This window comes from Macrobrachium rosenbergii, chromosome 16 (assembly GCF_040412425.1).
Source record: "Macrobrachium rosenbergii isolate ZJJX-2024 chromosome 16, ASM4041242v1, whole genome shotgun sequence".
In the NCBI taxonomy this organism is placed as follows: domain Eukaryota; kingdom Metazoa; phylum Arthropoda; class Malacostraca; order Decapoda; family Palaemonidae; genus Macrobrachium; species Macrobrachium rosenbergii.
This window is the reverse complement of record NC_089756.1, coordinates 2,727,998-2,985,497: the sequence shown is the minus strand read 5'-3', so window position 1 is coordinate 2,985,497 and position 257,500 is coordinate 2,727,998. Positions and strand designations below refer to the sequence as shown.

Genomic DNA, 257,500 nt, shown 5'->3' with positions numbered 1-257,500 from the left:
GCACGCTTGCCAGAGTGCTCATTAGCTACTTCCTCTAGAGTTTGGAAAATGGCTGGTAGTTTCAGCAGCATTACTTTGCAGGCTGAATACTGACATGCCCATCTTTTGTCACTCAATTTTTTAAGCTTTTGGGGTTGTTTGTCCGGAAATAGCTTGTTTTGTTTTTGCAGGAACAACTCGTGCAGCACAGCTGATGACATGAACACATATATGGATTCCAACAATCCAAAGAACTAGTCTGCAATCTTGACAGACTTAACAACATCCACAATCACCAAGTTTAGGCAGCGATCATAACAATGAATATAAGGTGCTTCTGGTGCAGCCTCTTCTCGGAAAAGTCTTTGTGCGCCAGCATTTGTCCCATTCATTACTGAGGCCCCATCATATGTTTGACCAATGCAATTCTTTGCATCAATATTGCATGTCAGTAACATTTCACATATGCTGTTTTTAGGATACTCTGCATTTAGTTCATGCAGTCTTATGAACCCCAAAAACTCCTCATGTAGGGTATGATCAAACAAATACCTAACAACAACAAATAGCTGTTCTCTTCCACTAATGTCCTTTGACTCATCAACCATTATAGAAAACCAAGTAGATTGATAGAGCTTATCTGTTATCTCATCAAGGAAGGTTTCGGCCATGATTCCAATAATTTCATTCTGAATGGTAGGACTGGTGCATTTGGCATTCTTGGAAGACAGACGGGCTTTGATAATGGGATCTTTTTCACTGATGAGTTCCATTATTTCAAGAAAATTGCCGTTATTCATATTGTCAGGACCATGATGACCCCTATGTGCAATTTTTTGACAAGTTGTTAGGCATAAAACTTTGGCCACCTCCTTAATATAATGCCTATTTTCTGCTACAGTTTTATCATGGGCAGATGCTAAGGACTTAGTATAGTGTTTCCCCTAGCTATGTGTTCTTCAAAATCTTTCCAAGTACACATGGAGTACCTATGAAAATCACTTTTCTCATGTTGTGAGAAGCCAGCATCTTTTTCTGTTGCTTTCTTCCACTGTCTGTACCCAGTAGAAACAAAGGCTGTTTCTGAGGCTTTATTTGGCTGTGGAAAGTTCCTACAGCAAAAACAATATGCAGCATCTGTCATTACAGAGTATTCCAACCAGGAATGACTTGTATACCAAGATGCCTTCAATGATCTTAGTCCGTTGCCAATTTGATGAGTTGGAAAACATGCCAGAGCTGGTTGCACAGGTTTTTCTGTTTTACCTTGAATGATATCTGTTGGTCCTGGTGGTTTGGTGTAAGTACTCACACGCTCTGTTAGATCTTCATCTTCACTATCGGAAGTAGGCAGCATGTCATCCTCCCAAAACATATTTTCATTTTCAATCTCCCACCCTTATTCAAGTCATGACGCTTAGAAGGACTATCACATAAATTGGATTCTGCTGGTGCCCGTTTAGAGAAGAAAGTTTTATGCTACTCTGTCTCTGCATATTGATTTTCTAGGCTGTGTTCTTATATTCTAACATATATTTTATCATACTAATAAAGTAGAAGCTGGAAAACCACCACCATTACCACCCAAACATCAGTAGCCTGCAAGCAGAGACGGTTACTAAACAAAACAGAAAATTTATACAGGAAACTTCACTAAACAACTATTAAATTGGCTCTGTAATTATGTGAAACATTAAGGACATTGCATTATATATATGTATATATTGTATATATATATGCATTATATATATATATATATATATATATATATATATATATATATATATATATATATATATATATATATATATATATATATATATATATACAGTGGACCCCCCGTATTCGCGTTCTCAAGGTTCACGGACTCACCCACTCGCGGGTTTTTCTCTGGAACCTATCTAAAAAATTTTTCGCAGCAAACTCACGCATTCGCGGGTTTTTCCATGGAACATATCTATAAAAATATTCGCGGGAAACTCCATATTCGCGGATGCAGATTTTTTTTGTCTTTTTCATATAGCAATAGTATTCTGTATTTTTGTATTTATTGTATAATAACATTAAATAATCATGTAAATCAATAATAATACTGTACTAGAGTACTGTACATATAATAGTAATAGAAATTAAATAATATTATGTAATACTACACTGGGTACCTTAATAATAATAAATAATACAGTACTGTAATGTAAAGTTAAATCATACGGGTAGTAACTGGTGATGATGTTGATTTCAGTATGCTGTAGATGATGATGATGATGAATTAGTTGTGCAGTACGATGAATGACGGGAGACGCTGTCATGTTGAGGTATTTGAACATGGCAACGAATGTGGTACAGTAGGACTGCATGAGTATTTTATCTTGTTCATGCTCAATGCGGGCGACCGCAATTAATGTCATGCTGTAATGGGCTGCTACTTCTCCGTGACTTTTGCCCTCTCTTAACAAAACAATCATGTCTACAGTACTTTCTTCTCATCAGTCATTACAGTAATTGTAGGCTATTGGCCAGAGGCCTTAGAAGAAGCAGAGCATTCAGAGGACATCTTAATGCACGATTTCAAAAAATATTTTTAGGCCATAGTACTGTACATGCAAAACACACAAACGTGAGATACAGTAGCAGTAAAATGGGTTATACTGTACAGTATTGGGTCATTTGCCGATAATTTGCCGCTATGGTACATGCATGGTACTACTGGTTGTGCGTACATATACAGTACCAACACGGATCTTCTGCGATACAGTACAATGCGTACATTTTATAAAATGTTTTGTTGTAAGATAGCAATAAAATGGGTTATATTGGGTCATTTGCCGAAATTTCAAACAAACGTGAGATACAGTAGCAGTAAAATGGGTTATACTGTACAGTATTGGGTCATTTGCCGATAATTTGCCGCTATGGTACATGCATGGTACTACTGGTTGTGCGTACATATACAGTACCAACACGGATCTTCTGCGCATACAGTACGTACATTTTATAAAATGTTTTGTTGTAAGATAGCAATAAAATGGGTTATATTGGGTCATTTGCCGAAATTTCCCGCTACGGTATACTCATGGTACTATTGGTTGCAGGTACATATACTAACACGGATCTTCTGCGCATACAGTACGTACATTTTCTAAAATGTTTTGTTGTAAGATAGCAATAAAACGGGTTATATTGGGTCATTTGCCGAAATTTCCCGCTACGGTATACGCATGGTACTATTGGTTGCGCATACATATACTAACACGGATCTTCTGCGCATACAGTACGTACATTTTATAAAATGTTTTGTTGTAAGATGATTTTTAAATATTACATACAAAAAGTGTTTTAGGATGATACAGTGTATAGTACAGTACTACGTAAGACAACAGGAATACTGCAGGGTACGTATGTTTACATCTGCAGTACGTAGCATTTTCATGTATATAAAGTATATATTACTGTAATGACTGCTGTAAGTACATTTTGTAAGTTAAAAATGATTTACTAATTTTCAAATATTACAGTACTGTAATATATTAACGTAAACACAGCAAAATTTCAATAATATATATTTGTTTTTCTTAAAAGTGCTTCACCCAAGCCACCTCTCTGCAAATACAAAGAAATCGTGATGCTGGACGCTGTGTACCAGGATCAGTGATACTCGACATACTATTGACTGTCATCTGCAAAGCAGCCAATCCAGAAGCACCATTCATTTTCCTTGGCGCTAATTGGCTGAACATTCACAACCAACTCACGAACACGGAATTCTGGGAAGACGCTCCACGGCATCATCTTCAGATTGTGTGTATAGTTCGCAGCATGTTACGGTGTGAAACCGTGCGTCTGTCCGTTTCGATTTTTTATCTTTGTGCATCAGCGGTATTCAGCCCTAAAATGCCTCCTAAAAAACGCCATGCTTCTTCAAAGCCTTTTGGCAAAGAGTCTAAAAGAAAGAAGTCTGTTATGAAACTCGAGGAGAAGGTGAAACTTCTTGACATGTTAAAGGAGGGCAAAAGTTTTGCTGCGGTTGGTCGCCATTTCAGTGTTAATGAGAGCATGGTGAGATATATCAAGAAGAAAGAGGCGGAGATACGCAAGTGTGAGTATGAGCTACTTCGGTAGTGCAAAGACAGTTGCAACAGTGCGGGATAAAACAATCGTGAAAATGGAATCTGCTCTGGCAATCTGGATAAAGGACTGCCGGAAGAAAAACGTGCCCCTGGACTCCAACATCATTCGCGAGAAAGCACGACAACTCCACCAGCAGTTATCAACTGCTAAGGAAGGCGACGACGTAGTACAGGCAGAGGAAGGCGTTGAGGAAGGCGAATTGGAATTTCTAGGCTTTGATGAACCAGCAGAAGAAGAAGAGGGGGAAGAACCCCAAGCAGGACCATCATCAGCGCCTCAAGGTTTCCAGGCCAGCAAGGAGTGGTTCCACCGATTTCAAAAGCGGTTCAGCCTAAAGTCTGTTACTCTGCATGGGGAAGCTGCATCTGCAGACACAAGCAGCCGCGAAATATCCGGAGGCCTTCAAGAGGATCATCGAGGAGAAGGGCTACCATCCAGAACAGGTGTTCAATATGGATGAGACTGGCCTGTTCTGGAAGAAGATGCCTTCCCGGACATACCTTATGAAGGACGAAGCTAAAGCCTCCGGATTCAAGGCCCAGAAGGATAGGGTTACCCTCATCATGTGTGGGAATGCAGCTGGTTTCATGCTTAAACCAGGCCTCATTTACAAGGCTGCAAACCCCACGGCCCTCAAGAATAAGAACAAGGCATTGCTTCCTGTGTTCTGGATGCATAACCCTAAGGCCTGGATCACCAAAGTCCTCACAGAGTACTGGTTCCATCAGAGCTTCGTCCCTCAAGTTAGGCAATACCTGAACGACTTGGCCATGGAGTTCAAGGTGTTGCTGATTATGGATAATGCTGGTGGCCACCCTCTTGATCTTTCTTACAAGGGAGTCCAGTTTGAGTTCCTCCCTCCCAACACCACCTCTCTCCTCCAGCCTATGGACCAGGGCATGATCCGTGCCTTCAAGGCACTCTATACCAGGAACTCCCTCCAGCACCTTGTAACTGCAATGGACAGTGACAGTGAATTTACACTAAAAGAATATTGACGTAAATTCACGATTGCCACATGTCTGAGCATCATCAGCCGATCACTGAATGACATGAAGAAGGAGACCCTGAATGCATGCTGGAACAAGTTGTGGCCGGAGTGTGTTCATGATTACAGGGGCTTCTCTCCCCAAGAAATTCAACATTCGGCCATTAATAAGGCTGTCCAGTTGGCGAGGATTCTAGGTGGGGAGGGCTTCGAGGACATCACCGAGGATGAAATTGGCACCCTTATTGATGCTCACTCTGACCCCCTGACGGACCAGGATTTGGAAGAGCTGACGAAGTCTGCCAGTGAGGAAGAAGATACGCCAGGTTCAGGGGAGGAGCAGGAAGAAGAGGAGAGCGGCCTGACTTTGGAACGTCTGTCCCACATTAAGAGAATGATTCAGGATATGCAGGAGTATGTTTCAACATGGGATCCTTTTATGGAACGCTCCTTAAAGTTTTCAAACATGCTTGATTCAGCATGGGAGCCCTATAATCAAACCCTCACCACCATGAAAAAGCAGCGACAGCAGCTGCCTATCACCATGTTCATCAAACGGACGAAGAAGGCCCCTCCAAAGCCTCCCAAATCACCCGAAGAAGTGCCTCCCCAGTCGCCTGAAGTAGTGCTTCTCGAATCGCCTGAAGAAATGCCTCCTGAAGGTGAAGAGGCACCCTCAGATGAGTTGTAACAACTCTGCTTTGCTATGCAGTCATATCTTCATCATTATTCATCGCTGGTGAGTACCCGTGTGATTTACATATGTAGTAATCTTAATATATAAGTACAGCAGTATGAAATTTTTTAAAATGTGCATGAATTTTTAAAGAAGTTTTTGTCTCTCTTTTTGTGAATTACATATACGTAAATACCAATGTTCCCCCCAAAAAGAAAACGGGACGGCTTATAACTGTATGAAAGAAAATGTGTGGCTGAATACGTAGGGGGGACTGGATTATTTTCACCTACAGCTGTAAGCCATACAGTATGTACGTATAAATGTAACGATGAAATGTTTAAGATGACTTGGAAATTATATTTATTAGTATCATTTCAAAGATTAATACAGTAATAAGGTAGTTTAGTGTATATTTGATGTAGGCCGGTATTTTTAGGCATACAGTACTTTGGTGTTGACCTTTCATGGTAGACAGGTACAAATATACGTAGTAATAAATTTTTTAAAATGTGCATACGTTTTTTAAATTTTTGTGTCTCTCTTTTTGTGAATTTCATACCGTATACATAAATACCAATGGTTCCCCCTGAAAAGAAAACGGAACGGCTTATAACTGTATGAAAGAAAATGTGTGGCTGAATACGTAGGGGGACTGGATTATTTTCACCTACAGCTGTAAGCCATACAGCACGACGTATAAATGTAATGATAAAATGTTTAAGATGGCTTTGAAATTATATTAATAGTATCATTTCAAATATTAATACAGTAATAAGGTAATAGTTTAATGTACATTTGATGTAGGCTGGTATTTTTAGGCATACTTTGGTGTTTGACCCTTCATGGTAGACAGGTATAAGCGTTTTTAGGGGCGTTGTAAGCATTCATGATTTGACCTATTCGCGGGGGTGTGGGGACGCATCCCCGTGAATACAGGGGTCCACTGTATATATATATATATATATATATATATATATATATATATATATATATATATATATATATATATATATATATATATATATATATATATATATATATATATATATATATATATATATATATATATATATATATATATATATATATATATATATATATATATATATATATATATATATATATATATATATATATATATATATACAGGAAAGTGCGGCATAAGTGTACCCTTTTTAATTTTATATCTTATAATATATATTTTCTTTATTATTTTCTTTAATTAATTTGCTAAATCTTAATTTTTTCAGATATTTTATACAACCATGAGATATATATACAGTATGTGTGTATATATGTATGTATGTATGTATGTATGTATGTATATATATATATATATATATATATATATATATATATATATATATATATATATATATATATATATATATATATATATATATATATATATATATATATATATATATATATATATATATATATATATATATATATATATATATATATATATATATATATATATATATATATATATATATATATATATATATATACAGTAGAACCTCAGACCTCGACGCTAATTCGTTCCAGAAGAAGCGTCAAGACTCGATTTAGTCAAATTCTGAGTTTATTTCTCCCATAAGTAATAACTGAAAATGGATCAATCAATTCCTGACCACAAATCATTACCCCAACCATACCTTTTTATACAAAACATTACACAAATTACAATTAAATAAGTTCAGAGTTGAATAACTTACTGTATCGATTCCGTCCTAAATGGGACAGAAATTCTGTAAGAATAGGCTTAACCTGTGCAAATCTTAGCAAACCAAAGTGGCGTTTTGGCTGCCTGGCCAGTGCAGAATACTCTCTCTCAATTACATAAAACAACAATACTTAATGCTAAGGATAATATGCCTGCATTCATTTAACCCTCTAACGCCGAGCCTCTATTTACAAAAGTGTCTGTCGTATGCCAGCGGCGTTCGGGAGTTAGCGCTGAAGCAGAAAAAAAGTTTTTTTCAAAAAATCACTGCACGCTTAGTTTTTAAGATTAAGAGTTAATTTTTGGCTCCTTTTTTTGTCACTGCCTGAAGTTTAGTATGCAACCATCAGAAATGAAAAAAATATCATTATCATATATAAATATTGAAATATATGACAGTGCAAAAAAAAATTTCATATATAATTGTATACAAATTGCGCTGTGAGCAAAACAGTTAAAGCTAACAAGTTATTTTTTTTTCTTTGTATTGTACACTAAACTGCAATGATTTTGGTATACAACAAATCAACACAGAGAAAATATTATCACAAAATGATGCATGAATTCGTAACGCGGACATACAAAAAGTTTTTTAAAAAATTCACCATAAATCGAAATATTGTGCTAGAGACTTCCCGTTTGTTGCAAAATGAAGGTAATTGATTGAACATTACTAGACTGTAAGTGTTTTAGCTTACAATTGCAGTTTTCGACCATTTTGGTCGAGTCAAAGTTGACCGAAGGTTGAAATTTTGGCACTTATCGTGATTTATATGGAAATATTTCAAAACTGATAGAAGCTACAACCATGAGTTATTTTCTGTTGTATTCTACATGAAATTGCGCACATTTCCATATATAAAACTTTATGTAACGACTAATATAAACCGGTGCAAACATTACGACAAAATGGTGAAAGAATTTCCGAAATTTTCGGCCGAGTTACAGCGGGGACGTAAAGAAAAAGTTTTTTAAAAAATTCACCATAAATCAAAATATTGTGCTAGAGACTTCCAATTTGTTGCAAAATGAAGGTAAATGGTTGAATATTACTAGAATGTAAGAGTTTTAGCTTACAATTGTGTTTTTCAACCATTTCGGTCGAGTCAAAGTTGACCGAAGGTTGAAATTTTTTGTAGTTGACGTACGGTACATCCACTCGGCACCCAACAGACAATTTTAGTCGACATACGATACGTCCAGTTGGCGTTTAAGGGTTAAGGAATGTACTGTACTGTCTGTGCAGTTGACTAAATCTAGTAAATCAATTAATTAACTAACAGAATGCCACACACAACCTAGCAAAGGAAGCAAAATGAATTTTAAAAGAGCACCAAGTCTATAAAATATGGCAAGCTAAAATACAAAGGAAGCTAGGACTGGTCCTTCGTGTGAGAGCTAGGGAACAGTCACAGTGTATTAAAATTTCTACACAAATAAATGGCAGCTTCGAATACTTTACGTTAGTTATAAGCAGTGGTAAGGGGAATGCATCAAATAAGCTAATTATGTGGGTGAAGCAAATAACTAAAATGCTTTATGAACATTCAAAATGAGATGCAATTAACTTTAATGCAGCATAAACACACAAAGATCCTGCTTTGCAATAACACACAGGTTAAAAAATTTAAATTTAAAATATACATTAGCATGCAGGGTAAATAAAATGGAGCTACAACATGTCCTCAGCTGTGTACTAGAGAACAGACTCAGCTAATTAGTAAATAAAATGGAGCTACACCATGTCGTCAGCTGTGTGCTAGAGAACAGATTCGGCTAATTATAAGTTGAAATCACATATTTCATAAGATACAAGTCCTGGTTAGGCTATAGGTTAGGAGACAATCTAGGCATCCTTCTCTGGGCAAGGTGCCAGAATTTCTCTATTAAGATAAGGCACTGTTATGTAGGTGTAGGACACGAATGCCATGAGAATGCAGTGGCTCTGTTAACTACCTGGACCTTCTACACCCCTTACTCCTCTTTCTTCTTGATTTCTTTCACCCTTTAGGCTGAGATCTCCTAACTGGGGCCTTGGCATGTGGCTCCAGAGGAGGCTGAGAAGACCCTTGGGCCAGGTTTGGGCCCGTGATACAACTACCCCTGGGACCTAGACCTGGACTGACTATGGGTATTATGTCAACTGGCGAAACAGGCACTGAGTTGGCTACTGCCTCGGCTGCTGTGTCAACCTGGACAGCGGTGGTGCCAACTAGTTCTGCTAGCTTTTGTGGCATGGCCTCCACATCGGTGACCAGCTTAAATACGACTTCTCAGAGATGGTCGTCCACCAGAGTCTCGTCTTCTGGGGAGGGTGGTGAAGATGAAGAGGTGGCTGTAGGTGCACGAGGCTCACAGGTTACAAGGATCAACTCTGGCACAGGTTGCGAGGCTGCACTGGGGGACAAGCTTCCCCTGTGTTTAGGGGAATCCGGAAAAGACCCTACTGAGCTTTGGGCTGGCTCTTGGTCAGACACTGGTAGCAGGGCCAGGCCAGTAGACGAGAGGGGGGCTGGAGTGGGATCTCCTGAAGGGAGATCAACAGCACGCTCTGGCACCGACACTAAGGCAGGTTCAGGCACAGGATTGGAGAGGAGACCTAAGCGGCATAGGGGCCAAGAGTGCCGGGCTTCTTGAGCAAGGAACCAGAATCTGACTGTGGTATGGGCTTAATGACTGGACTGGGCAGAGCGCTACACTGGCCAGGCATAGGCACTGGCTGTGGCTCAATGGCAGGGCTGGAATGACCATCAGCACCTGACTGAGACTCGAAGGGTAGGACCCCTGGCTGGCCCAGAGAAGGGACTGGGAGGGGGGGGGGTCCTGTCCTAAGAGGATGTCATAGCCTCCAAGTATGTGATCAGCTACTCCACTTGTACAAATCCTACTTTTGTGAGGCCTGGTGACCCTCAATTGGACAGGCAGGAGTTTCAGCCTATTGATGCCTTCAATAGTTATGGGTTTGTTGTCTTCACTGATGGCACCATTGGTACCTTGTCTCACCATATAAGGGAGGTTCTAAAGAGGATGGATGAGTAGCTGCTAGAGTAACAATGGCGGTATATTTCTTTCCAGGGCAATCCCTGAAATTCACGGAATGCTTGTATTTCTTACAAGTATGGCAGTAAACCTGGCTATAATCTCTAAGAGGAGCAGTTGCAGTATGGGCAGGCTGGGATTTCTAGTTACAGGGGGGGCTTCGACATGGCTTCCCCTTTCGCTTTGCACTGGGCTTCCAAATGCCCTACCTTCTCACAATAAGTACATACAGGTGGATTTGAAGGTCTGTTTCTTGGTTGGACTGATGAGGCAGGGGGGTCAGGAGGGACTGTGCACTTACTGGAGGTGCTGGGGGATTGGTAGTGCATCTTGAACACATCGGGCAGGCGGCAGCAGTCCATGAATAGTCTTGGCTGTTTCTCATTAATGTGAAGAGCCAAGGGGCTGGGAGCATAATGGAAGAAGTCCTCAAGTTGGAGTTGATTTAGTAAGTCCTCGAACTCCTTGCACTCCAAGGTGTTGATCCACCGTTGCAAGACACAAGACTTTTTGTAGCACCAGTTGGACCAGGTTTGGCTGACCTCCTAGGAAAGACCTCGCCACCTTTGTCTCCAACTCTCAGGCATAATCTCATATGCTGTTGTTATGGCCTTCCTGACTGCCCCAAGGTTTTGCTTGTCACCATTTTCTAAGGAATTTAGGGCATCCTGACCCTTTCTAGCCATGTGTTTTGCTAGGATCATGGCCTTCTTGGTGTCAGTCGGATTGTGCTCAAAGAGGATTTCCACCTATTCCAGCAAAGCCTCTGGCTCTGCTTCATTCCAGTAAGGCATGAGGTGGCTGATATTTGAGATAATGGAAGGAGCAGAGACCGAGGGTGGATGATCGGCTCGGTGTTGGGCCAGTGCCATGGCACTGGCTGGCTTGGCTTGTTCAATTTCAACTTCCTTCTTTAAGGCTATCTCTTTCTCCCTTAGGGCTAGCTCCTACAACCTTTGTGTTTCTTCTTGTTCCTTTCTCTCTTGCTCCTAGGCTAGCTCATGCTGTCCCTGTTTCTCTTTCTCTTGACACTCCCTTTCTTTCTCTTGCTGCTCCTTTTCTTTTTCTTGACACTCCTTTTCTTTCTCCTGTGCCAAGGCAGTTCATGCTGTTGCTGCTTCTCTTTCTCTTGACAATCCCTTTCTTTCTCTTGCTGCTCCTTTTCATTATCTTGACGCTCCTTTTCTTTCTCCTGTGCCAAGGCAGTTCATGCTGTTGCTGCTTCTCTTTCTCTTGTCGCTCCTTTTCCTCCCTTTCTTCTCTCTCCTTCCTAGCGGTAGCAACCTGGTCTTGGACCCACTGAGACAGCTGTTCTCCTTTTAACCCCATACTTTTCCCTACCTCCATGATGGTTTTGTACTCCTTGGCAGACATGTTGCTGATGCTTAAAGTGGGATCTGATCTCCCTTAGAAGTGTTTAAAATCTTAGGATGGCCACACAAGCAATTGTGTGGAAAGGTGAAATGGCACTCTGCACTGGTCAGAGCATATGCAAAATAAGGAAGTGGGCTGTGTATGGAAACACAGTAGGTTGAGGCACAAAATGTGTGGCTTGTTCATGAAGAACGGGTAGACGTTACAAAGAACAGTAAGGCTTAACTTGCCCACTGACACAGCGGTAACACATTTTATTATTTTATTCTGTTCAATAATAACATAATAAAATAATAAAATGAATCATTCAGTGCAACAATAGGAACAAGGGTGTGCTGTGTTAGTAACACAAATTGAAAATAAGTACAAACAGTACGGCACGCTACGGATTTGTCACGTAGGTGCAGGCAGTGTGTAGGGACACGATAATTAAGTAGCACGTAAGTGCAATTTGTGTAAGCAGTACAAGGCAGTTAATGGTTTTGCAGATTGCAAGATTGTAATGTATATATAGGATGTAGAAGCCCCGAAAAATGGATCTGTTAGCAACAGAGGGGTAGGCCAAGAAATTAGTCTGAGAATATGAAATTCTATATAGGACTGCTTATTGTGATATGAAATCAATATAATGCCTATTTCCCTCTGATCGTCTAAATACTCTAGCGGGGTTGAAAGCAATAGCTAACACCCTAGGTAAAACTTAGGAAAAAAACCTATTCTCTCTCTCTCGTAGCCTAACAATTCTAGTATAATGTGACAAACGTTCCCTAGTCATCAACTGAATATGCCTATCCCACTATAACTGAAAGCAAAATATAAATAGCATGCATAAATTTATGTTAGCTACCTCCGATAAAATTTGCCTTCTTAGGCTGAAACTCCACAAAACTGTCATGGTTAAACACTCATCTGAACACTACTCCCTAACAAATAAACGCTAACTTTGCAAGCATGTGCCCTATGTAAAATTGCAGCATGCATGAACAGCCTAACAATGTAACTTCACGCAAAAGGTGGCTCAGCAAAATTCTGAAATTTCCCTCGCTGAAACTGTGTAGGGTTCGGGCTCAAAAATCTAGCTCTGGATTTGGCTTTAACAACCAAATGCGGTAATCTAGGCTGGGGTAAATCAGGCTTTCCTTTGTTTACATGAACACATGCTTGGCTAAATGGACTAATTTTCCTAAATCTCACAGTGAAAAGGGTTTTACTTTACAAATCAAAATAGAGCATGCATTATTTCCAAAAAGAACCCCTTAAACACTGTAAATAAGTGTGAGATCTTTAAAAATCCTATAGCTATGACATGCTAATGTTTGCTAACTTGCCTGAGAAAAAATTAACACTTGCTTGTTTTGTCTGCTAGCTAAAACGGTGCGAATTTCATGAGTGCTTATCACTTGACATGGATCCCAGCTTGCTTTTTATGCTTTTAATTTATGTATACGTCTTTTACTTGGGGAATTTCTATGTTAATTTAATTACTTGATCTTTAGCCAGGTCGCCAGTGTTACTGGGCCATCCATGGCTACACAACGGAATATTATAAAAATGGCAGTCAATAATACAAAACGTAAGAGGAATGGAAACATGAATTACCACTTTACATCAGTCTACTGCAAGGGATAATTATACTCAGCAATTAACAACGTTTACTTAACAAATAATAATATTAGCTCACAAATTAATTATAACCATGGGTACACGCGGGTAAACAATAAAGAAGAATGTATAATTGTTTGATGGTACTGTAAAAGGTGAAATTCCTTTGTCCCGTCGCACGTGGAGGGTCCAGGCAATGAACGAAAGTGCAAGCTGAGGTTTGTCCTAAGTCACACATGTTAAAGGCATTCCTCTGAAAGAGAGAGGTGCCGAATTAACTATAGGACTAGCATGAATTAAGGCCGTAACTCTGTACCACTGAGCTATCCTAACTAACTGCAATATCATGCCTGAATGCTTAAAGATTGCTCTAACCACTCGGGTGGGCACAGGACTGCACAGCCAGTCAAAAGACGCTTTACTATCACTTTCCCTAATCTGGAAATTAACTAAGCATGCAAATGGTGGGTGCAAATGGCGTAGACGAGTTGTATGGGGACCAAGGTGAGACATATAGTGACAAAGAGGGAGCAAGATACATGTGGGAGACCACGGGTGAATTTGGGAAGGTTTCTTGATAAAAGTAAAAAACAGAATATAGTCGAAGAAAAAATGGGCTGTCAAATTCCCATGTATGATATAGACTTACCTTGGGTATCTGAAATTATCACTCCTTTATGAGTTGGAGTCCCAGAATTGGTGTCCACGTGGCACGAGGCAAATGGCGGCCTATGTGAAACAGAGCAGGAATTTATGTCCACTTGAGATGGCTTCTAACAGCAGAATAGCATATCTCCTGGCCCATGCATGTCTGACCTGGCCTAGGGTTGGCCCAGGGTTGCCCCAGGGCAACTTTCACAAGATGGCAACAGTTGCGCACATCGCTCCCAAAAGCCTAAAAAGCACAAAATCTCAGTAGCACAGAAAATGGATGAAAGGAGGGGTTACTGAGAGACAGATGTGCTGGGTTGGATGCCACCGCACTAGTTGGCCATCTTATGTGGATTTGATTACCCTAAGATTAGTAAATAATTTTTTTATTATAAAAAATGTATTTAGTCACGAAAATAAAATGAAAATACAGTGAAACCTCGCTTTAACGGACTAGTGGGGGGGGGGCGGTCGTCCGTTAAAAGCCAATTGTCCATTGAAGTGAAGCATTGTTTTTTCATGTCCTACTATGGGATTCAGAGCCGATGAAACATGGTTTTTTGGCATTAACTTTTTATCAAAGCATCGGATAAAGGTGAAAGTTGGCAAGTGTATATTTTATAACCCTATCTAATTTTTGCAAGTACTATTTAGTTCCTAAGTTCAATAATTTTAATATTTATAGAGTAAAATGAAATCGCCAATGCCGGAACCAAGAAAATCACAGACAAGGATCCTAAAACAATTCGTGACATAAACATATGACGTCATGAGGCTCCGCCTATCCACCTGGTAAGCAGTGAAAGGATATACTTACACAGTCTAGGCTTCGACATATTTGATAATGGCCAGCAGGATATGGAATTGTGCCCCGTGGTTGCAAGACCGCATTTGTGCTATGGCTTGCCACTTTGTATACAAGCGAGAAGACCCATGGCAAGATTTAATGTAGAGTGAATAGGCAGTTATTTCTATAGAGGGTAATAGTTACTTGGCCACCCCAGAAGTGTGGGCAGGAGCTGTTAGACAGTCATTTTGAGGAGGAGTACTGGAAGTCAGACAATATCCATGAGAGCATGGAACCAGTCATCATTGACATCACTAGCGACAATGAGGACAGGGATTATGATCTCTTCCTCGAGAGTGACGATGAAGACATTTTGTAAATAAATTATGTATAGTGTTAGATGTTTCATTTGTAGTGTTAGATGTTTCATTTGTATATCTGAAACATACAAATGAAACATCTAAACACAATGATTATAACAATATATTCCCCATTCAAATTGATTTCAATATATTTTCCTTTCCATGCGCATCAATATAAATCATGTTACACTTGACTGATATTAAGTAGGTAAATAATAGCTTGCACACAAAATCTTGACTCCTACCAATACCTTTTATATGCAGCAAGTATACGAGTGCTGTTTAGGGTGCTGTACGATATAAAAAACAAAGAAAAATAGCAATGGATTACATTAACTGAAATAAAACAACAGTGTTGACCTTTACACCTCTAACAATTGAGGGAAGTAAGGTAACATTGCTTTTCAGTCGAATTCTACTTCTAGTGACTGCTCCTGACTTACTGCCAATAGAAGGCTACATTTTCGAAACCTGAGGTACAACAAAACGGATTCTTTTTGTGTTCCTGCCTTGAATAGATGTAGATCTAACTAATGAGCTATAGACTGGTTCATTATGTGGCTGAATTACATACATGGAATTATCCGTAAAGTAGAAACACTACGAATACAAGCAGTCTCCAGTTTATGATGAGGGTTCTGTTCTGACGCCGCATCACAAGCTGAAAATCGTCGTAAACCGAAATAATCGTCAAAAATCATAAGAAAACCTTCCTTATCCTCTTTAATCCTGAAAATTGAGTATCCTGCTGGGTTATCCTAAAAATCCCAAATTTTACCTGCATTTTTAGAGAGAGAGTTTTCCATAAAAACCCTCCCAAAGAGAGAGAGAGAGAGAGAGAGAGAGAGAGAGAGAGAGAGAGAGAGAGAGAGAGAGAGAGAGAGAGAGAGAGAGAGAGAGAGAGAGAGAGAGACTCTGTTTGCCTCACTGCTTATTTACCAGAAAAAGACTTGGAATTTCACAGAACTACAGTGCTCCCCCATTTTTACATGGGAATAGGTTCCAGAACCTACTACAGAAATGCAAAATCCTCGGAAAAGCAAAAATCCCCTCAAAAAATGCTTATGACAGCCTATCTTGAAAGTTCAAATACCAAATGTATACTTAGAGTATCATCCTACATCAAATATAGCTTAAATGATTATCCTATTACTATTGTATTAATCTTTGAAATTATATTATTAAAATATCATTTCAAAGTCATCTTAAACATTAGTACCCTTTCCAGCCAGAGAGAGAGAGAGAGAGAGAGAGAGAGAGAGAGAGAGAGAGAGAGAGAGAGAGAGAGAGAGAGAGAGAGAGAGAGAGAGAGAGAGAATTACCACTATGATTTACATTTAGCCATTCTTGTATTAGCACAGGCAAGGCAAGAGAGAGAGAGAGAGAGAGAGAGAGAGAGAGAGAGAGAGAGAGAGAGAGAGAGAGAGAGAGAGTGGTTTATCTCTTTAATCTGTCAAGGAATGTAAATCCATTTCTCTTTACTGCGGCTGACAACAACAAAAATTTTTTTTGTCTTCCAAAGATGTACTACATTTACTAAACATTTTTAAACTGCTATGAACACATACACACACACACACACACACAAACAGTGTGCATATGTAAAGAGACTCAAATTAGCGGTATCTTTTCCTGAGAGAGAGAGAGAGGGAGAGACTAAACTAAGCATCTATTTATATCCATCCATTTCTCATTCCACCCTTTGGAGAGAGAGAGAGAGAGAGAGAGAGAGAGAGAGAGAGAGAGAGAGAGAGAGAGAGAGAGAGAGAGAGAGAGAGAGACTGATCTTCTACCCTTGGTCAGAAATGTCAAGTAATTTGACATATTAGACAGTTCCACCCTCCCCCACAGCTTAAAAGCTTTGGGCAAAAGACAGGGTGTAATATTTCTTTGTTTAAAAATTGAAATAATTTACTTTAAAAATGCATAAATGTTGTCATTACAGTATATTATTGTTATTTAATCTTTTTAATATTTGAAAATTCGTATTTATTATTAACCCTTTAATGCCAACTGGACGTATTTTACGTCGACAAAAGTTGTCTGTCGGGTGCCGAGTGGACGTAAAATATGTCGACTACAAAAAGTTTTTTAAATATTCGTGGAAAAATACTTATAGGCCTCATTTGCTGGAAAAAAATTTTAAATCACGCGCAAAACTTTGAGGGATGCTGAATAGTTCATGGATCACGCTGTTGTTTTGTTTACATCCTAGTCGTGACTAGGCCCAGCTGAATAGTGAATAGCCATTACTGTTCCAATTTCTTTTTCTTCACCCAAAGAAAGCATCAGCTCTGCTGAAAATCTCAGAAATTCTTTAGTCACTTTGTTGTTTATTTTTGCACTGTTTTCTATTAGCCGTTACATAAAGTTTTATATATGAAAATGTGTGCAATTTCATGTAAAATACAATAAAAAATAACACATGGTTGTAGCTTTTATCAATTTTGACAAATTTTCATATAAATCACAATGTGTCAAAATTTCAACCGGTGGTCAACTTTAACTCGATCGAAATAGTCGAAAAATGCCATTGTAAGCTAAAACTCTTACATTCTAGTAATATTCAATCATTTACCTTCATTTTGCAACAAACGAGAAGTCTCTAGCACAATATTTCAATTTATGGTGAATTTTTGAAAAAAACTTTTTCCTTCCGTCCGCACTAACTCCGCTGAAAATCTCTGAAATTCTTTAGTCACTTTGTCGTAATTTTTGCACCATTTTCTATTATCCGTTACATAAAGTTTTATATATGAAAATGTGTGCAATTTCATGCACAATACAACAAAAAATAACTCATGGTTTCAGCTTTCATCAATTTGGACATATTTTCATATAAATCACGGTAAGTGCCAAAATTTCAACCTTCGGTCAAATTTGACTCGACCGAAATGGTAGAAAAATGCCATTGTAAGCTAAAACTCTTACATTCTAGTAATATTCAATCATTTACCTTCATTTTGCAACAAATTGCAAGTCTCTAGCACAATATTTTGATTTATGGTGAATTTTTGAAAAAAACCTTTTCCTTATGTCTGCTCTAACTCTGCTGAAAATCTCAGAAATTCTTTAGTCACTTTGCCGTAATTTTTGCACCATTTTCTATTAGCCATTACATAAAGTTTAATATATGAAAATGTGTGCAATTACATGTAGAATACAACAAAAAATAATTCATGATTGTAGCTTTTATCAATTTGGACATATTGTCATATAAATCACGATAAGTGCCAAATTTCAACCTTCAGTCAACTTTGACTCGCCGACATGGTCGAAAAATGCCATTGTAAGCTAAAACTCTTACATTCTAGTAATATTCAATCATTTACCTTCATTTTGCAACAAATTGGAAGTCTCTAGCACAATATTTCGATTTAAGGTGAATTTTTGAAAAAACTTTTTCCTTGCATCCGTGCACGCTAACTCTGCTAAGTTCACGGATCACAAAGTTGTTCTGTTTACAAGCGTGACCCAGCTCCGCATGTGCGAATTTATTTCTTCTCCAAAAAGAAAGCATCAGCTAACTCTGCTGAAATCTCAGAAATTCTTTAGCCACTTTGTTGTAATTTTTGCACCATTTTCTATTAGCCGTTACATAAATTTTTATATATGAAAATGTGCACAATTTCATGTAGAATACAACAAAAAATAACTCATGGTTGTAGCTTTTATCAGTTTTGAAATGTTTGCATATAAATCACGATAAGTGCCAAAATTTCAACCTTCGGTCAACTTTGACTCGACCGAAATGGTCGAAAAATGCAATTTTAAGCTAAAACTCTTACATTCTAGTAATATTCAATCATTTACCTTCATTTTGCAACAAACGATAAGTCTCTAGCACAATATTTCAATTTATGGTGAATTTTTGAAAAAACTTTTTCCTTACATTCATGCTAACTCTGCTGAAAATCTCAGAAATTCTTTAGTCATCTTGTCGTAATTTTTCAACATTTTCTAATAGCAGTTACATAAATTTTTATATATGAAAATGTGCACAATTTCATGTAGAATACAACAAAAAATAAGTCATGGTTGTAGCTTTTATCAATTTTGACATATTTTCATATAAATCACAATAACTGCCAAAATTTCAACCTTCGGTCAAATTTGACTTGACCGAAATGGTCGAAAAATGCAATTGTAAGCTAAAACTCTTACATTCTAGTAACATTCAATCATTAACCTTCATTTTACAACAAACGAGAAGTCTCTAGCACAATATTTCGATTTATGGTAAATTTTTAAAAAAAACTTTTTCCTTACGTCCACATGCGCTAACTCTGCTGAAAATCTCAGAAATTCTTTAGCCACTTCGTCGTAATTTTTGCACCGTTTTCTATTAGCCGTTACATAAAGTTTTATATATGAAAATGTGCGCAATTTCATGTAGAATACAGCGAAAAATAACTCATGGTTGTAGCTTTTATCAGTTTTGAAATATTTTCATATAAATCACGATAAGTGCCAAAATTTCAACCTTCAGTCAACTTTGACTCGACTGAAATGGTAAAAAAATGCAATTGTAAGCTAAAACTCTTACATTCTAGTAATATTCAACCATTTACCTTCATTTTGCAACAAACAAGAAGTCTCTAGCACAATATTTCGATTTATACCTTCATTTTGCAACAAACAAAATGTCTCTAGCACAATATTTCGATTTATGGTGAATTTTTGAAAAAAAATTTTTCATTTTACAAATTGGAAGTCTCAGCACAATATTTCGATTTAAGGTGAGCTAACTCTGCTGAGTTCACGGATCATGCTGTTGTTTTGTTTACAAGCATGACCCAGCTCCGCATGCGTGAATTTATTTCGCCTCCCAAAAGAATGCATCAGCTAACTCTGCTGAAAATCTCAGAAATTCTTTAGTCACTTGTCGTAAATTTTGCACCGTTTTGTATTAGCCTTTACATAAAGTTTTATATATGAAAATGTGTGCAATTTCATGTAAGAATACAACAAAAAATAACTCATGGTTGTACCTTTAATCAATTTTGACATATTTTCATATAAATCATGATAAGTGCTAAAATTTCAACCTTGGTCAACTTTGACTTGACCGAAATGGTCGAAAAAATGCAATTGTAAGCTAAAACACTTACATTCTAGTAATATTCAATCATTTACCTTCATTTTGCAACAAATTTGAAGTCTCTAGCACAATATTTCGATTTATGGTGAATTTTGAAAAACTTTTTCCTTACATCCGTGCTAACTCTGCTGAGAATCTCAGAAATTCTTTTAGTCACTTTTTCGTAATTTTTGCCGTTTTCTATTAGCCTTTACATAAAGTTTTATATATGAAAATGTGCACAATATCATGAAAGAATGCAACAAGCAATTTCATCTAGAATACAACAAAAAATAACTCATGGTTGTAGCTTTTATAAATTTTGACATATTTTCATATAAATCATGATGTCCAAATTTTAGCCACTTCGTCGTAATTTCGACCACCGCTTTTCAGCCGTTACATAAAGTTTTATATATGAAAAACCAATTTTTCAACATGGTTTGACTTGATATAAATGGTCGAAAATGCAATTGTAAGCTAAAACTCTTACATTCTAGTAATATTCAATCATTGACCTTCAGTTTGCAACAAAAAATAGAAGTCTCTAGCACAATATTTCAATTTATGGTGAATTTTTGACAAACTTTTTCCTTGTATTTCGATTTAACTCTGCTGAAAAAGTCTCAGAAATTCTTTACATCACTTTGTCAGTAATTTTCAACATTTTGAAAATTAGCCGTTACATAAAGTTTTATATATGAAAATGTGTGCAATTTTAAGAATACAACAAAAAATAACTCATGGTTGTAGCTTTTATCAGTTTTGAAATATTTTCATATAAATCACGATAAGTGCCAAAATTTCAACCTTTGGTCAACTTTGACTCGACTGAAATGGTAAAAATGCAATTGAAAGCTAAAACTCTTACATTCTAGTAATATTCAATCATTTACCTTCATTTTGCAAGAAACAAGAAGTCTCTGGCACAGTATTTCAATTTATGGTGAATTTTTGAAAAAAACTTTTTCCTTATGTCCGTGTGCGCTAACTCTGCTGAGTTCACGGATCATGCTGTTGTTCTGTTTACAAGCATGACCCAGCTCCGCATGTGCGAATTTATTTCTTGTCCGAAAAGAAAGCATCAGCTAACTCTGCTGAAAATCTCAGAAATTCTTTAGTCACTTTGTCGTAATTTTTGGACTGTTTTCTATTAGCCTTTACATATAATGTTTTATATATGAAAATGTGCGCAATTTCATGTGGAATACAACAAAAAATAACTCATGGTTGTACCTTTAATCAATTTTGACATATTTTCATATAAATCACGATAAGTGCCAAAATTTCAACCTTCGGTCAACTTTGACTCGACCGAAATGGTCGAAAAATGCAATTGTAAGCTAAAACTTACATTCTAGTAACATTCAATCATTTACTTTCATTTTACAACAAACGAGAAGTCTCTAGCAAAATACTTCGATTTATGGTGAATTTTTGAAAAAAAACTTTTTCCTTACGTCAGACCGCGCTAACTCTGCTGATAATCTCATAAATTCTTCAGTCACTTTGTCGTAATTTTTGCACCATTTTCTATTAGCCGTTACATAAACTTTTATACATGAAAATGTGCGCAATGTCATGTAGAATACAACAAAAAATAACTCATGATTGTAGCTTTTATCAGTTTTGAAAAATTTTCATATAAATCACGATAAGTGCCAAAATTTCAACCTTCGGTCACCTTTGACTCTACCGAAATGGTCGAAAAATGCAATTGTAAGCTAAAACTCTTATATTCTAGTAATATTCAATCATTTACCTTCATTTTACAACAAATGAGAAGCCTCTAGCACGATATTTCGATTTATGGTGAATTTTTGAAAAAAAAACTTTTTCCTTACGTCCGCATGCGCTAACTCTGCTGAATATCTCAGAATTTCTTTAGTCACTTTGTCATAATTTTTGCACATTTTCTATTAGCCGTTACATAAAGTGTTATATATGAAAATGTGCACAATTTCATGTAGAATACAACAAAAAATAACTCATGGTTGTCACTTTTATCAGTTTTGAAATATCTTCATATAAATCACGATAAATAGAAAAAATTCAACCTTCTGTCAACTTTGACTTGACCGAAATGGTCGAAAACTGCAATTGTAAGCTAAAACTCTTACATTCTAGTAATATTCAATCATTTACCTTCATTTTGCAATAAACGTGAAGTCTCTAGCACAATATTTCGATTTATGGTGAATTTTTGACAAAACTTTTTTTTACGTCCACGCGTTACGAATTCACGCATCATTTTGTGATAATATTTTCTCTGTGTTGCTTTGATCGTTTTACAATTTGTTATATACCAAAATCATCTCAATTTAGTGTACAATACAACGAAAGAAAAATAACTCATTAGCTTTAACCGTTTTGCTCACAGCGTGATTTGTATACAATTATATACAAAATTTTTTTTTGCAGCCATATATTCCAATATTTATATATGATAATGATATTTTTTTCATTTCTGATGGTTGCATACTAAACTTCAGGGAATGACAAAAAAAGGAGCCAAAAATGAACTCTTAATCTTAAAAACTAAGCGTGCTGTGATTTTTTGAAAAAAAAAACTTTCTTTCCGCTTCGGCATTAACTCTCAAACCCCGCCGGCATACGGCAGACACTTTTGTAAATAGAGGCTCGGCGTTTAAGGGTTAAGTAAGTCATTTATTCATCTTACAAGCGTGGTTAGTCCTCACCATCTCCCACAAATTTGTTGAAAAATTCTTTTGCCATCATTCTCTCTCTCTTATCTCAGAGAGACATAGAGAGAGAATACTACTCACCCTCCTTTTAGTGTATGCAAAGCCCTTGAGGTACAAGCTTTGTGGTTGGTTAAAATCCCACCACCCTTCCTGCCAATAGCATGTCATCAAGGAGGGGGAGGAGGGGGTTGTTACAAGTTGTTATTGGCTACTGTCAGTCCTTCCGGCCAATAGCGTATCATCACGGAGAGAGGAGGTTGCTATATGCTCTTACTGGTTACTTCTAATCCCTTGAGCCGATATCGTGTCGTCATGAAGCCTACATCAAAGCAATATAAAAATTGTAACACAACTGATGATGGAATTTTAGCATATTTTTATGTTTATATACAGTAATCCATATTTCTTTGAAGGATATATGCAGTACAGAGAGAGAGAGAGAGAGAGAGAGAGAGGGAGAGAGAGAGCCTTACTTAAATCTCAACAGTGGCATTATTCAGGAGAGAGAGAGAGATATGGGCAGTTGGCCTTACTTAAATCTCAAAAGAGTGAAATAGAGGGAGAGAGAGAGAGAGAGAGAGAGAGAGAGAGAGAGAGAGAGAGAGAGAGAGAGAGAGAGAGAGAGAGAGAGAGAGAGAGAGAGAGAGAGAGAGAGGGTTGACTGATGTGATTACATCGGTAAGCAGTTTTGTGATTTCACAGGATTTTAATTTAAAATTTTATTGATACTTTGCTGTGGTCACCTTAATAATAATAATTGAAAATTCATAAATCATTTTTTTATCATAAAAAAATGTATTTAGTCATGAAAATAAAATAAAAATCAGTAATTAGTGAATTTTGCTCTATGAAAAAATCCGCAAATGTGAATTTGCTTTTGTCGTATACGTTGGGCCGAGCCATCCAAAATGTTACCGTCAAGAATCTTAAGAAAAACTTACTTTTAATCCTTCTGGTGTCTTGAAAACAACGAATCCTGCATTTTTATTATTGATTTTTTCATATAAAAAACCCTCCAAATATTGACCATTCTACCGGTTTGGAAGCATATTTCTTCCGATCGGTGTCAGACTGGCATCGTCTGAAATACCATTGAAAATCGTAAGAAAACCTTAGTTTTAATCCTTTGGGTGTCTTGAAAACAACGAACCCTGCATTTTTATTGTTTTTTCATTAACAAAAACCCTCCAAATATTGATCATTCTGCTGGTTTGGCTGCATATTTCTTCCGATCGGCGTTGGACTGGCGTTGTCTGAAACACCGTTGAAAATCATAGGAAAAACCTGACTTTAATACTTTGGGTGTCTTGAAAACAATGCATCGTGCATTTTTACTGAGTTTTTCAATTTTTCAACAAAAAACCAAAATTTGACCATTTTGCCATTTTGGAGCCATATTTCTTCCATCGGATCGCCATTGCCGGTGTCGTAAACCTGGAACATGCATTGTAACCCAGGAAATAATTTTTTGATGAATATATTTGAAGAGCGTCGTAAACTCGGAACGTAAGCCAAGCCCTTCGTGACCCGGAGACTGTCTGTATCAAGAAAATGAAGAATTCCAAGCTAACTACTTAGTCCCAATAACTGCTGTGGAAGATGCAATGAAACCTCCACAAAATAATAATAATAATAATAATAATAATAATAATAATAATAATAATAATAATAAAATGATTGAGAATGGTAATGCAATCAAGGGGACGATAACAAATCCTACTCGCCATCTTTGATATCGCTGAAGTCTACGATGGGTACTAACAAGGCCAAGGGAGACAGGTTTAACCAAACTGGGTGGAGTCGCCTCCCACCTGGTGTAACTACGTAAGCGATGGCGTATCTTAGCTAAGATCGACCCTTCTGACCTGGAGGTTAGGTCCCCTGCCCAACAGACCGATGGTGACTACTCACATACCACAAGGATTAATACCACTGACCATCAGATCAGGATATCAAACTGACAGGAGGAGATTAACAACTCTCAAGAGAATGGAAACCAGGACAGCCATCATAGAAATGACAGCACAGGGAGAAGTAGTTCCAGAAGATTGCTGGGCCTTGAACCAGCCTGACTACCTCATCTCTTGAAAAAGGGTCACAGTTAGGACCTGAAAGTGCTCGAGATCAAAGTAATATGTAAATATTTACCAGTAAACAAGTTATACACAAGAATCTTGTGGGTTTCTCTTTCCATCTTCAGAAGAAAACTGAAAGAAGTTTTTCTTTGGTTCAATAATAATAATAATAATAATAATAATAATAATAATAATAATAATAATAATAATAATAATAATAATAAAGGGATTTTGACAAAGGAAAATCTATTTCTGGAGAGGGGACCGTGTCACCGGTGAAAAAAGTCCATTCAGCACTTATTTCTAGGTAATTCCGTTGCTAGATACCAGAGAAAGCTAAATGAAATGCTGGAGTTACTACCCCCAGAGCGAGCTCCATTAGATGGAGTCATGTATGGAAAAGGGTGAACTATATAAACACGGAACCTTATCTTAATGGAGGTGGCCACAGCTCTAATATCATGAACTCTTGGGACAGAGTCAGGATTAGCCTGTTTGATGAAGTAAAGGATTTGTTGTCTAATAGCAGACATTGAGATATTAACCCCCCCTTCTCTGATAAAGAGAGGCCCAGATGAGATGTCAGAGGACCTGTCTAAATAAGCCCTCAATATATGAACTGGACATAGGGACAGGTCTTGAGGAAGGGGAGAATTTTCCAAGGCGACCACCTGTTCTATGGATCTTCATTTTTGGCTAGGAATTTAGGGTGAGGAATCAGCAAAACCTCCCTGATGGAAGGAAGTCAACATGGTTGGATTCCCTAGAGAGTGCAGACAGCTCTGAAATTCTAGCACCCAAGCTAGGCTAACTAAGAACAACGTTTTTCTCAATAAGGAAAGGTAGGGACAAGACTGATTGTCGATATCTGAAGCTAACTTCAACACGTCATTCAAAAACCAGGAAACCGTATGTGGACGGATTACTGGTCTCAGCCATGCACAGGCCTTAGGGATGGAAGAAAAGTAAGGATCTGTGAGGTCAATTTTGAAACCGTACAAAAATACTTTCCGTAAGGCCGACTTGACTGTAGTAACAGTACTGGAGGCTAAACCCTTCTCAAACAGTGACCTAAAAAAGGAGATTGCCAAATTTATGGTCATTACTGTAGCATCAGATTCTTTCAAAAAGAGTGCTAGCTTCTTAACTGCTGAGTCGTACTGCCGAAGAGTAGAGACCCGCTTATCTGATTCCAAGAACATGGTATTAATAGGATCAACATTAGCATCCCTCTGAGCCGCAAATTTCATAAAGTCCACAAAGCCAGGGCATTTTGAATTCTTGAGGAAGCTGACACAGTCTGAGTTTGTACTACCTGTGTTAGTTTTGGACTGGGGATTTGGATGTGGCGAAGTTTCAGTTCCAGCAGAAGTGGAAACCAGTTGCTCTTTGGCCAGTAGGGAGCCACTAGAGCTACTTGACCCTTGAATGTCCCGAGTTTGTGAAGGACCTTAACAACAAGTTTACTGGAGGGAACAGATAAATCTTCTTCCACCTGTTCCAATCCAATGACATTGCGTCCGTGGAAAGAGCTTGAGGGTCCAGGTTGGGAGCCACATAATGAGGGAGCTTGTTGTTGAGCTTGGTTGCGAACAAATCTACCTCCAGGCCCGGAACTTGGTTGCAGATCCAACTGAACGAGTTCCTGTCTAGGGACCACTCCGACTCGAGGGGAGTTGTCCTCGATAGAGAATCCACCATGACATTCCGGACCCCTGCAAGATGAGTGGCAGACAGATGCCACTTGTTCTTGCACGCCAAGGAGAAAAGTGCAATCATTACCTGGTTGATCCGGCTGGATTTTGAACCTCCCCTGTTTATGCAGTGGACTATCGTGGCGCTGTCCAGAACCAGCCTTATATGAATCTTCTTGGGAGGAAGAAGCTTCTTTAAGGTAAGGAAGACCGCCATGGCCTCCAGAACGTTTATATGGAACTGGCGGAACATGGGAGACCAAGTCCCCTGCACTTCTTGGTGTTGAGAATATCCACCCCACCCGCTTAGGGAGGCGTCTGTGTGGATAACCAATGCTGGAGGAGGAAATTGAAGGGGAACTGACTTGGACAGGCTCTTGACAGTTGACCAAGGCCGGAGTCTCTTCTTCAAGATGGGAGGAATCAGGACACCTTGTCTCTGAGCCTGATATTTGCTCGACTCCGCCACACTCTGTTTATATCTTTCAGTTTTGTCTTCAGCAACAGATCTGTCACTGAAGCGAACTGAAGGGAGCCCAAGACTCTTTCTTGGGCCCGTCGAGAGGCTCGTTTGGACTTGAGAAACTGCCTGGTTGCTCTGGCTATCTCTTTCCTCTTGGGAGGTGGAAGAGAGAGCCTGTGAGAATTCAGATCCCACTGGATTCCTAGCCATTGAAAACAACTGCTCGGAACCAAGCGGGACTTCTCCCTGTTTACATGGAAGCCCAGAGATTCCAGAAAACTGACCACCACGGTTGTAACCCTCCGGCATTCCTCGACGCTGGATGCCCAGATGATCCAGTCGTCTAGATACGCGGCCAGCGATATCCCTTGAGACCGGAGTTGTTGCACGACCGTGTCTGTCAACTTGGTGAAAATCCTTGGGGCTACGTTGAGGCCGAAAGGCATCACCTTGAAAGAATAGGCCTGCCTTCTGAGCCTGAACCCCAGAAAGGGGGAGAACCTTCTCGCAACCGGGACATGATAATAGGCGCCGGAAAGATCTAAAGAGGTGGTTACGGCTCCCCACGGGCAGTAGGGTTCGAACTTGGGAGACTGTAAGCATCCGAAACTTGTCGCAACGAATGTAGGAATTCAGACGGGACAAGTCCAGAATTACTCTCCGCTTGTCGGAACCCTTCTTGGGAACACTGAAGAGCCTGCCTTGGAAATTCAGTGTCCTCACTTTCCTTATGGCCTGTTTCTGTAAAAGATCTTCCACAAAGTCCTCGAGATCCTTGGTCGGTGTCTGATAAAACCTGACTGGTGGAGGGGGACCGTTGATCCAACTCCAACCTAGGCCCTTGGAAACTATACTCTGAGCCCAGGGACAGAAGGTCCACCGGGCCCGAAAATGGTACAGCCTCCCGCCCACTGGATGTATGTCATCGGTCCTGTGTTTGCTTCCTTCCTCTGGAGCCTCGACTTCCTCTGTTCCTGGGAGAGGAGCGGGGGGCTCCTCTTCCCCTAACATAGCCTCGGGGCCTGTTGCCTCTGGTTGGCTGCCCAGAGCGAAATTTCCCCTGGCTTTCATATGAAGCATTGAAAGCCGGGGAGGAGACATAGGAGGGGGCAGCAAGAGACTGATGTGTCGGGTGCACCAGGACACACTGAAGCGGAGGTTGGGAGGAAGAGGTTGATGGCTGATCGTGTAAGGGATGGACAAAGGACTGAGCTGGGAGGTGCTTGAATTGCTTAAATTTCTTGCTGGACTTTGGGGAAGGCCCGGCAAGATCTGACTGTTTCCGTTTATAGGGCAGACCCCAACGAGAACGGAGACTCTGATTGACCCTAGCCGCCTCAGATAAGACTGCGTCAACTTCTTCTTGGGGGAAAAGATTAGCTCCCCAGATAGAACTCTTCAGAAGCTTATTTGGTTCATGCCGAACTGTGGCTGCCGAAAAGATATGCTTCCGGCAGGCCAGTCGGGCAGTCATAAAGTCAAACAGGTCTTGTTGAAAACTCGCCAAGAGAGATTTCGTCAAGACCTGGAACAAAGAATCTTCCTATAAACCAAAGAAGTTGCTTCTGCCAAAGTCAGGAGTTCAAAGACCTGGCGAGCCTATCCTTACTTTCAGCTTCTGCTTTCAGGAGCGACTCCGGGATCTTAGGGAGCTGCTCACTGAACAGGTCAGAAGCGCAGTCTGGGTCAAGACGAGACACCAGAACGTATTAGGGGCCCCTTCCAGAACTCGGTGCCTCCGGGAAAGATGAGAGATGTTGGGTCCGTCTCCCGGAAATGAGGAAGGGGTTTACCTTCTAAGCAAGCCTGACTAGTCAGAGAGGCCACTTTCGAAGTACAAGGAGGAAGGAGTATATCACCTAAAGTGAACATAGTGAACACTCCCTTGGCTGGTGTGAGCCTAGTGTTCTCCACTTGCCACTCCGTAAGTGTCCTCATCAAAGACGACTGGGCTTGGTCCCTAGGATAGATAACGGTCTCCTTAGGGACTTTATCAGACCTGTTCCAAACCTCCTCCCTCAGCCTGGCAAAACCTGTGAAGGGAGATGTCAGGTCCGGAAGATAGAATTCTAGTTCCTCCAGTCTCCTTGTGCCCAAACCCTCTATGGTAAGAGTACCTTCGTGCTCAGGAGCATAAAGGGCCAGACGCCAAGGATTCCCCAGATCGAAGGGAGGGAGAGTGGAGGGGTCAGGAACAGAATGGGACTTAGAACGAGGTCCGCTATCGGCAAGTCCTTGGATCAATTCCTGCTGTGACTCTACCTTTTCCGAAAGGGATTGAAACGAATTGGAAAGACCAGAAAGCTTGCTGTCAACTCTCGCGTCAATTCTCTCAAGGAGAAGTTAGACGAAAGAGTCCGCATCGAAGGCAGGAGGAGGGGGAACCACTTGCCGCGACTGAGACTCTGCTTGTATCCCGGAGGGGGAGGCTTTACTCGTTGACGGAACGGGGCTTGCCGCCCGTGCCACCGCTGAAGGAACCTCAGATCAACCTGCTAGAGTTGGTAAGGTCTTCTTCCTCACAGACTTTACCTTAGGGACAATAGATCCAGAACCGTCCGTAAGGTATGAGGATTTAGTGAAACCTTTAAAGGAGGAAACGGTGGAAGAAGGAGAGCTAAACAGGGAAGAACCTGCCTCACTCACCCCCTTACCTGCTTGATGCTCCGGGACAATGTTCGGAGATTCAAGGCCGAGGTCGAGATCCGCCGTGTCTTCAGAAAAACCTCCGCTCAAGGCCGAATCGTCTGGAGAGGGCTGGGTCAACTCCCGAATCCCAGCAATCAACGGAGCAGCAACATCGTCGGTGACCGATGCTGTGATCCAGGCGCAGGGAAAAAGAACATTGCAAATGTTCTTCGAGAGTATGTACGGATTGCCAGCTCCTACGTTGCGTCCGAAGCCGCTGACCCAGACTTTAAGGGCCTGGAGCGAAGCATCGCGAGACTTGCGGTCAGCCTGCCGGGAGAATAACATTATTGCGGTTTACCGAAAGGGGGGAAAATCGGTAATTCATATAAAATACAGTTTGGCTAAAAAGGAAAGATGCATGACAACCTACCGAATCATCGATAGCTTGCTCGTAAGGAGCGTAGCAAACATCACATCCGTCAGGGTGCCAAACTATGAGATCCCCTACGTGGACCGCACACACGGAGTGGGATCGACAAACTTCGTGGCCGCTGGCCTGATGCAGGGCTGCGGAGCACCCCTGTTCTTGGCAGCGCACCACCTGTAAAAGTATGAGATTATGAGTACACCGTGTAAGGTGCCGGAGTAGTGTGCCGGAGCAACACGTTAGTATAGTAAAACCGTGAAACCTGCCGGAATGATCCGGAAGGCAACCGGACTAAAATAAAATCTCATACATAAATTACAAAAGAAAACATAATAAACACACCGGAACTAGCCGGAGTAACATGCCTTAAAAGAATGTGACGGATACAAAACATAATGGGAAGGTTAAAACTGTCCGGAGTAGGCGCATTCCCGGCAACCGAGAATGAAATTCTGAGACTAGCGATAACGGTAGACCGGTAAACACTAGAACCGCCAGAGCGGGAAGCAAGGAATGCGCCTCGAATAACAGTATAGCGGACAGTAGTTAGCTAAAAGAAGGAAACGTCAAAGGCCCGGACACGAAGACAGTCAGGTGGAAAACACTAACTGGCCACGAGAGTATATCTAAACTGGAGTGCCGCCTAATAAGAAGACACGCCGGAGAAAAAGAGGCCTGACGTAAGGAAGGGAGGGATGAACAGACCAGGAGGAAGAACCGTAAAGAGCAACCAGAGAGTGGGAACGCAAAATCCGGGCGCTCCGGGCCCTCACGCCCACTCGCTGACTGAGATAGCCACCCAGCAAGCGCGAGAGAAGCAGGAGAGGGGAGGAACAACCTCCATGGTCAGAAGGGGGGGGCAAAGAAGGCCAAAGATGGTGGACAGGAGAGGGGGAAGCACCCCCGGCCACCAGCAGCCCCTGGAGGGGTATAGCCTGGTAAAGTCAGAGACCGTACCATGGGCAGGCCAAACAATGCAGAGGAAGGGGACATAGGCTATAGGCTATAAGGATAGAAATGCTCCCAAGCCTTGATAAGTTAACAAAATTGAAAACGAATCAAGGGGAGAGGGAGCACTCGGGAGGGGGGAGGGGTAAGGGTGTGTCGACATAACCAGGAGATGGAAACTAACCTTAAGAAATGACAAAACTAGGGTAGGCTACGTGACATCCCTCGCTATCCCAGCTTAACCAAGAGGCTTATTAGCCTAAGCGAAAAGCCGAAACAGGGAGAGGGAAGCTACGCGACATCCCTCGCTATTCCAGCTTAAACAAGAGGCTTATTAGCCTACGCGAAAAGCCGAAACAGGGGGAGGGAAAACGTAAGATGAAAAGACCCCAGCCAAAACTTAAGGATAGCGCCATACTGGAAAGAACGCACACAAAACACAATGATGGTCATGCGAACGAATATGAATGATCGACCCCCCCTTTTTTCATAGATAAAAGGGGGAACAATAGCCTAACGCCCCTGAAAAGGTAGGATGGGAAAACTAAAGCTAACAACCAACCCATGATAAATGGATAAATAACTAATAAAAAATGTATATAAGAGGAGGACCAGACCCAACCCGATGTGGACGTGAAGGGAAATGGCTGCCCTCTGACAAAAGAAATATCCATAATAATCAACATATATCAAATGCATCCGAACACAAGGGCAAAAATTAAACAAATAATCTTAACAGTACCAACGAAAATAAAATTCCCAGAAGCTAAGAGAAATGAAGGGCAAAAATAAGGCATCTTATGGAATTGATAAGAGGCGAATAGGCCCGAGGGGGTAGCTCGAAGCCTAAACGACAGCCCTCACTCCCGAAGCAAAGGGACACAGAAAAATTTAATCAATCAAAATCACTAATCAGGCGTCACCAATAGGAAATACATCCTAAACATGAAGAGGAACAGTGAAAAAGATCGAAAAACAAGGCGACCCAAGACCGCGAACCTCGCATGGAGGTCACGTGAGGCCGCGAGAGGTGATCGAGACGGGCGTTATAAATCCCCTTAATTACTAGACTTAAGGGAAATACGGAGCCTCAATCGCCTCAAATAAAACTTAACACTGGTACTCAACTTTGATGAAGAAAGACCTTGCGAGGATGCCATAATGATGAAAATAAGCACAAAATAAAGAGCACAACGAAAACACGTGTGACCACAGGTGCTTGCTGAAATGGAAATGCGGCTAGCGGTGACTTGTGTACTGTCCACGAGTGGTGCATGGGTTTGTAACGGCACCTCTCAGTGGGACTTTTGACTTTGGGATCTCTATAGGATAAGGTTCCGTGTTTATATAGTTCACCCTTTTCCAATACACGACTCCATCTAATGGAGCTCGCTCTGGGGTAGTAACTCCAGCATTTCATTTAGCTTTCTCTAGTATCTAGCAACGAAATTACCTAGAAATAACTGCTGAATGGACTTTTTCACCGGCTGACACGGGACCCGATCCAGAAATAATAATAATAATAATAATAATTTCAAATTTTATACATTTCTATAGTAAATTATGTGGTCTTTTAAACAAATATAATTTCCCAATCTTTTGTAAAACCTTTGAAGAGAGGGGCGAGGGCAAAGCTGTCAAGTATGTCAATCGTTGCCCACAGCATGTCAAAGGATTTCTATGTACTATCTCTCTCTCTCTCTCTCTTTTTCCTTCATAAATCATGAATTTCCATCTTTTGATATCTAATGTAAGAATAACTTTTCTCTCTCTCTCTCATGTTATTCTCTCTGTCTCAATAACAATTCATAAATAATTTAATTTGATATTTAAGTAAGGACTCTCTCTCTCTCTCTCTCTCTCTCTCTCTCTCTCTCTCTCTCTCTCTCTCTCCAGCAGATAGTTTAAATTGATCTAACTTTCCCTGTATCGTCTATGAACTGTAAATGCACTAGTGTGGCAAATACATTATAAAACAGACATAATAACTAAGGTTGTATTAGTCCAAATAAAAAATACTTTGTTCATGAAAATGCATTTCAGAACAAAGAAAAATGAAGTAGAATAAAGAAGTTCTTAAAAAGGAAGTTGAGAAGGCTTCTAAAAATAGATCGATCGGAGGGGGGGGAGAGAGAAATTCTCTTCCAACTCTCTATTTTTATGTTAACTATTTATTTGTTTTTTTAAGGGTAATGTATTAGCTAACTTTTAAACGAAATTACTGTAACTTTAATTTCATTTAAAAGTCAGTTTAATACTTTGGGCGCATGATTTTGGTCATATTTAGTGTTTAACCCTTAAGGGACGGGCTAATTATATATCATGCAACCCCCAATTCCAGACAAACTTTAACGTTGGCCAATTTAAGAAAAAACACATCAATGGAAAGAGGAAAATATGCAAATGCACATAGCGTAAGCAAAAATTTCAAAAAAATTTTCCCTACCTTCCAAGGGAAGCTGAAAGTGACTACAACCCTATGTGGGGACTCTTTCACAAAACACTCATAAATTTTACCAAGTTATACATGTTTTCTCTAATAATTTAATTTATTTTTTTTTCAAATTATAATTACAGCTCACACAATATCATAAAAGATAAGAAATAAAATCAATAACAAATTCTGAGCATATTTGTTGTAAAATATTTATGTAAATTTACTGAGACTGGGAAATGCAGTAACTTTTTTGGGGATTTATACATGTTTTTTTCTAATATTTCTTTGCAAAATTACAATTATAACTGACATCATATTGCAAAAGATGAGAACTAAAACCAACAGCAATCCCTGGGTATATTTATGAGCAAATAAATAAAAAGACATCATGGGAGAGAAAGGAGCAAGACATTCCCCCTTCAAGGCAAGAACAATACTAAATTTCATGAGAAGCCCATGACTGAGCTGAGCTGAATTCTTGAGTTGCCACAATTCATTTACGGCTCAACACAGCCAAATTGTATGGTGCGTAATATTAATACTCCTCAGAGGGGATCCATCCACCACCTAAAACCTGTTTTAGATCTTCTATTAAGGGGATCTGTCCATTAAGGGTTAAACTCTAGAAATAAGCATTCATTAGCATTTTCAGAGACCATGCCAAACTTAGGCGAAAATTCTCCTTGTGCGAGGGGTTCTGGAACCAAACCTCGCATAAGTTCAGGGTATGACTATACATATAAAAAAAGCATTTGTCTTGACATCTGTAATTGTTTTTACTGTAGGTATGTGTTGCCATATTTTTTTCTTTCTCTGATTTACTGAACTGTGCCTCATTAAAAGTTTAGTAGTTGACTCTTTGATTATCACACACATTACAACCATTAAAAGTTTAGTAGTTGGCTCTGTGATTATCACACATATTATAACAGTACAGAAGAGAATATTTTATCACTGTTGATGTTTCATCTCTAATCACCATAAAAGTATTTAACATCCGAATTTCATGTGTAAACAACACAAGGTTACTGCTCTCTCTCTCTCTCTCTCTCTCTCTCTCTCTCTCTCTCTCTCTCTCTCTCTCTCTCTCTCTCTCTCTCTCTCTCATATGGATTACTGGATCATAAACTTTTATATACAAAATTAAAAATATTCCTTTATTAAATTCATTTCCTTTAGCAAAAAAAAAAAATTATTTTCCTAATTCTTTCTGTAACAGTGAGCGTCAATCAGCTGATTCTCAGAACGTAAACATTACAAATGTGGGAAGATTGTTTTTTTTATACATATTATGATGATAACAGATCAAAATAAAAATACAGTACAGTATAAATGGATTCTGTAAGTGAAATAACATATTAATGTGTTTACATTAATATTAATATTTGAAAATTAGTAAATCATTGTAACATGTACATACACAAGATCACATATGTATTCATTCATGAAAATACTAACATAAAAATACGTTATGCTATCGCCACGATGTACGCAAGCCCACCGTTTCGTTCATACGTACATATTGTACAATATGTACTACAGTAGTTACATCATTCTGCAAACTACCCATGTATTTTAGATATGCTCTAAACACATCCTAAAACACTTTACTGTATTGTAATATCATTTCAAAATCGTCTTACAAAACACAAAAAATCAATAAAATGCAAAGTTGTGCAGTACATGATGTGTAACTGGCCATACCCACACACAGTCCTCTGCTAAGACTTAAAGTGACAGTATGTAGCTGTAAGACATAGTATGCATCTACATATTTTTAAGGCTAAAGTAGTAAGATGACTCTGAAATATTAAATTTATTTTATGATGATAATTTAAGGTATATTTGGTGTTTCAACCCTTAAAATAGGCAGATATAAGCATTTTTAGAGGTGGGTCTTTAGTGGATTTTTGCTTAATGCGGGTCGTTGTGGTCCCTATCCCCTGCGATTACTGGGGACCCACTGTATTAAGATTACATAAATCATACGGGTACTCACTAGTAATGAATACTGATTAAAGATGATGATGATGAATTAGCTGTGCAGTCCAATGAACGACGATAAAGACATGACTGCACAGCAAAGCAGAGGAGTTACATCTCCTCTGGGGGGCGCCTCTTCCCCTTCTTCAGGGGGTTCAGGAGGCAGCATCATGTAGACGTACTTCCCCATGCTGACTAAGAGGTTATTACAGGGCTCTATGGCAGCATCAATGGCATCTGAAACATTTATGGAGCATTGCATATTAGGATCCCACTCCTCTAAAATCTGCTGCAGTTGCCTGCCTTTCTTTATAATTTGGGACACACTCCATATCTTCCAGATCCTGATCCATCAGGGGGTCAGAGAGTAAATGAATGATGAATGAGAGTGGCGAATTCTTCTCCACCAAGGGCCCTCACAAGGATTCTCCCCTCTTCATATTCCTTCTTGATGAAGTAGACTGTACTCTCTCCTTCAGGCTATAATGGGCAGCTACTTCGGTGTGATTTTTCCCTTCACTCAACATTATGATAACTTCTACCTTCTCCTGGTGCATCACGACCTTCCTCTGGCACTTAGGCTCTTGTCCAGATGCCATAAAAGAAGCAGGGTGTTTAGGAGCCAATTTAGGGCATGATTCAAAAAGATACGTGAAGTCTGCACCGATACGTACACGTGAACACTAGAGGCATATGTAGTGAACTGGGAAGCTGGGCAGAGATGCTGGGTCATTTGTGCATCGTATACAGTACATACTTACGTACAGGGTAGTGTGCATACCAACACTGACATTCTGCACATATTGTACATTTTATTGATATTTTGCTGTGCTGTATGTATGAATGATGATTTTGAAATGATATTTGCGTTTTAGGATGACAGCAGAGCATATCTAAAATACGTGGGTTGTTTGTAGAACGACAGGACTATGTTTATGTCTGTGGAACCTGTCATTCATTCTATTTTCATGTTATATTTTCATGACTAAATGCATTTTTTATAATATAAAAAGATTTACTAATTTTCAAATATTACAGTGCTGTAATATTTTAATGCAAACTGCACAATATCAATAAAATGTATTTTTTTCTTAAAAAATGTTTGGCCCAACCCAGCGAAAGGAAAATGCATTTTGGGATGCTGATATACCTAGACGCAATGCTACTTGACATGCTACTGGATGACGTTTGCAAGGTAGCCAATCCAGGAGCTCCATTCATTTTCCTTGGCACTTACTGGCTGTACCCTTGGCACTGATTAGCTGTCTATCCCCAAGACTTTCTCTGGAGATGTATGAACAAAGTGCACATCTCTGTCAGTTCACTACGTGTGCCTCTACATAACTGTACTGTGCTAGGCTTTCGCTGTGTATACCTGTGTACTTTGTGTGTCTTTCTTAGCAGTTTTAATCTGTGTAATCGTGCCCTAAGATGCCTCCTAAGCCTAAGTGCCAGGTCATGATGTTCCAGAAGGTACGACTTCTGGATATGTTGAAAGAAGGCAAGAGTTACGCAGCTGTAGCCCACCATTTTGGCATGAATGAGAGTACCGTGTGCTACGTCAAGAAGAAAGAGGCTGAGATAAGAAAGGCCGTGAGTGTTAGCTTCTTCAGTAGTGCAAAAACAGCTTCTACAGTAAGTGATAAGACCATTGCAAAGTTGGAGTTGGCATTGGCATGTTGGATAATGGACTGCCGTAAGAAAACCATCCCCCTCGACACCAACATCATTTGTGAGAAAGCACAACTCCTCTACCAGCAGTTTTCAACTGTTATGGTGGGTAGTGATGTACAGGAAGCATACTTCTTAGGCTTCAATAAACACACTGAAGAGGAAGAGCCACAAGCAGGACCATCATCAGCCTCCTGAAGGCTTTCAGGCCAGCAAGGGGTGGTTCCACCATATTCAGAGGCGATTCCAACTCAAGAGTGTTTCTCTGCATGGGGAAGCGGCAGCGAAATATCCCGAGACCTTCAAGGAAATCATCAGGGACAACGGCAACCATCCACAACAAGTGTTCAATACTGTATGGACGAGAATGGTTTGTTCTGGAAGATGCTGGCTTCCCGGACATACCTCATGAAGGACAAAGCCAGTCTCCGGGTTCAAGGCCCAGAAGGATAGGGTTAGCCTCGTCATGTGGGAATGCAGCTGGCTCCATGCTGAAACCAGGCCTCATTTACAAGGCTGCAAACCCCTTGGCCCTCAAGAATAAGAACAAGGTCTTACTGCCTATGTTTAGGATGCACAACCCCAAGGCCTGGATCACCAAAGTTCTTATGGATCACTGGTTCATTCAGTTTCATCCTGTAGTGTAGCTAGGAGAAATTAGAGAGAGAGAGAGAGAGAGAGAGAGAGAGAGAGAGAGAGAGAGAGAGAGAGAGAGAGAGAGAGAGAGAGAGAGAACATTAATAACGCCTAAAAACTGTTGGTTATTACCGTAGACTTAAAATACGCTGACCGGATTGCACAAACTCAAAACAGTGAGCGAATATATCGCGCCTAAAGCCATAAAACCGATCGTAAAAGTTGGAAGCAGTGGCCTAGCGATTAGCGTAACCAAGTCATGAGTCAGCACAGCCAAAAAGCTAACATCAGCCAGCTCTATAACCCTGCCTTCAATAGGAGGCGTTTTCATGGAAATTCCAGGAAATTGGGGGCTGGACAAAGTGATGTACTTCAACACCCTCCAATCAAACATGCTAGGGAGGGGTCTTTCACACACCCTCCTAAGATCATCTCCAATCAAGTCCTCTAAGGAGAGATTTGAATCACACCCACTACAGTCCTTCCCAATTAACTATTTGAAGGGGAGGCCTTGCAGATAAATCCTTCCAGCAGGACTAGAAGGAGGTGGAGATTGCAGATAACAAGAAATCCAGGGGTTCAACAGACTGGAGAGCATCAGAAGAGAAGGAGATTCAAGCAGTGTCCACCAGGGAGTGTACGTCTCCCCTCGCTTTCGTGTTCCCCTATAGACTGAGTCAAATTAAATACTCAAGAGTGATTTTGTTTATACCACTGTAACATGTTAATTTTGTACTGATCTTGTTAATCTTTTATTCTGATCTTGTTTATCTTTTATAAGTTAAATTCCATTATTAAAGTGAAAAAATTAAAGAACTCGTCTCTATACGTCTTCCTGAGAGATATTTTTAGGATAATTTATCTTCAAATAACAAATTAAAGAAGAAAGAGAGGCGCTGTCGACACACATAGAAGAATAAAAAGGTAAGAAAGTGGAAGACTAAATAACATGTAAAAGAAAAGCATAACAAATTATGGTGGCAGCTTCAAAGGATCCAGAAGGCGAGATGAAACAAACGAACATTAACGAAATTATCAGTGCAATTATTTAAGTTACAGTGAAACGAAATTCTACAAAACGAACTTAGATTTTTATGACAGCGAGCAAATATTATATGAAGAAATAAAATCCTACAAGAGAGCGTCGAGATCACAAGTGAATAAAAACAGTATTGGTGCGTTCCGAAGAAACAAAAACATTTAGAACTGTTAGCGTCAACAAATTGAGCCAGACCCCGACAACCATAACAAGCAGAGTGGTTGTGAAATATCATCAAGGTGATTGAAAAAACGCGAGAATTTTCAACAAGGCTACGACGGCAAAAAACCACAGCGAAAATACAGCAACTTAGAGGTTTCGCAATAGCAACAGCCATAAGTTATCGAGAAATGAAATTAATGTTCTCTCTTTTTAAATGTGTGAATAAGTGAAGATTTTTTTTTTACATCTTTTTATAAGATTAGAAAATTAAGAAAACTCTCTCTAGTGAATAAGATTTTTTTGCATAAATACCAGTATTACTCTCTCTATGATAATTAATTATTTAGTAATTAATTTAGATAGGGAATTGGATATTTTTTCTTTCACTCGGCTGGTGATGAATATTTGAGAAGTTATATATAAATTTGTGTACTCATTGTGATGAATTTTTGATGATTTCACGATTGCCACGTCTGACCATCATTCGACCAATCGTTGAAGGATATAGAGACCCTGAACATGTGCTGCTAGAAGTTGTGGCCAGAGTCTGTGCATGATTATAAGGACTTCTCTCCTGAAGATATTCGACTTCTCTCCTGAAGACACTCAACATTTGGCCATTGATTAGGCAGTTAAATTGGCGAGGATGCTTGGTGGAGATGGCTTCGATGACATCACTGGGGATGAAGTCGGCACCCTCAATGATGCCCACACTGACCCTCTGACGGACCAGGATTTGGAAGAGCTGACAAAGTCCGCCAACGAGGAGGAAGACACGCCAGGTTCAAGGGACAGGGACGAGGAGGAAGATGAGCGCCTGTCTTTGCAATGTCTATCCTGACTTAAGACGATAATCAAGGAGGCGTAAGAGTCGGCTTCAGCATGGGATCCTTTCATTAAGCGCTCCCTAAAGTTCACAAATGCCCTTGATGTGGCAATGGTGCCCTATAACACCCTCGTCAGCATGAAGAAGCAGCGACAGCAGCTGCCTACCACCATGTTTATCAAACAGATGAAGAAGGATTCTCAAAAGCCTCCCAAAACCCCTGAAGAAGTGCCTAAAGAAGCTCCTGAAGAAGGGGAAGAGGTGCCCCCAGAGGAGATGTAACTCCTCTGCTTTGCTGTGCAGTCATACCTTCATCGTCATGCATCAGACTGCACAGCTAATTCGCCATCATCATCATCTTTAATCAACATTCATCACTGGTGAGTACCCATATGATTTAATCTTGTTATTACTATTACAGGTAAAGCATTATTATTATTATTATTATTATTATTATTATTATTATTATTATTATATTATTATTATTATTTAATAATCCTATTATTAACATTTGAAAATTAGTGCTTATTATTATCTGTATTATTACAGGTACAGTATTATTATTATTATTATTATTATTTAATCTTATTAATCTTAAAATTAATATTTGAAAATCAGTACTGTAAATCATTATCATAAAACTGTAAATTTAACCATGAAAATAATATGAAAATACAGTAATTAGTGAATACTGCTCTACGAAAAACCTGCAAATAGGCGAATTTTCCGCAAATAATTTGGAGATATGTTCCACAGAAAAATCCATGAATAGGTGAAGCTGCAACTAGGAGGGGTCGACTGTATCCTTGATCAACTAGGAGGGGTTGACTGTATCCTTGATCTCTGCGACAGAAAACAGCTCAGTGTTCCTGAGATACTGGGAGAACTTCAAACAGGATCTCTAGTGGAACATGTGCTGGATATCACTCTGGACAAGCACCAAGATAAAAAAAAAAAAAAAACTAACCACTGTTATTGATACACAAGTCTAACAGTGGAGGGCCTTATAGATTTGAGGATTGCTTCCTTGGCCATTCTAGAAATGCCCTTAGCTCATAAGAGACAATTGACAATCTCCACGCAGGTAGATGAAGCATGTGGAGATTTGATGGAAACTTCTCGAATCAGACTCCAAAAAGATTTTTCTGAACATAAGAAGATGAGGAACATCTACTGTCAGGAAAGAAAGTTAGGGGCAACCCTTTGGGGCCATGAATGAGCTATGAATATCATCATTGTGATCTGCAAAGCTCACAACTTGCTCAAACTGCAAACAGAGGAAAAGCATAAGCACCTAGAATTGACCAATCTTGAAGGAAGGCATCAACTGCCTATGCCTGAGGATCCTGGCATGGAGGGCAGTACACTGGAAAGTAGTGTATTGTTTCCCCAAAGGTTCCACAACTTCTGCAAATCTGAGGAAGAGGAGACTATCTGACTGGAGATCTTGCCTTTTTCTGCTGAGTTGGTCTCCAATAACAAAGGTTTTTCCTAGGACAAAATGAGGTAATGAAATAATGTTGCTGGACTGCCCAAAGGATAAGGAAGTTTCTTTGCTAGCCTGAACAACTCTCTTGAACTATGTCTCCTTGTCGTCTTATGTAAGAATCAAGACTTGCAAAAGACCATTCTAAGCTGCCAAGAGCTGTACTATAGGGAATTTACCTTCCAAATCCCCGACATCAAATGTTTCTCAGAATGGCTCCCTTGGTCTGCCTCCGTGACATCTGAGGACAGAGTAAGAGTTCTTGAGGACTACAGTATAGGCCAACCCGTTACAGACCTCAAAAGTGGTAGAAAATTGGCTATGCATCTTTCTGTTGGAAAACTCCAACAAGAGAGAGCTGATTCATCTCCAGATAAGTATCTGACTGGGTCAGAAAAGCATTGTTTAATCAACATAAAACAAAAAACCCTTCCTGAGGTTAGACATAAAACATTTCTTCACCTTCCAGGTCATCATAAAAAACCCTTTGGTGAGAACGAACCAGTTGTCCAAACAAGAGAGAACTACTCTGATATCCTGCAGATGACTACAAACTGCTAGAACTTAGACTCACAAAAGAATACTTTACTTCCACCGAAGGTGTACCGGGAAGTGGAAGTACGTGTCTTAACGTGTCAACACAAATTATCCTTTGTCCTTCCGAAAGACCGCCAAGAGCAAACTGTCCACTCTATCTTTCCAAACTCTGAACTTGTGTGTGTGGAGAGTGTGGAGAGAAGGATATCAGGATGGTAGGGGTACTGGAGATCTTGCCTTACAACGTATCCTTCCCTGAGAATCATCACTATGATATGTTCTACTACTGTAGATGCTTAGTCAGGCACTTCTGAGGATCCACACAACCTAGTTTTTCCACTTACAATGTGAGCCAGAACAACACTACTGAAGCACAGCTTGAGAGTATTGTAGTTTGGGAAATTCTACAACAAACTGACATGCAAAAAAAAAAAAAAGGTTGTAGGGTCAAGACCCTACAGGGAAGACTTCTAAGAATCTAATATCCTGATTCGAGGCATTTTAGGTGATAGCCTTAAACATTTAGGGGTTAAGGAGACAATGATAAGCCACTGTCAAAAAACAGCAACTAATGGTTGAGAAAGGCTACTTAAAATTATTTATACACAACTGTTTCTGTTACTTTATAATTATTTACACAAAACTGTTTCTGTTACTTTAAAACTGAGTTGAAAAAAGGAAAAAGACATTCTTCCCATTACCCTCGGAAGTAGGTCTCTCAAGGAGAGGTTATAAGTCTGATGCATCATCAAGAAACTCTGCCTCTACAGAACTAATATTTGACTGTTATCATTATCATTAAATATACTATATGGAGGCAGCAGCATAAGATGTAATATCTGTTAAAGATTGATATATCCACCCCTACATCATAAAGGTTGGCCACAAAACCATTAGGCCAGTATTTATTTTTAGGTATGATAGCCTAACCTATAGTATTTAGGCCTGTGGTACACTAGCCTAAGGTACTGTACGCATGGAACAGCTTAGCCTGTTGTATTGTAGCCTATGTTGATTTTTGACCTGTGTGCCTTATAAAAACATAGCCTAAAAAATGGGGAGAGGGTGTAGATAGAGCAGACAAAACAGTGACACCACACAATAACATCTATCTACATATGTATAGTATATACATACATAAATTATATATGCCTATCTACATATGCATGCAAAAACATTACACATATATAGGCATACGTATATGTATATAAATATATTGCTCTCGAGTAATCGAGCTGTAGCACTAAGAATGAAATACTGCAATCAAAGATACATAAGCTTCACATTAGGCCTAAGTACCTGACCTATTACGAGGCGACTTAGGCCATATCGTATACAAGTCCTAACCTAGCTCTAAGCCGCTTCAAAACTGACACAAAATTCCATCATCTCATCAGATCACTCGTTACCTTGACATCAAGAAAACCACACTTGTGCCTCAACTAGGCTAACATCAGCTATGTGGTCATTCAGTAAACTGAAACATTAAGTTTCCACAAACTCTTCCTATACAGCCTAATGCTTTCATCTTTGCTTGTTGTGACTGACATAAAGCAAAATACAGAAAACAAGCATAATACCATACAATAAAAATTTACCCGAAATCATCAAAACATAACAACGCCAATTCACACGTTTGTAGAAGCAGACGGCATGAAGAATTCTGGTTTGTACCTAAATATTCTGATACCACCTGGTGGGGAAAACAGATGAATACCGAGACAGTCCTAGCGGGTAGCCAAGCGTATTTTGTTTTTTTAAATGCCAATCACACCTGACAGCGCAAAGATGTAAGGTAACTCGAACAGTAGATAAGATTCATTCCAAATAAATAAAAATACTGAAACAACTGCTGAATGGATGTCATATTCAAAGAAACCAATACCAACCTCTAAAGCTTCTGTCAAAAATTACTAATAAAAGAGTACAGTAATATAAAGACAAAACCATATCTAGTAAACATATTTAAAACAATTAGCACAATAAACCTTGAACACAGGGCAAAACATAGTTAGTTACCTAATACCATCTCAATGAAGTAAAATGCAATCCTAATCATGAAGTAAGTAAATGGGCTAAATTTTAAGAGTGCAGCAACTTGCAAATAATAAAATCAACAGCCATACCGTTTGAAGAGACTCAATGTTCAGTATTCCAATATAAATGATTATAAGCCAGCAATTATCCTCAAACAAACCTTTATGCATTGTACCACAATGTCAATTCATAAGGTTACCACAGCACATTCACACTATCATACTTTGTCTTAAAAATTTAATTTCCATCAAATTAAAATGCTAATTATTTTCATGCTGCTAAATTTAACAAAGTTCTTATAAAGGAAATACACTATAGTGCTGAATAAAAAAATAAATTTTAATTAAATACCACTGGAACCTTACCAAATATAAATATTTGCATGTTTCTGAAAGGAAAAAAGACTCCATTCTATCCTCTAGTGTCATGTCTAAAACGGAATGGACGGTTGCATAGCCGCATTCTGCTCGGGTCAGATTGTTGAGGGATGTTAAGATGTCTCGTCCAACATGAAGGTAAAATGGATTTCTCGTTGCCTAAAAGGGGTGAAACATGACCAAGTAATAAATAAACAACTTATTATTTGTTGGATGAACTGAAAATGCTGAGCATTCTGAAACTTTGCTTTATGGATTTGTTTCTGATACCATATATGTTGTTGGCTGGTTACTGTCTCCTAGTTAGTCTTCAGTAAAACTTCTACAGTACTTTGGGAAATAATCTACTATATATACATATCAAACAAATATTTTTTTAAAATAATCTTTATGATACAAATCACTGTCAAACACACAGTATTGCTAAACTCCAAACAAGGAAAGACTCAATTTCTTAAATTCTTCTCATCCATGCAACAACTGAAAGCTAGATTGCAGCAAGTACATAGTTTTGTTCTAGTACCCAAATTTTGGTGTCAACTTTACCGCTATGTTTAAGAAAGCATAACAACAAAAATATAAGGTAAAAAATGTGACTTGAAGGTAACCTCAAACGACTTAAAACAAATGCTACATATTGCTGTAAATATTCACCAAAATTAATGACATATTTATTTTTTACACCATGAGGTACTCCAATAAATTTCAATTCCACTAATACAGTATATACTCGTATCTCATTAGAGTAAAGTAAACTATCACTAATTTTTATGGCATAGAATCATTAATAAAGATGTGCACCAGCCAACATTTTAATCACTTGGTATTACCAATCCAAGAAGATGACATGGTCTATTTCTATACAGAGCAACTGAAATTATAAATTGAAGTTCTAGCATTAAGGAATGTTATGCCTTGTATCTTTATTGGCCCAATTAAGATAATGAGAGAATTTTTAATGATTATTTCATACAATTGGTCACCATGAATCTGATCAGTAACACTTTCATAACTAGGGTAGATAAACCATTAGAACTCAATAAAAAATCATTTTGGACTCTTCTCAATGAAAAATCCTCCAAAAACAGAAGATTCACAAAAGACTTACCATAACAAACCTCTATTTACCAAACCTGTCTTGAGTGTTGCATCCCTACAAGCTGGGTAACATGACATTTGTACGCAGCATAAACTGTTCAGAGCCCAGGTGGCATACCATTTAGTTGAAATAACTCTAAAACCCTGAAAACTTACAGCCATATTCTGGGGACAAATAATAGTCAAAACCATGAAATAATGCAGCATCTACAAGAATGTTGCTCTAATTGCATGGGTGATACCAACACTTGCTAGGTTCTCAGAGGACATTTATGGACACTACATATGAAAGTGTGAAAAAGATTATGTCAATGACAAAATTAAAAGATTCACAAGACTTAATAGTTTAAAACTCACTGACATACAGTAGTACCTACAAAAATGACCAGTATGAAAGGCTAGACTGCAGAATTGAATAAACACTACTTCCTGATGGGTAAACATAACTAACATAGCCAATGACCTATCTCTACACCCAAGGTGCTTAATTACAGTATATCAATTACATACTCTTAACAATGAGCTAAAACAACTATGACCAGTTCAAAAATTTGTAAATATCAAAAATAGCTGGCCGAGCTTAAGGGGCGGGCCTGACCGCCAAATTCTGAGGAGTTATTGAATTTTAGTTAATAACAGTTTTCAAATGTTTTATATCTAAATAAACATATCCTGAACAATGATGCCAAAAAAATTTTTAGTTTGCTTTATGGGCAATTTATGGCACTGTGAACGACAAATTGTAAAAAAAAAATTGTAAAAATGTCTGTGTGACTCTAAGTCTGGTTAGGTGGAAAGAGTTGTATACTGCTTTGGATTGTTTTATGTGTAAATAAACATATCTTGAAGATATATTGCTAGAAGAAATGTTTAGATTGGTTCATGGATAATTTGTTCATTGCTTGTATAGCACTGTGAATGACAAATTGTAAAAACTTGTAAAAATGTCTGTATGACTCTAAGTCTGGTTAGGTGGAAGGAGTTAAACACTGCTTTAGGCTGTTTTCATGTGTAAATAAACATATCTTGAAGATATATTGCTCAAAAAAAATTTTTTTTATTGGTTCATGGACAGGTTTTGTGCAATGCTTGTATAGCACTGTAAATGACAAATTGTAAAAACTTATAAAAATGTCTCTAGAACTCTAAGTTTGGTTAGGTGGAAGAAGTTATACACTGTTTTGGTAAATAAACATATCTTAAAGATATACTGCTAAAAAAAAATGTTTAGATTGGTTCATGGCGCTTGTACAGTGCTGTCAATGACAAATTGTAAAAAAAAAGCATGTAAAAGTGTTAATAATATTTATTCAAAAATAATTGTCACCCACTAATATACTGTATCCCATTCTCTCCAGTGGTAGCATCACAGAGAAAATGAGGTTATAATGATATAGGGATGACTTCACTCAAGATGTCCTGATAGTCTCAGGATTCTGTTAAGTCTAAAATTTTTTTGTTTTGCTGTTTTCTCAAAACTTACTTTTTTCAAAAATAAAATCTTGTTTCTCCAAGAAGACTGAACTGATTTCAATGAAACTTTTACAGTGTAGTATAACTACATATCTTGATTTTGTTGTTGGCAAATTCATTTTTGAGTGATACTATTTATTCTGCATAGTGTTTTTGATAAGTGACATCATGATTTCTTTCAACTGCAAAAAATATGAACATAGAGGTCGAATTTTTAAATTTCCCTACAAGAGAATTTTCATTATTAGTTGTAGAATAAGTGATAAAGATTTGAAGCAAATCCCTTAAATCATAAGGTAGAAATAGTCATTTACTTTATAATGGGGCCTTATGGTGTCAGCGTTCCCCTTAATGGACAACTATCTGCAATTTATTAAAGCATCAAGATTTTACTACTTGGCAAAGAAATACAATATTATTGAAGTACACTGACAAACCTGATAAAGGAGGTATGTGGACTCAACAAATTCAGGCCGCAAAGGATAAAACATGACATCTGGGGAACGTCGTTGCCAGTTCCACCTTTCTGGTATAACACCATACTTTTTCCAAATTGTATAATACAGTGCATGGGTACATATGGCCTCCTCCATGTCACCAGCAAGTACCTGGAATACATCATCAAAATACATTTCAACAAAAGACAATACTGTAGTTTTATAATTAGATAACTCGGGTATTGTAAACCTGGGATAAACTCAAATATTGTGAACCTGGAATATGCTTCATGGAAAACCTTGGTAAAGCCAGCTACCAAACTTAAATGCTGTTGAGATTTTGGCCAAATTACATCAAACACTGACACAGGGTTCCCGAGTATATAACTTTCTTCAATTTGGAAGACTAAATTTCTTCAGCCCTAGAATGAAGTACTTCTGTGATTATGTAATCAATAATCCTTTCTATCTGCATTGTCTACTGCATAAAGTTAACATGTACTTTAAACTTGATAAAACTACCCAAAGTCTGAATGTAATCTAAAAAAAAATTTCTGGAAAGTCACACTTCTTCAATATCAGCATCAGTGTTGCACATGAATAAAAAATACTTTAACATTCACAGTGCTGAACTTTTGCTATACAAAGAAATGGAAAATGTCATCCTTTACCTGTATCCCAGCAAAAGCTGCCTGGAGGGAATCGATCCAAGTCGAGTGTGTAAGACCTGTTTTCATGTCCACATTAACATATAAGGGATGCTCTCCAAAGCCAGAATTACAATTTGCTCGACTGAAAACAAGAAACCGTTTTACAATGGCATTGCCATGAGTATACTGTACTCTGAACATATTCTTGAATGACTATGCAGTATGCAGCACAACATTAAAGAGAACTCTAAGACTGTGAGAATTTATTTAAAATTAAATTATACAATACAGTCATACCCCAAACTTACGTGAGGTTAGGTTCCAGAACCCCTCGCGCAAAGGAAATTTTCGTTTAAGTTTGGCACGGTCTCTAAAAACAGGTTTTGACGTAGGAAAAACCTATTTTTGGTAGTCGCTGTTAAGTCCCCAAGGAGTTACCTTCCATGGTCTACCAGAGCTCCATGGTGACCAAACTAATATCAAAGAATTCTCTTCTAGTTGGTCTTTTGGCCAGGTATTGTGTCGTAATGATTAACATTATAACACATAATGGAGTATATAATGGACTCAAAGATAAGAGGGCACTTTTCCTTATCTTCAGCGAAGCTGAACCCAGTTTTTCTAATGTCAAAAGAACCTGCAAGAAAGAGAAGTAACTATTGCGCGTGTGGCATCCATCCTAGTTTACAACTGGGCCGTTAAAACACCAAGGAGCCATTACTCTCTGTTGGTCAATGCAGGTTGATCCCTTTGCCCAAATCCCATGCCTTTTCGTCAGGGAAGTGGGAGGGTTTTGAGGACTCAACAGCGACCACCAAGAATAGGTTTTTCCTACATCAAAACCTGTTTTTTGATAGCTTAGTCGCTGTTTCGTCCTCAAGGAGCTTTACAAAAGAAACTGACAGGTGATGAAAAAGGCTTAAGCTCTCGCTTTTTAATCCCAACACCTCAAAGGAAATATTTCCAGTCCAAGGTCAAGCCACAGATTTCAAGTCCAATTCTTTATTCCAAATGCTTTTCAGGTTTTGATACCAAGGAACAAGAAACTAAACACGAACTTACGTTTCAGGATGTAGTTCTACAGTGGCTTACCTAAGCATGCTGGGTTTTGTTGTTGTACTGTCACCCATCTCCCAGCGATAGTTAGCATACTCACTGTCAACATGACCCCTGGTTTTCTGCCGCAGCACCTAGGGGTTAACACTAACTATGCCACCTACTGATACACAGTATAGTTGAATTTGTTCAAACATGTGGTAATGATTTAACTGATGACCACCCTCTACATTTGGAGACTTCTTTGAAAGAGACATTTCTGAGGAAGGCCAAAGACATACTTAACTTTCCTAACATCATTGACCTATGGAAAGTGTGTGGATTTCCCTTTTTAATGAGAAAACACTACAATCATTCTCAGTCTTTGTAGGGAAAGTGGTCAGTTTGTGCTAGGGTGTAGAAAAATAGGACCTTCTGGGGTGTTTGCCGTGACTTCTAGGTAAACCTTCAGTGCTTGAACTGGGCCTAATGTCTTGTTTGCTAAATTGAATTTTCTTATAAGAATGGATTTCCTTTTTAAAGGATCCATATTCTTGGCCAGGAATGATGGGCCAGGGGACAATAATAACTGATGGTCAGCTATTTGCGTGATGCATTGTCCCCATCTACGAGAGCCCAGTTCACTAATACTGTACGAGCTCCTGATGCTAATGCAATCAAGATCACCTTTTGTAGCCTGTGCATTATGGTTGTATTGGGTCCACTGAATTGAGGGGGTTGATAGAAGTCTAAGAACCTTGTTCAGGCACCAAGCATTTGGAAGCCTTTCGGGAGTGGGCCTCTGTAGAGCAAAAGACTGCAGAAGGGAAGTGACAACTTCTATACTGGAGTCAATCCCGAATCCATAAAGCTAGGGTTCTGTTAATGCAGCCTTGTATGCCATGACTGTTGTAACCACAAGGCATTTGTCTTCAAAAGGGTATATAAGAAAAATAAAGTTTCTATAGAAATCTCAACCGGGCTCTCAGTATGGATATAATCTAACCATATCTTCCATACGGACTGGTAATGCTGGATAGAAGTCCGTAATTTTTGCACTAGGTACCTAGCAATGTTGAATGAGTAATTATCATGATAGATATTTTTAAAAAATCTACACGTGAAGGTCTCGGCTTAGAAAGGAGAGACTTTCCCTCCTACTGTCTGGGATAGAACAGTGGACAACAGTGGAATTGATCTTTTTGTCTGTTGTTGAGGTAACAGGAACCAATGCCTGTTTGGCCAATTTGGGGCTATTAAGTACACTATTCCTATGAAGGTTAGAAGTTTGCTCAAAACCTTTGAAATCTGGGACAATGGAGGAAAAATTATCGTCCTCCCCTTGTTCCAGTCTTAAGGAAGGTATCTCTTGCTGTTGCTTGACTGTCCAGGTTTGGAGACACATACATTAGGAGTTTGTGATTCTAGTATGTGGCGAACAGGTCCACTTCCAGTTGTGGAAGCATGTTGGCTATTATTTGAAAAAAGTGGTTGTCCAACATCCACTATGTTGAGGCTGTCGTTTTCGTTGATAGAGAGTCTGCTATTACAATGAGACCCCCTGTGAGGTGAACTGCAGACATGTGCCACTTCCTTGCTTGCGCCATCCGAAGGATGGCTAATATTACCATATTGAGAGGACGTGAATGTGATCCAGACCTCTTGATGTAGGATATTGTGGTTATGTTCTCTCTCTTCTGGAGGTTTGAGTTTCTTGAGAGACAAAAAGACAGCCATCAGTTCCAGGAACTTGATATAACAATTCCTGAGTAGCTGATCACCTCCCTGCCACCTGACAATCCTCCCAAAGTCCTCCCAACCTGCCAACGAGGCATCTGTGAGTTTGTCACTCATACAGATAGAGGAGTCAGGGTGACCTGTTTCACCAAAGATTCCTTCCAAATCTAAGGCCGAAGTATCTACCCAACTCTTTTAATCCTTTGATGAGGTCTGTCTCGCATCTTTTTTTCTTTCATGCGATAGCCAGAATTTGTTCACATTTTTAGTTGCAATCTATGTATTGGCTCTATTACTGACGAGAACTGCAGCAGGCCCATCATACGTTCTGACTGCCATCTGGAAACTCTGGGCTATGCAAGGAACCTTTTGAGGACTTGCCTTATTCTGTTTTGAGTATGATGGGGAGAGACAACAGGCTGTGAAGAGTATCCCAACACAGTCCCAGCCACTGAGAGTGTCTCCTGGGTGTGAGGCAGGATGAGTGTCTGCTGGGCGTGAGGCAGATGTTTTCACATTTGTAATAAAACCTTTTGACTGTACTGTAGTTTGTTGACCATTGCTATTAGGTTTTTCAAGCACTCTTTTCTTGTGGGCCCCCAGATCTTTTTGTTTGAGTTCTCAAACAAATACCGTTGCTAGGTTTGAAAAATATTCTTTAGGCAATGTTTAGCCCAAAGGACATGACTTTGAATCTGTATGTATCTTTCCCTATTCGGAACCTTAGGAAGGGGCGGAAGGGAACGGCTATAGGGATGTGCCAGTGTGCATCTTTCAGATCTACAGAAACTGTCCAAGCCCCTTTTTGAAATGATTCAATGTACTTAGGTAACGGTAATCATCCAAAACTTTCGGCCAACAATGTGCTTGTTCAATGTTGAATGGTTGAGGATCACTCTTCTTTTGGATGAGTCCCTTTTGAGGACACTGAAGAAAACTTCCATTGTCTGTGGTGTCATCGAAGCTGACCCCAACCAATATAATTCTTCTTGGTAACTGCCTCCTCCTCTGCCTTCACCTTTGATAGACATTCCATGTGTTGTTTTTCCTTTTTCCCCCTATGAGATGGTTTTTGGACCTTGTGAAAAAGGATGGCCTTGAAGTTATTGTTGTCCCTTTGCAAGGAATTGTCCCTTCTGACCACATAACTGTTTTTTGAGGAAAAATTTTTGGGGGTGACTGAAGGCTTATATGATTTTTGATCAAAGTGAGCCTTTTTTGGGGTTGGGTAAAGGGAAATTTTGGGTTCTTTGTTTCCTGAATTCCTCTTTTCCCAGAAGAGCGTACACTGTACAATTCTGTTAGTGGGCATGCTCGTTGAGTTGAGCCACAACAGACTCCTCTAACAGGTCCTTACAGAAGGGGTTAGAATGTAACAATGCAGTGACATTGGAGAGTGATTTTATGGAGCTCTCCAATGCTCCCATTCGCAATTTTATGCGTCATTCTAGGAAGTCAAAGAGTGCTTTCCATCGGGTTCTCATAAGAATTTTGGCCTCAACAGCAAAAATTATCCTGGGATGTTCTGGAAGCCTTAAGATGGCAACTTCCAGCAAGGTGTCGGAGCCTAGCATAAAATTCTTATGAGGCTACTTGGTGAGCAACTTGGGTCTAATTCAAAAAGGAAGTAGAGATCCATTTCTCACTGACCTGGTAAAAGGTGATTTCTTTAGTTTTTAATGCTATAGGCAAAGGTAAGGAAACCATTTCCGTTAGTGGTTTCTCCAAGTCTGGTGAGGATAGTACCAGGTGCCATTCTGTATTAAGGAATGCTCCTGTTTGTAAATTCTATGTTTACAACTTCGATCATAGTTTTTCTCTCATTAATTACCTACTTGCCACTGGAAGAGAAAGTGCACACTGAGGTGTCTCACCAAGGATTATCAGTATCATCAAGGGTGAGTATTGGAACCCCTGTTATGTTTTGATCTGAAGTTCTGTATTCCAAACTGAACCATTGTTGTTTCTAATCGGAATTCTAAAATCAGACCTTGTTTGGGCAGCATTTGTATCTACACTCACTTTTCGGTTACAGGATGTAGTACTTTTACACTTTGGTGCGTACATGACTGACTGACTTTGTTTTTCAGAATCATGCTTCATGTCTCTTATATACTGCCGTTCTGTGGCAAGGGCATCTTTGAGGGTACTCAATTTCCTTATGGAATTGACCAAATGGGGCAAACTGTGTATCCCTTTTGGGGGAGCTTGCCACAAACTGTGTATCCCTTTAGGGGTATAGGTCAATAAAAACTCAATTTCCTTACAGAACTGATCAAATGTCACAAACTGTGTATCCCTTTTGGGGGAGCTTGCTGGAAACTGTGTATCCCTTTTGGGGGTACAGGTCAATAAAAACTGAATTTTCTCACAGAACTGATCAAATGCTGCAAACTGTGTATCCCTTTTTTGGGGGAGCTTGCTGCAAAATGTCTATCCCTTTTGAGGGAGCTTGCCATAAACTGTGTATCCCTTTTGGGGAGCTTGCCATAAACTGTGTATCCCTTTTGGGGGAGCTTGTGCAATCTAACTTAGCTTCAGCAACTAAACTGTAACTGCCTGTTAACCCTTAAACGCCGAGCCTCTATTTACAAAAGTGTCGGTTGTATGCTGGCGGTGTTTGGGAGTTAGCGCCGAAGCGGAAACAAAATTTTTTTAAAATCACAGCACGCTTAGTTTTTAAGATTAAGAGTTCATTTTTGGCTCCTTTTTTTGTCATTGCCTGAAGTTTAGTATGCAACCATCAGAAATGAAAAAAATATCATTATCATATATAAATATTGAAATATATGACAGCGCAAAAAAAAAATTTCATATATAATTGTATACAAATCGCGCTGTGAGCAAAACAGTTAAAGCTAACGAGTTTTTTTTTTTGTATTGTACACTAAATTGCGATGATTTTGGTATATAACAAATTGTAAAACGATCAAAGCAACACAGAAAATATTACCAACAAAATGATGCATGAATTCGTAACGAGCGGACATACAAAAAAGTTTTTTTTCAAAAATTCACCATAAATCGAAATATTGTGCTAGAGACTTCCTGTTTGTTGCAAAATGAAGGTAATTATTAATTGAATATTACTTGACTGTAAGTGTTTTAGCTTACAATTGCAGTTTTCGACCATTTCGGTCGAGTTAAAGTTGACCGAAGGTAGAATTTTTTCTATTTATCGTGATTTATATGAAAATATTTCAAAACTGATAAAAGCTACAACAATGAGTTATTTATTGTTGTATTTTACATGAAATTGCACACATTTTCATATATAAAACTTTATGTAACGACTAATATAAAACGGTGCAAAAATTACGACAAAGTGACGAAAGAATTTCTGAGATGTTCGGCCGAGTTACCGCGCACGGACGTAAGGAAAAAGTTTTTTCAAAAATTCATCATAAATCGAAATATTGTGCTAGAGACTTGCAATTTGTTGCAAAATGAAGGTAAATGATTGAATATTACTAGAATGCAAGAGTTTTAGCTTACAATTGCGTTTTTCAACCATTTCGGTCGAGTCAAAGTTGACAGAAGGTTGAAATTTTGGCACTTATCGTGATTTATATGATAATATTTCCAAACTGATAAAAGCTACAACCATGGGTTGTTTTTGATGTATTTTACATGAAATTGCACACATTTTCATATATAAAACTTTATGTAACGGCTAATATAAAACGGTGCAAAAATTACGACAAAATGACGAAAGAATTTCTGAAATTTTCGGCCGAGTTACTGCGCGGACGTAAGGAAATTTTTTTTTTTTCAAAAATTCACCATAAATCGAAATATTGTGCTAGAGACTTCCAATTTGTTGCAAAATGAAGGTAAATGATTGAATATTACTAGAATGTAAGAGTTTTAGCTTACAATTGCGTTTTTCGACCATTTCGGTCGAGTCAAATTTGACTGAAGGTTGAAATTTTTTGTAGTCAACGTACGGTACGTCCACTCGTCACCCGACAGACAATTTTAGTTGACTTACGATATGTCCAGTCGGCATTTAATTATTAAGAGAGTGAAATTATTTATCAATTATTACAGACTGAGAGAGAGAGAGAGAGAGAGAGAGAGAGAGAGAGAGAGAGAGAGAGAGAGAGAGAGAGAGAGAGAGAGAGAGAGAGAGAGAGAGAGAGATTTTCCTTACTTGAAATATCATTATTAAATTATCTAGAGAATTGTTAAGGAGACAGAGAGAATAACATAGAGAGAGAGAGAGAGAGAGAGAGAGAGAGAGAGAGAGAGAGAGAGAGAGAGAGAGAGAAACTTATTCTTACATTAGATATTAAAAGATGGAAATTCACTATGAACCTAATTTTTTAATGAAATTAAAGTTACTGTAATTTCATTTAAAAGTTAGCTTAATACAGTACCCTTAAAAAAAGAAATAAATGGTTAACATAAGAATATAGGAGTGTGTGAAAATTAGTATACTATTTCTCTCTTCCCCATTCCACGGATCTATTTTTAGAAGTCTTCTCAACCCCGTCTTTAAAAACTTCTTCATTCTATCTCTTTCCCTTTGTTCTGAAATGCTCCATGTCTCTGTGTTTTAGAACAGCACATTTACACTTGGTAGACAGTACAGGTAAAATCAGATCAATTTAAAATCATCTACTGTACATGTACAGACATACAGAGAGACAGTAATACATAGGCTGCACTAACTACGAGAGAGAGAGAGAGAGAGAGAGAGAGAGAGAGAGAGAGAGAGAGAGAGAGAGAGAGAGAGAGAGAGAGAGAGTTACCAAAAAAACTTTGACTCACTAATCAGCAACACTCCTCTTCTTGTCATGTTCAAGTGATATGTCTGACAGCTTTGCGTTCGAGCTTCATCTCAAAAGATGAGGAAAAGAATTTGTTTAAAATATGTATCACATACTAATTTTGTAATTACAGTTATATTATTATTATTATTATTATTATTATTTGAAAATTTGTACTTATTATTAAGTAAAAAATTTATTTATCATACAAAACAAATAAACATATACAGGCAGTCCCCGGTTTACGACGGGTCCGGCTTACGACGTTCCGAGGTTACGACGCTTTTCAAATATATTCATCAGAAATTATTTCCCGGTTTACGATGCATGTTCCAGGGTTACGACGCGTCGTACGCCGATCCGACAGAAGAAATATGGCTCCAAAATGGCAGAATAATCAAAATTTGGAGGCTTTTTGATGAAAAACTCAATAAAAATGCAGTTTACATCATTTTCAATACACCCAAAGCATTAAAAGTAAGGTTTTCTTAGGATTTTTGACGATTTTCGACAATTTTTCGGTTTATGACGCGGCTGCAGCTTAAAAACGGAACCCCCGTCGTAAACCGGGGACTGCCTGTACATGTATCATAAAAATTCTCTCATCTCTGTAAAGAGAGAGAGAGAGAGAGAGAGAGAGAGAGAGAGAGAGAGAGAGAGAGAGAGAGAGAGAGAGAGAGAGAGATTATTACTTTCATTAATTAATGTTATTCGATTTACACAATAAAGCTTGAAAACTTATAAATTACATGAAAAATTAAACAAATGCTTTTGCAGGGTTTCTCAGTACTGTATTTGCAAATGTTTGCGTGTCTGTGAAAAACTCATGTGACAATTAGTTAGGTTCCAATGAAAAGTTTGTCTGTCTGTGAATTAGCGCAACTCGAATCTGGCAAGTTTGGGGTATTACTGTACACATTTAAGGGAAAATAAAAATAAGGCAAAATAAAAATACAGTTATGGGAAAATAAAAATACCACAGAAAAACTAAAACTTCAAAGACCACTCTGCTTCTACAAAAAAAAAAAACCTGGGAGATGTAGATCTATCCAAAGCAATCACTGATTCTTGTCAGCTCTCAATTAAGTTCATCTTATTTTAAGTTAATTATTGTTATCAAAAGTAGTACACAAGATTGAAGCATGTGAACCACTGGCTTTGAAAGCCTTTGAAAACTGAATAAGGATACCAGGTGTGTTCACTGTCTTGTTAACAAAAATAAGGATAATATCAAGTCAGGCTGAAATGACATTTTTATAATAAAATAAAGTTTTATATATACTTACCAAATAATTACAAAGCTATAGTTTCTACTTTACGCGGCAGTTCAAAATTCGAAATTAGCTGGAGCGCTCTTTTGTTTTGAGTGTAGGTATGTTGCCCTGCCCACTTTCGGGGAAGAATAGGTACAACTTAGCTAAGAAGGTCAATTCGTTTATGCTCCATGTCCATGAGAGGGGAGGAGGGCGGGCTCTGATCATGTAATTATTTGGTAAGTATATATAAAACTATTTTATTATAAAAATGTCATTTTTATATAAGTAACTTACCAAATAATTACATAGCTGAATCCCACATTGAGTGGAGGTGGGATGAATGGACATATACTACCCAAAAAACTACTTGATATGGGGGGTAATCTGGGATAGCAAATTAGCTAGCATCTTGGAATGCTTGTTGAAACCTTACCTGGTGAGGGAGCAACAGCAGACAGGTACTGCCTCTGGTCGTGGCTCCTCTCGACCTGTAGCGGTGTGGTGGTAGAGCCAAGAGTCACCTCTACTGAGTGGGTGCTTTGCAACGTAGGAGGTCAATCGCAGGTTGCCAAAGCTAATAAATCCAAATGGGTCACATAATGATATGTGGATTGCCCTTGCCCTGGGCGCAGTACAATAGAATAACAAAGACCAGATAAAATTAACCTACACTGTATGACATTTTAGCCAAAACCATAAAACCAATTGATGACACTTAAGATCAGTGTACACCAAACTTCCCAAGAAGTACAACTGCCCTTATTCAAGGAGAGTGGATAGAGGAAAAAGGAAGGCATTCCTCCTATCCTTCATCCCCCAATACCATGCCAGCTGAGAAGAACGGACCTAAGTACTGCATTTTTCATACACTGTCTCAACGTTCCGTAAATAAAACATGGCAAACACTGACTTGCACCTCCAAAAGGTTGTTTGTAAAATCGAAGAGAGAGACAGGTTACGTTTAAAAGCCAAAGACGTTGCCACAGCTCTTATTTCATGAGCCTTTACTTTGCACAAGGTAGTAAATCGTCTTGAACTCCCGAATGTGCTTCCGAAATTACAGATCTTAAAAAGAATGATAGGGCATTCTTGGACAAAGGACGGCTGGGATTTTTAACAGAACACCAAAGATTAGGGGCCGAACCTCTAAGGTTCTTGGTTCTCTCGAGGTATACTCTTAGAGCTCTTACTGGGCAGAGGACATTCTCTTGATCGTCTGGGCCTCATACTTCTGAGAGGCTCTTGATAGAAAAGGAGCGAGGCCAAGGGTTAGCTGGATCCTCATTTTTGGCCAAAAATTCTAAAATTAACGAGTATACTGCATTGCCTTGTGAGAAGCCTATCTTTTGGTAAATGGCATGAAGTTCGCTGGCTCTTTTGGCTGAGGCAAGTGCCACCAAGAAAAATGTCTTCTTCGTAAGATTGCGAAGAGACGACGACTCTATCGGTTCAAAGAGTGGACCTGAAAGACAGTTGAAGAACACGTCCAAGTTCCAAGCGACTCCTGAGGGTTTAGCTTGCTTACTGGTGTTGAAGTGTTTAATTAAATCACTTATGTCTTGGTTGGAAGACAGGTCTAATCCTCTATGTTTAAATACTGAACTCAACATTGCTCTATAACCCTTGATGGTCGATGTTGAGAATCCTTTCGCGACTAGTGTCATTGACACGTTGGCGTGAGAACTGAACTTCCTCAGCACTTCCCTCACCATGCTGAAGGGAGGGAAGGCGTAAAGGTTGAGATTCGACCAGTCCTGCAACATGGCATCTGTTGCCCATGCTTGTGGGTCAGGGGCTGGGGAGCAATACAACGGAAGACGATTGTTTCTCGACGTCGTGAACACGTCTATCAACGGCTTTCCCCACAGTTTCCACAGGTCGGTGCATACCTGTGGATTGAGTGACCATTCCATCGGTAGGACCTGTTTTCCTCAACTCAATTCATCCGCCAGGATGTTCAATTTGCCGTGAATGAATCGAGTCACTAAGTGAGTTTCGTTGTTCCTTGCCCAAAGAAGAATTTCCTTTGTCGCTTCGTTGAGTGTAAAAGAATGGGTCCCTCCTTGGTTCTTGGTATATGCTAGGGCGGTCATGCTGTCCGAATGCACCGCTACTGTTTTGTGGTAGGTTATCGTTGCAAAATGTAGAAGTGCAAGATGAACTGCTTTTAGTTCCTTCACGTTGATGTGGAGATTTCTCTCGGAAGGAGACCAAGTTCCTGATACTTCCATGTTGTTGAGGAGGGCTCCCCAACCCAGATCCGAAGCGTTGGAGAATAACGTTAGGTCGGGGTTCGTTGGAGCTAGAGACCTTCCTGCCGAAAATCTGTCTTTTGCCAACCACCATCTGAGGTCCTCTTTTATCTGGGGAGTGATGTTGAACGAGTCCGGGAATGACTTCCTGTTCCAATTGGCTTTGAGGTAGAATTGAAGTGCTCTTGAATGCAGCCTGCCCAATGGAACGAACTTCTCGATGGGTGAGAGAGTTCCGAGAAGACTCATCCATTCGTTGGCTGAGTCAGGAGCTGCGAGTCACAAAGTCCTGGACTTTCCTTCGACAAGAAAGTATTCTTTGTTGGGATGGAAAAGCCAGAAAACTCCGAGATTCTATCACTATCCCCAAATACAGAATAGACTGAGTGGGAACTAATTGGGACTTCTTGAAATTTATCAAAAGTCCTAATTCTTGGGCGAGACGAAGCGTTTTCCGTAAGTCCTCCGTGCATTGATAATTCGAGGGGGAGCGTAGGAGCCAGTCGTCCAGGTACAGAGAAATGTTCATCCCTAGAAGATGAAGCCACTTCGTAAGGGGCGCGAGTACCTGGGTGAAAACTTGAGGGGCCGTGGATAGTCCGAAACAGAGTGCCCGAAACTGGAAGACTCTGTCCTGGAACATGAATCTTAGATACTTCCTGGAGTCCAGATGAATTGGAATATGGAAGTAAGCATCTTGCATGTCCATCGTGACCATCCAGTCTCCCAGATGGATGGCCGACAAAACTGACTGATTCGTCTCCATTCTGAATTTCATTGTTTGAACGAAGCGGTTCAGGGCACTGACGTCCAGGACAAGTCTCCATCCTCCCGATAATTTGGGAACCACGAAGAGACGGTTGTAAAATCCCCTGAGTTTACATTCCCTACTATTTCCACTGCTCTCTTTTCCAGAAGGGCTGAAACTTCCCAGGATAAGGCTGAAAACTTCTCTGAGTCTACTGAGTAGGCTGCTAAGTTGATTGGAGAGGTTACTAATGGAGGTTTTTCCTCGAAGGGGATTGTATAACCTTCTCTTAAAACTTTCAGCACCCACGGTTCCACATTTCTCTTCTCCCATGCTGGCCAGAAATGTGACAGTCTTGCTCCCACTGGGACACGGAGGATAGAAGTCTCATTTTCTAATGTTGGACTTGATGAATGGTTTTCTAGATGGTTTGGAGGTTCGAAGGTTGGTTCTTGGACGGGGCTGTAGACAGCCTCTACCTCCTCGAAAGGGATGTTGTTGCAGGGATGACGACGTCCTAGTAGTTGCAGTAGACGTTGTTCTTGCAGAAAATTCGATCTCTTGGTCGATTGGGTGATGAGGTCTTGGGTTTACTTCTTCTGAAGATCGACGGAAATCCAATCTACGATGTCTTGCGGAAATAGGATATCTTTGACTAAAGGAGCAAATAGAAGCGAGGAACGTTCTGATGGAGTGACACCTTTAGCTGCAAACGAGCACCACAAATCTTGCTTCTTGAGTACTCCCGTTGTACAGATGGTAGCTAGCTCTACTGCTCCATCTCTAACAGTTCTATCTGCGCACCCCAAAACACCCAGCCAGTCCGATGCGAAGTTTTCTTGCAGTGACGCACAGTCTTCTATTTTCTTAATCAAGGCTCCTATAGTCCAGTCTAAGAAACTAAAAATCTCAAATACTTTAAAAATATCTTTGAGAAGGTGGTCCAATTCTGAGGATGAAAAAAGAATTCTGGCTGAAGCGAAGGCCGAACCACAAGAAGCATCAATTATACTGGAGAAGTCTCCTTGAGAGGGGGCAGCACCTCCCAAGGACGGAGCTTCTCCTGTTGCATAAGACAGATACTTCTGTCTTACTAAGCACGAAGGAGGTGAACAGAAAACCACCTTCCTGACTTTCCTCTTCTCTGCAAGCCAGGCATCCATACAGCCGAAAGCTTTCTTCGAAGGTGAAGACAACACCAGACGCGGAAGTCTGGTGGTACCTGGAGGTTGACGCATGCAGAGGTAGGCTGAACCCGGCGATAAAGGAACGACTGGGGAGAAGCACGACGGGTAGCAGACCAGGAAAAACCTGAGTAAAGCCGAGTAATGAGAGGTGGGCTGTTCCTCTTCTACAGGTTCTTCGGCGGACAAAACGGGAGGTCCTGGAGATTCTACGGAGTCCTGTACCGCTGGAGTTGGTTTCTCAAGAAGGCTCAACACTTTGTCAAGCCGGAGTTGAAGCGGCGCCAAAGAAGGGTCTATAGAGACTGAAGGAAATTCTTGATGAGAGGTCAAGACTGCATTAGAAGAGGGGTTGATTGAAGATGCGCCACCGCGACTGGGCGCATGGATGATATGCACCCACCCGCTGTAGAAGCAGACAGAGACTCCTTTGAAGCAAATGCCCTGTCCGTGGACGCTTGGTTCGGCAATAATGGGCACTCTGAAGACTGCTGTTCCCGCTCCGAGTGGTCCAACACGGGCTCTTCCGTCTTGGAAGTTGGGTGTTCCCGAACAGGTAAGGCTGGAGCAGTGTGCCCAGGTGATGGGCGCTCAGACGAAGGTGTGCGCTCATATGATGATAGGCGCTCGGATCTTGGGCGCTCGAACTTTGGGCGCTCTGAAGGTGAAAGGTCGGATCCTGAGCCATCTGTGAACTGGTGTTTACGAACATTGCCTGGGCATTTTCTTGCGCGAGAAAGAGAGCGAGAATCTCTTGTCGGTGACACCCAGAAACTACAAGACGGGAGAGAGCTATGATCTCTCTCAACTGCTCGCTTACAAGGCGGGGGAGAATCGGAGTCCATAGAAGGGCCTAACCTTTTCAGTGGTCTAGATAGAAGCGAGAAACGGTCACTACGTCTCTTAGATTTGGGCGAGTCTGATCCACTTGAAGAAAGAGTGTGAGTATTTAATCTAATACCTTTCCAACGGTATTCGTCCGCGGCCTGGGATCGGTGGACAACGGGTTCGGATGAGGCGACGACTGCTCATGGGCAAACCCCGCCGACCTCCCTTGGACTGTCAGTTTGCTTCCTCCCATGTTTGCAAGGGGAATTAGCAGGGACCTTGGTCTAGGAGCAACACTATTAAATTTGTCCATTAGGACCTTCACAGAATTCCCAATTTGGGACACCGTATTTACACGTAAATTAAATTTCTGGTCTACCCGTGCTTCTAAGCTGGCAATGGCATTGGGTTCAGCAGAATAAGAATTATGTACAGGAGTGACGGGAAAAGCTGGAGGGCTGGAAATGGGAGAAAAGGCTGTCACAGGCATCGAAGGGATAGGTAAATCATCAATATCTTCCCTTGAAGAATGGCTTACTAGCAGAAGCCTTTGCTTCAGCCCTAGCTGTGGCTTTCCTAATTCTGTCTCTTTTCAATTTGTCTAAATGAGACTGTAAAGTTTTCCATTTACCCTGATCCCAGTCTTTCCATTCGTCACAAGTCAATTCAGGAGAACAAATTTGTTCCCTCAAGTACAACAAACTGCATGTTGGTTGTATTTAACCATGAGTCTAGTTTTGCAGCCTTTGCTGCAGTCTAAAGCTGGATAAACTAGAGTCAGACATAAATTTCAAGAATTCCAAATGAATAAGTACCAATCAAATTATCCAAAAAACTAGCTAAGCTAATAGCTGCGCTACCAACAAAAGAGTACTTCACCAAAGACATTCTCCGACATTCGGTGAAAACGAAAACGAGAGCTGCTAATAACTGGTGTTCAGTCATTAACCGGCAGAAACGAATTGAGCTCCTTAGCTAAGTTGTACCTATTCTTCCCCCAAAGTGGGCGGGGCAACATACCTACACTCAAAACAAAAGAGCGCTACCGCGAATTTCGAATTTTGAGCTGCCGCGTAAAGTAGAAACTATAGCTATGTAATTATTTGGTAAGTTACTTATATAAAATCTTCATTTCAGGGGCTGGTTTTCCGAGGCACTTACGTTCCCGGTGGTTGTTATCTATCCTTGCACAATTACTCCCAAATTTCAGGAGACCATTCCTGTCTTTCTCATCCTCAATAAAATTGAAAAGTTAGTCTGGACTTACCTGTATTCTATTTTACAAGTCACAACTCTGAAAATATTGAATAATGGCAATGACATTACCTTGAAAAGTGGCCCTATGCTTTCTAAACTCAAGAATTAACTTTCAATCCTTTCACCTATAACTTCACTTTCTTTAGTGATTAGTCTTATAACTTGAAAAAACAAGAGGCAATAATTATTGACATAAAGAGAGAACTTTGTTAACATTTTCTTTTTATTTCCTATTCTATTGTCTTCTGTTTTCATTTTCACACATTATGCTGAAATTGGGTTGCTTTGCAAGTTGATAATCTTTTTAAAGCTTGTGTTACGTATATTTTAAATATTACTGTAATGAAATTCATAAGTTTCCCATAATGAACACTGACCTGTGTCCAAGATTCTTACAAAATTTGCATTTCCCTCCAAGGATGTTAAGAAAATTCTGGATAATCTTGATAGCCGGGGTGGGGAAGATCCTGATGGTTCCTTCCCTTTGTTTTTTAAAAAAGTTTCTAGTGTGTTGTCTCCCAATATTACTAGATTCTACAGATTTTTATGTCAACATAGTATCTTTGTGGATGAGCACAATCTTACTAATACAGTGCCTGTTCCAAAGAGTGGCATATCTGCAGACTGCAGTAACTACAGGCCAGTCTCTATTCTCCCTGTGCTCTCCAAAGTTGCTATATAAGAATGTGGAATCTAAAGGATTGTTAGCTGATAGTCAGTGTGCATATAGGAAGCAGTTAGGTACTTGCGATGCTCTTTTAGATCTGTCATGCTATTTGCAAGGGAAACTTGATTAGGGTTTTGAGTGCAGAGTAATTCAAATATATTTTAATACTGGTTTCGATTTAGTAACTCACAAGGCACTTGCTTATAAACTTTAGAATCTAGGTGGATATGTTTTAGGATTACTTCAATATATCCTTACAGGTAGGCAGCAGCGACTTGCTGTTTACAGGATCTTTAGTGAACCATGACCTACTGTGTCTGGAGTTCCATAGGGCAGTGTTCTTGGTCCACTGTTATTTTTAGTGCATACAAGTGATATGCTTGTTGGCCTGGAAAACAAGATTATTAAGTATGCTGATGAAACAACACTTGTGGGTTTCAGAGTCTCCACTTATGAGAAATGGACCAAAATCTGGGAATAGTAGTCTCTGGGGTATGAGGCTGAACTCCAGTAAAATGAAAACACTATTGATTAGCAGATCTCGAACAGATTTCCCACCCCATCCTCCCCTTCATGTGGATGGAGCTTTGCTGAATGAGTCTGAATCTTCAACTATTCCAGATGTAACTTCTGACTCACATCTAACTTTTGAGAAACATCTAATGAAAGTTTCAGCAAATACCACACGAAAGTTAGGTATTGTTCGTAAGGCCTCATATATTTATAGCAGTGATAAAATCAATGCAACCTGTTTTAGGTCATTTGTACTTCTTTACTGGAATACTGTTCTCTGGTGTGGATGTCTGCTTCTGCCAGAGATTTATCGCTTTTAGATAGAATGGTTTGTGGTGGTAGGTTTCTGTTTCCTAATAGTTTTATTATGACTTGGACCATTGACGGATGGTCTCTTGTTTGTCACTTTTTCATGTGTTGTAGTTCAACAGAGATCTTTCAATTTCACAATTGATCCCTGATCCCCTTTATCTGCTGAGAGCAACCAGATTCGCTGAACAGCAGCACCAATATGTAGTAAATGTGGCTCGCTGTCGAACTTCTCAGTTCCCGAGGTCCTTTAGTCCTCACACCATTGGACTGTGGAACAGCCTCCACAGGATGTCGTGCAATTAGAACTTCGAAAATTCAAGCAAAAATGCAATGCATTACTACCCTAATACTATTCTTCTTGCATTTTAATACATTTTTATCTATTTATTTATTTTTTTTAATAAGTGGTATCTCTTCTTTAAGTATTTCCCTTTACTTCCTCTTATTTCTTCCTATTGAACACCATCTTCTTTGGAAGCTTGAATTTCAAGTCAATGGCCCCTGTGGGCTTGTTCCAAATGAATAGGTTTCATCTACTGAATAATAATAATAAGTAGGGTAAATTACTTATAAACTTACCCTCTCCTCATGTACTGCTTAGCAAGTGTGTAAGTTTTGTTAAACATGACATAATCTTCAGGATCTCCAAACAATATGTAACTTTTGAGCAAATATTCAAAGTAACTGTCGAGGCCAGCTCCAACTCCGCTCAGTTCCCCCATCCACTTGCCAGTGTTAACATCAACCACATTGCCTATGGGAAGTGATAAGAAATCAGCATACATCCACTTCCTCCTTACAAGTCTAGACCATTTATTGATAGATTTTTTTCATTAAAATTGTACAAAATCTAAAACTAAACCTCCATGAGGTTGGTTCCCAAAGACGCTCTAGAAAAAAATCCTTATATAGTGACTGACTCTTTAAGCACAGTTTGAGAATATGAAAGTAAATAATAAATACAGAAAAATAGCTGAAAAATAAATTGCTAATTAGTAAAAAAGAAAAGATCATAAATACTTATAATGCAAAGTTTTTACAGCTGATTATGCAGTGCAGTACAAACAGTTAACCCTTAAACGCCGAGCCTCTATTTACAAAAGTGTCTGCTATATGCCGGCAGCGTTCGGGAGTTAGCGCCGAAGCGGAAAAAAAAAGTTTTTTTCAAAAAATCACAGCACGCTTAGTTTTCAAGATTAAGAGTTCATTTTTGGCTCCCTTTTTTGTCATTGCCTGAAGGTTAGTATGCAACCATCAGAAATAAACAAAATATCATTATCATATATAAATATTGAAATATATGACAGCGCGAAAAGAAAATTTCATATATAATTGTATACAAATCGCGCTGTGAGCAAAACGGTTAAAGCTAATGAGTTATTTTTTTTCTTTGTATTATACACTAAATTGAAATGATTTTGGTATATAACAAATTGTAAAACGATCAAAGCAACACAGAGAAAATATTATCACAAAATGATGCATGAATTTGTAACATGCGGACGTAAAAGAAGTTTTTTCAAAAAATTCACCATAAATCTAAATATTGTGCTAGAGACTTCCTGTTTGTTACAAAATGAAGGTAATTGATTGAATATTACTAGACTGTAAGTGTTTTAGCTTACAATTACAGTTTTCGACCATTTCAGTCTAGTTAAAGTTGACCGAAGGTAGAATTTTTTCTATTTATCATGATTTATATGAAAATATTTCAAGACTGATAAAAGCTACAACCATGAGTTATTTTTTGTTGTATTCTACATGAAATTGTGCACATTTTCATATATAAAACTTTATGTAACAGCTATTAGAAAAACGGTGCAAACATTACGACAAAGTGACGAAAGAATTTCTGAGATGTTCGGCCGAGTTACCGTGCGGACGTAAGGAAAAAGTTTTTTTCAAAGATTCACCATAAATCGAAATATTGTGCTAGAGACTTCCAATTTGTTGCAAAATGAAGGTAAATGATTGAATATTACTAGAATGTAAGAGTTTTAGCTTACAATTGCGTTTTTCGACCATTTCGGTCGAGTCAAAGTTGACCGAAGGTTGAAATTTTTCTATTTATCGTGATTTATATGAAAATTTTTTCAAAACTGATAAAAGCTACAACCATGGGTTGTTTTTTGTTGTATTTTACATGAAATTGCGCACATTTTCATATATAAAACTTTATGTAACAACTAACATAAAACGGTGCAAAAATTACAACAAAATGACGAAAGAATTTCTGAAATTTTCGGCCGAGTTACCACGCGGGCGTAAGGAAAAAAGTGTTTCAAAACTTCACCATAAATCAAAATATTGTGCTAGAGACTTCCAATTTGTTGCAAAATGAAGGTAAATGATTGAATATTACTAGGATGTAGGAGTTTTAGCTTACAATTGCATTTTTCGACCATTTCCGTGAAGTCAAAGTTGACCGAAGGTTGAAATTTTTTGTAGTCGACGTACGGTACGTCCACTCGGCACCTGACAGACAATTTTAGTCGACGTACGATATGTCCAGTCGGCGTTTAAGGGTTAATGATCTTTTCTAACTTCTTTGTTGTCAGACTTCACAACATATAAACATTTTTTGAATTTCATATATTTACCTATCATCAACAGATTCTCCCAGGCCCAAAAATGGATGTTGGCTTACCTAAATCATTTTATTTCCAGTCTCCAATATGATTACAGTAGTGTAATGCCTACATAGCTGAAGGTGCTATATTTACGATATAAAACTATTTATTTTAAGTTGGATAACTATGTGGGGGGAGAGAGAAGGGAAAATATGAAAATAAATAGCTGCAAGCAACAAAACTCAGGTCTGAAGTGGCTCCATCAAGAACCTCCATTACTGTCTATCCAACTTCTTTGATATCGTCATTTCATTTTTAATTTTTCAACTCAAATAAAAGCAATCTCTGTGCCAATCCTAAATGAATAAAGAAATAGGACTTAAAGGTCTGGTTAATAATTTTTTATAAATAACCTTTCACAGTCTTCTTTTCTTCATACAATACTTTGAAAAAGTTTATTTTCTATTTCAGTGAATCACATATAAAACAACTAATGCATAGCCAAACATTATTATTAAATAGAAGAGCAAAAGCTTTGCATGAATTTTCAGCTTTTAACAACAGTGTTACATTACTTGTGAACATACCTAATAAGCCAGTTTGTGCATTTCTCAACTTCCACAGCACCTTATTTGCTCTCCTGGCAGACATCTCATAGACTGGATCACCAATGAGACGGCTTAGTATTCCAAATTCGACCAACAAGGATCCTGCACCGGCTGTGCAAGTGTCTGTCCGGCTGCCTTTAGGTACACCTTCCCGTAAATTCACCTATGCATAATTTGAATATGCCCTTGTAGTCTTCGCTTTCAGTAAGAGAAAATGTACATTAAATATACACAAAACAACTAGATAAACCTATTGGTTCATCAAAATTACTCCATACTGCCTCATGAAGAAAAATATCAAAATTACCTATCAATTAAAAGCTGCCTCCTATGATTATTCACCACACATAGCAGCAAGCGAAAGGAGTTGACTTTTGCTCACATCCACCTCTTACAAAAAGATACAAAACAAAAAATCATTTGAAACTTACAAATGCTCTTAACATGTGTTCCAGAAATTAACAGACAAGTTCATTTTACTGCACTAAATAATTTGTCACACAGTCAGTTATTTTAACACACAAATGTTTTAAGTTGAAAAAAGCAAAAGGATTACAGTATTGACTAAAACCTAAATCCTCTGGATTTTGTATTACTGTAACTGTATCAAAGACATTAATTATCAGTTAAAATATTGCATGTTCTTGTATGCCTAAAAGCCATCAACCACATAATTTCCCTGTCATTTAAATTTTTTCTTGATACAAGGACATAAAAAATAATCAATGAAATGTTTCCTAGCATATAAGGCTGTCTGAAAAAAATTTCATTTCTTTACTGCCATCTTTGGCAAGAAAAACATTCAAGCAGAAGCACAGCTCAATTAACTAGCGGAAATATTCATTCTTTCTTGGAAATGAAATTATGGAGTAGACATACACTTCATTAGCTATGTTCATTCTGTCAACTTCCTTAGTGCACTGTCAGTCACAAGCATTTTAAAATCTTAAACAAATTCAAGAGCAAAAATCCTTTCCTGCAAGAGCAATCTTGGTGGACTTCTTTGCCACAAGCATGAACATTCTCCCAGAGGAAGAAACGCTAAACAGTATAACATAATCAGTTAACAATAAGCTGGAATTGACACCTAAATATAGATTTGCCAGTTCAAAACATGGCTTTCTGTTACTTAACAGCATTAATGTCAATCAGCTCTAAACATAAACATGAAATAAATGGTGGACGACTCCAACCATCATGAGGAAGAAAGCTGTAGCAAGAATTCTACACTGGAAAATCTGGATATCCAGACAAGAAAACATAACTTCTTGTGCCAAGTAACATGAAAAGCCTCATTTCTGTAGCTTTAATAAATGAGAAGAAACAAACAAGAAAACATACCCACTGGAAATCAGTTCTATAAAAATAAGCCTTACCCTTGGGTGTGGAAGACCTGTTTTTGAGTTATCAAAGGCAGGTAAGAACCTGGAAGCCAGATCTGATGCCATTTCCAATAGCTCCCCATCATACCAGTCTGGCTCTAGATTTCCAAAAGGCTGACTCTCATCCAAAATAAGGAGATGAGCAGATAATAAGGCCCCTAGAAGCCTGGGATAAAGAGAAATTAAAACATATACATTATGTAACACTAAAATATGTAATGTACTATACTAACTTGGCTGGTGCACAGCAAGACAACTTGAGCAAAATAAGGACTAAGTACAAATGCTGCATGTTTTCAGAAATATAAAGAGACTGACTAACAAGAGTTTATGTAAAAACAACCTTTCACCAACAGTTGCAGAAGTTGCTGCATAGAACAAGAGTTACACTCTCAGAGTACAAGGTACATACTTCTAATATTAAGTTCACTAAAAAATAAGGCATACAAATATATTTCATGACATAAAACAGGAGGAAAATCGTGTTTTGCAGAAAATTATTAATTTTTATATATCTAAAAAATTTTCCTCACAGTAATAAAACTAGAACAGAAAAACTGCTCTTTCTCTCTCTCTCCTTCAATGAAAATAAAATTTGTGAAAATCTGTAGAAAAGCTGCCATGACTAAGTAACCCTGATACTTGTCCTTCTGACCACAGCCTCATTTTATGAAGTTATTAGGTAACATTTATAATTTTCTGAACACCTGGCTGAGCACCTGTTTATCTGAACCTATTGCTTTACCTTGACAGTGCCCTTTTCTACATCAATTAACCGCTGATTACTTTACTCACATTACTTCTACTACCTAGTACTGAAGTTTGAAAAATGGAAAAACAGGAAATATTTATGCTTCCAACATAATCTCTTTAAGAGATTAAGGTCTGAGATGTCATTTGCTGTTGCTTTTAAATTATAAGAGTAATGCATAACATTAAGTTTCCATATTTATCAAATACAGTAACGCCTCATCTTACTCAATGTCACCTTATCATAATTCTGTACATATCAGCTAAATTATTATGATGGTTTTTGCTACACTTGTCAAATGTGGTACACTTTCAGGTAAATCTTTTAAATGAATTCTAAGTGTAAACTACAGTTTGGATTAAGCTAGAAACTATGTGTAATTACTGTTAGCAGAGAGATACTTGACAATGTTCAAGTGCATGTCATAATTTGAGTCTTTGTCACCTAACAGATTTTGCTGCTTATCAGAAAGCCAGGCCGAAAAGTGTAACAAGTTTACTGTATATGCTACTTTCCATGGGTCAAGCAAATACAGTACTGTACTGTATGACCAATTAACAACCAAACTGCTTTGAAAAAATAAAGGATGCCATGACCCTTCAGCAGCTTTCTTCTTTCATGTGTTGGCACTAATTCATTACAGCACTATTGTACTGTATCATTTCTGTAAATATGTGCACCCAGAAATAAACCCTTAAACGCCGAGCCTCTATTTACAAAAGTGTCTGCCGTATGCCGGCGGAGTCTGAGAGTTAGCCCCGAAGAGGAAAGAAAGTTTTTTTTTTAAAAACCACAGCACACTTAGTTTTTAAGATTAAGAGTTCATTCTTGGCTCCTTTTTCTCTCAATGCCTGAAATTTAGTATGCAGCCATCAGAAATGAAAAAAAATATCATTATCATATATAAATATTGGAATATAAGACAGTGCAAAAAAAATTTTCATATATAATTGTATACAAATCACGCTGCGAGCACAACGGTTAAAGCTAAGGAGTTATTTTCATTGTATTGTTCATTAAATTGCAATGATTTTGGTATATAACAAATTGTAAAACGATCAAAGCAACACAGAGAAAATATTATCACAAAATGATGCATGAATTCGTAACGAGCGGACGTAAAAAAAAGTTTTTTTCAAAAATTCACCATAAATCGAAATATTGTGCTAGAGACTTCCCGTCTGCTGCAAAATGAAAGTAAATGATTGAATATTACTTGAATATAATAGTTTTAGCTTACAATTGTATTTTTCGACCATTTCGGTCAAGTCAAAGTTGACCGAAGGTTGAAATCTTGGCACTTATCGTGATTTATATGAAAATATTTCAAAACTGATAAAAGCTACAACCATGAGTTATTTTTTGTTGTATTCTACATGAAATTGCACACATTTTTTATATATATAAAACTTTATGTAACGGCTAATATAAAACGGTGCAAAAATGACGACAAAGTGACTAAAGAAATTCTGAGATTTTCAGCAGAGTTAGCTTTGAGGTAAGGAAAAAGTTTTTCGAAAATTCACCATAAATCGAAATATTGTGCTAGAGACTTTTGTTTGTTGCAAAATAAAGGTAAATGATTGAATATTACTAGAATGTAAGAGTTTTAGCTCACAATTACATTTTTTCAACCATTTTGGTCGAGTCAAAGTTGACTGAAGATTGAAATTTTGGCATTTATGATTTATATGAAAATATGTCAAAATTGATAAAAGCTACAACCATGAGTTATTTTTTGTTGTATTCTACATGAAACTGCACACATTTTCATATATAAAACTTTATGTAACGCCTAATAGAAAACTGTGCAAAAATTACGACAAAGTGACTAAGAATTTCTGAGATTGCAAGAGCCTGACGCCGTCTCTTCTAAACACGTGTGTGTTCGTGTGTTCGTCGTCCATCGGAGTGGCGAGACGTTTGGCGTCTTCACAAACAGAAACATACACACTGTTTGATACAGAAGATTCGTTGGAACATTATGAGTACATGATTAGAATGCTTGCATGGCAATACAAGTAGTGGTGATTGTACATACATCAAGACAACAATGGTTAGGGAGAAACAGACGGAAATATTGTATGGTTGAAATCGCGTTCCTTTAGAGAAAGAAAACAAGATGCTCTTGTTGTCTTGTCCACTCCGATGGACGACGAACACACGAACACACACGTGTTTGGAAGAGACGACGTCAGGCTCTTACAAGATTTTCAGCAGAGTTAGAGCAGACGTAAGGAAAAAGTTTTTTTCAAAAATTCACCATAAATGGAAATATTGTGCTAAAGACTTCTCGTTTGTTGCAAAATGAAGGTAAATGATTGAATATTACTACAATGTAAGAGTTTTAGCTTACAATTGCATTTTTCGACCATTTCCGTGATTTATATGAAAATATGTCAAAATTGATAAAAGTTACAAACATTAGTTATTTGTTGTTGTATTCTAAATGAAATTGTGCACATTTTCATATATAAAACTTTATGTAATGGCTAATACAAAACAGTGCAAAAATTACGACAAAGTGACTAAAGAATTTCTGAGATTTTCAGCAGAGTTAGAGCAGATGTAAGGAAAAAGTTTTTTTCAAAAATTCACCATAAATCGAATTATTGTGCTAGAGACTTCTTGTTTGTTGCAAAATGAAGGTAAATGATTGAATATTACTCGTATGTAAGAGTTTTAGCTTACAATTGCATTATTCGACCATTTTTGTCAAGTCAAAGTTGACCGAAGGTTGAAATTTTGGCACTTATCGTGATTTATATGAAAATATGTCAAAATTTATAAAAGCTACAACCATGAGTTATTTTTTGTTGTATTCTACATGAAATTGCACACATTTTCATATATAAAACTTTATTTAAAGGCTAATAGAAAATGGTGCAAAAATTACAACAAAGTGACTAAAGAATTTTTGAGATTTTCAGCAGAGTTAGCTGATGCTTTCTAGTGGGAGAAGAAAGAAATTCGCGCATGCGCAGCTGGGTCACGCTTGTAAACAAAACAACAGCGTGATACGTGAACTCCCAGCATCCCTCAAGGCATGTGATTTAAAATTTTTCGCAAACGAGGCCTATAAGTATTTTTCCGCGAATATTTAAAAAACTTTTTGTAGTCAATATATTTTACATCCACTCGGCACCTGACAGACAACTTTTGTCGACATAAAATATGTCCAGTCGGCGTTAAAGGGTTAACTGGCCACAATATACATTCAAATGGATATTAGAACCCTGTAGTTACTGCAGTGCAGTATCAAACATGTTTATAATACTGTACTTCAAATTTGCTTACCTGATATTGGCTTCAAAAACTTGCACAGTAGTGTTCTTGTCAAAAGTAACATTTTCAATAACTAACTGGACAGCCTTACGAAATCCACTAGTATCACCCAGAATTGCAAGTGTGTCGAGCGCATCTATTAACGTTAGTGAATAGTCACCTAAAATGTCATTGATGTTGATATTGGACCTGAAAGTAAAATGTACATCTAATTTATAATAAACAATGCAAAAGGAAATGGAAAAAAAAGTAGAAACATGCTTTGCAGCCATAAAATGTAATTTTTATATATCTTAAGCTTAAAAAATCATGAAGTAAAATGATAAAAGTAAAAGAAGACTGGGCATTAAGGTAATTTCACACAAGGAAACTAAAAAGTTAAGAATGGACATCCATAGTATATTACAGTATATAAAGCATATCAGAACATTTCAGAAAACGGTTATACTGTACGGTCATACCACAGTGTCACAGAGCTAGATGTGAAATTGAAGGCACTAACACTCAAACAAACTGCCTAATGTTCAATTCTATCAGGAGGAAAACATGAGCAATAATTCAAATGTAACAATAATAATCCAAATTGGGGGTTAACACAGCTCATGACAAATTAATTCCTCAACAAACACATGATGCATAAATTTTTCTCTGTCTACTTTATGCTTTAAGCATTTTTTACCATTACTATTGTTTTCCTTACAACTAACCATTTTAAGGGATCACAATGGGATACCAGGAATTTTTTGATAACGTAGTCTTGTTTTTTCCTCAAGGAGTTACCTTCCATGGGTCTGTTAGAGCTCCATGGTGACTAAACTAATATCAAAGAATTCTCTTTTAGCCATTCTCTTGGCCAGGGATTGTGTCATAATGATAAACACTATAACCTGTGGTGGAGTATGTAATGGACTCCACGATAAGAGGACTCTTTCCCTTATCTTACAGTGAAGCTGTACCCAGGTTATTTCCTTCGTTAAACCTGCTAGAAGAAGAAGAAGAAGAAGTGATTACTGCGCATGCACAGTCTGCCACACTGTCAACAAACAGACTGGCAAGAGACCAAGGAAGCCATTACCTTTCTTTGGTTGACTGACAATGGATTCGATTCTTGTCAGTGCTCCAGAATTCAATAATTATAGAAAAACCAAAAGAAGCAAGTTAAGGGCTTAGTTTCAAGTCCCAGTTAAAGTTTTAGTTTTAAACTTTTGTAATTGGTAGATAATTTGTGTGAAAGCTGAAAACCGGCTTCTCTTGTTAACACATAGCCAGCACTAAGCCATTTTATTATTAATATAGAAAATCTTTTCAGATTATACGATGTCTACAATAATCTAGGAAGTAGCCTAGATCAGAGTAAGAGAAAATAACAGACTATAGCCTTAAGTGTGAACTAAATAACCAGTTAGTAGCCTAAATTAAGTAAGAACCTTTTAAAGACGAGAAAAATGGTGGCCTAGCTATAGGGCTATATATTAGAGAGTTTTTCTGTTTTATATAGTTTATAGTTTTATATGATCTAAGTAACTGGGATGAGGCAGTACCCTATACTGGTTAAGTAATGACCTTCTATGAAACATCCCATTACTGGACTACACATTAGCTTAAAACAGGTAGCCTAGGTCCAGATGAAACAGTAATTTGGGCTAGATAAAATGGCAGCCTAGATTTAAGGCTACATGTTGAGTTAATTTTGTCTAATGTAACCTGTACCCTTATTAATCAAATAACCTTGATTAGGTAGTAACCTAGATTACAGTAAGGAAGAAACCTTTAAAGTAATAACTTAAGACCAGGTAGCCTCAGGTTAGATATAAACAATAATCTGAGATACACAAAATGGTAGCCTAGGTATACGGTTACATATTAGTGATTTTCTCTTTTACATAGCCTATATATTAAGAGTGATCTAAATAATCTGAATTAGGCAATACCCTATCCTAGGTTAAGTGAGAACATTTTAAGAAATTTCCTATTATTGGCCTAAGTGGTATCTTACACCAAGTAGCTTGGGATTAGATAAAAACAATAATCTGGGCTAGACAAAACGGTAGGCTAGCTATTAGGTTACATATTAGTGAGTTTCTGTTTTAAATAGCCTTTACATTTTAAGTGTGATCTAAACAATCCGAATTAGGCAATACCCTATCCTAGGTTAAGTGAGAATGTTTTAAGAAATATCCTATTATATTGGCCTAAGCGGTAGTTAAGACCAAATAGCCTAAGATTAGATATAAACAGTAACCTAGGCTAGACAAAACGGTAACCTAGTTTTACGCCTTGGTAGCCTATTTATAAGGCTACATATTAGTGGGGTGCTTATGTAGCCTGTATCCTTAAAGGTGATATAGACCTAGATCAGGCAGTAGCCTAACTAGATTAAGTAAGATTCCCTTTACAGAATATCCTATTATTAGCCTAAAACAGTAGTTCAGATTAAATAAAGCAGTGGCTGAATATCAGATAAAAGAGTAGCTGAACATCCGATAAAAGAGTAGTCTCGGACAGATAAAACAGTAAACTAGATTATAAGAGGTTCTTTCCTGCATAGCTTATATCCTTAAGTGTGATTTAAATAAGCCTAGACTAGACAGTTGGCTAGAATAGGTTAAGCAAGAAGCTTTTAAGATCTCCTCCAATCTTAGCTGCAAGGCAGATTGAGCTAAAAGAATTAACCTAAGCCAAATAAAACAGTTGCCTGGATTGAATATACAAATTAGTTTTATAGCAGTTAGCCTGAATGGCATGACATTCAAAAATTAAATTTCAAATATAGTAATACAGCTATATGCTGGTGTCAAAAATTAATCTAAATAGTAATGTTTAAGCTAACATCACAATTTTTAAAAGAAAATTGCATTTTTCCTAACTATACAAACCCAAGGTCCTTTACATTAGGAATTACTTTCAGCATAGGCTGGAAAAGGCTGTTGAACTTTCGAACAAGGCGGTTAGACAGTTAACTACAATCCGGGAGGCGGAGTACCGCCTGCCCAGATGTAAATATTCCAATCTGCCTTTCGTCCCTGGTATCAGATTGAGGGTGGCATGAGGTGGGCATGAAATGTAAAGGACCTTGGGTTTGTATAGTTAGGAAAATACAATTTACTTTAAAAACTGATTTGTTCTGACACGATATATATACCCTCGGTCCTTTACATTAGGAAGACTCACTGGTTGGAGGAAGGAATCTGAGTGAGTCTCCTGAACTGACTGGAGTTCACCACACCTTGTCTTCCCTTCCTGGTCGACAGAGCAAGGAAGAGAAAACTGCCTCTGACAAAATGATCGGGTTGTAAGAAACGTGGGATCAATTATCAGACTTCTGGGTCCCTTTGCATGAAAGAGGAATCATCAGTTCATGCAAAGTAGCCTAGGAATAACTTGGAGTTGGATGACATTAAGGCAATCAATAACAAGCATTGGGTTTGTCTTATAGTTATGGTCTCCTTCCCCACCCCCCTTGCAAGGGGAAGGAGTGGGGTTGCTTCTATCATCCTGAACGGAAAATAGAACGGGAGCTCCCGTTGGGTGCTTACCTGTATCGACCGCCAGATCCAGCATGTAATGGCGCATCCGCTCCCTCCTACAGAACTGACATGTTCTTCTAGAATGTGAGGGACGGACCGATGCTGCGGACTTCGTGAGCTCTCAGCTGAAGCGTACCGGTGTTGTCTTTTCCTGCAGCAGAATACGCTCTCCTTATCGTCTCATGAAGCCAGAGAGAGATGGTGTTCTTGGACACTTCCTTCTTGGTTGAGCCAGTACTAACAAAGAGTCGTCGACACTCAGGCCGGAGACATCAAGTCCTCTTCAGATAGCGCCACAGCACTCTAACAGGACACAGTAGCATCTTGTCTGGTTCATTACTTACAAAGTCCTCTAGGGAGGGATCGTGAAGGATTCTGAGTCTTCACTACGAAATCCAGGACGAAATCGGGAGCGTAACTGATCCCCATCCCCTCGAGTGTTTAACATCGAAGCAAAGTCCGTGTAGTTTGCCAACTCTCTTCGCCAATGCCAGGGCCAGCAGGAAGATGGTCTTGAGGGTCAGATCCCTGTCTGATGACTCTCATAAAGGCTCGTACTGTGCACAAGTCAGGCTCCTTAGAATGAGAGTCACATCCCATGCAGGGGCCTGAGATCCCTAGTTGGGCAAGACCTTTCAAAGCTTCTCAACAGTAGGGAAATCTCGAAGGAGGAAGAGATGTCTACTCCTTTCAGCCGCAAGACTAGGCCGAGTGCGGCACGGTAGCCTTTCACAGCTGAAACGGAGAGAAGCTTCCCTCCACGAAAGAAGATGAGGAAGTCCGCAACCTACTGAATAGTAGCTCCCGACTGGAGAGATACCCGTCAACGACACCAACCACAGAAGACGGACCACTTTCACTTGTATACTGCTGCGGAGGATTGTCTGAGGTACTGGGCCATCTCCATTGCTGCGCAATGCGAAAAGCCCCTCGCTTGCAGGAGATGGTGGATAACCTCCAGCCGTGAAGATACAGGGACTGCACTGCCTGGTGGTACTGCTCTACGTGGGGTTGGCACAGCAGGTCGGGCCAGGGGGAGATCTCTCTCGGCGCCTCGAAGAGGAGAGCTAGCAGGTCGGGATACCAAACGGCCTGCAGCCATTTGGGTGCCACCAAAATCATTCTGAGATTCGGAGTGATCATCACTTGGTTGATAACTCAGCGAATCAGACAGAACGGAGGAAAGGCGTAAACGTCGAGGTTGTCCCACAGGTGCTGGAAAGTGTCCTCCGCAGCGGCCCATGGGTCCGGCACAACTGAGCAGAAGACCTGGAGTTTTCTGTTGTGCTGGGTGGCAAACAGGTCGATGACTAGATGCCCCCACAGGTTGAATAGCCTTTCCGTCACTTTTGAGTGAAGGGACCATTCGGTTCCTATCACCTGATTCTGGCGGCTGAGCCTGTCTGCCACAACATTCCTCTTGCCTGGAATGTACTTGGCTGACAGCTCTACCGAGTGAGCCACGGCCCACTCGTGCACCGGCATTGTCAACTGGTGGAGCGGGAGGGACACTAGGCCCCCCTGCTCATTGACGTATGCCACTACTGTGGTATTGTCGCTCATCAGTACCACGGAGTGTCCCATCACTCGATCCCGGAACTTTTGGAGAGCCAGGAAGGCTGCCTGGAGTTCCAGGATGTTGATGTGAAGGCACTTGTTGTCCCGATGCCACACTCCCGAAGTCAGCAACTCCTCCAGGTGTGTGCCCCATCCCTTGGTCGATGCATCTGAGAACAGCAGCATGTCGGAGGGGGAGTATGCAGGGATACTCCTATCAAGAGGTTCCCACCAGCGAAGGTCTCTCTCACCTCCTCGGAGAGAGGGATGTGGAAGGACTGGGGTCTCGGGACTGGGACCAATACTTCTTTAGCCTCCATTGTAGAGACTGCAGGTGAAGATGCCCATGAGGTACCAGCTTCTCCAGCGACAACAGGTGACCGATGACGACTTGCCATTGTTGGGCTGGCTTCTCCTGTCATGACAGGGACAGCTGTGCTGCCTGCCTGAACCTGCTGATACGAGAGTCCGATGGAAAGACTTTCGCTGCCACTGAGTCTATCAGCATGCCCAGGTACTTTATCCTCTGCTTGGGGGTGAGATCTGACTTCTCGAGGTTCACCAAGATCCCAAGATCGCGGCAAAACTCGAGGAGTTGATCCCTGTCCTGTAGCAACTGTGAGCGGGAGCTCGCCAGTCGTCAAGATACCTCAACAGACGTATCCCATGCGAGTAAGCCCAAGCTGACACGAGAGAAGATTCTTGTGAATACCTGGGGAGTGGTCGAGAGCCCGGAGCAGAGTGTCCTGAATTGGAAGACTGTCTCCCCAAGGATAAAGCAGGGGTACTTGCGAGAAGACGGATGAATGGATATTTGAAAATACGCATCCTTCAAGTCCACCGTAAGCATGAAGTCGTTCTCCTGATAGAAGCAAGCATGGATTGCGCTGTTTCCATCGTGAACCGAGTCTGGCGAACGAATCGGTTTAGGAGAGAAGTCTGTGACTGGTCTCCATCCCCCTGTGGCTTTCTCTACGAGAAAGACACGGCTGTAAAAGCCTGGAGACTGGTCCAACACGGCTTCCACAGCATCCTTGCTCAGCATGGTTTGCACTTCTTGCTGTAGTGCGGTGACCTTCGGAGTTCCTTGGACGTATGTGCAGAGATGGACCGGAGAGAAGATGAGGGGAGGCCGAGACTCTAAGGGTAGTGGATATCCCTCCCGAAGAACATCCAATATCCAGGTCTTGGCTCTGTGTCACTGCCATGTTGCCCAATGGCTCGACAGGCACCTCCCCCACCTTCGGCAGCATTTGGGGGAACGCCACCCCTAGCGTTTTCCTTCTTCTTCCTCCCTTGCCCCCTTTTTCCGGATTGGAAGCGGGCTGAAAGGGGGGGAAGACCAGCTCTTTCTAAAGGAAGACTGGGACTTCTTGGGGCCTGGCCGCAGTGGAACTTGAAGATCCGGAGGTCTTGGCCACTGCCTGGTGGACAAGCCGGTCGCTGTCATCGGCTCGGTGTTTATCCACCGCAGTGTCCACCAACTCCCTAGGAAAGAGATAGGAGGAGCCCAGCAACAGTCCATTCCGCAGGGTCATTGCCGACTCGGGCCCCACAGACCTGGAGAAGCAAGAGAGAAACGGCGTCCCTTCGCTTCAGGGCCAGGTTAGCCCACAGGTTTGCTGTCTGGTGGGCGAGGTAGGAGATGGCCCTGCCTCCAGACTGGCATAGTCTTCCGAAGGCGGAGTCCTCCCCGGGTACGATAGTGCCCAAGGAAGCAGCCACCTTGGATACTGTGAAGGATCACAGATTGAACCAGGAGACTGCCTGGAAGGCTGCCATGGCGGTGGCTTCCAGGGTTGCGGCTTCTTGCTGAGAGAGGGAGATGCTCTCTGCAGTAAGTTGCTGCAACGTAAGACCCAGATCCAGATGAACCAGGTCTGGGTCAACCTGTTTAGGCGGCAATGCCCTCTCCCATGGTGCGTAGAAGCGCTTCTGGCGAGGCAGAGGAGGGGGAAGAAGCTTGTCCGAGCAGTTCGATCTGAGCGAACTGTCTTGCTGAGACACAAGACCATTCACTTGATCGAGGACCCCCTCGGCAAGCATGGACCACAGCAGCCCCACCGAAGCCTTGGGTTCCTTTTTGGGTCCCCAGTAGGATTCGAGGCGCAACAGACGATCCACAGACGAGGCCATGGTCCCTTCCCCAAGGTTGTTTTGCTGTGAATCAGCGCAATAACCTCAGCAAACGTGCTCTGTATCTTGGGGTGTCCGCATCCTGGGGAGAGGACCTGGAGTCTTTCCAGGGTTCGGTCCTCCTGATCTACTCTCCCTGCAGGAGGGAGAACCTCGGCAGACCCCGTGATCCTTCCTGCACCACGCGGGCATAAAACCTGGTCGAGCCGAGGACTGAGCCAGGCACGTACGCCCCGAGGTAAAACTCTGGGAGACAACTCGCCAGAGTTCTTCATGTCTGACTTGCCCCTGGAAGGAGCCCAGGAGGTAGAGGGGACAGGCGAGGAGGATCGGGTGCTCCACTGGCCCTGCTGGCAGAACCAACAGGGGCAGCGGCGGGAGCGATCACCAACCCGTGTAGTGGTGACGGCAGCCTGGGTTGAGGAGAGAGCTTACGCCTGGGCAAAGCAGTCTCCCGAGGAGAGCGGAGCGGCTCGCCTGAGTCAAGCCGCGCACTCGTCTCCCCTGAGCCAGGCTGGCTGCGCAAACGTGGCCGGGGACTGGGAGGAACAAGCGCACGGCTGGCTGGCGCGAACTTGCGCTGTCCTCTGGATGCCGCCCCAGTCTTCTTCGAGCCCGTAACCTCTTAGGAAGACTGAGCAGGGGACCTCTTCTCTGCTTCTCCAGGTGTCTGGACTCGAGGGACTGGTGCATCTTCAGGGGAACCTGGCTTGGCACTCACAGAAGTACCAGTAGGAAGAGTCGGGGCACCTGCATGCCCGGACTCTTTCTCTCGCCCCACGCCCAAGTCTGTATGGAGAGAGGTTTCTCCCATACCAGACTGGGGTACCCGGGTCTCCTTGGAAACCTAGGTACTCGGAGCGACTCGCGAGCGAGTGTCTGACGTGGACCCGCTGGCCTTAGAAGCAGGTTTCTTCGGCTCAGCAGGGGGAGTGCGTACCATGGTCTGCACGCCCTTGGCTCCCGATGCGACTGACCCGGGGGACAGAGCAGTGGTTCCCTGATCCGTGGATCGGGAAGAGCCAGCGAGAGATCCCACTGCATTCCCTGTGGAAGGAGGCAGCCCCTTGGAGGTCTCGGTGTGAGACCTCTTTGGGGGGAGGCAGGCTTCTTCTTTTTGGCTGGGTAGCCTCAGAAGGAGAAGAGGAAGAAGAGGCTGCAGATGAAGACCGAAGACAAAGACGAAGATGAAGACAATGACGACGACACCTTCCGCGATCTCTTCTTTGACTTCTTCGGCATCTTCCTCAGAATCAAGGTCAGGTCCCCAAACCATGCAGAAGCAGCCAAGACTCAGGAGCAACCAACCAGGGCCACAGCAGCAGGCGCAACCCAGGCAGCGTGAGCGGTGCTCGGGCCAGCAGTTGCGGAGCAGAAACATCGGCGTGGCAGCCAGAAATGTCCAGTGGAGGAGCCAGGGATGAAGGCCGGGTGGCGTGCGAGCAGCCAGGCCAGGCTGAGCCAGGGTCGAAGGCACGGGTGGCGCGTGAGCAGCCAGGCCAGGCTGAGCCAGGGTCGAAGGCACAGGAGGCGTGTCAGCAGCCAGGCTGGGCCAAGAGACAGGGAAGCGAGGAGCCGGAACCATTGTCATGAATGAGCCAGGGTCAGCAACAGGGGCAGGAAATGTCACGTACGGCACCGACGACGTCACCATATACGAAGGCCCAGGTCGAGATAGTGGGGCCAGGAACCCAGGGGGCAGCGGCACAGGATGGTGAGAGGCAGGAGCAGCCAAAACCTGGGTGTCTAGGTGCGAAGCCACTGTCACAGGCAGCTTCCCGAACGCAAACATGGTGACAGTCGTGGTGGTGGTAGCGGTAGCCGAGTGGGTTGTCACTGGAGTGCCAGACAGGTGGGACACCAGGCCCTCCAGTGACAGAACACCAGGTAGACCCAGGTGTATCCAGGCAGAAGACAAGTCCAATACCTGGTCCGTAGGAACTTCCACCTCCAAACCTGAGGAAACAGACGGGTCAAAATGGGAAGCCTCTAATTGCTCTGGGGGAAAATTCCCCCCCAAGAGCAAGGGAGGCCCCTGAGAGATGATGTCCTGATCAACTGCCCTTCCACACCTGATGAAACAAATGAGGAAGGGGAGGGGGAGTCCTCACCCAAGGGAGAGGGAGCAAGCAAGGGAAGTTCGCAGGGAGGGAGAAATAATCCCGACACATTAGCCACCAGTAGAGTTGTTGGGGGCGTTAGCCTCGGACGATTCCTTGGCGGGCTTCCGGACAGTAGTGTCTCCTCCTTCGAACCTCTTCCACTGCTCGGGAGACCAGGTACAACACTCGCTACAAGGAGCGTTGTGCGAACATACACATCCCCTGTAAGTTAGGCAAAGGGCATGTGGGTCCATGTCGACGCTAGAACGAGAGATATTACATCTTTTGCCTCCTACCTCAGGACACACACTGGGGATAGGAAGGTTTAGAAGGCTTATCAACATTCATCATTCACAAAAATAGGGAAAAATCCCACCGATAAAGCTGAAGGGCAGTCAGACAGAGAGCGAAGAACAACATCTGCATTCTACAACGGCCGGAAGCAAATTGGAATGTTTACATCTGGGCAAGCGGTACTCCCGCCTCCCGGACAGTAGTTAACTGCCTAATCACCTTGTTTGAAAGTTTAATGGCCGTTTCCATCCTACGCTGAAAGTAATTCCTAATGTAAAGGACGGAGGGTTTGTATACCATGTCGGAACAAATAGATATTCAACACAACAATTTGGTAAATAAAATATATTACAGCTACACACTTACAATTAAGTTAGTCTGTAATATTGAATATACTATCTATATAAGGATTACAGACAATTAGTACTAAGCAGTTTCTAATAAAAATTGCATTTTTAAAAAAGTAAAATGCATTTTTCTTAACATACAAACCCAAGGTCCTTTACTTATACTATGGGGGTTAGGTGAAAGCTGAACTGACCTCTAAACACTTAACAAGGCAGTGTGGTAGTATAACTACCGGCAGGGTAGTTGGGTGGTAGCAGTGGGGACCCACTACCCTCCGCCCGGCATCACGCATCCACTTTGCTTTCTGGCCTAGGGAAGATTGTGGAGAGGCTGAGGTGGGTAACCTGAGTAAAGGACCTCGGGTTGTATGTTAGGAAAAATGCATTTTACTTTTTTAAAAATGTGATTTGTTACTACACAAATACAAACCCTTGGTCCTTTATTTATATGGGGACTCATGATTCGGTGGGAGGAATCTGAGTGGAGGTCTCTGAACGACTGGAAGTTCAACCACACCTAGGGTAAGAGCCAGGAGGACATAGCCACGGACCATGACCACTGTTATGTGAACTGAAGTGTCACGAGCCAGTCTACTAGACCGCCCCTGCTGTGGTCGAAAGTTACAGTGTGTTGAGCGAACATACAGCAAGGTGAAAGAGAGAGAACCTACCCCAGCCACAGGAGAGGTGATCTGAGGACGTCAGGGACTAAGGACCAAAATGAAGAAGGGTTGCAAATATGGTCTGTTGAGAACCCCTTCCCCCTTGTAAGGGAAGGAGGGGACATTACATCTAATGTGTACCTGAAAGGCAACAAAGATTAGGATACTCAAGTCATGAAACCCACCTGCGTCTGAACGTCTGGTTCAGCTTATACGGCCCAAACTCTCTGCCCGAAGGAAGAAGCCAGATGAAGGGGAGGAAGGGAGAGCCAGTCACTCACCCTTCACGCCCAGTCATGCAACATACAACAGACGAGACACAGCACTGTCCTGTACAGGAGCTGGGTAAGTTACACAACTTGTTGAGCAGCCACCACTGGTCCCAAGGAGAAGGTATCCAAGGACCTATGGGTAACGTCCCGTAGGTAAAAAGAGGTGAATGTGGTTTGGCGTGACCACACCCCAGCCCTTAGTACCTGCTGAACCGACAGGTCTTCTTGAATGCTAAAGTAGGTGCAATCCCTCTGATTTCATGGCGCGTGGGCGAGAGGCGCTGGCGTCATCCTCTCCAGCTGCTACATACGCTTTCTTGATAACCTTTAAAACCAGGAGATCGTGTTCTTGGGCACCTCCTTCTTAGGGAAAAGCGGTGCTAACGAAGAGTCGTCGACACTCAGGCCTGAGATGTCGAGTACTCCTCAGATAGCGCCGTATATGACAGAGCAGCATCTCGTCAGGGTCATCATTAACAAAGTCACCCAGGGACGGGACCGTGAAAGACTCAAATTGAGCATCAGGGACCGCTGGATTATGTGTCTTCGCTACGAACTCCGGGACGAACTCGAGCATCACCAATGCCCATCCCCTTGAGTGTTTAACTGCAAAAGAAAGTCGCTGTAGTTCACTAATCTTCTTCGCCCGATGACAGGGCAAGCAAGAAGACGGTCTTAAGAGTAAGTTCCCTGTCTGTGGCTTCTCATAGTGGTTTATGGAGCACGGTCAGGCTCCACAAAACGAGAGAGACATCCCACTAAGGGGGCCTGAGTTCCCTGGGAGGGCAAAGTTGAAGCTCCTCATCAACAACAATATCTCCAAGGAGGAGGAGACATCGATGCCTTTCAACTTCAGGACCACTGCTAAAGCAGCTCTTTACCGCTGAAACTGATAGGAGCTTCTCGACGACACAAAGACAGACGAGAAAGTCCGCTACCTGCTGAAGAGAGGCTCCGACTGGAGAATAACCCCGTCGACACTAACCATAAGAAGGCGGCCCACTTTCCCCTGGTAACCCGCTGCAGAGGACTTCCTGAGGTATCCTGCCATCTCTGTCGCTGCTCAGCGAGAAAAGCCTCTCACTGCAAGAGATGGTGGATAACCTCCTCTATAGACAGAAGTGACAGGGAGGCCACGGCCTGGTGGTACCATTCTGCATGTGGTTGACGTAGAAGGTTGTGCCAGAGGGAAGATCTCTCGGAGTCTCGGAAAGCAGAGCCAGTAGGTCCGGATGAAAGCGGCTTCAGGTCGCAGGAGTGTTTTCAGGATCATTTGTAGATTGTCGACACCAGGACTCGACTGAGAGCTGGACGAATCAGACAGAACGGAGGGGAAGGCATACACCTCAAGGTTGTCCCACGAGTGTTGGAAGGCGTCTTCTGCAGCTGCCCATGGGTCTGGTACGACGGAGAAAAAGGTTGGAAGCTTCCTGTTGCACCGGGTGGCAAACAGATCCACTGCTTGACGCCCCCACAGGACGAAGAGCCTGTCTGCCACGCTCTGGTGAAGGGACCACTCAGATCCCACCACCTGATCCCGACCGCTGAGCGTGTCCACCAGAACGTTCCTCTTGCCTAGGATGTATCTGGCTGACAGCTCCACAGAGTGTGCTACTGCCCACTCATGCACCTGCACCATCAACGTGTGAATAGCTCAGGAGACTGATCCCAGAAGTACCTCAGTCTCCACTGGAGAGACTGAAGGTGAAGCCGACCGTGCTCCACAACCTTCTCCAATGACAACAGGTGACCGATCACAACTTGCCACTGTTGAGCTGGCTGTTCCTGCCTCGACAGGAACTGCCTTGTCACCTTCCTGAATGTGCTGATGTGAGCCTTTGAGGAAAGACTCTGCCTGCTGCTGTATCGATCAGCATGCCCAGATACTGAGTCCTCTGTGTGGGAATGAGATCCGACTTCCACTCTGAAGTTGATACCCAGCTCGACGACATAACTTGAGGAGGCGAACTCTGTCCTGTAGCAACTGGCGTGAGCTTGCCAGGACTTTCAATCGTCGAGATACCTCAGAAGGCGTATCCCGTGTGAATGGGCCCAAACTGACACCAGGGTGAACACTCGCGTGAACACCTGTGGAGCAGTCGACAGCCGAAACATAGTACAGTGAACCCCACGTATTGAGAACGCTCTCAAGGTTCGCGGACTCACCCACTGCGGGTTTTTCTATGAAACCTATCTAAAAAATTTTTGCAGGAAACTCCATATTCAGCGGATGCAGATTTTTGTCTTTTTCATATAGCAATAGTATTCTGTATTTTCATATTTATTGTATAATAACATTAAATAATCATGTAAATCAATAATAATACTGTACTACAGTACTGTACATATAATAGTAATAGAAATTAAATAATAATATTATCTGTAAGTTAAATCATACGGGTAGTAACTGGTGATGAATGTTGATTTCAGTATGCTGTAAATGATGATGATGATGAATTAGTTGTGCAATGCGATGAATGACAGGAGGCGCTGTCATGTTAACCCTTAAACGCCTATTGGGCGTATCATACGTCGACTAAAATTGTCTGTTGGGTGCAGTTTTACCCGTACATCGACTACAAAAATTTCAACCTTCGGTCAACTTTGACTCGACTGAAATGGTCGAAAAATGCAATTGTAAGCTAAAACTCTTACATTCAGGTAATATTCAATCATTTTTCTGAGTTCAGTCCCATGTCAGCCGGTGAAATTCCATTACAGCACGAATTTCTAGGTATAATAATGCTAGATATACCAGAGAAAAAGAGCTTTCAGGAAAGCTGGGGTTACTACCCCAGTCGAGCGTCTTCTAGGAAGACGTCGGTATAAGGAAGGGTGAGTGAAATACCACTACCACGGAAACATACTCGAAAGATCTCTCCATATCAAAACCCCGGAACAGAGCGGTGAGCCGTTACAGCCCCTACACTCAACACCCGCCAGGACGGCGACACCAGCGCCACCTACCTCATTCCATTTTCTAGCACGTGATTCATCCTTTTTCTTTTGTGTGCTCGTCTTCCTTTTTTTGATTTTTTTCATCAACGCCATGTCATCGAGCAGCTTTACCATCTCAAGTTAAGTACCATCTTCTTGTGGGGTTTTGTTCTATTTTTTGGCTGTTATGGTCTCGTATTTTCATAAATATTGAGATCTTTTTATGACGCCACGGCGTCCCCCGCCAGCCATGTCGGCGCAGGCGACTCCTTCTGTTCTTTTCTGTTGGAGTTGTCTCCCTGTCGTTATAGATAGATTTTTGCCCCTTGGTTCCCTTCCTGGTGGTTCCTTGCGGTGGCTCCCCCTTTTTGTTTCATGAAATTACGTTTCATTGGCCTATCGGCCTTTGTTAGAGTGATGCCCGTCCAGGTTCCCCCCCAGGTTGGGTTCCTATTATTTTTGGTCTTATTAGGCTAATTATTTTATTCTTGAAGATGGTGCTCTCTTTTAGTTTTATTTATTTTATTTTATTTATTTTTTTGTTGTTTACCGGGTGGTGGCGGCAGCCTCAGATCTAACCGCTTCCCGAGGTAGGCTACGCACCTATTGAGCACATTTTTGTTTTTTTATGTGTGATGGTTATTTTGTGGAGTAGGCTTGTTTGCTTCCATCCCCTTGCCCTGGGTGTGGAGATCATCAGGTTGAGGAGTTTTGGTTGCTGTTTCCTCCCGGGGGTCGTTTTTTGGTGGGCAGAGTGAGCCCCTTAGTTCTCTTCCTCCATTTGGGGAATAGAGTTCTTTGGATGTGTTTCCTCTAGGCTAGTCGCCTCCTTGCCCCCCCTTCTCGATCCCGGTTGGTTCTCGGCACAAAATTTCTCTCCCTGTTGCTTCCTCCTCCCCCTCCTGCACTCCTCCCTTTTTCCTAGCCTATACTAGGTTAGGTCCCTATTAGGCTTCGCCTAGGAAGGAGTCGGGCATCGGGGTTGGTAGCTTCCAGTAGTAGGCTACCCTCCCAAGTTTCATTATTCTTGGAGGTATGGGTGCAGTTGAGCGGGTGATATGTTTTTCTCCCTGTCTCCTGTTCCTTTCTGGTAGCCTACCTCTCTCCCCCCTCCCCCCCCCCCCCCCAGCCTTCCAGCCTTGCTCTACTCGCGGGTGACGCTAGATGGCGTTTTCTCCGAGTTCAGGGACTCCTCCATTTGGTAGAGGGATTCGCTCCCTCCCATACAGTCCCTAGCATCGCTGTGTTGGGGTTGGTGGTTTGTTTGCTCGAACGTGTTCGAGTCACTATCCCACACCTCTCGTCTCCCGTCGGGTTACGTTGATAGGGTAAAATATAATTGCTCCAGCCTTATGTTATGAACATACGAGCATTTTGCCCGTCTTGTTTCTCTCGGCGGGAAGTAAGTGAGGAAGGTTTTTCATTATATAAGGAGCGGATCCTCCGGTCTCTTGAGTTTTACCATCACTTGTTTATTGTTATTATTTTTGTTGATTTTTAGATAAGTCTGTTTATCTACAGGAGTACTCTCCTCCTTTATATTATATTATATACGTGAGTCCGGTCCTATACCAGGGGCTCCGCCGTTATTTTTACTGGCAGCCCTTATGGTTAGTTCCTGGGTCTCATTCCTTCATTCCCGAGTACTCCGGGTCTGAAAACCGATTTTACCTTCCACTCTGTGTACGTGAGTCGGTTCTACACCCGGGGCTCCCGCCCGTTATTTTTTAGAGCTTGTGTGAGTTTAGTTTTATTCTTTGGCCCAGTTTATGATAAGGGAGTTCTTCTCCGCCGGAGTATTCGGTTGTAGTTGAGTTTCCCGGCCTTGCCAGCTTTAGATTGCTTAGGGTGGGAGGTTCATGTACTTTTCTACTTACAGACTGTTCGCTGTGAGGAGCCGGGTGTACCGCCTCCCTCCAACAACCCTACGGTCACGTAGTGTGCGGACCCACGCTGGTTGTGCGGTCCGACTGGACGACCTGGTTGTTTGGCACCCTGATGGTTGTGAGGTTTGCTTCGCTCTCTGCACAACCGTCCAGGATGAGTCGGTAAGTGACAGTCTTCTTCCGTTTTATGCTCCTCATATTGTATATTGTTTATGAGGTTCCCGGACTGTTTTTTCGTTCTTAGCTAATTGTTGGTTTTCTTACAGGCGGACGAAGTCTTCCAAGAAGTCTGCCTTGAATCCCCCTCCGGGCCTGGGTGGCTGGGTTTGGCAGGAATGTTCCGTCGGGAAGCCCTACGTCCTCGACGCCAGGTTGAGGGACTTGCTCTCCCCGCGCGCACGGGTGGCGGCCGCAGTGCCTGAAGATCTTGCCACCCCTATCATCCAGCAAATCCGGGATGAGACCCAGCCACCCCAAGTGGATATCCTCTACGCTGAGGTCTCGGAGGATGTAGCCGCCTTGGATCTTAACCTGGAACCGATGAACACAGAGCAGGACCAGGTGGTAAGTGGTGAGGTAGGTGAGGTTGTTGGGGCGGGCCCCCTCTTTTGACTCCCCTGCTTCATCTGTTTCTTCCTTTGCAGGTTTTGTGAAGTCTTCCTCCTTGGGTGATAGAGCTCCGTCTGCTATCCCCAAGTTGAAGTTGAAGACTTCATGGAAGGCGAAGGGCTACAAGTCCTCGTCTTCCAAGAAGGCATCGCCCTTCCCCCCGTCGAAGGCTAAGGTCTCAGGACCTGTAGCCTCCGGGAGCAAGTCTGGTTCCTCCAGCAAAGGCGCGAGTAAGAGGGCTGCAAAACCAAGCCCTCCTCGCCAACCTGCTTTTGACGCAGAGGCCTTTGCAAATCAACTTTTACAAGGAAGTTTACGGAGGATTTAGATTCGAGATTTAGTAAAATCTCTGAGAAGTTGGCCAGTCATGATAACATACTGGCGGGAATGGCTCACCCACCCCAGCCGAACCACAGTATGTTATCCCGACACAGCGGACCTCCCCGCGTTCGATGTCGGTAACCCTTGGCGTTTCGCACTCCGGGCCATCCAACATGATGGCAAACTGACAGTTGAAGGTCTTGGCACGAGACGGTTGGAGGAATTGGAGTTCTTCCCCCGATCTCTTGCCCCCTTACCCAGGCTTCGTGAGGCTTACGGAGGAAGCTTGGATTCGGTCAGACAAGGTTCCTAGGAGACTGTCATCGTCCCTAGGGACCAAGCTCAGTCGGCTCTCCTGCGCACTCTGACGGAGTGGCAGGCAGAAAAACACTGAAGTTGACTCCTTTCAAGGGCAACTTCACAATGTTCGCCCTGGGAGACAACCTTCCCACCCCTTGCTTGGACAAAGTCGCTCTGGCTACGGCCCGAGCGTGCTTTGATGGTAATCCGTTACCACAGCTGAGGGAAACAGACCCCACTTCCTGGTATTCCCAGGAAGTAATGAGTTCTGGGTGGACGCCCGTCCACTTTCACTGTCGGGAAGCTGGACCCCTTCTGTGCTTCCTCGCAATTCAGTGAGCAGCTCCCCAAGCTGCCGGAATCTTTGTTGAAGGCGGAGTTTGATGCCCGGACTAAGTTAGCCCGGTCCTTGAACTCCGTCTGCCTTACGGAAGCTACTGCCGTCTCCTGCGCTCGGACGAGCCATTCTTTCAGGTTTTGGCTAAGTCCCTGCTGGCTGGCTTTCAGTCTGACCTGTTTGAGTTCATCATGGCCAGACTGGAATGCAGGAAGTTCATCTTTGCCGATGCCACTATCCGCCACGAGCCTAACAAGCTCGTTAAAAGCTCGATCTGGGGACCTAACCTCTTCCCTGAAGAGGAGGTCACAAATGTTATGGCCGAGGCTACACGGGCCAACCAGAGTCTGCGTTCTCGCTGGGGCATTTCTGCCTATAAGCGCAAGACCCCAGAATCGGCCGGCCCCCAGATCGAGAGGAGGCAAACGTTTCAGGAGGCATAAGAGGCCCCACCATCAGGCGGTAGTTCAAGCCGTCCCGGTCTCGGCAGTAGCACAGCCTTCCACCTCCAAGGCTCACCCCCAACAGTATGTGCTGGTCCAACCAGCTGCACCCTCTATGTGGCTTCACCAGCGTACAACCCCACATATGAGGGCCGTGGTTACTTTCACGGCCTTAATAGGGTTGCAAGGGAGGAAGAGGCAAAGCCCCTCATAGAGGAAAGCTCAACACCACCCCAAGGGGAAGACCTGGACGTGGTAGGGGAATAAACCCGCTCCCTCCCACTGAGAGAACACAGGTAGGTGGTCGCCTGTATTGGTTCAGGGACCAATGGACCTTCAGCCCTTGGGCACACAGCATTGTGTCCAAAGGACTAGGATGGAGCTGGATCAAGAACCCTCCTCCTCTAACCAGGTTTTACCAGCCACCCACATCAATCCTACAGGATTACGTGACAGAATTGCTCAACAAACGAGCAATAAAGAAAGTAAGGCACCTAAAGTTTCAAGGCAGGTTATTCACTGTTCCCAAAAAGACTCCGATCAGCAAAGAGTGATCCTGGATCTGTCGCGTCTAAATCTCTACATAAAATGCGACAAATTTCGCATGCTTACGGTAGCTCAGGTACGGACTCTACTTCGCGTGGAGCCGTCACCACCTCTATCGATCTTTCAGACGCTTATTATCACGTCCCGATTGCGCGGAACTTCTCTCAGTTCCTCGGTTTCAGACTCGGGAATCAAGCCTACTCCTTCAGGGTCATGCCCTTCGGTCTAAACATTGCGCCCAGGGTATTCACCAAGCTGGCGGACACGGTAGTACAACAACTCCGGTCTCGAGGGATATCCCTAGCAGCATATTTGGACGATTGGATAATTTGGGCACCAACAGTTCGGAGTGTCAGAAGGCTACGTCCATAGTCATCAATTTCCTGGAGTCGCTAGGTTTTCAACTGAACAGAGAGAAGTCCCGCCTGACTCCGGAGTCCCGGTTTCAGTGGCTGGGTCTCCAGTGGGATCTGTCCTCTCACACGTTATCTCTCCCGCCTCCCAAGAGGAAAGAGATAGCATCTCTCACCAGGAAATTTCTCAAAAATCCATCAGCATCCCGCCGATCCCAAGAAAGGGTCCTTGGGTCTCTTCAATTTGCCTCAGTGACAGACCTGCTCTTAAAAGCGAAATTAAAAGACATAAACAGAGTGTGGCGGAGTCGAGCCAATGTCAAGCTCAGAGACAAGGTCTCCTCTATTCCTCAAATCTTAAAGACAAGACTGCGGCCTTGGACCACAGTCAGAGGCCTGTCCAAAACAGTTCGCTTCAATTTCCCCCTCCGGCACTAGTTGTTCACACAGACGCTTCCCCTAAGCGGCTGGGGATATTCACCAAAACAGAAAGTACAAGGAACGTGGTCCACAATGTTTCAGCAGTTCCATATAAATACCCTGGAAGCTATGGCGGTCTTTCTAACTCTGAAGAAAATCCGCCCCCAACCGGATTCATATCAGGTTGGTATTGGACAGCGCAGTGGTAGTTCATTGCATCAACAGGGCGGCTCCAAATCAGGTCGAGTAAACCAAGTAATGGTTGCTATCTTCTCCCTGGCGAACAAGCACGGCTGGCACCTGTCAGCCACCCACCTAGCGGGGTGCGAACGTGGTGGCGGATTCCCTGTCCAGGACTACTCCGTTGGAGACGGAGTGGTCCCTGGACGTGGAATCTTTCAAATGGATTTTGCCGGGTTCCGGGCCTCCAAGTGGATCTGTTCGCAACGGAGAGCAACTTCAAGCTCCCCTGTTACGTGGCCCCAACCTGGACCCTCAGGCGTACGCCACAGACGCAATGACAGTAGATTGGAACAATTGGGAGAAGATTTATCTGTTCCCTCCAATAAATTTACTGCTGAAAGTTTTACACAAACTCAGGACATTCAAAGGTCAACCAGCCCTAGTAGCCCCTATTGGCCGAAGAGCAATTGGTTCCCTCTTCTTCAGGAACTGGGATTATGGAGTCTTGGATTCCCAAGCCCATTCTGACCCAGACAGTACAAACCAAGACTGTGTCAGCTTCCTCAAGAATTCAGAATGCCCTAGTTTTATGGACTTTATAAAATTCGCAGCCCAAAAAGGAGCGAACATTGACCCTGTCAACACTCTGTTTTTAGAATCAGATAAAAGAGATTCTACTATTAGACAGTATGACTCAGCAGTCAAAAAATTAGCCTCCTTCCTAAAAGCATCTGAAGCCAAAATCATGACAGACTAATTTAGGAGTTTCTTTCTTTAGATCACTGTTTGAAAAAGGCCTTGCTCCGGCCACTATTACCACAGTCAGTCAGCCATTGAAGAAAGTATTTCTTTTACGGCTTTAAAATCGACCTTACAGATTCCTATTTTTCATCTATCCCCAGAGCATGCGCTCGTCTGAGACCAGTATCACGCCCACATTCTGTTACGTGGTTTCTCAATGACGTCCTTAAGTTAGCATCAGAGATGGATAACTTTCATTGCTCTTATCAGGATCTGTTAAGGAAGACTTTATTTCTGATTAGCTTGGCTTCAGGTGCTAGAATCTCAGAGCTGTCGGCTCTCACTAGAGGTGATAATTTTGTGAACTTCCTCCCGTCTGGAGAGGTCCTCCTTTCCCCTGACCCTAGATTTTTAGCTAAGAACGAAGACCCACAAGACAGGTGGTCTCCTTGGAAGGTGGTGCCCCTTCCTCAAGACCAGTCTTTATGTCCAGTTTATACACTTAAATCTTACCTTTTAAGAACTCCACAGAGTAAGTCGGGTCCTCTTTTTATCAGGGAGAAAGGTGGTACTCTTTCACTGAATGCTATAAGACAACAAATTCTGTATTTTATTAAACAGGCCAACCCAGATTCAGTTCCTAAGGTTCATGATATTCGAGCAGTTGCTACTTCCATTAATTACTTTCATAATATGGACTTCTCAGAGTTATCTAAATTTACGGGTTGGAAATCACCTCTAGTGTTTAAACGCCACTATTTAAAATCGCTCGAAGCCCTGAAATTTTCTACCATAGCTGTGGGAAGTGTCATCTCCCCACCTTAACTAATCATATCCTTATCCTATCCTTCCCCCCCGCCCGCCTGCCTCATTTACTTCTCTGCTTATTCTCCTGGTTGATTATGCCTCACTGCCTGGCTCCTCATATTGATGTATCTTGTCTCTGTTGATGGAAAATGTAATCTGACATGTTATGATTGTTTTTTTCTTGTGGGGTACTGGGCAGTTTTTATTTTGCTCCATGTACCCCAGATATATGTATATGTTCTGTATATGTTATTTTTCATTGATCTTGTCTCTTACGTGTTTAGCCTAAGTTTACGTGTGTAGTTTTAAGGTTGTATTTGCATTTATCTTATGCACATTTCATGTTTCAATTTGCTTTTAGTAATTTTAAGATTTTTGGGGCCTCTTCCCGTCGTGCCGGGGACTTCCTTGTTTCATTTCATAAGTTTTTAAGTTTTTGATTTGCCTTAGATTTAGTATTCTTGCTACATGTAAGAGATTCACTGATTAAAATTATTTTCGTAAATTTTTGCCTTTTTTCTTCAGATTACCTCTTTTTTCCTCGTAGTTGCAGCCTTGGCATGATTCTCTATCACTATTTCACCGGCTGACACGGGACTGAACTCAGAAAAGGGATTTTGACAAAGGAAAAATCTATTTCTGAGAAGGTCCCGTGTCACCCGTGACCCTCCCCTGACTCACCTAGTACTCTCCCCTTCTTGCACATGCCAAGTCTGGGGTTAGTGCTAGCATGGAATGAGGTAGGTGGCGCTGGTGTCGCCGTCCTGGCGGGTGTTGAGTGTAGGGGCTGTAACGGCTCACCGCTCTGTTCCGGGGGTTTTGATAAGGAGAGATCTTTCGAGTATGTTTCCGTGGTAGTGGTATTTCACTCACCCTTCCTTATACCGACGTCTTCCTAGAAGGCGCTCGACTGGGGGTAGTAACCCCAGCTTTCCTGAAAGCTCTTTTTCTCTGGTATATCTAGCATTTTTATACCTAGAAATTCGTGCTGTAATGGAATTTCACGGGTGACACGGGACCTTCCTCAGAAATAGATTTTTCCTTTGTCAAAATCCTTTTAAGCTAAAACTCTTACGATCTAGTAATATTCAATCATTTACCTTCATTTTGCAACCAATTGGAAGTCTCTAGCACAATATTTCGATTTATGGTTAATTTTTTGAAAAACTTTTTCCTTACGTCCGCACCCAGAAATTCTTTAAATCACGTTGTCGTAATGTTTGCACTGTTTTATATTAGTCGTTACATAAAGTTTTATATATGGAAATGTTCGCAATTTCATGTAAAATACAACAGAAAATAACTCATGGTTGTAGCTTTTATCAGTTTTGAAATATTTTCATATAAACCACGATAACTGCCAAAATTTCAAGCTTAGGTCAACTTTAACTTTCGACCAAAATGGTAAAAACATGATTATAAGCTAAAACTCTTACATTCTAGTAATATTCAATCATGTACCTTCATTTTGCAACAAACTGGAAGTCTCTAGCACAATATTTCGATTTACGGTAAATTTATGAAAAAAAAAAAAAAATTTTTTCCTTACGCTCTGCGCGCGCAGTAGTATTTTTTCGGCCGAACATCTCAGAAATTCTTTCATCACGTTGTCGTAATGTTTGCATCGTTTTACATTAGTCGTTACATAAACTTTTATATATGAAAATGTGTGCAATTTCATGTAGAATACAACAGAAAATAGCTCATGGTTGTAGCTTTTATCAGTTTTGAAATATTTTCACATAAATCACGATAACTGCCAAAATTTCAACCTTCGGTCAACTTTAACTCTACGAAATGGTCAAAAAAATGCAATTGTAATCTAAAACTCTTACATTCTAGTAATATTCAATCGTTTATCTTCATTTTGCAATAAACTGGAAGTCTCTAGCACAATATTTCGATTTATGGTGAATTTTAAAAAAAACATTTTCCTTACGTCTCTTGCTGGTAACTTTCGGCCGAACATCTCAGAAATTCTTTCGTCTCGTTGTCGTAATATTTGCACCACTTTATATTAGTCGTTACATAAAGTTTTATATATGAAAATGTGCGCAATTTCATGTAGAATACAACAAAAAATAACTCATGGTTGTAGCTTTTATCAGTTTTGAAATATTTCCATATAAATCACAATAAATAGAAAAATTCGACTTTTCGGTCAACTTTAAGTCGACAAATGGTCGAAAAACTGCAATTGTAAGCTAAAACACTTACAGTCTAGTAATATTCAATCAATTAGCTTCATTTTTCAACAAACGGGAAGTCTCTAGCACAATATTTCGATTTATGGTGAATTTTTGAAAAAAACATTTTTTACGTCCATGCGCGTTAATTCATGCATCATTTTGTGATAATATTTTCTCTGTGTTGCTTTGATCGTTTTAAAATTTGTTATATACCAAATTCATCGCAATTTAGTGTACAATACAACTAAAAAAATTAACTCATTGGCTTTAACTGTTTTGCTTACAGCGCGATTTGTATACAATTATATACGAGTTTTTTTTTTTGCTGTCATATATTCCAATATTTATACATGATAATGATATTTTTTTCATGTCTGATGGTTGCATACTAAACTTCAGGCAATGACAAAAAAAATGAGCCAAAAATGAACTCTTAATCTTAAAAACTAAGAGTGCTGTGATTTTTTAAAAACTTTTTAATTCCAGCTAACTCACCGAACATGCCCGCATACGGGAGACGTTTTTGTAAATAGGGCTTCGGCGTTAAAGGGTTAAGGTATTTGAACAAGGCAAAGAAGGTGGTACAGTAGGGCTGCATGAGTATTTTACCTTGTTCATGCTCAATGCAGGCGACCGCAATTAATGTCATGCTGTAATGGGCTGCTACTTCTCCGTGACTTTGCCTCTCTTAACAAAACAATCATGTCTAGAGTACTTTCTTCTCATCAGTCATTACAGTAATTGTAGGCTATTGGCCAGAGGCCTTAGAAGAAGCAGAGCATTCAGAGGACATCTTAATGCACGATTTCAAAAAATATTTTTAGGCCATAGTACTGTACATGCAAAACACACAAACGTGAGATAGCAATAAAACGGGTTATACTGTATTGGGTCATTTGCCGATAATTTGCCACTACGGTATATGCATGGTACTACTGATTGCGGGTACATATACTAACACGGATCTTCTGTGCATACAGTACGTACATTTTATAAAATGTTTTGTTGTAAGATAGCAATAAACGGGTTATATTGGGTCATTTGCCAATAATTTTCCTTTGGTATATGCATGGTACTACTGGGTGCGCATACATATACTAACACTGATCTTCTGCGATACAGTACGTACATTTTATAAAATGTTTTGTTGTAAGATGATTTTTAAATATTACATACAAAAAGTGTTTTAGGATGATACATAGTATAGTACAGTACTATGGTAGTACGTAGAGCATATCTAAAATACGTAAGACAAAAGGAATACTGCAGGGTACGTATGTTTACATCTGCGGTACGTAGCACTTTCATGTATGTAAAGTATATATTACTGTAATGACTACAGTAAATACATTTTGTAAGTTAAAAATGATTTACTAATTTTCAAATATTACAGTACTGTAATATATTAACGTAAACACAGCAAAATTTCAATAATATATATTTGTTTTCTTAAAAGTGCTTCACCCAAGCCACCTCTCTGCAAATACAAAGAAATCGTGATGCTGGACGCTGTGTACCCAGGATCAGTGATACTCGACACACTATTGGCTATCATCTGCAAAGCAGCCAATCCAGAAGCACCATTCATTTTCCTTGGCGCTCATTGGGTGTTCACTTGGCGCTGATTGGCTGAATATTCACAACCAACTTGCAAACAAGGAATTCTGGGAGGACGCTCCACGCCACCTCAATCGTCTTCAGATTGTGCGTATAGTTTGCAGCATCTTACTGTGTGAAACCGTGCGTCTGTCCGTTTCGATTTTTTATCTTTGTGCATCAGCGGTATTCGGCCCTAAAATGCCTCCTAAAAAATGCCCTACTCCTTCAAAGCCTTCTGGCAGAGAGTCTAAAAGAAAGAAGACTGTTGTGAAACTCGAGGAGAAGGTGAAACTTCTTGACATGTTAAAGGAGGGCAAAAGTTTTGCCGTGGTTGGCCACCATTTCAGTGTTAATGAGAGCACAGTGAGATATATCAAGAAGAAAGAGGCGGAGGATATGCAAGTCTGTGAGTATGAGCTACTTCAGTAGTGCAAAGACAGTTGCAACAGTGAGGGATAAAACAATAGTGAAAATGGAATCTGCTCTGGCAATCTGGATAAAGGACTGCGGAAGAAAAACGTGCCCCTGACTCCAACATCATTCGCAGGCACGCGACAACACCAGCAGTTATCAACTGCTAATGAAGGCGACGGACGTGAGTACAGGCAGAGGAAGGCGTTGAGGAAGGCGGGTGGAATTTCTAGGCTTTGATGAACCAGCAGAAGAAGAAGAGGGGGAAGAACCCCAAGCAGGACCATCATCAGCACCTCAAGGTTTCCAGGCCAGCAAGGGGTGGTTCCACCGATTTCAAAAGTAGTTCAACCTAAAGTCTGTTACTCTGCATGGGGAATCTGCATCTGCAGACACTGAAGCAGCTGCGAAATATCCGGAGGCCTTCAAGAAGATCATCGAGAGGGCTACCATCCAGAACAGGTGTTCAATATGGATGAGACTGGCCTGTTCTGGAAGAAGATGCCTTCCCGGACATACCTTATGAAGGAGGTTTGAAGCTAAAGCCTCCGGATTCAAGGCCCAGAAGGATAGGGTTACCCTCATCATGTGTGGGAATGCAGCTGGTTTCATGCTTAAACCAGGCCTCATTTACAAGGCTGCAAACCCCACGGCCCTCAAGAATAAGAACAAGGCATTGCTTCCTGTGTTCTGGATGCATAACCCTAAGGCCTGGATCACCAAAGTCTTCACAGAGTACTGGTTCCATCAGAGCTTCATCCCTCAAGTTAGGCAATACCTGAACGACTTGGCCATGGAGTTCAAGGTGTTGCTGATTATGGATAATGCTAGTGGCCACCCTCCTCGATCTTTCTTACAAGGGAGTCCAGTCTGAGTTCCTCCTCCCAACACCACCCCTCTCCTCCAGCCTATGGACCAGGGGTGTGATCCGTGCCTTCAAGGCACTCTATACCGGGAACTCCTCCAGCACCTTGTAACTGCAATGGATGTGACAGTGAATTTACACTAAAAGAATATTGGCGTAAAATTCACGACTGCCACATGTCTGAGTATCATCAGCCGATCACTGAATGACATGAAGAAGGAGACCCTGAACGCATGCTGGAACAAGTTGTGGCGGAGTGTGTTCATGATTACAGGGGCTTCTCTCCTGAAGAAATTCAACATTCAGCCATTAATAAGGCTGTCCAGTTGGCGAGATTCTAGGTGGGGAAGGCTTTGAGGACATCACCGAGGATGAAATCAGCACCCTTATTGATGCTCACTCTGACCCTCTGACGGACCAGGATTTGGAAGAGCTGTCTGGTGAGTCTGCCAGTGAGGAAGAAGATATGCCAGGTTCAGGGGAGGAGCAGGAGGAAGAGGAGAGCGGCCTGACTTTGGAACGTCTGTCCTACATTAAGAGAATGATTCAGGATATGCAGGAGTATGTTTCAACATGGGATCCTTTTATGGAACGCACCTTAAAGTTTTCAAACATGCTTGATTCAGCATGGCAGCCCTATAATCAAACCCTCACCACCATGAAAAAGCAGCGACAGCAGCTGCCTATCACCATGTTCATCAAACGGACGAAGAAGGCCCCTCCAAAGCCTCCCAAATCACCTGAAGTAGTGCCTCTCGAATCACCTGAAGAAGTGCCTCCCCAGTCGCCTGAAGTAGTGCCTCTCGAATCACCTGAAGAAGTGCCTCCCCAGTCACCTGAAGTAGTGCCTCTCGAATCGCCTGAAGAAATGCCTCCCATAAACCGCCTGAAGTCGTGCCTCCCAAATCAACTGAAGAAGTGCCTCCTGAAGGTGAAGAGGCACCCTCAGATGAGTTTTAACAACTCTGCTTTGCTGTGCAGTCATATCTTCATCATTATTCATCGCACTGCACAGCTAATTCATCATCATCATCTTTAATCAACATTCATCGCTGGTGAGTACCCGTGTGATTTACGTATGTAGTAATCTTAATATATAAGTACAGCAGTATGTAATTTTTTAAAATGTGCATAAATTTTTAAAAAATTTTTTGTCTCCCTTTTTGTGAATTACGTATACGTACATACCAATGTTCCCCGAAAGAAAAAACGGTCAATGACTTATAACTGTATGAAAGAAAATGTGTGGCTGAATAAGTAGGGGACTGGATTATTTTCACCTACAGCCGTAAGCCATACAGTATGTAGGTATATAAATGTAACGATAAAATGTTTAAGATGACTTGGGAATTATATTAATAGTATCATTTCAAAAGATTAATACAGTGATAAGGTACAGTTTAATGTATATTTGATGTAGGCTGGTATTTTTAGGCATACAGTACTTTGGTGTTGACCTTTCACGGTAGACAGGTACAAATATACGTAGTATTAAATTTTTTAAAATGTGCATACGTTTTTTAAATTTTTCTCTCTCTTTTTGTGAATTTCATACTGTATATGTAAATACCAATGGTTCCCCCTGAAAATAAAATGGAACGGCTTATAACTGTATGAAAGAAAATGTGTGGCTGAATACATAGGGGGGACTGGATTATTTTCACCTACAGCTGTAAGCCATACAGTACGTACGTATAAATGTAATGATAAAATGTTTAAGATAGCTTGAAATTATATTAACAGTATCATTTCAAAGATTAATACAGTAATAAGGTAATAGTTTAATGTATATCTGATGTAGGCTGGTATTTATAGGCATACTTTAGTGTTTGACCCTTCATGGTAGACAGGTATAAGCGTTTTTAGAGGGGCGTTGTAAGCCCACGGATTTGACCTATTCGCGGGGACGCCATCCCCGCATTAATCTGGGGATTCACTGTACTCTGAATTGGTAGACCACTCCTCCGAGGACAAAGCGAAGTACCGAATTAGAGGATGGATGAACAGGTACCTCGTGCACGCGTGTCCATCAAGTCCACTGTCAGCATGAAGTTGTCCTCCCTGATGGCTGACAGTACTGAACATACCGTCTCCATCTTGAACCAAGTATGGCGAACAAAACGATTCAGGGGGGAGAGGTTGATTACTGGCCTCCACCTGCCGGAAGCTTTCTCCACTAGAAAGACCCTGCTGTAGAAGCCCGGAGATCAATCCTCACGACTTCAATGGCTCCTTTGCTCAACATAGTTTTGACCTCCCAGCAGGGGCCTCTCCTCCGGGGTCTGAAGGTAATAGGGAACTCGACTGGTATGTCGGGTGAGGAGGCGACGACTGAAGGGTAGAGAATATCCCTCCCAAAGGACATTCACTACCCAGGTCTCCACTCCATATTGCTGCCAAGTTGCCCAGTGGCATGATAGGAAACACCCAACCCCCACGGCACCATCTGAGGGGGCTCGCCGTCCCTAGTGAGCTGCTCTTCTCTTCTTCTTTGCCTTACCTTTCCTCTTGGGGGGAACAGGTTGGCGAAAGGGACCCTGCAGTTCCTTCCGTGGCGGAGAAGAAGAGGTCTGACTTTTTCTCGAGCACCCGTCAAGCACCAGACTTCTTGGGCTGAGGTGCTAGCCTGGCTCTGCAGTCCAGGCCGCGGGGACGAGAAGGCTGCACGACACCTTTGTCGCTGCCTGGTGACAAGACGGTCGCGTTGTTGTCGCCTTCCTCTGGTCCAACACAGCATCCACCTCTCCTCTGGGGAAGGGGGAGGTGGCGTCCAGAATTGGTCCATTGCACAGGGAGACTGCTGCTCGGGCGCCCACTGATCTGTAGGTCCGGGACAGCACCGTGTCCCGTCTTCAGTACCAGGTTTGCCCACAGGTTTGCCATCTGGTGGGCTATAAAAGAGATGCATTTTCCACCCAAAGACTCCTGAAGATCGGGTCTTTGTTCTGAGAGCCAGATGAAGACGTGATCCTGACAACGCCAAGGCCCAGTTGTCGAGGGGCAGGAGATTACCTGGAGAGCAGACAGGGCTGTCCCCCTCCAGGGCGTTCAGCTCAGCTTTCGTGAGGAGCACAGGCTCCCCAGTTAGTTGAGTTGAAGTGGTACCAGGAGCTAGACGAGCTAGGCCCAGTTCCACTACCTTCTGCTGCAATGCTCCCTCCAAAGGTATGTAGTACTACTTTTGTCTCGGTAGAGGTGGAGGTAAGAGCTTGGTAGAGCGAGTCGAGCAAAAAGACGTTGGTCCAGAGACCAAGTCATTCACCTGCTTGAGGACGCTGTCTGCCAAGGGTGACCATGGTAGTCCAAGGAGAGTTTGGTTCCTTCTTGGAAGCATAAAACTCCTCCAACCTGGATGACTGTTCTTCCAAGGTGGAGGTAGTTCCTCCACACCATTGTGCTGATGAATCAGCACCACGACCTCAACAAATGCTCTCTGCATTTCAAAGGTCCAGATCTCTTGGCAGCGGACCTTCCAAGAGATGGTCTTCTAGAAAGGCCCCTCCCGCATTGGGAGAGCCCGAGACAGATAAAAGTATGAGGTCTGCAAGACAACAGAAAAAACAGGACCTCTCACTTGGTTGGAGTGAGGAAGGACCGGACACCTCTGATGCTGATTGCACAAGAGCCTCAACTCCAGCAATCCTACCGACAGCCTGTCTCCTCCCAGAGAATCCTGAAGGAAGAAGTTGGGGGGTGGGAGAGGCAGAAGCGAACACTACCGTCACATCCACTGGTATAACCAGTGGAAGGCCTCAGACCCCTCACGATCTCCAACCCAGTGGAGCGTTAGTTAGAAGAGGGCCTATAACGGTTAGCAGTTCGTCTGGGCGGCGACTGCCTTGACGATCGGGGACAGCTAAACAGCCGATCCACACGGAACGTTGGATGGTCCTTTACTGGAGCGTAAGAGAGACCAACGCAGGGGCGCGGACTGCCAATTGGAGACTGCTGTACCCTAACGTCCGGGCAGCACTTCCCTGCCTTCTTCGTGGAGGGGAGAGTGCCCCTTAGAAGAAATGAGTCTTCTTAGTGGGGAGATCCACCTCCTTCTTAGACTGACTGGTCATAGAAGAGGGGGAAGAGGCAGAAGAAGACGAGGCGACAAGATTGTGGTAGAAGACGAAGCGTAGATGGCTGGTGTCGCGCGCTTCTTCTTCTTCTTGATCAGCTATAACACAGCATCCTCAACCTACTGGAAGACAGACCAGGGTCGGCGGGGGTGTGGGCAGCAACAGCAGATGACACAAGAGTGCGATGACTAGCTGGGGAGGGAGAGAATCGAAAGGTGGTAGTAGGCATCACAGAGACAGACACAGGCAACAAAGTAAGAACGTCTGCATGACCGGCACGGGCAACAGTGGAAGGCGTGGTTTCGTGGAGCGTAGCCAGGTGGGGCAAAAAACAAAACAGGAACAAACGCACCAAGAAAAAGGATAGCTTTAGCTTCCAGGAAGGTCCAAGCAGAGCCAGGAAAACACGTCCGCATCAGACAAGGCCTGAAAGTAAAGTGAAAGCGTGGCGCCGGGCAGAGGACCAGTGGGTCCCCCACTGGTACCACCCAACTACCCAGCCAGTAGTTATACTACCACACCGCCTTGTTAAGTCTTTGTGCCAGTTCAGCTTTAAGCCAAAAGTAACCCCTACATAAGTAAAGGACAAGGGGGTTTGTACTTGTAGGAACAAACTTGTTTTATATCACTACAAGGCCGCCATTAAGCAGGACCCTCAGGTCAAGTGTTCTGCAGATAAATTGCTTTGTTCGTACTTTTTACCAGTGGGTGCGACCCATACCACCTGCCATGAATGTAGTCCTTGTAAAAAAACAGGAAAATCTGGTTGGTCACCAAATATATGTGAAATTGGTAGCATGGATGAAAAAGCTGGCTTTAAGCTGTCTCAATGGGTTCTGAGGTTCAGGAGGAGTGAGGAAGGGGGACATTATATCCTTCCGGCAGAACTCTGGTAGCAGATATTTAACACTTTTTCAGAACAAGATCTATGTTTGGGCCAAAATCCAGAAATATCAGTCCCCAGTACCTGCCAGGTTAACCCCACTGAGAAAGTGAAGGAATCTTAACTTGGGAGTGACATCCCTATTAGTGAACACGAAGTGGACATTGCCACTGAAACGACCTTGCTGAACCCACAAGGATCTGGGACACAAATTTCAGTTATACATGGGAGAAACTTTCCAGAAGGAAATCTATCCCCCATGCAGCTATCACATGCTGAAAAAGATATTTCCCCAAAATGAATACTAGAATCCACCTAACTTGAGTGAAATGACTACAATCTCAGGGGGATACAGTAATTCACCCAGGATTTCTGGCCCTTAGTTAACAGGCAGCTATACTTTCAGTTGTTGAAGCTAAGTTGATTGCACAAAGGTCCGCCAAAAGGGTTACACAGTTTGTGACATTTGATCAATTCCCAGGAGGAAGGAAATTATGAGTAACATAAAAGATGTCCTTGCCACAGAATGGCAGTATGTAAGGACATGATTCATAATTCCAAAAATTAAGAAAGTCCTGTACACCCCAATGTGTAGGAATACTTCATCCTGTAACCAAAAAGTGAGAGTGGATACAAATTCTGCCCAAACAGGGTCTGCTGTTATAATTGTGGCTGGAAACAACAAAATGGCCAACTCAGACTACAAAACTTCAGATCAAAAGATAATACAGGCTCCAATATTCACCCCTGCTGATACCCGATAATCCTTTGCAAGATTTTTGTGCATTTTCTCTCCCAATGGTAAGTATCTCATTAATGAGAGAAAAACCATGAAAGTTGTACATGTAGAATTTACAGACAGGACAGCATTCCTAATACAGAATGGCACCTGGTACCAACTTCAGCAGACAATGAGAAACACTAAAAGAAACGGTTCTCTACCTGTTTTATAGCATTGAAAGCTATAGTAAGCACCCCTTTACCAGGTCAACAGAAAATGGGACTCTACTTTATTTTGGATATGATCCAAATTACACCAAAGATAACTCAGCCTTCTGTCCCTTCATTTAAAATAATTAATCATGTGAAGGCAGATTTTCAGAACTTTGTAGTGACTAGAAAATGAGTTCAGAATGGCAGAATTAAAGCCATTTGCCTTGGTCATCCCCATCTCAAATAATTCCACCAAGGAATGGGCAAGTAACTCCTTTTAAAAGGAAAATCTCCCTTCTAGATATAGCATCTACTCAATAGTTTGGGATCCTATGAGAAGAATCTCAGGGGACTGCCTCACCAGAATTCATGCTAAGATCCTTTTCTCTTAGTATTTTATGACCTCTACCACCTTGTTGGAAGTTGCCACCAAAGGCTTCAGAAGATTCCAGAACAATTTTGTTTCATTTTTGGACAAAAGTCTTATGAGAGCCTAGGAAGCACCCTATGACTTTCTAGAATGGTCATTAAAGTGCAATGGAAACATTGGAGCATGCAAGATGTCACTCCCCAATGTGACTTCATTATTACAGTCTAACCCCTTCTGTAAGGGCCTGTGAGGAGTCTGTGTGGCTCAACCTAACTGAACAAGCCCGCCAACAGAACTGTACAGTGTACCTCGCCTTGAAAAGGGAATTCAGGAAACAAAAAATCCGAAACTTCCATTTACCCAACACAAAAGGAAAACTGTTGTTGGCTCTTATGCATCAGTTTTGAAAGTTTTCCTCAAAGACAGGTAGGTTTTCAGAAGGACAACTTCCTGTTGGTATTCTTTTACCGTTGCAATAGTTTAACCAGACCACAACTGACTTTCAGCTCTTAGGGCTGGCGAAGGATTAGGATGAAAATACCAGGTCTAGGCCAAGGCCTAGAACTTTTTTCAAATATAGTCATAAACATGATGGTGAATAAATGAAATGAAATTTAAAATAAAAAACTGTATAATGAACAGGCTTTTACTCTGAAACATATGTATAGCTTGATAAATCATTTGCTTGTTTCCCTACATATAAAAAAAATTAGTTTAAAAGAATAAAATAAAAAAAAAATTAAAAATTAAAATTCAGAATAAATTACATCTTTTTTCCTCATTAGGCTTCTGTGTTTTCATTATTTACTTGGTTTTATATTTTGTTTATCAAATTTACAATTCTTCATGAATGTTAAAATTGGGACGACTGAAAATGTATAGATTCGATAAAAATTTCCCCCCTCGATTTACGTTTTAGTCTCGTCATTATTGGCAGGCTCGAATGGTGATCGGTTTTGTAGGGCTTGTCTAGCCTAAAAATCGGCAATTTTCGGCGCTGAAAATCACTGATTTCCGCTTATCAGTGCGATAATTGGGTATTGGCACCAATACGGATGCTGGGAAGCACCGATAACCAAAAATCGGTTGTTTTTAAGCAACTAAAATTGCGCGAAAAAAGCGAATTCTCTCTCAGGCGGAACCCCTGCTGATTGCGGGGACTGCCTTTATTTCGAGCGTGTTGAGAACTTGCTGTGATTATATTTTGGACAGTCACACAAGGATGTTTTGACTGTTATCACACTTGCATTCTGGGCATTCGGGAGGAGAGGCCATGTGGACTGTTCAAGTGTCCATGTGTCAGTTTTTAGTATGGCCTATTCTGGAGACGTCAGAATTACTTTTGTGCGTCAGTCTCTCTCTGACTCACGATGAGCTCCATTTTCCAACACTGGATTTTATGTTTTCAATTATTATTTATAGGTTTCGTTCACATCATTTACCATTTATTTACAATGTTTGTTTTATATCTCTTATGCACAATCACTAATTGAAGTTTTGCGTCAATTCCCCATTCTTATGTTTCGCTCTTCCTTATGTACATTAATCACATCATTTATGTTACTTGTTATTATTTCAGATTCTTTATTATCTCTTCTTGTATTGCATCATTACATACCTTTTATACATCGATATATATATCTGCAATTTCATGTCATACAACAAAAATGTATGTCTTTTATGGCTGTTAGTGTTTTAGCGCCTACTGGGCGTTACCATCGTCGACTAAAATTGTCTGTTGGGTGTCAAGTGGGCGAAAAACCATCCGTCGACTAAAAATGGTTTTTTTAAATATTGGAAAAATAATTATTAGGCCTAGTTTGCAACAAAGGTTTTAAATCACACACCTTGAGGATGCTGGGAGTTCACGGATCAAGCTGTTGTTTTGTTTATCAGCGTCACCCAGGCTGAAAATCCTGTATTCACCTTCCCGTGCCGAAAGGATCAGTGCGTTTCATATTCGTCATAAAGCGATTTTTATACATCCGTGTTTGCAGAACTTTGGCGAGTGTTTGCGTATTTGTGAGGCAACAGGACGTTTGCAGAGATGTCCCAACGTCATCAGGACCGTGGCGCATAACTGCCTGTTGGTAGTGGCGTGTGAGACAAGTTTTAGACTGGGATGCTGGAGGGAACACCCGATGACCCATAAGCTTCTCACGCCCGTGTTGTGGCCAATCATTTGACTTCAGGGACCAAGGACCACATCCGTGTCTTTCGACCCCTGGAAGCATCGGGGTGTCTGAGGGGCATTCAGTAAAGAAAAAAACTTTTCCTTAGCTGAAAATCCTGGCATTTCTTGAGTCACCTTATCGTAATTTTTTCGCCGTTTTATATTATTTGTTACATAAGTGTTATACATCAAAATGCTGCAATTTCATGTAGAATAAAACAAAAAATAAATCATTCTTTTAGCTTTTAACGTTTTGGAATATTTTCATTTAAATCGCGATAACTGACAAAATTTTAACGTTCAGTCAACTTTGACTCCACGAAATGCCGAAAAACCTGTCAAGTATGCCATAGAATTCTTACATTCTAGTAACAATCAATCATTTTACCTTTATTCTGCAACAAACAGAAAGTCTCAGCACAATATTTCGATTTTATGGTGAATTTTGAAAAAACTTTTCCTTCGCTCCGCCAAAAGCCTAGCATTTCTTGAGTCAGCTTGTCATAATTTTTCGCCGTTTTATATTATTCGTTACATAAAGTGTTATACATCAAAATGTGCGCAATTTCATATAGAATACAACAAAAAATAAATCATGCTTTTAGCTTTTACCATTTTTAAAATATTTTCACATAACGATAAAATGAAAATAATTTAACCTTCGGTCAAATTGCTTTCGATCGAAATGATCGAAAAATGCAATCCGTAAAGCCAAAATTCCTACATTCTAGTAACAATCAATCATTTTACCTTCATTTTGCAACAAACGGAAAGTCTCTGGCACAATATTTAGATTTATGGTGAATTTTGAAAAAACTTTCCTTCCATCGCTCCTTGTGAACTCCGCTAAAAATCCTAGTCATTTCTTGAGTCACCTTTACCGTAATTTTTACGCTGTTTTATATTATTCGTTACATAAAGTGTTATACATCAAAATGTGTTCAATTTCATGTAGAATACAACAAAAATAAATCATGCTTTTAGCTTTTACCATTTTGAAATATTTTCATATAAATAACAGATAAATAGAAAAAAATTCGACCTTCGGTCCTTTAACTCGTCAAATGGTTCAAAATGCAAGTGTAAGCTAAAAACACTTACAGTCTAAGTAATATTCAATCAATTTCCTTCATTTTGAAACAATTAAGTCTCTAGCACAATATTTATATTTTGGTGAATTTTTTAAAAAAACTTTTTTTACATCGCATTGCAATTCATGCATCATTTGTGATAATATTTTCTCTGTGTTGCTTTAATCGTTTTACAATCTGTTATATACCAAAATCATCGCAATTTAGTGTACAATACAACTAAAAAAATTAACTCATTAAGCTTTAACCGTTTGCTTACAGCGCGATTTGTATACAATTATATCTGGTTTTTTTAGCTGTCATATATTCCAATATTTATATGATAATGATATTTTTTATTTCTGATAGTTTATACTAAACTCATGCAATGAGAAAAAGGCAAACCGAACTCTAATCTTAAAAACTAAAGCGTGCTGTGATTTTTGAAAAAAGCTTTTTACTTAGTATGGCTCCAGATACGCCGGCATATGGGAAGCGTTTTGCTCAATAGGGCCGGCGTTTAAGGGTTAACAGCACTCTCTCTATGGAGCGCGCAGGGGCACCCTCAGGTCGCCGCTACCTTTCCATCACTTTCCTGTAGTAAGCACTGTTGAGAATAATAAAGGATCAGTCTTTTTCACTTCTGACACTTCCTGAACCTCACACTGGTGACCATGGAAAGGACGGAGTGGCGCCAGTTTTTAGCAACCCAGCCATTAATGGATACAAAGGCATTACAGCCTACCATCAGAAGCCTTTAGCGGACTAACCCCTCACGATTGCCAAAGTTTAGGCCTCTATTAGCTCCTCTAGTGGAAACATCGTGCCATTAACGGGACTAAATACAGCGTGCCCAAAAATGGCACGTTTGGCTTTCGTTCGACCACTCGAACAATTAGCACCATTAGCGGACTCAATACAGTGCATTTTCCCGTGTTTTGGTGTGTGAGTAGTAAAGATGTGAAGCTGAACCTCAATCACGAACACGCCAAGCATCGATCTGTACACCTCTCTAGCCAACAAAGCCAGGCGAAATAAACTTCCCTGTTTGCACTGGAAGAACACAGCATCATGGTTCCCTGCGCGCAGATGTGCACTTTCGCATGCGCGCATCTCAGACGATGCTATCAAATCCAATATCACCATGACAATGCTCCCAGAAGAGGTGTTCAACAGAATCTCCCCCTGGCTCGATGTGCAACCGGGCAAGGTTACAAACGCAGCCTTGAAGGACAAACTGATGCAAACTTACTCCATGCCTGTGAATGAGAGAGAGCAGCGCACTGACTCGACTGTATCCCAGCCCCTCGTGGAGAAGCATCACCAGGGAAGCCTGGGACGAACTACAATGCGGGGTTGGTAACACTGCCAAGCTGCGATGAAAACGGGAGAAGGAAGGTAGATTTAACAAGAGCAATCTTCCTTGGCGCCTCTTCAGGAAGTTAGCGTAGATAAAGGATGCAGACACCCTTGCGTGGACACCTTAGTGAAGCGTTGCTCAGAAACTACATGTGAGGCCACCAAGGCCTCGAAACACGCCCGCTGTCCTTGCAGCCTGCAGCCTGACAGAGGAGAATGACGACGCGGAGACATCAACGCCGTTTACAGGAAGAAGACACCATTCAGAGAACACAGGAACTGGTCAAACCAAGCGTGGTGCTTCTTCCACAGAAATTCCAGAACTAACACCAGAAACTGCAGGCCTCCTGTTCCTTTACAAGAAGCGACAAAGGCTGCCACAAGTAACAGCTGTGGCCACGAAATCCAACTCCCCGACCAGCAGGTTTCTTCATCAGAGACGAAATTTTGGAACGGTGCCTGCTGGTAGATGCAGGGGCAATGCTGGTTGGTCTTCCGCCATCAAGGAAGATTTAGAAAAGATGCCTGGCTCAACACCTGCCCTCATAGCAATAAGCGGAACTCCCATCCATAAGTATGGCATGGCGACGACCGGACTATCTCCATTCTGGGGCGCCCAGATACACAGCGCGCCGTCGCCAGCAGAGGTAAAGTTCCCCTGCTGGTGCAGATTTCTAGGGCACCACGGACTTCTGGTCGACAAGGACTATCGGCGTTTGGACACTGACAACACCTGAGTAGACCTGGTGGCGCCCTCCCACAGAGCAAAGATTTTCTCAAGATGGACCTGCTGAAGTCATACTTCCAAGTCCCTGTGCATCCCAACAACATCCAAGGCATACCATGTCATGCCCGCCGGGAGTGACATTTCCTATTCCACCTTGGGTCTCAGAAATGCAGGTGCCACATTCCAGCGCCCTGATGGACACCATCTTGGGGATCTGCCTTTCTGCATCTGCTCTATGGCGACATTCTCATCTTCTCCAGGTCCCGAGGAACACCTTCACCACATCCAGCTGTCCTGAAGCGTCTGCAGGACAGCGGACTGGATTAATCGGGTTTGATATTTCCCCAGCAGGAGTGCACCCCACGACCTCTAAAGTAAAAGCTAGAGAATTTCCTGAAACCACAAACCATCAAGGCTCTTCAGGAATTTCTTGGGGTGACAAACTACTACCGATGTTTCATCCCAGCGTCGCCGCATTAAGTACCCCTGACGTCAATCCTGAAGGGCAAGCCAAAAACACTAACCTGGGAAGCTCTGCAGAAGCAGGCATTCATTGAAACAAAAGGGCCCTCTCCAATGCCACTACCTTGACTCACCACAACCCGCCCAGCTGCCTAAGACTGACAACAGATGCCAGCAACATCGGCTGCAGCGCATTTTCGAGCACCTGGTGAGCGGCATCCCCCAACCATTAGCCTTCTTCAGCCACGGTTTTCACCAGCAGAGACCCTCTACAGTACCTTTGACGAGGGAGCTGCTGGCTATCTACCAGGCCGTGAAACACTTCAGAAAGTACCTGCTGGAGGGACCGAATTCACAATCTAACAGATCACAAACCCTTGGTGCGCATTTGCAAAGCCAGATGTGTGGTCTGCAGGAACAACCAGCGACACCTGACTGCCATCTCCGGTCGGTGCACCATCAGCTTCGTCCCTGGCAGGAAGAACCCAGTAGCTGACGCCCTGTCAGGGTAGAAATTCCTTCACCTCGGCATCAACTCGAAGACCTGGCAGAGGCAAGCAGCCCAGACCCAGGGCGGCAGTGATGGCTCTGGAGTGGGAAGACGTGCCCTTAGGAAACTTGAACACAACTCTCCTCTGACACCAGCACAGGCTGCCTGCCCCCCTGGTGCCCTTCAAGGAGGAACCACGTGTTGACATAGCCCAAGGTCTCTCCCATCCATCAAGTTTGTCTGGCATGGCATCAACAAGGATGTCCGCCAGTGGAGCAAGAGCTGCACATCCCATGCCGAAGCGAGCAAATGTCCTGGCACACAGAGTCAGGGTCGTGACTTACGCCGGCTTATCGACATTTTGGCCACATCGACGCCGACATCGTCAGGCCTCTTCCACAGTTGGGAGGCCAGATACCTCTGCCAGGTCATAGACTGCTCCCACCCCGCTGGCCCGAGGCAACCCCCATGGAGGAGGCATCACCAGCGTCTCATGTGCAGAAGACCCTCCTCTCCAGTTGGATCAGCTGTTGTTTCAGTGCCAGACAGCATCACTAAGACAGGGGTCCAGCCTGCCTGTCAAGCTCTGGGTCTCCTTGCACGCCTGATGGGTACAACTCTACAGCACAATGGCCTATACCCCGCGGCATACGGCATAGTCGAGGAGGGGCACTGCTCTCTGGGGCAGCTCTCGGCACATTGCACTGATGAGGTGGAAGGAACAGCTTTACCTGGGTCCTGCTGGGTCTCCACACACACTTTTGAAGGCAAGTGGCGACACACTCCCCCTGCTGAGAAAGTCTACGAGGAGACCTGGCCCTTCCGAAGAAATTCTTCCCGCGTCGGCTGTGACACCAACACCCTCCGAGGTTGAGGAACTTCACAGAAGTTCGCCCTGCCATAGACCTTCTGAGAGAACCACCACCTACAGCCTACCTGCCTTAGACTCCTGCCTCGTCTTCGTCCAGAGTGGACGCCCGTCGACTGCCCATAACAAGGCCCTACAGGGGCCCCACCGAGTCATCAGGCGGGCTGCCAGGCATAACTCGCCTTGACATCCATGGGTGGGGAAGACTGGGTCACCATCGACAGGTTGAACCGGCATTCTGTTGGACAGCAAAGTAGGCGAGGAAGCAGGAAGGCGCCCCAGAGTTCCCCCTTAGTACATCCCACAGACACACCGGCTCCCCCCACCAAAGTGGGGTTCGAGACAGAGGGACATATCGAACCAACCCCAGATGTCGGTTCTGCCCACAGTTCTCCAGAGTGGGGACCACTCCAACTGCCTCAGCGTTTGCGTGATTGTTGATGTTTCATCAGCCGTTGCTCCTCTAATTAGTGTCTTGGGGAGGAAGTATTTGTAAGGGCATCAAATCACCTCTCCATTCTTGTGTTTAAGCTCTCCATGCATTACATTAATCCACGTCCTATATGTTACTTGTTATTATTTCAGATTCTTTATGTCTCTCATTGTATGCATCATTGTCACGGCCTGTCCCCCGATATATATATCTGCCTTTACATGTTCTATAATACATTATGTATGTCTTTTATGCCTGTTAACAAATACAACCTCTGTATAGATGCAGCGGGTGCCTCCAGGTTGCCAGCTTTTTCCTGATATAAAACACCTGTCAAGAACAATAAAGGATCAGTCTTTCCTTCTGACATTTCTTGAACCTCACAAGGCTTTTACGTTTTGCTCTTGCCATGTGGACTGCTTCTTTAGCTGCTTTATCAGCTTCTTCATTTCCCTTAATCCCCTACATGGGCAGGGATCAACATATTTCAATATTTTTCCATTACAGTGATATACAATTTATGGAGTTCATATTTAATTTCCTGTACAATATTATTTTTGAGTAGTAACATTGAGACAGCTTTTCATAGTGCTTCTTGAGTAAGCTAAAAATAACAAAAGTATTGAATGATATCTGCTTTAAAATTTTGATGGCTTCTGCAGTACACATAACTGCTGTGAAAACTGAGGCATTACTCGGTAAAGATGACTGATATGACTTCTTCTGGGATATAGCTGCATATCTCTCCATGTTGTGATTTAGATCCATCTGTATAAATGCGTGTAATATAAACGTTTTGTCTTCTATGATCTATGGTTTTTTTATCTATGGTGTTCTGGGTATATGAGGGAACTTTTTGATAAATATTTCAACAGTGTGCACATCCTTACTTTATTCATGGTCAATGGGGGTGTGCTTTGCTGTTGAAGATACTTCAGTACAGTATCTATGTTCAGTGGCTCAAACAATCTATTAGCTCTAAGTGGAAGGAGGTGGATGATTGTTTATAAATGTAAGTTTCATAATATAAAACTAATATTGTAATACTTACAGACACCTAGGTGTATAATCCCACTAATGAACAACTCTCAATTGCATTCCCACCATGGTAGGAACTTTAACAGCCAGCGTTACCAGCTGCAGGTAAATCTTGTCACTTGAGCTACCATAACAAGCGGTTGGCAGCACTGACACAGGTGTGCGCCCGACACGCCCCATTTTCGTCAATTGCTTTATTCAAAGGTCAAAATTGATGTGGGAAAGGAGGGTGGGAATCTTCAGGTTTCAGGTAAGTATTACAATATTAGTTTTACTATGAAAACTTCATATTGCAATACACTCCTGAACACCTGAATTAGCCCGATTAACAAAATTTAGAGGAGGGGGATCAATTCTATTGCACGCCCTTGACAACCGCAGAGATGGTAGCTCACCAATCTGCTCTGCATAAGATATCCACTTAGCCAAACACTCACCATATCAATCAATGGTTTCAGTGAAGAGACGTTAAGAGAGTCCTTTGATCGACAGTCAGGTCAGTACTCTTGCTAGGATACCTATCTAGTTAAACACTCACCGTATCAATTGTTGCTTTTGGTGATGAGACATGTTGAGAGTACTTTGATCGCCCGTCAGGTCCGTACAGGCAGTCCCAGGTTATCGGGGTTCTGTTTCTGAGGGTGTGATGATAACCGAAAATCGCCGCTAACCGAAAATCAGCGATTTTCAGAGACGCGCCAAAAAGCGCTGATTACATTGCGCAAAAAGCCGATTTTGGTTATCAGTGCTCTGTTAGGTATGTATCGCGCGCAATACCCAATTATTGGCGCCGAGAAGTGGAAATCAGCATTTTCAGCCAAAATTGCCAATTTTGTCGATAGACAAGCCCATGAAACCGGATCGCTGTTAACCAAGGCCGCTGTTAACCGCGACTGCCTGTACTGTCTCGGTCCGTCGATCTCATGTATGGAGGAAATAAAGGTGTGGCGAACCGGCTGATCCGATAAGGTCCGAAGGATGACGAGCTAAGAAGTATCTCGTGCCGACGGGCCAGCTCAGCCTACTAGAGTACCCTGGAAGGGCAGGCGTTGGTTCCTCCTTTGCTGCAACGGAACAAACCAAAAAGGCTAATTAATATGGGGTGGGTAATGAAGAATTGTTGATGTGGTAAATTCCATGAATTTCTCAAAAGTAGCCCTAAGACACACTACTTTAGATTCTAGCTTACCAAACCTCATCTTGGAGCTTAGAGAGGGGAATAACAACTCAGATATAAGATGACACACACAAAGCAAGAGGTAGGAGCTACTGTCTGACAGGGATCAAGAGCACCTGATAACTCTTAATTCATCATCACCACCTACACTAGGTTTCAGAGAGTCCCTTCTCATTCTTTTCCTAATCTTATCTGCTTCTCTCCTCTCCCTATACTTAAAACATGCATTGATGGTTTCATCTGACCAGCTAATATAGTGATCACGTTGATTGCCAAATGTGCAATCCTTTCTTCTGTACTATCTGCAAGAGTCATGACAGTCATGAGCTGAGGAATATAAATATTATTGAACCTTACCTATCAAATTGCAGATTTTGTTGTTCTCTTCCTTAAAAGACATTCTATATAAGAGACAAAACCAAAATAATCCAAAACCAATGTCCAACAAAATTCAATTCGGCAACAAGACAGCTAACATCCTTCTTTCCAAAATGTCCTCATACAACCAAGAATAATGAGGAAAACATAAAAAAAAAGGTTTGAAACTGTGTTCACCTGGGGATGGGCTCATAGACAGTGTAGAGTAAATGATACTATTAATCCCAAAGGGGATGGGTCTATAGTAAATGATACTAGTATTAATCTTAAGTCTTTGCACAGTGTCATCATCCTGCTGACACAGGGAGTATAGCTACAATAATAGAGGTAAGATTCATTTAAAAAAATGTGAAGGTAATTACTACTACCAAATGTTCAACAAAAGAGTGTAATGCAAGGATTACTGCTGGAGTTTGATATGATTTTATGAGGTTCAGGCTATCAAGCCTAACACTGGGGCACTTTTGGCCATTCAGCACATAAGACGGTGAAAAGAGGAAGTTGAAGTGGTTGGACAGCAAGATAAAGAGACCCAAAAATAAATAAAATGAGGTACATATCTGAAAGTAAAATTGGGAGAAAGTCCTAAATTCTATAATTGTAAGTAATAGTTAGAGAGGTTGGATAGCATTCCAAGTTACTCTTGACGCAGGGAGCACAAAAATTTTATGGGAAAACAGAACTGCAGGTATTATTCAAACACTCAGACATGTAGACAAACACCAGTTTCCATCAAGGAGGCACGAAGGGACCCAGATGAATACGTCTTCATGATGCCTGGGCCATTACTGCAGCAGATTAGACTAATGTAAGTACAGATGTGCGTTAAGGGAAATTCATGATTCCATTTCTTACAACTGGTAGTAACACACAACATAAAATGAAAATCAATCACCTGTAGATGAAGCAGCAGTTCTAAAATGTCTATGGGGATGAGGCTTTAAGAAAGTGGGTAGGGTGCATTTCATAACCTATCCTGTATACAGTGAAACACAAAAACTTAGCAAGCACAAACCTCATCAGCGGCTCCAGAATTGACATTAGATTCAACTTCACGTTTTAACCTCTTAGCGTTCTTTTCTAAATCTTTATTAACTCTATTCCAGTCAACCTATGAAAAGAAAATTGGAGCTAATATTATTGATTTACTCGTGAAACATACTTGCAATAAAATTACTTCATTGATAAAAACTTTTGGTTACATACATTAAAGTCTACAGGTGGTTATTCTTTAATTTATTTACTACAGAGACCAATACTATAACTATTAGTCCAATTCATTATTTAATAAATCTAAAACAAAGAATATCTAAATCAATTGAGCATTCACTAACACATTTCTATGTAATGATGTAGCTGATATCATTGGTTACACGTACAGAAATTTTTTACATTTATATAAACCTGTTATTAAAAATGGTGTGTACAGTGGCATACAAATTATTAGACAGGATATGCTAAAGAAAATCTTTCAAGTTCCTATAAGAGGATATTGCTTACAGGCAGTCCCCAGTTATCGGCAGGGTTCCGTTTCTGAAGGTGTGATGATAACCGAAAAGCGCCGATTTTCGGTTATCGGTGCCTCTGTTAGGTATGTATCGGCGCCACTACCCAATTATCGGCACCAATAAGCAGAAATCGGCAATTTTCGGTGCCGAAAATTGCCGATTTTCGTCGCTAAACAAGCGCCATACAACCGGATCACTGTTAACCGAGCCTGCCATTAACCGGGGACTGCCTGTACTATGTGTATTTACTGTGTATTGTAAATAGTATAGTACAATTACTCTATTATATATTGCACCACTTATATGAAATATATCACTCAGATCTTTCTTTTTATATTGCATATATTAATCAGTTTGAGAAAAACCTTTATAATATGAAAATTAGAGTTAATTATGACAAGTTAAAAATATAAATACTTAATTTAAGATTCACTTTTAAACAGTTATCTCTCAGCTTCTACTTCTGTGCCAGCGTAGTTTGACAGATTGAAAACAAAAACAAGAAAACTCAGCTTTCCTTATGAATATCCGTAGTCTATCCATCTACTTCCCCCACCACTACCAGGGAACCAATAGGCGACCACCCGTGAAATGGGTCAGTCTACATCTGTCCACTCTGGAATGTGGGAGGCAGGGAGGGCAATTTACATACAGTAATACCCTCAATCTTCCACGATTCAAGCAGCCAATTCACAGACATGCAAACTTCTTTCATTGCCAAATAACTGTCAGCATTTTTCAGACACATGACATTTTAGAGGAGAGGTGAGAGATAAGGGTCCTTTACTTGAACTTTCTATATCTGCATAGTTATCACATCACTGAGGGCACATGAGCCCCGATGTGTTCCTGGGACTGACAAAGTAAAAATATTTCTGAAAATTGCAAAATGAGAAATTTATGCCAAATGTCTATTTTGGCTGTCCTTTTTTCTAAATGTTTATATTTTATGGTGAATAGCCAGAATAAGAGTCCCAGCCCCCAAATACAAAAATGTGAGTTATTTCACGAAAAAAAAAAATCTACTTATTTTCATATTTTCGTTCGAACCCAAAATATGAATGTCAGGCTTAATGAATTATTTTTGATGAGAAAGCCAATACAATTCTCTAAATATCGATATATAAAAGAATGGAAAACGAATAAGTCCAGCTGGTGAAAAAATTGATAGAAAAAAGGGCAAGAAACAGAGCGCTCTGCCCGCGTATGGTGAGAATTATCGCTAGAAAAAGATTTTAAAGAGCCCTACCGTTATTTCAGAAATTACTTTGTAAATATACGAAATGTAGAGGAAATGTTGAAGAATAATGAGAGTCAAGAAATGGCTTTGTAACGGCAACAGTTTCATTTGACGTTATAAATTGATTGAAAACGAAAAAAATGTTACCGCTTGTCAACATTATCGTCAGAGTCTTCAAAGCTATAATAGTTAGAGGAATGGATTATTTTTATGAGGAAGCCAACAAAATTTCTAAATATGATATAAAACAATGAAAAACGAATAAGTCCAGTTGGTGAAAAAATTTATAGAAAAGAGGGAAGAAACAGAGCGATTTGCCCGCATGTGAGAATTATCGCTAGAAAAAGCTTGAAGAGCCCTATTCTGTTATTTTCATAGAAATTACTTTGTAAATATACGAAAACAGAGGAAAAGATGTAGAATAAAGTGAGAGTCAAGAAATGGCTTTGGTAATGGCACAGTTTCATTTTGACGTTATAAATTGATTGAAACGAAAAAAATGTTACCGTAGTCAACATTATCGTCGTAGCTCAAAGCTATAACAGTTAGGCTAATGGATTATTTTTTGCGAGAAATAACAAAATTCTCTAAATATTGATATATAAAAACAATGAAAAACGAATAAGTCCAGTTGGTGAAACAATTTATAGAAAAGAGGGTAAGAAACAGAGTGATTTGCCCGGCCTATGGTGAGAATTATCGCTAGAAAAAAGTTTTTTTTGAAGAGCCCTATCTCGGTTATTTTTCATAGAAATTACTTTGTAAATATACTAAAATGTAGAGGAAAAGATGTAGAATAAAGTGAGAGTCAATAAAAATGGCTTTGGTACCGGCAACAGTTTCATTTTGACGTTATAATTTGATTGAAACGAAAAATGTTACCATGTCAATATTATCGTCAGAGCCTGCAAAAGCTATAACAGTTAGCTTAATGAATAATTTTTTATGAGAAAGCCAATAAAATTCTAAATATTACACATATAAAAATGGAAAACGAATAAGTCCAGTTGGTGAAAAAATTGATAGAAAAGAGGGTGAGAAACAGAGCGCCTGCCCGCGCATGGTGAGAATTATCGCTTAGAAAAATATTTTTTTTGAAGAGCCCTATATCCTCGTTATTTTTCATAGAAATTACTTTGTAAATATACGAAAAAGTAGAGGAAAAGTTGAAGAATAAGGAAAGTCAAGAAAATGGCTTGGTAACGGCAACAGTTTCATTTTGACGTTATAATTGATCAACGAAAAAAGCTACCGTTGTCAACATTATTGTTCAGAGTTCAAAACTATAATAGTTAGGCGAATGAATTACTTATATGAGAAAGCCAAGAAAATTCTCAAATATCGACATATAAAACAATGAAAACGAATCAGCCCAGTTGGTGAAAAATTGATAGAAAAGTGGGTAAGAAACAGAGCGCCGCGCCATGCATACGTGAGAATTATCGCTAGACATTTTTGAAGAGCTCACTCGATTTTTCATGAAATCACTTTGTAAATATACAAAATGTAGAGGAAAGGTTGAGGAATAAAGCGAGAGTCAAGAAAAAATGGCTTTGGTAAGAGCAATAGTTTCATTTGACGTTATAGTTGCCTGAATGAAAAATAATACCATATCAACATTATCGTCAGAAGCCAAAAGCTATACGTTAAGAATGAAATTATTTTTTATGAGAAAGCCAACAAATTTCAAATATCGATATATAAGGATAATGAAAATGAGATTCAGAGCCCTGCCTAAAATCCAGACGTCTTACGTGATGCACTAACAAATTTCCATAGTTTTACCGCAAAACTTTTATGAAGCATGTTGGAAACTGTTCTCATTGACGCCGCTTTTATGTAAACAGCCACACGTGTTTACCCAGCCTCGCACGCATGGTCTCTGGCAGCGTGGCCTGCCAGGCCTGGGCGGGGTGCATCAGCTGACAGGAGAATTTGGCCACGCCATGGAATTGCGCATGCACAGTAGAGGAACTAAAAATTTATAGAAAATAGAGGATACCAAACAGAGTGTTTAATAATGTAATCCTACATTTTATAAAAATTTTGATACAGAGAAACGTGGGCAGGACTGTAGCTGATCATTGTGGAAATTACTACAGAATTACACGCAGGATAGGGACTGCTTGCTCATGACGATGTCAGTTACACGGTCCACAGTATATGTTTAACCTATGAAAAACCACCAACTGCAATGAAAATAAAAATTCTAATTTCTTACTACGATACTTAAAAATGTCGGTAAATTTACTTATAATACGCCAGTCAGACAAGAAGGGGTAGGGGGTTATTATGCATTATGCCGGGCTAATTGGGCAGGAAAGGGCTAAGAGAGGTGAAATTACTTATCAATTATTACAGAGACAGAGACAACAGACAGTAACATGAGAGAGAGAGAGAGAGAGAGAGAGAGAGAGAGAGAGAGAGAGAGAGAGAGAGAGAGAGAGAGAGAGAGAGAGTTAGTCTTACGTTAGATATCAAAAGATAACTAAGATTTCCATAGCTGAAATGCAGAGAGAGAGAGAGAGAGAGAGAGAGAGAGAGAGAGAGAGAGAGTAGAGAGAGAGAGAGAGAGCACTAGAAACCTTTGATATACTTTGGCAACAATTGATATATTTATATCTGTTTTCACTTCCTCTCTTCAAAAGGCCTCTACAAAAGATCGAAATGATATTTGTTTGTTTAAAATATCACAATTTACTATAAAAATTTATAAATTTTGTAATTACAGTTTTATTATTATTATTATTTGAAAATTAGTACTTATTATTAGGTCAATCATTTATTTATCAACAAAACAAATAAACATATACATGTAAAAATTCTCTCATCTCAGTAAGAGATGAGAGAATTTTTATGGCTACATGTATATGTTTATTTTACATGATAATAAATGACACTAATAATAAGTACTAATTTTCAAATATTAATAATAATAATAATAATCAAATCAATTACAAAATCATAAGATTTTATTAGTAAATTGTCATATTTTAACAAAACAAATTTTAGAACTTTGAAGAGAGGTGAGGGCAAAGCTGTCCAATATGTCAATCGTTGCTCCACAATGTCAAAGATTTCACCTAATATCTCTCTCTCTCTCTTTCTTTTTCCTTCATAAATCATGAATTTCCATCTCTCTCTCTCTCTCTCTCTCTCTCTCTCACACATTTTTACAACTTATTATTTCTCTGTACATCTTTACCTGTACAGTAGATAGTTTAAATTGATCTAATTTTACCTGTACCGTCTACAAACTGTAAATGCGCTAGTGTGGCAAATACATTCTAAAACACTGAGACATAACTACTACGAGCTGTATCAACCAAATAAAAAAATAATGTCTGTTCATGAAAGCATTTCAAACAAAGAGAAAGAGATGTCGCAAAAGTTCTTAAAACAAGGTCGAGATTTCTAAAAATAGACTAGCTAAAGGAGGAGAGAAATTTTTTCCAATCCTCTATTTTTATGTCAACCATTTATTTCTTTTTAAGAGTAATTTCTATTAAGCCAACTTTTAAATGAGATTACAGTAACTTCAATTTCATTTGTTAGCTTAATAATTTCTGGAGCATGATTGAGATCATATATTTAGTGTTTAAACTCTAGAAATAAGCAGTTAGCATTTTAGAGGCCAGCAACCATGCGTAAATTCACCTTGTGTGAGGTTCTAAACCAATTGCAAGTTCGGGGTATGACTGTAATCGAGATGAAAAATATATCTGAAATTAAGTATTTATATTTTTGAAATGAACTGTACCTCTCCATTACATAGCTGACGTCTCTTTGGAGGATGTCCCCTTCGGCAAAAGGAGGGGTGGGGTTACTGTGTCAAAACCCTGCAGAGCCAATGATGGATAACTACAGCAGAATCCACCGCTCTTTGCAGCTAAGTCCCGCCCACTGCACGCCAGTGATTGGCCAGAATTGATATGAATGATATCATACCAGTTAATTCAGGTCCAATGATTACTGTAGTACGGATATGACTGCTCGTCATGTTGAGTGTCGTGTATGAATGATGACACTACAGATTTGAGTTCCTAGAGTTTTGAAGTGTGCAATTAATATCTCCGATAAAAGATATTAAGTTATATAATATTAGGGAAGATCTTGATTCATGATCTTTTATCAAGCGGAGCCTAAATACGCAAGCATCTTGCTTTTTAATTTTTAAATTGGTGTTGGCTTAAATAAGCGATCCCACATAGACCACATTAATTGAAATGAAGCATAGACTTATGCAGCCAAGTCAAATGTTAATATCATTGAGAGATTAGGCCTACATGTCAATTTCTTATATTTTGAGGCAATGAAACGGGCAGTTCACTACAGAAACCCGTTGAGCTGGATTTTGGCATGTCTCAGCCTTGCACACAACTACACTGCTCTCAATAAAATATATTGAAAAATATATTACAAAAGGGATAAAAAATTATATTACTGTGATAGTAAAATATAAGGTTGCTGTAGCATTTCTACGAAATGAAGGCTATGAGAAGGCATCATACGATACGTAATGAAATAAGAAAAATATAAATGATAGCTGAAAAAGTTATGTATGAGATGACAAACCAGTCTGAGAGTAGCCCATGATATTTATTTGCTTTTGGGGGCATTCTTGTAGATTACCCTGTTGGACAAAAGGATACATGAGTCAGTTTCTCTCTCTCTCTCTCTCTCTCTCTCTCTTGTTAGGAGAATATTTAGTGTAGACTGTATTCATAAAGATCCCGATTACTTTTAATTAAAACAAATGACTAAATTTCAATTAAAAAAAGAGTAGGCAGATAATTCTTTACACCAGTATTTTATGAATAGGTCTATGTTTATTCTGCAAGGTTAGGTCACCATATGAAAATTTTTCGAAGACAAAACTACAAGCACCATAAAAACAAAAACAAAATAAGAATAACAATAAAATGACTGGAGTATAAGAGCAGGCCTATAATCCAACACCATGTTGCGTTAACCGACAAAAAGACGTAGGGCATTATAGGTCTACGTCGTTTTTTATGATCCTGTTATTTCGAAAGGAGATAATGTCCTTAAAGAAATTCTCAGCAAATTATATCCAATATGACTTGTACAGCCTATCATACTGTAACTTTAAGGTAAACATAGGGATGTTTGGTTTTGTAGAGTGCCACAATGTTTAAGCCATCCCTCCGACGTGTAAACGATTGCAATGAAAATGGATTTTAAGGACTGTTAAAAGTTAAAATTTCTAAAATCAATATTAAATATCAGTCTGCATAGCTCTGAGAAAGTCTTGTGTTTAAGCAATGGTGAACATGCTTGATAATATCAGACGGTAATTAATACGTCCAGTGATTCATGCAGTACCGATTTGAATGCAGACATTCCCTGTGTCACCTCCGCATTCAGGTGAACTCCTACCATTAAACACAACAATGCAGCATCGCAGAACACTTACCCTCAGTTTATATTCTTTCTTTTTACCACCTTATTGAGATGTATTACGATTTTATTTTAGGGATAATAACGTTTCCTTTTGATAATCTGCAGAACGTATTTTAGTTCAGTATAAACAACTAATATTGCAATATTAATGAACATGAAAAGAGCCACAGATTAACTAACTTTTCGAAACTATTGTCAACCAGTTAGCTTTAGGGGATGGTCATGATGTAAAGCAGGGCGGGCTTAACTGCAAAGAGCTGGATCAGCAAAGGCATATGTACAAAAAGGTATACTACTAATACTCAACACAAGAGTACCTCAAAGCTTCCCATAAAACAACCAGGTTTAAAAGGCAGTAGACCAAAAAAGGCTACCTATCGATTTAAGAAATAATATCCCCTGCACAAACCAGGAGAGTTAACACTCTGCAATAATCACATTTAATCTCTGCACCATGAAGATAAGCCAAAGCAAACACAAGATTACCTTGCCACTGAGTGACTTCAATATCTTATCAAAGAGTAAGTTTTCAAATTTAAAAGTTGTAGCCACTGCTCACACATCTAGTGCTTACCTTCAATTAAGGATAGAAATTAGGCATTGCAGTCCTAACTAAAGACCCAATGAAGAGAACATTACATTCTACTCTTAGAAACCTGGTTCCATATTACTAAAGACAGAACCTTACATCAGGTTTAATTCTTTTACCACATTCCAAATAATCCCACGGATAGTACTGAACCCCAAGGGGTTAAGTCTTCAAGCCTCTAGTGACTCCACAGATATTGCTGTGTAGCACCTAGCCTAAAACTGTACTTAGTACAAAATAAAGTACAGATAATTGCTTTGTTTTTGCAAACACATAACCCCAAATTAAAGACTGCTACCAAGAAGTCTCCTCATGCTTGAAAAACAGAGAAACCTAACCATGTTGTTTATAGAGGTATCAGTGCTGGAAAAAAAACCCTTAATGTGGGACCATGACTTACACCCTGACCACTGATGTTGGCAGGATCAATTATTAGATTCTCTCCCAGCACTGATAATGGCATTACTGCAAGATCCTGCCTTGAGCTCACTGGCACCATACTACACCAGCAATCCAAAACAATCCACAATAGCGTATGCCTAGCCACAAGTCCAAGTCAAAAACCAAAAATCAAACAAATACTCAAGTGACAATCAAGTTTTATCCGAAATCCAAGACGGAGGTACTGAAAACAAGTGTTGACAGTACCGCGACAGAGAAAATCTGAATAGAAAATGGGAATGGTTCTGATACCGCCTCCCAGCGGCGGGAATGGGTACTAACCACCTGATCTCCCACGCGCAAGGCCGTAAGTTTTGAAATTCTGTCGGACTAACAGAGAATACAGCTATATATATATCTGACAGGTAAGTTTCATGAACAAAACAACCTTTCACCAACAGTTGCAGAAGTTGCTGCATAGAACAAGAGTTACACTCTCAGAGTACAAGGTACATACTTCTAATATTAAGTTCACTAAAAATAAGGCATACAAATATATTTTCATGACATAAAACAGGAGGAAAATCGTGTTTTGCAGAAAATTATTAATTTTTTATATATCTAAAAAATTTTCCTCACAGTAATAAAACTAGAACAGAAAACTGCTCTCTCTCTCTCTCTCTCCTTCAATGAAAATAAAATTTGTGAAAATCTGTAGAAAAGCTGCCATGACTAAGTAACCCTGATACTTGTCCTTCTGACCACAGCCTCATTTTATGAAGTTATTAGGTAACATTTATAGTTTTCTGAACACCTGGCTGAGCACCTGTTTATCTGAACCTATTGCTTTACCTTGACAGTGCCCTTTTCTACATCAAATAACCGCTGATTACTTTACTCACATTACTTCTACTACCTAGTACTGAAGTTTGAAAAATGGAAAAACAGGAAATATTTATGGTTCCAACATAATCTCTTTAAGAGATTAAGGTCTGAGATGTCATTTGCTGTTGCTTTTAAATTATAAGAGTAATGCATAACATTAAGTTTCCATATTTATCAAACACAGTAACGCCTCATCTTACTCAATGTCACCTTATCATAATTCTGTACATATCAGCTAAATTATTATGATGGTTTTGCTACACTTGTCAAATGTGGTACACTTTCAGGTAAATCTTTTAAATGAATTCTAAGTGTAAACTACAGTTTGGATTAAGCTAGAAACTATGTGTAATTACTGTTAGCAGAGAGATACTTGACAATGCTCAAGTGCATGTCATAATTTGAGTCTTTGTCACCTAACAGATTTTGCTGCTTATCAGAAAGCCAGGCCGAAAAGTGTAACAAGTTTACTGTATATGCTACTTTCCATGGGTCAAGCAAATACAGTACTGTACTGTATGACCAATTAACAACCAAACTGCTTTGAAAAAATAAAGGATGCCATGACCCTTCAGCAGCTTTCTTCTTTCATGTGTTGGCACTAATTCATTACAGCACTATTGTACTGTATCATTTCTGTAAATATGTGCACCCAGAAATAAACCCTTAAACGCCGAGCCTCTATTTACAAAAAGTGTCTGCCGTATGCATGGAGTCTGAGAGTTAGCCCCGAAGAGGAAAGAAAGTTTTTTTTTTTTTAAATCACAGCACACTTAGTTTTTAAGATTAAGAGTTCATTCTTGGCTCCTTTTTCTCTCAATGCCTGAAATTTAGTATGCAGCCATCAGAAATGAAAAAATATCATTATCATATATAAATATTGGAATATATGACAGTGCAAAAATTTTCATATATAATTGTATACAAATCACGCTATAGCACAACGGTTAAAGCTAAGGAGTTATTTTCATTGTATTGTTCATTAAATTGCAATGATTTTGGTATATAACAAATTGTAAAACGATCAAAGCAACACAGAGAAAATATTATCACAAAATGATGCATGAATTTCGTAACGAAATGGATAAAAAAAAGGTTTTTTCAAAAATTCACTATAAATCGAAATATTGTGCTAGAGACTTCCTGTCTGCTGCAAAATGAAAGTAAATGATTGAATATTACTAGAATATAAGAGTTTTAGCTTACAATTGTATTTTTCGACCATTTCGGTCAAGTCAAAGTTGACCGAAGGTTGAAATCTTGGCACTTATCGTGATTTATATGAAAATATTTCAAAACTGATAAAAGCTACAACCATGAGTTATTTTTTGTTGTATTCTACATGAAATTGCACACATTTTTTATATATATAAAACTTTATGTACACGGTGCAAAAATGACGACAAAGTGACTAAAGAAATTCTGAGATTTTCAGCAGAGTTAGCGCGCGCGGAGGTAAGGAAAAAGTTTTTTCAAAAATTCACCATAAATCGAAATATTGTGCTAGAGACTTTTCGTTTGTTGCAAAATAAAGGTAAATGATTGAATATTACTAGAATGTAAGAGTTTTAGCTCACAATTGCATTTTTCAACCATTTTGGTCGAGTCAAAGTTGACCGAAGATTGAAATTTTGGCACTTATGATTTTTATGAAAATATGTCAAAATTGATAAAAGCTACAACCATGAGTTATTTTTTGTTGTATTCTACATGAAACTGCACATTTTCATATATAAAACTTTATGTAACGCCTAATAGAAAACTGTGCAAAAATTACGACAAAGTGACTAAAGAATTTCTGAGATTGCAAGAGCCTGACGCCGTCTCTTCTAAACACGTGTGTTCGTGTGTTCACCGTCCATCGGAGTGGCGAGACGTTTGGCGTCTTCACAAACAGAAACATACACACTGTTTGATACAGAAGATTCGTTGGAACATTATGAGTACATGATTAGAATGCTTGCATGGCAATACAAGTAGTGGTGATTGTACATACATCAAGACAACAAATGGTTAGGGAGAAACAGACGGAAATATTGTATGGTTGAAATCGCGTTCCTTTAGAGAAAGAAAACAAGATGCTCTTGTTGTCTTGTCCCTCCGATGGACGATTTAACACACGAACACACACGTGTTTGGAAGAGACGACGTCAGGCTCTTACAAGATTTTCAGCAGAGTTAGAGCGGACGTAAGGAAAAAGTTTTTTTCAAAAATTCACCATAAATGGAAATATTGTGCTAGAGACTTCTCGTTTGTTGCAAAATGAAGGTAAATGATTGAATATTACTACAATGTAAGAGTTTTTAGCTTACAATTGCATTTTTTCGACCATTTCCGTGATTTATATGAAAATATGTCAAAATTGATAAAAGTTACAAACATTAGTTATTTGTTGTTGTATTCTAAATGAAATTGCGCACATTTTCATATATAAAACTTTATGTAATGGCTAATACAAAACAGTGCAAAAATTAGGACAAAGTGACTAAAGAATTTCTGAGATTTTCAGCAGAGTTACAGCAGATGTAAGGAAAAAGTTTTTTTCTGAAATTCACCATAAATCGAATTATTGTGCTAGAGACTTCTTGTTTGTTGCAAAATGAAGGTAAATGATTGAATATTACTCGTATGTAAGAGTTTTAGCTTACAATTGCATTTTTCGACCATTTTGGTCAAGTCAAAGTTGACCTGAAGGTTGAAATTTTGGCACTTACCGTGATTTATATGAAAATATGTCAAAATTTATAAAAGCTACAACCATGAGTTATTTTTTGTTGTATTCTACATGAACTTGCACACATTTTCATATATAAAACTTTATGTAAAGGCTAATAGAAAATGGTGCAAAAATTACAACAAAGTGACTAAAGAATTTCTGAGATTTTCAGCAGAGTTAGCTGATGCTTTCTTTGGGATAAGAAAGAAATTTATGACATGCGCAGCTGGGTCACGCTGTAAACAAAACAACAGCGTGATACGTGAACTCCCAGCATCCTCAAGGCATGTGATTTAAAATTTTTCGCAAACGAGGCCTATAAGTATTTTTCCATGAATATTTAAAAACTTTTGTAGTCAATGTATTTTACATCCACTCGGCACCTGACAGACAACTTTTGTCGACGTAAAATATGTCCAGTCGGCGTTAAAGGGTTAACTGGCCACAATATACATTCAAATGGATATTAGAACCCTGTAGTTACTGGAGTGCAGTATCAAACATGTTTATAATACTGTACTTCAAATTTGCTTACCTGATATTGGCTTAAAAACTTGCACAGTAGTGTTCTTGTCAAAAGTAACATTTTCAATAACTAACTGGACAGCCTTACGAAATCCACTAGTATCACCCAGAATTGCAAGTGTGTCGAGCGCATCTATTAACGTTAGTGAATAGTCACCTAAAATGTCATTGATGTTGATATTGGACCTGAAAGTAAAATGTACATCTAATTTATAATAAACAATGCAAAAGGAAATGGAAAAAAGTAGAAACATGCTTTGCAGCCATAAAATGTAATTTTTATATATCTTAAGCTTAAAAATCATGAAGGAAAATGATAAAAGTAAAAGAAGACTGGGCATCAAGGTAATTTCACACAAGGAAACTAAAAGTTAAGAATGGACATCCATAGTATATTACAGTATATAAAGCATATCAGAACATTTCAGAAAATGGTTATACTGTACGGTCATACCACAGTGTAACAGAGCTAGATGTGAAATTGAAGGCACTAACACTCAAACAAACTGCCTAATGTTCAATTCTATCAGGAGGAAAACATGAGCAATAATTCAAATGTAACAATAATAATCCAAATTGGGGTTAACACAGCTCATGACAAATTAATTCCTCAACAAACACATGATGCATAAATTTTTCTCTGTCTACTTTATGCTTTAAGCATTTTTACCATTACTATTGTTTTCCTTACAACTAACCATTTTAAGGGATCACAATGGGATACCAGGAATTTTTTGATAACGTAGTCTTGTTTTTTCCTCAAGGAGTTACCTTCCATGGGTCTGTTAGAGCTCCATGGTGACTAAACTAATATCAAAGAATTCTCTTTTAGCCATTCTCTTGGCCAGGGATTGTGTCATAATGATAAACACTATAACCTGTGGTGGAGTATGTAATGGACTCCACGATAAGAGGACTCTTTCCCTTATCTTACAGTGAAGTTGTACCCAGGTTATTTCCTTCGTTAAACCTGCTAGAAGAAGAAGAAGAAGTGATTACTGCGCATGCACAGTCTGCCACACTGTCAACAAACAGACTGGCAAGAGACCAAGGAAGCCATTACCTTTCTTTGGTTGACTGACAATGGATTCGATTCTTGTCAGTGCTCCAGAATTCAATAATTATAGAAAAACCAAAAGAAGCAAGTTAAGGGCTTAGTTTCAAGTCCCAGTTAAAGTTTTAGTTTTAAACTTTTGTAATTGGTAGATAATTTGTGTGAAAGCTGAAAAACCGGCTTCTCTTGTTAACACATAGCCAGCACTAAGCCATTTTATTATTAATATAGAAAATCTTTTCAGATTATACGATGTCTACAATAATCTAGGAAGTAGCCTAGATCAGAGTAAGAGAAAATAACAGACTATAGCCTTAAGTGTGAACTAAATAACCAGTTAGTAGCCTAAATTAAGTAAGAACCTTTTAAAGACGAGAAAAAATGGTGGCCTAGCTATAGGGCTATATATTAGAGAGTTTTTTCTGTTTTATATAGTTTATAGTTTTATATGATCTAAGTAACTGGGATGAGGCAGTACCCTATACTGGTTAAGTAATGACCTTCTATGAAACATCCCATTACTGGACTACACATTAGCTTAAAACAGGTAGCCTAGGTCCAGATGAAACAGTAATTTGGACTAGATAAAATGGCAGCCTAGATTTAAGGCTACATGTTGAGTTAATTTTGTCTAATGTAACCTGTACCCTTATTAATCAAATAACCTTGATTAGGTAGTAACCTAGATTACAGTAAGGAAGAAACCTTTAAAGTAATAACTTAAGACCAGGTAGCCTCGGGTTAGATATAAACAATAATCTGAGATACACAAAATGGTAGCCTAGGTATACGGTTACATATTAGTGATTTTCTCTTTTACATAGCCTATATATTAAGAGTGATCTAAATAATCTGAATTAGGCAATACCTATCCTAGATTAAGTGAGAACATTTTAAGAAATTTCCTATTATTGGCCTAAGTGGTATCTTACACCAAGTAGCTTGGGATTAGATAAAAACAATAATCTGGGCTAGACAAAACGGTAGGCTAGCTATTAGGTTACATATTAGTGAGTTTCTGTTTTAAATAGCCTTTACATTTTAAGTGTGATCTAAACAATCCGAATTAGGCAATACCCTATCCTAGGTTAAGTGAGAATGTTTTAAGAAATATCCTATTATATTGGCCTAAAGCGGTAGTTAAGACCAAATAGCCTAAGATTAGATATAAACAGTAACCTAGGCTAGATAAAACGGTAACCTAGTTTTACGCCTTGGTAGCCTATTTATAAGGCTACATATTAGTGGGGGTGCTTATGTAGCCTGTATCCTTAAAGGTGATATAGACCTAGATCAGGCAGTAGCCTAACTAGATTAAGTAAGATTCCCTTTACAGAATATCCTATTATTAGCCTAAAACAGTAGTTCAGATTAAATAAAGCAGTGGCTGAATATCAGATAAAAGAGTAGCTGAACATCCGATAAAAGAGTAGTCTCGGACAGATAAAACAGTAAACTAGATTATAAGAGGGTTCTTTCCTGCATAGCTTATATCCATAAGTGTGATTTAAATAAACCTAGACTAGACAGTTGGCTAGAATAGGTTAAGCAAGAAGCTTTTAAGATCTCCTCCAATCTTAGCTGCAAGGCAGATTGAGCTAGAAGAATTAACCTAAGCCAAATAAAACAGTTGCCTGGATTGAATATACAAATTAGTTTTATAGCAGTTAGCCTGAATGGCATGACATTCAAAAATTAAATTTCAAATATAGTAATACAGCTATATGCTGGTGTCAAAAATTAATCTAAATAGTAATGTTTAAGCTAACATCACAATTTTTAAAAGAAAATTGCATTTTTCCTAACTATACAAACCCAAGGTCCTTTACATTAGGAATTACTTTCAGCATAGGCTGGAAAAGGCTGTTGAACTTTTGAACAAGGCGGTTAGACAGTTAACTACAATCCGGGAGGCGGGAGTACCACCTGCCCAGATGTAAATATTCCAATCTGCCTTTCGTCCCTGGTATCAGATTGAGGGGTGGCATGAGGTGGGCATGAAATGTAAAGGACCTTGGGTTTGTATAGTTAGGAAAAATACAATTTACTTTTAAAAACCGATTTGTTCCGACACGATATATAAACCCTCGGTCCTTTACATTAGGAAGACTCACTGGTTGGAGGAAGGAATCTGAGTGAGTCTCCTGAACTGACTGGAGTTCACCACACCTTGTCTTCCCTTCCTGGTCGACAGAGCAAGGAAGAGAAAACTGCCTCTGACAAAATGATCGGGTTGTAAGAAACGTGGGATCAATTATCAGACTTCTGGGTCCCTTTGCATGAAAGAGGAATCATCAGTTCATGCAAAGTAGCCTAGGAAGAACTTGGAGTTGGATGACATTAAGGCAATCAATAACAAGCATTGGGTTTGTCTTATAGTTATGGTCTCCTTCCCACCCCCTTGCAAGGGAAGGAGTGGGGTTGCTTCTATCATCCTGAACGGAAAATAGAACGGAGCTCCCGTTGGGTGCTTACCTGTATCGACCGCCAGATCCAGCATGTAATGGCGCATCCGCTCCCCTCCTACAGAACTGACATGTTCTTCTAGAATGTGAGGGACGGACCGATGCCGCGGACTTCGTGAGCTCTCAGCTGAAGCGCACGGTGTTGTCTTTTCCTGCAGCAGAACACGCTCTCCTTATCGTCTCATGAAGCCAGAGAGAGATGGTGTTCTTGGACACTTCCTTCTTGGTTGAGCCAGTACTAACAAAGAGTCGTCGACACTCAGGCCGGAGACATCAAGTCCTCTTCAGATAGCGCCACAGCACTCTAACAGGACACAGTAGCATCTTGTCTGGTTCATTACTTACAAAGTCCTCTAGGGAGGGGATCGTGAAGGATTCTGAGTCTTCACTACGAAATCCAGGACGAAATCGAGCGTAACTGATCCCCATCCCCTCGAGTGTTTAACATCGAAGGAAAGTCCGTGTAGTTTGCCAACTCTCTTCGCCAATGCCAGGGCCAGCAGGAAGATGGTCTTGAGGGTCAGATCCCTGTCTGATGACTCTCATAAAGGCTCGTACTGTGCACAAGTCAGGCTCCTTAGAATGAGAGTCACATCCCATGCAGGGGGCCTGAGATCCCTAGTTGGGCAAGACCTTTCAAAGCTTCTCAACAGTAGGGAAATCTCGAAGGAGGAAGAGATGTCTACTCCTTTCAGCCACAAGACTAGGCCGAGTGCGGCACGGTAGCCTTTCACAGCTGAAACGGAGAGAAGCTTCCCTCCACGAAAGAAGATGAGGAAGTCCGCAACCTACTGAATAGTAGCTCCGACTGGAGAGATACCCCGTCAACGACACCAACCACAGAAGACGGACCACTTTCACTTGTATACTGCTGCGGAGGATTGTCTGAGGTACTGGGCCATCTCCATTGCTGCGCAATGCGAAAAGCCCCTCGCTTGCAGGAGATGGTGGATAACCTCCAGCCGTGAAGATACAGGGACTGCACTGCCTGGTGGTACTGCTCACGGGGTTGGCACAGCAGGTCGGGCCAGGGGAGATCTCTCGGCGCCTCGAAGAGGAGAGCTAGCAGGTCGGGATACCAAACGGCCTGCAGCCATTTGGGTGCCACCAAAATCATTCTGAGATTCGGAGTGATCATCACTTGGTTGATAACTCAGCGAATTAGACAGAACGGAGGAAAGGCGTAAACGTCGAGGTTGTCCCACAGGTGCTGGAAAGTGTCCTCCGCAGCGGCCCATGGGTCCGGCACAACTGAGCAGAAGACCTGGAGTTTTCTCTTGTGCTGGGTGGCAAACAGGTCGATGACTAGATGCCCCCACAGGTTGAATAGCCTTTCCGTCACTTTTGAGTGAAGGGACCATTCGGTTCCTATCACCTGATTCTGGCGGCTGAGCCTGTCTGCCACAACATTCCTCTTGCCTGGAATGTACTTGGCTGACAGCTCTCACCCAGTGAGCCACGGCCCACTCATTGCACCGGCATTGTCAACTGGTGGAGCTGGGAGGGACACTAGGCCCCCTGCTCGTTGACGTATGCCACTACTGTGGTATTGTCGCTCATCAGTACCACGGAGTGTCCCATCACCGATCCCGAACTTTTGGAGAGCCAGGAAGGCTGCCTGGAGTTCCAGGATGTTGATGTGAAGGCACTTGTTGTCCCGATGCCACACTCCCGAAGTCAGCAACTCCTCCAGGTGTGTGCCCCATCCCTTGGTCGATGCATCTGAGAACAGCAGCATGTCCGGAGGGGGAGTATGCAGGGATACTCCTATCAAGAGGTTCCCACCAGCGAAGGTCCTCTCTCACCTCCTCGGAGAGAGGGATGTGGAAGGACTGGGGGTCTCGGGACTGGGACCAATACTTCTTTAGCCTCCATTGTAGAGACTGCAGGTGAAGATGCCCATGAGGTACCAGCTTCTCCAGCGACAACAGGTGACCGATGACGACTTGCCATTGTTGGGCTGGCTGCTCCTGTCATGACAGGGACAGCTGTGCTGCCTGCCTGAACCTGCTGATACGAGTCCGATGGAAAGACTTTCGCTGCCACTGAGTCTATCAGCATGCCCAGGTACTTTATCCTCTGCTTGGGGGTGAGATCTGACTTCTCGAGGTTCACCAAGATCCCAAGATCGCGGCAAAACTCGAGGAGTTGATCCCTGTCCTGTAGCAACTGCGAGGGGGAGCTCGCCAGTCGTCAAGATACCTCAATAGACGTATCCCATGCGAGTAAGCCCAAGCTGACACGAGAGAGAAGATTCTTGTGAATACCTGGGGAGCGGTCGAGAGCCCGGAGCAGAGTGTCCTGAATTGGAAGACTGTCTCCCCAAGGATAAAGGAGGGGTACTTGCGAGAAGACGGATGAATGGATATTTGAAAATACGCATCCTTCAAGTCCACCGTAAGCATGAAGTCATTCTCCCTGATAGAAGCAAGCATGGATTGCGCTGTTTCCATCGTGAACCGAGTCTGGCGAACGAATCGGTTTAGGGGAGAGAAGTCTGTGACTGGTCTCCATCCCCCTGTGGCTTTCTCTACGAGAAAGACACGGCTGTAAAAGCCTGGAGACTGGTCCAACACGGCTTCCACAGCATCCTTGCTCAGCATGGTTTGCACTTCTTGCTGTAGTGCGGTGACCTTCGGAGTTCCTTGGATGTATGTGCAGAGATGGACTGAGAGAGATGAGAGGGAGGCCGAGACTCTAAGGGTAGTGGATATCCCTCCCGAAGAACATCCAATATCCAGGTCTTGGCTCTGTGTCACTGCCATGTTGCCCAATGGCTCGACAGGCACCTCCCCCCCCCACCTTCGGCAGCATTTGGGGGGGAACGCCACCCCTAGCGTTTTCCCTTCTTCTTCCTCCCCTTGCCCCCTTTTCCGGATTGGAAAGCGGGCTGAAAGGGGCGGGAAGACCCGCTCTTTCTAAAGGAAGACTGGGACTTCTTAGGGGCCTGGCCGCAGTGGAACGCGAAGATCCGGAGGTCTTGGCCACTGCCTGGTGGACAAGCCGGTCGCTGTCATCGGCTCGGTGTTTATCCACCGCAGTGTCCACCAACTCCCTAGGAAAGAGATAGGCGGAGCCCAGCAACAGTCCATTCCGCAGGGTCATTGCCGACTCGGGCCCCACAGACCTGGAGAAGCAAGAGAGAACGGCGTCCCTTCGCTTCAGGGCCAGGTTAGCCCACAGGTTTGCTGTCTGGTGGGCGAGGTAGGAGATGGCCCTGCCTCCAGACTGGCATAGTCTTCCGAAGGCGGAGTCCTCCCTGGGTACGATAGTGCCCGAGGAAGCAGCCACCTTGGATACTGTGAAGGATCACAGATTGAACCAGGAGACTGCCTGGAAGGCTGCCATGGCGGTGGCTTCCAGGGTTGCGGCTTCTTGCTGAGAGAGGGAGATGCTCTCTGCAGTAAGTTGCTGCAACGTAAGACCCAGATCCAGATGAACCAGGTCTGGGCCAACCTGTTTAGGCGGCAATGCCCTCTCCCATGGTGCGTAGAAGCGCTTCTGGCGAGGCAGAGGAGGGGGAAGAAGCTTGTCCGAGCAGTTCGATCTGAGCGAACTGTCTTGCTGAGACACAAGACCATTCACTTGATTGAGGACCCCTCGGCAAGCATGGACACTGGCAGCCCCACCGAAGCCTTGGGTTCCTTTTTGGGTCCCCAGTAGGATTCGAGGCGCAACAGACGATCCACAGACGAGGCCATGGTCCCTTCCCCAAGGTTGTTTTGCTGACGAATCAGCGCAATAACCTCAGCAAACGTGCTCTGTATCTTGGGGGTGTCCGCATCCTGGGGGAGAGGACCCTGGAGTCTTTCCAGGGTTCGGTCCTCCTGATCTACTCTCCCTGCAGGAGGGAGAACCTCGGCAGACCCCCGTGATCCTTCCTGCACCACGCGGGCATAAAACCTGGTCGAATCGAGGACTGAGCCAGGCACGTACGCCCCCGAGGTAAAACTCTGGGGAGACAACTCGCCAGAGTTCTTCATGTCTGACTTGCCCCCTGGAAGGAGCCCAGGAGGTAGAGGGGACAGGCGAGGAGGATCGGGTGCTCCCACTGGCCCTGCTGGCAGAACCAACAGGGGCAGCGAGCCGGGAGCGATCACCAACCCGTGGTGGTGACGGCAGCCTGGGTTGAGGAGAGAGCTTACGCCTGGGCAAAGCAGTCTCCCGAGGAGAGCGGAGCCGCTCGCCTGAGTCAAGCCGCGCACTCGTCTCCCCTGAGCCAGGCTGGCCGCGCAAACGTGGCCGGGGACTGGGAGGAGTCTAGCGCACGGCTGGCTGGCGCGAACTTGCACTGTCCTCTAGACGCGCCCCAGTCTTCTTCGAGCCCGTAACCTCTTAGGAAGACTGAGCAGGGGACCTCTTCTCTGCTTCTCCAGGTGTCTGGACTCGAGGGACTGGTGCACCTTCCCGGGAACCTGGCTTGGCACTCACAGAAGTACCAGTAGGAAGAGTAGGGCACCTGCATGCCCGGACTCTTTCTCTCGCCCCACGCCCAAGTCTGTATGGAGAGAGGTTTCTCCCATACCAGACTGGGGTACCCGGGTCTCCTTGGAAACCTGGGTACTCGGAGCGAATCGCGCGTGAGTGTCCGACGTGGACCCGCTGGCCTTAGAAGCAAGTTTCTTCGGCTCAGCAGGGGGAGTGCGGGCCATGGTCTGCACGCCCTTGTCTCCCAATGCGACTGACCTGGGAGACAGAGCAGCGGTTCCCTGATCCGTGGATCGGGAAGAGCCAGCGAGAGATCCCACTGCCTTCCCTGTGGAAGGAGGCAGCCCCTTGGAGGTCTCGGTGTGAGACCTCTTTGAGGGGGGGGAGGAGGCAGGCTTCTTCTTTTTTGGCTGGGTAGCCTCAGAAGGAGAAGAGGAAGAAGAGGCTGCAGATGAAGACGAAGACAAAGACGAAGATGAAGACAATGACGACGACACCTTCCGCGATCTCTTCTTTGACTTCTTCGCCATCTTCCTCAGAATCGAGGTCAGGTCCCCAAACCATGCAGGAGCAGCCGAAGACTCAGGAGCAACCAGGGGGGCCACAGCAGCAGGCGCAACCCAGGCAGCGTAGACGGTGCTCGGGCCAGCAGTTGCCGGAGCAGAAACATCGGCGTGGCAGCCAGAAATGTCCAGTGGAGGAGCCAGGGATGAAGGCACGGGTGGCGTGCGAGCAGCCAGGCCAGGCTGAGCCAGGGTCGAAGGCATGGGTGGCGTGTGAGCAGCCAGGCCAGGCTGAGCCAGGGTCGAAGGCACAGGAGGCGTGTCAGCAGCCAGGCTGGGCCAAGAGACAGGGAAGCGAGGAGCCGGAACCATTGTCATGAACGAGCCAGGGTCAGCAACAGGGGCAGGAAATGTCACGTACGGCACCGACGACGTCACCATATATGAAGGCCCAGGTCGAGATAGCGGGGCCAGGAACCCAGGGGGCAGCGGCACAGGATGGTGAGAGGCAGGAGCAGCCAAAACCTGGGTGTCTAGGGTGCGAAGCCACTGTCACAGGCAGCTTCCCGAACGCAAACATGGTGACAGTCGTGGTGGTGGTAGCGGGTAGCCGAGTGGGTTGTCACTGGAGTGCCAGACAGGTGGGACACCAGGCCCTCCAGTGACAGAACACCAGGTAGACCCAGGTGTATCCAGGCAGAAGACAAGTCCAATACCTGGTCCGTAGGAACTCCCACCTCCAAACCTGAGGAAACAGACGGGTCAAAATGGGAAGCCTCCAATTGCTCTGGGGGAAAAATTCCGCCCCCAAGAGCAAGGGGAGGCCCCTGAGAGGATGTCCTGATCAACTGCCCTTCCACACCTGATGAAACAAATGAGGAAGGGGAGGGGGAGTCCTCACCCAAGGGAGAGGGAGCAAGCAAGGGAAGTTCGCAGGGAGGGAGAAATGATCCCGACACATTAGCCACCAGTAGAGTTGTTGGGGGCGTTAGCCTCGGACGATTCCTTGGCGGGCTTCCGACGGTAGTGTCTCCTCCCTTCGAACCTCTTCCACTGCTCGGGAGACCAGGTACAACACTCGCTACAAGGAGCGTTGTGCGAACATACACGTCCCCTGTAAGTTAGGCAAAGGGCATGTGGGTCCATGTCGACGCTAGAACGAGAGATATTACATCTTTTGCCTCCTACCTCAGGACACACTCTGGGGATAGTAGTGCAGCAGATTGCTGTAAAAATCGTTCAGATAGTGAAACAAGCATGAAATTTGGCACAAACATTCCTAAGACTACGCTCTCTTAGAAAAGGGCGCTGGCCACCTGAAAATCCAAGATGGCGGCTATTTTTCAAAATGGCCGCCATCTATGTTGAGATTCACTGGTTTGGGAGCATCTATTGGATGGAATATGCCAGTTTTTTTTTTTAAACCTCGACTTTAGGTTATAAAAATGTTCCATACCACACATTTTATTGAAAACCCTTACTAAATGAATTGTAACCAAGATGGCGTACAAAATGGTTGCCATAAAAGTTTTTTTCTATCCACAGCGCTAGCAGACATAGAGACCAACTGTTTTTTTATTTAATGGTATATTCATGTGATCAGACAGTTTAACTAATATGCTATTTTCAACTGAAATAGTAATGGTATGGTCACATACAACATTGTGTCTAAGACTGTAACCATAAAAAGAAAAGAAGAGAAATACGGACTAAACGCAAGCAATCTATGTATAGGTCTCTCAACCTACACCTTTGAAAAATTCGAGGATAAGAAGGTAGGCATAGCATGACACGTTGGATGCTCAAGCTAGATTATCTACTGAAGAGAGGGCAATATTTATCTAGACTTCACATTTGCAAGTGCACAGAGCTGTGCAGGGAAGACCCAGCTTGTAGCACTTGCACCTTTCCCGACAGCCTGCTTTGCATCCACATTTGGTAAGCTGTTGGCAACTCTTGGCTAAGGGCGAGTTGGTTGTCCAGAGGACTTGCCATGCTTCACCAGACTTTTGCCATCCCCACTCAGCAGGGTTCTCTGGCTGTGGCTGACACTGGGTGGCCTGCCCCCACACACAACCAGCCTGGTACGCAGCACGCTTGGTGTGTTGGAGGAGAGCTCCCTGGTTGGTGGAATGGCCTCATATGCCCTTTGTTTTCTGGCAAACATATCAAGTCTAGCCTCATCCACAGTGCCAGCAGTGCTGGATCTTTCATACATAAGTATGACAAACCTCTCCAGGACCTTCAGGTCACTCTCTTCCACTCTGAGAGGGTAGTGACTCAGTTTGGAGAACACAGTGGAGGCCTCTGCAAAGATGTTCCATGTCTGCCAGGCGGTCTTCTTGCCCTTGCTCCGAAGGCTGACACTGTATCACAGCCTGTGAACGCATGGAAGAAGAGCATGCCATTCACCTTCTCCTGGCCCAGAGAGTTGCACAGGTCATGCACAGCAATCCAGCGCAGGCTCTGGCCTTGGCCAAATGCCACCCATAGCTTCTCTAGCCCTAGATTGTGGAGAGTGGAGAAAGCACTGACTGCAACGACAAGAACATCTGTGTCATTTGCTTTAACCGTGATGGTCTTGGCTCCATGTTCTGTGGCATATTTGGCATGGAGAAAGATGCGGTGTCAGCTTCCTCATGAGAGCACTTTTCCAGTCCCTGAAGACTAGCCTCATGAGTGCTGAGGACAGCAGACCCTTTCGTGGCAATGACAACATTTGTGGCAGACATCTGGGCAACTTTGTCTGCCAGGAACTGGAACAACTCTGTCTTGTTGGCATCGTGTCTTAGGAAATTGCGCCAGTTGGATGGAATTGTGTTCTTGTCTGTCACCTTGCGCCTTCCTCCTTGACCACGTTGGAGCCTGGTCTCAGCTTTGAGGCTGGATGTATTGTATACATCAAATACAAGATGTGATGATGTGTACTTGCTGCTATAGGATTGTATCACAGGCAAGAAGTCGCAAAGTGCATAGCCCTCAAAGGTCTTTCCTTTCTTTGGTGGCAAGGCATGGACCAAAGCTGATCCATCTACAATGAGGACATCAGTCTTTGGTTCTTTGTCTTCTAGTGTAACATGACTCTCCAGGACCGAGGTCAGCTGAGACTTCTGACATGTGTACAGCCTACCACCCTCACTAAGGAAGCTGGGAATGTTTGATTCTCGTGCTGGAAGAATTCCTGCAGATCACATTCACGGCTCTGACAGGATATAAATAGCTTTGAGAAAAAGCTGGCAATCCTCCTTCAGAAGTTTCTGCTTTGACTGTTCTACAGGAGCAGCTTCTTGCCTGAAGAAGTCAGTTCTGTTCTTCTTTATCGGCTCATAGAAGGAGACTGCATTGTTTGCCAAAGAGTCTGAAAACTTCTGAAATTTAGTGCGGCCTCTGTCAAGGTGTGTCTGTAGAAGTTCTGCTGAGCTGGGGTGGGCAATGTCTTTGTTGTCAATGGAATACAGATCCTGGCTCTCTTCCTGAAAAGGACTTCCCAAGTGTTGCAAAGCCAATGACAGCTTGCTGACTCTCTCCAAGAATGTCTTCTGCGCATGAGGTGTTTGTTCATGGTGTGTTGTCTGCTCATTAGACTCCTTACTTTGAACCTCTGTTTCAGTATGCATCTCCTAACTGTGCAGAGACCTCCAGTACTCTGTCATAAGAGATACTGAGGCCATACTGATGTAGCATTTCAACCAGGTTTCTCTTCCTGGTTTTGGCATAGACTGAGAGTCCCATGTAGACTGGGAATGGTGTTTCTCTGTCTTTGGAGTGTCTATGAGTTGTTGCTCCCTCTTTGTATCGGGAGTAGCAGTTGAACTGCATGAGCTGTGCAATGGCCTGGTCTGACTTTGATGCTCCAAATCGTAACTGTGACTTGATGTCAGCCCCATGCTCAACCATCCCTACAAACTGGAGCAGGAGAGGAGGCACAGAATTTCGTACACAAGCCTCCGAAAATGTGCCATCAAACCGTGACTGATGATCAAGTATAGACTTTCTGAGAATATTTGCTGCTTTAGCAATGATAACTGCCTCTGAAAGATCAGATGATTGAGCAAGTGCTTTTCCCACATCCTTTGAAATGCAAGTAATACATCTCTGCCAGATTTATGAGCCTCAAGTTCTGGAATTTCTGCCAGAAGTTTGTCTTTGAGTCTCGTGGAATTTACACTTGGTGACTCTACACCTAATTGTTCCAGACGCTGTTGGTAGAGGTGGCAAATATCTGCCAGCCGAAATGTGACTGGATCATCTGAACAAAGGTTGTTTTCAACAATGTATGTCATCAGTTCTGACAGAACTAGTGGATACACATCTGATTCTGACTCAGTGCTACCTTGGTCTTTCTCAAGGCTCCTCAGGTAGGACCTTTTTCTGTTGTAGAGGGCACAAAGACAGGCATGGTGATACTTAAACTCCTGTGCAATGACATCCCCACCAGTCAACTTAGCAAGGAGCTTGCCATCACTAAGTATCTCTGCACATTCACGCAATTTCAAGTCAAGGCCCTTAGTACTAGCCTGTCTGAGATCAGATGCAGGTGCCACTTTCTCACAGAAAATGCAAACTTCATTGTCATGACTGGTTCGGCGCAGTTTTGCACGACTAGTCTCAGTGTTGCTGGTCTGGTCATTGGATTGTCGCTTTCTTGCACGGTCCAGTTTAGTGTTGTTAAACAACAAGCGACAGTTCACATGGTATTTTGCTGCATTTTTCCTGAGAGTGGCCTCTATGCCATCACCTTCATCCAGCCTTGCTGGATCCATTATCAGTGGCATTTCATTAATTTCACTGAACATGGGAATGTTCCTTGCCAGCATTGTGTACCCATCATGGTCTAGGACATGATGACTTGGAGGTGATGTCAAGTGCTCACCTCTTTTGTCCTTCTGACAAAGACAACACAAACTCCAGTTTGTTTTTCTACTGCTCAATATTGGATTGGCATCACATTCTGCCATGATTTCACTTTTGATTAAGGCCGAGGGGTTATCCTTTACCACCTTAAACAAAGCACACATTCCTGTATGGGATTCAACCAGGTTCGGTCTCCCTACACCTAGCCCGATCATTCATCCAGTGCCATTTAAGTCCCGTGTGATCTGTACACCATCCGGGTAAGTACATGAACCATCATGTACAGCCCCCATACCCTTGGCTCGGCTCTCTCGCGCTGGCACATCCTGTCTATTCAGGTGCGGCTATCTAACTATAGCTGGTCTGGGGCTGTTAGAAAGCATTTGGGACACTAAACTAAACTATACTACAACTACTAGTCTAAGACTACAGGATTAGTAAAGCTGGATTAGCTGGCACTGAACCCCATGCTGAGTTACACAGCAGTGATGTCACCAGTGTGCCCTGGTTGTGTGCAGACATACACTCTTTTACATTTATTAATTTTCCTTCAAAATTGATGAGTTATTCGAAAGAGATGGCCTCATTAGGATCTAAAACCACAGAAACCAAGATCCATGCTTAAAACGATAATTGTTGAACGGGCATTATTTCTCATTATAATTATTGTTTCTACCTTTTCTTGGCAGCCATATAGCCCCCATATTTAAAGGTAAACTGTACTGGGAAGCTACAGAAACATAATATTCACAAGAAATAGTATGGAAGAGCTTTACCATATTGCTAGAAGCAAATACATGCCATTCTAGTGAAAAATTAGCCAAAATCTGTCGATACTGGCCGCCATCTTGGAATTTGGCCGCCATATTAAATTTTTTTGCGTGGCCAGCGCCCTTTTCTGATAGAGGAACTTTAAAGAGCACTTGTGCAAAATTTCATGCTTGTTTCACTATCTGAACGATTCTTATGAAATATGCAATTATCTGCTGCACTAATAGGAAGATTTAGAAGGCTTATCAACATTCATCATTCACAAAAATAGGGAAAAATCCCACCGATAAAGCTGAAGGGCAGTCAGACAGAGAGCGAAGAACAACATCTGCATTCTACAACGGCCGGAAGCAAATTGGAATGTTTACATCTGGGCAGGCGGTACTCCCGCCTCCCGGACGGTAGTTAACTGCCTAATCACCTTGTTTGAAAGTTTAATGGCCGTTTCCATCCTACGCTGAAAGTAATTCCTAATGTAAAGGACCGAGGGTTTGTATACCATGTCGGAACAAATAGATATTCAACACAACAATTTGGTAAATAAAATATATTACAGCTACACACTTACAATTAAGTTAGTCTGTAATATTGAATATACTATCTATATAAGGATTACAGACAATTAGTACTAAGCAGTTTCTAATAAAAATTGCATTTTTTAAAAAATTAAAATGCATTTTTCTTAACATACAAACCCAAGGTCCTTTACTTATACGGGGGTTACTTTCGGTGAAAGCTGAACTGACCTCTAAACACTTAACAAGGCAGTGTGGTAGTATAACTACCGGCAGGGTAGTTGGGTGGTAGCAGTGGGGGACCCACACTACCCTCCGCCCGGCATCACGCATTCACTTTGCTTTCTGGCCTAGGGAAGACTGTGGAGAGGCTGAGGTGGGTAACCTGAGTAAAGGACCTCGGGTTCGTATGTTAGGAAAAATGCATTTTACTTTTTTAAAAAATGCGATTTGTTACTACACAAATACAAACCCTTGGTCCTTTATTTATATGGGGACTCATGATTCGGTGGGAGGAATCTGAGTGGAGGTCTCTGAACGACTGGAAGTTCAACCACACCTAGGGTAAGAGCCAGGAGGACATAGCCACCGGACCATGACCACTGTTATGTGAACTGAAGTGTCACGAGCCAGTCTACTAGACCGCCCCTGCTGTGACGAAGTTACAGTGTGTAAGCGAACATACAGCAAGGTGAAAGAGAGAGAGAACCTACCCCAGCCACAGGAGAGGTGATCTGAGGACGTCAGGGACTAAGGACCAAAATGAAAAAGGGTTCGGTAATTAGCCCGCAACCCCTTCCCCGCCTTGTAAGGGAAGGAGGGGACATTACATCTAATGTGTACCTGAAAGGCAACAAAGATTAGGATACTCAAGTCATGAAACCCACCTGCGTCTGACGTCTGGTTCAGCTTGTACGGCCCAAACTCTCTGCCCGAAGGAAGAAGCCAGATGAAGGGGAGGAAGGGAGAGCCAGTCACTCACCCTTCACGCCCAGTCGTACAACATACAACAGACGAGACACAGCACTGTCCTGTACAGGAGCTGGGTAAGTTACACAACTTGCTGAGCAGCCACCACTGGTCCCAAGGAGAAGGTATCCAAGGACCTATGGGTAACGTCCCGTAGGTAAAAAGAGGTGAATGTGGTTTGGCGTGACCACACCCCAGCCCTTAGTACCTGCTGAACCGACAGGTCTTCTTGAATGCTAAAGTAGGTGCAATCCTTCTGATTTCATGAGCGCGTGGACGTAGAGCGCTGGCGTCATCCTCTCCAGCTGCTGCATACGCTTTCTTGATAACCTCACGAAACTAGGAGATCGTGTTCTTGGGCACCTCCTTCTTAGGGAAACCGGTGCTAACGAAGAGTCGTCGACACTCAGGCCTGAGATGTCGAGTACTCCTCAGATAGCGCCGTATATGACAGAGCAGCATCTCGTCAGGGTCATCATTAACAAAGTCACCCAGGGACGGGACCGTGAAAGACTCAAATTGAGCATCAGGGACGGCTGGATTATGTGTCTTCGCTACGAACTCCGGGACAAACTCGAGCATCACCAATGCCCATCCCCTTGAGTGTTTAACTGCAAAAGAAAGTCGCTGTAGTTCACTAATCTTCTTCGCCGATGACAGGGCAAGCAAGAAGACGGTCTTAAGAGTAAGTTCCCTGTCTGTGGCTTCTCATAGTGGTCGTATGGAGCACGAGTCAGGCTCCACAAAACGAGAGAGACATCCCACTAAGGGGGCCTGAGTTCCCTGGGAGGGCAAGACCGTTCGAAGCTCCTCATCAACAACAATATCTCCAAGGAGGAGGAGACATCGATGCCTTTCAACTTCAGGACCACTGCTAAAGCAGCTCTTTACCGCTGAAACTGATAGGAGCTTCTCTCGACACAAAGACAGACGAGAAAGTCCGCTACCTGCTGAAGAGAGGCTCCGACTGGAGAATAACCCCGTCTACGACACTAACCATAGAAGACGGCCCACTTTCCCTGGTAACCCGCTGCAGAGGACTTCCTGAGGTATCCTGCCATCTCTGTCGCTGCTCAGCGAGAAAAGTCTCTCACTCGCAAGAGATGGTGGATAACCTCCAGGCGAGAAGTGACAGGGAGGCCACGGCCTGGTGGTACCATTCTGCATGTGGCTGACGTAGAAGGTTGTGCCAGAGGGGAAGCTCTCTCGGAGTCTCGGAAAGCAGAGCCAGTAGGTCCGGATACCAAGCGGCTTCAGGTCGCTTGGGAGCCACCAGGATCATTTGTAGATTCGTCGACACCAGGACTCGACTGAGAGCTGGACGAATCAGACAGAACGGAGGGGAAGGCATACACCTCAAGGTTGTCCCACGAGTGTTGGAAGGCGTCTTTGCAGCTGCCCATGGGTCTGGTACGACGGAGAAAAAGGTTGAAGCTTCCTGTTGCACCGGGTGGCAAACAGATCCACTGCTGGACGCCCCCACAGGACGAAGAGCCTGTCTGCCACGCTCTGGTGAAGGGACCACTCAGATCCCACCACTTGATCCCGACCGCTGAGCGTGTCCGCCAGAACGTTCCTCTTGCCTAGGATGTATCTGGCTGACAGCTCCACATAGTGTGCTACTGCCCACTCATGCACCTGCACCATCAACGTGTGAATAGCTCAGGAGACTGATCCCAGAAGTACCTCAGTCTCCACTGGAGAGACTGAAGGTGAAGCCGACCGTGCGGTACAACCTTCTCCAATGACAACAGGTGACCGATCACAACTTGCCACTGTTGAGCTGGCTGTTCCTGCATCGACAGGAACTGCCTTGCCACCTTCCTGAATGTGCTGATGTGAGCCTTTGAGGGAAAGACTCTGCCTGCTGCTGTATCGATCAGCATGCCCAGATACTGAGTCCTCTGTGTGGGAATGAGATCCGACTTCCTGAAGTTGATACCCAGCTCGCGACATAACTTGAGGAGGCGAACTCTGTCCTGTAGCAACTGCAAGCGTAAGCTTGCCAGGACTAACCAATCGTCGAGATACCTCAGAAGACGTATCCCGTGTGAATGGGCCCAAACTAACACCAGGGTGAACACTCGCGTGAACACCTGTGGAGCAGTCGACAGCCCGAAACATAGTACAGTGAACCTCACGTATTCGCGCTCTCAAGGTTCGCGGACTCACCCACTCGCGGGTTTTTCTATGAAACCTATCTAAAAAATTTTTGCAGGAAACTCCATATTCGCGGATGCAGATTTTTTGTCTTTTTCGTATAGCAATAGTATTCTGTATTTTCATATTTATTGTATAATAACATTAAATAATCATGTAAATCAATAATAATACTGTACTACAGTACTGTACATATAATAGTAATAGAAATTAAATAATAATATTATGTAATACTACACTGGGTACCTTAATAATAATAAATAATACAGTACTGTAAAGTTAAATCATACGGGTAGTAACTGGTGATGAATGTTGATTTCAGTATGCTGTACATGATGATGATGATGAATTAGTTGTATGCGATGAATGACAGGAGGCGCTGTCATGTTAACCCTTAAACGCCTATTGACGTATCATACGTCGACTAAAATTGTCTGTTGGGTCCGAGTGGACGACATCTCTTAATACCGCACGTCGACTACAAAAATTTCAACCTTCGGTCAACTTTGACTCGACCGAAATGGTTTAAAAATGCAATTGTAAGCTAAAAACTCTTACATTCTAGTAATATTCAATCATTTACCTTCATTTTGCAACAAATTGGAAGTCTCTAGCACAATATTTCGATTTATGGTGAATTTTTGAAAAACTTTTTTTTTCTTACACACGGTAACTCAGCCGAAAATTTCATAAATTCTTTTCGTCATTTTGTCGTAATTTTTGCACTGTTCTATATTAGCCGTTACATAAAGTTATATATATGAAAATGTGTGCAATTTCATGTACAATACAGCAAAATGCAACGCATGGTTGTAGCTTTTATCAGTTTGTAAATATTTTCATATAAACCACGATAACTGCCAAAATTTCAACCTTTGGTCAACTTTGACTCAACCGAAATGGTCAAAAAACGCAATTTTAAGCTAAAACTCTTACGATCTAGTAATATTCAATCATTTACCTTCATTTTGCAACCAATTGGAAGTCTCTAGCACAATATTTCGATTTATGGTGAATTTTTGAAAAAAACTTTTTCCTTACGTCCCGCGCCAGAAATTCTTTCATCACGTTATCGTAATGTTTGCACTGTTTTATATTAGTCGTTACATAAAGTTTTATATATGGAAATGTGCAATTTCATGTAAAATACAACAGAAAATAACTCATGGTTGTAGCTTTTATCAGTTTTGAAATATTTTCATATAAACCACGATAACTGCCAAAATTTCAAGCTTTTGGTCAACTTTAACTCGACCGAAATGGTCAAAAACATAATTATAAGCTAAAACTCTTACATTCTAGTAATATTCAATCATGTACCTTCATTTTGCAACAAACTGGAAGTCTCTAGCACAATATTTCGATTTACGTAAATTTATGAAAAAAATTTTTTCCTTACGTCGTGTGGGTAACTTCGGCCGAACATCTCAGAAATTCTTTTCATCACGTTGTCGTAATGTTTGCATCGTTTACATTAGTCGTTACATAAACTTTTATATATGAAAATGTGTGCAATTTCATGTAGAATACAACAGAAAATAGCTCATGGTTGTAGCTTTTATCAGTTTTGAAATATTTTCACATAAATCACGATAACTGCCAAAATTTCAACCTTCGGTCAACTTTAACTCTACAAAATGGTAAAAATGCAATTGTAATCTAAAACTCTTACATTCTAGTAATATTCAATCGTTTAACTTCATTTTGCAATAAATTGGAAGTCTCTAGCACAATATTTCGATTTATGGTGAATTTTTAAAAAAAACATTTTCCTTACGTCTGCGCGGTAACTCGGCCGAACATCTCAAAAATTCTTTCGTCTAGTTGTCGTAATATTTGCACCACTTTATATTAGTCGTTACATAAAGTTTTATATATGAAAATGTGCGCAATTTCATGTACAATACAACAAAAAATAATTCATGGTTGTAGCTTTTATCAGTTTTGAAATATTTCCATATAAATCACGATAAATAGAAAAAATTCGACTTTCAGTCAACTTTAAGTTGACCGAAATGGTCGAAAACTGCAATTGTAAGCTAAAACACTTACATTCTAGTAATATTCAATCAATTAGCTTCATTTTTCAACAAACGGGAAGTCTCTAGCACAATATTTCGATTTATGGTGAATTTTTTTTAAAAACATTTTTTTACGTCCCCAGCAGCCAGTGAATTCATGCATCATTTTGTGATAATATTTCTCTGTGTTGCTTTGATCGTTTTAAAATTTGTTATATACCAAATTCATCGCAATTTAGTGTACAATACAACTATAAAAAATTAACTCATTGGCTTTAACTGTTTTGCTTTACAGCGATTTGTATACAATTATATACGAGTTTTTTTGCTGTCATATATTCCAATATTTATATATGATAATGATATTTTTTTCATTTCTGATGGTTGCATACTAAACTTCAGGCAATGACAAAAAAATGAGCCAAAATGAACTCTTAATCTTAAAAACTAAGCGTGCTGTGATTTTTGACAAAAACTTTTTTTCCGCTTACTGGGCGCTAACTCTAACGCGCCGCATACGGGAGACGTTTTTGTAAATAGTTATTTTGGCGTTAAAGGGTTAAGGTATTTGAACAAGGCAAAGAAGGTGGTACAGTAGGGGCTGCATGAGTATTTTACCTTGTTCATGCTCAATGCAGGCGACCGCAATTAATGTCATGCTGTAATGGGCTGCTACTTCTCCGTGACTTTTGCCCTCTCTTAACAAAACAATCATGTCTACAGTACTTTCTTCTCATCAGTCATTACAGTAATTGTAGGCTATTGGCCAGAGGCCTTAGAAGAAGCAGAGCATTCAGAGGACATCTTAATGCACGATTTAAAAAAATATTTTTAGGCCATAGTACTGTACATGCAAAACACACAAACGTGAGATAGCAATAAAACGGGTTATACTGTATTGGGTCATTTGCCGATAATTTGCCACTACGGTATATGCATGGTACTACTGATTGCGGGTACATATACTAACACGGATCTTCTGTGCATACAGTACGTACATTTTATAAAATGTTTTGTTGTAAGATAGCAATAAAACGGGTTATATTGGGTCATTTGCCAATAATTTCCCGCTACGGTATATGCATGGTACTACTGGGTGCGCATACATATACTAACACTGATCTTCTGCGCATACAGTACGTACATTTTATAAAATGTTTTGTTGTAAGATGATTTCTAAATATTACATACAAAAAGTGTTTTAGGATGATACATAGTATAGTACAGTACTACGGGTAGTACGTAGAGCATATCTAAAATACGTAAGACAAAAGGAATACTGCAGGGTACGTATGTTTACATCTGTGGTACGTAGCACTTTCATGTATGTAAAGTATATATTACTGTAATGACAACAGTAAATACATTTTGTAAGTTAAAAATGATTTACTAATTTTCAAATATTACAGTACTGTAATATATTAATGTAAACACAGCAAAATTTCAATAATATATATTTGTTTTTCTTAAAAGTGCTTCACCCAAGCCACCTCTCTGCAAATACAAAGAAATCGTGATGCTGGACGCTGTGTACCCAGGATCAGTGATACTCGACACACTATTGGCTATCATCTGCACAGCAGCCAATCCAGAAGCACCATTCATTTTCCTTGGCGCTCATTGGGTGTTCACTTGGCGCTGATTGGCTGAATATTCACAACCAACTTGCAAACAAGGAATTCTGGGAGGACGCTCCACGGCATCGTCTTCAGATTGTGCGTATAGTTTGCAGCATCTTACTGTGTGAAACCGTGCGTCTGTCCGTTTCGATTTTTTATCTTTGTGCATCAGCGGTATTTGGCCCTAAAATGCCTCCTAAAAAATGCCCTACTCCTTCAAAGCCTTCTGGCAGAGAGTCTAAAAGAAAGAAGACTGTTGTGAAACTCGAGGAGAAGGTGAAACTTCTTGACATGTTAAAGGAGGGCAAAAGTTTTGCCGCGGTTGGCCACCATTTCAGTGTTAATGAGAGCACAGTGAGATATATCAAGAAGAAAGAGGCGGAGATACGCAAGTCTGTGAGTATGAGCTACTTCAGTAGTGCAAAGACAGTTGCAACAGTGAGGGATAAAACAATAGTGAAAATGGAATCTGCTCTGGCAATCTGGATAAAGGACTGCCGGAAGAAAAACGTGCCCCTGACTCCAACATCATTCGCGAGAAAGCACGACAACACCAGCAGTTATCAACTGCTAATGAAGGCGACGACGTAGTACAGGCAGAGGAAGGCGTTGAGGAAGGCGAATTGGAATTTCTAGGCTTTGATGAACCAGCAGAAGAAGAAGAGGGGGAAGAACCCCAAGCAGGACCATCATCAGCTCCTCAAGGTTTCCAGGCCAGCAAGGGGTGGTTCCACCGATTTCAAAAGTAGTTCAACCTAAAGTCTGTTACTCTGCATGGGGAATCTGCATCTGCAGACACTGAAGCAGCTGCGAAATATCCGGAGGCCTTCAAGAAGATCATCGAGAAGGGCTACCATCCAGAACAGGTGTTCAATATGGATGAGACTGGCCTGTTCTGGAAGAAGATGCCTTCCCGGACATACCTTATGAAGGACGAAGCTAAAGCCTCCGGATTCAAGGCCCAGAAGGATAGGGTTACCCTCATCATGTGTGGGAATGCAGCTGGTTTCATGCTTAAACCAGGCCTCATTTACAAGGCTGCAAACCCCATGGCCCTCAAGAATAAGAACAAGGCATTGCTTCCTGTGTTCTGGATGCATAACCCTAAGGCCTGGATCACCAAAGTCCTCACAGAGTACTGGTTCCATCAGAGCTTCATCCCTCAAGTTAGGCAATACCTGAACGACTTGGCCATGGAGTTCAAGGTGTTGCTGATTATGGATAATGCTAGTGGCCACCCTCTCGATCTTTCTTACAAGGGAGTCCAGTCTGAGTTCCTCCCTCCCAACACCACCCCTCTCCTCCAGCCTATGGACCAGGGCGTGATCCGTGCCTTCAAGGCACTCTGTACCGGGAACTCCCTCCAGCACCTTGTAACTGCAATGGACAGTGACAGTGAATTTACACTAAAAGAATATTGGCGTAAATTCACGACTGCCACATGTCTGAGTATCATCAGCCGATCACTGAATGACATGAAGAAGGAGACCCTGAACGCATGCTGGAACAAGTTGTGGCCAGAGTGTGTTCATGATTACAGGGGCTTCTCTCCTGAAGAAATTCAACATTCAGCCATTAATAAGGCTGTCCAGTTGGCGAGGATTCTAGGTGGGGAAGGCTTTGAGGACGTCACCGAGGATGAAATCAGCACCCTTATTGATGCTCACTCTGACCCCCTGACGGACCAGGATTTGGAAGAGCTGACTGAAGTCTGCCAGAGAGGAAGAAGATATGCCAGGTTCAGGGAGGAGCAGGAGGAAGAGGAGAGCGGCCTGACTTTGGAACGTCTGTCCCACGTCCCACATTAAGAGAATGATTCAGGATATGCAGGAGTATGTTTCAACATGGGATCCTTTTATGGAATGCACCTTAAAGTTTTCAAACATGCTTGATTCAGCATGGCAGCCCTATAATCAAACCCTCACCACCATGAAAAAGCAGCGACAGCAGCTGCCTATCACCATGTTCATCAAACGGACGGAAGAAGGCCCCTCCAAAGCCTCCCAAATCACCTGAAGTAGTGCTCTCGAATCACCTGAAGAAGTGCCTCCCCAGTCGCCTGAAGTAGTGCCTCTCGAATCACCTGAAGAAGTGCCTCCCCAGTCGCCTGAAGTAGTGCCTCTCGAATCACCTGAAGAAGTGCCTCCCCAGTCGCCTGAAGTAGTGCCTCTCGAATCACCTGAAGAAGTGCCTCCCCAGTCGCCTGAAGTAGTGCCTCTCGAATCGCCTGAAGAAATGCCTCCCCAACCGCCTGAAGTCGTGCCTCCCAAATCAACTGAAGAAGTGCCTCCTGAAGGTGAAGAGGCACCCTCAGATGAGTTTTAACAACTCTGCTTTGCTGTGCAGTCATATCTTCATCATTATTCATCGCACTGCACAGCTAATTCATCATCATCATCTTTAATCAACATTCATCGCAGAGTACCCGTGTGATTTACGTATGTAGTAATCTTAATATATAAGTACAGCAGTATGTAATTTTTAAAATGTGCATAAATTTTTAAAAAATTTTTGTCTCCTTTTTGTGAATTTATACGTATATACATACCAATGTTCCCCGAAAAGAAAAACGGGACGGCTTATAACTGTATGAAAGAAAATGTGTGGCTGAATACGTAGGGGGGACTGGATTATTTTCACCTACAGCCGTAAGCCATACAGTATGTACGTATAAATGTAACGATAAAATGTTTAAGATGACTTGGAAATTATATTAATAGTATCATTTCAAAGATTAATACAGTGATAAGGTACAGTTTAATGTATATTTGATGTAGGCTGGTATTTTTAGGCATACAGTACTTTGGTGTTGACCTTTCATGGTAGACAGGTACAAATATACGTAGTATTAAATTTTTTAAAATGTGCATACGTTTTTTTAATTTTTCTCTCTCTTTTTGTGAATTTCATACTGTATATGTAAATACCAATGGTTCCCCCTGAAAAGAAAATGGAACGGCTTATAACTGTATGAAAGAAAATGTGTGGCTGAATACATAGGGGGGGACTGGATTATTTTCACCTACAGCTGTAAGCCATACAGTACGTACGTATAAATGTAATGATAAAATGTTTAAGATGGCTTGGAAATTATATTAATAGTATCATTTCAAAGATTAATACAGTAATAAGGTAATAGTTTAATGTATATCTGATGTAGGCTGGTATTTATAGGCATACTTTAGTGTTTGACCCTTCATGGTAGACAGGTATAAGCGTTTTTAGAGGGGCGTTGTAAGCATTCGCGGATTTGACCTATTCGCGGGGGGGGGGGACGCATCCCCCGCGAATACGGGGGATTCACTGTACTCTGAATTGGTAGACCACTCCTCCGAGGACAAAGCGAAGGTACCGACGAGAGGATGGATGAACAGGTACCTCGAAGTACGTGTCCATCAAGTCCACCGTCAGCATGAAGTTGTCCTCCCTGATGGCTGACAGTACTGAACGTACCGTCTCCATCTTGAACCTAGTATGGCGAACAAAACGATTCAGGGGGGAGAGGTTGATTACTGGCCTCCACCTGCCGGAAGCTTTCTCCACTAGAAAGACCCTGCTGTAGAAGCCCGGAGATCGATCCTCTACGACTTCAATGGCTCCTTTGCTCAACATAGTTTTGACCTCCCGAAGTAGGGCCCCTCTCCTCCGGGGGTCTGAAGGTAAGAGGGGAACTCGACTGGTATGTCGGTGAGGGGAGGCGACGACTCGAAGGGTAGAGAATATCCCTCCCAAAGGACATTCACTACCCAGGTCTCCACTCCATATTGCTGCCAAGTTGCCCAGTGGCATGATAGGAAACACCCACCCCCCACGGCACCATCTGAGGGGGCTCGCCGTCCCTAGTGAGCTGCTCTTCTCTTCTTCTTTGCCTTACCTTTCCTCTTGGGGGGAACAGGTTGGCGAAAGGGACCCTGCAGTTCCTTCCGTGGCGGAGAAGAAGAGGTCTGGACTTTTTCTCGAGCGCCCGTCGAAGCACCAGACTTCTTCAGGGCTGAGGTGCTAGCCTGGCTCACAGTCCAGGCCGCAGGACGAGAAGGCTGCACGACACCTTTTGTCGCCGCCTGGTGACAAGACGGTCGCGTTCGTCGGCCTTCCTCTGGTCCAACACAGCATCCACCTCTCCTCTGGGGAAGAGGGAGGTGGCGTCCAGAATTGGTCCGTTGCACAGGGAGACTGCTGCTTCGGCGCCCACTGATCTGTAGATCCGGGACAGCACCGTGTCCCGTCTCTTCAGTACCAGGTTTGCCCACAGGTTTGCCATCTGGTGGGCTATAAAAGAGATGGCCTTTCCACCCAAAGACTCCTGAAGATCGGGTCTTTGTTCTGAGAGCCAGATGAAGACGTGATCCTTGACAACGCGAAGGCCCAGTTGTCGAGCCAGGAGATTACCTGGAGAGCAGACAGGGCTGTCCCCTCCAGGGCGTTCAGCTCAGCTTGCGTGAGGAGCACAGGCTCCCCAGTTAGTTGAGCTGAAGTGGTACCAGGAGCTAGACGAGCTAGGCCCAGTTCCACTACCTTCTGCTGCAATGCTCCCTCCGAAGGCATGTAGTACTACTTCTGTCTCGGTAGAGGTGGAGGTAAGAGCTTGGTAGAGCGAGTCGAGCAAAGCGAAGACGTTGGTCCAGAGACCAAGTCATTCACCTGCTTGAGGACGCTGTCCGCCAAGGGTGACCATGGTAGTCCAAGGGAGAGTTTCGGTTCCTTCTTGGAAGCATAAAACTCCTCCAACCTGGATGACTGTTCTTCCAAGGGAATTGGAGGTAGTTCCTCCACACCATTGTGCTGACGAATCAGCACCACGACCTCAACAAATGCTCTCTGCATTTCTGGAGTGTCCAGATCTCTTGGCAGCGGACCTTCCAAGAGATGGTCTTCTAGAAAGGCCCCTCCCGCAGGAGAGCCCGAGACAGACCCAGTATCTCTGCCCCTGACAACAGAGGCGTACGACCTCTCACTTGGTTGGAGTGAGGAAGGACCGGACACCTCTGATGCTGATTGCACAAGAGCCTCAACTCCAGCAATCCTACCAACAGCCTGTCTCCTCCCAGAGAATCCTGAAGAAGTTGGGGGGTGGGAGAGGCAGAGCGAACACTACTGTCACATCCACTGGAATAACCAGTGGAAGGCCCGGACCCCTCACGATCTCCAACCCGCAGTGGAGCGTCGCGAGAGGGCCTAGACGGACTTACTCGTCTGGGCGAGCGACTGCCTTGACGATCAGGGACAGCCTCCTCACAGCCGATCCACACTGAAACGTTGGACGGTCCTCCGCACTGGAGCGTGTAGAGGAGACCAACGCAGGGGCGCGGACTGCCAATTGGAGACTGCTGTACCTAACGTCCGGGCACGTCCCTGCCTTCTTCGAGGGGAGGACTGTGCCCCCTTAGAAGAGCGAGTCTTCTTAGTGGGGGAGGATCCACCCTCCCCTTCTTAGACTGACTGGTCATAGAAGAGGGGGGCGAAGAGGCAGAAGAAGACGAGGACGACAACGAAGTAGAAGACGAAGACGTAGATGGCTGGTGTGCGCGCTTCTTCTTCTTCTTGATCAGCGATAACACAGCATCCCTCAACCTACTGAAGACAGACCAGGGGTCGATGGGGGTGGGGGCAGCAACAGCAGATGACACAAGAGTGCGATGACTAGCTGGGGACTCATGTCGAAAGGTGGTAGTAGGCATCACAGAGACAGACACAGGCAACAAAGTAAGGAACGTCTGCATGACCGGCACGGGCAACGGTGGAAGCGTGGTGGGAGGCGTGGGAGCGTAGCCAGGTGGGGCGGGGTGACCGAGCAGACACGGAGACAGCTGGAGTAGGGACTGCACCATATGCATGGTGCGTTCCGACGGTGGTCATCACACTCCCCAGCAGCACAGCGGTGACGGTAGTGGTGGTTAGAGCAGTGACCATGTGGGTAGTGGGAGGAGGGTGGAGTAGCCCCTCTCGCACAGCACAGTTGATGTGTGCGAGGAGCGATGGCAGATCAGGTGTACCAACCATCTCGGGTGACTCCCACGCCTGACTCAAACCAGGCACAGATGCCAACCCTGCGGAAGACAAAGACGGGTAGGGGGGGCCCCTAACCCAGGGATCAGCGACTCTGGGTGAGGGGGAGAACTAAGAGGAGTGCAGCCTAGGTCCACTGATCTCGCCTCCTCGGTGACTGCAGATGCAGACAAAGGGGACAGCGAGACAGACTCAGAACTAAGAATCGGCAGCAAGGGAAGGCCTTCGGGGCCTAGATATGCCTGTGAAGGATTCGCAACTGACGGAGTCGAAGGTGCTGAAGACAGCACCTCCGGCGCCTTGGTCTCCTTACGCTTATATCTAGGCCTCCAAGAACACCTATCCCACTGCTCAGGGGACCAAAGCCTACACTCCTCACAACGTTCGTCTACAGTACATTCAGAAGGGTCCTTACTCCCTTTCCTACACTTTAAGCAAAGGGAGTGAGGGTCCGAGTCCGCACTACAGCGGAAGGTGCCACATTTTTTATCCTTACCAGGACATACCCAGTGCACAGGCTTATCAGAGTCATGGGTTTGCGATAACTCATCCATCATCACAAACACGCACAATTATACTCAAGCAAAAAACAAAACAGGAACAAACGCACCAAGAAAAGGTACAGCTTTAGCTTCCAGGAAGGTCCAAGCAGAGAGCCAGGAAAACACGTCCGCATCAGACAAGGCTAGAAAGTAAAGTGAACGCATGACGCCGGGCAGAGGGTAGTGTGGGTCCCCCACTGCTACCACCCAACTACCCAGCCAGTAGTTATACTACCACACCGCCTTGTTAAGTCTTTAGCGGCCAGTTCAGCTTTCGCCAAAAGTAACCCCCACATAAGTAAAGGACCAAGGGTTTGTACTTGTGTAGGAACAAACTTGTTTTATATCACTACAAGGCCGCCATTAAGCAGGACCCTCAGGTCAAGTGTTCCGCAGTAAATTGCTCGGTTCGTTTTTTACCAGTGGGTACGACCCATACCACCTGCCATGAATGTAGTCCTTGCAAAAAACAGGGACAATCTGGTTGGTCACCAAATATATGTGAAATTGGTAGCATGGATGAAAAAGCTGGCTTTAAGCTGTCTCAATGGGTTCTGAGGTTCAGGAGGAGTGAGGAAGGGGGACATTATATCCTTCCGGCAGAACTCTGGTAGCAGATATTTAACACTTTTTCAGAACAAGATCTATGTTTGGGCCAAAATCCAGAAATATCAGTCCCCAGTACCTGCCAGGTTAACCCCACTGAGAAAGTGAAGGAATCTTAACTTGGGAGTGACATCCCTATTAGTGAACATGAAGTGGACATTGCCACTGAAACGACCTTGCTGAACCCACAAGGATCTGGGACACAAATTTCAGCTATACATGGGAGAAACTTTCCAGAAGGAAATCTATCCCCCATGCAGCTATCACATGCTGAAAAAGATATTTCCCCCAAAATGAATACTAGAATCCACCTAACCCCGAGTGAAATGACTACAATCTCAGAGGGATACAGTAATTCACCCAGGATTTCTGGCCCTTAGTTAACCGGAAGCTATACTTCAGTTGTTGAAGCTAAGTCAGATTGCACAAGGTCCGCCAAAAGGGTTACACAGTTTGTGACATTTGATCAATTCTGTAAGGAAATTATGAGTAACATAAAAGATGTCCTTGCCACAGAATGGCAGTATGTAAGGGACATGATACATAATTCCAAAAAGGAAATTAGGTCAGTCCTGTACACCCCAATGTGTAGGAATACTTCATCCTGTAACCAAAAAGTGAGAGTGGATACAAATTCCGCCCAAACAGGGTCTGATGTTATAATTGTGGCTGGAAACAACAAAATGGCCAGCTCGGACTACAAAACTTCAGATCAAAAGATAATACAGGCTCCAATATTCACCCCTGACGATACCGATAATCCTTGGCAAGATGCCTCAATGTGCATTTTCTCTCCCAATGGTAAGTATCTCATTAATGAGAGAAAAACCATGACCGAAGTTGTACATGTAGAATTTACAGACAGGACAGCATTCCCTAATACAGAATGGGACCTGGTACCAACTTCAGCAGACAATGAGAAACACTAAAAGAAACGGTTCTCCTACCTGTGTCTATAGCATTGAAAGCTATAGAAGACACCCTTTACCAGGTCAACAGAAAATGGACCTCTACTGGTATTTTGGATATGATCCAAATTACCCACCGAGTAGCTCCAGCCTTCTGTCCCTTCACTTTTAAAATAATTAATCATGTGAAGGCAGATTTTCAGAACTTTGTAGCGACTAGAAAATGAGAGAATGGCAGAATTAAAGCCATTTGCCACGGTCATCCCCATCTCGAATAATTCCACCAAGGAATGGGCAATGCTTCGACTCCTTTTGAAAGGAAAAATCTCCCTAGATATAGCTACTCAATAGTTTGGGATCCCTATGAGAAGAATCTCAGAGGGGACTGCCTCACCAAAATTCATGCTAAGATCCACCTCCTTAGTATTATGACCTCTACCACCTTGTTGGAAGTTGCCACCAACAGGCTTCCAGAAGATTCCAGAACAATTTTTGCAGCTGTGGACAAAAGTCTTATGAGAACCCTATGGGAAGCACCCTATGACTTTCTAGAATAGCACATAAAAGTGCGAATGGAAACAGTGGAGGGCTCCAACAAGTCACTCCCCAATGTGACTTCATTATTACAGTCTAACCCCTTCTGTAAGGGCCTGCTTGATGAGTCTGTTGTGGCTCAACTTAATGAACAAGTCCGCCAACAGAACTGTACAGTGTACACTCGCCTTGAAAAAGGGGAATTCAGGAAACAAAAAATCCGAAACTTCCATTTATCCAACACAAAAAAGGCTCACTATGACCAAAAATCTTATAAGCTTTCAGTCACCCCAAAAGTTTTCCTCAAAGACAGGTAGGTAGTCAGAAGGGACAACTTCCTACAAATTATTATTATTACTATTGCAATAGTTTAACCAGACCACTGAACTGACTATCAGCTCTCATAGGGCTGGCCCGAAGGATTAGGATGAAATACCAGGTCTAGGCCATAGGCCTAGAACTAGGACCAAATAGGTCATTCACATGATGGTGAATAAATGAAAATGAAGTTTAAAACAAAAAACTGTATAATGAACATGCTTTTACTCTGAAACACATCTATATGATAAATACATTTGCTTGTTTCCCTACATATAAAAAAAAATTAGTTTAAAAAGAAAATAAAATAAAAAAAAATTAAAAATTAAAATTCAGAATAAATTACATCACTTTTTTTAAACGCCCTACGGGCTTCTGTATTTTCATTATTTACTTGGTTTTATATTTTGTTTATTAAGTTACAATTCTTCATGAATGTTAAAATTGGGACGACTGAAAATGTATAAGATTCCGATAAAATTTCCCCCATCGATTTACAGGCAGTCTCTGGTTAACGGCAGGCTCAATTAATGGTGATCCGGTTTTATGGGGCTTGTCTAGTGACAAAAATCGGCAATTTTCGGCGCTGAAAATCACTGATTTCCGCTTATCAGTGCCGATAATTGGGTATTGGCACCAATACATGCCTAGCAGAGGCACCGATAACCAAAAATCGGCGCTGGTAAGCAACTAAAATTGCCGAAAAAGCGCCCTCAGAACGGAACCCCTGCTGATAACCGGGGACTGCCTGTATTTCTGAAGGTTGATACTTGCTGTTGATTATATTTTGGACAGTCACACAACACATGTTTGACTGTTATCAACACTTTGCATTCTGGGCATTCGGGAGGAGGGCCATGTGGACTGTTCAAGTGTCCATGTGTCAAACGAGTATGGCCTATTCACAGACGCGTCAGAATTACTTTTGTGCGTCTCTCTCTCTGACACGATGAGCTCCATTTCCCAACACTGGATTTTATGTTTCAATTTATTATTTATAGGTTCCTCGTTCCACATATTTTGCCATTTATTTACAATGTTTGTTTTTATATCTCTTATGTAATCACTAATTGAAGTTGTAAGGGCGTCAAATCGCCTCCCCATTCTTGTGTTTCGCTCTTCATATGTAAATTAATCACATCATTTATGTTACTTGTTATTATTTCAGATTCTTTATGTATCTTACTGTATGCATCATTGTACGGCCTGTCCGCCGATATATATATCTGGCTTTTACATGTCCTGCAACGCATTATGTATGTCTTTTTATGGCTGTTAACCCTTAACGCCTACTGGACGTACCATACGTCGACTAAAATTGTCTGTTGGGTGTCAAGTGGACGTACCATACATCGACTAAAAATGGTTTTTTTAAATATTCGCGGAAAAATAATTATAGGCCTAGTTTGCGAAAGGTTTTAAATCACACGCCTTGAGGGATGCTGGGAGTTCACGGATCAAGCTGTTGTTTTGTTTATAAGCGTCACCCAGACACGCATGCGCGAATTTCCTCCTTCCCGTACCAGAAAGGATCAGTGGCGCATCGTCAGAGAGCGATTTTTTGACGCATCCGTGTTTTGCAGAACTTTGGCGAGTGTTTGCGTATTTGTGAGGCAACAGGACGTTTGCAGAGATGTCCCAACGTCATCAGGACCGTGAAAGGCACATACTGCCTGTTGGTAGTGAGAGTGTGAGACAAGTTTTAGACTGGGATGCTGGAGAGGGACCAAGCACCCAAGATGACCCAGCTTCTCAACGCCGTGTTGTGCGGCCACGTGTGACCGAAGGGGACCAAGGACCACATCCCGTGCCTTTTACGACCCCTAGGAAGCATCGGGGTGTCCTGAGGGGCATCCGTAAATTTTTGAAAAAAACTTTTTCCTTCGCTGAAAATCCTGGCATTTCTTGAGTCACCTTGTCGTAATTTTTTCGCCGTTTTATATTATTCGTTACATAAAGTGTTATACATCAAAATGTGCGCAATTTCATGTAGAATACAACAAAAAATAAATAATTCTTTTAGCTTTTAACGGTTTTGGAATATTTTCATTTAAATCACGATAACTGACAAAATTTTAACATTCGGTCAATTTTGACTCCACCGAAATGCTCGAAAAAAACGCAATCGTGACGTAAAATTCTTACATTCTAGTAACAATCAATCATTTACCTTTATTCTGCAACAAACAGAAAGTCTCCAGCACAATATTTCGATTTATGGTGAATTTTTGAAAAAACTTTTCCTTCGCTCATAAAAAAAGCCTAGCATTTCTTGAGTCACATTGTCGTAATTTTTTCGCCGCTTTATATTATTCGTTACATAAAGTGTTATACATCAAAATGTGTGCAATTTCATGTAGAATACAACAAAAATAAATCATGCTTTTAGCTTTTACCATTTTTGAAATATTTCCGTATAAATAACGATAAATAGAAAATAATCAACCTTCCGGTCAAATTTAACTCGATCGAAATGCTCAAAAACGCAATCGTAAGCCAAAATTTTACATTCTAGTAACAATCAATCCTTTACCTTCATTTTGCAACAAACGGAAAGTCTCTGGCACAATATTTCGATTTATGGTGAATTTTTGAAAAACTTTTTCCTTCCATCATGAACTCCGCTAAAAATCCTAGCATTTCTTGAGTCACCTTGTCGCATTACTTTTTCGCCGCTTTATATTATTCGTTACATAAAGTGTTATACATCAAAATGTGTTCAATTTCATGTAGAATACAACAAAAAATAAATCATGCTTTTAGCTTTTACCATTTTTGAAATATTTTCATATAAATAACGATAAATAGAAAAAATTCGACTTTCGGTCAACTTTAACTCGATCGAAATGGTACAAAAATGCAATTGTAAGCTAAAACACTTACAGTCTAGTAATATTCAGTCAATTTCCTTCATTTTGAAACAATTGGAAAGTCTCTAGCACAATATTTATATTTATGGTGAATTTTTGAAAAACTTTTTTTACGCCGAAGCGTTTTAATTCATGCATCATTTTGTGATAATATTTTTCTGTGTTGCTTTAATCGTTTTACAATCTGTTATATACCAAAATCATCGCAATTTAGTGTACAATACAACTAAAAAAATTAACTCATTAGCTTTAACCGTTTTGCTTACAGCGCGATTTGTATACAATTATATACAAGTTTTTTTTCGCTGTCATATATTCCAATATTTATATATGATAATGATATTTTTTCATTTCTGATGGTTGCATACTAAACTTCATGCAATGAGAAAAAAGGAGCCAAAAATGAACTCTTAATCTTAAAAACTAAGCGTGCTGTGATTTTTGAAAAAACTTTTTTTCCACTTGGCGCTGGCTCCTAACGCCGCCAGCATATGGGAGACGTTTTTGTAAATAGGGCTTCGGCGTTTAAGGGTTAACAAACAACCTCTGTATGGACGCAGCAGGGGGGCACCCTCAGGTCGCCCGCTACCTTTCCATCCGCTTTTCCACATAGTAAACACCTGTTGAGAATAATAAAGGATCAGTCTTTCACTTCTGACACTTCCTGAACCTCACACTGGTGACCCTGGAGAGGGACAGGTAGCGCAGTTTTGGCCCAGCCATTAATGGACTAAAGACGGCCACAGCCTACCATCAGAGAGCCTTTAGCGGACTAACTACGGTGCCAAAGTTTAGGCCTCTGATAGCTCCCTCCCTGGTGGAAACCGTGCCATTAACGGACTAAATACAGCGTACCCAAAAATGGCACGTTTTGGCACTTCGTTCGACACTCGAACAATTAGCACCATTAGCGGACTCAATACAGTGCATTTTCCCGTGTTTTGGTGTGTGAGTAGTAAAAATGTCAGAAGCTGAACCTCAATACGAACATGCAAGCATCGTCTGTACACCTCTCTCGCCAACAAAGCCAGACGCAGTCAAACTTCCTGTTTGCACGGAAGAACACAGCATCATGGTTCCTGCGCGCAGATGTGCACTTTCGCATGGCGCGCATCTCAGACGATGCTATCAAATCCAATATCACCATGACAATGCTCCCAGAAGAGGTGTTCAACAGAATCTCCCCCTGGCTCGATGTGCAACCGGGCAAGGTCACAAACGCAGCCTTGAAGGACAAACTGATGCAAACTTACTCCATGCCTGTGAATGAGAGAGAGCAGCGCACACTCGACCTATTATCCCAGCCCCTCGGAGAAGCATCACCCAGGGAAGCCTGGGACGAACTACAGTACGGGGGTTGGTAACACTGCCAAGCTGCGATGAAAACGGGAGAAGGAAGGTAGATTTAACAAGAGCAATCTTCCTTCGGCGCCTCTTGCAGGAAGTTAGGCGCCAGATAAAGGATGCAGACACCCTCGACGTGGACACCTTAGTCGACGTTGCTCAGAAACTACATGAGGCCACCAAGGCCTCGAAACACGCCGCTGTCCTTGCAGCCTGCAGCCTGACAGAGGAGGATGACGACGACGGAGACATCAACGCCGTTTACAGGAAGAAGACACCATTCAGAGAACACAGGACCTGGTCAAACCAAGCGTGGTGCTTCTTCCACAGAAAATTCAGAACCAACACCAGAAACTGCAGGCCTCCCTGTTCCTTTACAAGAAACGACAAAGGCGGCCACAAGTAACAGCTGTGGCCGCGAAATCCAACTCCCCTGACCAGCAGGTTTCTTCATCAGAGACGAAATTTTGGAACGGTGCCTGCTGGTAGATGCAGGGGCAATGCAGTTGGTCTTCCCGCCATCCAAGGAAGATTTAGAAAAGATGCCTGGCTCAACACCTGCCCTCATAGCAGTAAACGGAACTCCCATCCGCAAGTATGGCATGACGACCCAGACTATCTCCATTCTGGGACGCAGATACCACTGGCCCTTCGTCATCGCAGAGGTAAAGTTCCCCCTGCTGGGTGCAGATTTCCTAGGGCACCACGGACTTCTGGTCGACATCGCAAGACAATGCCTCCTCGGTACAGGAACCTGCCACTCCCGTCAGCTCTCCACCGGACCTGGAATGCCCGCCATCTGTTCCACAGCCCCCAACAGCTGCACGTCCCTCCTACAGGAGTTCCTGGATGTATTCAAACCAGAGCTATGCCAGTCACCTGGGGCTTCAGCAAAGGCATCTTCCATCACATCACCACAACAGGCCCACCGACCCATGCCAAGTTCCAACGACTATCTCCCCAGAAGTTACAAGACGCCAAATGGGCCTTCGCAGAGATGGAAAGGATGGGCATCTGTAAAAAAGCATCAAGCCTGTGGGCTTCTCCCCTCCACATGGTAAAGAAATCCGATGGTTCATGGAGGCCCTGCAAGGACTATCGGCGTTTGAATTTACTGACAACACCTGAGTAGACCTGGTGAGCGCCCTCCACAGAGCAAAGATTTTCTCCAAGATGGACCTGCTGAAGTCATACTTCCAAGTCCCTGTGCATCCCAACAACATCCCAAAGGCCGCCACCATCATGCCCTTCGGGAGTGACACATTTTCCTATTCCACCTTCGGTCTCAGAAATGCAGGTGCCACATTCCAGCGCCTGATGGACACCATCTTGGGGGATCTGCCTTTCTGCATCTGCTACCTTGACGACATTCTCATCTTCTCCAGGTCCCGAGGAACACCTTCACCACATCCGCGCTGTCCTGAAACGTCTGCAGGACAGCGGACTAGTTGTCAGGTTTGATATTTCCCCAGCAGGAGTGCACCCCACGGCCTCTAAAGTAAAAGCTATAGAGAATTTCCTGAAACCACAAACCATCAAGGCTCTTCAGGAATTTCTTGGGGTGACAAACTACTACCGATGTTTCATCCCAGACGTCGCCCGCATTAAGTACCCCCTGACGTCAATCCTGAAGGGCAAGCCAAAAACACTAACCTGGGAAGCTCTGCAGAAGCAGGCATTCATTGAAACAAAGAGGGCCCTCTCCAATGCCACTACCTTGACTCACCACAACCCCGCAGCTGCCCTAAGACTGACAACAGATGCCAGCAACATCGGCTGCAGCGCAGTACTCGAGCACCTAGTGAACGGCATCCCCCAACCATTAGCCTTCTTCAGCCACGAGTTTTCACCAGCAGAGACCCTCTACAGTACCTTTGACAGGGAGCTGCTGGCTATCTACCAGGCCGTGAAACACTTCAAGTACCTGCTGGAGGGGACCGAATTCACAATCCTAACAGATCACAAACCCTTGGTGCACGCATTTGCAAAGCCAGATGTGTGGTCTGCAAGGCAACAGCGACACCTGACTGCCATCTCCGAATTCGGGTGCACCATCAACTACGTCCCTGGCAGGAAGAACCCAGTAGCTGACGCCCTGTCAAGGGTAGAAATCAATTCCCTTCACCTTGGCATCAACTACGAAGACCTGGCAGAGAGCAAGCAGCAGACCCAGAGACGGCAGTGATGGCTCTGAAGTGGGAAGACGTGCCCTTAGGAAACTTGAACACAACTCTCCTCTGTGACACCAGCACAGGCTGCCCCTGCCCCCTAGTGCCCGCTTCAAGGAGGAACCACGTGTTCGACATAGCCCAAGGTCTCTCCCATCCATCAAGTTTGTCTGGCATGGCATCAACAAGGATGTCCGCCAGTGGGCAAGGAGCTGCATCCCATGCCAGGCGAGCAAAATGTCCTGGCACACAGAGTCCAGGGTCGGCGACTTTCGCCAGCCTTGTCGGCATTTTGGCCACATCGACATCGACATCGTCAGGCCTCTTCCACAGTTGGGAGGAGCCAGATACCTCCTGACGGTCATAGACTGCTCCACCCGCTGGCCCGAGGCAACCCCCATGGAGGAGGCATCACCAGCGTCATGTGCAGAGACCCTCCTCTCCAGTTGGATCAGCTGTTTCAGAGTGCCAGACAGCATCACTAAAGACAGGGGTCCAGCCTGCCTGTCAGAGCTCTGGGTCTCCTTGGCACGCCTGATGGGTACAACTCTACACAGCACAATGGCCTATACCCCCGCGGCATACGGCATGGTCGAGAGGGGGCACTGCTCTCTTAAGGCAGCTCTCATGGCACATTGCACTGATGAGAGGTGGAAGGAACAGCTACCCTGGGTCCTGCTGGGTCTCCACACCGCACCGAAGGCAAGTGGCGACACCTCCCCTGCTGAGAAAGTCTACGGGGAGACACTGGCCCTTCCCGAAGAATTCTTCCCGCCGTCGGCTGACGGCACCAACACCCCCCTCCCGAGGTTGAGGGAACTCGCACAGAAGTTCGCGCCCTGCCATAAGACCTTCACCGAGAGAACCACCACCTACAGCCTACCTGCCTTAGACTCCTGCGCCTACGTCTTCGTCAGAGTGGACGCCCGTCGACTGCCCTTAACAAGGCCCTACAGGGGGCCCCACCGAGTCATCAGGCGGGCTGCCAAGGCATAACTCCTTGACATCCATGGGTGGGAAGACTGGGTCACCATCGACAGGTTGAAGCCGGCATTCCTGTTGGACAGCAAAGTAGGCGAGGAAGCAGGAAGGCGCCCCAGAGTTCCCCCTTAGTACATCCCCGCAGACACACCCGCTCCCCCACCAAAGTGGGGTTCGGGCGGCCCAGGGGACATATCGAGCCAACCCCAGATGTCGGTTCTACCCCACGCCCACAGTTCTCCAAGAGTAGGGGACCACTCCAACTGCCTCAGCGTTTGCGTGATTGTTGATGTTTCATCCAATAATTGCTCCTCTAATTAGTGTCTTGGGGAGGGGAAGTATTTGTAAGGGCATCAAATCACCTCTCCATTCTTGTGTTTCGCTCTCCATACGTACATTAATCACGTCCTATATGTTACTTGTTATTATTTCAGATTCTTTATGTCTCTCATTGTATGCATCATTGTACGGCCTGTCCGCCGATATATATATCTGCCTTTTACATGTTCTATAATGCATTATGTATGTCTTTTTATGCCTGTTAACAAATACAACCTCTGTATAGATGCAGCGGGTGCCTCAGGTTGCCCGCTTTTCCACATTATAAAACACCTGTCAAGAACAATAAAGGATCAGTCTTTCACTTCTGACATTTCTTGAACCTCACAAGGCTTTTACGTTTGCTCTTGCCATGTGGACTGCTTCTTTAGCTGCTTTATCAGCTTCTTCATTTCCCTTAATCCCTACATGGGCAGGGATCCAACATATTTCAATATTTTTTCCATTACAGTATTATACAATTTATGGAGTTCATATTTAATTTCCTGTACAATATTATTTTTTGAGTAGTAACCTTGAACAGCTTTCATAGTGCTTCTTGAGTCGCTAAAAATAACAAAATTATTGAATGATATCTGCTTTAAAATTTTGATGGCTACTGCAATTGCACATAACTGCTGTGAAGACTGAGGCATTACTCGGTAAAGATAACTGATATGACTTCTTCTGGGATATAGCTGCATATCCTACTCCATGTTGTGATTTAGATCCATCTGTATAAATCGTGTAATATAAACGTTTTTGTCTTCTATGATCTATGGTTTTTTTATCTATGGTGTTCTGGGGTATATGAGGAACTTTTTGATAAATATTTCAACAGTGTGCACATCCTTACTTTATTCATGGTCAATGGGGTGGTAACTTCACTGTTGAAGATACTTGTACAGTATATCTATGTTCAGTGACTCAAACAATCTATTAGCTCTAAGTGGGAAAGGAGGTGGATGATTGTTTATAAATATGAAGTTTTCATAATATAAAACTAATATTGTAATACTTACCTGAACACCTGAATTAGCCCTTAATCCCACTAGCCTGAACAACTCTCAATTACCCATTCCACTGTAGTGGGAACTTTAACAGCCAGCGTTACCAACGCTGCAGGTAAAATCTTGTCACTTGAGCTACCATAACAAACGGTTGGCAACACTGACACAGGTGTGCGCCGACACGCCCCATTTTCGTCAATTGCTTTATTCAAGGTCAAAATTGATGTGGGGAAAGGAGGGTGGGAATCATTCAGGTGTTCAGGTAAGTATTACAATATTAGTTTTACTATGAAAACTTCATATTGCAATACACTCCCTGAACACCTGAATTAGCCCGATTAACAAAATTTAGAGGAGGGGGGATCAATTCTATTGCACGCCCCTTTGACAACCGCAGAGATGGTAGCTCACCAATCTGCTCTGCATAAGATATCCACTTAGCCAAACACTCACCATATCAATCAATGGTTTCAGTGAAGAGACGTTAAGAGAGTCCTTTGATCGACAGTCAGGTCAGTACTCTTGGCTAGGATACCTATCTAGTTAAACACTCACCGTATCAATTGTTGCTTTTGGTGATGAGACATGTTGGAGAGTACTTTGATCGCCCGTCAGGTCCGTACAGGCAGTCCCAGGTTATCGGCGGGGTTCTGTTTCTGAGGGTGTGATGATAACCGAAAATCGCCGCTAACCGAAAATCAGCGATTTTCGGGGGTTATCGGCGCCAAAAAGCGCTGATTTTCGGGGGTTATCAGTGCCAAAAAGCGCCGATTTTTGGTTATCAGTGCTCTGTTAGGTATGTATCGGCGCCAATACCCAATTATTGGCGCCGAGAAGTGGAAATCAGCGATTTTCAGCGCCAAAAATTGCCAATTTTTGTCGATAGACAAGCCCCATGAAACCGGATCGCTGTTAACCAAGCCCGCTGTTAACCGCGGACTGCCTGTACTGTCTCGGTCCGTCGATCTCCCATGTGGTTCTTCAGAATCTCTCATGTATGGAGGAGTACGGTGACTTCCCATGTAGCTAATCATAGCCTCTCATGTATGGAGGGAAATAAAGCAGTGTGGCGAACCGCTGATCCTCCGGATAAGGTCCGATGATCGACGAGCGAAGAAGTATCTCGGTGCCGACGAAATAGCCTAGCCTACTAGAGTACCCCCTTGGACTCACGTAGGGAAACTATCAAAGACTAAAATACTTAAAACGTACTAAAACTAAGTTCATGTGATTATATCATCACTGTTGCCAAACAATTCTAAAGACTAAAAGGAATTCCTCTATCTGGTTAACCTAAGAATCTCCTCACTAAGCTAATACCGCATCAGGTAAATAAACGCCCCTAGATAATAGACTTCGCCGCTAACGTGGACTAAGAGAATAACCCTCCGAACCTCCGCACTAAGCAAATACCACCTCAGCTAAATGAACGCACCCCAGATAAGAGACTTCGTCGCTACACGTGGACTAAGAGAATAACCCTCCGAACCTCCGCATTAATACCATCTCAGCTAAATGAACGCACCCTACATAATAGACTTCACCACTAAACATTGTGAGGCGAATCGAACATCCCTAAGTAAAATGAGTAAACACTGAGACGGACTTCCAAGTAGCTGCTTCCAGAATAGATGGCAGTAAATAATTCCTGGGAAAGGAAGATGAATTGTACATACTCCGAATACTGTGCGATCGGGAAAATACAGGGCTGAAGATGACGAACAACAACCCTGAGAAGCCTGGGAAATCTTGTCCCTCCGAGAATAACTAATCACATTCTCTGACAGCGGACGAGAAGGATTCGCGGAGAGACAAGTGTGCGCGGAAGCGGAAGGAGTTTCGCAACCTTTGATAAACAGACTTTAATGCTCGCACTGGACATAAAGATATCTCCGCTGGATCACCAGTAATGAACACTTGCAGATAAAGAACTTTAAATGAATGAGGCAGAGTTTTAACCTCTGACTCTGTCTTCGCCACAAATTCCGGGAGACAGACAAATATGTATTATTCTTGCATAGGAACCCAACCTAGAAACTGCCTGAAGCTCGCCCAAACCTTTAGCTGAAGCTAAAGCCGTAAGAAAAGGCAACTTCTTAGTGTCTTAACATTATAGCTTCAATAGGTTCAAAGGCAGGGGAAAGCAAGATAAATATTGAAACACTTCCAATCCCACAAAGGGGGGTTGAGTTGGCAGAACAGGACGTTCAATCTTAAAAGAACTTAATCATCAATTATCTTACAACTTGAAACTTCAGGAATGTGGAAACTAAATATACCACTAATCGTTGAGCTGTAGTCAGCAATAGCCGAATACGAAAGACTCTTGACTTTCCGGAGGAATAAAAGAAAATCCGCTATTTTAGCTATGGAAGGTCTAGAGATAGAATGACCTTTCTTATGACACTAACTTCTATACCATTTCTAGCTGAACCTGGTAAGGCTTATGGGTTGACTTACTCAATCTAAAAGAAAACTATTTACACACAGCTTTAGAGAGTCCGGACTGTTTAGCGGCTCTCTCTACAGTTGCCCTGCAACTAGGTCCAGCACGTGAGGAGGGTTTGGAGGATAATAATAGTAAGAATGCGGTCGTCTGAGAAGTTTCGCATTGGTAGGGAAATCGGAACTTCCGTAGGGAGCTCTAGGAGTTCCGGAAACCAAGTGTGTTATGGCGAGCAGGGAGCTATTAGAGTCAAGGTCGTCTTGACACTCTCCCGCAATTTTCCTATTACCTGATTAATGAGACCGGATGGAAGAAAGGCGTACACTTGCACGTGATTCCAACTTGTAACGTCACCTTGGTGACTATCGACACTGGGACACCATTAGAGAGAAATAATTCAGAAGACGATGGTTTAATCATGTCGTGAATAAGTCGACAGTTGCTGGCCACTTCCGGAGAACCTGACATATTACTTCCAAAGTCCAAGTCCACTCTCCCCCACAATACCTGAACAGGAGCGACTTAGCGAATCTGCCTGTACTTTGAGACTCCCGATATAAATTGGGGAAGAAGAGACACTTTTCGTTCTTCGCACCCTCTCAGGACTATGTGCTATAGTACTGAGTTCTGTTGAGCCTGTTCCCCCTCCAAGTTCTTTAGATATGACAAGGCAATTACGCTGTCGCTAAACATAGCCACTACTCTGTTGTGCACGAAGACTGAGAACAGCTGAGGGCTTCCTTAACAGCACTGATTTTCCCGAAGATTTATTGACTACTCTCGTTTCCGAAGCCTGGATTCCTCCAAGGTTGTTTCCCAACCTTGATCTGAGGCATCTGTGTACAGATGAACGTCAGGAAGAGGGGAGTCGATAGACCTTTCCCGTCAGATCCACTTCTGACTACCACAAACAATCCAACAGGCAAGAATCGCTCCCGACTATAACTGCATTCTCATTGTGGAAGTCCCAGCGATTCCTGAGACATACCAGAGAGAGAGAGAGCGAGAGAGAGAGAGAGAGAGAGAGAGAGAGAGAGAGAGAGAGAGAGAGAGAGAGAGAGAGAGAGAGAGAGAGAATTCTCCGAGCTGGTACTGGCTGTTCCCTGCTGGATGGGAACCCTTCTATCTGTTGAAGGACCGATTGGACTCTCTCTCTAGGGTTGTGAAAACCCTCAGAGGAAGAGAGAGAATCCTCTTACCTGAATATGTTAAGAATTCCATAGAATTCTCTCGCTCTTACTAGCTCCTCTAGAGAGGAGGCCAGGATCAAACAATCGTCTAGATACCTCAACACTCTGTATCCTCGATGATGCATAATTGCTGACACCGGAGACATGAATTGGAAGAAACCATGTTCGTCATACTGGCTACGTCATCATCCTTGAACAAGAATTAGCTAAGGCTAATGGTGTTCTAAGCAATCCCTCTTATGAACATCCGAATACTGAGGGGGAAGATGACCAAGATAGAAATTTTGACTTTCCTGCTCCCAGCGTTGTAGACGAAGCCAAAGCTTTCGCCTGGTGAGCCAGACCCCTCAAGATAAATTTATTAGGCTGCCAACAGCCACGGATCTGAAGGGACATATCCGTCTCTCTTTAGAACCTGCATTACAATAACTTGACCGCATCCAGAAAGAATGCGCAAGAGCCTCAGTCTGATTGAGCAACACATACCCCAAGCACCTGCTTCCCTAGGAGAAGTCCCTATAAGTCAAGATGATGCCGGAGACTAAACAGATTGCCTCAACCGATTCGTTGAGGGGCAACCTGACACCTGCTGAGGGATTACATTGAACTGCGTAAATCGTCCTACTCGGAGAGAGAAGAGAAAAGTGCTGTCTATTAGAAGCAACTACTGATGCTAAGCAAACGTCTGCCTCCTCCAAAGCCTGGCTAACCCAATCGAACCAAACCAGCCAACACGAAAAAGAGGAAGGAGCTGGCTTAGTGTCATAAGAAAAAAACTAAAAATCGGGGTCCGGAGCTCTTGCCTGAGGGTACAGAAGTAACATAGTAACATACTCAAGCCTGTCAGTCAGAATCTCCTGTAACGGATAAGAATCGTTACTGCTGGCGAGAGGGCATTCTAGAGTCAGTCAGAATCTCCTGTACCTACGGATAAGAATCCTGTTCCTGAACCGATAAAAACCGAACCATTGTTACCAAGGGGAAGACGAGTGAGAGTAGCCAAACCAACATTGTTAAAAGACCGGCTGCGAGAGGGACGGAAGGAGAGGTAGAAGCAAGCCTGAGTTGCCGCAGCGGAAAATGCAGCGATGAAATGAAAGCTGATGGAGTGTATTGCATCAACTAAGACCCGGACCGAACTGGAACGAAGAAGAGTCCGAAATACCTGACTAAATCGGACCAATGAACAAGAGACCCTGTGGCCAAAATCTGCCAGAATGCCGCGCACCGCAGCACCTAATCTGAGGGGTACCCGGAGCTGAATCCGTTACCGGAGGAGAGAATCAAAGAAGGAGCAGGAGATGAAGTGACAGAAAACCCAGAAGAAACTTAGAACAAAAATGAAAGAAGGTACACTGAATCTGCCCCCTCAAAACTCTTAGAACAAAAATGAAAAACATATCCGACCTCAATAATTCTGGACACTACTGTCTGGACACTACTGTGTCACATACTCTCTAATGTTAGAGAAAACATTCGAGAAAATATAACTTCTCGCCATAGGTCTATACCCATCGAAAAACCACGCCATCCGTCTTATAACCGTCTTATAACTCGCCACATCCAATTGCAGGTCCTGCAAATTACTTTAGAAGCCGAAAGGACACCATAATCCGCAAAATACAGGGAAGGGGAAAACTACAGTAGGAGATTTAGAAAACAGTAGGAAGTGAGTTAGAAGCGAAAGCAGAAGGATCCTGCCCCACCGTAACTGAAACATTGACTTGAAACTGAGCCAGATCGAAAGAAGAGATGAAGGAGAAACTCTCGTCAGAGCACAAAAACCACTCAAACCCGAAGCCGGAACCCGTTCAGAACAACACTGCACCGTTAATACCTTCTCCTCACTACCAAACCCAAACCTATCCTCCTTTATCATACCTAGATCTTGATCCTAACATTATCAACATTAAATTTATCAATACTACATGGGGGTTGGGGGGGGAGGGAATCCTTCACTGTCTGCTCCGTGCCGAGGGGGCCGGCAGACCCTACCCACTCGGAGGCTTGCGGTTCTGCCATTACCCTAAGCACTCGTTAGGGCTGGTTCTGGAACAGGCAGGGGAGCTGAAAAGAAAGAAGAATTAGACATCCTAATACTACTATTATCCCTATCTGAGAAATGCTGAAGAAGACTAGCTATTGAATTTTCCTTACTAATTGCAATCCTATCCTCTATCTGTTTGACTACCTTTGAACTCACTAAATCCATCAACTGATCTGTAGCAGAAGTCTGAGACACCTGAGGCAACAAGAATCTGACCGATGTCCGCCCCCTTTACTAGCCAAAGACTTGCGATGACGAATGTAATCATCCCTCTCTTGTGCCTTCCAATGGGAACATTCATCGCAATGAGTCTGGACATCACATTTAACCTTCCTACAAACCTGACGGAATGTCTATTGTGTCTCAAGGTACTCATCCGCCTTTGCAGGAAGAAGAAGCGATAAGCGTAAGCGTCCACCGTCGTAGTCAGTCGAGGCCGACTAGAAGCCGATGGCACAGTAGTAGAAGGTAAAAAGTCCGTGATGCACAATCGAGACCGGGAACCAGCGAGTCCAAATCCAAAAGACGTTCCACGTCGAGGATATCCAGAAAATCCAGGAGAAAAACTGTTAAATACAATCGAGGTCTTCACCACAAGTCCAAAATACAAAGAGAAGTCAGGCAATACGATTAAAACCTCGCACTGCAGAAGGACAGCAGCGCGAACAAAAAGCAATTGACAAAAATGGGGCGTGTCGGTGCACACCTGTGTCAGCGTTGCCAACCATTTGTTATGGTAGCTCAAGTGACAAGATTTTACCTGCAGCGTTGGTAACATTGGCTGTTAAAATTCCCACTATAGTGGGATGGGTAATTGAGAGTTGTCGGGCTAGTGGGATTAAGGGCTAATTCAAGTGTTCAGGGAGTGTATTGCAATATATCCCTTAAATCGAATAGATTTTTTTTTGGTGAATCACTTGTCTTGATTCTTAATCCACTTTTCATTGTTATGAACTCTCTATGGAGGAACAGTGGCAGTTCACTACATTCGACTTTTACTGATGAGACTGGTGAGGATCTAAATGTTCCTGTGCATATTCTTAGTCCTTCATTGTGAATTGGATATAATATTTTCAGTGCTGCTTCTGACACTGAACCATATATTTCACTTCTTTAGTCAATGATTGATAAATGTTGCTTTATACAGTATGGTAAGAGTATGTCTATCAGCTCCCCAATTTGTGTGTGATAGTTTTTTAATTAGACTTAGTGGCCTTATGCATTTTGATTTTATGTAAGTTATATGGGCTTTCCAATTCAAGTGTGCGTCAAATGTTAATCCTAAAAATTTTGCGGTTTGGCTAATTGGTATGTTATGGTTTCTGATTTTCAGTTCTATTTCTTCACCTTTTTTCCAATTTTTATTTTTATAAAACATGACAGCTTGAGTTTTTTCTATGGAAAATCTAACCGCTACAGATGAGGTCCATTCATCTACTGTATTTTTATTATGGTTTTATCAATCATTCGTTCTGCATACTTTATGTGTGATGCTGTATAATATATGGCAAAATAAATCTTATACAGGTTACTTTTAATTCCAACCGGTGGCATGTTACCGATATCATTAATTGCTAATGTAAACAGAGTAACACTAAGGACACTCCCTTGTGGAACTCCATTTTCAAGTGGAAATGTCTTGGAATAAACATTATCTATTCTCACCTGGAAAGTACGATCAGTCAAAGTTTTTAATAAACTTAGGAAGATGGCCGCATATGTTATTATTATGTAATGATTTTAATATTGCATACCTCCATGTAGTGTTGTATGCCTTCTGGATGTCAAAAAAGACAGCTACTGTAATTTGCTTTCTTTCAAATCCTCTACAGTATGTATGTAGTCTTCCAAATTAGATAAAGAATCTAATGTAGATTGATTATGTTCTGAGCCAAACTGGGAAGGAGTTAAAATTTTATTTTCACATATGTGCCGTAAGTCGTGCATTTACCATTTTCTCCAACAACTTGCATAGACAACTTGTTAAAGAGATTGGTCTATAATTGTTCACATTACTAGGATCTCTTCCAGGTTTCAGTATAGGAATTATTATGGCATTTCGCCATTCATCTGGAAACATGTTTCTGAGCCATAAATGATTGTAAAATTTTAATAAGTATGGTTTTGCCAAAGGTGCTAGGTGGCAAATCATTTCAAAGCAAATATCATCACCTCCAGGAGCAGATTTACTTCTATTCAAGATAGCATATTCCAACTCTTCCATATTGAATTTCCTATTATACTATATAGCTTCCTGTTTCATTTCTGCTTTATTCTTTATTTTTTTTTAAATGTCTGTCCAAATTTTGGTCACTACTTATTTTGGCAAAACTTCCCCCAAATATGTTACTAATTATGAAGGGATCTAAAATTTTTTTGCCATGATCTAATATAGCTTGTCTGGGTGGGCTAATGTTTGTTCCATTTATTTTTCGGAATTTTTCTCATACTTTCTAAATGGATGTTTCACTTGTTATTTCTGATACACAGGACCTCCAAGATATTATTTTACCTTTTATAGCTTCCTTTCTAAATTTAGCTGACATTTTATTATATAAAGGTTTTAATGCATCTTTTTCTAATAGTACAATTGTCATTTTTAATATATTTTCTTCCAAGAATGGTTTTGATTTATTTATTTTACTGAATCTTCTGTTTAGAGTATCTAACCTTCTTGCTAGAGAATGTTTTTCTCGTACTAATTCAGATAGACTGTAAAGTCCCCGCTCAACGGGTTTTCTATAGTGAACCTCCCGTTTTCTACGGTGCCTTTCCCATGCTAAATAGCCATATTTTATTTATGTAAAATTGTATCTGTTACTTATTCATTTGTGCCTGTTTACGTTGTACATGTGTCAGAACATTATTGTGTCCATTCTTGTAATTTTATTTTTACATGTTACTTGTATTTACCTGTCCTGTTTCACATCGAGAACAATTGACCTCAGGTCACCTGTATCCTACTGTATGTCTTTGTATGACACCCGCACGTCGCTTTAAAAGCGGCCTGCTCTCTCAATAAACTAGCAGTACATGTCCACCTGCTCTCTTTTATAGCACCTCTCACAAGATCATGTGACCACCAGGGGACTTTGTTTTTTATTATGGGGTTTTGAGTGAGGAATAGCTTTGTCTGCTGCCTTTCTAACAAAAGATATGAATAATTCATTTGTCTCGTTGAGATTTCTCAAATAATCATATGGTGGTATACTTCTGGTATGCAAGTTAAAAATGTCCCAATCTGCTTTTTTGTATGTTATAATGTGGAGAGTATGGTTTCGGTTTATTATTTAGTCAGGATATTATTATGGGAAAATGATCACTCGAGTAGGAGTCATCACATGTATTCCAATCTAGTTTGTCAACTATATTTGTTGAACAAAGGGTGACATCTATTGAGGAAAATGTTCCATGGGTTTTGGAACAAGTATTTACTTCACTGTCATTCAAATAGCAGAGAACAGAGATTATTAGTGTTCATCTAGCTTTCTATTTTTTCTCCATCTTTATCCGGTGTAATATTGTTACAGTTTCATATTGGATTATGTGCACTGCAATCTCCTACAATTAATATGGGATTCTTAAAAGTTTTATTATTTTCTGTAATATGTTTAAATCATACTTTTTTATTAGGCTGGTTGTATAAGTTAATAATATCAAATAAATTATTTTCTACTTTCACTGATATATTAGAAATTTGTAATTCAGTGTAATCTATATCTACTTTGTCATATATCATTTTATTGTGGACATATATTCCTGTTCCTAAATTATTTTGATTTTCCTTTGATGTTGTGGCTAGTAGATATTTACCTATATTTGGAACAAATTTTCCAACGTGTTGTATACATATAATCATTGGTTCGTATTCACTTATAAGTCGTTGGACTTCTCCTAAGTGCATTCTTGTTAATAATCCAATTATGTTCCATTGAATTACATAAAGATTGAATGGTGTAATATAAGAGTGGTAAAATTATTCTAAATTATTTAAGCTGATTTTTTTTATTTGTTTTAAGTTAATTTGTATTTTTGTAGGTCTTGATTAATTTTTTGTTGCTTTAATTTGACTTTCGTTGACTGTTACATTTTTACTATCTTGATTTAATTTTTCCATTTTGATTTTTTTTAGAATATTATCTACAACACTGATAGGTTTTTATTTGTAATATTCTAAATGTTCAATACACATGCAACCTTCTTCATGTGATCTGATATTTGTTTTTTCCTTATTCCTATACCTCATGAAATTTCTTATGGTGTTCATTAGGCTTTCTTTAGTTATAGTTTTATTTTTTTGGCACATTGCTACAAAGCATTTACTACAACCACATGTTATCTTCATGTTCGTTAGTTTGTTGTTCCTTCTTGGTTTTTCTTGTGGTGCCTATAACTGGCAATGGGTGAATTTCTCTGCTTTCATCGTAGCTAAATTATCTATGTTTTGGTTCTCCCATTTCATCTGAATTTTGTGATTCTGCTCCTAGAGTTATTATTGTTACTATGGGACCTTACCTTACAGACCTTACAATTCGTTCGGGTTGCCCCAGGTCCCTCAGTGTGAGGCACCTCTGATGTCTACCAGAGAATTGCTAATGCATCTTCTGGTATATTTTGCATTTTCCAATCTTGCATGGTCTGGGATGCAGTTTACAGCAGATATTGTCGAGTTTATTCTTAAACACATCTACGCTCATTCCTGGTATGTTCCTCAGATGAGCTGGTAACGCACCGAATAGACGCTGCATTATCGATGCTGGTGCGTAGTGGAATAATGTCCTGTGTGCTTTCCTAAGTTTTCCTGGTATAGTTTTGGGCACTGTTAACCCTTAAACGCCGACTGGACGTATCGTACGTTAACTAAAATTGTCTGTCGGGTGCCAAGTGGATGTACCGTACATCGACTACAAAAAATTTCAACCTTCGGTCAACTTTGACTTGACCGAAATGGTCGAAAAACGCAATTGTAAGCTAAAACTCTTATATTCTAGTAATATTCAATCATTTACCTTCATTTTGCAACAAATTACAAATTGGAAGTCTCTAGCACAATATTTTGATTTATGGTGAATTTTTGAAAAAAACTTTTTCCTTACGTCTGCACGGTAACTCGGCCGAAAATTTCAGAAATTCTTTTGTCATTTTGTCGTAATTTTTGCACCGTTTTATATTAGACATTATATAAAGTTTTATATATGAAAACGTGTGCAATTTCATGTAAAATACAACAAAACAAACCATGGTTGTAGCTTTTATCACTTTGGAAATATTTTCATATAAATCACGAAAAGTGCCAAAATTTCAACCTTCGGTCAACTTTGACTCGACCGAAATAGTCGAGAAAAGCAATTGTAAGCTAAAACTCTTACATTCTAGTAATATTCAATCATTTACTTTCATTTTGCAACAAATTGGAAGTCTCTAGCACAATATTTCAATTTATGGTGAATTTTTGAAAAAACTTTTTTTTTACGTCTGTGTGCATTAACTCGGCCGAAAATCTCAGAAATTCTTTCGTCACTTTGTCGAAATGTTTGCACCGTTTTATATTAGTTGTTACATAAAGTTTTATATATGAAAATGTGTGCAATTTCATGTAGAATACAACAAAAAATAACTCATGGTTGTAGCTTTTATCAGATTTGAAATATTTTCCTATAAATCACTATAATTGCCAAAATTTCAACCTTCGGTCAACTTTGACTCGACCGAAATGGTCGAAAAATGCAATTGTAAGCTAAAACTCTTACATTCTAGTAATATTCAATCATTTACTTTCATTTTGCAGCAAACGGGAAGTCTCTAGCACAATATTTCGATTTATGGTGAATTTTTGAAAAAAACTTTTTCCTTACCTCCGCACGTAACTCGCCCGAAAATCTCAGAAATTCTTTCGTCACTTTGTCATAATGTTTGCACCGTTTTATATTAGTCGTTACATAAAGTTTTATATATGAAAATGTGTGCAATTTCATGTAGAATACAACAAAAAAAACTCATGGTTGTAGCTTTTATCAGTTTTGAAATATTTTCCTATAAATCACTATAAGTGCCAAAATTTCAACCTTCGGTCAACTTTGACTCGACCGAAATGGTCGAAAAATGCAATTGTAAGCTAAAACTCTTACATTCTAGTAATATTCAATCATTTACCTTCATTATGCAACAAACAGGAAGTCTCTAGCACAATATTTCGATTTATGGTGAATTTTTGAAAAAACTTTTTTCAAAAATTCACCATAAATCGAAATATTGTGCTAGAGACTTCTCGATTGTTGCAAAATGAAGGTAAATGATTGAATATTACTACAATGTATGAGTTTTAGCTTAAAATTGCAGTTTTCGACCATTTCAGTCAAGTTAAAGTTCACCAAAGGTCGAATTTTTTCTATTTATTGTGATTTATATGAAAATGTTTCAAAACTGATAGAAGCTACAACCATGAGTTATTATTTGTTGTATTCTACATGAAATTGCGCACATTTTCATATGTAAAACTTTATGTAATGGTTAACAGAAAATGGTGCAAAAATTACGACCAAAGTGACAAAAAAATTTCTGAGATTTTCAGCAGAGTTAGCATGCGCAGACGTAAGGAAAAAGTTTTTTTTTTTCAAAAGTTCACCATAAATTGAAATATTGTGCCAGAGACTTCTCGTTTGTTGCAAAATGAAGGTAAATGATTGAATATTACTAGAATGTAAGAGTTTTAGCTTACAATTGCATTTTTCGACCATTTTGGTCGAGCCAAAGTTGACCGAAGGTTGAAATTTTGGCACTTATTGTGATTTATATGGAAATATTTCAAAACTGATAAAAGCTACAACCATGAGTTATTTTTTGTTGTATTCTACATGAAATTGCACACATTTTCATATATAAAACTTTATGTAACGGCTAATAGAAAATGGTGCAAAAATTACGACAAAGTGACAAAAGAATTTCTGAGATTTTCAGCAGAGTTAGCGCGCGCGGACGTGGGGAAAAAGTTTTTTCAAAAATTCACCATAAATCGAAATATTGTGCTGGAGACTTCCCGTTTGTTGCAAAATGAAGGTGAATGATTGAATATTACTAGAATGTAAGAGTTTTAGCTTACAATAGCATTCTTCGACCATTTCGGTCGAGTCAAAGTTGACCGAAGGTTGAAATTTTGGCACTTATTGTGATTTATATGGAAATATTTCAAAACTGATAAAAGCTACAACCATGAGTTATTTTTTGTTGTATTCTACATGAAATTGCACACATTTTCATATATAAAGTTTTTATGTAACGGCTAATAGAAAATGGTGCAAAATTACGACAAAGTGACTAAAGAATTTCTGAGATTTTCAGCAGAGTTAGCGGCGAGGACGTGGGGAAAAGTTTTTAAAAATTCACCATAAATCGAAATATTGTGCTGAGACTTCCCGTTTGTTGCAAAATGAAGGTGAATGATTGAATATTACTAGAATGTAAGAGTTTTAGCTTATAATACCATTCTTCGACCATTTCGGTCGAGTCAAAGTTGACTGAAGGTTGAAATTTTGGCACTTATTGTGATTTATATGGAAATATTTCAAAACTGATAAAAGCTACAACCATGAGTTATTTTTTGTTGTATTCTACATGAAATTGCACACATTTTCATATATAAAACTTTATGTAACGGCTAATAGAAAATGGTGCAAAAATTACGACAAAGTGACTAAAGAATTTCTGAGATTTTCAGCAGAGTTAGCGTCCACGGACGTAAGGAAAAAGTTTTTAAAAATTCACCATAAATCGAAATATTGTGCTAGAGACTTCGCGTTTGTTGCAAAATGAAGGTAATTGATTGAATATTACTAGAATGTAAGAATTTTAGCTTACAATTGCATTTTTCGACCATTTCGGTCGAGTCAAACTTGACCGAAGGTTGAAATTTTGGCACTTGTCGTGATTTATATGAAAATGTGTCCAAACTGATAAAAGCTACAACCATGAGTTATTTTTTGTTGTATTCTACAGGAAATTGCGCACATTTTCATATATGAGCAAAAATTACAACAATGTGACTAAAGAATTTCTGAGATTTTCAGCAGAGTTAGCGTGTGCGGATGTGAGGAAATTTTTTTTTCAAAAATTCACCTTAAATCGAAATATTGTGCTAGACTTCTCGTTTGTTGCAAAATGAAGGTAAATGATTGAATATTATTAGAATGCAAGAGTTTTAGCTTACAATTACGTTTTTCGACCATTTCGGTCAAGCCAAAGTTGACTGAAGGTTGAAATTTTGGCATTTATCGTGATTTATATGAAAATATTTAAAAACTGATAACAGCTACAACCATGCATTATTTTTTGTTCTATTCTACATGAAATTGAGCACATTTTGATATATAAAACTTTATGTAAAGGCTAATAGAAAACAGTACAAAAATTATGACAAAGTGACTAAAGAATTTCTGAGATTTTCAGCAGGGTTAGCGTGCGCGGATGTAAGGAAAATTTTTTTTAAAAATTCACCATAAATCGAAATATTGTGCTAGAGACTTCTCGTTTGTTGCAAAATGAAGGTAAATGATTGAATATTACTAGAATGTAAGAGTTTGAGCTTACAATTGCATTTTTCGATCATTTCAGTCGAGTCAAAGTTGACCAAAGGTTGAAATTTTGGCACTTATCGTGATTTATATGAAAATAATTCAAAGCTGATAATATTTTTTGTTGTACTCTACATGAAATTGCGGACATTTTTTTAAATAAAATTTTATGTAATGGCTAATAGAAAAAGGTGCAAAAATTACGAAAAAGTGACTAAAGAATTTCTGAGATTTTCAGCAGAGTTAGCTGATGCTTTCTAGTGGGAGAAGAAAGAAACTCGCGCATACGCAGCTGGGTCACGCTTGTAAACAAAACAACAGCGTGATCCGTGAACTCCCAGCATCCCTCAAGGCGCGTGATTTAAAATTTTTCGCAAACTAGGCCTACAAGTATTTTTCCGCGAATATTTAAAAAAACTTTTTGTAGTCGACGTATTTTACGTCCACTCAGCACCCGACAGACAATTTTTGTCAACGTAAAATACATCCAGTCGGCGTTAATTTCCAGAAATTCGGACATTAAAAAATCCAACTTTTCCAATATATTTGATCTTCCATCTTCATGTTTATTCATTTTGTGTTTGTATCTGCATTTATCTCCGTATCTGCACCATCCCCTGGCATCATAGATACACTGCTTGTTCCTTGCACTGTACCTAGGTGCTGATGCCTCATATCGCAATGCTGACATTTCATAACGTGGTGTTGGCTTTTTTTTTTCTTCATTTCATGTTCCTTTCTTTATTTGCTTCATTTTTACTTTGATTTTTAATATGTATTTGATTTTGATTTTTGTTCTTCATGGCTACAGGATGCATATGTCTACATTTTTTGTTGAACCTACATCCTTTTCCTTCTCTCAAGTTTTTGCATATTTTTGGATATAGATTGCTGTACTCATCCTCATAGCCATATAGATATGCATATTTGCCATAAATCTCATAATTGTGACACATCCTGGGATGTTTGTAGTAACATCTTTCACTGAATATGCAATTCCCTCTTTTCAAAAGGGTGCAGACTGTGTCTTTCTTTTCTTTTTTTATTTCTTGCTCTTTCCCATTAGTATGAAGATCCGGGTACAACCTCTTTGGGATTTTATTTTGGGTTATCATGTCATAATTTATTTCCTCGTATGTATGCTGCTGTATTGCCTATGTAGAATCTGAGTTTCTCTGCATCCATACTCTTATCCTGTTCTTTGTTTTCATTTTTTTTCTATCTCTTCAATCTTATTTTCTTATTCTTTTCCATTTTCCTCTTCTTCCTCTTCCTCATCTTCTTCATCCTCTAGTTAGTCGTTGGGCGAGTGGGTTCGTTCTCAGCTAGCACTCTGCTGGCCGTGAGTTCGAATCTCTGACCGGCCAATAAAGAATAAGAGGAATTTATTTCTGGTGATAGAAATTCATTTCTCGCTATGTGGTTTGGATTCCACAATAAGCTGTAGGTCCCGTTGCTAGGTAACCAATTGGTTCTTAGCCACGTAAAATAAATCTAATCTTCGGGCCAGCCCTAGGAGAGCTGTTAATCAGCTCAGTGGTCTGGTTAAACTAAGGTATACTTTTTTTACTCTTTGCACATTAAGTCTTGATTTAATAACATTGTCTATCCATACTAGACATGTTGAGCAAAATACTCTTGTGTCCTTATTTTTATTTTGCTGGACTTCTGCGCATGTAGGGTGAGTAGGTACATGGCATGCATAGCATTTTCTGATCAGGTTTTGTGGATTTACAATGCTGTACCACACATTACATAGATTACATGTTTTAGGCATTCATTTTCCTATTGCATCAATCAGTATATTCACTATATTCACCTTAATCATTTTCTTTGTTGGAATGTGTTGACTGATGTAAATTTTCTTTATATGTCTCTTAATCACTTGAAATTTCTTTGGTACTCCTTCAATTATTTTCATTATGTTTTCTGCAGACTTGCTCCAGTTTGAAGGATCATATCCTTTCAATAAGTCTGTGAATATTTTTGCATCTTTTTGGTTGGAGTTGTTATTGATCTCAACGATAAGAAACCCTAGCTCCCTGTTTGCCAAGTCATCATATTGGTAATCTGCAAGGCAAGCAAATTCCTCCATTTCTTACCACTGTTCTTGCTAGACACTTCCATGATGTTCAATTTTAAATAATTCACTCGAAAAAACAACTTAGTCGACGCTCTATCGTGCTATTCTGACATTAATCTAATCACCAACAGTTCACGAACACTTCTAACTATAGGTCATTCGCTAATTGTATGTTATACGTGTGATATTGGGTTGATTACTCAGACCAAGAATGAATATGTCTCACCAAGAGAATGTCACATGGGAGATAGTGGAATGTTTGATTTAGTGTTCTGTTTCTGAACTTTAGCTTTTGGTGAGATTGGTGGGTTATTTATCTTTTTACAGCTTTGTTTGGTGGAATTAGGTGGGATCTTATCTAGTTGCCTCTTCCGTGTTGTGTTATCTGTTTTGTCACATTCTTGTGATTTTAATTCTTCTTCATCTTTCTCTATGTCAATATTCATATCTATTTCTGATTACTTCTGGTAAGGAGATAAATCTACTGACAACTGTGATAATGTCACTGTTGTATGAAATCTCCATAGAAGAGTTCTTTTGATCATGTATTTTTTTTAGGGATATTTCTTTATTTCTATTGTCATTCACTTCAGTTTAGGTATTGTTTGATTTTGAAGTATCTGCATACCTAAATTTCTTAACTGGGTCTTTCAATCCCCTCACTTTTAGTTTTAACTTTGCTTCCCTGATTGACATTCCTGTTCGCTCTTGTAGTAATTTAAGTTTGGTATTGTAAATAAACATGAAAACTTTAAAAAGATATCATTAGTCTTTCATGGCACAAGTGAAAGCCAACTCCCAAACGTCCAGGCCCTACCCTACCCCACAGGGGATGGCACAATACAATTAGAGTGGCCCCAAGTGTAAGCCGAACCTGCTTGCTAGGACCGAGAGTATTACAAGAATACAATCATCCCCACCCTAACCATATTATGGGCAAACCGGATAGAATGCCAAGAGTCCCAGCCCCAGAGCTAGACCCCCCGGAAATCCATGGCCCAGCCCCGTAGAATAGTTCCGCCCTTGAGATATCGGTCTGACATCTCTCAGGTCCGAACATTATCAAGTAGTTGATGATCCTACCACAGTTTCCACTATTTAGCTTTCGATATAAAGCCCAATCCCAGTTATGATATTTCCTATTTATCAGGTCCAATAAATTTTGGCAAAAGCAGAAAATTCCGCAAAAATTAATTCAAAGGAATACAGAATGGTATATAGGACTCTTGGACTCAAACCTGGGAACAGATTCCTGGGGTTCAAGAGCCCCCTCACCACATTAAGGTGGTCCCAAATCGAGGGGGACTTCCTACAAAGGACAACAACAAAGAAGGACATCCTTTTCACAGGGCCCAAAGACACTCCTACAGGGGAAAAGAAAAAGCAATGCCTGGAATGCCTATCAAGGGCAGAAGAAGAGGTGGATCCCAGTAGGAACTGTATGGTCGGGGGTCAGCTTCAATGACACCACAGGCAATGGAAGTCTTCCCCTTGGGGACACAGCATTATTTTCAACGGATTTGGGTGGAAATGGTCTCATTCCCCCTCCCCCCCCTCTCCTTTAAAGGAGTTCCTACAAAAACCAGATCCCTCTCTGGAAGTTTATGTGCAGAAGGCCCTGTTAAAGGGAGCCATAGAGAAACACGTATATTCTCCACCAAGCACGACTCTTCAACGTCCCTAAAAAGGATTCCTCCAAACGTATAGTGATCCTTGATCTATCAAAAATGAACAAGCACATAGTTTGCCAAAAGTTTTGGATGACTGCTGTTCAACAAGTAAGTCTAATCATTCCATAAGGGACCTGGACAGCTTCTACAGATATGAAAGACGCGTGCTGGCACTTCCCGATCACCGTTCCCTTCTGCCCCTTCCTAAGGTTCCGAATAGGGGAGGATACATAGAGGTTTAAAGTCATGCCCTTTGGGCTAAATGTTGCCCCAAGAATTTTTACAAAATTAACAACGTTAGTTGTTCGAGAACTCAGAGAAGACGGAATACAACTAACAGCCTACCAAGAAGATTGGTTACTCTGAGGGCCCACACAAAAAGTGTGTTTGAGAAACCTAAGAGCAGTAGTAAACAGACTCCAGTCAAAAGGTTTTCTAATAAATTGGAAAAAATCCCACCTCACGCCCAGCAGACATTTTCAATGACTGGGACTGTGTTGGGATACTCTTCATGGCCAGTTGTCTCTCCCTGTCAATACTCAAAATGGAAAAATGACATTTTTATAATAAAATAAAGTTTTATATATACTTACCAAATAATTACATAGCTATAGTTTCTACTTTACGCGGCAGCTCAAAATTCGAAATTCGCAGTAGCGCTATTTTGTTTTGAGTGTAGGTATGTTGCCCTGCCCACTTTTGGGGAAGAATAGGTACAACTTAGCTAAGGAGCTCAATTCGTTTATGCTCTATGTCCATGAGAGGGGAGGAGGGCGGGTTCTGATCATGTAATTATTTGGTAAGTATATATAAAACTTTATTATAAAAATGTCATTTTTATATAAGTCACTTACCAAATAATTACATAGCTGAATCCCACATTGAGTGGAGGTGGGATGAATGGACATATACTACCCCAAAAACTACTTGATATGGGGGGTAATTTGGGATAGCAAATTAGCTAGCATCTTTGAATGCTTGTTGAAACCTTACCTGGTGAAGGAGCAACAGCAGACAGGTACTGCCTCTGGTTGTGGCTCCTCTCGACCTGTAGCGGTGTGGCGGTAGAGCCAAGAGTCACCTCTACTGAGTGGGTGCTTTGCAACGTAGGAGGTCAATTGCAGGTTGCCAAAGCTAATAAATCCAAATGGGTCACATAATGATATGTAGATTGCCCTTGCCCTGGGCACAGTACAATAGAATAACAAAGACCAGATAAAATTAACCTACACCGTACGACATTTTAGCCAAAAACATAAAACCAATTGATGACACTTAAGATCAGTGTACACCAAACTTCCCAAGAAGTACGACTGCCCTTATTCAAGGAGAGTGGATAGAGGAAAAGGGAAGGCGTTCCTCCTATCCTTCATCCCCCAATACCATGCCAGCTGCGAAGAACGGACCTAAAGTACTGCATTTTTCATACACTGTCTCAACGTTCCATAAATAAAACATGGTAAACACCGACTTGGACCTCCAAAAGGTTGTTTGTAAAATCGAAGAGAGACAGGTTACGTTTAAAAGCCAAAGACGTTGCCACAGCTCTTATTTCATGAGCCTTTACTTTGCACAAGGGTAGCAAATTGTCTTGAACTCCCGAATGTGCTTCCGAAATTACGGATCTTAAAAAGAATGATAGGGCATTCTTGGACAAAGGACGGCTGGGATTTTTAACAGAACACCAAAGATTACAGACCGAACCTCTAAGGTTTTTGGTTCTCTCGAGGTATACTCTTAGAGCTCTTACTGGGCAGAGGACATTCTCTTGATCATCTGGGCCTAGTACTTCTGAGAGGCTCTTGATAGAAAAGGAACAAGGCCAAGGGTTAGCCGGATCCTCATTTTTGGCCAAAAATTCTAAAATTGACGAGTATACTGCATTGCCTTGTGAGAAGCCTATCCTTTTGTCAATGGCATGAAGTTCGCTGGCTCTTTTGGCTGTGGCAAGTGCCACCAAGAATAATGTCTTCTTAAGATTGCGAAGAGACGACGACTCTATCGGTTCAAACAGTGGACCTGAAAGCCAGTTGAAGACCACGTCCAAGTTCCAAGCGACTCCTGAGGGTTTAGCTTGCTTACTGGTGTTGAAATGTTTAATTAAATCACTTATGTCTTGGTTGGAAGACAGGTCTAATCCTCTATGTTTAAATACTGAACTCAACATCGCTCTGTAACCCTTGATGGTCGATGTTGAGAATCCTTTCGCTGTTCTGAGGTATAAAAGAAAATCTGCGATTTGAGTTACAGAAGTTTTAGAAGAGGAAATTCTTTGTTCTTGGCACCACTTCCTAAAAACTGCCCACTTGGATTGGTAGACTACAGAGGAAGATTGTTGTCTGCAGTTAGCAATAGCCTCTGCAGCCTTTCTTGAAAATCCTTTCGCTCTGACAAGTTCCCTGACAGTCTGAAGCCTGTCAGAGCGAGAGTGGATAATCCTTGATGGTATCGGAGGAAGTGTGGCTGTCCGAGAAGATTTCTCCTCTGAGGAAGCAGCCTTGGGAAGTCTGTCAAAAGGCTCAAAAGATCGGGAAACCACTCTTTGTGTGGCCAAAAGGGAGCGACTAATGTCATTGACACATTGGCGTGAGAACTGAACTTCCTCAGCACTTCCCTCACCATGCTGAAGGGAGGGAAGGCGTAAAGGTCAAGATTCGACCAGTCCTGCAACATGGCATCTGTTGCCCATGCTTGTGGGTCAGGGGCTGGCGAGCAATACAATGGAAGACAATTGTTCCTCGACGTCGCAAACAGGTCTATCAACAGCTTTCCCCACAGTTTCCACAGGTCGGTGCATACCTGTGGATTGAGTGACCATTCTGTCGGTAGGACCTGTTTTCCTCGACTCAATTCGTCCGCCAGGACATTCAATTTGCTGTGAATGAATCGACTCACTAAATGAGTTTCGTTGTTCCTTTCCAAAGAAGAAGCTCCTTCGTCGCTTCGTTGAGTGTAAAAGAATGGGTCCCTCCTTGGTTCTTGATGTATGCTAGGGCGGTCATGCTGTCCGAATGCACCGCTACTGTTTTGTGGTGGGTTATCGTTGCAAAATGTAGAAGTGCAAGATTAATTGCTTTTAGTTCCTTCACGTTGATGTGGAGATTTCTCTCGGAAGGAGACCAAGTTCCTCATACTTCCATGTTGTTGAGGAGGGCTCCCCAACCCAGATCCGAAGTGTCAGAGAATAACGTTAGGTCGGGGTTCGTTGGAGCTAGAGACCTTCCTGCCGAAAATCTGTCTTTTGCCAACCACCATCTGAGGTCCTCTTTTATCTGGGGAGTGATGTTGAAACTGAACGAGTCCGGGAATGACTTCCTGTTCCAATTGGCTTTGAGGTAGAATTGAAGTGCTCTTGAATGCAGCCTGCCCAATGGAACGAACTTCTCGATGGATGAGAGAGTTCCGAGAAGACTCATCCATTCGTTGGCTGAGCAGGAGCTGCGAGTCACGAAGTCCTGGACTTTCCTTCGACAAGAAAGTATTCTTTGTTGGGATGGAAAAGCCTGAAAACTCCGAGAGTCTATCACTATCCCCAAATACAGAATAGACTGAGTGGGGACTAATTGCGACTTCTTGAAATTTATCAAAAGTCCTAATTCTTGGGCAAGACAAAGCGTTTTCCGTAAGTCCTCCGTGCATTGATAATTCGAGGGGGAGCGTAGGAGCCAGTCGTCCAGGTACAGAGAAATGTTCATCCCTAGAAGATGAAGCCACTTCGTAAGGGGCGCGAGTACCCAGGTGAAAACTTGAGGGGCCGTGGATAGTCCAAAGCAGAGTGCCCGAAACTGGAAGACTCTGTCCTGGAACACAAATCTTAGATACTTCCTGGAGTCCGGATGAATTGGAATATGGAAGTACACATCTTGCATGTTAATCATGACCATCCAGTCTCCCAGATGGATGGCCGACATAACTGACTGATTCATCTCCATTCTGAATTTCATTGTTTGAACGAAGCGGTTCAGGGCACTGACGTCCAGGACAGGTCTCCATCCTCCCAATGATTTGGGAACCACGAAGAGACGGTTGTAAAATCCCCTTGAGTTTACATTCCCTACTATTTCCACTGCTCTCTTTTCCAGAAGGACTGAAACTTCCCGAGATAGGGCTGAAAACTTCTCTGAGTCTACTGAGTAGGCTGCTAAGTTGATTGGAGAGGTTACTAATGGAGGTTTTTCCTTGAAGGGGATTGTATAACCTCCTCTTAAAACCTTCAGCACCCACGGTTCCACATTTCTCTTCTCCCATGCTGGCCAGAAATGTGACAGTCTTGCTCCCACTGGGACATGGAGGACAGAAGTCTCATTTTCTAATGTTGGACTTGATGAATGGTTTTCTAGATGGTTTGGAGGTTCGAAGGTTGGTTCTCGGACGGGACTGTAGACGGCCTCTACCTCCTCGAAAGGGATGTTGTTGCAGGGGTGACGACGTCCTAGTACTTGCAGTAGACGTTGTTCTTGCAGGAAAATTCGATCTCTTGGTGGATTGGGTGATGAGGTCTTGGGTTGACTTCTTCTGAAGATCCACGGAAATCCGATCTACGATGTCTTGCGGAAATAGGTTATCTTTGACTAAAGGAGCAAATAGAAGCGAGGAACGTTCTGATGGAGTGACACCTTTAGCTGCAAACGAGCACCACAAATCTCGCTTCTTGAGTACTCCCGTTGTATAGATGGTAGCTAGCTCTACTGCTCCATCTCTAACACCCAGCCAGTCCGATGCGAAGTTTTCTTGTAGTGACGCACAGTCTTCTATTTTCTTAGTCAAGGCTCCTATAGTCCAGTCTAAGAAACTAAAAATCTCAAATACTTGAAAAATATCTTTGAGAGGGTGGTTCAATTCTGAGGATGAAAAAAGAATTCTGGCTGAAGCGAAGGCCGAACGACGAGAAGCATCAATTATACTGGAGAAGTCTCCTTGAGAGGGGGCAGCACCTCCCAAGGACGGAACTTCTCCCCGTTGCATAAGACAGATACTTCTGTCTTACTAAGTGCAAAGGAGGTGAACAGACAACCACTTTCCTGACTTTCCTCTTCTCTGCAAGCCAGGCATCCATACGGCCGAAAGCTTTCTTCGAAGACAAAGACAACACCAAGAGCGGAAGTCTGGTGGTACCTGGAGGTTGACGCATGCCGAGGTAGGCTGAACACAGCGATAAAGGAACGACTGGGGAGAAGGACGACGGGTGGCAGACCAGGAAAACCTGAGTAAAGCCGAGTAATGAGAGGTGGGCTGTTCCTCTTCTACAGGTTCTTCGGCGGACAAAACGGGAGATCCTGGAGATTCTACGGAGTCCTGTACCCCTGGAGTTGGTTTCTCAAGAAGGCTCAACACTTTGTCAAGCCGGAGTTGAAGCGGCGCCAAAGAAGGGTCTATAGGGACTGAAGGAAATTCTTGATGAGAGGGCACGACCGCATTAGAAGAGGGGTTGATTGAAGATGCGCCACCCGCGACTGGGCGCATGGATGATATGCGCCCACCCGCTGTAGAAGCAGACAGAGACTCCTTTGAAGCAAATGCCCTGTCCATGGACGCTTGGTTCACCAATAATGGGCACTCTGAAGACTGCTGTTCCGGCTCCGAGTGGTCCAACACGGGCTCTTCTGTCTTGGAAGTTGGGTGTTCCCGAACAGGTAAGGCTGAAGCAGTGTGCTCAGGTAATGGGCGCTCAGACGAAGGTGTGTGCTCATACGATGATAGGCGCTCGGATCTTGGGCACTAAGACATTGGGCGCTCGAACTTTGGGCGCTCTGAAGGTGAAAGGTCGGATCCTTAACCATCTGTGAACAGGCGTTTACGAACATTGTCTGGGCGTTTTCTTGTGCGAGAAAGAGAGCGAGAATCTCTTGTCGGTGACAGCCAGAAACTGCAAGACGGGAGAGGGTTATGATCTCTCTCAACTGCTCTCTTACGAGGCGGGGGAGAATCGGAGTCCATAGAAGGGCCTAGCCTTTTCAGTGGTCTAGATACAAGCGAGAAACGGTCACTACGTCTCTTAGATGTGGGCGAGTCTGATCCACTTGAAGAAAGAGTGTGAGTATCTAATCTAATACCTTTCCAACGGTATTTATCCGCGGCCTGGGATCGGTGGACAACGGGTTCGGATGAGGCGACGACTGCTCGTGGGCAAACCCCACCGACCTCCCTTGGACTGTCAGTTTGCTTCCTCCCATGTTTGCAAGGGGAGTTTAGCAGGGACCTTGGTCTAGGAGCATTGGTGGGACGAACAGCTGCCCCCTCCACTGACACATCACTTGACACAACACTATTAAATTTGTCCATTAGGACCTTCACAGAATTCCCAATTTGGGACACCGTATTTACAAGTAAATTAAATTTCTGGTCTACCCGTGCTTCTAAGCTGGCAATGGCATTGGGTTCAGCAGAATAAGAATTACGTACAGGAGTGACGGGAAAAGCTGGAGGGCTGGAAATGGGAGAAAAGGCTGTCACAGGCGTCGAAGGGATAGGTAAATCATCAATATCTTCCCTTGAAGAATGGCCCAGACTAGCAGAAGCTTTGCTTCCGCCCTAGCTATGGCTTTCCTAATTCTGTCCCTTTTCAATTTGTCTAAATGAGACTGTAAAGTTTTCCATTTACCCTGATCCCAGTCTTTACATTCGTCACAAGTCAATTCAGGAGAACAAATTTGTTCCCTACAAGTACAACAAATTGTATGTTGGTTGTATTTAACCGACGTGAGTCTAGTTTTGCAGCCTTTGCTGCAGTACCTAAAGCTGGATAAACTAGAGTCAGACATAATGGTCAAGAATTCCAAATGAATAAGTACCAATCAAATTATCCAAAAAACTAGCTAAGCTAATAGCTGCGCTACCAACACAAGAGTACTTCACCAAAGATGATCTCCGACATTCAGTGAAAACGAAAACGAGAGCTGCTAATAACTGGTGTTCAGTCATTAACCGGCAAAAACGAATTGAGCTCCTTAGCTAAGTTGTACCTATTCTTCCCCGAAAGTGGGCGGGGCAACATACCTACACTCAAAACAAAAGAGCACTACCGTGAATTTCGAAATTTGAGCTGCCGCATAAAGTAGAAACTATAGCTATGTAATTATTTGGTAAGTTACTTATATAAAAAGGAAAGATCTCAAAACATTCCTTGCACAGCCCAGAGTTTCCAGGCGGAAATTAGAACTTACAATGGGCCTGCTGCAGAGTTCGCATCAGTAACAGATCCAATACTCAGATTACAACTAAAAAACATGAACAAATTCTGGCTATCACATGCAAGAAAAAAGATGCGAGACCGACCTTATCAAAAGAATAAAAAACTTGGGGAGATACTTCGGCCTTGGACCCAGAAGGACTCTCTGGCAAAACAGGTCACCCTGACTCCTCCGTCTGTACAAGTGATAATACATACAGATGCCTCGTTGACAGGTTGGGGAGGACATTGAAGGATCGTCAGGTGGCAGGGAGGTAGTCAGCTACTCTGAGGAATTGTCATATCAATTTCCTTGAGCTGATGGCTGTCTTTCTGCATCTCAAAAAACTCAAACCTCCATAAGAGACACACACTTTGTTGGTCCTAGACAACTTGACTCCAGTGTCCTGCATCAAGAGGTTGGGATCACATTCACCTCCTCTCAATATGGTAATGCTAGCCATGCTTCAGATGGTAAAAGCAAGGAAGTGGCACTTGTCTGCAATTCACCAGACAGGGTCTCTCAATGTAATAGCAGACTCTCTATCAAGGAAAACGACAGCCTCAACAGAGTGGATGTTGGACAACCACTCTTTTCAAACAACAGCTAACACACTTTCACAACCGGAAGTGGACCTGTTTGCCAAATACGAGAATCACAAACTTCCAATGTACAGTATGCGTCTCTAAACTTGAACAGTCAAGCAACAGCAAGAGATGCACTCCTACAAGACTGGAACAAATGGAAGACAATATACCTTTTTCCTCCACTGTCCCAGATTTTGAAGGTTTTGAGAAAGCTTCTATCCTTTAAAGGAACAGCTTACTTAATAGCCCAAATTGGCCAAACAGGCACTGGTTCCTATTACACTCCAAAATGGGCAAAGAGATCAAATCCACTACCGTAAGCTGTCTATCCCAGACAGTAGGAGGGAAAGTCATCTACGCATCCTCTTTTCTGAGCCAAGACCTTCATGTGTGGGTTTTTAAATACTGTCTACCATAAAAACTAATCACCCAGCATTGCTAGGTACCTGGTGCAAAAACTATCGACATCATCTATCCGACAATACCAGTCCATATGGAAGATATGGTTAGATTATCTCTATGCTGAGAGCCCAGCTGAGATCTCCATGGAAACATTTTCAAATTTTCTCATATACCTTTTTGAAGACAAACACCTTGCTGTTACAACAATCATGACATACAAGGCAGCATTAACGGAACTATTGCTTTATGGATTTGGTACTGGCTCTAGTATAGAAATTGTCAGTCCTTCTCTGGTCTTTAGAACTGCAAGGACCTGCTCCCGAAAGGCTTCCAATTACTTGGTCCTTGAATAAGGTGCTTAGACTTCTGTTAACCCTGAATTCAATGGACCCCATACAACCACAACTCACACACTGCAAAAGGCAATCTTCTTGATTGCTCTAGCATCAGGAGCTCGCATTAGTGAACTGGGCTCTCTTAGATGGGGACGATACATCAAGCAAGCAGCTGACCATCAATTACTATTGTCCCCTGGCCCATCACTCTTGGCAAAGAATGAGAATCCTTCAAGGAGGAAACCTATTTTGATAATAAATCAAAAATTTTTAGAGTAATTTGTATTTTCCCTAACTATACAAACCTGAGGTCCTTTACATTAGGAATTACTTTCAGCAAAGCTGGAAATGGCTGCTAAACTTTCAAACATCAATTTTTTAAAGTAAATTGTATTTTTCCTAACTATACAAACCTGAGGTCCTTTACATTAGGAATTACTTACAGTGAAGTTGGAAATGGCCATTAAAACTCTTGAACAAGGTGGTTAGGCAGTAACTACCATATGTTAGGCAGGAGTCCCGCCTGCCCAGTGGTAAACTTTCCTAATTGCCTTTCTGCCCAGGTTTAGATTGAGAGGTGGCATGAGATGGGCATAAATGTAATGTAAAGGACCTCAAGTTTGTGTTAGGAAAAATACAATTTACTTTAAAGAATTGTGATTTGTTCCTACATGATATACAAACTATCGGTCCTTTACATTAGGAAGACTCACTTATTGGAGGGAGGAATCTAAGTGAGTCTCTGAACTGACTGGAGTTCACCACACCTGGGCTACTCCTCCTGGTCAAAAGAGCGAGGAGGAGTACTGTGCCTCTGTCATATTGATTGGAGTGTAGGAACAGCAAGATCAATATTCAGACTTCTGGACCTTTTCGAATCAGTTGAGGAATCGTAACTCATACAATTATAGGCCAGGAAGAATCTTAGGAGTCGGAGGAGTAAGGGAAAAACCAGAAAAGGGTTTGTCTTATTGCCAGGGTCTCCTTCCTCCCCTTGCTAGAGGAAGGAGTCAGATTACTTCTATGATTCTAGGAAAGAAAAATAGATGCCAGTTCCAGCAAGTGTCAGTTCGCGTCCCATTCTCTGCCCGAAGGAAGAGAAGCAGGGGGACAAGGAAGGAGGAGGGAGAGAGGCCAGTCACTCTCAAATCCCTCTCTCACATCCAGAACTGTACACTTTAGGCCAAATGCTACTCGTCCTCTTCTAGGAGCCGGGTAAGAAAACACTTGTTGAGCAGCCACCACAGGTCCAAGGAAGGGGGTTCCAAGGACTCAGAGGCAAAAAACCCAAGATAGAAAGGCATAAATGTGGTCTGATGAGACCACATCTCTGCTTTCAGACCGACAGAAACTTCCGGAATGCAAGGGATGGACCAAGCCATTGACTTCATGAGCTCTTGGGAGGAGTGTACAGGTGTCGTTAACATCAACTGCAGAGTACGTCCTTCCAATCATCTCACAAGGCCAGAAAGGAAGACGTGTCCTTGGACACTTCTTTCTTGGGCAAATTAGCACCAGCACAAAGTCATCGACATCCATTACGGATGTCAAGTCTTCTTCGAAAAGTACAGCAGCACCCTAACAGGACAAAGCAGCAACTGATCTGAATCACTGACTACAAAGTACATGGGGAAGGGGATCATGAAGAACCCGAACCTGGCAACAGGTGCCGATGGGTTCTGAGTTGGCTACTGATCCCCATCCCTTGAATGTGCACAGCAAAGAAGGTCTATGAAGATCATCTATCATCTTCTCCAATGCCAGAGTGAGACAAGAGATGGTGTTGAAAGTCGGATCTCTGTCTGGCGACTCTCGCAAGGGTGTGTGCGGAGCACAAGACACGAACCCTAAAAGGTAGTCACTTGCCGCCCATGGGCCTGAGGTCCCTGGGAGAGCATGACCGATCAAAGCTTCTCATCGTTAGCTAAATCTTGACTGAGGAGAAAAGGGCGATTTTCACATGAAAGACTAGGCTGTATGTGGACCTAAGCCTTCACAAGTGAACCGGAGAGAAGCAGCTCTCGGCGAAGAAGACGAGGAAGTCTGCGACCAGCTGAAGAGCAGATCTGACCAGAGAAAAAGTCCCATCAACAACACCAACCAGCGAAGATGGCTCCAATCCCTGGGTACTGCTACAGAGGATTAAGGGGAGGTTCCGGCTGGGAGACCTTTTTTTTTATTTCTGGATGGATCTCCTTCATTTTTTACTGATGAAAGTGTTATATCAGAGAAGTTATGTCCAAGTGTTTCAGCCCCTACCCCCGCGCCCCATCCCCCACACCCTGAAAAAAATACCCGAAAAAGTTTTTTCTGTTGATTCCACCTCCTTTATTAGTCAAGGTAGAACTCTGAAAGTTCTTATGAGCAAAATTAAAAGGTAGTTCTACAACTCCAGAGTGAGATATTTTTTATTATTAATTTAGTTTTTTTATCATTTATATGCAAATTATGCTTTTTCGAAAAATGGCAAATTTTCAGGCAAAAAACAAAAAACGAACACTGACATAAAAAAATCAGCTTTATCAATTTTGAGAGACATTTCCCCAGTTGGCATTGCAAATTTCATTCAAACTGATCAATAAGTAATGGAGATGGGATTATCCAAATACAAAAAAACTTAAGTTTTGAGTAAATCACATTTGAAAATTAGAAATGCATTTACAACTATAATTAAAAGTTATTTTGAATTCTTTATGTTACATACCTTTATTGACATTCAATTTGAAAAGTAGATTAATTCTTAGATAGGCTCCTGGTCCCCCCAACCCACCCAGGCTGGGAATTACCCATTTTACATGGGGGTGTCACAGCTGCCCAGACTGCTCTTTGTTTACATATATATAATTAACTTCCAAGAAAAGTGTGTGTGCATATGTATATTATGTGTAAATATATAAACAAGTTCCCAATAACAATAAATATAAATGGAAAACAACAACAACAACAGAAAGTGAGCAAAAGAGCTGAATCATGACAGTCAGTTGATTTGGTTGTCAACACAGTTCCCTATGACGTCACTACTATATACGAGAGGAAATCCACACTTCATATGTAGTATTTTAATTTCTAGTCACTTTTATATGTATTTATGTTATCATTAGATAGAAAACCTTATGAACAAACGATTATATCCACTGAAACACGAAGAAAAACAATAACAACAGAACATGAGCAAAAGACAGGTGATTGCAGTCAGCTGATATGGCAAGGCTCATTTTCTATGACCTCACTACTAAAAACGTGAAGAAATCCGCATTTCATAATCATTTCTAGTCACTTTTATATGTATTTATGTTATCATTAGATAGAAAACCTTATAAACAAAATGATTATACCCACTAAACCAAGAATAAACACACTTTACACAAGGAGGGAGAAGAAGTCACGAGATATATGTCACGTAATCACCCCTTTATTTACATAAGCCACTCAGTAGTTTCTGGTACTCTGCTGCTGCTTCCCCTCCTAAACAGTGCCGGGAAAACATATCATACATATGCATCACTGATAATATAAATACCTAAGCAAAACTAATGATTACTTGATGAATGAAAAGAGCTCTGTAGCTATAAAACTATGATAGATATCGTTATAAAACTTTGTACTCTGACAGAGGAGTCATCATACAGTGCCTTGGTGTCAATAATGGAAAAAAGTGATTTTGGCAGAGTTTCACCCCCTACCCAGCCGGAAAACCCCCTTAATAGAGATATTCAGCTATCTCTGTTGCTGCTCGGCGAGAAGCCTATGGTTGCAAGGGAAGCCGGATAATCTCTAACTGTGAGGGCACAGGGATTGTACTGCCTGAGGAACTGCTTCATGTGTTGCTAACACAGAAGGTCAAGTCAGGGAGGAACTCTTCTCAGTGCCTCGGAAGCAGAGCTAGCAGGTCGGGCAAAAGGCAAAGTCTTCCAGCATTCATCTAAATTTGGGGTGAACGACACTTTACTGAACACCTTGCAAATTGGAGAAATACGAAGGGAAGATGAAGATGTTGAGGTAGTCCCACCGTGTCAGCACGCATCAATGTAGTGGCCTGTGGGTCTGGTACAATGAAGTAGAAGACCTGCAGACTTCTGTTGTGCTGGGCAGCGAACAGAAAGATGATAGGGAGCCCTCAAGTTGAGCAACCTCTCTGTGAAGAACTGCATGAAGGGAGTCTGTTCCTGTAACTGGATGCCAGAGGCTGAGCTTGCCTGGAATGTATCTGGCTGATGGCTCTACAGAGTGCACTACAGTTCACTTGAGTACCTGCAAAGTCAACCGAAGCAACAGGAGGGAAACGATACTATAGGCAGCCCCTGGTTATCGGCGGGGGTTCCATTCTGAAGGTGTGATGATAACCAAAAATTGGCGATTTTTGACACTTATCGGCACCTGTTAGTTAGGTATCAGCGCCAATACCCAATTATCGGTGCCGATAAGCGGAAATTGGCGATTTTCGGTGCCGAAAATTGCTGATTTTCATCGCTAGACAAACCGAGCCCACCGATAACCGCAGAATGCCTGTATGTTGTTTGTTGACATATGTAAACATTAGTTGTTGCCCAACAACATCACAGAGTATCTCAAAAAATGATCCTGAAACTCTCAGAGGGCCAGGAAATTGCCTTGAGTTTGAGGATGTTGATGAGAAGGTAATTAGGATCTCGGTTGCACACCTCGAAGACAACAGTCCTGCAGGTGTGAGCCTATTCCCAAGTCTGTGCATCTGAGAACAGAAGCATGTCTTGAGGAGAATATGTGGGCATATTCAGAGGTTCCTGTCGATCAAGCACCAGCCTAAACCCTCCCTCATCCTTCGAACAAGGAAAGGATTAAGAACTGGGAGCAGATCTCCTTCATTCTCCATGAAGAGAATCAAAGGCGAAGCTGCCACTGAGGGACAGCTTCTACAGCGACAACAGGACACTGAAGACAACTAGCTCTAGCCGGGCTGGCTGCTCCCAAAGTCGGGAACACGGGACAGGAGACGGAACGGAAGTTCAAAGAAAGGTGGCTGAGACCCGGAGAAAGTCAGATACTTCTGAAGGATATCCACTACCAGGTCTTGGCTATGCTCTGTGATATAGTCCAATGACTTGACAGTCATTCTTCATCAAGGCACCAGCAGGATGAGAACGTCCTTCTGAGCATTCTCCCTTCCTCTCCTCCCTCTGCCCTCTTCCCGATTGGAAAGAGGGTTGAAAGAGACACACGTATGCGCACTTTCTAAGAAAAGAATGAGGAAGGCTGGGTGCTCTGTGAGCGCCCTTTGAAGCCTGAGACTTCTTAGGGGCTGAGGAAGGGCTAGCTTGCCATTGTCCAGAGGACAAGGCAGTTTCCCTGGCATGTTCCTTGACTACTACGGTATCTACCTACACTCTGCAAAAGAGGGAGGCAGAACCGAGTAAAGGTCCATTCCTGAGGGAATGTGATGACTCGGGACTTACTAGACTGGAGAACGAAATCAGGACAGTGTCCCTCTTATTAGCACTAGAATTGCCCACAGGTTGCTGTCTGGTGCTGGGTAGGCAAACTCACCCCCCGACTGGAACAGTCTCTAGAAGGCAGAGTCCTCTTCAGGAATGATCACATCTGAGGAGGCAAAGCCTCGAAAACGTGAAGGATCACAGATTCAGCAGGAGACTACATGGAGGGACACCATAGCAGTGTCCTCCAGGTTTGCCTTCTCTTGTTGCGAGAGAGAACACCCTTCATGACAAAGAGAAACGGCGAGAGATCCCAGCCCTGACAATCTGCTAGTCGGCATACGACCCCTCCAAAGCAAGAGGAGTCACTTCTGTCGAGGAAGAGGAAGGGGTAGGAGCGTGATTGGGTGGCCTTGACCAAAAATGAACTCCTTATCCAGGGAAAAAGCATTCATCTGGTTGAGAAAGCCCTTACAGCAAGCAAGGACCATGGCAGTCCCAATAAAACCCCTGCAAGGAGCAGTGAACAGATATTCACAGGGGATGCCGTGGTCCTCTCCCTGATATCACCGTACTGATGAATTGGCATGAAGATCTCTGCGAAGAAAATCGAGGGTGTCTGCATCCTGAAGAAGGTCCTTGAGTCCTCCTGGGGAGCGTCACTCCCGATCTCTTCTTGGAGGGATAACCTCACCAGAACCCAGAAAACCATCCTCAACGCTCAGATATACGGCAAGCCGATACGAGAACTGAGCCTGAGACGTGGATCCTTGTAGCAGAACTCTGAAAAGAAACAAAACTCATCGGAGTCCTCTCTATCCGACTCGCATCCCCCAGCAGGAACCAAAAGGGTTTGAGGGAAAAGGAGAGAACAAAAGCACTCTTACCTGTCCCGCTAGAAGAACCAGCTGTAGAGGCCAACTGTGGGCAATCATCAACCTAAGGTGATGATGGCAGCACAGAGGAAGGAGAGCGCTAACACCACGGTGAAGTGCTAACCTGAAGAGAGCAAAAGTTCACTTGACCTGAGTCTCCTAAAGGAAGGAGGACCTCGACAGCATTCAGTTCGCCAAACCGATCATGTGGACACGATCAGGGGCTGGGCGAGCAAGCCGAACCACATGAGCCGATCATGTAAACATGGTCAGGGGCCGGGCGAGCAAACTGAGCCAGTCTCGAAACACGATCAGGGGCTGGGTGAGCGAGCTGAGCTGATCCGAACCAATTACTTAAACGAGATCGGTGGCTGGCCGAGCAAGCAGGGTTGAGCCGAGCTGAACCGAGCCGGGAAAGCTCGGCCGTGAACTAGTGCTGTCCCCAAGACATGCTTTAATCTCCTTCGAGGCCAAAGCCCCATGAGAAGAAAGTTTAAAGGAGATTCTTGTCTGCTAACCCGAGTGCTGGAACCCAAGAGCCCGAAACAAGAGTTGTAGAACTGACTGAGCACTCAAAACAAAGCAGGCAGGAAGTGTCGAAACACCTGAATGTTTCGACACCTTCTCTTGTCCTGTGCCTAAACCAGACCGGAGAGCGAACTCCCTATACAGGCAGTCCCCGGTTATCGGCAGCCTCAGTTTTCAGCAACCTGGTCTTACGGCGCTTGTCTAGTGATGACGACAACTGGATTTTTGGCACCGATATGCGCCGATCTCCAATTATCGGCGTCGATCCCTGGTTATCAGCAGCACCGATCTCCGGTTATCGGCGCCAATAACCAGGGATTGGTGCTATTATTTCCGATTTTCAGTTATTGGAGATTTTCGGTTATTGTCACGCTGGCGGGAGCGGCACCCCGCCGATAACCAGGGACTGCCTGTACTGGTTTGGGGAGTGCCCGAGATTCCGCCGAATCCTGGACACTCGATGATTCACTAGTTGAGCGCTTGTGATCCCAGGGAATCCGAGCACTCTCAAGACTTGTAGGAGTCCAAGAGCTCAGTAAGACTCGTGATTCTCGTAAGAACAATCATCGGGCGTATGCTCCGCTGGGCTTCCGAAGAAAACTGAGGAGGGACAGGCACAATGAACTGGAATTGAGAGCACGGCCTTGAAAGGTCATGCACTCGAGGCCCCCAAGACACGAGACCCCAATGGGGATGCGAATTGGTTCCTGACCCCAAGGGCCAGGAAGAGCCAAACAAGAGAACGCACTGCCTCTCCGAACAGAGGTAGTCCCTCAAAGGTCCTCCAAGCACTTGAACCCTTGGGTCTGAGACACCAGGCTGGGAACCTGACCAAGCACTGATTCAGAACTGATCGGGCACTCAAAACTCAGTACTGGCAGGAAGAACCGAGACACTTGCATGTCTTGGTTCTTTCTCTCACCCTGTGCCTGAACTGGGATGGTGAGGTGTCTCTCCGACACCGGTTTGGGATGCACGAGACTCCGAAGATTCTCGAGCACTCGGAGTGACTTGGAAAAGTTGAGCACCTGACACAGCACCAGTCTAGGACAACACCTAGAATGGCGATGGGAGCACAAACCAAAGTCTGCTCGCCCATGACTCTCGAAATGCAAGACCCTGGGGTAAGCAATTCGGTTCCTGAGCTTGAAAGCCGGGAAGAGCCGACAAGAGATCCCACTGCCTCCCCATGAAGGGAGGCAGCCCCTTAGAAGCCTCATGGCAGGACTTCTTAGGGGAGGGAGAGGCAGCCTTCCTCTTCTTTGGTTGATGAGCCTCAGAAAGGGAGAAGGCAGCAGAGGACAAAGTCTAAGATCAATTTGAAGACGACTACATCTCACAGGACTTCTTCCTCGATCTCTTCTCTGACATCTTCTACAGGATGGTGGTCAGGAAACACAGGAACTGCCAGGACAGCTAAAATCACAATTTTTGAAAGAAAATTGTATTTTTCCTAACTATGCTAACCTGAGGTCCTTTACATTAGAAATTACTTTCAGCGTAGGCTGGAAACGGCCGTTAAACTTTTGAGCAAGGTGGATAGGCAGTAACCACCACCAGGTAGGCAGGAAAACCCGCCTGCCCGGATGTAAACGTTCCAGTTTGCCTTTCGGTCCAGCCTCAGATGGAGGGGTGGCATGAGGTAGGCGTAATATGTAATGTAAAGGACCTCAGGTTTGTATAGTTAGGAAAAATACAATTTACTTTCAAAAACTGTGATTTGTTCCGACGCGATATACAAACCATCGGTCCTTTACATTAGGAAGACTCACTGGTTGGAGGGAGGAATATGAGTGAGTCTCCTGAACTGACTGGAGTTCCGCACACCTGGGCTACTTCTCCTGGTCAAAAGAGTGAGGAGGAGGAGTACCTGAGCCTCTGACATATTGATCAGAGTGTGGGAAATGCAAGATCAAACATCAGACACTGGACCTTTTCGCATGAGTGAAGAAACGTGACTCATACGAAATAGGCTGGAAGAACCTTACAGTCGGAGGCAGTAAGGAAAAGCTGAGATAGGGTTTCCCTTATTGCCAGGCTCTCCTTCCTCCCCTTGCTAGAAGGAGCGGAATTGCTTCTATGATTCTAGGAGAAAAATAGAACAGGTGCTCGATGTGTAGTCTTACCGCATCAGCGCCAGGCCCAGCATGTGTTGGTTCGAGTCCTCTTCTCATCCAGAAGGAGGAGTATTAGAAGGACGGGGACGTAGGTGGAAGAGAGGCCAGTCACTCTCGGTATCCTTCTCACTTCCAGAACCAACACCTTAGGCGAGATGCTACTCATCCTCTTGAAGGAGCTGGGTAAGAAAACACAACTTGTTGAGCAGCCATCACTGGGCCAAGGAAAAAAAGTTCAAAGGGCCTGTGGGCAAGACCATAGGAAGACAAGAGTGTGGTCTATGAGACCACGTCTTGCTTCCAGACCGACAAAAACTTCTGGAATGCGTGGGATGGACCAAGCCATCGGCTTCATGAGCTCTCGGGTAGAAGGTACCGGTGCCATCGTTATCAGCTGCTGAGTACCTCCTTCGATCGCTTCATGAAGCCAGGAGGAAGATGTGTCCTTAGACACTCTTTCCTTGGGGGAGAGAGTACTAGCGAAAATGTCAACGACATAAAGGTTAGGAGTGTCGAGCCTTTTCAGAAAGTACCACAGCTCCCTAAGGACAAAGTAACAAATGATCTGGATCATTGATACTAAGTCCAAGGAGGAGGGGAACAAGGGTGACTCAAACCCGACAATTGATGCCGAAGGATTCGGAGTCCACCTACGACATCCGAGAAGGAGTCAAGGTATTGATCCCCTTCACCTGTTCTTCCATCTTCTACGCCAAGGCCGGAGCAAGATGAGAGATGGTCCTACAAGGGCACATCTCTATCCGATGACTCTCGTAAGGGCACGTGCAGCATGGAACAGGAACCCTAAACGAGTCACATGCCACCCAGGGAACAGTTCCATGGGACAGCAATACCGAAGAAGCTTCTCATCCGTAGCAAATCTTGACTGAGGAGAAGGCTACTTCAGATAGAAGGCTAGGTCGCAAGGGCCTACATTTTTCACAAATGAAAGGGAAAGAAGCAACCCTCGGCAGAGAAGACTAGGAAGTCCAGACTTGAAGAGTGACTGTGACCCGAGAAGGAGTTCCGCAACGACACCACCCGCGAAGACAGCTCCAGTCCCTGGGAGTGCTTGCAGAGGACTTCAAGAGATGTCTAGTTATAGCCGCTGCCTTTCGGCGAGAAAGCCTATGCTTGCAAGGGAACCTGGAAGGTCTCCAAGTCCCAAACACACCAGGATGTACTGCTCAAAGAACTGCTTCTTGTGTAGCTGCTACAGGAGGTTGGGTCAAGCAGAACTCTTCTTGATGCCTCGGCTATCAGGTTGGGCGAGAGGCGAAGTCTTCTGGCATTTGTCTGTAACTCGGGGTGAGCAAGGCATGAGAACCCCTAGCGAAACAGACAAATACAGAGGGAAAAATATAGATATAAAGTTTCCCAGAAAGACAGCATGCCTCACCGTAGCGGTCCCTGGGTCTGGTATGAAGGAGCAAGAAAAAACTACTGACTTGTGCAGGGAGGCAACAGAAAGACAGTAGGGATTTCTCAGTCGAGCAATCTCTTTATGAATCTTCGAGTGAGCAGCACGTTCCATCCCGATCACTCAAACCCGAGGCCAAGCTCACCTGCCAATACATCCCCACCAGGGATGCATCTGGCTAATTGAGATGTTGAGTGTGCTATAGAACACTCGAGAACTTGCAAATGTCGACAGATGAAACAGGAGGAAAAAACGATTCCCTCTTGTTTGTCGACAAATGCCACTACTGTGGTTTCTTGTTCAACGAACCACTGAGTGTCAAATTCTCAGAAAGCCAGAAGGCTGCCTTGAGCCCAGGATGGTGATGAGAAGGCACTAATCTTCTCGGTCCCACACCTTCAAGACAAAGTCTTACAGGTGCGTGCCTATTCCTCGATCGGTGAATCCGTAAGTAGACACACAATGTGAGGGGAATATGCAAGCATATTCAAAGGTTCCTTCAATCAAGCATTAGCCTAACTCCTTCCTCATACTTCGAAGGGGAAAGAAGGAGGGAGGAATGGAAGCAGACTTCCACTCTCCACCACAAGGAAGCTTCTGCAAAATGACAGGATACCGAGACAATTAGCTCTAGCCGGGCTGGCATTTCCTGAATCAGGAGCACGGGAGAGGAAGCGGGATGAAAAGAATTGCCAAGACCTAAGGGAAATAGATACTTCTCCTGAAGGAATCCATTCCCAGGTCTCGCCAATGTTGCTGCCAGCTCCAGACTTGATAAGTATCATTTCATCCCAGAATTTGCAGTAGGAGAACTTCATCCTGGTCGACACTTCTTTCTCTCTTCCCTTCTTCCCTCCTCCCTTATGGGAAAGAGAGTGGAAAGAGACAGCTATGCACACTTTCCTAGGAGGGTAGGAGAGGGCTATGTTTGGCAATCTTCTACTGAAGCCTGGGACTTCTCAGGAGTTGAGGGGGGGGCTGGCTTGAACTCAAGGCTTGAACTCAAGGTTGAGTCGAGATGACTAAGACTCCAAGGTCTTGGCCATTGTCCAAAGGACAAGGCAGTGGCCTGATACAAACCTTGATTACCGAGGCATCTGGGAAATCTCTGCAAGAGAAAGGCAGAACCAAGCAAGGTTCATTCCTAAGGGTCGGGCCAACTCGGGACTTACGAAACCGGAGATCCGATTTGGGACAAAGTCCTTCTTCTTAGCACCAGAATTGCCCACAGAACTGTCTTCGGCCAAACCCTCCTAGGCAAGAAAAATTCGTATTCTGTCAAGGCAGGGGAGAAGCTTGGTGTCTCAACCTGAATGAGCTCCTTCTCTGAAGAAAAGAGTTCATCTGGTTGAGAACGCTCTTGGCAGCAAGGACCGCGGCAGCCCCCGACACTCTCGGCCCCTCGGGAACTGCAAGGGTTGCGAGTGATGAAGATTATTCATTGGGGGAGTTGCGGTACTGTCCCAGGGATCCTCATGCTAATGAATCGGTGCGAAGTTCTTCAAAACACGAGGGCGATAGCAACTTGAGGAGGAAGACCCTCACTGCTTCCAAAGCATGTAACTCCTGTACCTCTGCCCTTGGAGGGAGCCTTGACAGATCCCATGAAACCCTCCTCGGCTACATGGTTGTACTAGAGACAATCGGGGGACTGACACCCAAAGCACACCGGGAAGCCAAACTCCGAAGAACTCTCTCTGTCCATCTTGCGCCTCTCAGAACAACCGAGAGGAAAAGAGAACAGGTGAGGATAAAGAGTACCCCTACCTGTCCTGCCAGTAAGACCAGCAGGAGAGGCGGACTGTGAGCGATAATCAACCGAAGGAGATTACCGCCACATGGGGAAAGATGAGCGCTTGTGCCATGGCAAAGCGCTTTCCTGGGAAGAGCAAAAAGTTCACTCGAACATAGCCAAGAACCCGATTCAAAAAAAAAAAAAAAAAAAAAAAAACCCGAGTGGGGTCGAGCTGAGCCGATTACGCGAACGCGATCCAGACTGGGAGGCAGGCAGGGCGAGCCGAGCCGAGCCAAGCCAAGCCAGTCTCGGAAGTGTGACCAAGGGCTGGGCAGGGTGAGGAAGCCGAGCCAGTCTTGTAAGCACGACCAGGGGCCGAGCCAAGCCGAGCCGAACGCGTGAACACAATTGGATCTGGACAGGGCAGAACTCGTCTGCCGTGAACTATTGCTAGTTTCCCAAACTCTAAACTCCTTTGAGGCCGAGGCCCCTCAAGAAGAGGGTTCAAAGGGGAATTTTGTGTCTGCTATCCTGTATGCTTGAATCCTAAGGTTCACGACACAAGTATGAAACCAGGCCGAGCAACCGAAGCAGCTGGTGGGCAGTATTGAGACACCTGGCGTCTCAGCACCCAGACACCTGGGTGTCCTGGCACCAAGACACCTGGGTGTCTCGGCACTTTCTCTCGTCCTGTGCCTCTCGTCAGGAGAGTGCTCATGATTCATAGAATTCGAGCTACCCATGAGACTCCCAAAAATCGGGAGCGGCTGCTTTCAGTTTCCTAAGAGATCGAAAGAGCCTGGCACAGAACCAGTCTTAGACGCAGACTTCCAAGACTGGCAACGAGGGTGCAGCCTCGAGAGGCTGCGCTCTCGTGGGCCCCGAAACACCAGACCCCACAGGAGAATGCGAATCGGTTCCCGCCCGAGGGCGGGAATAGCCAACGAGAGAAACTTGTCTCCCGGAAGAGAGTCAGTCCCTTAGAAGTCCCGCAGGTATCCCAAAGGGAATCTCTTCCCTGCTTCTTCTGGTGCTCAAACCGACAGGATCGAGACACCAGGATGGGAACCTAACCGAGCACTGGCAAGAACTCCGGGAGCGTTTGTGGTGCTGGCAGGAAGAGCTGAGACAACCAGGTGCCTCGGTCCTTTCTCTCGCACTGCCCCCAGACTGGGCCGAGGAAATACTCCCCAGACCAGATCGGGATACTCAATATTCCATAGAATCTCGGGCACTCGGAGCGGCTTGCGAACGAGTGCCCGAAGCAGTCCCTGTCTTCAAGGCACAACCTCTAGGACTGGAAACGGGATCGCAAACCGAGGTCTGTGCGCCCATGGCTCATGAAACACAAAACCCAGGGATATGTGAATCGGTTTCCTAACCCAAAGGTCGGGAAGAGCCAACAAGAGACCCACTGCCTCCTCAGAAGGAGGCAGTCCCTAGACATCCAAGGGCATCAAGGGGAAGAAGCAGCCTTCCTCTCTTTTGGCCGACGGAGATTCCCAGGACCCCCTTGGACCTCGGGAGAGGAAGGGAAGAGGCAGCAGAAGACGAAATTGAAGATAAGATGAAGAAGATGGCGGCTACTTTCACAGGGCGACTCCCTTCACCTCCACTCCGACATCATCTACAGAATGGAGGACACGAAACATTGCAACCTCCGGGGCAGTCCGGCAGGAACACAACGGACGCGGCCCAGGACACCACCACCAGGAGAAGCAGCAGGCATGATCAGGACAGCCGATGCAGGAGGTATGGCAGCGGTTCGGAAGGCAGGAGCTACTGCAATGGCCAGGAACGTCACTTCCACAAGGCGACTTCCTTCACCTTCACGCCGACATCTTATACAGGATGGCGGACATCGTAACCTCCAGGGCAGCTGGCAGGAACATAAAGGAAGAGGCCCCGGGGCACAAAAACCAGGAGAAGCTTAAGTATACCTTAGTTTAACCAGACTGCTGAGCTGGTTAACAGCTTTCCTAGGGCTGGCCAGAAGGATTAGACTTATTTTACGTGGCTAAGAACCAATTGCTTACCTAGCAACGGGACCTACAGCTTATTGTGGAACCCAAACCACATTATGCCGAGAAATGAGTTTCTATCACCAGAAATAAATTCCTCTAATTCTTCATTGGCCGGCCGGAGAATCGAACGCGGGCCTAGCAGAGTGCTAGCTGAGTATGATATCGACCCGTCCAATGAGGAACTACCACTAACAGGCGGGATCCGGCGAATTTACCGACAACAATTCACCGACAATAATTTACCGACAACAGTTCATCGACATGCTCAATTTATCGACTGCACAATTCACCGACATTGTGATTGATCAATTCACTGACAACAATTAAGCTAAGATAAAAAAGGAAAGATCATTGACAAGACTGTACCAGCCACATATAAAATAAAGGTTTGAATACTAAACTGGTACTTATGAAATAACCGAGGCAATAAATCACCAAATAAGGTTTTAATACTAAACAGGTAGTTTAGAAACAGCTGATGCACTAAATTACCAAATTAGCTTGAGTTTCAAAATAATAACAGTGTATTTTCTTACTTCAGTAAGAAATATAAATGGTCTAGTTAACAAGGATTTTCACTACATAGCCCATCATGCCTCTCCATTTTATAGAATCCGAAAAAGGAAAGAAGAAGCTTGTTGTTCATGGCTATTTCTTTTATAAAGACAAGGAGCGTGAAGATAAGATATACTGAAATGTGACAAATATCACAAAATAAGGTGCAAAGCGAGTAACTACGTGTGACGGTGAAATTGTAGCAGAAGTGACTGAGCATAATCATGTTTGTGATGCAGCCGAGAGTGAAGCACAAAAATTGTGGAAAACATACGTAAAAAAGCCAAATCTTCCACAGAAGCACCTCATGCACTAATATCAAACGAGCTTCAGAATTGCAGCGAAGCAGCTGCTTGTAGGCTTCCGAAAAAACAGACGATGAAAAGGACAATAAGAAGTATCAGATTTGAGAATAATTGCCTGCCACCACTTCCACAGTGCCAAAGTGAATTGACTCTTACTAGCGAGTAAACGAAAACGTTTGAGGTGAAAATTTTTAATTTTCGATTCTGGACCAACTGAAAATCGCATATTAATTTTTGCTACTTCACGTAACACTCATCTTCTAGCAAATAGTGATCACTGGTATGGGGACGGAACATTCAAAACCATTCCATTGTTATTTTATCAGCTATATACATTCCATGGATTTCAAGAAAACAGAGCAATTCTGCTTGTCTATGCATTACTTCCAGATAAGTCAGAAGCATCTTACAATACGCTACTAGAGAAGATTAAGATCAATACACATTTTTCGTCTCCTTCCTCAATAACTATTGATTTTGAACACGCAATGATAAAGGCATGCAAAAAGAATTCCCAAAGCGTGGTATTAAAAGGATGTTTCTTCCATTTTTCGCAGTGTATCTTTCGTGCCATCCAGGCTAATGGACTGAAAAGAAGATATGAAGAGGATGCAGAATTTGCTCTAAATCTCCGTTATTTGCCCGCCATAGCATATGTGCCTGTTGATTCGGTAGTCAGTGCATTTGAATTGCTATGTGATGCTGATATCCTCCCGAGTGAAGCAGAAGCCGTAGTGGACTATTTTGAAGATACGTGGATAGGCCGTCCTGACAGAAGAAACCGTCTTAGACCTCCCAAATTTGAGATCGAGATGTGGAATGTTTATGAATCTGCTTTACTATCCCTACCAAGACAAATAATCGGTAGAAGGCTGGCACCGAACTTTTGAAACACAAGTTGCTGGGCACCACCCTAATATATGGAAATTTTTCGACTTCTTGAAGAAGGAACAAAATTATAATGATGTAAAAGTTGACCAATTCTTAGCTGGTACTTCATCTCAACCATCAAGAAAGAAATACCGTGATTGTTCTGAACGAATAAAACGGATTGTTGAAAATACTCTTCATATAGCGATGTCATTGATTATCTACGGGCAATAGCCCATAATCTAGCTTTCTGATTTTAAATAAAACAATTTGTGGTTTTTATACATCTATTTATTTCTGAAATATTTTGTTTCTTAAATATTTTGCCCATGACTGTACAGTTGCTTTATTTACTGTATATTTTGAACATGTTTAATAAATAAAAAAAAAAAATCTACATCGTTTTCTAATATCCTAAATAAAGACTAGCAAGTAATTATTTCATATATCAAAGATAAAAGGTTAAATGCCGAAACAACCAATAAGTAATGAAACATTAACTAAGGCTGCAATCTGAATTTGTCACTAATTATAAGACAATGAAAATATTTTATTTTCCACAAGTCCGATTGAATTTTGTTTAAGACTTTTTTTTTTTATTTTCTATCAATTGTTGTCGGTGAATTGTGCACTCGATAAACTGAGCATGTTTATGAACTGTTGTCGATGAACTGTTGTCGGTAAATTGTTGTCGGTGAACTGCTGTCGGTAAATTCGCCTAGACCCAAAACCCCAGCAGGCACGATCAGGACAGCCGATGCAGGAGCTATGGAAGTGGTTCAGAAGGCAGGAGCTACTGCAACGGCCAGGAACGTCACATGAAAGTCACCAGCAGCGACAGGAACGATCAAGATGGCTGCGGCAGGAGACCAAGAAGAGCCACCCAGAGACTGTCGTCAAGTGAACATGAGAATAACACAGGGAACAGCAGGAGCAGATGGACCACAGATATGCCAGAGGCATTGCCACAGCATACATGAAGCCCAGCAATGACAGCGATCGATCCACATCAGCGGGAACAGAGTTGGAACGATCCCGATGTGGAACTATGTCATCCAGCCAGGTATTGTGGTCGATCCCGAAGCAACACTAAATGAACGTCAGGACACGTTCATGTGAGATATCCCCTGAGATATCCAGCCAACTACTGCTGTGTCTGCAATGCTTACTGTCAACCTGGAAGAAAAAGCAAAATGATTAGAGAGGGAAACTCCTCTCGCTATGAGGGGAACTGCCCTACGCAGCAAGAGGAGGTACCCAAGAAGAGGTCGCCCGACCGCGCCCCCCTCACGGTCTTTGCCCAACGAGCGAGCGAAGAGGGCGAAGGAGAGAGATCTCTTCTGAAGGAGAGATAAGGAAGAACCTACAGGGAGAGAGAAGGAAGGAGGGGAGGCTACCAAGGGCACCGTGGAAGCGTAACTTACAGACAACACCCACAACCTCCCACCTGCCCCGCAACTCTCTAAGCACAGGTGGTGAAAACAACACTCAGCACAAGTAGGAAGGAAGTAGTCATGCCCTTGTACACGGAGGGCGGGAGCCCAAGAAGGGAAGCGAACTCTTAACGTCCCGATCAATGTAGGGAAATGAAGATACTATATCCCAATCTAATATTTCTGATTGTACAGTATCTAAATAAAGGGCTACTGGAAAAGAAGCATTACCACTCAGTCATGCTCCTTAAATACGTGGCCGTCAAACCCAAGGCACAGCGCAGGGAACAACAGCTATGCAAGGTTATCACAAATCGTGGGTTTGTATTAAAAAACATCAAACACACGTAATATATACACAAAAATACAGAAAGATCCCACTGGGAAATAAGAGCTTAACGACAGTCAGGTGAAGAGATCCGAAACCACGTCTGCAACGCATGACGGCCGAAAGCAAACTGGAATGTTTACATCTGGACAGGTGGGTATTCCCGCCTACCAGGCGATAGTTACTGCCTAACCACCTTGCTCAAAAGTTTAACAGCCGTTTCCAGTCTACGCTGAAAGTAATTCCTAATGTAAAGGACCGACAATTTGTATATTGTGTCAGAACAACCAGGAAGTGCAATGAGAGCGGCCCAGGTGACAGGAACACCAAGAGAAGCAACAGGAGCGACCAGGGAAGCTGAGGCAGGAGGCACGACAGGAGCTCCCCAACCAGTAGGAGCTTCAGGAACGTCTGCAGCAGAGACAAGGGCAACCAGGCAGCTGGGGCAGGAGGCACAGCAGGAGTGGCCTGGTGTCTGGCTGCCAGGGCAATAGGAGCAAAAAGACAGGAGGAACAGCAGGAGCAGACAGGACCACAGGTATGACAGGAGGCAGTGTCACAGCAAACAGGAGTACTAGAGAACGAACAGCTGTTAGTCCCCCTTGTCAGAGCACAGTGTTGACACTGACGTGGGGATCTTAGCCATTACCATCACCATGGCCGTCGAAGTATCCACTGTATGAGGGGAGCCTTCCTGCCACAGAAGAGCTTCAGCTGTGCCTTGCAATGCTCGCTGTCAGCCTGGAGAAAAAAGCAAAAAAGATTAATAAAGGGAGACTCTTCTAACTCTAAGATGGATTGCCCTACGAAGCGAGAGGAGGCCCCTGAGAAGAGGTCGACGACTGGTCCCCCTTGCCCCCAATTAGCCAATCTTCACTTGACAAGCAAGCGAAGAGGATGAAGGAAAGATCTCTCCCGAAGGAGAGACAGACAGGAGGGAGGATACCAGAAGGAACAAAGGGGCAGTCATTAAGGGCACTGTCTGAGGCAAATAACCTTCCAACAATGCCGGGAAAACCATCCCCCCCACAATAAAGTTCCTCCTGGCAAAACTGCCATAGCACAGGCGGCGAAGAACAACACTCACACAAGACAGAAAAGGTTACAGTCATGCCCCTGAACAAAGAGCGGCAGGGTGAGGTCCAAATGATAGTGGAGCGAAATTGTTACACCCCTGGCCACCGACCCCAAGAAACACATGATGGGGAAAGACAGGCTTACCACAAGGGTATCAAAATTGTGGGTTTGTATATTAAATAATATCAAACACATACAATATATATACAAAAACAACACAAAAGATCCCACTGGGAAAGAAGAGCTTAATGACAATCAGGTAAAGAGCTCCGTAAACACGTCTGCACAGCATGACAGCCGAAAGCAAACTGGAATGTTTACATCCAGGCAGACGGGACTCCCACCTACCAGATGGTAGGTACTGCCTAACCACCTTGTTCAAGAATTTTAACAGCCGTTTCCAGCTTCGCTCTAAGTAATTCCCTAATGTAAAGGACCAATGGTTTGTGTATCGTGTAGGAACAATGGAGTTTCTTCACCAAGGGTTCCGGGGTCAGAGCACCAGCTAAATAACACAGCCTGCTAGGTTAGGTTAGGCTAGTTTAAGATATGATAGTTTAGTATAGGCTAGTTTCTTTTGAAATAGGTTTCGGTAGAACTATATAGTAGCTCTGCAGCGGCGACTGCCTTCTAACTTAACTTTTTCTACAGTCTTTTTATTGCTAATTATGAATTTACCTTTAATTTTTGGTGTTCGAGTGTAATTAACCTGTAATTAACCCCTGAAGTCCATCCAACAAGGGGTTTCCATACGCGATCTTCACAAGACAGAGTACGGGTACGTCTGTTTCGAACGGTTCATATCCCGTCTGGCAAGTGCAATAACTTGTTAATGTATGGGTACCCAACCGCCCCCGGGCCAGTACTAAACACGGCGAAGGGACATTCCATTTGGCCAACAACAAGCAGATGCACCAGCAGTATCAGAACCCCTAAAAGTGTAGAAAAACCAGTTGAAAAGGTAAAAACAGGCGCAGAGCTAATATATAGAATTACCTAGGTTTCCTCAGCCAATCCCTTCTTGAACATACGGCTCTATAGTGACTTGCACGAGCGCGGATCCATTACATAACATGGAAGTCAGGTCTTTCTCCCAACATTTTCCGTCCACTGAAAACCCCGCATTCCCAAAGGGTCGCCAACCATGTTGGGTAGATATGAGGTTAATAATAATTGACCGACAATACACATCGCCACCTCCTTCATCAGCAACACTAGCCTAAATGTAAAGGAAAAATCAATTTCCAAGGTAGCCTAATAGTTCATGGGGAGCTGTTTCATAGTTTTACCAAAAAGAAAGCTTACGGATTATCATAATCAGGTCCTCTTCCCCTGCAGTAGATAGGATTCAGCTCATCCTTGGGGTAGGCGTATTTCATGTAACTGTCATACCCAAAATAAAACATTTCTCTGACGTCCTTCTTGAGGGCAAGCCTTTCCACTTCACTGACGCGGCCATATTTCTTCTCCAGTTCCCCCAGAGGATATCGCAATATGTTAAAGGCACATTCACTCGCGCAGAATCCTTGAAAGACTATAAGCACCAAGCAAGGCGAGAGTACGGACACCATAATAACGAAACTTTGCGAGATGACATAGTAGACCAGCTGTTGAGGTTGAGAAGGAAATCCTACGTCTCTGATATGGTCGGACCGTTCTCTACTAGCCAAAACCCGGAATATACTGAAATCTACGGATAAAATCATATCTTACATATACAAATTATTTATTTAAGAGTAAATAATCAACATAATTATATTATAATACATAGATCGATAATAATTTACTTAAATTCTGGTATTTCTTAATCGCAGAGAACATCCCCATTAAAAGGAACAACCTTCAAGCCTTTATATGTCATGATCACTTTCCATCTGTGACAGGTCGTAATCATACAAACATTGACGTGTCATTGACTCTCGCTATGACGACCAAAAACTCACGATAAAATAGAGTAGATGATAGTAGCAATGATATCTCCAAGGAATGACACTGAATAACTACAGTAAAATATCATGTTCTGTAACACCCTACGGCCTGGTCTGACAATCAGTCTGTTAAGTAATTAAAACTCCTCGGCAATCGCTGGCTTAACTACATCAAACATTGTTTTGACAAGAAGCTGCAACATTGTTTAGGTATATATGTTTAAGAGCGAGTTTATTCGCTTATGAGACTAAGTAGTTTCCAGCTACTTTATGGTTCTAGGATTTCGCAATTTCCATGTCATACGTAATAAGTTGTTTGTTTTAATGTCGTTAGTAGCCATCGTTATTACTATTACTGTAGTACATTGATATAATTTGTACTCTAATTTGGACCATCAGTCTGAGCTTATTTTGCTTTCCATACGTTTATAGTTTTTCCGTGATTTCCTCTTCAGTGTCATCTCTGACGTTTTGCGAAGATTTGGGGCTTGTTTTACGATGATTCAAAAAATGGTGATGGTATTGAATTTACAGAAATGCAACTGTCAACAACCATGATAGAGTTAGCTTTCAGTTCATCCTGGATGCTCCATCCATAAATGATCTTAATCCTTCCAATATTGCAAGACGAGGCACAGTTATATTCTTACCATCTCTTTCAAGAATAGTCAGGTATTTCCAAACAAGCTTTGCGACGCGGGGACCTTCGTCTTAATTGGTTGGAAGAGCTGAAGAATCCAGAGATCAACATCAGGCCTCTTATTTCATGAACATATTGCCACAAACACACATATTCATATATATGTATAGCCTACATATATAATAATATTTTTACATCAGCCTTTCCCTTAATAATAGAATAGAATGTACAATTTGGGCTGACGGCCAAGCGCTGGGACCTATGAGGTCATTGAGCCCTGAAAGGAAAATTGAGGGTAAAAAGGGTTTAAAGGTGTAATTGGGGGAAAAACTCACAGTTGTATTATGAAACAATTGTTAGAAGAGGGTGGAAGTAAGATGGAAGAAATAATATGAATGGAGGTACAGTAAAAGGAGTGAAAGGGGTTGCATCCAGGGGTCGAAGGGATGCTGCAAAGACCCTTAAGTAATGCCTACAGTGCATCGCGCATGAGTTGCACTGATGGCACTACTCTCATAGGGGGTTTCCTAATAAGGTCTGAGTTTTCTCCACTTTTGTTCTGTAGACTTTCCACCTGAATTCCATTAGGTTTTTGTCTTCACTAATAGTCCTTTTCCATGATTTCTTGTATCTTTCTGCAGGTCTTATCCTGCTACTTCCATACCTATTGGTTTTCTGACCAACTGTTCATCACAGTCCCCAACCATTTGTCTTTAAGATTTTGGTTCATTTTCCAGCTGCCAGACACCAGATCTCTCTACCACTTCCCTGTGCAGAATATTATATTTCTACCTCACTCTGACCATCGGTCTTAGCAGTGAAGCCTCTCCAAAATCTCCATTTCTTAATTTTAGATTGGCCTGTGCACCAGTTTCTGCAGCCTATAGAACGAGAGGCCTTATGCATGCATCTTGAGCTTTTATTCTGACTGAAGTGTTCCGCCTCATCTGAAATTTGTCCTTCTACCATAATATTCTCACAAATTCCAAACTCAAACTCTGTACCTCCTCCACACATCTTGCAAGTTCACAACATCCACATAAACACATTACTGTACTGACTGTACTTTCTCCTTTGTTTTGCTTATAGTCGAGTTGCCGCCCCATAGGAATCTATAGGGAACCTATGAATTTTCTATAGTACAAGGTTTTATGCTTGATATGCAATCCTAAGGGTATTCCAAGGTATTTGAAGTGGGTTGTCCCGAAAAAAACCTTGGGCATTGTTTTCTAGTCTCATATTAATCCCGCCATTATCCCAAATCGTATTTTCGAAAAAATCGTTTTATCCGAGCATTATAATGAAAACATTTTGGAGTCTACACCAGTGTTTTCAAGGTCAAGGATTAACATAAGGTCCTTAAATATATTAATTTTTTAAATCTTAGTATAAAAATTAGAATTCATGTATGTGTATTAAATAACTACACAGCGCACATGAATAACAATGGCAATGATTGTCCAAGAATGAGTTTTTCTCTCTCTATTATATATATTATATATATATATATATATATATATATATATATATATATATATATATATATATATATATATATATATATATATATATATATATATATATATATATATATATATATATATATATATATATATATATATATATATATATATATATATATATATATATATATATATATATGTGTGTGTGTGTGTGTGTGTGTGTATGTATGTATGTATGTATGTATGTATATATGCATAGCATATTATGTAAAACGGGTAGTGATTATATCTCAAAATATCCGCTTTCCTGAGTAAGGAAAAGTTGAGGGTAGATAATTAAATTATATTAATGAGCCGTAATTGCTTTTTATTAACCTCCTTGAAGGTTAAACACGGATTTTTAAATATGTTAATTATTTACAGGTAGACGTCTCAAGCATTAAACATTAGTATACTAATTTCACTGGTAGTTTAAGAATTTTGCATGAATAGCAAGTTATTTGAATCTAGTATTAAGGTATCTACATGAAATAATAATAAAGGTAAGAGCTTTAATTCAGTAAGTCTATACTTTACGTGACATTGTAAGGTGTCAAAGAAACGAGCAGGTAAAAGTTACTGCTACTTTATTACAGATCCAGGCAGTTTATATAGCGGCCGACGCCGCCCGACTGACGCCGGCCCGCGAGAGACAATGGAATTGACTGTGACCTGAGGTCGAAACAATAAACAATAATATGCAGTGAACGAGTACAAATTACAATACAAAACATACAGAACTACAATATGGATACAGGCTTGATGCCTGTGAATGAAGAAACATGTGATACACAATGTGACATTTGTATAAATACGCATAAAGTAAAAATGATTAAAAATGCGTGACCTGGCACGTTTTAGGCGTGACTAATTGAGCTTGAAGAAAATGGGAAGTCACCAAAGAAAACATGCTCAGCGGAGACTTAATTAATGGCGCCGCTGAAACACTACCCTGGCGCCGATGTGGTGATTTTACAACATTATTCGGCAATTATTCAATGACATGTATTAAATTATCTTTCTTTTAAGATTTACTTGTATTGGCATGACAAATTTTATGGATCCCCTGATTTATTTTCATATATAGTTAATCATTTACAGGCAGACATGAAACGTGTCAAGCATGAAGCGTGTCCAGTATATTATATGACTAATTCCTTAAGGGTCTTGCATGTGCAGTCTGTTATCTAATTTCACTGTTAAGGAGTCTGCACGGAATAATAGTAAAGGTAAGCACATTTCATTCAGTAAGTCTTTATTCAATGTGGCATGATGTTGCAATTGTACAATGATATGGACTAGATAATTTCTCTTGCTGGAATAACATAATTTATGATACACATTTTGGGAACAAATAATATCTACTAATCACTGGGTAATTGGAAACATTTGCATTGTTGATATTGCATGGCTTTAAAAGGTGGTGGTGGTATTTTTTCTCAGATGGATGGTGAGTCCTGTATGATACCTGCCTGCAAGAATGAAAGAGATCTTAAGATATTCAAGGTTCATGGTATCAAAACAATGATCCAACGGAGTAAAATAGAGAGGGGAGACAAATTTCACGTAGATTTACAAACTATTTTGGAGTCGTTAGGAGACAATGCCATTGTAAAATGTCACAAATCGTGTTACTGTGCTTACACCTTTAAGCAAAATGTATCAAAGTATTTATCAAAGAAACGAAAACAAGGTTTCTATTCCGAAGTTGGTGAAGGACCAAGTACTTCAAGAATTAGAAGGTCTCAGCTACCTACTTTTGATTTTTTGAACCACTGTTTGATCTGTGGTAGAGTTTGCGCCTCAAAAGACCCAAAACATCCTGATAGATGGGATCGAGTTGTAAAATGCGAGACAAAGGATCGCCGGGGACTTTTATCATTTAAAGATGTATTATTAGATGTTTGTGAACAAAGGAATGACAAATGGGGTAGAGAGGTTGAAATCCGTATAAATGGGTCTCATACAGATTTACCTGCTGCCGATGCACAATACCACAAGAAATGTTATGATGCGTTTATGGTAATTCCAAAGTACACTAATTTATCAACTAATTATGGTGTAGTTGATGATGAGGCTCTAAAAGAGGTAATAGATTTTATGTATGCCGAACAAACTCAGAGTACATGGACATCTATTGAATTGTTTTCAAAATATTGCAGTTCTGGCGGTCTTTCTCGCCAGCAGATGTTTACAAATCTGCTAAATTATTTTGGAGATGACATTATAGTTATCAGCATGGAGGGTTGTGCAAAAGTGATTGGATTTAAGGATTATGTCGGTAGTGTTGAAGGTTGTCAAAACAGAAAATCTTGATGATGGCAATGTTAATGCAGTGGTGAGGTAAGTGAAACATGAAGCCACTGCTGTAGCATATGATAATACAGTTTACGATTTGGGAGACTTCACATACAGCAGTGTGGTGAGAATTACTAGCCCCACATTACTCAAAATTATATAAAAACTGGTATCTAAAGGACAAGTGTCAAAGAAGTCTCTTAGCCTTGCTCAGGCTGTGCAGAGTCACATCACAAGCAGTAGAAACCAAACAACTTTAGGACTAGCAGTAAAACTGCATCACAAGTATGGCAGCTCTGAACTAATCAAGCTTTTGCACGATCATGGTTTCATAGTTTCATGTGATGAAGTTTTGCGTTTTCGTAAGCCTGCTGCAAAATATGTAGGAGACAACAGTAGTTCATTTCACCAAGCTATGGGTATGACTGGGACACTGGGTCCAGTGTTTGGATGGTTTGATAACTTTGACCTTCAGGTTTCAACTCCAAATGGACGTCGTGAGACACATGTTATGGCTCATGAATTTCAAATGAATCCTAATGCTGTAATTAAGAAAGAAAATTGCGAGATAGGAGTTATGAAGCTCTTTATACCCCGGCTGACAAAAACAGCAGCATTGTCTCTTTCCATCACCCACCCTATAACAATGGAAAACTATTTTGGACCTAAGAAAGTGAACCCTCCTTTTGTTCCATTAACTACAGGAATACCTTAAAAAGACTTATGTGCTAGGGAGAAAAGTCTTAGGTCTGCTGAGAGAAGGGATACCCAGTGGCTAAACTCGCTAACAATGGAGTGGTCTGGATTCAATAATCAACTTGCAAAAGAGCAAGGTTTACCAGCACTCAAAGCTGGTACAATATATCTGACTGGCCATCTTATACATGCTCCACCATCACATCCAGACACAGTGTTAACGTCACTTCTTTACATGAAGGATTCTCTGTCTGAGCAGGGCATGACTTATGCCTGTGTATCTATAGACATGCAGTTGTATATGGTTGCCCAGTAAATAAAGTGGTGGGAACCGGAAAGGTTAAAAAATGTAATAATTTTTCCAGGGGCAATGCATATAGTTATGTCTTTCCTAGGATGCATTGGAACACTTATGAAAGGATCAGGTTTGGATGTTCTTGTTGGATCTGCATTTGGACATGTAGCAAGTATCATGAATGGAAAAGCATGGTGAGATCAATGAGGGCATTCGTATGGTGGTAGTTGTCTTATTACAGAATTTTCTTAAAGATGGTGAAAAAACATTTGATGAAATATCAGCACATATGGATGAGGTACGAGAGCATCCAACAGGGAAACACTGGGTTGATAAGTTTATAAGACCAACTCTATTAGTTCATCAGTTCCTTCGTGCAGAAAGGGAAGGGGACTGGCTATTTCAACAGCTTTTTCTTGAGCGAATGTTGCCTTATTTTTTTCAGTGCAGGTCATTTCCATTATGCTCGATATATCTCCTGGCACTTGCTGGAGATGCACAACTTACCAGAAGACGTTAAGGCAGACCTTATTGCTGGAGCACATGTGTGTCGGCACATTGATGGTCATTGGAATTCTGTGTCAAGTGATCAGTTTGGTGAGCAAACAGCTATACAGACAGGAAAGGGTGGTTTGAGTGGTATGACACTGTCCCCAGAGCTTGTTAGTGAATGGATTGATTCATTTCCCATTTCTGCTTTCCTTTCGGATGCCATGCAAAATTTATATTCAGAACAAAGCTGTACATCAACAATGCAAGGGAAACATAAAGAAGGTAAAAAAAGAAAAGAACTTGATTCTGATGATCGTTCAAGAATTGCTGCTGAATTGAATAAACATTCCCATCCACTTGAAGCTAACTGTCCTTCATTGTACAATATAGTGAATGGTAAAGTTGCACCAAGTGAAGTCAACGTACAAGATGCACTGCAAATTGGAGAAAAAATGGTAGCATCGTTCCGTAATTCACTACCGTCTGGATTTCATTCAAAAATTTCTAACTCAGTCAAAACTATGGAGCAGCTAAAGCTTGGCATAAAAGTGGGAGAACAGACTGTTTTTGACTTGGAAACCATTTTCCTACGTCTTCTCATGGTAGGACAACAACGCCAGCTGGAGTTAGAAAACATTTTTCAGTATGGATTATGTGCAGTCCCTTCATCAATTATTGATGAGTATGGTTGCTTACGCAAAGGCACTAAATCTACTCTTACAAGACGTCTGATAGTTCTAATGCACCAGCCCCAGATATCATCATCGTGGATGCACAACAACTTTTATATCATATCACATGGCCTCATGGTGGTGATGTAACTGTGCTTGTTGATAACATGAAGAGCTACCTTTCTAAATACCCTACATATTGTGAAAAGATACTGGTATTTGATAAGTATTATGACCTTTTAATCAAGGACCATGAGAGACAGAGACGTGGTGGCGAAGGTACTACAGACTACAACCTTACCCTTACCAGTCAACTCCCTCCCAAGTAGGGATGCCATCATGAAAAAGAAAGACACAAAAAGAAGCTTTCAGCATTAATATCCTCCATCTTCTTCGGTAATAATACAACTTTAGAGAGCCAAAGTAGTGGTGTCTTTTTACATGAGGAAGCTGATATTACAATGATCACATATGTGCTACAAGTAGCAGAATGCAATAAAACAATCAGGGTTCTTAGTAATGATACGGATGTGCTGGTTCTGCTAATTTACTGGGTTTTGGAAAACTGAATTGTATTCAAAATGTGAAGTTCAAATGGATTGTTGGAATGGAGAAGTCATAAACATAAATGAGATTTGCAAAAAGCTGGGTCCTAAATGTTTGCAATTGTTGGGGATGCATTCACTGACTGGTAGTGATAATGTATCATATGAATTCAGCAAAGGAAAGATTGGTGCTCTAAATGTCTTGCTGTCAGGGAATTTCCCTGAACTGGATGAAATACTTGGTAAGGAAAATGCTACTGAAAATGAACTTATGAGAATAGGACAGGAATTCTTCGCAGCACTGTATGGTATGCCACAGGGTATCTCGATGAATGCAGCCCGCCATAAAATATATACCAGAAAAAGAGGAAAGCCATTGCGAATCATGGCTTTGCCTCCCACAGATGCTAATCTGCTTCTCCATGTGCAAAGAGCGCATCTTCAGATGATATTATGGAAAGCTGCTGATCAGCCAGGACCCCCAAAAGTCGATATTGAGAGGCATGTGAAAGACACAACGCCATCCCTTCTATTGCTGCTATTCCACCAGCCCCTCCTGGTTTGATAGACGTAATTAGTTGTGGTTGTAAAGTAGAAGGCAAAGCCTGTAGTTAGGCTACTTGTTCTTGTCACAAAAGTAAAATATCTTTCAGTGTGTACTGCGTTTGTGGAGGTCTGGATGGATGCTATAACCCCTTTTTGCTGAAACTGGACCAGTTGGATGAAACTGATAGCTCTGATATTTCTGATGTTGATGATAACTAGCTAGGACAAATGACTTATTTTCTTGATTTTCATTTTGCTTCCAAGACTCGTCAGAGTGTTTGGTTGAGTTATATTTTTCTTATATATATATATATATATATATATATATATATATATATATATATATATATATATATATATATATATATGTATATATATATATATATATATATATATATATATATATATATATATATATATATATATATATATATATATATATATATATATATATATATATATATTATTAATGATCAAGAAAACACTAATAGTAATTCTAGAGTAATTTTACCTAGCAAAGTGTTACGCAACCTTATATTGACAATAAGATGCTGTGATTTTATATATTCTCAGATTAATTCTGGTAAAATGTTCAGTTTTATAGAGAATGAGACCTCGGTTTTCTTTTGGATCAGTTTGAAATGATTTTACACACAGAATTTTCCATTAGCATGCTGAAAATGAATGATACAGTAAAATCAATGCTTTTTTCTTAATCCTTGACCTCAAGAACGTAAGGTTAGACACCAACATCTTCTCATTTCCATGCTTACGTCCTGAGTTATTGGGAAAAATAGTTTTTTCACTAATGGCAGACTTTATTGCCTAATAAAAAACGATGCCCAAGGTCGTCATTTGGACAACCTTTCTAAAATATCAAGAAAACACCCAAGTAATGCAAATACACCATAAAACCTTGTACTATAAAAAAAAATTCATAGATTCACCCTGTTGGCAACTCGACTATACAATGATTTTCAGGCCTTTCATCTCCATTCTCCAATTCTATTTCCTCTGATTTTGCTGTAAAGACTGGGACATCAGCAGCTGCCAGGGGCTTCCCTTTGTGCTAGTCTTTGGAACTTCCCCCAAGAGCATCATAACTAGCAAAAGCTCATTTGGATTTGAGTATTATTGAGTATAACTGAGAACCGACTGGTGACAATGCGGATAATAACACCCTGCTTTGTAATTTGCTTCCTTATCTAGATCAAGAATTTTTCCAGTAATTTTTTCCCAAAAGCTAGAAGAACAGGCCAAGCATTTCCCTTTTTCGAGGAGTTACACTTCAGCCAAAGGATAGAAAATTAATTCCAGGGATGAGTTTTCTTGAAGACTGCTCATAAGTTCAATTAGAAAAAAAGGGGCCAGTTCTTTATAACTCACTGTGAAGATGATTTCCAAATTTCAAGTTGCATCTTGAAATACCCTTGTGCCAAGAGTATTTCAATTTGTCCTATCAAATACTTAATTCTTCACGAATGAAAACTTGCACAAACTGGAATCCTTAAACAAGTAAAAATGCATACACTTACAGATCATTTAAAACTAGTGAATTCCATGCCCTCATGTTATATTCACACCCTAAGATATATTTCTAAGGGAAAATCACACAGGAATGTGACACCTGGCACATTCAAGGCAATCTGAGCAGTCTACTCCTGAAAAAGAGTTCAGTCTCTTCCCTTGGGAAAGGCTATTGTGAGAGAGGTGCGAAATAATGAGCAAGAAGGCAAGTACTGCTGGTTTATTGATTTGTCGTTGTTTTAGATTTAGCTGGCCTTGTGCCAGCACGGGCTCTTGCTCCTAGAGCAGCCCGTAACTCTATGTTGATGATGAGTCTGTGAGATGGGTAGGTTAATGAAAACTTTATTATGCTACATGAAAGTGATTTTGGTGGGGGTGAAATTTTGAAATGAAAAGATTTAACAGGCAAGGTTGCAACCTCTTTGAACCCTAAGGTACCCATCAGATGAGGATAAAAGTACGATAGCAGTGAGTGTTGGCTAGTGGGAGAGGCCAACAGATGGAAAAAGAAGAATTGAGTAGTAGGCACAGGTAGCTAGTATGCTAGTTCGTGGTGATCTAAAGCCATATTCCTTGTCCGGTCCTAATTCTTGTGTCTGTATGTGTTTTGTGTATTTGTTGGGTGTTGATTGTGATGGATGGAATGATAGGGGAGGGAGTGATTTCTAAAAGTCAGCATCTAGAGAGGAATGGTATGGCTTTTGATTTGTTGTCTGGGTCGGGTCTGATTTAAGAATAGGGAAGGAGAGTGGGTGGTTAAAGGTATGGATTCTTTAGAGTTACCTTGGTGGTGGGTAGGAGCATAGGAAGCCTGCAAATTCATGGATGTTTGTCAGTATGTGCTTTGTTATTTGGGTAGCTGTTCTTTCATTACCTTCATAACTTGTTCTTAGCTGTTCTGTTTCTGTACAGTCAAGAAGGTAGTGTTCCAGGGGTTCTTCTGGGATTGTTTCACAGTACTTGCATGGTTGAGGATTATCTACTATTCTTTGCCATATGCACAGGTATCCTAGCCTTAGCTGATGGATTATGACTGCTAGGGCCCGTGACATGTCTTTGGTTATATTGTGTGGTTTTAGGTTTACAGTGTCCATGTACCATTTGGCGGTTTTTGAGCCTCCGAAAACAGCTCTTCTGACTTTGCTTTCCTCCTGTAGTTGGCAGTGTGCTGCTGCCTTGTTTTTCAGTTGCGTGAGTGAGGGGCTGATTTTGATACTAACGTTGGTGTGTAGCAACCCACTTTTTGCTAAAGAATCTGCTTCTTGGTTTCCTTGGATTCCCACATGGCTCAGAATCCAGTTTAATGTTATTTCCCTGTTTCTGTTTTGATGGAGGCTTGCAATTGCCCATATGCTTGATAGAAGTCTGATGTTTTCCTTTGCTTTTCCTTTTGTTATAGCCTGTAGTGCTCCTTTTGAGTCAGTATGAATTGTTGTGTTTCCCTGCCTATGCTGAGAGTCTTCTAGAGTTTTTGCAATGGCAATCAGTTCAGTTTGTAGAGTGGAGGCATTGTCAGAGAGCCTCCAGCATCCTTTGAGGGTTGTAGAGTGGACCCCAGCTGCTGCTGCCGGGATGCTGAGATCTACTGATCCATCTGTAAAATATTCATTTGTGGCTGCAGTTTTCCTGATTGCCTCTTGGGCTGCAAGCCTTAGCTGTTGAGCAGTGCATGCTTCTTTGCTTGCAGGGAGGACTGTAAAGTTTATCTTGAACAGTTCAGGCTCCCAGGGTGCTTGTTCTCTGTACTCTGCGATTGGCGTATCTTCCTTGATTGCGGCTGCTTGATTTTGCATCCCTACTCTCCTTAAAGCTGCTAGGAGGTCGCCAGCATATGTCTTGGGGGGGTCTAGTTCCTCGTGAAGCTCAATGTTTTGCTTGATTTCTCTCTTGAGTGGGCAGTTTCTGCTACCTTTCAAGGTTTTTAGCAGTATGGATGTGTTTCTCTGATCTATTCTGTGTGTTAGAGATTGTAAGTTTGTTTCGTTTCTCAAGACACACAAGTTAGTCCACATGGGTGCACCTGTGATGAGTCTTAAGGCATTGTTTTGGATTACTTGAAGCTTTTTTTGTTCTGTGTTTGTGAGGCGAGTAAGGACAGGTGCTGCGACTCCACAGTTGACCTTATTGTCTGTATGTAGAAGGTTCTGAGGGCATGGTATACTGCTCCTTGTTTTAGAGAGGTGATTCTTCTCATGGCATTTTGCCTGCATTTGATTAGTTGCTTAACTATTTCTATTTCTTTGCGTGGGGAGAGTTGTTTGTTGATATTTGCTCCTAGGTACACAAAGTTTTCTACCCATTCGATGGGTTCACCCATGAGTTGTATTTCATTTGGATTTAGGTCATGTTTAATTGCCATTGCTTTGGTTTTTGCTGTATTGATTTTCAGACCAAGATCTATACAGCTATTTTCAATTTGTGTTATTGCATTTTGCATGTTTTGGTAGGATCTGTACCTGTGTGCGCTCACTAAGCACACACATCGTCTGCATATATGAAAATTTCCACTCCCTTTGGCAGGGTGATTGTGGCTACATTTTCCATTAGTACATTGAAGAGGAAGGGGCTAAGTATTCCTCCCTGTGGTGTTCCATTTTCTAAGTTGAGAAAATTTGAGCTTGCACCTTGGAAGGTGACTCTGGCTTGTCTGTTTTGCATGTATCCTTTGACCCATGCTAACAGGTTACCCTTAACTCTTTTGTCCACCAAGGTAGCAAGGATGACGGCGGCGCTGGCTAGTTCATAGGCTTTTTCTAAATCGAGAAAAACTACAATTGACTTTCTGTTGTTTATTGTTGCCATTACATCTGCTAGGCATTCTTGTGTGCCTATTCCTTCTTTGTAACCATATAGGCGATGATGTAGTGGTCCTGTTTTCCATACGAGTCTGTTTAGTACCATTCTCTCTGCAGTCTTTTCTGTGCAGCTGATGAGAGAAAAGGGCCTGTAGGAGTTTGGTTCCTTGGGTTTGGGAATTGGTTGTGTGTTTTGTTGATTCCATTGTGTGGGTCTGACTTGCTCAGTGTATGTTCTGTTGATTATGTGCAGATGTACTTCCTTGGCTGCTGTGCCCATATTTTTCAGCATGCTGTATGTGATCATGTCTGATCCTGGAGCTGTGTTTTTCCTTTTGGAGGGCTTTGTTAAGCTAATTCATTGTGAATGGGGTGTCAGTGACGTCAGGCTCATTGCACGCTGTGTTGATAACTAGCCATCTCCCTGGATCTAATGTCACCTGCCTTTCCCTTGTGGCAGGTGGCAGATGTGCCGTTTTGGTCCTGTCAGCAAAATGTTGCGCAAGTCTGTTCGCCTCTGCCTGTGGGTTGGGATGATGTGCTTGTGGTGGTCTGGTCTTTCCTGATACCTTGTTGAACCACCACCATATTTTCGCTATTGGGGTTAGAAGGGTCGTCTGTGAGCACCACATCAGCCAGGTTTCCCGCTTTACTTCTCTGGCTGTTTGGGCTGCATGATTCATTACATCCCTTAAGACAGCATGTAGTTCATCTGTGGGTTGTTTCCTGAAGAGCTTCCTTGTTCTGTTAACTCTCGTATTCATTTCCTTTATTCTTGAGTTGTAGTACCAGCTGTCTTTGTGGGGGGGTTTTGTTTGTACCAAAGGTTCTCTTTGGCATGGAAGCATTTACTGCACTGTGTAGGCTCTTTTCAAAGTCCTCTTGCAGTTGGTTCATGTTTTGGGCCGGGTCTCGTATGTAGCCTACTGTGGTGCCCAACTGGTCATATGGTTTTCAAACACTAACCAGTTGGCCAGATCTGGTCTCCAACCTGCTGGAGGAGGTGGTGGTGGAGGTATTTTTATTATCCTTATGTTGGTTTCTGTTGCAAAGTGATCACTGGGCAATATTGGGTGCAATTTCCAAGTGCAGTTTTCCTGTAGATTTTTAGATAAGAAGCTCAAGTCTAGCCTTCCGCCTTGGAGGTGTGTTGCTTCATTGATATCATTTAGCAGCCTCACTTCAGGAAATTCTTCCATTAGCAGATTTATGTGTCTGCCTGCTGCATTTGTATGTTGCTGTGAGTGTAGACACGGGTGATGGGCATTGAAATCTCCCGCGAAGAAGGTGTTTTTGCTTGTGGCTGCACTGAAAAGGTTTTCTCCTTCAAAGGTTTTGTTATGGCCTTTGTATATGTTGTGCACAGTTAGGGAGGTATTTGCTAGTCTTATAAGGACACTTAACGTTTCTATCCCTTGACCACAGTCTATATTTCTTGTTTGTTCAGAGGGAATTGTTGCTTTAATAAGCGTGATTAGCCCTCTGTTTTCATTTGTGTGTGGGGTTTTGTACACTGTATATCCCTCGAATGTGAATTTGGCGGTTTCTCTTACTAGAGTCTCTTATAGGAGGATGACATCATGCCCTTCTGATAGCACTTGTGATTGCAGGAGGGCATATTTTGTGTTGGCACTGTTTATGTTCCATTGAAGGATTTTGAGATTGTTCTGTAGTGTATTCCTGCAGTTTTGGTTGTCTCTATTATTTGTATTTTGTTCAGCCATATTGGTTTATAACAGAGCTGCAACTGTGTTCCTCAGTGTTGCTGTGTAGTCCACGCCTGGGAAGAGTTGTGCTATAACTGCTTCCACAACTCTGGCTACCTCTCGTCTAAATTCCTCACGGGTGATGGAGACTGCATTTCTTTTGGAGGGGGACTCTTGGGTACTGTGGTTAGGATGATGAGGATGAAGGTGCGGTGGTAGGGGTGGGCGGGAGGGTAAGTAGGGTGTTTTTCTGGATGGGTTGTTGATGGTGGAGAAAGGAGTAGTATTTTGTGACTGGGGTGTTGTAGGTGGAGAAAGGAGTGGGATTTGTGGATGAAGTCTGTGTGTCAACGCGTGCGTCTAGGTGTCTGTGTTCTTTGAGTCTGGGGTCTCGTTTGTTTATGGGGGGTGGTGGTGGTAGAGTTTTGTGTTGTTGTCTGTGTTGCTTAGGCTGGTGTGTGGGTGCAGTTTGTTGTTGGGGTTGTTGCATCTGTTGTGTAGCATTGTGTGTGTGTTGCTGTGGAGGTCTTGTAGGAGGGGCTTGCTGTTGGAGTTGTTGGTGAGGTAGTTGTTGCTGGTATGGTTGTTTTAGGGGTAGTTGTTACTGGTGTGGTTGTCTGAGAGGTAGTTGTTGCTGGTGTTGTTGTCGGAGGGGTAGTAGTTGTTGCGGTTGTCGGTGGGGTAGTTGTTGCTGGTGTGGTTGTCGCTGGGGTAGTTGTTGCTGGTGTTGTTGAGTCTGAGGTAGTCCCTTCATTTTCCAGATTATCTGGAGCCGTGTTGGGCACCCCTTGTACCACGCATGGTGTCCTTGCCCGCAGTTGGGGCATTTGGCTTTAGTTTTTTCTTTATTATTATGTCGCTGTATACAGCTGGTGGTGTCGTGTCTTGAGCTGCAGACACCACAGACTACGTATTGTGCTACACATTGTTTCTGGTGGTGTCCGAATCGCTGGCATTTGAAGCATCTTAAAGGTTCCGGTGTGTAGGCCTCTGTATGGAATTTTCCCCATATTGGGATGATCACTTCATCAGGTCTCCTTCCTTTGAAAACTGCCAGTACTTTTTGTGTTGGCTCTCCTGCCTTGTTCTTACACCGTACTGCATCCTGAATGTAAGAGAGGTCCTTTATGGGGTCTATGAGGAGGGTTATTGGGTATCGACAAATGATGCCCTTCTGTGTATTGTTTATTACCTGAGCGCAGGTATACATGGCAGAGTGCGGACGGAAACGTGGTGTTCGACTTCCGAATGCTGTGACCAGCACTCTGAGCAATTTGTGTTTGTTGACAGACAAACAAATGGCAATTTTGAGAGACATATTAAATATACAATGATGAAATACATATCGGCGGAAAGGCCAGAAAATTCTACACATGACTATTTACATGAGAGTCTTGACATATTAAGAAATGCAATGCATGACGTGATTGATGCGAAAATGAAGAGACGTCTGACGTCTTTACAAGTACACCCCCCCAGGCAATAATTACAAAGGTAATGACTGGAAGACACCTGAAAAAAAAATCAATCACGGAATCGCTTTGGGAGCAGGACCCGGCCCCGAGTTCTTGATGCCTGCGGACGTGGGGCGGCTTAGCCGAGCAGATGACTTCCTTAGTGCAGCCCTTGGGATGTCCTCGACCCAATTTCGGGATGGCGACGGGACCATCTGCAGCCACGTTTTGTGGAGGAATTCTGGGGCACCTGCCGGTTTCCTCCCGAGTTTCACTGTCTAACAGGAAAGCTGGTTTCAGCCAGTCGACAAAAACCCAGTCTTCATGCCCATGGACATTGATGAGATAGGCCTTGGATGATCTGCTGATGACACGGTACGGGCCCCTGTACGGGCTGGTCAAGGGTGGGTGGTTGGTGTCGATCCTGATGAAGACGTGGGTACAGGTATTCAGACCCCCAAGGTTGTAGACGTGGGTCCTGTCCGTGAAAGTCTTTTGGCAGGGCGTGAACTTCTGTGCCACTTCCCTCAGCCTTGGAAGGAAGGTGTCTTAGTTGTTTGGTGCTATGGGGAAGAACTCTCCTAGAACGGCTAGTGTTTCGCCGTACTCTTTCTCTGTGGGAGGTACGTCGCTGTCTGCTCTCGGTGCGGTGCAGAGACCCAGCAGGACCCAGGGGAGCTGGGTCTTCCTATTGCTGTCAATACAGCGTGCCATCAGAGCTGCCTTCAACGAATGGTGGGCCCTTTCCACCATGCCGTTGGCTGCTGGGTTATATGCCATCATACTGTGGAGAGTTGTCCCCATCAGGCATGCCAGGGGGACCCAGAGCTCCGACAAGAATGCCGGGCCCCTGTCTGTAGTTATGCTGTCAGGCATACCGAAACGGCTGATCCAACTCGACAGGAGGGCCTCTGCACAGGCGCTCGTTGATGCTTCTGTCATCAGGGTTGCTTCTGGCCACCGTGTGGAGCAGTCTAAGACCGTCAGGAGGTATCTGGCGCCCCCTGATTGCGGCAGAGGACCTACAAAGTCTATATGGATGTGACCAAAGTGCCGACGTGGTTGAGGGAATTCTCTGATGCCTGATTTCATGTGCCGGGTGACTTTACTTGTTAGGCATGTTATGCAGTTCTTCACCCACTACCAAAAGTCCTTCCTGATACTGTACCACACGAACTTCTCTGTCATCAGGTGCTCCGTTGTTCGGCCTGATGGGTGGGACAGGCCGTGGATGATATCAAACGTCTGCTTTCTCCTGGACACAGGGATCAGGGGGCGTGGCCGGCCTGTACTGGTGTTGCAGAGAAGTGTTGAACTGGATCCTCCTATTGGGATGTCTTCCCATTTCAGTGCAGTGAGTGCAGTGCGGTAGGCTGCTGTTTCCGGGTCTGCAACCTGTTCCTTCGCCAGGTCCTCGTAGTCTAAGCCAAGGTGGATGGAATTTATCTCAACCCTTGATAGGATGTTGGCTACTGGGTTCTTTCTGCCAGGGATGTAGCTAATGGTGCGGCCAAACTCGGAGATAGCGGCCAAGTGCCGCTGCTGCCTTGCAGACCATGCGTCTCCCGCCTTCGTGAACGCATGTACTAGAGGCTTGTGGTCTGTGAGGATGGTAAAAGGGGTGCCATCCAAGAGGTACTTGAAGTGCCACACGGCTTGGTAGATTGCCAGCAGCTCCCTGTCGAATGCGCTGTAGCGGGTCTCTGGCGCCTGAAGAAGGCCGGTGGGCATGGGGAGCCTTCTAGCACCTGCTCAAGCACCGCCCCGCAAGCGATGTTGCTGGCGCCTGTGGTAGGTCTCAGGGAGGCGGTGGGGTCGTGAGGTGTTAATGGTAGCTTTGGCGAGGGCTGCCTTTGTCTGCTTGAACACCTGTTGTTGCAGAGCTGCCCATGCCAGTGCTTTCGGCTTCCCCTTCAGGACTGACGTCAGGGGATACATGATGCGGGCGATGTCTGGTATGAAGTGGTGGTAGTAGTTGAACATGCCGAGGAACTCCTGTGGGGACTTGATGGTTTTTGGCAATGGGAACTTCTTTACTGCGTCCACCTTGGAGGCCATGGGGCAGACACATGCTGGGGAGATCTCATGGCCCAGGAAGTCTACCTTTTTTGCCCCGAAGGTACACTTGTCGAACCTGACGACCAAACAGTTCTCACACAGGGGTTTCAGCATGGCCCGGACGTGGTGCAGGTGTTCCTCCTGGGGACCTGGAGAAGATCAGGATGTCGTCTACATAGCAAACGCAGAAAGGTAGGTCCCCCAAGATGGTGTCTGTAAGGCGTTGAAATGTGGCCCCGGTGTTCCTGAGGCCGAAGGTGGAGTAGGAGAAGGCATACGTTCCGAACGGTTTGATGATGGCTATCTTTGGAACATCATCGGGGTGCACTGGTACCTGAAAATAAGACTAGAGTAAGTTCATTTGTGTAAATACTTTGGCCCAGTGCAGGGCACCTGTTAGGTCCTGCATGTTCAGCAAGGGATAGTGGTCCAGTGTTGTTACTAGGTTCAGTCAATGATAGTCCCCACAGGGCCTCCAGGAGCTGTCTGGCTTCTTTACCATGTGGAGGGGGGACGCCCACGGGCTCAATGCCTTCCTGCAGATGCCCATCCATTCCATCTCGGCAAAGGCCCATTTAGCGTCTTGAAGTTTTTTTGGGTCGCAAGTGCCGGAATTTGGCATGTTGGCGGGTCTGTCATGGTGACATGGTGATGGATGCCATGTTTGGCCTGGAATCCCAGCAACTGACGCAGCTCTGGCTTGAAGACATCTGGGAACTCATGGAGGAGGGTGCTGTATTTGTTTGAAGAGATGGAGCAGACAGCAGGCATCCCTGGCCCGGTGGAGAGTGGTTGGGAGCTGCAGGTTCCAGTATCCAGCAGGGGTTTTTGGCTGACGTCTACCAGAAGTCCGTAGTGTGCGAGGAAATCAGTGCCCAGGAGAGGAAACTTGACGTTTGCGATGACGAAGGGCCAATCATATTTACGGCCCAGGATGGATATTCTGCGGGTCACAGTTCCATAGCAGCGGATGGAGCTTCCATTTGCGGCCACCAGTGCAGTTGTGGTGCTGGATGTGCAGTCGTAGTCCTCTCTCGATGGCGGATCACCGATTGCATCGCCCCGGTGTCTACCAGCATCTGTCGTTTCGATATGGCGTCATGGATGAAGAATCCTACTAGCTGGGAGTCTTTAAGGCTTGTGGCCACTGCTGTTACCTGTGGCCACTTTTCTCGTTTTTTGTGAAAGAACAGGGGGCTCTGCAATTTCTGGTGCCGCTTCCAAATCTCTGACGGAAGTAACACCAGGCTGGATTTGTCCACGTCCTCTGCTGCTGTGGTGGCACTTTCTTCCTGCACACTGCATTCGTGCTCTCTGCCTCGTCTTCTTCTGTTGCCAGGTTACAGGCTGTGGGTGTTGCTGCATGATTGGAGGCCTTGGTGGCCTTGTGGAGTTTGCGTGTGACGTTCACCAATTCGCCCATTGAAAGGGCATCCACATCTGTGATTTGCCCCCTCACCTCCTGTGGAAGGCGCCTCAGGAATATATCTCGCAACAAGCTGATCCCCTTCCTCCGACCGTCCGCGTCGACCCCTGGCAGCATCAGGAGACCTCAGAGTTCATCCCAGGCATCCCTGGGTGGTGCGTTCCCCTGGGGCTGGGTCATCAGGTTGAGGACGCGATGGGCTCTCTCTGGGATGGGCATGGAGTAAGTTTCGATGGGCTTGTCTGTCAGGTCTCTGTACTCGACTTTGCCTAGCTGCAAGTCCAACAATGGGGTGATTTTGTTGAAGACCTCCTTCGGAAGCATTGTCATGGTTACGTCCTCCTTGGTCTCCTCGTCTGTAATTTTTGCCAACTGGAAATGGACATCTGCCCGCAGAAGCCAGGATGCGGTGTTTTATCGCGAGAACGGAGGGAGTTTTATCACCTGGCTTATTGCTGCCTTCGAAGGCGAGAGAGGGATGCAGAGGATCTGTGCATCCTCAGAATGATTTTCTACCTCAGTGTTTGACATTCTTCCTCACAACAGAACGTGAAGTACGCTCCGTATTTAGTCCGTTAATGGTGTTTGGGGCTCGTCAGAAGTCAAAACTTTACGCTGTGTGGTTCCGTTAATGACTTCTGAGTATGGTTGACATGAATTGTAAATGGCGGGGCCAAACCGTTTGAGCACGCCATAATGTACCTGAAGAGGTATGCCATAATTAGTCTGTGAGTGGCGTGGATGTTCTCCAAGGGAGGAGCTTTCAGAGGCCTAGACTTTTGTCGCTGTGTGGTTCTGTTAAAGGTTCTCTGAAGGTAAAGCGGCCGTAGTGAATCCGTTAATGGCGAAGTCAAAACCGCTGTGTTTACCGTCACTCCTTGGGTCACCAGTTGTGAGGACAAGAAAGGCCAACTGGGTATTAAATTGTTTATTACCTGAGCGCAGGTATACATAGCAGAGTGTGGACGGAAACGTGGTGTTCGACCTCCGAATGCCACGACCTGCAATGTGAGCAATTTGTGTTTGTTGACAGACAAACAAATGGCAATTTTGAGAGACATAATAAATGTACAATGATGAAACACATATTGGTGGAAAGGCCAGAAAATTCTACACATGACTATTTACATGAGAGTCTTGACATATTAAGAAATGCAATGCATGACGTGACTGATGCAAAAATGAAGAGACGTCTGACGTCTTTACAATACATTTATCTTTGTACAATAAGAATTCATATTGTATGGAAATACTGTGTGTGTGTGTGTGTGTATATATATATATATATATATATATATATATATATATATATATATATATATGTATGTATATATATATATATATATATATATATATATATATATATATATATATATATATATATATATATATATATATATATATATATATATATATATATATATATATATATATACATACATATACATATGTAAAGATATATAATGTTTATATATATATATATATATATATATATATATATATATATATATATATATATATATATATAAATATATATATATATGTATGTATATATATATGTGTGTATGTATACACCAGTAATACCCGAACTTGCGTGATTCGAGTTGCACGAATTCACAGACATGCAAACTTTTCATTGGAACCTAATTGTCATACACGAGCTTTTCACAGACACGCGAACATTTGTGAATACTGAGAAACCATGCAAAAGTTTGTATGTTTAATTTTTTATGTAATTTATAAGCTTTCAAGCTTTTATGTGTAAATTAAATAACATTAAATAATAAAAGTAATAATTTATATATCTCTCTCTCTTTTACTGAGATGAGAAAATTTTTATGGTACATGTATATGTTTATTTGTTTTGTATGACAAATAAATTTTTTACCTAATTATAAGAACTAATTTTCAAATATTAATAAGATTAATAAGATTAAATCATAATAATAATAATAATAATAATAATAATAATAATAATAATAATAATAATAATAATAATAATAATAATAATAATAATGTAACTGTAATTACAAAATTCATCTTTCCCTTATCTTCTGTAAGAAGCTTGAAGGCAAAAAGCTGTCAGACATGTTGATTTAACATGACAAGAAGGGGGAGTGCTGCTGATTAGCGGGTCAAAGGTTTCTTATGTAATTCTCTCTCTCTCTCTCTCTCTCTCTCTCTCTCTCTCTCTCTCTCTGTGTCTGTGATAATTCATAAAATATTTCCTTCTCTTAAGTAAGGACAGCTGTTATCTCTCTCTCTCTCTCTAGTTTGTAGTTAGCGTAACGTACATATTACTGTTTCTCGGTATGTCTTTAACCGTACAGTAGATAATTTTAAATTGATCTAATTTTACCTACCGTTTACACACTGTAAATGTGCCGTTCTAAAACAGAGCATTTCAGAACAAGGAGAAAGAGACAGAATAATGAAGTTTTTAAAAACAAGGTTGAAAAGACTTCTAAAAATAGGATATTAATCCTCACACTCTCCTATATTTTTATGTCAACCATTTATTAAGTTAACTTTTAAATGAAATTAGAGTAACTTTAATTTCATTTAAAAGTTAGTTTAATACTGAGTTTCCATCTTTTGATATCTAATGTAAGAATAACATCTCTCTCTCTCATGTTATTCTCTCTGTCTCTGTAATAATTCATAAACAATTTAACTTGATATTTCAAGTAAGGACAATCTCTCTCTCTCTCTCTCTCTCTCTCTCTCTCTCTCTCTCTCTCTCTCTCTCTCTCTCTCTCTCTCTCTCTCTCTCATATTATTCTCTCAGCTCCCTAATAATTGATAAATAATTTCACTCTCTTAAGTAAGGACAACCCCCCACCCCTCTCTCTCTCTCTCTCTCTCTCTCTCTCGTTCATAGTTAGTGCTCACACATTTTTACAACTTATTATTTCTCTGTACGTCTTTACCTGTAACATCTACAAAGCGTAAATGCGCTAGTGTGGCAAATACGTTCTAAAACATAGTGACATAATAACTAAGAGTTGTATCAGTAAAAAAAAAAAAAACACTTGTTTGTTCATGAAAAAGTACTTCAGAATAAAGAGCAAGAGATGCAGAATAAAGAAGTTATTAAAAAGAGGTTGTGAAGACTTCTAAAAATAGATCGGTCGGAAGGGGAGAGAGACTGAAATTCTCTTCCAACTCTCTATTTTTATGTCAACCATTTACATTATTTCTTTTTTTTAAGGGTAAAGTATTAAGTTAACTTTTAAGTGAAATTACAGTAACTTTAATTTCATTTAAAAGTTAGCTTAATAATTTGGGAGCATGATTAAGGTCATATTTAGCATTTAAACTTTAGAAATAAGCATTTATTAGTATTTTTAGAGACTGTGCCAAACTTACAAGAAAATTCGCCTTGCACGAGGGCTTCTGGAACCTAACCTCTTGTAAGTTCAAGGTGTGACTCTGTGTGTGTGTGTATATATATATATATATATATATATATATATATATATATATATATATATATATATATATATATATATATATATATATATATATATATATGTATGTATGTATAACAGAATCACGAAAATATGGAACGTGATGAATATATAAATAAAGATAAAATCCACGAAGGAAACGGAAACACTGGAGTGCTGCAAGGCCTTTCGACGCTAGGTCCTTTACTTAGCAGACTGAAGAAATATAAAAGTATGTTTACAAAGAAAGCTCATATAAATGACAGATGGGGATTATAAAGGAAACATATGTACCTGGAATCCAACACAATTGAAGATTTAGTAGAACTGCCAAAACAGGATTAAATATTTAAGAGGTTTTTAAAAAGGATTAGGATCAACCGTTCAGGAGCAGGGACAGGACAATTAAAGGATTATACAGGTTCGTGACTGACCACCTAAAAAATTTTTAGTACAACACAATAATTCTCTCTTTTTTTTGTAAACAATAATAACTTTTTGTAAGATGAACATTTTTACAAATAAAAAATTCTATTAAACATACGGATATATAGAAAATATATATCAAGTAGCTAACTTGTAATTAAGTCATTGATTTTATCTTTTAGGTCATTCTTGAATATTTTTCTAATACAGGGGTCCAAATAATACATGCCAGGGCTAAGATTAAAATTACAACTGGAGGTAAGCTGGATAATAGCGGACTCCAATAGATTTCTTGAAGAGAAATCTTTCGATCTGGCAATCACTGAACTTTCAGTCCAGTTTATCCTGTGAGAGTTTTCACATATTGGCAATCACTCCTACGATCCTAACAACTACAATTACCCATGGCACAGCTCTCTTAATTCTAAAAGAGAACTGAAAAATCCCAAATACTCGAATTCGATCTCCCTATTAAAATCTTCCTAAACCTCTCATAAATCCTAACTGACATATCCCAACCTGTAAAAGATCAGACCAATTCGGTCCGATATACTAAATACCTTCCCAAAATAAAATCCTAAATAACAAACCCTTATTCTGTAACTCTATATTAAAAAACATTGCGTCAGACGACAAAAACACATCATAACATTTTTACATAGTATCACACGGGTCTAATCTCTTATGAAATTAGCCCATGTCACAATTCCCAAAGTCATGTGAATACAAACTATTAACTCAAAGTAACCATTACTATCGCCAAATGCGAATGATGAAGTCCCTAACCGCAGATGCTATCCATAAAAACAACTCAAATTCATAGATCTACGAAACTCTACGGTATTCTGCACACAATTTACACTAAGTACTGCAGCTTACATCAGAATCACAATGAACCTGAACTACTAAAGATTTGTATAACTCTACGGACTAACGTCCGCCCAAATTACAACTAACTACAAGTCACGCCCATTTACAATCCATTAAAACCCGAAAGGGAAAACAAACAACCTGTAACCTACCTATTATCATAACAACAATACAACCCAGGAATGCATCCATGCTAATACCCATTAACCCATCTTTTTGATCTTAAAAATATGTCAATCGAGACACACCCGTGTTTTTGTAAGGTGTCAAAGAAACGAGCAGGTAAAAGTTACTGCTACTTTATTACAGATCCAGGCAGTTTATATAGCGGCCGACTGACGCCGGCCCGCGAGAGACAATGGAATTGACTGTGACCTGAGGTCGAAACAATAAACAATAATAGGCTATGCAGTGAACGAGTATAAATTACAACACAAAAACATACAGAACTACAATATGGATACAGTCTTGATGCCTGTGAATGAAGAAACATGTGGTACACAATGTGTGACATTTGTATAAATACGCATAAAGTAAAAATGGTTAAAAATGCGTGACCTGGCACGTTTTAGGCGTGACTAATTGAGTTTGAAGAAAATGGGAAGTCACCAAAGAAAACAAGCTCAGCGGAGACTTAATTAATGGCGCCGCCGAAACACTACGCCGGCGCCAATGTGGTGACTTTACATTTTCATCCAGAACAACAAATCTATTTCCCTTCTTTGCTTCAACAACATGGAACAGACCTTCAAACGTAGGCCCCAGCTTATAGTTCAGCTGATTCCTGACCTTTATCTTCAAATAAACCCTATCTCCAACAGCCACTTTAACTCTATCTGGCTTTGCATTGCTTCTATCTACCATGTCTCGCATTTTCATCTCAAGATTCTTAGCAAGGCAGTTGCTATAAGTGACTTTACCGTATCATCACCTGTTGGAATGGGCAGCAAATCGAACGCGCCTCGCGCTGTATATCCAAACAGCGCTTCATTGGGAGACATTCCAATGGTATCATTTTTCATGATGTTGATGCTATGCTGGACCTGTGGAAGATAGCGGTCCCAATTTGGGTCATTACCTCCCACGGTCATCCTAAGAGCTTCAATGACTTTTCTATTTGCTCGTTCACACAGGCCATTCGCTTCTGGTCTATATGGTATAATATTAACCTTTTTAATCCCCATTACGTCCGCAAGACATTGCATTGTACGATTAACAAATTCGCGTCCATTATCTGTAATCAAAACCTCCGGTACTCCGTATCTGCAGATATACCCATGAAAAAAGCAAATGGCCACCTCTTCCGCTGTTTTATGCCTCAACGGGAAAATCTCTACGAACCTAGTTAACTCGTCAACAACCACCAACAGGTGCCTATGACCATAACTAGACTCACAGAAATTACTCAGTAGGTCCATGTGGACTCTTGCTGCGGGTCTGGTAGGGCTCAGGAATGAACCCAGTTTACAAAAAACGACCCTTGATGGCTTACGAGCATTACAAACTGAACAACTTCTCACAAAGTCTTCTACCGAGCTAAGCATATTCTTCCAAAAGAATTGTCCTCGTACATTCTGATACGTCTTCTCAATCCCCAAATGTGGACTGCCAGACCTACTGTGAACAATCTCTAATACCGAAGGGACTAAACTCGTAGGAACAACTATTTGCGTCGTATCACCCTTATCTTCACTGTTTCTCAGTCTGTATCTAATCTTCCTAACTAACAAATTACCCTCTAATTCAAGCCCTGCAAAAGGCAGCTTATAACCTTTTCTAACAAATTCCCCTCTAAGAAACGCTTTTGCGCCTCTCAGAGTCTCATCCTCATCTTGCTTTGTCTTTACCAGACTAATATCCCAATCAATGCTATCTCCCGATACGTAACATACATGAGTACCCTCTTGATCAGCAAAACTACTCAGCGCATCTGCTACAACATTTTGTCTACCCTCTATATACTTTATTTTAGCATCAAAATCCCTGATTGTCAAATACCACCGGGCTCTTTTTGGTGAAAGATCCGGCTTATTAAAAAGATCCACCAATGGCTTATGATCCGTCAGAACCTCTACTTGATGGCCCATCAACAGCATTTTGAAGTGCGCGAGAGCTGAGACCATGGCAAAGGCCTCTTTGTCCACTACTGACCACAAGCGTTCATTACTACCTCGTGTCTTAAACTTCCTACTGTAAAATGCAATCGGATGGAGTCTTCCATCGAACTTCTGCATAAGGCATGCACCTATCCCATCATTACTCGCCTCTGTTACCAACGTGAATGGACGCTCTAAATCGGGAAACTTCAGCACTGGGGGGTTTGTTAAAGTATCTTTGATTCTCTGAAAAGTTACTTGCTGTCCCTCTCCCCAAACAAACTGTACATCATCCCTCAGAACATCTGTCAAAGGAAACGCCAGAACAGAAAAACCCTTCACAAATCTACGGAAAAATCCGGCCATCCCTAAAAATGACCGAACCTGCTTCTTAGCCTTGGGTGTAGCAAACTCTACAATTGCCTTAACTTTATCATCATTTACCCTGACACCCTCCTTAGAAATGACATACCCTAAATATACTATCTGCTTCTTGAGAAAACTACACTTAGCTAACTTTATCTTCAAACCCGCTAATCTAAGTCTTCTAAAAACTTCCGAGAACTTCCAGATGCTCTTCCACTGAATCAGTGGCAACTAATATATTGTCCATGTAGATATGGACTTTTTTCCCCTAACAAGCAATGCAAAACCATATTCATCAATCTAGTAAAAGTCATCAGACTGCCTGTCAAACCAAATGGCATTCGTGTGAACTCATAATGACCCTTCGGCAAAGAGAAGGCCGTGTACTTTCGACTCTCCTAGCTCAGCGGAACTTGCAAATATCCTTGCATTAGATAAATTGAGCTATAAATATTCCTACCGCCTATCTCACAAAATAAATCTGGCAAACACGCCACAGGGTAGCGATCAGGAATGGTTTTCTCGTTCAATTTCCTAAAGTCTACACAAACTCTGACTGAAACATCCTTCTTCGGGACTGCAAGCAATGGAAAATTAAAGGGTGATGAACTAGGCCTAACAATGCCTTCTTCTTCCCACTTATTAACCTCTTGTTCTACCTGTTCCCTGATCTTAAAAGGAATCCTATATGAAGGAACAAAAATATGCGTAGTCTTGTCCTCCAACTGAACCTTGTGTTCTAACACATTCGTTAATCCTAACTTGATGTCCGCAAACTCGACCAGAACATCTTCTACACCACCAGCATATTCTCTATAATCAGCATTAGCTAACTGATCCCTAAAATCTTGCCTTCTAGCTTGTAAATCTGCCTCTGAAAAAGAACAAAAATCTCCGACAATGTTCACTGAATTATGTTCATCGACCCAGTCAACAAAATCGATTGCATAAGTACCCTTCTGGTAATTGCGAACTGTATCGTTACAGTTTAGCAACTCCACCCAAGTTTCCCCTGAACTCGTTACATTATTTACCGAACTCGTACACAAAGCTCCTTTCAGCTTCTCACTGCATTCATCCACAAACATCTGTCTGGGTTTATGCACACCTCTTACACGAACTTTTACCATCGCGATCATCCCTCGATCAAGCACGACATCATCAGTCAAAACTCCCTTATAACACCTGACATTACCCGGCACCTGTTCATCATTCAGCCCCGGACCTTCATATACTCTCGAGACATTCTCACTCATTACACTCACGTCTGCCCCCTCATACAGCACAAACACCCCAGGTACTACCATAGTTATACCGCAAACCCCTGTATGAACCGAGATCTTTCGTCTCCGACATGCTGGATGTCCCAGCAACAATGTATTTCCCAAAGCACATCCCCTTATAACTAGAAATGGCTCCATCAAAGATCTGCCCCCGAGGGTTAAATCTATATCTGTGCAACCCAATATTTGTAATTTATTTGCCTGAACGTCGCATACAGCTTTCTGCGCAGGTCTCAGAGATCGATCGGGAAACATCGATCTGCAAAACTCATTACTTATAAGGTTAATCGAAGTTCCTGTATCTATAAAGACCCTTACATTTATTCCCTGTGCAGACCCAATTACAACAGGCTTCGACCCTGCGGGTTCTCCCAAAAGTCCAATATCCCAAGAGACACCCATCCAGTTTTCCTTTACAAATGACCGGTCTTTCGACAATGTCTGGCGATTACCAGATAAAAATGTTTTGTTCCTTTAGTTTTGCTCAAGTGAATCGAGACCAGGGAGACAGTTAAAGTTGTTTGATGGAGTGATGCCCTTGAGCATATATAAATCCTCATGAGTATTTTCATAAACTTAGTCTGATTTCTCACGTGATTAGTAAGCTTTTCAAGGGATCACTGTAGTCTTTAGAGTACTCAGTCGTATTTTTATTGTTATGAAAGTTCAGGTGTCTGGCTGAGGTGAAGTAAACGCCGATTTGAATTCTATGATTAGTAGTGTAATAATCCATGTACTTCGAACACTTCATGACAAAATTATATATATATATATATATATATATATATATATATATATATATATATATATATATATATATATAGTCTTGACAAACTATTCTGCTGGCTTGTCAAAAGCATATCCAGTGCAGGTGCATTTATGTGGACGTTGGAAGTTTCCACAGTTAAATACAGCGGGTATCTGACACATTAATTTGTGCTTTCTGATCATGGCCTAAGTGCATGGAGACAGTGTGACAGATGGATGGAAGTGTTGTGATCCTTTGAACATTGAACCAGTGTCGTCACGGTTCCGGGGAGGAGTTATTAAGTGAGTGTGCATATGTGTGCACTCTCCAATGGTATATTATGAGAGGAACATTCGATGGCTATGGACTTCAATTTGCAGCTGGGTGTGATTTGCTCATTGTGCATTGTTAATGGATTAGAATAGCCACTGTGAGATACATTATTTGCGGCCATAGGAAATGAGTAAGATAACTCATTAACACTTTTATTTTTTCCAGACATTATATGGAATGCCTGTTTTTGTGTTGCAGTGAAACTCCTCTGTTTCTCCATTATGCATTTTCCTGCTTTGTACACCATTGTGCATTTTTCCATTTTGAATATCAATTACTTTTAACACCATTTCAGGTTTTAATATATGACATGTTTCTTTTAACAAGAATTCTGGGTTTGTCCTGTGAGGACAAATATTTTGGAAGTGGTGTTCTTTTAACATACTCTGTGACATTTATTTTGGTCTAGAATAATTATGACCTTTTTATTTTGTTTGCTGACCAGGGTGTTAGTCAATAGTATTGGTTGGTCTAGAAACTTTAACTCGATTGATTGTGAATCTGAATTTCCTCTAGTTATGACTTCCACTTTTAGGGGGTGTGAGTCATTCCATTTCATGACCATAGCTTCTGCTGAAATACTTTCGTTCAATTTCCAAATAAAGTCTAGTTTTGTATATCAGTGTTTAATTCCAGTAGGCCTTTGTCTGTGATGTAGTAAGAGATTATGACCCTTCTGACCTTGTCACAGGGTCATAACAGTATGGTTGGCAGAGGTAGTAGACATGAATAGATAGTTAAGTGGGTAAATAGACAGGGTATAGGTTACGCTTCCGAAGAGACATATCTTAGTAATATTGGTATTGGCATCTCAGAATAGGATTTGAGGGTTCAGCAATTCAGTTTAGGAAGGTGCTGTGATATGCACTCAAGTCAGTCTTTCTCGAGCGTGGGTGTCTGTGTGTGTTTAATGATGCATCACGGGGAGCAAGGTTTTGGTGTGTTTATAGGTATTTCTGGACTTTAGCTCATACTGGGAAATGTTTGGGGAAGAAAGGGGTGTGTCGCAGTTTATTTAATTGCAGTATCTTGACTGCTTGTGTGCGGTAAAACAAGCAAAAACATGCTTTTCTTTTTTTTCTCTCTCTCTCTCTCTCTCTTTGTTGAGAGGATTTTGTACAGTATCTGTCAAACAGGGGTGTTTGTAAGTGTTATTTTTATTTTTTTTTTATTGTTAATTTTAGTGTCAGATTTGAAGTGTACAAACAGGTTAAGGGGGGCTGGTGGATTGCTTTTTTATTGCGCTGCAACTAATATCGGGCCTTGGCAGTGGTGACGTTGTAAAGACATCTGTAAAGTCATTCGTGAAGTCTCTGTTAAAAGTGTTAGTTGTAAAGTCTCTGCTGAGCAAGTTTTCTGAAGGTGAACATCCCATTTCTTTGCCCTACAATTAGTCACGCATCAACCGCCAGGTCAGAAAGTTCAATCATTTAAACTATGTATATATTTTGTTTACCTGTTTTCAAACATGTATCCATGGTTTCTTCAGGAGGGGCATCAAGATTGTATCCAATTCCATTCCTGTCTTTTTTTACATTGTAAAGTGTACTGGTTCGCTGTATTTATTGTTATTTATTATCAACCTCAGGTTGTAAGGTGTCAAAGAAACGAGCAGGTAAAAGTTACTGCTACTTTATTACAGATCCAGGCAGCTTATATTGCGGCCGACTGACGCCGGGCTGCGAGAGACAATGGAATTGACTGTGACCTGAGGTCGAAACAATAAACAATAATATGCAGTGAACGAGTACAAATTACAATACAAAACATACAGAGCTACAATATGGATACAGTCTTGATGCCTGTGAATGAAGAAACATGTGATACACAATGTGTGACATTTGTATAAATACGCATAAAGTAAAAATGATTAAAATGCGTGACCTGGCACGTTTTTGGCGTGACTAATTGAGCTTGAAGAAAATGGGAAGTCACCAAAGAAAACAAGCTCAGCGGAGACTTAATTAATGGCGCCGCCGAAACACTATCCTGGCGCCGATGTGGTGACTTTACAAGGTCACTGAGGTTTCCATTGTATGCCATGGCACGACGCCAGTCTGCTGCTATATAAACTGCCTGGATCATGAATAAAGTAGCAGTAACCTTATCCTGCTCGTTTCTTTCGCACCTCTTAAAACGTCATCCCCTGAGTGACATGTCGGCGATGTCATTAGTTTGGGTGGAGTTTCTCACCTTCTTCACCATCCTCTATGCAGTGCATTTGAATTTTGGGCGTGGCTTATGTGTTTTGTTGTTTTTATATAGCAACCAGCAGTTCGCATCGGCGTTTAGGGTTCAATAAAGGGATTATTTAATTATTGTATTATCTTTGGGGATTGTGATTATTGGGAAATAATTTAATCAACAATTGTTGGGTTACTGTGAGTAAACATTTTTTACGCAAGTGTGTCTTAGATTTTAAACTTTTTTTTATGGCTACATATGTACGTGCTTTATTTTAGGTACATACGTGTGTGTATGCGAAGGGGGAAGCCGCTGCTGTTGTGAGAGGTGCTAAAGAAAGAGCAGGAAGACAAGTACTACTAGTTTATTGATGAAGCGACCCGCTTATAAAGCGGTGTGCAGACGTCGGCGTATACGCAGACGTCAGTACAAAATTTACAAGTGACCCGAGGTCAAACTATTTCTCTACACAAAACAGGACAGGTACATATAGACAACATGATGATTAACAACAGCTGGTTGGACACAAAAAATACTCTGACACATACACTATGTATAAGGGCAAATGAACAGGTAATAAATATACAAATCACAATAATGATAATAAGGTTGTGTACGAGCGACCTTGGGTCAGCGGTGAAGGCACCGTAGAAAACAGGAGGTTCATCATAGAGAACCCGTTGAGCAGGGACTTTACACTGTAATCTTACTTGGTAATCTTTGCCTTGACGACGGGAGAGGTGGATGCGTCTCCGAAGTTTTGTGCTCTGCATTTTTTTTTTTTTTTGCGTGCTTCAGCAGATCATGGATGTGTTGGGCAGATTGGGGGGGGGGGAAATTGCATTAAGAGGAAGGGATCAAATTCTTTTCCTTTCTCTCTCTCTCGCATCTGTTGCTTGAGTCCTGTTTTCTTTATGTGAGGGTAGACTCCCGTTCTCTTTACTTGAGGGGAGGATTGAGTGTTATTTTTTTGTTTGCCCTTCCAGACGCGAAGTTCATCTTGACCTACTTTGCGGTCAGCTGTGCGCTGGGCCCGCCTGTTTTTTTCCCCATGGGGTTTTGATTTAATTGTGGGTTTAATTAGTACTTTCTTTTGATTTTTGGGGATTAATTGTTAGAGCAAAGGGGATTAACAATGTGGATTTCTTACTGTGTGGGAATTCTTTCGGGGAGAATTGTTTTGTTTCTTGTTTTTTCTATAATGGGTGTCATTTTGCAGGACTTGGGAAATTTTGCATTTGTGATCAGCCAAGAATAAGTTAACGGATTCGTTTACAAAGAGGAAAGCTGTGAAAATGAGGAGAGAAAATAATGATCAGAGATTCCTTAGGTCAGCCTATGGTTGTGTAGGGCGCAGATATTCAGTCCGTGGTTTGAAGGGTTGTGTCAAAATTCGGAAGAGTCAAAGGTCGATGGTTGGGTTGAGTTCTCGGGCCCGGCAGGTTCATCGCTTTAACTGTAATACGCAGGGACACATTAAGGAATTTTGACATGTTAAATATTGTGGCGGTTGTAGGAGTTATGGTCATCCTTGGCAGTCTTGTCCATCTCTGAGACTGTATAATGGTAGGCCTACATTTCAGAATTTTGTTAGCTCAGGTAAGAAAGTCCCTCAAGTGGGTTTTTTCAAGGGGATCTTGTGATCGGCGGACATTGTCTAAAGACCAGTCAGTTGCAAAGGAAAACTGGATGGGTGTTTCTTGTGATATAGGACTTCTGGGAGAACCTCAGAGGCAAAGCCAGTGGTAAAAGGGTCTATATGCATGGGATAAATGTAAGGGTTTTTATAGATACAGGCGCTTCTATTAATTTGATGAATTATGAGTTGTTTTGATCGATGTTTTCTGATTGTTCTTTGAGACCTGCTGAAGAGAGTATTTGATGTTCAAGTAAATAGGTTACGGGTTTTGGGATATGTAAATGTAGATTTATCTCTTGGGTGTAGAACTTTTACAGAACCATTTTTGGTTATATGAGGGGCTGCTTTGGGGAATACACTGTTACTGGGCCATCCAGCGTGTCGGAGATGAAAAATCTCGGTTCATACAGGGATATGTGGTATAACTGTTGGAGTACCTAGTGTGTTTGTGCCTTATTTTTTGAGGGGATGGATGTGAGTGTGATGGATGCTGATGATGGATCGGGGGTGCATGAGAATTTGCAGGTGGATGCTGAACATGTGTCGGTGGGTAAAAAGTGTTATGAAGGGGTTCTGTTGGATGATGTGGTTCTTGGTCCTGGGATGGTTGCTGTGGTGAAAGTTCGTGTGAAAGGAGTGCATAAATCCAGACAGATGTGTGTGGATGAGTGTAGTGAAAAGCTGAAGGGGGTAGTGTGTACGGGTTCTATAAACAAGATACTGAGTTCAGGGGATGCTTGGGTGGAATTGCTAAACTGTAATGATTCATTTCGCAATTATCAGAAAGGTACTTGTTGCGAAAAAGTTCAGTGCACGGGATTTTTTTACTTCAAACTCCTACCGATTCTATGGGGTCTCACAGGATGGCAAGAACTTACTGGTCAAGGCACGTCATAAACACAACTGTTATTGCATATTTTGTTGAAGTGCACATGTGAGAGGGTGTGAAATAATGAGCAGAAAGACAAGTACTGCTGGTTTATTGATGAAGCAACCAGCTTATAAAGTGGCGTGTGGACGTCTACGTATATGCAGAGACTGCGAGTACAAAAATTTACAAGTGACCTGACGTCAAATTATTTCTCTACACAAAACAGGACAGGTACATATAGAAAATATGATGATTAACAATAGCTGGTTGGACGTAAAAATACTCTGACACATATATGTGGTACAAGGGCAAATGAACAGGTAATAAATATACAAATCACAATAATAAATAATAAGATTGTGTACATGCGACCTCAGGTCAGCTGTGAAGGCACCACAGAAAACAGGATGTTCATTATAGAGAACCCGTTGAGTGGGGACTTTAAAATACTCCCCCCATAAGACGTAGGTAACATCTGATCAAAGCAGGTATCTGCTGGAGCGACGGAGGGGGTCCCACCTTCTCGATGCCAGCTGGGGGGGGGGGGATGTTCATCTTCTTTGGTGCTCTGTGGATGGGTGTGTTGGGTTGCCCTCCTTCCTGGTCCTGGGGCCTTCCAGGGGCGCCCACGGGGTTTTCTTGTGGACAGGGCGGGCTGTGGGGGTGCCACCTCCTGCATGGGCTTTGAGAAGTGCCCATAATGTCTTCCTCCAGGAATGCAGGTTTGAGGCGGTCTATCAATACCCAGTCTTCCTTCCCATGGACGGCCACCCGGAATGCCCTCTTGTTCTCTCAAGTACGAGGAAAGGCCCCCTGCAGGGCCTGGTTAAGGATGGACGTACGGCATCGTTCCTGACGAAGACGTGGGTGGTGGAGGACAGACTGTTAGGCATGAAGGGGGACGTCCTGTCGGTATATGTCCGCCAGCAGGGGGCGAACTTCCCAACCCTGTCGTGGGGCCTCTGCGTTGTTAAGTCGTCCCGGTCCTCTGTGATGAGTTCCCCCGGGACTACGAGGGTCTCCCTGAAGACCTTCTCTGCTGCAGATGGGTCACCATTGGCTCTGGGGGCGGTCCTCACCAGGGCAGCTGGTACTTGCAGTTCTTGCAGGTGCAACGAGCCATGAGGGATGCTTTCAGGGACCTGTGGAATCTTTTCACCATTCCATTGGCTGCGGGGTTGTAGGCAGTGGTGCTGTGGTGAGTGGTCCTCAGCAGGCGTGCCAGGGCAGTCCACAGTTTAGACAGTTATATGGTCTGGAACACCAAACCGGCTGATCCAGCTGGAGAGGAGGGCCTCTGTACACGCACTGGAGGTGGCCTCTTCCATGGGTGTAGCTTCGGGCCACCTGGTGGAGCAGTCGACGACTGTTAGAAGGTATCTTGCTCCTCCTGATGGGGGAAGAGGACCCACTACGTCGACGTGGATGTGCCCGAAACATCTCCCCGGCTGAGGAAAGTCGCACACCCCCGATTCAGTGTGCCACCCTATCTTGCTGGCCTGGCACTGTATGCACTGCCTTGCCCAGGCCATTGCATCCTTCCGTATGCCATACCAAACGAACTTCTCCGCCAGTAGCCTGGCCGTCGTTCTGCTGGAGGTGTGGGACAGTCCGTGGATGACGTTGAAGACCAGCCGACGATGGGAGGCAGGCACCAGTGGGCGGGGGTGGCCAGTGCTTATGTCGCTCAGCAGTGTTGGCCCTCCAGGACCGAGGGGCACATCCCTCTACTTTAGCGACGTGATGGCGGTGTGGTAAGCTGGAGTCTGAGTCAGCAGCTTGTTCATGGGCGAGGTCCTCGTAGTCGATCCCGAGCTGCACTGCGTCGATTTCGACCCTTGAGAGGGCGTTGGCTACTGTGTTCTTCCTGCCAGGGAGGTACTTGATGGTGCAGGTGAACTCCGCAATGGCCGCGAGGTGCCGCTGCTGCCTGGAGGACCATGCATCCCCCAGCTTTGTGAAGGCATGGACCAGCGGCTGGTGGTCCGTCCAAACTGTGAAGGGCATACCCTCCAGGAGGAATTTGAAGTGGCGTACCGCCTGGTACGCCGCGAAGAGTTCCCTGTCGAAGGTGCTGTAGCGGGACTCAGTGGGACTGAGCTTTCTGCTAAAGAAGGTGATGGGCTGAGGGGCTCCGTTGATGACTTGCTCCTGGACGGCCGCGCAGGCGACGTTGCTGGCGTCCGTTGTCAGCTGGAGGGGAGCCCTGGGGTCCTGGTGGGCCAAAGCTGTTGCCTTGGCAAGGGCAGCCTTCGTCAGGGAGAAGGCCTGCTGCTGGTCGGGGCCCCACTCCAAGGTCTTCGGACGGCCCTTGAGGATCTCCGTCAGGGGGGCCATGGTGTGCGTGATCCCTGGGATGAATCTCCTGTAGTAGTTGACCATTCTGAGGAATTCTTGTGCGGCCCTGATGGAGGTAGGGGTGAGGAACCTGATGATGGCCTTGACTTTTGTTGAAACTGGGCGGACGCCTCCTGGGGATATCTCGTGGCCTAGGAATTCCACCTTATTGACCCCGAAGGTGCACTTCTCGAACCTGACGACGAGGCCACTCTCCTGCAGGCACTGCAGGACCTTCTGGATGTGCCGTAGGTGTTCCTTGTGTAATCTGGAAAAAATTAGGATATCATCGACGTAGCAGACGGAGAAATTCAGGTCCCCCAGGATGCTGTCCATCAGTCTCTGAAAGGTCACCCCTGCGTTCCTCAGGCTGAAGGTGGAGAAGGCGAAGACGTAGGACCCAAAAGGTGTGACGATGGCAGTTTTCGGGATGTCCTCTGGGGCTACCGGTACCTGAAAATATGATTTCAAAAGATCTAATTTTGAGAATATTTTGGCCGCGCAGAAGGAGGCCGTTAGGTCCTGCATGTTTGGTAGAGGGTAGTGGTCAGGTTCTGTAGTGAGGTTGAGCTGCCTGTAGTTGCCGCAGGGTCTCCAGGTGCCGTCTGCTTTCTGTACCATGTGAAGGGGGTAGGTCCATGGGCCGAGAGCCTTCTTGCATATGCCCATCCGTTCCATCTTGGCAAAGGCCTTCTTGGCCTCCTGAAGGCGCTGTGGGGGAAGCTTCGGAACTTTGCGTGCATCGGGGGTCCTCTCGTCTTGATGTGATGATATATCCTGTGTTTGGCGGGGGGCCCCGGGCACTTGATGAAGCTCGGGTTTGAATACCTCTGGGAATTCCTTCAGGAGGGAGCCGTACTGGTGGGGAGCGACGGAACAGATTGTGGGCTCCCTGGGGCCCGGCGACAAAGGCAGGGACTGGCAGGACTCAGTGTCCAGCAGGCGCTTGTGGCTGACGTCGACTGCCAGTCTGAAGTGGGCAAAGAAGTCCGCACCCAGGAACGGGGTCCTAACATCCGCGACGATGAAGTCCCACTTGTACTTCTGGCCCAGGATGGAGAATGATAGGAGCCTGGTGCCATAGGAGAGGATGGGGGACCCGTTGGCGGCCGTCAGGGCGGCAGCCGGGTCCGGTGGACGCCTGCGGTCCTCTCTGGAAGGTGGGAACACTGACCACATGGCCCCAGTGTCGATCAGCATCATCCTGCTGGAGACAGCGTCGCGTACGTAGAAGCCTACTGGTGCGGGGCCCATGGGTGTCTCAGATGCTGCTGCCATGGTGGCCTGTGGGGGTGGCTGACGCTTCCCCCATTTTTTGGAGGGGAGAAAAGGCGGGGGCTTCACAATTTTGGGCAGCTTTACCGAACCTGTGGTGGTAATAGCAAAGCCCTGGCCTTTCCTTTTTCTGCTGGTGGGGTGGCCTCCTCCTGTTGACGGCGTTGATGCCCTCTGTAGTGGGGTCCTCCAGCTGGAGGCAGTTGATGGGGTGTGCGGGAGTGGATGCCCGCTTAGCTACCCTCGTGGAGTCCGTCAGCTGCTGCGCCACTTTGATCAGGTCCTCGACCGGCAGGGTGTATGGCTCTGTGATGTGACCACGGACCACTGGGAGTAGCTGCCGAAGGAGGATCTCCCTCGACAGGCTAATCTCTTTGTGCCTGCCGCTGCTGTCAGTCTTGTGGGGGGGAGGAGGAGGAGGTCCTGGAGGGCATGCCACGTCTCCAAGAGGTTCGTGTCCTGCCGGGGATTGAGGGTGAGGTTGAGGGCGCGGGCGGCTCTCTCGGAGACCGGCAAGTAGCAGGTCTCGAAGAGAGTGGCTTTTAACTCCTGGAAGGTGGCAGGGTTCGTCATTGTCGTCACCCAAGGGGCGACCTTCTTGTATATCTCCTCTGGTAGGGCGCTGATGGTGATGTCCGCCTTCAGCACCTCGTCGGTCAGGCCTGCCACCCTGAATTGTCCCTCGACCCTGTAGAGCCAGGATGCTGGGTTCTGATGGGTGCAAGGCGACAGCTTTATGCTGAGGGCCGCCCTTGGTTGGTACGTCAGGAGGGACATCGCGTGGGGAGTGGGCACCGACATGGAGAAGTGTGTGGGAGGGGTTTGCTCAAGGGAGACGTCTGCCCCTGAGAAGTTTGCAGTAATTTGTATATGGGTGGGGATGTCTGTGTCCATGCTCATTCTGCACTCTCACTTGGAGTGTGAGGGAACACTCGCGTCAATACACGCTTGGGAGCATGCCGTGTGGGTCCTCTAATGACGCTGGTGATTTGCCGACGAGGGTCGTATCGCCCGAACGCTTTGTTAGAGTGCTGTAGTTAGTCCGTTAGGGGCGTGGGTTGGTTCATCGGGCCAAGACTAAGTCGCCGTTTGGGTCCGTTAATGGCTCCGGGAACCACTCCGGGGGTCACCGCTGTGAGAGGGTGCGAAATAATGAGCAGGAAGACAAGTACTGCTACTTTATTGATGAAGTGACACATATACGTGGTACAAGGGCAAATGAACAGGTAATAGATATACAAATCACAATAATGATAATAAGATTGTGTACGTGCGACCTCAGGTCGGCTATGAAGGCACCGCGGAAAATGGGATGTTCATCATGGAGAACCTGTTGAGCAGGGACTTTACACACGTACCGCCGCAGTATGCAACGTCATGTTTCACCTTGCTTGTTCGAGTGATTTGTTGTGAGTTTGGGGTCTTTAAGCCCGGATAGCTAAAAGTAAATTATCCCAACTAGCAACCGCCTGAACAGGGAAGTGAGATTCTCACGCGATTATATCGCCCTTGTTGTCCAGAGATCTTGTTTTGAACAGATGTGTTTTTTTGGGCTCCCAAAGGTTGGTGTAAAGTCTGAAACAGTGAGTGCTCCTACGTAGTTGTAGCTTGTGATGAGAATGATTGGGTGAGAATAACTGTTTGGGCGTTGTGCGCTGCGGTGGCATTGTGTTGATTGTAATTAAATTTCAGTGATTTCTTGAAGTTGAGGGTAGTCGTGTGGCCCACATGTTTCGTGTTGCGGGCACGTGGATTGTGAGTTTGTTGTTGTGCCTTTGTTGGAGGTTTTGTGTGTGTTTGTTATGTAAGGGTGATGATTGGGTTTTGTTTTTGTAAATAAATTTGAGAGAGCCTGGTACGTGTCTCGTTTGTCCTTGCATAAGGGCTAAGTCACTATCGTAGATCCTGGGTTGATTGTGCAGTTTATCAGCACAAAAAAAATCAGTGACGTCTGTTGAGGAAATTCCCGATTACTTATGCAATCGACTTTGGTGACTGGGTCAATGAAGATAATTCAGTTGCTATTGCCTGGGATTTTTGTAGTTTTTCATAAGCAGATTCACAGGCTAGGGGGCAGGTTTTTAGGGATCATTTAGTCATTGCTGATTATAAAGAATATGTTGGGGGTGTGGTAGATGTTCTGGCTGAGTTTGCAGACATAGTTGCACTTAAAGGGGATAAGTTAGGGTTAACAAATGTGTTAAAACACAAGGTTCAGTTGGAGGACATGACTAAGCCTATTTTTGTTCCTTCATATAGAATGCCTTTTAAGATTAGAGAACAGGTAGAGCAAGAGGTTAATAAATGGGAGGAGGAAGGCATTGTTAGGCCCAGTTCCTCGCCTTTTATTTTCCTGTTGTTGGCAGTGCCTAAGAAGGATGGTGCAGTCCAGGTTTGTGTGGACTTTAGGAAGTTGAACAAGAAAACCATTTCTGATTGCTACCCTGTGGCATGTTTGCCAGATTTATTTGTTGAGATTGGGGGCAAGCATATTTATTCTTCAATTGATCCGATGCAAGGGTACTTGCAAGTACCGCTTAGTGAGGAGATTCAAGAATACATGGCTTTCTCTTTGCCGAAGAGGCATTACAACTACAGTACACGCAGATGCCGTTTGGTTTATCAGGTAGTCCTTTGACATTTACTGGGCTAATGAATACAGGTTTGCATGGTTTGTTAGGGAAGTCCATGTTCCTTTATATGGATGATATACTAGTTGCCAAGGATTCGGAAGAAGAACATTATAGATTCTTAGGGAGGTTTTTAGAAGGCTTAGGTTAGCGGGTTTGAAGATAAAGTTAGCTAAGTTTAATTTTTTGAAGAGGCAGATAGTATATTTGGGTCATGTCATTTCTAAGGGTGGTGTTAAAGTGAATGATGATACAGTTAAGGCAATTGTGGATTTTGCTACTCCCAAGAATAAGAAACAGATTCGGTCATTCTTACGCATGGCTGGATTTTTCCGTAGGTTTGTGAAGGGTTTTTCTATTATAGCGTCTCCCTTGACAGATGTCCTGAAGGATGATGTACAGTTTGTATGGGGAGATGGACAGCAATTAGCTTTTCAGAAGATTAAGGATGCCTTGACGAATCCCCCAGTGTTGAAGTTTCCTGATTTGGAACGTACTATCACATTGGTAACAGATGCGAGCTACAAGGGTATAGGGGCATGCCTTATGCAGAAATTCAATGGAAGACTCCATCTGATTGCATTTGACAGTAGGAAGTTTAAGATACGGGGTAATAATGAACGGTTATGGTCAGTAATGGACAAAGAGGCCTTTGCCGTAGTGTCTAGTTTGATTCATTTTAAGATGTTATTAATGGGCTATCAAGTAGAGGTTCTTACAGATCATAAGCCATTGTTGGATCTTTTCAATAAGCCAGATCTTGCCCCTAAAAGGGCTAGGTGGTATCTAACAATCAGGGATTTTGATGCCAAGCTTAGGTATATAGAGGGTAGACCTAACGTAGCAGAAGCCCTTTGTAGAAGTTTTTCTGATGCAGGTGGTACTCAAGTGTGTTACGTATCTGGAGATTGCATAGACTGGGATATTAGTTTAGTAGAAGCTAAGTAGGATGAGGATGAGATTTTGGCAGACGCAAAAGCGTTTCTTAGAGGAGAATTAGTTAGGAAGGGTTATAAGCTGCCTTTTGCAGGGCTTGAATTAGAGGGTAATTTGTTAGTTGGGAAGATTAGGTACAGACTGAGGAATAGTGAGGGTAAGGGTGATACAACACAAATAGTTGTTCCTAGGAGTTTAGTGCCTAAGGTTCTAGATATTGTTCGCTGTAGGTCTTGCAGTCCACATTTAGGTATTGAGAAAATGTATCAGAATATAAAGGGACAATTCTTTAGGAAGGATATGCTAACGTCATTGTAAGACTTGGTGAGAGGTTGTTCAGTCTGTAATGCGTTTAAGCCATCGAGGATCATTTCTTGTAAATTGGGTTCATTTCCTATTCCCAATAGGCCATGGGCCAGGGCCCACATGGACCTTTTGACCAATTTCTGTGAATCTAGTTATGGCCATAGACACCTGTTGGTGGTTGTTGACGAATTAACTAGGTTTGTAGAGATTTTTCTATTGAAACATAAAACAGCAGAAGAGGTGGCAGTCGCATTCTTTAATGGGTACATTTGTCATTATGGGGTTCCTGAGGTGCTCATTACAGATAATGGGAGAGAATTTGTGAACAAGATATTAGTGTCTTGAAGATGTAATGGGCATCCAGTAAGGCACTATTATTCCTTATAGACCAGAAGCTAATGGGCTGTGTGAGTGGGCAAGTAGGAAGGTTATTGAAGCTCTCAGGATGACTGTGGAGGGGAATGATGTAAATTGGGATCGATATATTACGCAGGTGCAGCATAGCATTAATTCCATGGTTAGTGATGCCATTGGAATGTCTCCCAATGAAGCACTGTTTGGTTACCCAGCATGGGGAGTGTTCGATTTGTTACCTATTCATTCGAGGGATGATACTGTTAGGGCGCTTGTGTCGACGGCAAAAGAGAGATATGCGCGTCAGGCTGGGAATCTCGAGATGAAAACGTGGGGTATGGTGGATAGAAGTAATGAAAAGCCGGATGGAGTTAAGTTGCTGTGGGAGATAGGGCTTTTGTGAGAATAAATGTCAGGAATCAGTTGAACTATAAACTAGGTCCTAAATTTGAAGGTCCTTTTCGTGATGTTGATGTAAAGAAGGGGAATACGTTTGTTGTTCTAGATGAGGATATGGGTGTGTCTCAGTTGACACATACTGTATATCTAAAATTAAAAAGACAGGTTAATGGGAATCTTATGGATTAATTCCTGTGTTGTACTGTGGTTCTGATAATTTTTTTTCTTTCCTCTGTTTTTTTTATGGGCATGACTTGTAGTTTTTTTTAACTGGGGAGGACGTTGGTCCGTAGAGTTATGCAAATCTTTAATTGTCCAAATTCAGTTTTTAGTTCGTGTGTTATGATACTTGGTTAAAATTAAGTGCAAAATACCATAGGGTTTTATGGTTATATGGGTTTCTTTTTCTTCTGTTTGTTTTTTCTTTACCGTTTTGAGATCTGGTAACTTATAGTTTTCTTTTGTTTTTTATGCTGAAGTCTTGTATTCACATGACTTCGGGAGTCGCGGCATGGGCTAATTTCTTAGTGAGGTTAGGCCTGGGTGTTATTACACAAGAATATGATGATGTGTAGTTGTCGTCTGATGCAATATCTTTGAGTATAGAATTTCAGAATACAGTTCTGTTGTTTAGAATTTTTTTTGGGGAGAGTTGAATATCAGATGGAATCTATCTGATCTGTTATGGGATGGATGGATGGATGTATGATATTTAGGGCAAAAGCCCAGGCACTGGGGCCAACAATGATCTGTTATGGGGTTGGCTAACCAAACTTAACACTACAGCAGTTAAGGTTCAGGATAGTATTAGGAAGACTTTAACAGGGCTTCCAAATTTAGGGGTTTCGATTTTTCAGTTCTCTTCTAGGAGTAAGAGGGCTGTGCCATTGGTAAATGTAATCATTATGATCACACGAGCAATTGCTAATTTGCTGAGAATTTTAGATGTTACGGTAGCTTTGTCTTCCTGTCAAACTACCTTGTTGAGTATTCAGAAAGAGCGGGATACGTGTCATCGGAAATTCATACTCCGGGTAAGGCAGTGGTTGCTACTTCTAAGGGGAACTTTGGGAGACATCTTACCTCTTGGGTGTTTAGAATTGCCTTTAATGGATTCAGTATATCTGTATGGTTCTCAGGTAATTTTTTACTGGTGTTATGTACCTGTATCTTTCAAATTTAGCTAACAGAGCTTTCTGCGACATTTGTTGAGTGAACATTGCATTATTTTTGTTAGTTTCTTTTCTTGAAAATTTTCTTTAGACTCCCTTAAGGTTTAGCTTTTCAGTTTACTTGGGATATTGCTTACTGGCCTTAAATTGAGATCTTTTGGACTTGCTTTGTGTTAACATCTTAAGTTATTATTGAAACTGTAAGTACCTTCTTATTG

General features: G+C 42.2%; 2 protein-coding genes across 3 annotated transcripts; both read right to left on the bottom strand.

Moving 5' to 3' along the window:
- Positions 1-233: 233 nt before the first annotated feature.
- LOC136847506 (zinc finger MYM-type protein 1-like) lies at positions 234-779 on the bottom strand. The gene has a single exon (XM_067119247.1). It carries the CDS (start codon positions 777-779, stop codon positions 234-236), a length of 546 nt encoding a protein of 181 aa, XP_066975348.1.
- A 43,231-nt stretch (positions 780-44,010) lies between these two features.
- LOC136847054 (ER degradation-enhancing alpha-mannosidase-like protein 1) lies at positions 44,011-214,692 on the bottom strand. 2 transcript variants are annotated; one of them, XM_067118296.1, is made up of 8 exons: positions 214,335-214,692; positions 73,360-73,536; positions 69,306-69,477; positions 67,909-68,092; positions 65,331-65,505; positions 48,212-48,332; positions 47,541-47,711; positions 44,011-44,691 (listed from the first exon to the last, which is right to left on the bottom strand). In XM_067118296.1, the coding sequence occupies exons 1-8, from the start codon at positions 214,598-214,600 to the stop codon at positions 44,452-44,454; spliced, it is 1,506 nt and encodes a 501-aa protein (XP_066974397.1). In that variant the 5' UTR covers positions 214,601-214,692; the 3' UTR covers positions 44,011-44,451. The 2 variants fall into 2 exon arrangements, with proteins under 2 accessions (XP_066974397.1, XP_066974398.1); XM_067118297.1 differs by lacking the exon at positions 73,360-73,536.
- Positions 214,693-257,500: the final 42,808 nt, after the last annotated feature.

What these genes read in the sequence shown, in the direction of transcription:
- LOC136847506 (XM_067119247.1), bottom strand. Translation starts at nt 779, where the DNA reads ATGAATAACGGCAATTTTCTTGAAATAATGGAACTCATCAGTGAAAAA.
- LOC136847054 (XM_067118296.1), bottom strand. Translation starts at nt 214,600, where the DNA reads ATGGTGTCCGTACTCTCGCCTTGCTTGGTGCTTATAGTCTTTCAAGGA. An exon ending in GGACCTGATTATGATAATCC is followed by an intron (nt 73,537 to 214,334) that starts GTAAGCTTTCTT and finishes TTTTACTTTCAG; the next exon opens with GTCCAATATCAACATCAATG. An exon ending in TGCACAAACTGGCTTATTAG is followed by an intron (nt 65,506 to 67,908) that starts GTATGTTCACAA and finishes CACTTCCCATAG; the next exon opens with GCAATGTGGTTGATGTTAAC.